Source organism: Serinus canaria, chromosome 8 (assembly GCF_022539315.1).
Source record: "Serinus canaria isolate serCan28SL12 chromosome 8, serCan2020, whole genome shotgun sequence".
NCBI classification, from domain to species: domain Eukaryota; kingdom Metazoa; phylum Chordata; class Aves; order Passeriformes; family Fringillidae; genus Serinus; species Serinus canaria.
This window is the reverse complement of record NC_066322.1, coordinates 26,196,529-26,409,042: the sequence shown is the minus strand read 5'-3', so window position 1 is coordinate 26,409,042 and position 212,514 is coordinate 26,196,529. Positions and strand designations below refer to the sequence as shown.

Here is a 212,514-nt window from a genome sequence, read left to right as displayed (position 1 = left end):
TGAAGGACATCACTAAATCTGAGTCTGGCTCTCCCACGTGTGCAGCAGGATCAAGGTGTAGCTGAACTAGCTGGAGAGGATGCTCAGGAGAAGAGCTGTGTGCATTTTCCTAAATAGGGTTACAAGCCATAATACCACTGGAGGGCTCAGGGCAAGGCCCTTGCAAGCTGCCCTGTGCTGTGACAGCCTCTTGGTAAAACTCTGTTCAGAAGTTTCCCATCTCACTGCCAAACACAGGAAAGCTGTCACCCCAGGCAGATTCATTTTGTGCGGTTTCATTTCGGAGAATGGGAACATTTTGTTTTCCCTGGACAGGCCTTGGCCCACAGACCCAGTGGCCATGTAATTAACAACCTCCCAGTGATGAGCAGTGCACTCCAGCTGCCCTACTCCATTTCCCGTTGTCCACCTCTCCTTTGGCCAACACTGCAGCACGGGGAACCTGCAGTGCTGCCAGGTGTCACCAGCAGATCTCCAAGGAGAGGAAATGTCACCCTCCTGACACAGCCCAACTCACATCTGTCTGTCTGCCCCAAGCAAGTTCATGTTCTTGCTCAGTCTGGCATGCAGACCAGCTCAGCCCCAGAAAATCCTGTTCCCCCCTCCAGAAACAGCCCAAGGACAGGACACTGTGTGCCTACACCCCTGCCAAGGTGACTGCCTGGACCAAGGTAGTTCAGTTCCCAAGGGCACATCATCCCAGGTCTCCTCAGTCAATAGCTAAGAGCTGTGCTGGCTCCTGGCTTTTATGAGGTAACCCCCAACCCTCTGGAAAGTGGGACAAACTCTTTCACGGTGACCTCTGTGCCATTATTGCAACACAACACAAAGGAAGAAAAGCTCTCCATGCTCTCAGCTGCCTCTAAATATAGTTGCTCTGCAATGACTTCATTTTTTCCTGAGCCACTAACTTCAGATGTAAGAGAGAAAACATCCCAGGGATGTTTAACCCTCCAAGCAATGTCCATCTGGAGAGCAGAAATATTGACCTCTCCCTCTGCTGGAGTCCATCACCTTGACTTGGGACATGTCCTGCAGCACCTTTCAGCCTGACAGAGCTGTGCTCTGCAGACAACACTGGACTGGGAGAACTAGGACTGCAGCAAGGGAAAGAGAAGGAAAGAAACCCCAGAGCAGAAACACAGGGGTCCAGAACTGGAGTTTCATTGAGTTGTGTTAGGAAAGCAGCAAAAAGGTTGGGGCTGGAAGAATAAAGTGTTCTGTGCTCTCTCCAACCACTTCAGGGTGGTGAAATCTTTTTTACCTAGGTCTTGGTCCCACGGGCCATCCTGAAGCTTACTCACCTGCGTGGAGCCCAGCCTCTTCCCACCACTGGAGTGGAGGACAAAGCCCTTTTCACAGGAGACAACACACGTCATGTGCCCTGGGCCATCCGAGCTGCAGTTGAGGGTGGCAGCGTGAGCAAGCAGTGGCTGTGTGCAGGTTCCTGATCCCTCACAGGCACCGTGGGCACAGCTGTGGAGGAGAACAGAGAAGGGATCAACCAGTGGGTCCCAGGACTACTTCAGCAAGGAAAGGCTCTCTCCAGGTGGCATTTGTGTGGAGTGAATGCTCAGCAGGTCACAGATGCCTAGAGAAGCTCACCTATCCCTCACAGCTTCTTCCAGGCTTGAAGTCCCCTGACAATGATGCCAGGAGAGTACTTTATTCCCAGCTCTGTCTTAGCTGGACTTCATCCCAACTCCAGCCCACACCTTCCCACCAACCACCACCATGTTCTTCCAAGCTGATGAAAGGAGGCACAGCTCAACAATATTCCAAAATTTGCACTGCCTGCACACAGGCATAGAGTGTGCACACAGCCTGGCACCAAAGGGGGGCTCATTGCAGGTACACCAAGAGAACAAAAGGAGGGAGGTGACAAGAAGAGGGGAGGCAGAAGGAATAACTTTGTATACCTTTAGAATCAGGCATGTCAAACTCTGTATAGGACACTGGAGAATCCACAGATGATTCTCCAACTGCAAGGAAAGCTAAGAGGAAACCTCTGCAAATATTAGGGAATCATGCATGAGATGTTCTTCAGATCCTGTGCAGCCCCCCTTCACATCCATACAGCTACACCACAGCCTGTGGTGGAAGGAAGAAGCCGGATATACAACTGGCTCCCCAACTCCACTCCTGTCACCTTCCCCCTCTACTCTGATAGTCTTCAGCACCTCTGCTCTTCCCACAGGCCAACACAGCACCCCAAGCCTGAGCATGCTGATACCAGGCTCTTGGGGAATCAACACCATCTCAACACACCTGTCCAGCTCTACAGCCTCAGCTGTGGCCACCAAGGTGAGATGTAGCTCAAGGGAGGAAAAGCCTTCCCCTCAGCACTGCTACAAGTTACAAGAGGTGCCAGGAAAGTTGGAAATGCATCATCCATTCCTTGGTTTGCAATGCATCACCCATGCTGCCTCCTCACTTCAGCAGCTTCCCACTGAGGAGCAGTCATTAGATACTGATCATTTAAGCATCACAGTTCCACTATGAGAACCAGAGTGGGTCAAAGGGCTATGGTCTCCATCAGTGAAATGCAGCCCATTGATTAATTACCTGGGATGGAATTAGGAAAAGACACAGGGCAGTACAACAGCTCCCACACCCTGGTTATCCATCAATCTGGCTTTATCTGTTACCAAGTGATATAGGTGCAGCACCTGATCTCAGCCAGGGACAGAGGTGCTGCAGCTCCAGGCAATAACTGGAGAGAGAAGAGAGGGAGCTGTACCTGAGTGCCTCGCTCTCCTCTGCTCCCTGCTTGGCACAGGGCTGCTGCTGTTTTCAGGCACTGCCTTTCTCCCAGCGAGGCAGAGGCCTCTGCCTCCAGCCTTTACTCAACATTTCCAGCCAAGGATGCACAGAGCTAGAAATACCACAAAAGACATGCACACAAAAAACAAAAAAACAACAAACCCCAGAAAAACCCAGATCGGTGCCGACGCAGACGTTAAGGGAACGCAATGTGCTGTTGACTCTGGACAAGTCCACCGAGCCAAAGGCATGGTGGAAACCTGCAGGCCACAGCCCTGAAAGAGCCGGTGGGCACAGGAGGGGACCACAAAGGAGAACAAGAAGAAAGGGGCTGTTTTTTCAATGCAGACCTGTTTATGAAGTGAGAAATGGTTTCAGGGCAGCTGCTGCAAATTCTTTCACTAGCTTATATTTCCATTTGCTTCCTTTTTAAAGAATTTGTTTTATGAGTGCAGCATTTGTCAGGTCATTAGCTTCTGAGGGCATCTGTTACCAATTGTAGCCCTCTCCCCTCCCCTCCCACAGTCACCTTCTCTGGGCAGTTGCTCTGCTCCCTGCCTGTGCCCCTGGCTCATACTTGCTCCCGTCCCCAGTGATGGAGCCACTGTCCTAAACTTCCCTGTGTGTTTGCCTTTGGACACACATGTCCTCTTTCCAGCCTTGCTTCTCCACTCCATCTCCTTCCTCACCAGTCATGGGTACAACATGGAGATGCACCTCTCCACTAGACCAGGTTGCCCCAAGCCCCCTCCAAATTGGCCTGGAACACTTCAAGGAATGGGGCAGCCACAGCTTCTGTGGGCAGGCAGTGCCAGGGCCTCCCCACCCTCCCAGCTGATGGTCAGGGCGTTGAGTTTTGGAGCATGTGCCCATCACAGCACTGGTCTGAGAGTGTGCCCTGGCACCTTCCAGATGCATCCAGGCCAAGTGCTTGGCTGCAGCAGCCCTGCTGGTGCAGATGGAAAGACAGCACATTGTCTGGGGCGGCCTTGGCAGTTGGGACAATGCTGTTATTAAATAAAAATTAAATGAAGCGCTAATCCTTTCGAGCGCTACCGGGGACGTTTTGGTTTTCCACCAGTTCAGAAATGCAACCAGCAGTGTGGTACAAAGTAGATCAAGATATCAGCAAGTTTCTTAAGGATTATAAATACAGAATGTTACATAGGGTAGTTATGTATAAGAGATTGATAACTACGGGTCATAAAACAAAATATTTTTATGTATATCACATATACATATATACATTTATATATACTCATATTTTTATGTATATCACATATACATATATACATTTATATACACTCATGCACATATTCCGTGTGTGCATATGTAGATATATTCTCGAAATAACAGAAAAGTTTGGGTTAGAATAATTACCTTTCTCTTTGCCCTCAAAGATGACTAACTTAGCATTGTTTTCTCTGTGTTTAACAACACACCTAAACCTACAAATACCTACTAGATTTTATTTTGGAAATGATCTGAGCCCGACCAGCTCAAGTTCTGAGAAGCTGTGCTCATCCTACACCTTGCTTTGAAGTCTGGTGCTGCTATCCCAGACCTGAAAAGGAGTTCACATCACTGAAAGCTGTCTGATTTTCTCAAATATGTCAATAACCTTAAAAAATATATACCAACCCTACCAACAAACCTTGCCTTGATTGCTTCCTTTATCAGCATCATCACTGCTATCCCTGCTGTGCTTGGGGCCAGGACACTTTTGAGCCTGATGGTGAACAAGTGCAGGTCAAAAGAGAAAACAGCCCTGTGACCTGGCCCCATCATGATCCACATGCTATGCCAGGGCTGGGGTAAAGTGATGGAATAAATCACAGCTCCCAGGCCCTGGAACACCCTGACAAAGGCTGGACAAGGAAATGGTGCAGTTAGCCCAGTTCTGATCTCAGCATGAAGGAGCTCTTTCTGCTTTTGATGATAAATGAAATTCCTGTATCACAGCTGCAAACTCCTGACTTCTGCCCATTTCTGATTCAGGCCATATAAGATGTGGGACAAGCCAATATTTTTTTACTTCTTTTCTGCCCGAGACATCAAAAAAAAATTTCCACTTCTATCCCAGCATCTTTTGAAGCTCAAACTAATGATTTGTCAACAACATTTTTACAAAATACCAAGGTTTTTCTCCTAACTTATTTCATGTCAGCAAAAGCCTGCACGATGCTCTGGGCTCACCAAGTCCCATAACTTATACATCAAAGGAAGTTTCAGGTCTGGAAATCTGTGAAATTCTGTCGAGTGATGGCCCTAAATGCTCCAGAACAGTAAGAGCTTTTTTCTGAAATGGGAACAATTCTATAAACTAGAGCAGAACTTTTCCTTTGGGATCTTTCTAGAACAAGAGCATGCAGCCACTACCACCAATAGAGCATGTTAAGCCAGTGGTGGCAAAGCTAGAATGGTAACACTACTTTGTTGGGACAAATCCCAAATTCCGAAAAGCTGCAATTTCATGTTTTACTTAATGCAACATAGAAAATACTGGTGGATTTACCCACATCAAACTAAGCCAAGTGAAAAGCAGTGCAGCTGTCTATAAATCATCTATACATTGCTGTAGTGTCTACTCAGGCTTTCAACTCCAAGACTGCTGCTGAAACATCCCTTATCATCAAGCTTCAGCTCTTAACAGCAAAGTTCTTCTCATGGTGCGAATTTTTGGGAGAGGGGGTTATAGGAGATGTTGACAGAAAAGTAAAGGCTTTGGCCAAATCTCCTGAAGTTAAAAGTCATCACTGCACATACTCTGGTGGAGTCTGGATTGTAGCACTCAACATCAGTGAGATAAAAAGGTGTTTACCCCAATGCGGTCTAGCAGAAGAGAATAGCTAGGAAATGAGAAAAGGTGTTTTGGAAATACTTGGGAATGTCTCCCTTCAGGCAAGGTGAAAGGTCTCACTTTTCCAGTAAATCTGATGGCAACCATCCTTGTGGCAGCAGGCTGCGTGTACAGACCCAACGGTGGTGATGCTTCTTGATTAAGATCTGCACTGAGGTTGCCATCTCAAGAAAAGGTGTTTGCTTCTGTACGTGACTCCAAAAGAAACTTGGCAAAAAGTAACATCCCTGTGAGTCATCTGCTGTCATCTGCCTCAGAGACAGAGAAAAGGCACCAGGAAGACATCAAATGACCTGCTGGCCCCTCCACAGCCATAGTGGAAAAGGGAAAAAAAAAGAAGCAAGAGCACATAATGTATTTCCAGACAGTTCCTCTCCACGTTTTTTTGTTGTTGTTCACTACACCAAAATAGTTGCACAGAAAATGAGGTTGAATGGGATGTCAGGTTTGGTGTAGTCACCTTCCCAACCTCAGCCAGGACAGACCGTACCCAAAGAACATCTTTATCCATATCCCATCTCCACAGGACCACACTCCACCTCATTTTCTCATCCTGTCCAGAGGAATTAATTTCTGAGCCACATCCATCACCGTGAAAGACATAAAAATAGCAGAGGGATTTCAAAAGGGAGCTGGAAGCAGAAGCCATAGCTGAGCTGCAAGACTTACGCTGTAAGATTTAAGGAGGAAAAAATATTTATCATGACAGAGAGGTGATAGTGAGGGGATCTGACATCTCTGTACAGACAGATAGACACAGAAAAGTTGTCTGCCTGCTGGCAGGAGGCATTCAGACCTTTCTGACAAGGATGGAGCAAAAGCAACAACTTTCATCTTGAAATCAGAGGCACCTTCTCAGCAGAGAGGGTTACTGGATATGAGAATAGCTCAGCAGGGGTGATGGTGTACTCATCACCACCTACAGCTTGTGAAAGGAGATAAGAGAACCTTCTGAAGGATGCATTTAATCCAGCCCTGTGAAAAATCCCTGTGCCTGTGTATGACATCAGGAAGGGCAGGGCAGAATGGGGAGACTGGCTGCAGCAGAAACCCAAGGGCTCTGCTGGCAAACCTGGGGTCTCCCAGGGGCTGCTCCCTTCCTCACTGGACATGGGAACTCACACAACTCATCTGTGCTGTGACTCACATTCCCTCCACGTGTCTGTGAGGTGACACCAAGCACCCTGCTTGAAAGCTGTTCAGTCACTGTGTTTGACTCAAGGTCAAATTGGTGAGACACCTGTGCTGGGAGATATTTTTTCCCTGGTTATTCTCAGGGAAAGGCAGAAGACATCTTGAGCATTCCCAAAAAAGCCCATATATAGAGCACTAATCTAATGAAGCTTATTAGAGTGCAGAGAGCAAATGGGACAGGGCAGTCCATGAAATGATGTCTGGCCCTCCAGACCTGAGACACCTTCCAGCTGGACATTAATTTAAATTCAAGTTTAAATTAACATTAATAACATATTCTACAGAACAGTCTTGGCCACCATTGCCCATCAGCCAGTCAGGGACCCACAAAAGATGTGCCAGAGGTCAACAGGCTTTGATGCTGGAGGAGAAGCACCTCTAGAGGTCTCAAAGGCAGAGGTGAGCCCATTCCTCAGGAAAAGAGGTCATCAGGACCCTGGAAACACAGAATTATTTAGGTTGGAGAAGCCCTAAATAAGTTCAGCCATTAATCCAGCCATGCCAAGGCCACCACTACCCCGTGTCCCCACGTGCCATGTTTATGTTGTGTTTTAAATCCCTCCAGAGACAGGGACTCCATCCATGGGGCACCCTAAGCCAGAGGCAAAAGAATCAGGATTTTACAGTCCTTTCCAACCCAAACTATTCTACATTTCAGTGAAATAAGACACCAGCATGTCTACCACGGTGCCCATAAATCTTCATGCCATCACACATGCAGCCCATAAACTGACCCTGCATAAATTTGGTGCCTGGAAGAAAGAAAACAAACCAAACAAAACCTGTTTGGGAAACAGTCTTCTTCACTGAATAAAGTTTTTCAATTGAAAATGTGTAAACAACTCCCTCCTCCATCTAATTTTCTCTCTCTCACCTCGATTTTTCATACTAAAGGAATCCAAACCTGATTCCCCTTGGTGCCTTACACCCACTTTTTCACTTTTGGGGAAGCAGAGGAGAGCTTGCACACAGGGAACACAAACACAAAGCAGATCGCCTTTTGTAGCACCTTTCCTGTGAACCCACCCAGGCATTTCCCAGCATATGTGAACGTAAAATAAAACACTGAAAATAAAAGCAAGCTAAAAATACACATAACAGAGGAAATGAAAAATGTTCCCCTGGTTCAGTGTATAGCCTGCACCAAAGTTAAACAGGAGGGACTGTGGCTCAGTTTAAAAATGCAAAGAAAAGGATGAAAGACAGAAGCTTTGGGTCTCCTGGGTGGAAATGTGTTAAAAGTCTGATTTCGGCTTGACCTCATAAGGCTGTGATTGGGAGCAGAATGCACAGACAAACCCTGATCTGCTGGCAGAGACAGCAGAGAGGGGTTCCTGGTGATGGCAGTGAGGACACTGCACTGCTTTGGTCTGCAAGTGCTCTGCCAACCTTCAAGCACCTCGAGTGGGTCCAAAAGGTGACACTTTCTTCAAAACAAGTAGGTACTTTTCTAGAGGCAAACACCTGTTGCACCCTGACCTGGAGAAAGCTGCATTCCATCAGCATAAACACGATCTCTGTGTTTCCCCCAGCCCGCAAAGCACTGCAAGATCCTTCAAGATGAAAGATGCTAGAGAAATACCAACCTGTCATATATTTATTATTTTGGCAATGAGGATTTCTAGGCTGAAGGCAGGAAATCTCATTTCTTTGTTGCTTTTGTCAGTGTCCTTTCTCAGGTTATTTTAGGAAAGCCCTCACACGCACGCACTGTGTACACGGGGCTGGCTGCGTGCAAACGGTCAGCTCAGCTCTCTGCTGGAGGAACATGGATGCTCTCCGTGTTCTCTGGTCTTTCACAGTCCAAGGTCTCTCAGCCTATGAAGATTTCCTATTCCTGGATTTTTATAAGGGATTTCCCCCCCTTGCCCACCACCAGAATCCACCTACCTTCTATGAAATCAATCGTTAACCTTTAAAAATACTGCAATGCATTACTTTTGAAGATAGAACAGATTTTAAAAATACAATAAAGGGGGCATACTTGAATGTTTCCTGACTTATCAGAGGAAGATCCTTTATTATTTGTGAGGCTACTCAAGGCTGTACATGCCTAACCCCCCACTCTGAATATTCAAGACTTTAATTCTGAAGATCAATACTCTTATTTTTCTACTCTGAAAACCCTGGGAATCTGATTTACTTTGAGTATTTGCTAAGGGCACACAGATAACCTGCAATTCAGCATGTTGCTGTGAAGTCAAGGCCATGGGGAGCCTAGGGGAGGGCAACAAGAGAAGAGGAGGCAGGAGGATCCTGCTGTGCCCCTGGAAAAGGGACACAGCTTGGTGTGCCTTGGCAATACTGGAACTGGCTTGTGCTTCAGCTATAATGTGACTTTGATGAGGAAAACATCTATTTTCCTCTCTATTTGCCCCTATATGGGGATCTCCTCATCCCCAGTCAATGCTCAGCTGTGTCCAGTGATTCTTTTCTTCCTTGCAGTCACTTCTCAGGGGAAGGGGGAAGCTCTCAAGCAACAAGAATGCAAGATTATTTTAAGGGATGAGAAAATGTAATTGAAAAACCACATCAGTTGGCCAAGGTCTTAGAAGCATGTGGGTACATTGCTGTAACAGCTACCAGGAGGAAACACGCTGCATTTCAGGTGAACACTGATCTTTTAATGTAAGGTTGAGAATAATATTTATACACTGACTCACTATGATTTATGTTTCTGTATAAGTCAAACACGCACTTAAAAAAAAAAAAAAGTAAAAAGCAACTTCAGGATATTCATGGCTTCCAGAATTCTACATAAATCAACTGTACCACAATCCCAACAGGCTTTAAGACAAACACACAGTCTCATTTGTTATCAGGGATGTTCACCCATCCAGGCCATCAACAGAAGGAACATGACTAGAACAGCAATGAGATGACCCTAGACAAAGCCCTTCTGTGCTGAAGAACCCCAAAGCTCCAGCAAAGCTCAACTCAAAAATCAGTATTCCCAGGGGTGTGGTTTGAGTAACTGGCTGAACTGGAGCCCTGGATCAGCACATGTGTGTAGCTTCAGGGAGCCTGGGATCTGAAAGCACAGCCAGACTTGGCAGATTTCAAGTGCTGAGGCCTCTGTTGGCATTATCACCACGTTCAGCAGGGCAGTGTGAGACTCTGTGAGGGGCCTGGATGGACTGGGAGTGAGAACAGAGAGGATGAGGAGAGCTCCATCCCCACCTTCAGCAGCACGGGGAAGACTGGAATGGATGGAGGTGGAGCTTGTAAACAAAGTGCTGAAGAAGCTTCAGCTTTAGCAAAAACTCTCAGTGATAACTTCTCAGCCATTCTTAAACTTCTCTTGATTTTCCCACCAGGAATCAGTCCTTTAGCACAGTTTTCTACAGATGCAGAGGCCATGCACAAAATCTGGTTTCTGCCTTCCCATTCCCTCCAGCAAGATAAGCAAATCAAGACTCAACACAGCAGATCTTCCAAAAGTACCTCAAAAGCTATCTGAGGACAGTCACAAAGCAATGAGAAGATAAAAACTCCAGAATTAAAATTCCCAGAGGAGAGCAGCAACCCTGGGACGTGCCCTGAGGAGACCATCCCTACCTGTAGCACTGGTGGGCACATCCCTGCTGGTGCTGCAGGAGGCAGGTGCTGAGGGGCTCAGAGGAGCCAAGGTGCTGAGCCAAGGTGCGCAAGGCCACGGCTGCAATGCCCACTCGTGGAGAGGAGAAGTTGAGAAGCACTGAAGCAACCTGGGGGAGTGGCTCCTCCAGGCTGTGGGTCACGTTGATGACGAGGGGGTTGTGCTGACACGACAGCTCGTGCATCCCTGTGAGACAAGGCAAAGAAAGAAGTGACTTGTCCAGCTCCAGGGATTGGCTTTTGGTTTACATCTGCTCCCCCCACATGCCAACAGACCAGCTTGGAAGGCTGATCCTGCAAGGAGGGGCAGGGGACAGCAGTGAGAGGTCACAGCTCTGGGTGTCCCCATGGTGTCACAGCCAGAGGTTCTCACCCAAAGAGCGGTTCTGTCCGTCTGTGTCAGTCAACTGCACAGCAACCACCGGCTTGGGCTGCTGCCCTGGGACTGTGCCAGAGGAGGCCAGGAACAGCAGGAGAGAGGTGGGCACTGCAGGTCTCTCAAAGCAAACCTAGGAAAGAGGGCAGGAGACACTCTGAGAGCAGGCACACCAAATACAGCTCCTCAGAGCCCATACAGGCAAGAGAGAGGAAGAGGGAGCAGTAGGACAGCAGGAGCAGGGATAAGGGGTCAGAGACCTTGCAGGGCTGCAAATGGCTGCAAAGGTGGGGAGGAGGAAGGGAGCCAAAACAGTCCTTTCCCTCTGAATTTCCCTTTTTCCTTTTACTAGCCTTCTCCTCACATATTCAGTCCTGCCTTGACCTAAATTTATAGCATCTTCAGCATCCACATTTGCTACTCTTTAAATTGAGCAAGACCTGGATAACCTTCCCTGCTCCCCCTTCACCAGGCTCAGTAGGAGCTCTGCCTACACAGAGCTGGCCAGGCAAATGAGACACCCAGGGAAAACAGCTACCAGCCTTGCCACCAAAATATTTCCAATTAAAAAGCCCTCAAAAAAGACAAAAACCAAAACAAGCCGAAAGAATGCCCCCAGTAGCCACTGCAACAGCAAACTATCCACCAGCCAACATGTGGAAAGATCTGTGGGAAGAAGCTCTGCCTGCTAGGAGAGCCAACAACTTGCTACTTGTCTACAACCCTGAAGGCAGCTGGAAGTAGCTGGGAAACACATGGCATCAATCATGGCAGAGCAGATGTTCTTTGGAAGAGGACAGAAATGTTTTTCTCCCCCACCCCAGTACCCCCCCTTTCCCCAGTGCTGAGATGTGTTTCGATCAAGATCCTCCCGATACAGTGTTTTTGTGGAATGCTGGTGTGGAGGAAGCTCAGAAATTCAAGGCAAAGGTGTATTTGGAAAGAAGACAAGTCCTGGCTGGCCAGGCACAGCCCAAGGAGCAGACTGTGGGAATGGAGGGGACAACCACACCATCTGTGATGGCAGCCTAGCCTCAGGGTGGTTCGTGCCACGTCAGGCATTGTTCACACACGGGAACAGGAGGAAACCTTGGGCTTCAGCCCGGGGCTCCCACCCTGCAGGGAGGTGTTCATCAGCAAAAGCCCCATGGGTGAGGCCCCACTGGTGTCTCCTTGTTCCCTTAGCCAGGGCTTGCTGGCTTACAGGGCTGCCTGGCTGCAAGGAGTGGACCAGAGGGCTCCAATGTTTTTATTTGGCATAACCCCACTGTCTCCCCTGGTGAGATAAGGAAGGGAAGAAGGAAAAGAAACAGGAAAGCAAGAAGGGAGGAAAAGAAAGAGAGAAGAGCCATCAGTGCTCACAGACAAGGAGCCCCCCAGGACAGAGCTGTGAAGTCCCAAGGACCTGGAGGATTTGAACCCAACCTCCAAGTGCGGTTCCTCAGGGGAGGAGAGGCAGTAGGAGAAGTCAGCTGAGGCTTTCCCTGGACTCCACATCGTGAGGTGAAGAGTTCAGTCTTTCCCTTCCTACGCTGCATCAGCATGAGGGTGAAAGGTGCTGGCCCCAAGTTAGGCCAATAGCAGCTGCCTTGATTAACATCCCAATCCTTTCCAATATGTATTATGTGCTTGGCTACAGCAGGCTATCTTAATTTTTCTCCCTCCCTCTCCCCCCTTCTTATTTAATTTCCTGCATTACACATCCTGACTTGCTTACAAGTGATTTTGATGTCTTTCCTCATCAGGTGTATTAAAAACTGAGAACAAAGCATGGCTGGAGATCTGCAAATTGTAACAATTCTCATGTGCAGACAGAGCCAAGGGGCATGGCAGATGCTGTGTGCAGTGGCACAGACACACATACCTCTTGCTTTAATTACAGCATGACAGTGAGCACAGTAAAACACTGGCACTGGCTTTCCAGAGCAGCTGTGGATCCCTGGAAACACTCAAGATCTGATGGGGATCTCAGCCACCTGGTCTAGTGGATGGTGTCTCTGCTCATGGCGGTGGGGTTTGAAGTAGAGGGCATTTAATCTCCTTTCCAACCCTAACCATTCCATGACCCTTTGACCCAGCCTTTTCTCTTGTTCCTTGGTGCCACCTCTTCAGAAACACTGCAGGAAGTGATTCCTACCCTCAGATGAGTTTTGTGGTGCAGCTCTAACCTGGGAGACACAGGTGCAACAGCTTTAAAATGGCCCTGGGAGATGGTGGACACCAAACACCCCGTGCACATGGGTACACATGAGCAGTAACAGCACCACTCCTGTCTGGGCAGGCAGCTGTGCTAGGCAAATTGTCAACAAAAAGCCATCTTTCCTAACCCAATATGTTACCAATCAGGCCAACTCTTTAAAAAGAAAAAAAAGGGCATATTTATTACTAGTCCATAAATAATTTTATGGGCGGAAAATAATAGCACTCCTAGAGAGAGCACAGAGAAACAGTAATGAAAGTCTTTAGTATAAACATCCATAGAGGAAGAGGACTGACCACAAGCTCCAATAAAAATGAACATGTTTTAACCCCTGCTGAGAAGTGGAAAGCAAGCTTTCATCTAGGTAAGGCCAAGGGGGAGGATTACTGCTTTCTCCTCAGCAAAGGAGGAAAGGAGGCACGTTTGTCATGGCCAGAGACTGAAGCCACAAACTGGGTTGTGAGCACAGAGACAAGGAAGAGAGGGAAAATTAGAAGGCTGAAGGAAGTTGTTTTGGAGAGACAGAGGACCTCAGAGCAGTACCCATGTTTGTTGACTGAGGTTTGATGATTCAGAGTTGTCTGAGCATCTGGGGGAAGAGGCCTTCTCTGGAGAACCTCGACCAAAACAGGGCGAGCTGCCCCTCAGAGAGAGCAGCCTGCCAGAGCCTGGCTTTCCAGCAACACCAGGCAGCAGCCACAAAACCTCTAAACTGTGCCTGTGGTCAGAAACCCAATGCTGTAAAAATCCCAGTGGTCTAACCCTCAGCCCTCCTCTGTCCCTCTCCTCTACCTGCTGGGACAGAGGGGTTGGACCCTCCCAGGGGCAGCCCCCGAGCCCCTTTTGGGCTGCAGGACCAACATCCTGGGGCACAGAAGTGCCACCTCTGGTCTGGAATCTTCAGAAGGACCTGTGTGCCACAGCTGGTTGCTGTGGGCTTGGGGTGCTCAGCAGCACTCTGGGTGTTCAGGACCCCTCAGGATGGCAGAGGATATCCAGCTGACCTCTGCTGCTGGAACTAAGGCAAGTAGGACTTTAAAGACAGCCTGTGCCTGCCCTTTGGGGGTCTTAAAGCACAGCTTGACTGCAGGGAATAGTCAGGAGCAAGTTGATTCTCAGCCTCGAGGCATTTCTGTGGTATTTTGGTTTCATGTACCGTCCTTCTGCTGGCAATCTGGATGGGTTTGCTGTTCACAGTGGGAATGGGGCAAATACGACACATCCAGACCCAGGTATTTTGGGATTTACAGAGGGTGCAGTAGCATATGGAGTACTGCATGAGTAGTTTTACAGGTTGTTGTAGTTCCTACAGGACAGAAAAGGATGGGTTTTGTCACCAGAGCTGGGTAAAGACAAACAAATCCTTTGTGCCTGACCACACACCCTCACTTACCTTGAGCCAAACTCCCTCGTCGCCCAAAAGCATCTTCTCATTTGGGTCCTGAGCATTCTCTTGGCTGGGAGCACAGGGAAACCAAGCAGCCTGCAGCAGGTCCCTTGGCACCTCATGAAGGTGGGATTTACATACCTGCAAGGAGAGATTTATTTCAACCCAGAAGGTTGCAAGGAAAGGAGAAAAACAACACCTACAAAACTGCAAGAAAGATTGAGCAAGTGTTGAGAAGGACCCCAAGGTGGCTCTTAGCATGAAGACAGTGAGAATGTGGCTTCCTAAGTGACATCTCACTGCCTACACATGTGCACAGGAGACCTTTGCCATTTTGGAGTGCTGTAGATGTGTTGTTTAAGCATCTCATGGTGTCTGTGGAGCTGAGTAACAAACAATGAGCCAAGCTGTGAGCTGGTAGGTGAGACCAGGGCATCCTGATTATGGCTGGGCTCACAAAGGTGTGATTCATTAGCCTCAGTGACACTCTTCTGTTCCATTCAATGCCCTGTGGCATCCCAGACATCCTCACGGGCCTGGCAGACAAAAGCTGGGAGATACAGGTGTCATTGTGAAGGAACAGACACCTGAGCACAAGACACCTTATTAGACATGTATCTGGGCACTTGAATCGTGCTGCAGGTCTCAAGAAGATCATTCCTCATATCAAATCAGTAGAAACACACATGTAAAAGGCTAAATGTGATCTCTTTACATATTTCTTGCCTTTCTTCAGCTTGCTAGGAAAGAACATACACTCCACGTTAACACCAATCAGGCAAAATCCCCTCCAGGCTCTGCTCCAAAGCCCATATGAAAGATGGGAATTCTCCCATTGATTTTTCCTTGGCTTCAGATCAGAGGGCTTGGGAGCAGTACAGATGCTGATGTGTGTGTGATTTCATCCTTTCAGGCCCTGACCTTATAAGGTATTAGACTGACAGGATTTTTTTGAAGCCAACAGTGGGACAAGTCACATGCTCCAGGTTGAGCACTTGGCTGGTGGGATGGGGTGGTCACTGTTCAGTGAAATGCACGGCTGGGGGAGGTGCTCCCTGCCAGGATGAAGCACCTCTCCATGAACTGCAGTTCCTGAACTCAGGGACTGATGCAAGAGGAGTATGAGAAATGCCCACGTTTTCCACTCAGTCCCTGGTTGGGAAGATAATAATCAATGAATGCTTCCACAGCTGATTTTGTTTGTGCCTTCCCCAGCACAGACTTTGTAATTTTTTTTTGTCCATGCCTTCACTCACCTTCACAACAGGCTCTCCAGTGACTATGGAAGCAGGGCAGGACTTTGCATCCTGTTGGGAGGAGTAGGCTTTCACTGCCCACAGATCCACATATCCCTCAGGAGTGTGGGGACCACAGTCCAGCATGCTGCTTGTCTTCTCAAAGGGCTCACATACACCATCCCCATCGTGAACGTAGCACAGGCTTGGCTCCCCTGCAGGGAGAACAGGGATCAGCTGCTTACAAACCAGGCTCCAGTCACACAGCTCTCTCATTATAAGAGATTTGCTGTCTCATTAGCCTGGAGGTTTTCCCACCACAAGACCCATGGATCACTCCAGCTGCAAATCCAGGTTCTGCTGTGATGAGGTGCATGGCCCTCTGCTCTAAGGAGCAGTGTGAATAATGTACAGTTTTGGCTCCTGCCTCAAAAGGAGTCAATCCATTTGGACCTGTCTCAATCCAGTTGGACTCACCAACACAGTTGAAGCCTTTTTCCTTTTTACACTTTCTGGAACAACCATCTCCATCCAGCAAGTCCCCATCATCACATTCCTCCTCCAGGCTCCTAAGAGAGCAAAAGCCAGATGTATTATTACCACCTTTGACTCCACACCCACCCCTGTGCTCCTGCCCAGTCATGAGGGAGGACCCCTTATCTTGGTTCTATTTGCACAGAAGCAGTTCAAAAAGAAGAACCACATACATAATTAGATAGAGAAAACACCTTGCCAAGGGATAAAAAGAGGTTGAAGTCACAGCATTTGGGAGCAGACATGGTTGTACTGTGACTTTGCTATAAAACCTGAGGAAAGAACTCTGGGAGAATGGAAAAAGTATAGAACTAAGCATCAGGAAGACCTGTTGCTGGAGAAAGCAAGTGTTGGAGAAGGCAGGAGAGTCTGAAATGGGGCTGGGGTTTCAATGGGAGAAGGAGGCAGAAGAAGGGGAGAGACAGAAGGTTCATCTCCCTTTTCCTTTCCTTACCCTGCTAAGAAAACTGATTTCAAATTAAAGTGATCCTGAGTATCCTGGAAGCTGAAATCTGAAAAAGCTCAAATAAGGAAATCTGAAATAATTCTCTCCCAGGCAGAGCAGGGGAAGCATTGGGCTCTCTCAGTGTAGAGGTGGTGCATCCCTCATTATTTGGGGTTTCTGAGCTGAGAGTGAACAGCTCTCTAAAGTCACTGCACTGTGTGGGACTGTTCTTGTTGCAGGCCCCGAGCAAAAAATTATACTGCCCACTTCCAAAGGCAGATCCTTTTGGCTGGACTCTGCAACAGTTTGCTGAGATGGGCCAGAATCCAAGCTCTGAAGTCAAGAACAGAGGATGTTCAGGTTGGACCCCTCAGGCAGACCATGCCTCTCAAAAAGACCATCTCCATCTCCTATGCACAGGGCATTTTACAAACCACAAGCTCTACGTCTCAGTCTGCTGGAGGGATTTTGTGCAGCAGCTTCAGCCATGTACCCATGCATGGGGGACCCACCTGCTGCTTCCCTTTGGGGCAGGATGACCTGACAGCTTAAAGAACCTTAGCTGAGAGCTTGAAGAGTTTTTCAACTTACGTGGCCACCTTCCCATCCCCACAGTAGGGTGTTCCATGCACATGGACGAGCGGTGGGGAGGCTTCTCCTGAGGTTGTCCCAGAGACCACCTGCACCTGGTAGTGGTACACCTGCCCAGGAGTGACTTCCCTGCAGGGACAGAGAGAACTTGAGGGAGCAGCAACATCTGCAGCACGGAGATTTGCTCACCAAAACTATAGATATCATGTGTCTACATCCATGCAGTACCACAATCTGACGTGTCTTCATACTCTGCCAGAGGCAGAGCCCATGGGAAGAGAGTCTCCTTCAGGTCATGCTGCTTATTTCCCAAGGGTCTGAGCTGGGGAGAAGTGGAATTAGCTTGAGTAATCGTTTTACTCCTTGTATTGATGGGAGAAATGCAATTTCATGGGTTGTATTGATGGGGAAAATGTTTCTGGGTTTGATAAGCTCCTTCTAGTTAACCTGGGCTCATGGACAAGGGTTGTGCTAGCACGGTGGGTCTGCCACACCCTTGCTCAATGGCACTGGATGCAGTAATTCCCAGAGCAGGGGGACAGCAGGAAAAACAAAACAGAAGCAAAACCATCCAGGGATTCAAAGGGAGAAGACACAAGGAAGTAACCAAACCCAACTCAGCCACCCCTTCAGCCCAAGACAGAGCAGCTCTGTGACTCACGTGTCGATGAACTGGCGATGTCCCTGCAGGGGGGTGGCAGGGGACCCATCTGCAAAGGGGGGGTCACGGAGCACCCGGTACTGGACCAGTCTGCAGGCAGAGCACAGGGAGCTGTGTGGCCTGGAGGTCAGCAGGGCTGTGTCTATCTCCATCCTCTCGTCAAAGGTGTAGATTTTAACTCCAGACATCTTTTTAGGGATATTGAGCTTCACAGTAAAGGGGATATCACAGAAGGTGTCCATGGGGCCCAGGTGGATGGACTCCCCTTGCTCTGTCAGGATTTCAATGTCAGACAGTGCCTTGGGAGAGCCTGTGGAGAGGTAGGTGGTCCAGAGGGTGAGGGAGTCGGGGTAGACGGGGTGCAGGAAGCGCAGCTCCAGGATGCAGCCGTGCGGCTGGGGGCACGGCACGGTCATGTTCATGTCATACAGGTGCAGCTCCGGGCTCCAGGCCTGCAGGCTGGGCTCACAGGGCTGATCCACGTCTGGAGGACCTGGGACAAGGAGGAAGCTGCTGAAAACCAGGGGACAGCTGGTTTCACAGGAGACCCACAGGGGCCATCTTCGCTGCAGATGCTTTAGCACCTCCAGGCTACAACTGCACACCCGTGTGGGTTTGCAACCGCGTGTCCTAGACCTGGTGGCACCTGCCATAACATCCTGGAAAACAATAATTCCCACTGGTCTCCCAGCTCCTGGGTACTTGCACATATGCACAAGGCTCAGCAGATCTCAGAGACTCACAGCCCTCTCCAATGGGAACAGTGGTATCCAGACTGCAGCTGTTCACAGTGCAAAGACCTAAGGACTAGACACAGCTGAGGAATGTGAAGCTTGCTCTGTAGCCTCACAGGTGCAGAAACTTTGCCAAGGGCATCTGAATGCTCCAAGCAGAGCAGAGACTGAAGCTTTGCACAAACACAGGCTTGGACAGGTCACAGTCAGGAAAGGGTCAGGTCCAAAGCAGGGAAGCAGGACCTGCTGCTTTTCCAGAAGATCCTCCAGGACAGTACCCAGGCTAACCTCAGAGCCCCAGCCTGCCTCCCCTGATGGTGGATACGCACTCAGCAAGAGAAATGGAATGCTGGCCTTTCACTGGAATTTATCATTGTGTAGTAGAAATACCCTTGTCTTCATTAGCCACTGGAAGCATTTCTTAGGGGCCCCAGCACCAATTCAAAGCCTTCACCCATATAAGACAAGTCCAAAAGTTTCTGAAACCCACAAACTCTCTCTTTTTATTGGAGCAAACAAGCACTTGTGATAACTACAGACACACAGAACCATGTCCTCTGGCTCTGCATGGTTCAGCAGCAACACATGCACCTCACAGAGCTCCCAGGATCAGCTCCCCTGGTCTCCTGCTGCTCTTGGAGGAGCTGAGGCAGCAAGAAAAGCTCAACAGCTCCTATGGCAACTGCGTGACCCTGAAAGTCACCACTGTGCCCACAAGGTGGGTCTCTAAACCAACATCTGGGCCTCAGCACAAGAGAAGTTGTAATGTCCAGCTGCTGTTGGCCTGGCTAGGGAGGAATGGACTGCCCAGAGATTGGCACAGACTCAGTGGGACTCAGCACAGAGCTCCTCTTGCTCTCTGTGGACAAGACTACATTAAAGTCTGTCAGTGTCCCTGAGGTTTTGATGGGGTCCCAAGATCTGTATTTTAAGACTGATTTCAGTTAAGTGCTTTTCCCTTTGGTCAGTATCTTTCAACAACATCTGAGCAATGATTTGGGGTAATATTGGGATGCCAGTCAGTTTGTCCAAAGCCATCTGGCCATTACCAGGTTTTTCCTGGGTGCCAAGAAGTCCTTCCTGCACTACAGAACTCTTGCAAAGGGAAGACAACTGATTCTCTAAAAGAAAAAAAACAAAAATCTTTTTCTTGCACCAGGAAGATTCAGTCTGGGGACTCAAAGACAGGAGAAGAGAGGAGACATTTACCTTCTGCTTCTTCTGGGGTCCAGTAGCCAGAGGAGTCACAGACGCGAGGGGAAGAGGCCTCGTGCACATACTGACGGAAGGTGCCATCCTCAGCACAGCTGTCACACAGCGTGTCCTGCTCCCTGCTGACAGAGCACACACCCTGGCATGCCTAAGGAGGACCAGCCAACTCCCCAGCCACATGTGTCCAGGTGGCACCAGACAGGGAGTTGGAAAAGCAGAGCTAAGGTCTCAATCTCCCTGGCTATATCATCCTGCTTGCAATCAGCTTCTTCAAAGACAGGGAAACACGAGCGCCCATGGGACAGCCTGGATTTAATCTCTCCTCTTCTCCATGCCCTCTGGCTAGTCTTGGATGAATGAATCCCATCCCTGCCAGTCAGAGCTACCAGACCCCCCACATCCCAGGGCAATGCCTCTGGACAAGACTGGGTGCAAATAAGGCTCTCTTTGCTAAACCCAGAGTTAGGTTTTGGCTTTTAGCATTATTGTAATACAAACCAGTCACAATAGTATCAATTGCCATGCTCTCCAGAAAAGATAAAGGCACTTTTCTACTATAAGGGTGAGCCTCAGCCACTTTCCTTGACCAGTTCTTCTCAGGGGATTCAGGACTGCCACAATGGATAAGCTCCTGAGACAGTTATGAGCGGCAACGTGGGATGGTTCCAAAGGGTCTCCCTTCTAGACCCATGTTTTCCTGCTCCAAATCACTTCTTTCCCCAACAAAGCAGTTTGTTTGGATGACTCGAGGCTGCCCAGCACTCAGAGCCTCTCCTGTCTGTGGGGTGACATGCATGTGCTCTTGTTACTCCTGGGCAAAAGGGCCATTGTAGAGAGCACCCGTTCTTTGAAAAGTCAGCAAACGCTGACCCAAGAGTGCCCCAGCTGCCATCAAACAGCTTTTTCCTTTTAATTATAAAAGACAGCTTTATGAAGCAGCTTCAAAACAAGTTCAAAAGCTCTTTATGTACGTGCTTAAAAAAACCCTAAAAATAAAGTCTCACCACCTTAAACCTGGTGGAAACTGAAATATATTAGCAAGAGGGGCTGCTGAATAGAGGCCCTAGTGGTGTTTCCAGGTCTTGGTGGCTCCTTTAGTGGGGAGAAGACAGATATCCACCCAACACTCATGGCCGTGCACTCCTCAAGAGCCAAACAACTCTGGCTCCTTGGCATCATTTCTCTGGCTTGAAAAGTTTCCTGACTTACCCCCAGTTAGCTGCTCTACGAGTCCATGACAGCGCTGGGAACGAAACCCAGCTCTTGTGGTTCGAGCTCCCTGCCTTAACCACAAGGCTGCATTTCCTCCTGGTAAATAGCTACTTTATACAATAAGTGCTAAATGAAGCTCATTTTTCATTCCCTGATTGCACTCTGGGGTTTTAGAGCTGGCTTTGCCTCCTGATGCTCTCTGGCTTTCCCTCCCGGCACCCCGAGAGCAGGAAGCTTGCAGGAGAGCCCATCTGCCAGGGGGCCACGGCAGCAGCCTGGCTCTGGTGCCCGAGGGCTCTGCTGGAGACGAGCAGGGTGGGAAGGGGACTGGAGGGTCCACGCCACAGAGATCCCTTGTCCCTTCCTGTGCAAGCCCAGGAGCAGGGCGAGCACACTGCCTCACCTCTCGTGGAGGACACCGCTGATGGGGGGCAGCCAGTAGATGCTGAGGGAGTCCTGAGTCTGCCCGGTGACCATGGGGGGGATCGGGATGGGCGCTGGCTTCCTGTTGTGGCCCCAGCGCTGGTACACCAGGTCCAGGTAGCAGTGCATGCGAGCCACCTGGTTGGGGGTGAAGCTGTTGGTGCAGTCATCGTCTGGGGACAAGAGAGGCCGGGCCGAGGGTTAGGGCACGGCAACACGCGCCCTCTGCGCCTGGTTAAACTTTTTCGGGGACTTCTAGGGAGGGCTGAGAGGCACCAGCGTGCAGAGGCTGTGCTGCCGGGGCTCTCCGGTGAAGTGTGTCCCCAAAGCCACAAGATGGCACTGCCTCAGCGGCTCCAGGTCCCCGCACCCGCCCGGCACCGGCACCTGGGCAGTGCCACCGCCCGCACGGCACCGCAGGAGGGTCAGCCAGGGCCGGGGAACTGCTCCTCCGGCTTCGCTCCTCCTGGCATGGCAGGAGAAACGCCAGCCCCCTGCGGCATGCCTTGGGAACCAAGCCAAAAGAGTTCAAGAGGTTATAATTAACAATAATAATAATAATAATAATAATAATAATAATAATAATAATAATAATAATAATAATAATAATAGCAGCAGCAGCTTCAGGACTGGAGAACAAAGGCATACACAGACAAGCGACCCACTGGCAGGAAGAGAGGGATGGATAGAAATAGCCTGAAGGAAGAAAGTGGTTAAGCAGCTACTGCAAGCACTGCCTGACACATCCCAATCCACCAGGAGGGTCCCTGTTGGTTTGGGAGTGAGGCAAGGCACTACTGATGGAGGTAGAAGGGAGGGAAACCCAAGTTTTAAGGAAGGTGACCCCTTGTGACTCCCAACAAGGATAACTCGTTACCTGTGTAACTCATGTAGTTGTTGAAGGGTGTTCCTGTGAAATGTGTCTGGCCACAGGTGTCATTGGTAGGGTCTGGATCCCGACAGAGTTTGTTCTTGGGGGTGGGGGCAGTGTCAGCACAGAGGTCTCCTGTCTCCATGGATGGAGTGGTCTCCCTGCAGGGGTCATCACAAGACTCCCGCTCGCTCACTCCCTTGAAGACGTGGTAGAGCCCCAGGACATGCCCCACTTCGTGGATCATGGTGTTGGTGTGGCCAGGCATGCCGTAGTAAGCAGGGTTGAGGACAACTCCACCTGGAATTGCAAGTACAGAGAGCATCATTCCAAGAAAGGGACAGTGGACATCTGTCATTACTCACCTGTGAGAGGTAAAACTCCTCTTATTGTGCTTCCAGGCCACAGATGAGGGGCCAGATGGACACCCAAAGATGGACACCCAAAGATGGACATATTCAGCCTCTTACAGGATAGGAAGAGGCTCCATTGCCCTCTTGGATTAGAACAGGGTGGGTGGTTTTTCTTCCCCTCCTACCACTCTATTCCCCCCTCAACATTTTCCATCATTTCAGCTACTGCTGCCCTCTGCATCTTTTTTGCACAGTTGTAATTCGGTGTCTGCTTCAGATCACACAGCTCCAAAGGAGGTTTGGAGCCAGAGCACAAAATCAAGCCATGCTGTGCCTTTACAGGGATCATCTTTTGAAACAGAGGACAGAAGTCCTTCCCTGGCCTAGGCAGGTGTCTAAGGCAGGCCAGCTCCCATGGCAGGTGAGGACAATGAGGTGCTGAGCAAAGTCCCAACACACTCAGCTGTGCCAACTAGAAGCCAGTTTCAGCAAAAATCCACGCAGAGATTGAGGTGCACTACCTCCAACCCCTGCTGAGAAATCACCCATGACTTACTGCTTCCACCTCCAAACCAGACTCTGTGGGGTAAACTAAAACTCTCATGAGGTACTGTTCAAATCCACTAAGCTTCTACCACAAACCTGACCCAAAGTCAGTATTTTAGAGTGGGATTTCCCAAGACATAGCTTCTGAAGATCTCTTCCTCCCCTTCAGAGGGGTCTGAGTGTGAGCAAGGGGCAAATGAACCCAACAAGATGCTCACAAACCAGCACAAACCTACTCCTCTTCACTGGGGTACCCCAACCCCAAGGGGACACGAGAGGCACCAAGCCATTTTGGTGCAGGTTCAGCTGTCAAAGATGTTGGAGCATGGGCACAGATAAGTCCCCCAGAAACTGCCCCAGAGCTGCCACCTGATACTGAGAGCAGCAGCACGGCGCTGGACAGGACCCATGATCATCCTGCCCTAAACTGAACTGTGGCTGCAGGGCAAGTGGTTTTTCTTTCCTGTGAGCCCATCTGTGATGGGAAGAACGAGGATCAAGGATACTGACAAAAGCCAGGTGGAACAGAGCCTTTGCTTTGCTCACTGCCAGCATCTCCAGCTCCTGACCTGAGATGCACACCCTGTGCTGGTGGCTCTGTACCACATCTGCTAGGAAACTGTCCACAGAAGGTGCTCAAGAACAAAAAAATTTGCTTCGCTGGCCTCCTTTTATTCGCCTCCTTTATTTTGTCCAGATTAAAATTTCTTTGGAATCTCTTCATTTTTCTCCTTGTTTTGAGGTTTTTCACTGGCCATTTCCCCCCTTTTTCTCTTCTCATTTTCACGCTCCATCCACTTTTCCATGCTGCCTTACAGAGGAGGAGCAAGGGCTGGGAAGTATCAACAAGACAGGGGTGCTAAAAGCAGACCCCAGCATGTGCCCAGGCTGACTCCAGGCAAGCCCTCCATGTCTCGGGAGGCTGTTTTTACACAACTACTTTTAACCCAGACAGCTTGGATGGCAATGTGGTGAATAGTTGGCTCCAGCACAGCTTGCTCCCTCCTTTGCAGGGCCCTGGAGGATTTACTGTGCCAGCTACCTCACGGCAGAGCCTCTGCTACTGCATCTCTGCTGATGATCACTGCCCTGCCAGCAAAGTTAGAGCTGGCAGGTGGCCACAGTGTGATCCTGTCTCCAGCCACACAGGCTGCTTGAAATCTGCTCCTGGATCAGCTCCGTGCACTACTGACTACCTCATGTCCTCGAGTACAGGGCATTCCTTCCAAGAGAGGGTTTTCTTCAGATCACAGTGTCCCTGGCAAGACACCAGCAGGTCTGGGACTCCCATGGGGGAGCCACGCTGGGTGAGCACTGAGCTGGGGGCTGGGAATGGACCTTCAGAGACTCCCTGAGCAATTCTCCCAAGCCCTTCCAAGGGGTGAAGAAATGAGGGTGGCATCTTCTGTGGAACACCCTGCGTGTGTGGCCCATGGAAGGGCTGAGAGGCACCACTGACCTGTCAAGTGGCACCGTTTCTTAGCTCAAAATTCATGTTTATTGCTCTTCCTTCCCACAGTGAGGATCTTCTGTCCAGGGCTTGAGGCAAAGGATGGGTCACAAAGTAGCTGCATTCCCTTTCTTCCTAGTTGTGAGACAAGAGAGCAAAGGACTTTGCATCCCATCAGTCAGCTCTTGACCCTTTAGTTGCCTGGAGACGGACAAGAAGGCACAGAGGCTGAAAAATCCTTTTGGGACCTTCATGTTCTGTCCTGTCAACTCTTAGGTTTCTGGAAGCCATCACCCTCTCAATTACCACCCTAGTAAATGCTATAGATAGCAAAGGGCATCCCATTGATGGGAAACCCAGTGGGCACATAAAAGAAAAGCTCCTTCTCATTTCAATCAAAACAGGGCATGAGAGAAGAGAGAAGAGAAAGAAAAGGCATCTCTACAGCCAAACCCAAGCCTGAGCAAGGCAGGGGTTCTGCCTGCCCAAAGGTCTGAAAGGAGGAATGTGCACACAGAAAGAAAATAGTGTTCATAAACAAGTAAATGAGACGTGAAAGCCCTGCATGCATCCTGCAGCAGTAACCACAGGGAAAAGGGCTGAGCACCAGGGGCACAGGGCATCCTGGGACCAAGCAGCCCAGCCCTCCTCCCTGCAGAAATCCAATGCTCTTCCCATGTGGTGGAATAAATGGGATTCCAGTGCAGGGGGGCAGAAAGCTGTCACAAGAGAGGGACGCCAAGGCCACAGTACCCTGTCCCCTCCCCTCCTCTCTGCTGGCTTCCCCTATTCCATTCCTCCCCCACACTCCACAAGGACGACCATATTTTTAGTACTCATTTTAACAACTAATTAAATGGCAGAATTAGAAACAGCCTGAGAACTCTGCCTTCCAGAACATCCCTATCCCTCCATTCCCTGTCCCCACTGCTCCCTGATGAGTTGGGAGTGCTCCCAGCTTTGGACCAGGAAGTTCTATTTCCCCTCTGCAGGATCCTGGCTGTGAAGGCAAGATGTGGAAGTGTTCATAACATCCCAACAGGACCACCCTCCCCTCTCTCTCCACTGCAGATCAGGCATTCCCTTCTCCCCTCTGCCTCCTCCTGCTCTGGGCAAAGGGCTGAACTGGGCTTTCAGTGCCTGAGAATCAGCCCAAGGAGGTTCACAAGGTCAGCTTTTACATAACAAACCTAAAAAATGCCATATCTCTTTTATATCAGGGGGTGTCCAGTACTGCAAGGCAGGTGAGCCAGAGACTTCTTTGGACTTGCTCACCCAACCAAGTCCAGGCAGCTGGAAAGATTCAGGTCTGGCCTCAACACCTTGTCTCTCCAGGCCAGACCTACCAGCTGCAGCCCTGGTAATGTCCCCAGGGCCAAGCCCCCACTCTGATCAAGCAACAAGAGATGCCCAGCCCATCAGATTTGTGCTGGTGTAGACTGTGCTTCTCCTTTACTCACACAGCCCTGGAAGGTCCTGCTCCCAGGACATTCTCTGCTGCTAGCCAGGATCTATGGCAATGCTGAAGGACTCCTGCCCATGCCAGTCCCTGAGAAGCCAACCTGCTCCTAGGTCAGGGCTATCCCAGAGGACATTCCCAAGTAACCACAGGACCTTTAAACAGCAAACCACAAAGCTGAACCTGCATTGCAGGGCCAGTCTTCCCCAAACACTGAGTCAGAGCAATTAATGGAACAAATGCATGACAGTTAGTCAGACAGGAAGATGCCATTGCCTAAGGTACCTCGGATGGGAGGGCTGGCCCTCCTTCAGGATCCACTGACCTCTGCCAGATATATGAGCTGGCCTCAGCTTATATAACTCCAGAAAGTATTTATAACATCAAATGTTCACCATTCCCTTGCCTTTCGACCATGTTTATGCAGTTCACATGCAGCGACACATGAAGTTCAAAGCATCTGCATTATTACATTACTGGGTTTTTTGAACAAGGCTTTCCACCACAGAAAGTTAAAGATTTTTTTTTTTTTAAAAGGAAGTTCTTCGACTCTTTCTGCTTTGTAGTTAAAAATATTTACTTCTAAGTTCTCAGAAAACTCATTCCAGACTCCAAGAAATCTGAATTTGCGAGGAACTCACGGTGATTATGGTGGAAAGACTGAGACAGACAGTATAGTCACAGGGAGTGGTGCAAACAGACCTGAGACCTACCTCTGCTGCTTGCTGGCAGCAAGCTATCTTTCTCTGGGAGCTCCACAGCAGCTGAAACATGGTCTACAGAAATTTCATAGACCACTTCAGCCTCTCCAAGCCAGTAATTGTCTTTTATGCTTCATTGCAAGGAGTCGCTGTTGGCTGCATTATTGGTAAACTATCCCCAAGCCTTCACAAAGGCTGCCTGAAAATTTTTAATTTCCTCAGGAAAAAAGTCTGGAGGAGAGCATTAGAACTGTAGGTAACCAGCATATGAATGGCCATGTAACTTCTGGTAGCCCCAAAGAAGCATTGTGAAGAGAGGAGGATGAAAAACAAAGTTAACTGAAGACTTCCAGAAGGTGATGACACCAACAGGAAGGTAAGGTCGACCCTCCTGAAAAACACACTCAAAGATGATGAAAAAAATGGTTTATAGGGAGATTAAAATCCAGGTGGCAGATTAAACAACTTCTAGAGATGGAGATGATGGAGAACAATAAATCTAGAGATCTTTGGACTGTGGCAAAGTATTAAAATAGCAGAAGGGAAGGTAGCTGGAGAAGAAAAAGTCTCATGATGCTTCTCCTGAAAACATCCAAGAAAGTGCAGTTCAGAGAAACAAATAGGGCAAAACCTGACCAAGACTCTCTGCAGACAAGAGGCAGTTTGGTTTCTCAGAGAAGCCAAGGAACCAATTTGATTCATGCAGAGAACTAAAGCATGGAGGGTCTGTATGTGTGTAGGGAAAAATCAGCATGGCATTTCTGCTCCATGGGAGCAGACAGTGATATGAGGGGTGCAGGTCTTGTGTGCTGACTCTAATATTTTAAGGTTAGGACAGACAGGAGATTAGCAAGATTTAGCACAAGGAAAGGAGCCTGTCTTTTTGGAGACAGACCCCTCTCTTGTGTATAGATCTGTCTCCACCCCTGGCCATAGCTAGGTCTTTAAGCTCAGGAATTTTTCTCAAAGTGCCTTCAACTCCTCCCAAGGCTTTTCCTTCTCTTTACTCACTGCTTTCCTTTCACATCTACTCAGCTCTCTTGTGAGAGCTTTTGTCAAAAGCCACACATTGATGGCCTCCTCAGTCCCGAGTTTCTTCTGTGTGGGACAATAATATACATTGTGCATGGTACAAAGCAAATGATGATGTTGTGAAGCTCACTGTTTAAGGAGAACAGAGTCCACCACCCGCCCTCCCCAGCTCATTAAATCTAAAACCAAGGACAGTCTTGAACCAAAGTCTTCAGTTCATGCCAGAGACTCAAAGAAGTTCAGATCCAGCTTCATACTTCACAGCCCTGGCACCAGAGTCAAGACAACACCCCTTTTCCCCTGAACCTCCATGCTAAAGCCTGATCCAGCATTTCCAGATGGTGCCATTTCTCATGTCCCTGGCTGGACACAAGCTCAGAGCCTGGAGCTAAATGCAGGCTTTTGATGAGAGCAGTCACCCCAATTCCCCCTCTGTACAAGGGCTTGCAGGCCATTGGGAGAGGTCTGAGGGGAACGCGTGTGGCTGAAGCACTTGCTGCAGTCAGATGATCGTCAAGCTGAGCCTTGGAAGTGATTTCTGGAAGCTGAAAGAATAAATTTCATGGAGATTTGCCTTCCTCAACAAGCAGCTGTAGCAATATGCTATTGAAAAAACAGCCCTGAAAGTCATTGAGGGAGGGAAACTGGCACAAAGGAACTTTGAAACAGGTCTTTAACAGCAGCATAAAACTTTTCAGGGTCGAACATCACGCACTTGTGAAAGCAGAAGGTCTAGGTCTGCTGTGCAGGTGTCAGGAGTAATTATTTCCAGTTACTTATTGAGAAACACTTTAGACATTTTGACTGCAAAGTGCAAAGGGCTTTGCCAGAAAACTCCAACAACTGAAGAGGTGGTAGGAGAGGCAGGAAAAAAAGAAATAGCAGAAAATGCACAAAACAACCACATTCTAGGGAACCAGTAGCTGTTTTGGCTGTTTTGCAGCCTATGAGGACTGATGACCTTAAGGGTCGCCCTGAATCCTCTGAGGCCAAGGAGAACCTTGCCTCCAGCAGGTTGTAGGCCAAGTAATAAAAACATGGTAAAATTTGATAGTTATCCTCACACTTGCAGCTGGATTCAGAAGTGGCCAGTTCTGGCTGCTGTCTGGGCAGCCCTGGAATTGCTGAAATCTGCCATCTCAGCTCTGAAAACATTGACACTTCTGTTTGTATCTGTTTGCTATTACATGCTGAAGAGTGAAGTTCACTGTCTCCAGAATCCTAAAAGATAAAGCTGGAAGGTCCAGGAGAAACCAAATGTGAGTCTAGACCTTTCTCCAGAGCTTGCACTTATGGTAAACATGTAGTCCCACTACCTTCACCATCAAGTTTCTCATAACAATGTTGAAGCCCCTTGTCAGTGGGGGGGGGCTCACAACCTTACCCACATGGATTCAGGGAACAGGCAGCTCTTTTCCTTACAGCAGCAGCTGCTGGAACACCCAAACCCTGGTATCATGACCTTCATATGAAACATCCACAATGCTGAGGCACATTGGCCTCTATTTGCCAAGTCGAGGAAGAGAGAGGAAAACCAGTAATTCTGAGACCCCAGGAATGGGATAAGTTACTTACCCAGGTGACTAAGGGCCTCTTTGTCCCACGGCCAAGTGGCAGCACCAGCCAACTCTTCCCTCACCGAACTGGCAAAGTAAATATTGAGGAAATGGGTGCTGTTCAGCTTCAGAGCCTCCTTCAGCTCCTTCACGCTCATGTAAGCCCTGGAAGGTCAAAAGACAGGAAATATCCATCACACATTCCAAACAGAGCGAGGAGGAAAAGTGGGAGCCACCCACAGACATCCTCCAAAGGAGAGTTGGTGTTCAGGGGCCTGAGGCCATGAGAGGGCAGCTGACATGAGAAATTCCGCATTGCGCAGGATGCCTCCCAGACCCAAGCTGCAACACCAAAAACTCAGGCTGCTTGCAGAGTCCCAAACACCTCCTGAACACTGACACCAGGAACCTGGGCTGGTGAGTTTTGTTTCCCAGGGAAAAGGCTGGCATTGTTGTCCTGGGACCCCTGGCCCGGAGTGACCGGCTGCCTGCTGAAATTCCACACTGCACAGGATGCCTCCCAGACCCACACTGACCACCTCCAACTCGGGCTGGTTCGACAGTGCCAAGTGCCTCCTGCAATCTGCCATCAGGAACCTGGCTTGGTGAGTTTGGTTTCAGAGGGAAAAGTGTCTGGATCAGACCTGGAGACACCCTCAACTCTGTAACCAAGAGCGTGTTAAAGCACTGAAATATTCAGCATTCCCGCAGGATGTCCCATGACACTGCAAATTCTGCTCTGTAAGGTCCAAGTTCACATAGAGAGGGTTTTGGCTGTGGGTGGAAGGCAGTCATGCAAGCCTGAAGAAGTTTTGCTCATTACAGTAGCTTTGTTGGTGAGTTCTACTCCCAAGACAAGGCTTTCCAACCACGGCGACAAAAGAAGCCCCACAAAATATGATAATAAATAATAAAATAAAATATGATAAAACAGGAGGAGAAAAGATGAGAGGAGGAAGGAAATGCAGAGTATGGTCCTGCTAGGGAAAAGAGAGGGGGTTTGGCATCAGAAAAGCAGAATTTGAGTTGGAAGGAGAGAAGAATTAATCCAGAATTCCTACTGCTTCTATCAAGGGTTTTCAGGGGTTGCCCTGATATGGGGCAAGAGAGGAATGGACATCACACCTTACTGCTGGGAGCAGACAGGGTTAATCAGCTGGGGCTGAGAAGGGTCTTCTCCAGATTCTCTAGTCTATCTGGACTTCCACTCCATTCTTTTTCCCAGGAAAACAAGTATGCCAGAGATGGCAGCACGTGGTAAAAAGAAGGGTGTCCCAGCAGTGCACAGGCACATCTCTCACCAAAACACATCCCATGGAATTGCACAAGGAAGAGTATGAGCAAAAAGTATCTTGGAACATGCTCAAAAAAAAAAAAAAAAAAAAAAAAAAAAAAAATTAAAAAAAATTTCATGCAGCTCTGCTCAAAATGGACCTGGGAGAAGACTGCCCCCTCTGCTCATGATCTGGATCTTTCAGACAAGGTTTGGAATACCTACAGGAGCCAGCAGAGGAAAAAACAAGATTTCCCAAAATAAGCTTAATGAGGAGAGGGTAATCTCTGGAGCCAGATTCATCAAAGGGCAAGTTTAGAGGGGAAAGTCTCCTGACAACACTGCGGGCTGCCTCTCCTCATGTCTTCAGAGGTGAGAATAAAGAGTTGAAAAAACACTGGAATGTGATATCCAAGACATCCATTTCTAAAGGCCACAGTAAAGTAATGGACTAGGAGAGGTGGGCAGCAGTCAGGAAATTTAGGTTTTACTCTTCCCTCTATGTGAGTGTTTCTGCACAGGTCAAAAGACTGTATCACATTCACCAGAACATCAACAGTCCCAGCATTGGTCTTTAGGGAGTTCATGTTCTAATCTATGCAAAACAATCAAAGCCTAACCTAACATCAGCAATAATGATTCAAATAATAATAGCAATGGAATTATAAAGTCTTGGACTGTGCTGCAAATGCCAGGTACCCTTTTAAATGGACTTCAATGATCATTGTGGGTCCTTTACACCTTAGGATATTCTATGATTCTATAAATTAAGTCCTACCGTTTCCACCATCTGTGCCATTAAGCTCGTGGGCTGAGGCAGGCTTAGGACAGGTAGCAGACATTGTCTCCACATTTCTATGACTTGTCTCTAAGTCTTCAAAACTTGAAGACCCCGACCCACAGTTTGTGAAGCCATTCATTTAGGAGATTCGGAGCAAGAAAAAAAAAAAAAACTCATGGAAAGGCTTGAAATACATCACTATGGAATGATGATGGAAACACACCATTGTGGAAATATGTCATAAGAATGACTAAACCTGCAGCATGAGGCCAACAGCAACATTAAGGTGGCGGAAAGCATTTCACTTATTCCCATGCTTCCAGGAGCAACTGGCATCTTTGAGCTGCCTGGACAGATCATGAAGGGAGCACAGCTGTTTCTTTACACTGGGCTCACCATGAAGGAACACCAGCTCTGTTCGAATGAGCTGCTTCCGGTGGTGTCCTTTACCAGTGATGCACATTAGTGCATTCCTCACTACGTGGGATGACAGACAGGAGGATGGAGCTGAGGATGGGCTAAGGGGAAAAAGGCACGTTCTCATCTGAGATGTGAAGTGAGAAAGGACACCGTTTTCCTTTCTTGTTTGAAATGGCAAGATCCCTAGTCAAGCTGTTACACCAGCAGGCTTGTTTAGAAAGAAAGAGGTTGCTACAGCAAATTGAAGAGAAGGAGAAAAAAATGAAAAAAAAAAAAAAAAAAAAAAAAAAAGGATTCCAGAAATAAACTAGAAATAAACTAGAGCAGGGTGGCATGTGGAACAAAGCTGGGAAAACCCAAGGGCTATTTCCCTGGACCTGAAACAGCAGAGGCTTTCAAAAGCCGCTGCTGACTTGGAGGTGTCAGATAATCAGGGTCTTCTGACTGCCTCTCTCCTACCAGTCAGCCCCCAAAGACCATCCCAGGCTGTAAGCATCTCACCCATCTTCCCAGGAGCTCTGAAGATTCAGTTACTTCAGACAAATCTTGGCTGGGCTATGTGGTGAGATGAGATGACCAGCTTGTCTTCACCAGGCCCCAAGATCTCCCACCACAAAGCAGCATTCCCAGAACACTTTCCCCAGCCACATCAGCTTGTGGAGAGAAAACTCTCCCAACCGGAAAGGACAAATTGGGAGAACATGATCCCTTCTCTGTGATGTCTCGCCTGAGCATCCCAGACACGCGCCATGCTGACGCCACCCCTTCAACCCAACCAAGACGGGAGCAGGCCGGGAGGAATAGATAGTGAGAAGAATAAACAAACCTGAAGGACATACTTGTGGCATGACTCGGAAGGAATAGAAGCAAAAATTTCATAGAAATAGAGCATAAGGGTAGGGGGAGGCGGGGAGAGAAAGTCTCCTTCACTCATCAAAGCTGCTCGGGGGACACAGACTTAAAAATAGCATCAATTCCTGACCTATGATATCTCGGAAAAATAGCCCCAAACCCTTCCAGGCTGCCCAAATTCCAAGAGCCGACGTCAGCCCTATTCAGAGGGATATTCCTGCAGTCCCTCTTCTGGAGACATGATGTTTTTCTGGCTGTCGCCTGCCATTCCCTTGACATTAGCAACATTTTTTGTCAAAGCTTAATTATAAATAACTGTAATTTCCTCCATTGAGAGATCTGGATGGTTCAGGGATGTGTAAGGGTTAGAGGGAGCAGCTCCAGCACTGAGAGCTGTTCAGATGGGCTGGACAGACGAGGACAAGAAAGGACCCTAATTTCACCTGCTATGGCACAGAAAGCACAAATATCCTGCTAACATCCCCAAAGATGTGAGCAGAACAATTCTAGAAAGGGCAACTCCAATTCCCCTCTAACTACATATCCTGTTGGCATCCTTAGGTTAGACAAGGAGCATCCAACTGGCATCTGACCCTTTTGCTTCCTGCCAAGGTTAGGCTCTCCCTCTCCCTCTCCTTCAGTGCTTCTGTGATTTTCACCAAGGTAAAGGCAGAGCAGCCTACGGTCTCCACAAACAGCCTAAATGACAACACTCTCCTCTGCTTCCCACATTTTCCAATGCTTACAAGACTAGAGTATTCCAAACTAGTGATATTTACAGCAGGATGGGCACTGCAACCCAGCATGGAAGCACAAAGGAAGGACAGAAGGATACATGAAGGTACAGATGTCAGCTGAGCAGCAAAACACAAACCAACCCCAAGGAATAGGGTAGAGGACAGAAAAGATAGAGATGGGACATCAGGTTTGCCAGATTCAAAGTCAATCTTTTTCCAAGAGCATCCAAGAGCAGCCAGCTGTGTGGTGATGCCACCTGGAGCTGGAGGAGCACTTGCAGCCCTGGAAGAGTGAAGCCTGCAAGAAGAGTATGTGCAACAGTAGAGAGAGATTTGGGATGGGAGGGCACAGAATGGCATTATTAGACATGAGTATGGGAATGAACACCATCCAAAATGACAGTATTTGAAGAGGTGAGCCCAGAAATGGTGGATTCCCTTACAATAGGTGATATTGGCTGAAAGTTCTGCTGAATGACACTGTTTGATGACCTGACACTAAGGCACCACACAGCATCCTGTTTTACTTGTGTGGGACATAAAGAGAGGCTGTCATCCTGTGGTGCATCTTGCTGCTGAAAAAAGGGAAAGAAGATGGAGCAGCTTTAGTGACTGTCACCACAGAACAGCAGAATCAGAGACTCCACTGCAGACTGAGAGGATCCCCACAGGCCATTCTGACCCCCTTGTTCAAAACCAGGTCTAACTAGATTGCATAGTTCAAGGTCATCTGGGGCCTGAACAGCCTCAAGGACAGAGGCTTCCCAAACTTTCTGGGCAACTTATTCTAGTGTTCAAGCATCCTCAAGTTAAAAATAATTTCTAATGTCTAATCCAAATTTCTCACATTCCCAATTGTGTCCATTGCTTCCTGACAATTGTCTTCTTGGAGTCCTGCTCCATCTTCCCTGTGTCACCCCTTCGTATCAAGGGGGAAAGTCCTCAAATGACAGTAGATATGCATGGTAAACTCTTACTGAACTAGACCTTACCTTATTAAAGTCTAAAGAACCAAAGCTCCCTTTCTGAACAGTTGAAAAATCACATTCCACCCATGATCCCAGACCTCCCTGGACAAGTCACATTGTTTTCTCATACTTTTCCTTGGAAACTTTTGTCCTTACCACATGGGAGACAACACCTTCCTAGCCACTTTCTCCTTTGACCAAGCCAGCTCAGAGCCTGACTTACAACCAAGTCAGGTTCTGAACTGGCTTGGTCAAAGGAGAAGACTTGAGATACCCAGGAGAGACAGAGCTGTTGGAGCTTTTCCAGCACAAATATCTGGGAGCAACAACAGGACCATTGCTGGTGGGCAAGTGGAAGAGATGAGAGGATCTGCTAATCTATGGGGCAGCAGGAAACACAGTCAAGCTGTAAAACAAGCCAGACATGGGAGAAGAGGGGCAAGAGTGGCACTTTTTAGTGACAACTACACCCTAACAAGAAGCCTTGGGGCCACAGTGGCCATGACCAGCAAGCCACAAAAGATGGCACCTCCAAATGAAAAGCAAGGCCAGCACATACCCCCTGCAGCACCATAAATCAAACTGAATTCTCTGGGTACTGCAAAGGGTGCAGCATGTAATGCCACAGGAATTCCACTGCAATTCAAAAATAGGAGTCTTTTCCCTGTAGACCTTTCCGAGGGGATGTGGGAGTGGAGTTGGGTGGAAGCTGTCCAAGTGCCCTCCATGGACAACTGGAAAATATTTGAGATCCAGCCAGCTCCAGCTAACCATACAGCCTAAAGAAGTCACAGGGGATTCCTGGCTCTGCTTTCATGTCTTTCAACCACTGCAAGGAAATTCCTCTTCCTACTTCCTGCAAGCAGAGAGGCTCCCTTTTCCCCCAAACCTCTGCTTGACAAACGAGGAATCCCTCAGACTTCCCAGAAATGAGCACCAGTCTGCCAATAACATTTTTAGCATGAGGGTAAAACATTTCTCCAAGGCTGCAAAGGGTTAATGACAAACACAGCCACCTTGTCTCTGAACCACAGCTCAGTCCATGAGGACAGGTGATGATCCAAATGGCATGGACATTTTGGGAGAGCAGACTCTCTAAATTCATCTGTGAAGGGAGATGCTCCCCTGGATGGTGAGCCAAAGTGAATATCTTCCATTTTAGCCCACCAAAGGACTCATCTTCATGGCGAATCTTCAGCGGGGGGTCTAAATACGTGGGCCTCCACACCTGGGCTCTCTGCTTGCATAAATTCATCTTGCTAGAATCTGGGAACCCTCATCCCTTTTCTCATCCAACCTCAGCCTTGCCTCCCTTCCTGCCTGCCACAGACAGACAAAGCCCACCGCCACAGCACAAACACGGTGTGACCCTGGCACAGGGGATGAGCCCAGATGAGTTACTTGCTCTGCTTCCACACAAGGCTGATGGCCATTCTTGTAACTGCAGCAGCCTCACACTCTGAGTTCACCTGCCCCAAAAGTTCTGGCTTTACTGCAGCTGGGGGGATGCTGTGTTTTTAAGTCCTTCTGTACTTACTGAGACTATTTGCATCCCCATGACCATGTCTGGGAGCTCTGACTCCAGTCCAGCACGCTGCTGGTATGCCACAAACATTCTCTGCCAGCATCATGACAACTTGACAAGGCAGTAACATCCAAATGACTCTCATCTGGACAGGCTTTGGTAACACAGCCAGATACAAAACACATGCAAGATGGGAAGGGAAGGCTGAGAAAGAGGCAGACATTCCCAAGGGATCACGGGAAGCACAACACTGCTGGAATAATACCCTCTGTAGTGCTCAGGAGCCTTTCATCAACTTCACTGGGTGCTGGACTCCAGCCAAAGAGCATTTGAGTCCACAAGGGATGAGGATATCGCACAGTTCTTGGACATGCCTGGAAAAATCCACCTCTGAGGCACTGACAGCACGAGTAGAAGAGCAGCCATCACTGGCAGAGGACAGTTTAAGTTTTGCATGGGTGGCTGAGCATCAAGATGCCAAAGAGGGTGAGAGGGCAAAACAGGATCCTTCAGGATCAGGAGGCTCCCTTATATATGAGCAATTCCTGTTGGATTCAGAGATAACTCTCAATCTCCATGTGTGAGCATGGGACTGAAGGAGCAGCAGAGGCTGAAGGGTCAGAGAGCTGCACTGGCAGAAGGTGCAGATGGGATCAAAAAGACACGTTGTAGTTCAAGGCTGTGACCCTTCCACAACAGATTTACAGGGGAAAGGGAGCTGGAGGGCTGCAGATTGCTAGCACACAGCTCTGTTACGTCAGAGGGTAATACACAACATCGTGAGGTCAGATCTGGGAAAGAAATACATTAACATTAGTGTTAGACCAGAAAGCCTGCAGGGCATTTTGCCCTGAGATAGGCTGAAAAATAAGTGCTGCTAACAATGGCATGGCCCAGATATTCCTGGAAGTGTTGGCTAAAAGGTTGTTCACTAAATCATCACTGAATCAGCCAAAGGCAATGCTATTTTAGACCTGGTTTTGGTAAGCGGTGCACAAATTATGAAAGAGCAGATGAGAGAGAGAAAACTTGGCCTTAACTTGTCATGAGTGGATTCAGATCAACTTAAATGATGAGCACAGGTCTTGAATGAAGACTTGAAAACCAGGACTGACCAGCAGACACTGCTGCATCATAGCTGTGCATTAATTCCCTGAAATTAAACTGACTCCAGTGAAAACAAAGAGTTAAAGATCCTTTTAGAAATAAGGGCAAAAGAAGAAAGAAGCAGATCTGCTGAGGAGCTGAAGCTCAGTGTAATTAAGATGCATCTGCACCCCTGGACAAAATTACAGCATGGTCCCCACCTTTATTCCAAGTTTAACCACATGGTAGTGGAGCAGAGCTTAAGATAAAGACAAAAAAATAAAAAAAGTGGCAGCAGTTGGATGGGGGCTGAAGTGTCAGTGGGACTGGGTGGATGACAGACCACTGGGGAGGTGGCAAGTCCCAACTCCAAAAGTGTGGGAGGTAGGAATATAGAGCAGGGGCAAAAGACAAAAGGGAAGAGTACAGAAATACAAATATTCATAGATAGAACTAAGTGGGTGTAATACATTTGCAGGGGAAATGTCACCTTGGATCCAGATGGACTGATGACAGGACACACAACTGGAAAACAGCTGATAGGGTACTTGCAGAGATGTCTGAGAGGGTGAACAAGGATCACAACGATCCTTGGGTTGTCCTCTCTCTAAAGTCCTGTTCCCACCTGGTTCTCTTACCTTTAAAGGGGATGAACTGTTTTTGTGATTCCAGGAGAGTGCTCTTGAAAACTCCCAGCACTCACTCCTGTAGCCTGCATGGAAGTGAATCCCTCCCAACTGAGCTTTGAGCCAGCTTCAATTTACCCTTCAAAAATCTAAAGCCTTTGTCTTAGCACTAACCACCAGCACTGCAGCAGAATCCAAAATCCACAATACTGTGATCACTGCAGGCAAGACTACCACTAGCCAAGCTCTTACAAGCCAGGTATGACTGGTTTGTGAGTAGCAAGTCCAGCAGTGCCTCATTCCTGGCTGGCACATCCAACACCTGCGTGAGGAGCAGTCCTCTACACATTCCAGGAAACTCATGGATGATCTGTGAGCTGCTGTATCATTCTACCAACAGATATCTGGGTAATTGAAATCACCCAGAAGAACAAAGTTCTGATGACTCAGTGCTTAAATTACTCAAATACTGCTTTGCTGGCCTTATCCTCTTGGTTTGGAGGTCAACAGCAGATCCCTACTGTAATATGTTCCTTGGAGACAGCCCCTCTAATTTTGACTCAGAGGCATTTGACAGGGCTTCCACAATCATCACAGCTGACTTCCATACATTCAAAGTTCTCCTGAACACAGAGCAAAGCCACAGTCAGGCATCAAGGAGCTGTCTTTGCCTCGGGCATCAGAGCAGGACACCTAGCTTTAGAGGAAAGCTGTGTTAATTCCTCCCTATCAGCCTGCCCAGAGACTGCTTGCTTTTCTGCTACATGCTGCTTTCTTCTCTGGATCTTGTTACAGCTCTGTTGACAGCTTACATGCAGGGTAAGAGGGCAGAGATAAATTTTAAGGCTGGATGCATGTTGGTACTCATGTTTTAGGGTGTGAACTGAGGATGGTCTCCCACTTGTGCTGAATACATGAGAATAAGCCTCAGGAGAGGTTAACCCCCAGCTGTGCCCTCACACCATAGTGGGCACCCTCAGGACACCAGTGCCAATGGGGTGCACATGTGCATCAAATGCTTGGATCACAGAAAAACACTGGGTTTGTGATATTTGCACCCTGAGGGCAAGGCTGGCTCGCTGCCTCACTCAGCTGCTTGCTGCCATGCACATAATGGGCACCACAGCCTGTCCAAGGGCCCCTGGGGATGGCTGTGCTGGGAATCCCAGCACATCTCCATGTGTCCATGCAGGCTTCCCAGACAGTACTGAGCTACCACCAGCCCTAGCATACCTTTGGAGGAAATAAGGTCGTTTTGAGACATACTCATTGGGATTCAGACACCAGCATTTTGTTCAAGCTGCTTAAGCTGCTTTTCAGTTTCCAAAAAAAGAAAAAATGCTGATGGTTGTGGCTATTTGATAGACCTGTAGTCATTCTCTCCTGAGCTCCTGGAGGAGTCAGTTCTGCACTGCAAAAAGCACCCAGGCCAACCACCAATAACCCCAAGTGGTCCTGCTGCCTGACACAGAATCCACTGTAAGAGAAAGTCCCACAACACTTGTTTAGGGATGACTGCAGTCCATCCAGGAACAGGAACCCACATGCTCCTCTCCACCTGCCTCAAATTGCACTCTTTGGGAGGAATGGATCAATTCACTCCATTGCCTCCTCCACTCCCATCACAAATACCATCCAACACCACCACATTGCTGGAGGGGAAGGGGTGTCTTTTCCATGAGTGGCCTCATGGAAGCACCAAGACATGGCCCCATAGCACAGACATCATCCCCAACAAAGGAGGTCTTGGGGAGACAGCAGCAGGAAGAAGAGGAATGCTGGATCAGGCCCACACAGCAGAGAAATCCAGGGCTGTGGGAGGGAGCAGAGGGCTGCAGTGAGGCTGATTGAAGGAGGCATGAAGTGAGACAAACAAGGGAAGCCTGGCCTCTGGCTCTGCAGGGACTGCCTGACCTCTCCTCCAAGGGGCACAGCAGCTTCGGGCTGACGCCGGCGGCGAGCCTGCGGCCCGAGAGCTGCTGCTGGCTGCCAGGGATGGCAAGCAGCAAAGCCCTAATCTGAAAGGACAGCTGGAGCACAAAGCTCCCCACGCTTCTCTGCCAAGCCAAGACATGGGACCCCTTCATTCTGCATTGCTCTTCCCCCAGCCTTGGTGCATGTCTTGGAAACCACTGCCCATTCCCCTCTATGCTGCTCTTGTGAGACCCCACCTGCAGTGGTCCAGAGCTAGGGGTCCCAAGCTGCAGCATTTGGGGCCACCAGGATAAGGAAAACATAGACCTGTCAGTTTGAGCCCAGAGGAGGCCACAGAGGTGATCAGAGGGCTGGAGTACCTCTGCTGTGCAGACCTAGGCAACATAGGAAACCCTGTGCCACCAAGAACTGGTCCACAAATTTAGCATTTCTTACAGCACTTCAGCCCTAAAGCATTATTTGTTTCTGCCAAACAACCAAACTCTACACACATTTGAAATTTAATTCAAAATAGGCTAAATGCTCCCAAAAAGCTCCTACAGGAGTCTGGCTTTGAGCTTGTGTTAGCACTAGTGATTCAACCCATGAACCTTCCTTTTCACCCCTCAGGGAAGACAAATCCATGCAAGTCCCATAAACTTCCTGACTTATATGACAATTCTCATGTTGCTTAAGCATAATGGACCATCAACTTTCCCCTGGGATAAATTTGGCCTGGCAAACTGTCTTTTAGTGCTCTACATCTTGGGGGAGTTGATAGCATTTAGGGTTTATTTTAATGGGAGTCAGTAGCCATGATCAATTGTAAAAGCTCTATTTCCACGGAAATGGGAATTTAATAGATTTTTGAAAATGCTGGTTATTGACCCAATGGGCCTTAATGGCTTAAAAACAATCTGATTGTAGTGTGTATGAGTAAATGCGTGAGATTTTCAAATGAATACTGGAATAGGTAGTAAAAACCCATTTAAATGGCAGGAACCTGGTCAATAGGGAGTCTCCATTTGCGTGCTTGGCTTTTCTATTTCTATCCGAGTGAATCACGGCCACCTCTTCCTCGGAGAGGCTCACCATTTCCTCATGGCTGAGATCATCCTAAAGCACATGGCCCATCTGAGCCCCAGGAGGGTCTGGGGATGTCTTTCATTAGACCAGGCAATGATGCAGAGCTCTCAGAACAGCCGGGCTCCCAGATGCTTCCACGGTGGGAGCAGAGCATGCACGGACCAGCTCTCACGGATGATGCACCCATTGCTCACAGGACAACTCCTTGGGAGCTGAAAAAACACGTCTGTAGGTTGAGTTTAAACACTCAGACTCTTGGGTTTAAACTCAACCTACAGGCTCCCAGCTGACAATCCTTCAGGGAAATTCCCAGGCAGAAATCTTGGTTTGTCTGGGGTTGACACATATCAAAGTCATCAACAGGAGCAAACTCCAAAGGAATGCACTAATTGCTAAGAAGCAATGGACAGACTACACCCTGATATTTATTCCACAGAGCCTGTGAGCACAGACTGAAGCCCCCCTGCCCCAACTAGGGCATGTATTAAGGGTTATCACCCCCAAAAGCTCTCCAAGGTCTACCAAGCACAAGGCTGCAGTTATTCCTCATTTTTCCCACCACTGAAGCAGCTCCTTCCTGGCTGCCTTTTTTGTGAGGCTGCAGGAACACAGAGGCCCAAGATTTTTACATCTTTGAAACCAAACTGTGGGTTCAGTGACCACAAAGAGGAGGTCCAAGGAGAGGTGTGCAGTACAGCAGGGCTGGGTGAGATCCCTTAGAATAAAGCATAAAAAATACCCCAAGGACCTGAAAACTCCCAAATTTCAAAGGGACATCTGTTCTCCTGATCCCTCTAACCTTCCCCTTCAAAAACACAGTGAGGCAGCAATTAGAGTGTTCAGAGCCACAGACTGTTGCTTCCTCTGTTGTCCTCATCAGTGGAATAAGAAAAGGAGACAAACACCACAGCTCCCCACCTGCTTCCATGCCAGCATCTCCCACTTCCATGTTCAAGTACCATGGGTTGGTTTAGGCTGGAAATGACCTGAAAGACGATCTCATTCCACCCCTCTGCCATGGGCAGGGACACTTTCCATTAGACCAGGTTGCTCCAAGCCCTGTCCAGCCAGGCCTTAAACACTTCCAGGGATGGGGCAGCCACAGCTGCTCTGAAACATCATCCTTGACAACATGGAAAGAGCTGTAGTCGCAGGGAGTTAGTCAAAGAAATTCAAAAGAAAGACTTGAAGATCCAGTTTGGAACCATGGAGGGGATGAAAAAGAGCTCTGCCTGGGAGAAAGGCAGTGAAGCAGCAGCTCAGGGAAGGAGGGGAGTCCAGCCTTGCCCTCCAAAGCCCAGCATAGGCAGCATCCCAGCTCCAGCACCTACCACCAGCTTGGGAGAGACTTGCTATCCACAGCACAGGGTAAGCACTCACCTTCCTTTGGCAAGGCCAATGCTGGCTGGAGTTACACTGTGTGTGGGAGAGAGGGCAAGCAAGAAACAGCAGGGGAAATGGAGAAATATGTTTGCAGCCCTGTGTGGTTTTGGGAGGCAGAACTCAACGGTGGCAAGTTATTCTAAAGCCTGTTCCAAGCTAAACAAAGTCAGGGATGGTTCCCTTTCTGTCTGGATTGTTTGTTACAAAGCAAAATGAGAAAAAACACCCCAGGCCAGGACAAAGTTTTACAGGTCCTTTTTGCCTAAGGTTGCACAGATCAGCCTTGTCCCGCCTAAGCTACAAGAACAGATCTGTAAATCACTTATCTTACTTTTTGCCTACAACAAAGTAATGTTCCTGGCTTAGGGAGGCCTTATGGTTTTTGAACACAGCTCAGGGTCACCAGGAACCCAAATTTCACTGTCAGTTTTTACAGTGCAATTCACAATCTGCTGAGGTAAGGGAGAGGGGATATCCCCAGTGGGTGCAGTTCTCCTGCCCCACCGCTGCATGGGCTGCACAGGGCTGAGCAGTGTCTCAGTGCCAGCAGGCTCATTAAATCCCTCCAGACAGAGGGGAACTCTGCAACTTCTCTCCTTGTGTTTAGCCAGGAAAGAGCAGCTTCATCTCCTTTCATTAAATGTCTCTCCTCCCTACCCAGGAAGGACCAGATGCCAGCACTAACAGCAGCATGACTGGGGGGAAGATGTCCAAGACTTCTGTGCCTCAGTTTCCCTGGCTGATGATTACCTTTGCCCACAGCACAGGCAGGTGTTTGCAAGCATCTTGAAAGATGTGACCTCTGCTGTGCAGGGTTTTCCCAGGAGCTCGGAGAAGTGAGGCACCCACATCTCACTGCTGTTCAAGGGAAAGGAAGTGTCCAGCTCTTCCCAAATGTCTCCTCCTCTCTCACAGCACCCTGCTCCGCAGGATAGAGCTCATCTACTGGGAAAGAGGGAGAGCAGTGGACTGGGTGAGATGGTGAAGGTGACCCTACAGCACATGTGGCAGTGAGGATCTGCCACAAGCTGCCTAAAGCCAAAGAGCTGGGACTGGTGCACATCACCTTCAGCAGAAGGAGTGTGTGGAGATCTGTGCTGGAATCAGTCAAGGCTGGAGAGAAACATGGACTGAGGTGTACCAGGAGGCAGCTTGGTCACCTGCTGACAGAAGGCATGGCTGGCAAAGAGGGGCCAGACCACAAACTGGTTTCTGCATGGATGCAAAAGGCAGAACCCTGAGCTTGAGGCCATCTCCAGAAACAGCCAAAGTGACAAGGAGGGGGAAAAAAAGGAAAAAAAAAAAATCAGTCTCTCTTCACGCTCTTCTTCATCCAGCTTCCCTGACAAAAAGGACAGCAGAAAAGGTACCACAAACAAGGTTGGGGAAGGATTTCTGCTGGTGCCAGACAAGCCTGCAGCCAGCTGCAAGGGGGATCCCCATCCACCAGCAGGGCAGCATAGGCAATTAAAGGGTGGCAGAAGATCAGCATGCCACCCTTCCAATCCCTGTCTGTCACTTCTGTTCAGATTCCTGGGCACTGGCAGGATAAGGATGCTTTAACAGGCAGGCAGTGGATCAATTTGCTGAGCAAGGATGATGCTCCCAGGGCATTAAGCTAACTGCTCAAGAGGAACCACACAGCCCTGTGGTCAATAAGCCCCTCCTTGTGCACTCTTCACCATGGTGGCAATGTCTAGTCTTCCCAAAACATCCAAAACTTTGTTACATTCTCCCTAAATTTTCCACTGAAGGGCAAAAACTTATAACCATGATAGTGGTAGGGAAAGGGATTGAGACAGAGGAAAAGAAATCTACTCAAGCTAAACATCTCCAGCTTGCTTTTTATATGCATATATATATTTTTTTAGGGCAAAACCAAGTCCCAAGCCTCCAACTTTTTTTAGATCCAGGCAACTGGGTGTCCCAGCCAGAGCACAAAGTGCACAAGCCAGTATTCTAAAAATGCCTTCCTCACAGATATAAAAAGGACATGAGATAATTTGTTGGGGAAATTCTGTAGCGTAACAATCATACATTAACAGAAAAAAAAAAAATAAAACCAAGGCTGCCTCTCATCCCCAGCACAGCCCTTGAGAGGCAACAGTCAAAAACATTCAGCATCCTCATCCATCTTAAAGCCTCCAAAGCAAGTCCTGTGCTTCATACCATCTGCGCTGGTTTGGGTGGTGCTGGACTCACTCCCTCTCACCCCGCTGCCCTCTGGAAAGGGGCAATTTGATTTCCTAAATAACAGTGGTGGCTGGGCCAAGGAAAACCAAGAGCACTATGTTCACTTACAGACTCCCCTGGCCGTGGCTCAGGCTGCCAACCCGAGGCAGATTAAATCATCCCAGAGACCCTGTCAGCGCCAGCCGCCGGGTGTCCCTGCCCATGGCAGCCAAGCTCCTGCCACCCGGCTCCCGGGGTCTCAGGGGCCTGGCCAGGGCCTCGCTGGTGTCCCCCAGCCACAGGCAAGGGTACAGCAGGATGAGGAGGAGCCCTGGGGAGGCCTAACAAAGAGTGACCCCTCCCAGCCATGGGACACATGCTGTTCCTTCACAATTGCCATCCCAACACAATCGGCCCCCCTCGAGTGAGCCCCCGAGTCGGCGGTGTTTTGGAGAACAATAGCTCACATCTGGGACAGCTGTTTTCCCCAAAAGCACCCGGGCTGCCTACAGCCACGGGGCAGGGGTCCTGTGCCCTCGCTCACACGCAGATCATGTTCTCCCTCTCCCACGGAGATGTGGTCACCTCCAGGGGAACCGAGCAGGTTCCTCCAGGAACTCGCTGCCTGGCAGCTCCATGCTCACAGGAAGGCTGGGGAGTGAGTGAGGCTCTTCCTCCCACAGAAGCTCGTTGGAAATTAACCCCTGAGCTTTCTACCTTAGCAAGAAAAGAAGTGCATAACTGTGATTTTATTTCCTAATTTAGCACCCGGAAAAAAAAACAGGGAAGATTTGTCCCAGATGGGACTGGGAACCTCCCCTTGTAGCTAAAGGCCTCCACACTCTCATGCTGCTCCTCCAGCCCCACAGGGTAACACAACAGAGCTCTGGCCCCACCAGAGCGTATCACATGGAGCCCTCTGCCTTTGGAAAGTGCTTCCGAGAGCCTGCACAGGCCCTTGGATGGCAGCACTTAGTTATTTCCCTCTGGAAAGAAGTAATTTCCACAGTCCCACTGCCCTCCAGCTGTTGGACTGGCTGAGTCAGACTCTGGTGTGCCTCCCTTAGAGGGGGTCTCCACGCTGGAGCCCCCACCACCCCCTCCTCTGCCACAGCAATGCAGCCTCTCACCAGCCCAAATCCTCTCTCTTGGCAGCAAAATCCCACTGCTGGGCTCCTGCAACTAAGCAGTGGTAACATGCCAAATACTCTCCAATCAGAGAATATCTATCTCCATACTAGCCAACACTGTGAGAAGGTCAAAAACCCCAAGAAAGTCTTCACCCCCAAGCTAGGGCTCTGGGTAGGCTGAGGCACCTTCACATGGGTGTAGCCTCCAAATCCCATCACAAGCAAGCAAGGTGGGAGACATCCTGCCCACCTGATATAATGGGCTCTACCAAAAACATTCCCTCCTATTTTTGCTAGGTTTTAAAACTGTTAATCCATAGGACAGCTCAGAGAGAAGGGACTTTCCTACAAGGAAAGGAGAAATTTTCCAATAAGCTCAAATCCAAGCTGTCACAAAACTCTAAAGCATCCACCAACAAACCATCAGGCTACAGCCAAAAGTCCTGTTCACTACTGCACCCCCACAGTCCAAGGAAGTATACTAGAGACTAGAAAGCAGCAAGCTCAAAAGCCAGTGAACCCATCACTGCCACTTCTGGGGCTTCCAAAGCACTCCCTCCTCACCACTGTAAAGCCCCAAGCCCAGCACTTGAGGCATTTTGGATACAGCAGGACAATAGTTGGGCACTTGCCAGTAGGACTCCAAGAGGTGCCAGAGGGAGCTCAAAAGCAGCCAGAGCTCAGGTTCTGAGCAGAGAACCTCCTAGCCATGCACTCCTCATGGGACCAACATAGTCTCTGCCACTCTACAGGCAGTGAAAATCACTGAAAACACCCTCTCCCATCCACCCTTCAAACAATCAACCACCACAAGCAGCAGACACCATCTCCAGTTGTGTGGGAACCCACGGCACTGGGAATATTTCTGTCTGCTCTGGAGTGCCCTGACCCCCAGGGGAGCACTGACTTTGGCCCTCATTCATGGAGAAAGTTTTCCAGACTTCAAGACAGACTGGAATCCACAAAAGTGTGAAATAGATTATAGAGAGCAGTGTAGGTGTGTCACTGGGTGAGAAATTTAGGTTTGGTGTTTTTAGTATGTTGTGGATGGAAGCAAGATGGAGGGCACAGGGTGTCATCCTGGGTTTCTTCTTCCTGCTTCTTCTTCCTTCTTCTCCATGGGTTTGGGTGGCATTTTGTAATTGGGCAGAAAAGTCCACATTTTGGGTTCCGTGGGATCAGTTATTGGGTTAAAAGGGAAAATAATCCAGGTGTCAGTTCTTAATTGGATAGCTTAGTCTTAAAAGACCTTGTACCAAGAGACTGTTGGCCACTTTGTGCCTTCTACTGAAAAGCTGCAGAACTCACAGTAGTGAGACTGTTTTACTGGTAAGAAACAATAAACACCTGAGTCCAAACACCAATTACTGTCTCAAGTGCCTTCCATCCAGACCCAGAAAAACCAAGGATTGGGACTGCCACACAGCTGAATCTGTTCTCTGCAACAGCTTCAGTGGCCTGAGGTTGTATGCAAAGCTCTTGGAATAACTTTGCATGTTCCTGCCCTCCTTCACAGTAGGAAAGGCCTACTAAGGTTTCCTGTAGCAGGGGAAGAAGGGGAAGAGAGCAGCTAACTGGAATGCTGTTTTACCATCCGGCTGGGATTAAGGCCTAGGCAGGTCAGCTCTGGCCCCAAGATACCTCACTGCCTCACCTGCTCTCAATTTGACACCCTTTATGCTCTCAGGTCCAACAAGATTCAGCTGAACATTTCCTGACAAGGCTCAGGTGCCTGGGGATACCTCGGAGTGATTCCTTCTTTCTCGTGGTTGTCCACCAGAGACTTTTAGGGAGGTTAATCTGGATCAGCTTTTGAAGGCAAGGCTTAAACTGCAGGAGGCTCCCAAGCAGTCTTAACCCAATTAAGCACCAGTCCCTTAGGAGGGAGGCCAGCTAAGCTTGCATTAAAGCCCATCAAGTGTCCAGTTAATCAGGTACATTTTAACATCACAGCTTTGGTCATCCCAGCAGAGGCCACCAAGCCTGGAGACACCTCATCATTTTTCACCTCCTTTTGTCACTCAGGTTATTTCTGCCATTACTTTGGGCAGCAAGATGAAAGGCCCAGCAGCTCTGCCCTTACCCACTTTGCTCTCCAGACTCCCCTCGGGTTTTTCTTTTCACATTAACTGTGTCACACACCAGATTCTCATTGACTAAGTGCCCGAGGGGGACCCTCGCTGAGTGTTAATTGCTGCTAATGAGCTGTTGCTGCTTTCCTTCCAAGAGCACCAATTACAGCAGCACTCAAGCTCTGCGAGAGGATGGGAGCCTGCTGAAAATTAAGGCAAATTTTACTCCAGACCCCGACACTGGGCTGCCAGCAACTCCTGGAAAACACTTGAAGTCAAGATAAAACTGGGTGAAGGATGACAGTCAGTAACTCTCCTGATGTTGCCTGTCCCCTTGTTCCTCATAAGGTGGACCAAGGGTGAATGGGAAGTGTGTGACTTGCTTCCCATGTCTCCTGTTGGGCTGCCTTGCAGGGATGTCTACACACAGCTCTCCACCTGAGTTCTTGCTTAAGTCTCCCTCCACAAAAGCACAGTCCCACTGGTGGGTCTCACCTGTGGGTGGTGGCCCAGCTGTCTCATAGCACGGCAGGACTGGTTCCATGTGCTACCAGAGCAGGTGCAGGAGGGACTCAGCAATGTGTTCCAGTGCCCACTGAGATCATTTCAGCATCAGCATCCCAGCTTCTGCCCCAGCCACAGCTGGCTCCACTCCTACCAGAGCTGTCACAGAACCCGGGAATGGTGTGGGTTGGAAAGGACCTCAAAGAACAACTCTTCAATCAAGATCAACTCATTCCTACCCTTCCAAAGGCAGGGACACTTTCCAGTATCCCAGGTCCACCCAACCTGGCCTTGGACATTGCCAGGGACAGGGCAGCCACAGCTTCTCTGGGCAACCTGTGCCAGGGCCTCATCACCCTCATAGGGAACAATTTCCTCCTGATATATAATGCAAACCTGACTCCTTCAGCTTAAACCCATTCCCTCTTGTCCTGTCACTACATACCCTTGTAAAAAAAAAAAAAAAAATAATAATCCTTCTTTCCAAATCTCATTTCCCTCCCCTGGGTGAGGGTATAAGCTGGCACCAGCTGCAGCCCTGGAATTATAATGAGATGCTTACCAGCTAAGAAGCACTGAAGCCACCACTGTTCCTCAGCTTTTTCCTCTAATTTACCTCTCTCTTAGCTGCAGCCCAAGAGGGAATTTTAAATCAGAAATGTGTTAAAATGAAAAAAGCTTCTGCTTGAGTGCTTACAATTGTGAAAGACAAGACATGGTGTTGAGACCCTTCACCAAAATATATTGAATCTGTCTACAGTGCTGGTAAGAAATTGCCCAGCATCTCACTCTGACTTTCTCTATTCAATTATTTTTGGCTGCAGTAAGAAACATTCACATCCAAACCACTCTTTGAGAAAGCCTTGACATGAAGTAGAGATGATTTAACCCACGAAAAAAGATCCTAAGATTTTTGGTCTTGCCATCTAGATCTGCAAGGAGATGCAGAGATCACCTGCAGGGGGGGTTCCCTCTTTCCTGATTGTCCCAAAGCCACAGCTCCCTCCTGGGATCTGGCACAGGTATGAGGAAGCTGAGAGGTCTGGGCGAGCAGCAGCCAGCTTGCTCTCCCTTCAGTTACACACCCAAAGCTGTTGTTTGCATCAAAGCACCTGGCTCCTATTGTGCTGCCTTTCTGCAGTTTCTTAAATTTAATTCACCTTATTTCTACTGTTTTGGCTTCCACCCTAAAAATCCTTCTGTAAGTTCTCCAGCTGCCCTGCTCATTTAAGTACAATACCTTACAGCAAACAGCACCACTCAGCTCTGCCTGAACAAAACCCCCCCAGGCTGAGGTCCCTTGCTTCTGTGTCTTGGGGCTCACCCACCGATTTTGGGGGAATGCCACAAACCCAGCCATGCTCTTTGGCAAGCACAAGTCCACCTAGGTTATTCCCAAACACACACTACCATTTTCCCAGTGGTTTTCCCAAAAACAGATATATTCTTCTCTAGAAACCATCCTCAGCAGGGATGAGCACAGGGAGGGTGGATGTCCACCAGCATCACCAGACTGGACAGGGCTCTGAGCAATCTGGTCTAGTGAAAGGTGTCCCTGACCATCACAGGAGGGGTGGAACTGGATGCACTTCAAAGTCCTTCCCGCCCAAACCATTCAATGACTCCTTTTTCCTGTGATCTCTGAAGAAGCCAGCCAAAAGCAGCTCAGAAGACCTCAGTGGCAGCAGGATTCAACCCATGCCCCCTCATTTCCCAAATGCCAGGCACACTGGATTTCATTTTTCTGAGTTTAGCCTACAATCAATCAATCATTCTTGTTCTCTGCGCAGACCAATGAGGTCTGCGGAAAGAAAATTGCAAAAGATTTGTTATTTCCCTAGTGTTCCCATTTTCCCATTCCTTTCCCACAGAAGCAAGGGGTTTTTTTGTTCTGTTTTGTTTTGTTTCCCAACTTTCAGGGGAAAATCCTGACAAATGGAAGCCCTGATTCATACCAGCAAAAATTTGGCCTTTTTCAATTTAAGGTGGAGCCCTTCTTGTCTGAGGATGAAAACATTTCTCTAACTGCACACAGAGGCAAGGACAGAGCCTTTGCCCTGCCAAAACCAAGGCCAAGTGCTGCTGGGTGCTGATGGCCACCACAAGTTGTGGTGGCTTTTCATCTGCTCCACGATCAGGAAAGCACTTCCATGCTGGCTCACAGGTGGGAAACAAGGGGACGGGTGGTCACAGGGTGGCAATGGTGGCTGTCACCAAAGAGACTTCCAGAGGTGGGAAAACATCTGGGGAGGGTTGCTTGGGCAGGGACACAGTGGGATGCTTCTCTGTGTCACTGGGATGCACTGGGAGAAAGGTTTCTCATCCTCCTCCTGGGTTTTCTCAGGCAACTAAAGGATGGGTGAGAAGGACTCGGGAAGGGAGGAGGGAAAGTGCTGCTCCTCTCTATCACCACTGCCCAAAGAGAGACGCCTGCTTCCCTCCTCCCTCTGTGCCCTGCCTGGGAAGGAGCAGAGAGAAGTAGATTTGGGAAAAAGAGATTCATGGCTCACAGCCTATCTGCTCCCACTGCCCAGGGAAAGAAAAGCAAAGGAGAAAGAAGATCAAAGGGCAGATGTGTCCCTAAAACCCTCCCTTGCAACTTTTCTTGACAGACGCTGCCATCTGTGCTGCCATCCTGTTCCAGTGGGCACCTCAGCCTGTCAGCAGGAGCCAACAGCAGGGAATGAGTTTTCTCTGAGACAGAAACAGCTTTAAATAAAACAAAAAAACAAAACCAAGAAAAAGCCATGACTTTTTTTTCCTCTTCCCCATCTCCATACAGAAAGTACATTCAGCAGACCCCTAAGGGCTGGAAGCCATCAACAGGGCTTTTGGCACTTGATGGCTCCAGCAAGGAGAGCAGGTGGGTGCAAGCCACCAACTGCACCCAGGACACTGTTCCCAACAACCCGGGGTCCCCCATCATGTGAATGGGTCTTCCTCTCCATCTCCTGCCTTGCTGCTGACTCCAAAGACCCCTGGGAGAGCAAGGGTCCCCTAACACAGCATGTTGATGCTCCATGGGTTACAGTCCATGTGGTTTTCAAGGTGTTTTGCACCTGCAGCACACAGTAGAGGCACACGTCCTCCTCCAGCCACGGGAATTTACTTGGGGGCATCATTCCCTGGGGCAAGATTCTTGTTTTCAAGGCTTATGCACACCTATCCACACCCTTCCATATCCTGCACCTCACCTCTAGCACTGCTGGGTTGCCTCCTTCTCCCTACTCCTGCAATCAAAAAAAGGCGTTTTGAACACATATTAAGAAATCAGACTTTAGACACATCTAAGGAAGGTGGGAAAGGGCAGCAATTCCTCAACTACACTCCTTGCAGGAGATCAGGGGAAGCAATATCCTTTGCACAGGCTGCTCTGCCCACATTCCCACTGGCACGAACCAGAGGCTGCTGCTCTGCACTGGGAACCCCCCTGGGCAGGGGGCAGAGGGCAGGAGTGTCCCTGGAGGAAAAAACACTCACTGGCAGGGTTTCACAAAAGGCTGCCATATCACACCGTAGGATTTACTTCTTTTGATGGCAAACACACCCATCCCACGGGAAAACGCCCCTCTGCCTTCCCACCCTGGAAAGCGCCGGTCGGAAGCAGCACCGAAGGCGCAGAGCGGGTGTTGGGGAGAGGGCGCATCCCCTCCCTTCACGTACCACCCCCCAAGCCCCGCTCCTACCGCTGGGGCGAGTCGGGGTCGAAGCAGGTCCTGGCCACGTCGGTGGCCCGCGGGTCGCAGCAGTCGCCGTCGTCGAAGTCGTCCAGCATGTTGTTGCACTCCATGTGGCAGACGCCGTCGCGGCGCTTCCAGGAGAAGCAGCGGCCGGGCCTTCGGCAGTCGCCGCCGTCGTAGCCCGTGAGGGGGTGCTCGCACTCGGGGTCGCAGCGCTCGTTGCCCACCTTGCTGGGCTCGCAGCCCAGCAGGACGGCACGGCGGCGCAGGGAGGAGTTGTGCACCTCCAGCAAGCTGAGCTGCCAGGAGATGTTGTAGGGCCGGAAAGCTTCGCTCAGAGCGCGGTGCTGCCGCCAGATCTGCTCCCAGCTGACCGTGGGCCGCCCGCCGTCGTCCTCCGCCAGGTTCACCACGCGGTACCGCGCCACCTTCCAGCTGCGCAGCGGCCAGTGCTGGTTGTAGTGGGACACCAGCTCCACGTTATCGCAGGCGGTCTGCCCGCAGGCTGGGGGGCCCAAAGGCCGCAGGACGGGGGCTGGTGGGGACAGCAGCACCCACTGCTGCGGGAAGGCACCCTCCCGAAAAGGCATCCAGCATTCCTCCGGGGCGGCGAAGCCAGCGGCCAGAGCCAGCCCTGCCGTCGTCTCCCCAGGCACCTCCTCCAGGAAGGAACGCTGGAGGCGGGATTGGGACAGGGCAGCACGCCACAGGGCCAACCCGGCCAGGTGTCCGCGGAAAGTGTGGGTGGTCCCCCAGGCGTCCCCGCCCAGCAGCAGCGTGTGACAGGAGGACATGAAGGCGCTGTGCAGCGGGCCCTGCTGCCCGCCGGAGCGGCCCACCCGCACCCCATCCACGTACAGGGCCATCCACCGCCCATCGTAGCTGGCGGCCAGGTGTGTCCATGCCTCAGGGCGGTAGCGGTGGTGGGAGGTCACCTCGGTGGCTCTGGCTGCCCGGTCCGTGCGCAGGGAGAAGAAGAAGCGGGCGTCCTTCTTGCCGCCGAGCTGCAGGGCGCGGATACCCAGCGCCCAGCCCTTGTCGCTGGCTGAGTGCGAGCAGTTGTTGAAGACACCTGCAGCAGGTGGGGGACAGGGATGGAGAGAGAGAGAGAGAGGAGAGCTGGTAAGGACCAGAGAGCATCACCACTCCTCCCTGGAGCACAGGCTGGCTCCTTGGCAGCAGGTAAATGAAGGTGGTTAGAGGCTTGGCAGTGGGTGCTCCGGCAGGGGCGATACCCCAGCCTTCATTCCAAATCATTTGGATGAGTAGGTGGAGCAGCCAGGAAGAATGGCAGGGCCAGAGAGGCAGGATGGAGAGGGGAGGAAGAGCGTGGATGGGAGGAGAGGCTGAAGAGCGAGGTGTTTCTGAGTTGTTCTCTGTAGGAGTGCTCCGGCGGGATGGGATTAAAGGCTAAGCTTTTTATCTGTGAGCCAAAGCTTTTAAGAATTAGAGCACAGCAACCCGAAGCAATACAGGCTCCTCCAGGGACTGCTTCCCCAACAGCTTCCAGACAGATTTACAGCTCTGGTTTATGCTCCAGTTTCCCTCCCAGTCATGCATCCAGTGCTGGCAGGAGAGGTCTGGAGAGGGCTGTGCTGCCTCCAGCCCAGCGAGTGCACTCCTCAGCCCCTAAGGTCACCTGAACACAAATCCACTCCCAGGAACAGCCTCTCCCTCTGTGCCCAAGCACACTGCAAACCTGTTTTAGGCTGGGCAAGACCTGGAGCTATGCTGACTTTCCCCCAGACTGCTGAGTGCCCACGGCAAAGAACCAGAGGCTTGCAGGCACGGAATGCCATTGGGAATCAGTGGCCATAAGGCACTTAAACACTGGCAAGGATAAAGGAACCTGCTGATTGAAATAAATGCCTCTGGGCTCCTAAACCACCACGGCCACGATATTCATGCAGGTCATTGGCTGAGGTGAATGAACTTGAAGTCACTCTTGGAGCAGTGGTGTCTTCTGGGGGCACCCTGCTCTCCCATTCATCACCCCAACAAACAGTGTCCCAGTGCTGTCAAAAAAAGAGTCTCTGGGCAAGGCAGCAGGTTATGTTCCTGCTGTGATATTTCATATCCTCCATCCTGCTTTTTCTGCCCCTCACTGTGCCATTCCCATCACATACACTCTGCCCACCCTCATGGCATCAGGACCTCATGGTCCAAAACAAAGCACTCCTGCCTGTGTCACTGTCTTGCCCGTGCCTGGGACTGCCCCACCTGCTGCCAGAATTGTGAAGAGGCCAGTAGAGAGAAGCAGAGGTGTAGCCCAGAAGGAGCTCCAGGAGGAGCAGGATCTCCTGGCTCTCACCCAGGGGATGTGTCTGGAGCCAGGTTACCATGACCCCACGTTTCCCCCTTATGAACACGGCTGGCAAAGGCCACGCCAAGCCCTGCTGCAGCCCAGGAAGCAGCATCCCTCCCTCCATCCATCACTTTCACCAAGGACAAGCTGGGTGGTGGCCTCTAAACCATCCCAGGGCCGTCACCACCCTGGGCATGGATCCCTGTCCCTGCTCACTACAAAGGCAGCCACGCACAAAGCCTCCGTGGGTGGATGGGCTTGGGCCAACTCCTTTTTTCTGGTGGATTGTGAAAGGGAAGCACAAAGACCAGGGGAAGCCCAGACCAGGAGAAGCCAGAAAGCAGGAGGCCAGCAAAGGAGCCTTGCAGAAGTGAGAAGGGAAAGCTGGAGAGTACTTTTGGGCTGGGTGCTGGGTGAAATGTGCTGAGACCTGCACACTCAAAAGCCATCTCTTGGTTCCACTGGGGTTGAGGAAACAGGGCTTGGTACCTTCTCTCGTGGAAAAACTCATGCAGCTCACCTTGAAATGATTCAGAGTGCCCCAAATTTGATTAAACCCCGAAACAAAATAGGAAAAACAGCACCAGGGTGGAACAGCCCCTGGGGTGAGTGTAAGCTATCATCCTCACAAAACCATGCTAGAGCCAAGCCATGCCTGGCAGCTCCTGATGAGTTCAACACTGGCCAAAAGAAACTTAAATGAGCCCAGTTTCATCAAAGTCCTCAAAGGGATGTAAGTAAGGCTAAGGCAAGCTCTGCAACAGGGGAGGAAAATCAGTAAATCAGCAGCTGGTGCATCCTAGGCATGGCCAGGGATGACATCTCCACATCAGCAGCAGTGAAGGTTCTGCAGGCAGAGCAGCGTGTCCCACAGCTGGCAACCACTGCAGAATAGTGTGACAAAAAAGGTGTAGCACCAGGTCTGACATCTCTCAAGGGCCTTCATGAGAAATCAGCAGGGGAGCAGCTTGAAGACCCCAGAGTTTGCCAAGGAGCTTGGCATTTTGTCCTGAGGCAACCCACCAGAAGGGAAAGCTGTTTGTAGAAGTGTGAGGTATCTCCTCAGCAGCTCTAAGTACAACTCTGCCTCTCTTACCTCAGGCAGGAAAGAGGAGCTCTAGCCTGGTTTAGGCTATTCACCTCTACCTTAGGGGAATTGCCTCTGGGGGGTGGGGTGAAACAAGAGATGTTGGTAACAGCATAAAAAAATTTGAAGAGGAAGGTACCTGCCAGGGAAGGTCGTGGAGAAAAAGCCCACAAAGAGATCAAGTAAGAGAGCCTTTGTAAGGACCACTCTGCAAATAGCCTCTCCCACTGGGGCCAGGAGTTTTGCAGCACAAGGAATAACTTTAATTATTCAGATACTGGGGGAAATCAGCTGCTAAAGCTCCAGAGGATCTGACAAAGGCCAGGAGCCTCTAATTACAGTCACCCCTCAGGGTATGCAGTGGGAACCAGCGCAAGGACCCTAAGAGGACATCTGGATTTAGGCACAGCAGATGTTTTGGATGGTCTCTGATGAAGGATCTGACCCAACAAAATCACCTACAATCTGAGTAAAAACAAACCTCAGCCTGGCACAAAGGGAAATTCCTTGGGGCTCACCAGAAGCAGAACAGGCATAGATGAAAGGGGGGGGGGGGGGGCAAAAAAGGTGGAAAAGGAAACAGCATCACATGAAAGGACTCTCATCTGCTGCCCAAAATGAGTAGGACAAGGAAGAAGGACCAGTTTCCTTCCCTAACAGTGGCTATGGCAGGTTATACCCCAGCAGAAATCCCCCCCATGAAGGAGTGACTAAGAAGGATGAGCAACCCCATCCAGTGTTATCTTATTGCAGGGGTTCCATACTGCTGTCTCCTTATCACAAAAGCCCCATACCCCCTTGGTGTTCCTCATGAGCAGCTCTCACAGCACTGACTCTTCCTTCACAAAGCAGCCAAATGACTCCAGTTCCCTTCTCAACTAGCCACCCCACTCTTTTATAGCACTCTTCTTCTCATGGGTTACAGCTGTGGCCTGGTAAAGTCAGGCCTATTCCTAATCTTTGGTAATTGACCCAGCTGAAACTCCTTAGGGGTAAGATTACTTTCTACACTATCTTTATTTTCTTATATTCTATCCCACTACAATTCAGGGTGGCCCTGAGACAAAATGTGGCATCTAGGGGGAAAAACCAGAAACCCCTGAGCCTTCAATCCAAGCAGCAGCCACACCAGCTGATAGGACAGCCTGCTTTCCATGATCAGAGCTGCTTAGCCTGCCCTTACTTCCCAGGCACTGATGCTGGGAGAGCTCAGCTGTGCCCTGCTTTCCTCCTGCCTTGCCTCACACATGAACACTTGGAGGCTCTCCAGCTCCTCCCCACCTCTGGACGACCTCATGCCCAGTGGCCTCTCATTCCACAGAGCAGGAGCAGCAGATCAGAAGGAGACTCAGCACCTGCCAAGGGCTGGCAGCTGCTTCTGTCACCTGCTCACACAAAATGCCAGCAGCACTGGGCTGGCCCCCTTTGGCCACCCACACCCAGGCCCCTTGGTCCCAAGTGCAGGGAGACAGTGGGAAGTGAGCAGTGACTCAGACAGCCGGAGGTGCCTGGGGCTGACTCAAGCCCTGGAGCAGGGAAGCTGGGGGATATTACTGGAGTGAATGCCAGCGCTCACGGGTGGTGCTTTCAGCACTGACAACTGTCCCACCCTCCAGAAGGAAATTAAAAAATAAAGAATAAAAAATAGTAATAAAAAACCTCTGCTGGTTAGCTGGGAAATTCAAACCCCAGCACCTGCAGGCCAGACCTCCAGATGCAAACAGCCATGCTGCTGCTGCTATGATGACTGGGAATTGTGCTCCATGCATCCCAAGGTGCTGCCTGCCAGCAGGGGGGCATCCAGGATGCCGAAGGGAGGGCAGACAGAGGGGTGGATGCTAGGGAGTTTGGTAGTTTCCTTGTACAGGGCTGTTTTTCCCCTCTGCCACAGACTCCAGCTTGTCCCTCCTACCTCTTGCACTGCACAGGTGTGGTTATTGCCCTACAATTGAGGAGATAAATCAATGAAAGGAACCAGGCAAAGCAGAGGGAGGTTCAGTGAGATGATCACAAGCCAAGGGAGAGTTAGGATAAGAGAGAGGGATTCCCCAATCACCTTGCCTGGGGCAGCACAGGAGCTCACACTGTGGGGACCCCAGACATTGTAGCACTGCCATCTATTCCCAGCCCTTCCTAGCATCCCTGCACTGCCCTGCGAGCTTGTACCCAGACACAAACACGCATCCTGGCACAGCTGAATGAAGCACCACTGCAGGAGGTGGCATCTGCCCTGCTCTGTGCCTGTGTGCCAATCTTCTCTGTCTCCTCAGCTTCTCCATCACAGGATCATTAAGGCTGGGAAAAAACCTTTAAGGTCAAGTCCAACAGTTAACCCAGCACGGCCAAGCCCAAATAAACCACATCCCTAGGCACCACATCTATACATTTGTTAACAATTCCAGGGATGGTGATTCCACCACTTCCCTGGGCAGCCTGCTCCAGTGCATGACAACTCTTTCAGAGAAGAAATTATTCTCAGTATTCAGTATAAAAGTCTCTTGGCAGCATTCAAGGTAATTTCCTCTTGTCCCATCACTTGTTACTCAGGAGAAGAGACAGACAACCACTACACCCTCCTTCCAGGTAGTTGTAGAAAGCAACAAGGTCCCCCCTGAGCCTCCTTTTCTCCAGGCTGAGCCCCCCCCCCCCAGCTCCCTCAGCTTTTCGTCATCCCTTGCCAGTTTCTCAGCCAGCTCTGGAGAGGGCAGTTATGGGTAGAACAAGCCCCTGCTGCCGCCCCCTGCCCCGCAGCCGTTCCGCAGAGCGCTCGGGGCCGCAGCTCGGGCGGGGATCGGGCCGGGGCCGGGCGGTGAGCGCGGCGCGGCTGCCACCGTGCGGCCACCGCCCCGGGGAGCCCCGGAACGCTCCGTGCCCCGGAGCCCAGAGCAGGGGGGACTGACTGGTGGGCTGCGGGGAAGGGAGGAGAATCAGGGGGAGCGTGTCACCCAGAAGGACATTCCAGCTCCCGGCGAGAGAAGACGGAAAAACCAGATGGAGTCGGGGCGGGATGGGGGGAGGGGGGCGGGCTGGTAGGACGGGGCGGGTGGGAACAGAGGGGAGGGGATGGTTTAGGGTTTGGTCTCAAGGGAAGGAGGAATATTCCACGCCCGCGGTGCTGACAACACGGGTGTGGGCGCGGGGTGTCACCTGCCAGAGCGGGGCAGTCGGGGAGTCCCCCGTGCGGATGTTTGCGGAGGGTCGGGGGGTGTCGGGTCCCCATCCCTCCCTGCCGGGCTTTACCTGCGATGATGGCCGGGTTGTTCTGTCCGCCCTCCGCCTTCACCCACAGCTCCAGGGTGAACTCCTCCCGCGGGACTGCGGGCAGCGCCTCCGCCCGCGCCGCCAGCTGCTCCCGGCCGCCCGAGAAGTACAGGGCGGGCAGCGGCCGCTCCCGGGGAGGGTCCGGCACCTGCGGCTCCCGGCCCCGCCGCCTCTCCCCCCGGCTCCGGCTCCGGCCCCGGCCGTCCGCCTCGCCCTCCGGCTCTTCTCCTCCTCCCCTGGCTCCCCGCGGTCTCCGGCCCCGCGGGGATGCGGCTCCGAGCGCGCCGTGCGCGGCGGGACCCTGCGGGTACAGCCCGTACGGGTGATGCGGGGGCGCGGCGCGGCGGCTCGGAGCCTCCATCCCGCACCCCGAGACCGCCGGGGGCTCCCCGCGGGCCAGGCTGAGCGCCGCCAGCAGCAGCGCGGCCAGGGGGGCTCCGCCGCGCAGCATCCTCCTTGGGAACGAAGTTTGGGGGCTGGAGGTGGGGGGCGAGTGGCCGCGGGGGAAATGGGGTGTTCAGGGGGGCGGCGGGCGGCAGCGCCGGGGCACAGTCCCCCGCCCCCCGCCGCAGCCGCTGCCCCCAACTTTTCCCCGGCACCGCTCTCCTCCCTTCTGCTCCTGCGAGAGGAGGAGGAGGAGGAGGAAGAGGAGGAGGAGAAGGAGAAGGAAGGCGAGAGCACCGCGGCTGGGACCCCCTCTCTGCCTGCAGCCGGGGCTCCCGGGGCACGGCGGACCCTGCACGGCTCTCGGCGCTGCCCGGCGCTGCCTGCGGGAGCGGGGGATGCGTTAGTCGCCCTTATCTAGAAAGCCCCGAGGCGCTCCGCTCCCCACCCCCACCTCGAGGAGGGGTGTGGAGGGGGGGGCTGCCCTTATTTAAAGATGATTATGTCCAATCTAATAAACCCCGAGCGGAGCATCGCCCTCCCTTCCCTCCGCCCTCCCGGACGCTGCCCAGGATGCTGGCGGGGAGGGGATGCGGAGGAGACACAACCCTCCGGGCGTTGGGTCCCCTTCCGCACCCCTTTCCCGCCCTCGTGGTTTTGGGACAGCACCTGCCCTGTCCCTGCCCGTGTTTTCTCCTGTTGTAGCTCCCACCTCGCCTCCATCCTCCGTCTCCGTCTCCTAGAGGGGAGGAAAAGAAGCTGAAAGGAGGGGACAGCCTCCCTCAGCCCTGCCCCAGGCGAGGGGAGAGGTTGTCTTGGACTCGGGGTCTCTCCTCGGCAAGAGGTTTTTCTGCTTTTTCTTGCTTTTATTATTTTCTTCCTTTCCCAAACAATGACACGTGCAGAAAGGTGGGGTGGAGGTGCCTTGTTTGAGCAAACCACATCCAAAAGCCAAAAAAAAACCCCTACAAATGCACCAAGGGAGTGGGCAGCAGTGTGAGAAGCATCTCACCCACCCTCTGCCAGAGGGTACAGCAGCAGCGCTGCTAGGGAGAGTTTCTCAAAGCATACAGGTGACAAAACAAACCCCCAAAGTTTCCTCTTGGTTCCCAAGAGTCCCTCACACCAGCACATGGCATAGGGGACTAGGAAAACTTCAGCAAGGAGATTCAGTGAGATGAGAAGCTTTTTTGTGCTTCCTTTTCGTTATTATTATTTTATATATTATTTTTTTTCATTCCCAAGCACTATCTGTGGCGGTCAGTGTGAAGCAGGGTTGCCAGTGAAAGCTGGGAGGCCCATTCCAGGGTACAGGCTTTCAAACCAGCAAGGCAGGAGGGAAGGGATTTAAGAAGAAACTGCAGGAGCTGGCTATGTGGGGCTGGGGTTGGGCAGGTTTTTTGTCTTCTCAAGGTGGGAGGGTGATGGGAATAAGGGTGGGGGACTGGTGCCTTTAGTCAGGGGGAGATGGAAAAATACAGTGCTGGAAAATCTGAGGGTTAGGAGGGGTGAGCACAGAGCATCTCCTGCTGCCCAGGAAGGAGGAAGGTGGGTGTGAGCACACAGAGAGGTGAGGGCTGGGCTGGTGGGGTGTGAGGAGGAAGGGAGGACACAAGGGAGCGAACAAGGCCAGGCAGAGCAAGGATGGCTCATGCAAAGCTGCTCAAGCAACTCCCGAGGACATTTGTGGCATGAACCACATCCAAGCACAACACCAACACCCATGGCTTGCAGGGAGCTGGTGAGAAGAGGTCTGCAGCTCTCCTACCTGCACCCACTGACCCAGTGCCATCCACTGGCAGTGAGGGCATGGAGACAGCCCTGCTCAGGGCCTGGCACTGGTGAGGTGGCCCAGCAAGTGTTGTCCTGGGGCCAATGCCAGCAAGCACTGCTCACAGTGAGTATTCATTCAGGAATGAAGCAGGCTCCTGATAGCTGTGTCTACCAGGGCCAGATAAGAGACGATCCCATGGGATGGCTAACTTTGAATGGTGGTGACTTTATTAAGAGGCTGTTTATCATCTTGCCATACAACATTCTCCCCCAGGTACTCCAGAGAAGCAAGACCCTCAACAACATATGCTGCCATCCAAGAGGTTCAGCAGCACTGCCTCCTCAGGGACAGCCTAGCTGGGATGAATCCAGCACCAGAGCAAAAAAACCCTCCAGAAGTGCACGCAGGCAGAGGCTCCATATATAGGCTCTGGCCTGGGCTAAGGACAGAATGATACCCACAAACAAATAGCTCTGCTGTCTGCAGGGTTGGGATGCACCAGCAGCTGCAAGGCCCACCAAGGAGCCCACCTCCTGGGGGAAAGATGTACAACAGCAGAGGAAGGCTCCCTGCCATGCCAAGCCCCTGTCTTCCCCTGCTCTGCCTGTCCAAGCCTGAGTCTGTTCGGATTTAGGAACCACTGGAGCAGGAAGCTGAGACTATGAATCATTATCCCATGTTGGCTCTTGAGCACTCTCCACCAAGCAGGTTCCCTTGGCAATCCCTGCCAATGTGGGGCTGGTGAGGGTGAGGATGGCAGGACAATGGGGGCACATCACTGGGCTGGCTCAGCATTTGGGGAAGAGGCATGCTGGGATGCTGTTCCCATCCCAGCACCACTGTGGGCCGCAGAGTAAATCCCTGTCATTTGGGTAATTTTTTAATAATTTGCTTTAAAAAACAAACACAAACAAAACAAAAGCCCAATAAAAACAAAACAAAGAACCCCACAATTAACTGACCAGTGAGATGATTTCACTGCCTGTGAACCTATGAAGAGAAGACTCGTCCTGTGGATAAGGTGGGGATTCCAGGGTGACCTAGTGGCACTGTGCCCTCAGCATGTTTTCTGTCTCTCAGAAAAGCAGAGTGGGCATCTGTGAGAGATCCCAGCTCAGAGCCAGGCCCTCTTGGCTAAGGAATGCAACAGCCCTGGCATCTTCCATGGAGATGATCCTTGTAGGCAGGGTGCCACTGCAGCTCAAATCTGCTAATGATGTTCAGGAGCAAGTACAAGGATGCTGGGTGGGTGGAAGGAGGAGGGCAGAGGGGTGTGAGAGGGTCACTTTGCCTGGTTATTCCTCAGCCCTTTCCCACCCGTTGTCCTTGCTGGCATGTCCCTGTTCTTTGGACCCTCTGGGCTGTCAGTCTCTGCAGTCAGGGTTATTTGGGGTGGGGACTGGATAAGACAGGCTGATGATGCTGGGAAGGAGCAGGGGGCCAGGAGCCTCTGGAAGGAGGCAGAGGAAGGGGGGAGCCCCATGAAAGTGAGATGCTGAGCGAGGGCTGTGAGATGGTCCCAGCACAGGAGTGAGGTACCCAGGGCTGGCTCAGCCCACACTGGGGAAAGGTGAGGAGCAGCTGTGGGGTGCACTATAAGGGGAATGGACAAGATGACCTTTAAAGGACCCTTCCAGCCCAAACTATTCTATGATTCTAGGATTTAGCTGGAGCAAAGGCTGAGCCTTGCTTTTCCCCACGCCTGTCAAAAACCATCAACAAAAGCCTTCCTCTCCCTCCACTCCTCCTCGGGAAACCACCAGTGATCTTGACATGGGAATAAAGGCTCGGGGAGAATCCAGCTTTTTTGTTCACGGCCAAGCAGCCAAATCCCGCAAGCCTGAGACAGCAAGCCTCAGCAATCAAAGCCACGGGCAAGAGCCGACCCCGCTCAGGGCACAGCCCCAGCCCTCCCTCCTCTCCCTCCCCAGCTCTCCTGCTTTTCCCAAGCAGATTAGGAGGCTGTTCAAACACTCAGGACCCCCGGAGGTCAGAGACGCTGGCCTCCCGCACCAGAGGTTTGTTTGGGAACTCGCTGAGTTTCCTGCTTCTGGTGGGTCTGGAGATAAGCCCTGGTGTGCAGCCACTGTCTGGTGCAAGCGCCGGTAGGAGCCCCCAGTCACACACCGAAAATCCAGCAGCAAAAGCTCCAGAGCCATACAATCAAAGGATCACAGAACGGTTTGGATTGGAAGAGACTGTAAAGATCATTTAGTTCCACCCTCTTGCCATGGGCAGGGACACCTTCCACTATTTCAGGTTGCTCCAATCCCTGTCTGACCTGGCTTTGGACACTTCCAGGGATCCAGGGACAGCTTCTCTGGGCAACCTGTGCCAGGGCCTCCCCACACTCACAGGGAAGAATTTCTTCCTAATATCTAAATCAAAACCTACTCTCTTTCACTTAAAAGTCATCTCCCTTGTCCTGTCACTAGATTATCTTGTCAAAATTCCTGTCCCCTGTGTGTTTGGGCTTTGCAGGTGGACACATCTTGTAAAGGATGAGAGACAATCACAGAGACCTCCCACAGGTACTCCCCTGGATTCTCCATGGCCTGGGGGCCTGGGTTCCCCTCACCCTGCAACACCAGTAAGGTTTCCCTGTGCTGCTCAGTCCCAAGAGTTTGGTGACAACAATTTTTCTGCTGAATTCAGCTGTACCTGCCTCAAGGCTTTAATGAGCCACATACATGACCTCAACTCCTTCAGCAATGGAGCCAAGGAATGAATTTAAATAACAGCAAAGGATATGTCTGCTGCCTCATCCTCACACCTCACACCTGCCTCCCACCCTGTGCTCCAAGCCACAGCCTGTAGATTGCCCAGGGTAGCAGGAATGCAGGGAGTCCATGGAAGAAGCCAACTAGCCAGGTGGTCGTTGGGGCATCAGCAGAGGTGCTTGGAAGTTGGTTCATTGCATCACCATCAGAGGCAGCAATTCCAGAGCAGCCATGGACATCCTGCTGGATCCCTGAGCTGCAGCAAAGCTGTGCTTTGGACAGCTCTTGCAAGCTTCCAGTAAAAACCATTTGCTTCCAGTTGGGAAGTGAGGGTGGTAAAGATGCTCAGCAGTTCACTCACATCTCTGCATAGGGAAGACATTCCCTACACAACAGCCTCCAAGGATCTTCCTGCATCCTGAAGTTTCACACTTCACCAATAACTTTCAGGTGCTAAATTAAGATCTGCTAGAGAACAGGGCATGACCTTTGCCAGACAGGGTGTCTCAGATATTGAAAATTATTCCAGCTGCTGACAAAAGGCAGGGACTTACCTGCCTTTATGTAATGTGGCTCTTCTAGCTGTCAAGGGGGGAAAGCATACATGAAAAAGCAAGGGGGAAATGGAATATAGCTTCTCACTTCCATTCTGCTGCTGTTATTGGGGACTTTCAGCCCCATTAAGTCAGGATAGTCCAAGCACAACTCTATCCCAGCTCAGTGGGAAGTGCTTTGCCAAGGAATGCCACGCAGCTCCTGTGCCTGCAGCAGAGGCAGGATCTCAGAGGAGCTGTGCAGGCTCCAAAGGGAGAAGCATGTCAGTACAAACACAGCAGGGACCTGCTCAGACTTTCAAAATCCCACCCCAACAGAGCCCAATCTGCTGGCAGGAGCTCCAGGAGAGCACTACTACACTCATGACAGCTCTGGTGGCCAGGTGGAATAATGACACCATCTTGCTGCATTTTCATCACCCGTGTGCCCACAGCAACATCTGTTCCTTAATCCCCGTTGGAAATGCTGCTCACACGATAGCATAACTTCCTTAATCGAGCACGACTTCCCCTGCAGGAGGGTCAGAGCAATTACCTGTACAAAGCTCCACCATCTCCTGATAGCCTTCACCCTGCTCCTGCATTTTCAGACACTTTCCATGTGTCGCCCAGAAAGAAAAGCCATTTGCCAGAGCCAGCTGATAAGACATGAAGTGAACACTTAATCTGGCACTGGTATCTCAAGGACGAGGGAAGGCAGAAATGACTTGTGCCACCTCAGAGCAGATGCAAAGCTCAGCAGTTCCTCAAAATTCACATTTTAAGATCTCTCATCTGACCCCAGCCAGGGAACAGCTGCAGAAAGAAGGAAAGGAGCAGAAGTAAACGAGCACAGTGGCTGGGGTGGAGGCATTTAACTTTTACCTCAAGGTAAAACAGGATTTTTGGTACTGTGAATTAGAGGTGCCACCTTATTGTTGATCCAAAACTCACTGTCATTGGGACATCCTCTATCCTGCAGAGAACCTGCTTTGTCATTTGGCAGTGAGCAATAAAAAGAAGCACGAAAGAGCCACACTCAGCTCTTAAAAGCTGGCCAGCAGGGTTTTAAGTATTTGGGGTTTGAACAAGTTCATCACAACAAGGAAACACCTCTGCCTTCCTCATTCATTTTTAGAACAGACAAATAAAAATAGACTTTCCAGAAGAGCCACAGACAGGGGAGAGAAGGGGATGGAGCCACATGCCAGCTGCCAAGGAAGCTCACAGCCTCCAGCTCACAACTGTGCTGTGGTCCTTCCACTCAGGCTATTCATGTCCCACCTTGGGCCAGGTTGGAACCCTGGTTAAAATGTGGAAGAAAGGATGAGCACATACACACACACATTCTTCTCAAGCAAGAGAAAAAGTGGTTATCCCAGGCTGGGGATATGACACCTACTGGTTTTCACTGGACAAGGAAAAGAGCAAGAGGTGAACTCTGGCACCACCCACTATCCAGCAAGTTTTCAGCTGCTTTTTAGTTTGTTTGTTGGATGTTGCCCACAGCGTGGTTTGGCACCTGCACTGTAGGAAGTGGCAGCAGCCCCAGATGTGCACTCCCAGGCCAGTGGCATCCTGCTGCTTGTGAGTCCACACAGGAAGCAGGAGCTAGAGGCACCAAGAGCATTGGCTCCCTCCAGCCTTTCCAGCCAGAGTGGGTACCTCCATTTCCCATAGGACTTGCATTGGGATGTCTCCTGCCACGTTGTGCCTCCTGTGCCAGTTAGCTGAAGCCCTTGAATCTTTGGTTTCGTGCTCCTGAGCCCTTCAGTGTCTCTATCAATGGTGTTGTGATGATGGTCCACCTCTGTGGACCACTTCAAGCACAGAGATACCTTCTAAGGATGTTTGGTGTTTTACTCCTGAGATGTTTGTGGCATTTTTTACCCAATCTTAAGCCCAGTGCCACCTTAAAACCTTCTCAATACAGAGTGCTCACCACAGCTGTTGAGCAGAAGAGGGCAAATCACAGGTGTGAAAGCCTTGGTCAGGACAAGATATTGCTGGCAAAGACCACCCTTTCCAATTCAGAACCTTCCTCAGTGCTAAAACCCATTGGATGGTTGTAGCCTGCTCTCCTAGTCATCTCAGCTCAGTCAGAGCTAATTAGCTGTTTTATTTTTATCCCTAGGTCAGGTTTTCTCCTCAACCATTTCTATGACTTCTTTTGGAGCTGTAAATGCATGAGTGATCCCTGGTTGACAGGGGTTACTCAAAGCCATCTCTGACCTCCCTTTCGTGCCACTGGCAGAGCTGGCCAGCAGCACTTCCAGCTTCTGCCACACTCACTGTGCTGGCAAGAATGGGAAAAATGCAGATATCCCATTCTGGGGAGAGCCAGTAAAACCAGTAATCTATCACTTAGGATGCAAACCTACTGGGCAAGGTCTTTCCAGTTAAAGATGAAGAAGAGAGGCTATTCATGCCATGTCCTCCCTGTGCAAGCCTCCAGCTCTTGAATCTGCTGCTGGAGAGTCCCCTGCAGCTCAGTGTGGCCATGCAATCAAGATCCCACATCATCTCTTTCTTGCAGCCCACAGCACTGTGCCCATTTGCTGCAGCTCTACCACCATCACCCACAGTGATCCTTCTTGCCTTCAGACCCTTCTTGCCTTCTCTGGGGCCCTGGAGAATCTGGAAGCATGACATGTCCCACTCTGCTTCCCAGCTGGGCCTGGGGGCACTAGGCCAAGCAGGAGGAGCTCCAGGGATGCAGGAGCCCCTTGAGCATTACCCACTGCCCAGCGAGTAATGTGCTGTTCCTGGCCAGAGCACAGCTCCCCAGCATTGCCACCGGGGGCTGTGGAGGAACGTGCTGCTGCACTGACTGAAGGCAGCTGAGAAGAAAGATAAAGCTAAAGCCTCATTTTGCTGGGATATTGGCATGCTGGCACTCATGCGACCCTCTTAGTTCAAGCTGGTTTTCTGTGAAAAAACCTCGCATCAAACTCATCCAGCAAAATCCCTGAATACAGAGAGAGTTGTCCCTGTAAGAGGCTATTTGGCAGCACTGCTGTCCCAGGCCAGTTTGAGGGATTAAAACAAAAAGACCCTTTTGCTGGTACAGAAGCTCTTCAGCATTGGCTGTATTTTTCCTGGGATTAAACCGTGCTGGGGAAAACATGCTTTTCCAACCTGCTGCTGCCCCTGGGCTGAGAGGGGGTCCTGCCTAGATGGGTTTCCCAGCTAACCCCCTGCCCTCACAGGACTGATTTCCCCTGCCACGGTGCCAAAGCACCACCAGTACTGGAGGCTGAGAGGTGTCCGTGAGCCCGGTCGGAGAGGCGTGCAGGGAACCCCCCGGGCGAGGCGGGCGGGTCCGGGGCATCGCTCGCACGGAGCGCGGCGGGGACCCGGCACCCACCGGCCCCGGCGAAGGTGCTGCGGTTCTTGGTCTCCCCCCAGTGACCAGACCACATATGACAAAGCAGCAGGTCTGGCTCTTGCTGGGGATTTCCATCCCCATGAGCAGAGCTCCTGGTGTATGATTACCAGGTAATTATACTAATCATTATTTCCCGGAATCCTCACCACGAGCAAAGCCCTTTCGCTGGTGTGCAGGCTTGTGTTGCCACTTTTGGAAACAAGACCCTTTTTCTCCCATACACCAGCATTAGAAATGTATATATGCATTCATTAAGGAGCACTGACACCACTGTGGCAAATGACCTGTCAACAGATTTACAGCAGGAAGTAAGTCACTGCCTCTGAGCCTGCGCTCTTAATGTAATTAAAGTCCTCTGTTTGGAATTCCTTGTTAATTAATATTCATGCTCTGTTCCCCATCTGCCATTCCATGTTACTGGATCCTTCTGAGATTGATCAGGGGGATATTAAGGCAGCAAGCAGATAGAGAAAGAGGGATTGCCTGGTGGGAAGGGATTGAATCAGCTTTTGGTACAGGAGAATTGCATCCAGGACCCCAACTGCTCTGGGAGGGAATGGCTGAAGCATCATCCTGGCTTGCTGTGTTGCAGAGGGCAAATAAAAGGGATGGTGAGAATGATGGATCAGAAGACAGACACCACTGGCTGGCTCCTGGAGTCTCTCAGGACTTGCTTCAGCCTTCAGAGGGAGGTCAGAATCATCTCTGGAGCTTGGTGCTGAGGATGAGCTGGCAGCTGGTGCTGTGAGTGAAGCATAATTGAGATGAGTCCAATTGCTGGCCCTTGTGGTTTGGCCTGGGGGAGCAGCCACGGCAGCCCAGCCCCATGAACCAGACCCACAGCTCAGTTATTTGGGGATGGAGGCTCAGAGGCAGTTCCCAATGAAGCCACACTCACTTGGGCATATGCAAGGAAGACACAGATGTGTGGGGTGTCAATGGGTACCAAAAGATTTTCCCAATCCAGTGCAGGGCATGTGAGGATATCTGCAGGGGAACAGGTCAGCTTCTCAGTGTGGGCACAGCCCTTGCAGTGGCAACACACCAGGTGCTCCTCTTACAGCAGGTCATGGGCTGGCCCTGGGCCTGGATGGGCCCTGAGAGCTTGGCCCATCTCTGCACAGGCTGGAGGTCTCCTTTTGTCTGACCTGCAGCCACTGTACCATTTCCACAAGGGCTCAGCATGGACCCCAACACAGTCAGAACACCCACGGGAACTGCCACAACTGTACCAAAAATACTGAAACCAGGCACAGGCACTTCATGCACTCCAAAGCCTCCTGAAGACCCCTCCTGTTCCTGGGATAGCTGGGGGTCTGTGGGTGGTGCAGATAGGTGGGCAGCTGGAAGGCAGGTCTTGCAGTCAGCCTCTCTGAGCAAGAGGGCACTGCCCCTCCTGGGGACCTCTTCCTCCCCAGGAAAGGTGTCACAGGGACAGGTTATCTCAGGATGGAGGTTCCCAAAGGACCAGAGGGGCTGGGGCTCTCAGCCAAGCCCTGAGTGACAATGGCTCTGTCACAGGAGCACTATACATGGGGTTTCCTCTATTAACAATGTCCATTTTTAATGGTTTTTAGATCCTTAAACACAATCATGGGGCTCAAATTGGACACACTGAAAGCTGAGTCCTCCGGTACCTCCTGTTTATATAGGAACAATCAAAGTGATTTATTCATCTGCCTGAAGCATGGCTGCTCTTTGGGCATCCATCCATTACTCTTATCTATGTGTCCTAGCTAGGAGCTGAGCAATCCATCTTACCCACCCTAAAGCATGCCAAAAGGCTCCGCGTGCTGCCACGCTCCAGAAGGGCTCTGCTGGGGCTGGCTTTCAGCAGCGTCAACGCAATTCCATTGACGTCAGCCAGAGCTACCTGGTGTCACCCTCCCAGAAAATTACAGCCCAGGATGGGCAGAACCAAGGTGGGCACTGAAGGGATTTGTGGTTGTAATCAGGACTGGATGTGACACCAGTCTTGCCGTGGAGCACATGGACCTTGTGGTCTCAGTGTGCAAAGAGCCCAGTTAACCCAGAGAACTTCTTGATTCTCCTGATTAAATGGCAAAAGGGGACCAGTGGTGTGGTCCTGGGGCATCATCTTCTCATCTGTGATGGCAAGATCACGCTGCTCCCATGCCACATGGGTAACCAACAGTGGCAGCTGCACCCTGCCTCCCCACTGTCCCTGCCTGGGATGTTGCAGAGGGGCCCGGGGGGTGTCTCAGGTAAGAGCAGGGTGCTGCCCTCCTGCCTCATGGGGAAGAGAGGTTCCAAACCTTGCAGAAAGTGTAGCACCGTGAGGATGTTAAAAACCTGGATGTGTTGAAGGCCAGGTTGGATGGGGCTTGGAGCAACTGGGTCTAGAGGAAAGTGTCCCTGCCTGCAGCAGGGGTGTGTAACATGATGGTCTTTAAAGGTCCCTTGTAACCAAACCAGTCTGTGGTTCTACAATCTATGGTCATCAGAAATTTGTTCATAAAATGTGTTGCCACCTCCCTTCTCATCTTTCCTCAGGGACAAACTGTTGTGATAAGCTGAAGCTCCTTGTATGCAGCAGGCAGGTGCCCAGCCAGGAGAAGTGGGGTTTGTGCTCTCTGTCCCCCTCTCTGTGCTGTTCTGGGTTCCGTGGGGACTGTTCCATCCCACAGCCATGGACTGGAGAGTGCTGAGACTCAGCCATGCAGGAGACATGGAGGGTCTCCCCCCTGCAGAAAACATGGCTCAGGGAGGATGGCACTGGGGCTGCACACCATGTGCAACCACTGCAGAAGCTGTAAACTAAGAAAAATCATACTAGAAGCTTAAATAAACTGCACAAGGCACAGTGTCCTTCTAAGGAAACCAGGAAGGGTTTGCAGCTCTCCATCCCAAAAGGGACTCTCTCATTACATTTCACCTCTTCAGGCAAAGCACAGGGTGAAAGAGTTTTCCTAAGGAAATTCAGGAAGAGTGTTTGGTCACAGGCAAACCAAATGGCTTCTCTCTCAAAAAAAACCTGACCCAGTTTGGCTGAAATCTTTCACAGAAATTCAGGTTGAGTCAAATCCCCAAGAGACAATTTCTGCCTAAATGTCTGTGTTTTGGCATTGTTCTAAGCAATGGGAAACACAGCCCCATAATGGGAAGTATTGGGCAACTCAGTAACCAGCAGTGTTATCTGCTCTGTCTACAATAAAACAATTAATTTTCATTAATTTTCCTCTTTGAAGAGGATTTGTAGACTGAGGGGCAGGGGAGAGAGAGAAGACAAAAAAAAAAAAAAAAAAAAAAAAAGAAGGAGAAGAAAGCAATGGAATTGGCCAATCACCTCCAGACTTGAATCACTCTAGATCTGTGACAGCACCTGGCAGAGCAAGGAGAGGTGCTAAAGGCTGTGGATGGGAGACCTCTGAGCTCATCTAATGAAGAAGGAAATGGCTCCTGCCACTGACATCTCTGAGCAGGCTGGTAAATACAAAAGGAAGTTCCTGGGTCATGGAGGACAAGCAGAGGGTGGTAGGAGAAGGGCAGCAGTACTTCCAGAAAACAGTCCTGGAGAGGGAAAATTAGGTGTTTTCACAGTATTTGAGACCATTTTCATCTGTGCAGAGTGGGCAACCGATGCTTATGTCAGGATTCTCCATTGCATTGGTGAATGAGGTTTGCAGCCTGCCTGAAAGCAGGACACCCACAAATTTTTGTGAAAGTGCTCATTTTGGAAACATTTCCAGCCTGAGGAATTTATGGTTTGGAATACCTAGAGAAGCTCTAGGTAAGCTCCAAAAATTTGGGGAACCAAGGCAGACCCAGACCCTTCATACCAGTGCCTACAAGTGGGTACAGGCAGCACAACTTATTTCCCCACTTTTGCAGCCAACTTGATAGGTTGAAATGGGGTGAAATGACTGCCCTGACCATGCACCTTCTTCAGTGTCACCATGGTTGTATGGGACACAGGTATTGAGCATCACAAGTGCTGCTGCACTTGTGCAGTCTGACCCAGTGAACCACTGAGATGTTTTGAGCCATGTCTGGCTGCCTTCTGGAAATTCCTGGGTAGATTGTGCCAAAAGATCACCCAGGTTTGACAAATTTAGCTTGCTGTGGTGTCAGATGACTTTGTCCACAAGCCAAGTTGATTTCATAACCACTGTAAGAGCAGGGACAATAACCACAAGCTTGGAGAGAAACCCACAAGCAAAAAAGGTGGTTTTGTGCAAAGAAACACCCTTCACCGAGCTTAAATCAAGCAATGAAATATTCATAGGACACGAAAGCAGTGGGCTCCCTGGCTGCCTCCTTATGGGAATCCAATAATACTGGAGACAGCCTTAATTCAATATTCAAAAAGCCTCTTTCTCTTTCCCTCTCTTTCCATCTTCTCAATGTCTCTTTGGGTTCAGAGATCTTTTGGAAACCTCAGCTTTATATGCTGGATGCATTAGTGGAGAGGAGGAATGGGGGGAGAAGGAGTGGGAGCATAAAGATAGGGATCACACACAGGACAGCTGGGGATTTCTGGTCCCCAGGAATCCTGAGGATGCTTGGCTGCAGGAGCTGAGCCAGCTCTTCCCAAAAGCACAGCTGCATGGCTCTATTGGGGCAAGGCCCACACTTGTGCTCAGACATGGCTGGTTAGGAGTCAGCTCTGGTCCAAGAGCTGTGTGACCATGGTTGTGTGGTCCTGTGTTCCCACAGACAGACTCACTGCAAAACAGGATGCCTGGCTCAGCTGCAGTGGATGTCAGCAGGGCTGAGACCATTTCTGGTTCAGCAAAAAGAAGTCACTGAAGAGAGAGCCTTTGTCCACCAGCATAGACTGGAAATTGGGATAGTTTGGCCCAGGTGCTCACAAGGATAAAGCCCTGAAGACCCAATGACCTGGCTGCTGTTCACATGGACAGTCAACACCAGCCAGGATGAGGACGTGGATGCTGGCAGGGCTTGACTGAGCCATTTGGGGGCTTTCCAGTTGCTGCTGATGCTACAGCCCTTGATCCCTGACCTGGAAGAGGAATCCTGACATCCTGCTCCTCATTTCAGAAGGAGGCAGAGGTCATGTTTTGGGTAGAATTGCACTGAGCTAACCTCCAGAAGTCAATACTAACATACAGATATGCCAGGCCAGGAGATGGGCACTGTTTCATGCTGCAACTGGGTCCTACCTACTGCTGGTAGGACCTTTCTTCTAGTGTGGGAAAGGACAATACCCAGGGTTGCAACCAAGGCACCTCCAGCCATTGAGGGTCCAGGAAATTGCTTGCTGACACCACCCATACGAAAATAGGGGCAACAAAGGATATCAGCAGTGGGACATGGCTTTCCACACCATCCATGAACACCATGGATGCTGGATGCTGTAGATGCTGAAGCTTCACACACCTCAGAAAAATTCAGGGAAGAAAGATCTCCATTTGTCATCTGTAGCTTTGAATGACAATTCTTTATAAATGTTGCAGCAAAGTGGATTTAGAAGAGCAACAGCTTTGCAAGCACTTAGCACAGTATTCCCCCCACTCTCCACCCTGCCTGGAATTCTTTCCCGGAGAGTTTTTAAAATCCAATTATTTACTCCACAATGAACTGGTTATTTGGTTTCTTCTGGCATCTCCCAGTCACGAATGCCCTCGAGCAGATCAGTTTCAACCTTTGGAAAACCTTTCTATTAGCATTTGATCTTGTCAAGCTCTTTTTATAGCCACTCTTAAAGCTAAGTGGGAGCCACTAGAAGGTTACCTGCCATGCTGGAGCATGCAGACAGAGGCCAGATAAGAGGGAGAGGGTACAGTCCCCATGCAGGAGGCTCCAGAGCACCAATGATGGTACAAACAATTCACAAAAATTGAGAGAAATTAACAAAAGTCAGGTCCATGCTCATGTGATGAGGTGAGGATGAAGAGTTCCATACTGCTCTGAGCTGCTTCCCGTCACCAAGGCAGAGCAGGAGCCCTTTGGGGGAAAGAAAGGTACTCATCCTGTTGGTACCATCCCCCTGGTCTGGGGGCATCCCACAAAAGGAGAGCGTGAGCAGGATGCCTGCAAGTCCTTTCACACCTTCTTCAAGAGCCTGGCACTAGTGAGGCCCCAGCCAACTCCATCAGGAGCCTGACGTGATGTCTCCCCTTACTGTGTTTTCCATGCCAGAAAAGAGATTTCTTTCTCTTTCTTGTTCTAGCATCTCCAGGACTGATGCTGATCATGCAAACACAGAACAGACACTCTTTCTCCTTACTGGTCTTTTATAGATTCGGGTTGCAGCCACACTTGCAATTATTTTAAGACTTTCTGGCAAAGAAAGTCCCATAGATTATTGCTTTGGAGCCCGTTTTCCCTGGACATTTGGAGCCAGTGCAGGTCTCCTGATGGGATCTCAGGAAGCTTTGTCCCTTGACTCTTTGCTGGTTCTCCAGCTGCATCCAAGCCCTGTCACCCCATAACACTTCCTGTCCCATCTGCCAATGCCTTGGGGCCACCCTCTCCCTTTTGTCACTTCAGGCCAGGTGAAACAGCTGGGCTACATCTCCTAAGTGGAACAGGAACTTTCTGCTTCTGGGATACTTGGCACTGCCTGGCATCACCTGGTCCATGAAGAGGAGCAAAGGTACAGTGCACCCAAAGGAAGCTCTCAAAAGGCACTGTTGATTCACTGTCAAACAGGAATTTGATAGTTTGATGGCTCAGCTCTTCCCTGTCTGATGTACAATCTCACATACATCATGGCAAAGCACAGCCCTCACACAGATACAGCTGCAATGCCATGGCATTGTTGTGTGTCTAGGCTGGAGAGGCAAAGCAGGTGTTTTATCCTATGGCAATGTGTCCCTGGAGTAGGTATTTACCTACTCAAAAACTAGCTGATTTGTGGTGAACAGAGATGACAATGCCTGGTTTTCTCCAGGTTTTGAGTCTTACACTTTAACTCCCACTTTCAGAGGTCCAAACCAAGCTTTTTCCAGTATACGTGGTGTTGTTCCATGATGACTCTTGGTGAACACCAAGATATAGTTGATGGATCTTGCAGACTACCCTGGGAACAGAAAGCAGAGACATGCACTGATGCTTCAGGTGGGAAAGTAAGGTATATGGAACATCCAAACAAGGTTACATTGGAGATGTGTAGCAGAACAGGGACAGGATATGGGGTCTACAGTTACAACCCCCTCATCTCAATCCATTTCTTCTAAAAGACAGCTTGAAAATCCTGAAGATTACTCTTTGCCCAAAGCTCTTGGGCTGCTGATGGGTGAAGGATGAGCTCTGCCCCATGCAGCAATGGGTGCTGGGGTAGCCCCACAATCCCACCTGCTCCCAGCTTCTCCCTTGATGAACCCCCTGAGGAGGTGGGGCCACCCACAGACCCATAAGCCTTCCAAGAAGTCCTTTGCGAGGAATAATGCATCTGATGGATGTTGCCTGTCTGCATGAATCATCTGCCAGTAGGTCACGAATTACTCAGATGTGTCTGTTATCCCGAATTATTCCCTGATTCACGTGGCAGCTTACGCAGGAGTTCCTTGATTAGGCTGATCAATATCGAACGCCCTGGCTTGCTGGCCTGACATTCTCATCCATGTAAGCCTCCAGGCCATAAACCATTCTTATCCAAAATCTTGACCTCATGTTTAATTTTATCACCGTTGACGTTAACGGAGGTTAGTTAGGCTTGAGCACGCACTGGAAGTTAAGCTTTCCTGTACCAGGGCCTCCATGCATTTTCCAGCCCTGACTGATGACCTGAATTCAAGGATGCCTTTTCCCTGGCTTCGACAGGCTTCAGCTTGGCTCACGCATAATTCCTGGAATCAGTTCTCCACCACTGATGATGAATCAATCATTTGCTTTCTGAACATGTTCCACAGAATTCCCTCAGCCTTCAACATGCTGGCAGGCTTTCCCACCACAAAATTAGTTGGCTCTACAGCTTTTGGGATAGTGAGCACCCCATGTATGGTTCCTGTCTGGAAGCAAATGGATTTAAACATTTGAACTTTTGTGGGATGATCTTTTTCAGCAAGCCCCAGACTTGGTGAGAGCCAGACTCAACAAAAATTGTTGGTGGGCAGAAGGTGGCTGAGGAGAAGAAATGGTGCACAGGGTTGGTATGTTGACATCAGTCAGCCTGATGTAGTCTAGAGAGGGCTTTTACAGGTTCAGCAGAGCCCTTGACCTCACCTGAATGGTTTGATGAAGATCCCTGTGATGCTTAAGTTGAAAACACAGCACACATCTGTAAGATTGGTTGGTTTGCTTTGTTGTGTAAAGCCAGAAAATCTTACAGGCTCCCTCTCTGAGGACTGAAAAGACAAGCTATGGTTCAATCCAGGAGTTGATTTATCCCAGGTATTTGGGACAACTGGCACAGATGGGATGGATAACTCTCACATAGCAGCTCATTCAGTCCTTTTGTCCCTGGATAATAGGTTTTGCTGCCATAACTAGCTTTTGGATGGCTGAAGCTAGATAAAATGAATCCTACATCTTGGTGCCCACCTGCACCTCTGCAGATCTCTCCCGCTGTCTGAACATCCCATTCTTCAAGGTCCACTTCCACACATTATCCCCCACAGTTGCTTCATGAGGAGGGCTGCACCTTCACAGCCAGCAGTGGGAGAGGAAAATACAGGGCACCCCAGTTCACAGGGCAAACCTTATTTGGCCTTTCCCATAAAGGATCCTTCTGCCAGGAACAGGGACCTCCCACAATATCTCCTTGTGCTTCACTAATTTTACTGGCAGAGAGCTGTTTCCTCCATTTTTCATAACTTTTTTGCTGCAGTTTAAACCAATAGCTTCTCATCTTTTTCTCAAGAGACAGGGTTTTTTTTTCCTTTTGGGGTGGTTTTCAATATATTTGGAGCCTGTTTCTACACCCTCTCCTCAGCCTGCTCTTGGTAAATTGCCCCAGCTCTCTGGTCTTCCCATGCTGGCTAGTTTTTCCACCCTCACACAGTAAGTTTCCAGTATTTGTGAGACCACTGAAAACCAAGATTCATCCATCTCCACAACCTGATTGCCAGCATCCAACAGAAGAGCCCAAAGTCAGATTGAGAGCAGCCTCACAGAGAAGGACTTGGGGATAGCAGTGGGTGATATGCACTCACAGCCTCCCCTTTGAGGAAAGACTGAGAGAATTGGGGTTGCTCAGCCTGGCAAACTCCAGGAAGACCTTATTGCAGCTTTTCAATATCTAAAGGAGACTTAAAAGAAAATGGGGACTTTTACCAGACCATGTCATAATTTGACAAGGGGGAATGGCTTCCAACTGACAGAGGGCAGGTTTGACTAGATATTAGGAACAAATTCTTAACTATGAGGGTGATGAGGCCCTGACACAGGTTGCCCAGAGAAGCCATGAATGTAATGCCCCATCCCTGGAAGTGTTCAAGGCCAGGCTGGATGGGGCTTGGAGCAATTCAGTCTAAGGTGTCCCTGCCTGTGGCAAGAGTTTGGAACTATATGATCTTTAAGGTCCCTTCCAACCTAAACCATTCTGGGATCCTCAGACCATGATTTGGACTTTAGAAATGTGTCTCTGCTTTCCTAAAGACACACAACTCCAAAGCCTGGTAGGGAACTTCAGTGGAGCAGGGGATCCCCAGCATCTCTGGAAATCACATCACACCAGCATGAGTGCCAAAAACAGGGCTGGGGGAAGCTGAAGTCTGAACATTGGCCCAATGTGTGGGTGCTTATGTATCGGCATAATAGAGAACACATTTCCAAAACGGAATAAATCACTTTTTTGCCAATAAGTTAATTGTTGAACACTGCCTCTCTTCAAATTATTCATGAACAGATGACAACTTTCTCTAATCATTAGTCCTAATTATTCACTCCATCTCTCCTATTAATAACATGCAGGCAGCAGATTGACAGTAAACAGCTCCATGCAATTATTTTGCTTAGTGAAGTTTGAAACAGAAGCAGTGCCAGGTATTTCTGATGGGGCACAGATTGCATGGCACATCCCTTCTTACCCACCACGTGGCTATGAAATCGTAGAACCACATTTCTGGTGTGAATGCCCCCATTTGCAAAAGGAACACGTGCCAAAAAGCTGCTGGTTCCCAGGCTCAAAGGCATTTGTTTGAATATCATTGAACAGTGAACACAAAGAAGGACCAAAGCAAATATATTTTACAGAGCTCAATAAATCACCAACCTCAACTTTTCAGGAAACAGCTTTCTCCAGGTCCACAGTGTATCTGTATATTGACAATGAGAGAATTTCCCACCTGAAACTAGGAGTGATTTATTGCAAGGGTACATGTAGAATATCCAATATTTAATTAGCATGATGTCAATTAGCCACATCATATTGGTTTCCTCCATTCGCACCATGATCTAAACATAATAAGGCACCTGAGCTGTATTTGCAACCCTCCACCTTTCTTTCCTTGTAACCTGGACAAGGATGCTGGACAACACCACACCATCAGTAAGTTGCTTAAACCTTAATAGTTTTAAGGGCTTTTGAGGTTGTAGCCCTAGATTTCACCTTTAGCAGGAAATAGAAATAGGAATCTCCTTTATGCACAGAGACCTAAATTTAAAGCTTTAAGGCAGGCAAAAATTGACTGCTCCCAAGCATGCACTCATCCCCTGGAAGCAGCAGCTGCAGCATTAACTCAGGACAAAAATCCCTGCAAGAGGAAACGTATTGACTTCTGATGGGGAGAGCTCCTGTCTTGGTTTTAAATTCACTCAAGATGCAGAGTTTATTCAATTATCAGCAGTCTTTAAACTGGAATGTGGCTTCCCTCCAAATATCAGCTGGGCAGGGGAGATGATGACAACCAGGTTAACTCTTTGTTTACCTTCCAGCTAGACTGAGGGTGGGCAGCAGGATGGCACTGAGCAATTTGGCATACATCCACCATGCATCTCCAAGGTTAAAGCTTTTGGCTCAGTCCCTCACACACAGAAAGGGATTTGACACTGGCTATGCCTAGGAGGACAGGTGGGAAAAAAACTCCATGTGGTGTGGTACCCAATGGGAGGATGCTCTGTTCACAAGCCCCTTTTTGTAAGGAGACCCCATGCAGTACAAAGGACTCTCTGTCCTCAGGGGAGACCCAGGGCTGTAAAAACAAAGAGAGACACCGGGAAAGCGTCTGGTTCATTATTCCCCTCTGAAAACCCCTCCAGCTTTTTAAAGGAAGTCTCTGGCTATGAGGGGGGTGTGGATTAAGACTGAGATTCGTTGGAAGAGGCAAGGGGAGAGCTGGCAAGATTTAAATCCTCCCCAAATGCCTTGGGAAGCATGGAGGGTTTTGGGCTGGCAGCCGAGCCCACATGCCAGCAGATGGGGCTCCTGGGAGAGGTCAGAGCTGCAGCAGCATAGAACACTTTGCTCCCCTAGGATGCATCTGAGAAGCACCACTTCCCTAAAGCAGAGGTTACATTAATGCCACTGGTTTTGTGGGGCTGTAGAGCCATAATCACCAGTGGCTCTGGAGAGCAGCAAGAAGCTGGAGAGAAAGCAAGCACCAAACAGTACAGTTTTTTGAGTGCTGCTCAAAGTCTATATTCAGCCATAAATACAAATTGTGCTAGAGCAGGAAGGTTAAACTCTATTTGGGATGTTAAAGCCCAGACCTGATGGTTTCTGGGAATCCCTTCTGTGTTACACTGTGTGGTGGTGGAACAGCAGGCCAGAGGCCTTACAAACTGAACCCTGACTTGAGCTGACAGAAGCCGTGAGAAAGCTGTCAGCTCTTAGTGAGAACAGAGTCTGCAGCAGTGAAAAACAACTTTTTTTCCTTCAGAAAAACTCTAGGACTGTGGAAAACAACCTGCTTTCCCTGAGAAAGAACTCTAGGGCTGAAAAACACGAGCCACCTGTATAAACTGTTTTTACACCGTTGGGTAGGAGAATGAAAACAATATGTCACAAACAACTCTCTGTGCACATACACACACGGGGATTGAGTGACTGATCAATACAAGGTAACAACATGTTACTGATCAACTGGGGATAGACAGGGGATGTCCTTTTAAAACTCTACATGAAGAGATTCATGAATAAACCAGGATTATCTTCTTTTTTGCTCCATAAAAAAGTGTGTCCTGCATCTTTCTTTAACGAGACCCACAGTGTCACACTGTTCTGACTTGAAGTTCACAGCACCATCCTTGCCTCTTGCTGCTGGCTGGGATGCTCCTGCAGAGCAGGATTTGCTCTCGAGGGAGCCGGGGAGCAGAGCCCTTCCCGGCAGCAGGCAGAGATGGGAAGCTGCATCTGTCCTCTGTGAGAAGGACGGTAAATGGCCTCTTGCCTTTGTCATTACCTCGCAGAGATGAGGCTGGGAAACAGCAGGCTGCTATAACCGGGTACGGAGCATCTTCACCTGGGCTGAGTTTGCCCTCTGATGGCAAGAGCTGGTACTGAGAAGCAGCAGCTTTCAAAACCTTGTCTTCACTACCCCAGCTTATCGCCCCGATGCTAAAGCAACATGTAAGAGTCCTGCTGCCGTGAAGGCATCCTCAGCTCCTGAGCTGAAGTTTTTCCCAGTGAGTGAAGCTTCTGCTTGGCCATGACAGCCTAAATTGTGCCCTGCCTTACACAGGGCTGGGAGGGACAGGGGTGGCAGAGGCCAACTGAGGCAAGGCAGGGATGCTACAATAGCTCAAAGGGGGTAACAAGGCCACAGAAAGTTTTTTATGGACAAATTTAAAAAAGAAGCAGAAAAACAAAGGAAAATAAATTCATATGAGGACAGGCTGGGAGAACTGGGAGTGTTCAGCCTGAAGAAGACTTCAGAATAACCCTAAAGTCTTAAGGGACTCCAGGAAGACTGGAGAGGGACTTTGGAAAAGAGCCTGGAGTGGCAGGAAAAGGGGGAATGGCTTCACACTGTCAATGAGCAGATTTAAATGGGATATTAGGAAGAAATTCTTCCCTATGAGGATGGTGACACGCTAGAATAGGTTGCCCAGAAAAGTTGTGGTTGCCCCATCCCTGAAAGTGTTCAAGGCCAGGTTGGACAAGGCTTGGAGGAACCTGGGCTAATGAAAGTTGTCCCTGCCTATGGCAGGGGGTTAGAACTAGATAATCTTTAAGGTCCCCTTCAGCCCAAACCATTCTAAAATTCTATGACTTTCTACCAGTCATCTACAGCTTACCCCAAACCAACAGCTGGCTCTTTTGAGGGGGTTCTTGTAGCACTAACCCCTGTCACCTGCCATCCACCCAGCCTAGCAAAGTGACAGCAGGCAGGGGAGGCAGCCAAGGAGCTGAGGGCTGCCCCATGCAGGGGACAAGCTAGGATCCCAGGGTAACCCCCAGCACAGCAGGGCACTCATCAAAAAGGGTCCAGCCTGAGTACAGAAGGGTGGGCTGGATTCTGGTAACAGTGTCCACCAGCACTCAGACACAGCAGAGGAATCAGGTCCTAGGCCCATCCAGAGGCAGCAGCAGGTGAGGCAGGACTGGAAACCAGCTACCAACAGCAGAGGCACCAGGTCCCATCCATTGAGAGGGCTAGGCATCATCACCCTGCATCCTGAGGAGGAGAGAAGTCCTGGGATTACCTCAAATATAGTGCCTGGGCCAACTGCCAGAGGATGTGTGCGTGGAGGTCCCAGATGAGGCTGCTCAAGGCATGCAACATTCTTGTGCCCACAGGGTCCTGACACCCGGCAGGATGCTGCCTCTCCTCCATTTCTCTGCTGAAAGAGAGAAGCTGTGGTTGCCCCAAGCCTGGGAGTGTTCAAGGCCAGACTAGATGGAGCTGAGAGCAACCTGGTCTAGTGCAAGGTGTCCCTATCCATAGAAAGGGGGACTGGATGATCATTAAAGTCCCTTCCAACACAAACCATTCTGTGGTTCTAGGACTTTTGCTTTCCACATTAATAAAGGCGGGAGCTTTCAGAGATAGCAGCACATGCTCATGTTCAAAGACCCAAATGCAGTCCACTAAATAGAATTGTTTCATACTGTAAGGGCACATCACTACATCAATGCCAACATATTTTGTGGGAGAGAAATCAGCCTAGACAGAGATAGATACTAAATCATCTGTATTAAAATGATTATTACAGTTAGACAAGAAGGTAATTAGGTCATGGTTGTATTTAGACATGGTGTGTTAGCTGAGTGGGAGTGACAAGAGTGGCTGAGTTTGGCCAGGTTTGGGGGGTATCAATGGGAGCAGGTAAGGAACAGCTGAGCCTTGCTGCTACACTGCATGAGAACCAGAGAGCTTGGCAGAGCTTCAGCATCCCAAGACGGACCTGGGGTTGCACAAGCTAAATCTGGGTCAAGCCTGTGTGTGTGAGAAACCATCTCTATCCATGCTTATACTGAGCAGAGGGTTTAGTTAATATTTGCCTAGAAAACCTACTCCTAATAGGAGGTCAAACACTCTTGGAGCAAAAGGATGTGCCATAAGGAACCTTCACTCTACCCCTGGACACATCCCTTACACTGTGGTGTCTAATAATAAGATGGTATCATAATTTTTTCCTGTGTAAAGGGAATTCCATAATTCTGAGCAGTGCATCAGGTATTTCTGCTGCTGTAGGTCAGGCTCCTCTGTAGCTTTGCTTCAGTGCACACACATTAAAACAGCAGTTCCATGGACATTTCAGGTCTCTGTAGAGCCCAGAAACTTTGAAGACAGTATTTCAGTATTACAGAAAAATCACCAAATTATTTTAACCTCATTTTAGTTCAATAAAGTGAAAATTTCTCCTCAGAAGAGCAGAATGATGTAATTGTTTGCAGTGCACAAGTGACACTTCCACCATATACCTCTTGCTTTTTTCGTTCTTTTTTTTTTTTTCTTTCAAAGAGCTGACCTTTTTAAACACAGAAATAAATTTAAATATTTTATTTTTACTGATTCTTGGTTTCTGAAAGGGGTTAAACCATTTTTTGCTTAAAATCCCTATATCAGCTTGGAGCTAGCCTAAGGCTGAGGCATCACATTTCATCTTGCAAGTAGCAAAGGTGTTGTTATAAAACATTGAAAAAAAATCTTATTTTAAGAACTCTGTATAATCTTAAATAGAGCAGATGTCTCTAAGCATCCTCCCTCCTAGCACTACTTGCTTTTGCACTATTAAACTAGAAAAGAAATTTAAAAAAGAACCAACCAGCTCAGTCCCCCACAGTTCCTGCTCTTCTCATATCCCAAGCAGCCTGAGTTAACCTAAATTGTATATTTTAACAACAAAATAATCTTTCAGAGTCAAGTTTCAGGTGGTGACCAGACACATACCTGAGTTTCTATATGACTAATTAGTTCCTATCCCTGTATCAAAGCGTGGTCACTAAGTGCATCATGCCCCTCCTCAAGGATCTTCTCTGTGGAAGAGATGTCTGCTGTGGGCAGGGAGCACTGAGCTGTGTCCCTCCATCCCCTCCAGATCCCCACATTTCTGTGCCTGGCTGCAGGAATTGAAATTCAGAGATGTGTCCTGGTTTCTCCCAGTAAACTGGGGAAAGAGGCACCTGCTGGGTAGGAACTAGGTCTCCTGAATGGCTTTGCTGCAGGTTCACTGCAGAAGTTGCTGACAGCCTAATTTTCAGATTTATGGAGCATTAAGAATTCCCATTGACTCTGTAACCAGGTGATGAATCTGTCTACGCTTCATTTTTCTCAGCTATAAAATGGAAGAAATGGCATTTCTATCACCGACTAGCTGAGAGGTTAATGCAGTGATTATTAATAAAGTTCCCTAATAACCTCTGGAGCAGCAATTCCCAAGCCAGGGTGGCAGCTCCTAGCAGGGTTTGCTGAGCTCCTGAATGGACTAACGGACCCAGTGGAAATTAGGTGGCAGCAGCAGGCTCAGAAACGGAAGTAGAAGCAATTTTCCTAATGAGTCATCAACAATCCAGAGCCTGGAGCCTGGGAGGTGACTGTCACTTCCCCCAGACACGCAGCCCATGGATCACTCTGTGTGGAAGAAGTCTCAGTCTCCCTGCAAGATGATCCATGCATCCTTAATGATTTCCATGGCTGTGCTGCCACTGGACACCATGGCTGCAGCTGCTTGTTGCATGTAAATGGAGCTGCAGCTGCAAATCTCACTAACTTGAGGGTTGTAGTAAGTAGGGTTTATGAACCCAAAAGAACAGAATCTTACACAGCTATTAAAGATCATTCATCTATAGAGAGTACTTGGCTTCTCCTTCCTTTAATGCCATGGGTAGTGTGTCTTCTGTCTTTGCACAGGATCAGAACAGATAATTCACTGGGACGTTGTCAGTGACTGGCTTCAGAGGCTAAAAAATACAGAAAAGTTAGAGCAGATTCCTCCAGTCAGTCTTACAAAATGTACATCTGTCAGAAATACCGGTTTCTATGTGTAAAGTAACCACTAAGGGCTATAGCTGGAGACAGCTTGTCCCAAAGAAACTGATTTGTTTGCAGCTAAAGTTTCAGGCCACTTGGGAATAGGTGATATTTGCTTTCCATGCTTGATCCACACACCTCTGAAGGCAGGCAGGCCTATCTCCATTCAGACTAAGTGAGGAAACACAGGCAATCCTCTGGAAGCAGGGACTATGAAGAGTGTGCTACATGAGGGTGCAGCTGTCCCCACACCAAGACTTTCCCCTCTGTGCTGAGCCCATCATGCGTTGTGCTCTAATGCAGGATTCTGGCCTGCAGGCAGTGCACAGGCACACTGCTGACTGGAGGAGACAGAGAAACCTCTCACAGCTGATCTACCCTGTTTCACTCTTGTATCCTGGCCACTGAGAGTAATCACAGTGTTGTTGATACTTGGACTAAATCAAACTATTTCTTAGAGCTCATCTTGTGCTAACAAGAACTAGAAGATAACTGACAAATTACTGTTCCAGCTGCAGTGAACTTTAGAACTGGAAGACTTTTTCCATGTCCTTTTTCCTGATACAACACACAGGTATCTCCACTAAGTGGCAAATTAACCTTCCCTTAGGCTGCACACATGGATTGTGGAAGTGGGAATGCAAGGTAGCCCCAGGAAAGAAGTGTCTCCAGGAGCCAGAGGCTGCTCCCAATGCACCTAGGCAGTGAAAAGAAAGTGTTCACTCAGAGGGTCTCCAAGAGCTCATAATGGTATCCTAAAGCTCAGGAACCAGGGAGATCTTCCCAAGTGCTGGGACTCACACTCATTGCCAGGGTGTAGGGAATGGATGTTGTGAAGGCCAGTTGTGTATAGGCATAAGTGCTCATATGTTTGATCTTTAACAGCTTTTGCCTGTGTCATTTTTTCCTCTCTGGAGTAGTTAGTAATGCCATCAGCAAGAATTTTCAAGGATCAGCTAGTATTTCAGTGTGAAGCATGGTGTTGTGCTATTGCCAATACTACTGCTTGCTACTTCTGAAGTCTATTGTAGGCACTCATCCATAAAGTTTTTCATCCCTCTGGAAACGAAGGAAATGAGACTTCCCTTTCTCTTAGCAATAGAAAATAAGATGCACACAGACACCAACAGCCAGGCTGAAAGAATGGACTAAATAACAGCAATTCTCTTTTGCTTCCACTGAAAACAAGGGGAATCACTACACTTCAATGACTTTATGGAGCTAGTCGTGAGACCTGCCAGTCAGAAAGCTATTTACAGAAAGCAGGGGAACCCAGTGGCTTCAAAAAAATCCAAACCCAAAAGAAAACACCAAAAAGAAAACACCCAAAAGAAAACTCCCAAATTTAAAAATGTTATTAATTATTTTAAAATGTTTTTAAAAACAGCAACAAAGAGTTAACTCATGGGAGTGACTCTAATGGCAGATGTCAGCTTGTAAAGGTGAGACTGCTGACCTGGATCTCATGGGGACTCTAACTTTGAAATTCCTGACTTGGCTGAATTCCTCAGAGACATTTTGGTGTCGCCCTGATTTTTTAAGACTTTCTAAGCCTTCAGATGTTGACATCATTGTAGCCAACTTTCTCACACACTTTCTGTAAATAACTCATTGTTTTTCATTCTTTTATGGAGGAGGAAAAATTTGATGGACTGTTGGTTTGTCCAGTGTCATTGGAGAGGTGGCACTGTCACCCTCCAATCCACTGTCATTTTTGGAAAACTATAAATGTTGGAGTCAGAAAATAAACTTCCCTTTTTTCTTCACCTTGAGAACAGCGGTGTGCACTTGTGTTCTTTCGTGTCCTATAGTGACAGTTTTGGGTTTTGCTGACTGCTTTGGCAATTTCCCCCAACATGAGGGATAAACCTACAGATCAAATACCCAATGGTACTCCAGCACCTCTGAGAGAGGAGGTCAGGAGGAGCACTGCACAGCTCTACCCCTTCAGCTGCATCTCCAGGGTAAATTCAGAGCTGTGTTTTGCCATGCTGCCTTTGGGTCATTTGTCATCCAGCATCCCTGCCAGCCTGCTGCATGCCTGGGAGGTCTCCTGACCAATACTGCCTACCTGAAGCACCTTTTTCTCTCTCTCAGACCAGTTTTACCAGCTCCCATACTGGTTTTACAGCTCACTCTGCTGTCCCTGCTGGGAGGAGTGCTGCAGTGCTGATCTTTCTGGGCGTTTTCCCATACCTGGGTTTAGGGTTACCCTCCTCAGGGAATGCCCCAGTGTTTCACCAGCTGCCTCCTCCACTCTAGACAAGTAAAGCTGACTGCAGATAATACAGTTACTCAATGCAAAGGAGGCAAGGTGTTTCCATAGGCTGTTGAAAGAGAAATTAAAGGGAACAGCAGCTATCTCTCCACAGGACTTCTGGCCCAGCCAAGGACTTGACAAGTGCTGTTCTTCATGAACTTTTCAGTTTGGCTTGCAAAAGGCTGGGTGTGAGGACAGCATTTCTCCTAATACCCAAAACATCTTTGGGGCATCCTTTATCAACACTTTACTAATTAACTTGTGCAGAAACTGGTCTGCCCTTGCTCTGTAAAACTCAGGCCTGCAGTTGGGAAACAGGAACCCAACAGGCTGGGGTCCTCACCATTGGGATTCCCACCCACCCAGGCAGCAGAGAGCTGGCACAAACCTGGGAAAAGCTGTTCACTCATCACCAGACATCTTTCACAGAATCATAGAATCATTTAGGTTGAAAAATATCTCCAAGATCATCTAGTCCAACCTGTGATTGATCACCACCTTGTCACCCAGACTACAGCACTGAGTTCCATGTCCAGTCATTTCTTGAACAGCTCCAGGGATGGTGAACTCCACCACCTCCCTGGGCAGCCTGTTCTAATGCCTAACAACCTTTTTCATGAAGAAATTCTTCCTGATGTCCAACCTTAAACTACTCTGACCAGGTTGTGGCCATTTCCTCTCCTCCTGTCAGTTGTTAACCGAGAGCAGAGCCTGATTCCCATCTGGCTACACCCTCCTATCAGGGAGTTTTAGAGTGATCAAGTCCCCCCTGAGCCTCCTCTTCTTCAGCACGAGCCCCCACAGCTCCCTCAGCTGCTCCTCAGAGGACTTGTCCTCCAGCCCTTTTCCCAGCCCTGTTGCCTTTCTCTGGGCCCACTTCAGCCCCTCAAAGTCTTTCTTGCAGTCAAGAGGCCCAGAACTGGACAGAGCACTTGAGGTGAGGCTGCTGCACCCTCAGGTCCTCCTCCACTAGGCCACTTCTCCTCTAGTCTGTTGCACTGCCTGGGATTCTTGTGACCCAAGTGCAGACTGAGCACTTGTTGAACCTCACACAATTGGCCTCAGTCCATGGATCTATTTCTTTGTGTGGGGTTGCATGGCACATGGGGATAAAGCTCAGCATGCTTGCAGCTGCCTTTTGGGGTAGGTATCTAAGGTGAAGAACACCCTGTGAGAGAAGATCAGCCCTGCCCTTCACAGGATCTCTGTGGTGACGGGTGCTCAGGGAAGGTCTCTGAGTGACAGTCTATCACATTTCCCTCTGAGGCCTGGCTGCCTTCCCCTCAGTGCTCTGAGGGAGATCACAGAATCACCAGAATCACAGACCCAGTTAGGTTGGAAAACACCCATGAGTACCAAAAAAAAAAAAAAAAAAAGACTTATGAGGTCATTGAGCCCAACTTATGACCCAAAACCGTGATTTAGACCATGGCACCAAGTACCACGTACAGTCTTTCCTTAAACACCTCCCAGGGCAGTGACTCCACCGCCTCCCTGGGCAGCCCATTCCAATGCATAATCACCCTTGGGCGTGAAAAAATTCCTCCCTATGTCCAGCCTGGACCTCCCTTGGCGGAGCTTGAGACTATGTCCAACCTCTCGCTGCTTGCCTAGTAGATTCCCACCCTCACCTGGCCACAACCTCTTGGCAGGTGGTCCCAGGGAGCAAGAAGGTCCCCCCAAGCCTCCTTTCCTACAAGCTGAGCCCCGTCAGCTCCCTCAGCCACTCATCAACAGACTTGGGCCTCAGGGTTGGGCGACACTAGATGTGGTGTAAGGGGGAGCAGCTTCAGGCGCGGCTAGAAGCTCCTGGCCCACGTTCCGAGGCGGGGAGAGGAGAACCGCAAGCCCCAGCAGCCCCCAGCAGCCCCGGCTGCTGCCGGTCCGTGAGGGGAGAGTGGCCCGGCCCCGCCCCGCCCCGCCCCTCAGGGGCGAGGCCCCGCCCCGCGCACGCGCGGCCGCGCTGTCCGCCTGTCAATAAAGCTTGAACAAGCGCCGCGCCGGGGCCGCCGTTTTCGTTTGGGTTTTTTTTTTTTTTTTTTAATTGTGGGATTTTCTCATTTTTCTTTTTTTTTTTCCCTTCCCCCCACCCCCCTTTTTTTTTTTTTTTTTTCTTTGAAGGAACTTTATTTTCCCCCGCGCGCACGGGGATGCGCTGAGGCCGCTCCGCCCGGCCCGGCCCGGCCTCGGCATGTCGGGCAGCCGCCCGCCGCACCCCGCCGTGCCGCCCGCCGCCACACCGGCCTCCTCTTCCTCCTCTTCCTCGTCATCCTCATCCTCCTCCTCCTCCTCCTCCTCGGCGGCCATGGCCCCCGGCTCGTCCTCCTCGGGCGGCGCAGCGGCGCGGCCCGTGCTGGTGGCGGCGGCTGTGTCGGGGTCGGGCGCGGGGCTGGCCCGGCTGGCGGCGGGGGCGGCGCGGCCCGGCGGCTCCTCCGCGGCGCCGGGGGGCGGCGGCAGGAAGAGGCCGCTGCTCACCCCGCTCTGTAACGGGCTCATTAACTCCTACGAGGACAAGAGCAACGACTTCGTGTGGTGAGCGCGATATGTCGCGATATGTCGCTGGGGGAAGCCGGGGCGCCGCCATGCCGTCGGGAAGCCTGGGGAGTGTGGAATAGCGGCGGGAGGAGGGAGCAGCCGGCAGCCCCTCCTGGCGCTGGAGCGGCTGCTGCCCTCCGGGGATTGTGGCTTTGGGGTTTTCCCTCTTTTGTGCCTCTCTCTGTCAGAAACAGTGTGGCCAGCAGGGCTAGGGAAGTGATTGTTCCTCTGTGCTGGGCTCTGGTGAGGCCACACCTCCAGTCCTGTGTCCAGTTCTGGGCCTCTCAATTCAGGAAGGACATGGAGCTGTAAGAGAGGGTCCAGAAAAGGGCAGCGGAGCTGGGGAAGGGGCTGGAGCACCAGGACCAGCTGGGAGGGGAGATGGGGAGCCTAGGGAGGAGAAACGGCTCAGGAGGGGACTTTATCACTTTTTAGAACTTTGTGACAGGACATTGCAGCCAGGGGGGGGATCAGACTCTCCTCTCTGATAGCTAGTAACAGGACAAGTGGACACAGCCTTAAGCTGCACCAGGGAAGGTTTAGGTTGGATGTTAGGAAGAATTTCTTCCTCGAAGGGTTGATTATATATTGAAATAGGCTGCCCAGGGAGGTGGTGGAGTCACCATCCCTGGAGCTATTCAGGGAACAACTGGACATAGCATTCAGGACTCTGCTCTGGTCTAGTTGGCATGGTGGTGTGGGGTCATAGGTTGGACTTGATCTCAGAGGTCTTTTCCAACCTAACTGATTCTCTGAATTTGTCTGGTTTAGGCCCTGTGTAGCAGAATTGCCTCCACCCTCTCTATTTTTAAGCAAAATCAGGTTATTCCTGGCAGGTTCCTCCATGAGTGCCCCCAAGTTGTTGGAAAGGCCCTGCAGCACGAGATGTTTCCTCACAGTGTTCTGACAACACAGCAACTGCCTTGTGTTCCTGGACAATGTGACCTCAAGTGGTCTGGAGCCCTCTCATCTTGGGAAGAGGAATCAGCAAAGGATTAAGTGCCCCTCTGGAAGGGACTTCAAGGAGCCTCATGATGGTTGATAGCTCCAGCAAAGCTGGCTTGGTTTGCCTGTGTTGCTGGAAAAGGTTGTCTAGTTTGAAACAGCAATAAGTTTTGTGCCAAGCAGGCACCCAAAACTAGATTAGTAGGGAATTTCTTCTGTGATGGTTTAAACGTTTTTCAGATGTTGTTTTCTTGAATCCAGCCATCCAGCTGTAGCTCATAGCTGGAAATCACCTTTCAACATAATTGGCAAACTAAGGCCCATGGTTTGAGAACTGCTGGTAATTTGCAGTTTTGAAAAGAACCTGTTGCTGATGGGATTCAAAGCTCCCAACATAAGAAGTAGGTTTGATTTTTGTAGCTGGCTGTATATGCTAAAATGTGAGAACAGGAAGTAAGGTTAGGTCCTTAGAGAGAAAGGCAAACAGGGAAGAGGTAGTGGGAAAAATATCAAGTTGTAGGAAAGTCATGTATGGAAAGGAAATAGTAAAAAATAGAAAATTATAAGGGCCACAGCTTCCAAGATGATTTTGACAGCTCTAATGTAAGCTCTGACTTACAGGTGAGGATTGGATGTGAGGCATCTCCCAGAGGACAGATATTGTCTGAAAACCCTGTAGCTTAACTTTACAGCTTGTAAAGTCTTTAGCAGAGATGATAGGAAATACCTTTGCTACTGAAGTGAAAACCTGAAGCTGCTAAGAAGTTAGTGGCAGAAAAAAAAAAAAGTAAGTAATTGTTAGGAATAAGTAATAGTCAAAAATTACTGCTTATTACTGTAGTTAGTAGTTTGCTCAGTAGCAGAATGGGGATGAGAGGACTGCTGTCATCACTGATGCCCTGCTCTGGTTCTAGGCCATGTTAGGTGGATTTAAGAGCTCTTGGTGTGAGCTCAGTTGCTCACAGGTTTTCTGGTGATGGGGCATGAACACAAGTGCTCATTCTCCTCTGTTCCATCTACTCTTACATTCTGGCAGTAGAGTTCTGCCAGTATGGCTCCCTGCCCTTTCCAGTCAGCTCTTTATTTTGTTGTCTGTTGTAGAAATGAGGGGTTTGGAAAGGAAATTACACCCATAACCAATTTGTAGACTTGACATATTTTTAGATGTTCAGAAAACTGAGGTTCTTGCTTTTTTTCTGCAGGTAAGTACTGTACATGCTTCAAGGAGAACCTGTGATTAGCTGTTTTCTCATCATTGAGAAGCACTACTGACTGAACAAGTGAGAGGAAAGAAATCAGCCCAGTAGTACTCAGGGCAAAATGTCTTTTCTTAGTATTTACAAGAGCCACATTGAGCATACTGGAGTGCAGGTCAGAAGCTTTAAGAGCAGACAATGATTATAGTTAATTTGGGTTTTTCACTACTCTATATTTCTGTGGGCTAAAGGGCTTGTTCTTACTTATTACTGTTCTAGCTTCAAATAACAGTATCCATATTTTTTTTTTTTAATTTGAGTTAGCAATACAGTTATGTAGAAATAAACCAAACTGGGCAGCTCTGGAGTTTTGAGCAATGTCCAAGAAGGCAGGTGTGTGTTTGTTTAAATAATTGATTTAAACAAGCTTTACACATCTCAGTGTGAGAAACAGAAGTTTGCCCCATGCCCTTTTTGCCTCTGTAAGGATAATTCAAGATGCTGCCAGCTGCAGAGAACATTTGATAATTTTTCTGAACATGAGCTGTGAATTTCTGTTAGCTACAGTTGTAAGCTCAGTGGTAGATTATTCCTGTACCAGATAGAAGGTGGGAAAGAGAAAAGAAGTTTGGGTTAGTTTTGAATGTGAAGGTGCAAGTGCAAATTCCCTCAGTAATGTTTATGTGTGAGACCTCCCTGCCTGTCTTCTGAATGCACTGTCTCAAGTGAGGCAGAGGCTCTGGGGTAAAAATTGTCTTGTGTTGCTGCTTTGGGTTGTGAAATGTTTAGCCAGTGTATGCTCAGGAGTTTGCAGGTGCCTCCTGTTTGTGATGTATGTCACCTTCTGCCTGGAAATGTGTAACTCCAGTCAGGACTGCAGGTAGGTCTGACTTAGTGGGCAGCTTTATTATAACAGGGAAAACTTTGATTCTCTTAGTGCAGGCTGCAGAATATAAAGGTATTTTTGTGCTGCTTCTGTAGCCAGGTGTCTTTCCACTTGCCTGGAGAGTGTCTGAAAGGGACTTCTCTAATCAGGTGATTTTCTGCTGCCCAGCGATGTAATTGCTTAGTTTTCCCAGGCCTTGTATTTGCCCTCCCAATTAGTGGTTGACTAAAGTTCTCTAAAACCAGTTACTATCTGCTTGGCTCCCTGGATGGAGTGGCTCTTCCCTGGCTCTTCAGTGTTTGCTTCATACCAGTCCTTGTTTCTGAGCTCTGGCACAAATGATGGAAGAGGGGGTGTTGCACACTGATCTGGAGATCAACACCCAGTACCACAGCTCAGCTGTGGGAAGGGCTGTGTGCCACCTGGACTTACAGGTTCATGGGTTTTTAAAACCAGTTCTTTCCTCAGCTGGTTACCTGTTAATCCAGGCATGGGCTGAGTGTAGTTGTTCCCATTTTTGTGGTCTGGAAAGCAATTTTAGTAAGGAATATTGCAAATTTGCCCTGAAGTCACAAACTAAAAACACAGCAAGCTGTTTGCATACCATCTACAAGGAGTTTTACTACCAGTTGTTATAATAGAGCCTCATAGTGAGTAGATAGTACCAGCAGTGATCTTTAACCTGGCCACTTTCCATGGGAAGGAGAGAGCCTGCAGCAAGTCCTGGTCTCTGAGTAGACCAGAGAGGGGCTGAACAGGAGGCAGGCACTATAATAAATCTTGTTTGCTACTGAAGTGTGTTTAAATATCAGTGACCACTTCAGCCAGGTGTTTGTGGAGCAGTAGGGTGACATTAGCGCTCTTGAGAGGTGCCTGGAAAACAACTGGTAAAACTTAGAGCCATGAACTTGATTAAAGTAGATGATTAAAATGTATGCGGTCTGCCCTGCAGAGAAAGAATGGTAAACTTTAGCAGTGCTGGATTAAAAAATAGTGTTTATTAGATGCTGATGGCTTATTTTGCAGTGATCAGTGACATTTTTGACTTGCTGAAGTTTGCATCCTTTTAACCTGACTTTGCTGCTAAAGACAAGTGGAGAATAATATTGCTGCCTCATGCACAGAAGCCTTGATTTCACCATACTTCTGTTTCCCTGTTACAGTGTACACTACAAACTGTAATATGTCGCAAGTCCCCATCCCTCCTGTTTCTTAACTTTCCCTTTGTGTTAGATTAGCTTCAAACAACTGTTGCATGGCAACTTTCACCTGTTGCAGTCAGCTTGGCTTCAGTTTGTATTGAAATGTATCAATCTTGTTTCCAGTTGTAAATCAGGGAGCATTTCAGGGGAAACAGTTCTTAATGGAAACTTCAGTACTTTTAATGATGTCCCTGGTACTGAATAGCTCTATTTGTTGGCTCTGATTGCTTTTTCTCAACTATTTTGGCACTGTCACTTCTCCAGTCAAACTGGTATGAAGGAGTAGTTTGGGAACAGTGATCTCGTGTGACTGGCATGTTAGGAGGTAATCTTCCTATTTTAGCTCTAATTTGTGATGTTCTCCTGCAGACAGGGGAACATTACAGCCTTGTTGATTGCTTCAGGGCATTAGGAGCATCCCCTCTGGCCCTGTGGGGAATAGCAGTTTCTAGCATGACACAGAGCATATACTTCAGTTATACAGTGTGAATAGAAGAAGGTCAAGAAGTTAAATTGTTCATCACCATTGCCAGTAGGGAGAAACTACCCTTAGATATTAATCTAACCCTAAGTCTTAGACTTCCTCTTTTAAAGTCCAGCTAATAGAATTCAGAGCCTTATTCTCCTGCTAATAATCAGCCTGTGCTGGCTGAGTGTGCTTGTGATTTATTCTGACTAAACAGTGCCTTGAAACTAAATAACTTGAAAAAAGTGACTTGGACTCCTGAAGTTGGTGCTACTCAAGGCAAGTGTAGAAAAAGGTCCGTCAAGGTGGAAGAGGGACAGGTGTGTATTAATTATTCTTGAGGCCTCTTTTGAGATGGCTCAATTGGTTCAGAGAATAGCATTCTGGTTTGATTTGTTTGCCTTTACTCTGTGTTTGTACAGGTGATTTGGTGAAATTTCTCGGACAACCTCGCTTGTGTATTAGACTGGACAAACCTTTCATGACAGCTGTGTTTTCCAGTATGAGGATTCAGAGCAGGGGCTTGCATTAGCAGGGGCCACAGCTTCACCTCTATGTATTAAAAAGTATTTAGGAGGTGTTTCTCCTCTCCTGGTTTTGTTAAGATTTGTTTTATAATGGGGTAACAACTCTACATATATAGAGTATATGTTAGTATACTCTAAAATGGATTACAGAATGGGGAATGCCTTCTGTGGAGATGCTCCCCTCCCCTGCTCAGACAAGCATTGCTTTTTTCAGTCTGATCTGGGTTTTGGATGCAGAAAAGATTCCTGGTTTGCAGAAGTTGTTAACAGTTTATTAACAGCTCCTTCGGTGAGAACTGTCTTGTTGGCAGAAGGTGGGAGGAGGCTGTTTCTGAGGAAAACAAGTGCTGGTGAAAGCCTCTCGGAACTGAGATTGGTGTGGACTTGAAGGGAGTGAGAGGAGAGCATTTGGATCTCTGTAAGGCATTGAAAACAAGCTGAAGCTTGTGACCCAGCTGATCCATGTGTTATGTGCAGAACTGTGATGTTGCTGCCCATGGCATCTTGCTGGATGGTTGGCCAAGACCTGGAGATGAGTATGTATGTGACAGCAAATCCCACCAGTTATCAGGGGGAGCAGCCACAGGAATCACTGGAAGTATGATGGATGCAGCTTTCCTCTTTCATTTGTTTCATTTTCCTTTCAAACATGTCACAGGCAGAGGAGCCAGATTTCTTCCACTGCCCATCTCACTGGATTCCTTTCTCTTCTTGTGCTCAGATTCCTGTGGAGCACTGCTTGCTTGCACATCCTTCTCTTCAGATCCCTGCTTGGTTATTGGTGATCCTTCACAGAGAGCTGGCTGTGCTCTGGTCACTAACTAGTTATTCCACCTTTCCCACCTTTGGCTTGGTATCACCTGCTCCCTGTTGATTTCATCCTGCTCTCCTGCAACCTCAACCCTGGCAGTGCTCTGCAGACACACCTCCTCGTTTGCACCTTCTCCACCTATTTGTTAGTTCTTGTTCTCATGACATCATTGCTGTTGCTGATCTGCTCTGCCTCTTTGTGCCACTTTTAAAAATGATAGATAGCTATTGTCTGAAAAAAAGGAAAGGAGAAAAAAAGCCCCCGGGTTTTTTACATTTTGTTTGAACCCTAGTACAGATAGTGTGAAGGTTCTTCTGCAGCCTGTTGAAGATTCTCTGGCTTTGTTTAGGTTGTCTGCAGGTGTTAAAAGCTTAAGGGTGAACACTTACTGGTTTCTAATTGTAGCAAACTTCAGTATCATTCAGAGTTCAAAGAACTGTGGATTGCCCTTTTGATCTTTATACTGCTGGTTGCTGTTGCACTAGTATGTCCTTTCATTTTACATATAGGAGATTATTACCTAAGTATTATTAGGTGGTTGCTTTGAGTTAATAATACTTTTCTCCATATTTTAACATAAAAAAGTAATCTCTCTGATTTTTACTTTGCTTTGTTTTCAGCCCCATCTGTTTTGATATGATTGAAGAAGCCTACATGACGAAATGTGGACACAGCTTCTGGTAATGCTTGGTTTCTTGTAGTGCATAAAATGTCCATCTCTTACAGCATGTTCAGACAGGTGTTGCTGTGATACCCTTTCATTCTGAGTTTGTTTCTTTTCTGTCTTCTGTCCCTACACTGAAGAAGGAGGTTGAAATAAATTTTTAAAAGATGGATACCTGTTAGATTAAAAAGAAAAAAAATCCAAGTGTCTCTAAGAATTAGTGCTGTGCCACCATATTTCTTTTGTAAAGAAAAAGAATGTTCATAAACTGCTGGTGACACCCACTACCCAGAGTCAGAAGAGTTTGTTAATTCACTTCTATTGGCATCACCTCTATAGAGGTGTTGAGAGCAATGTTGGCAGCTCCTCCTTGCCTTTTGTGCAAGACTGTGCACAGTTTGAAGTGCCTTGTACATTGTAGATTGCAATTATTTTAAACCTTGTGAGAGAGGACATGCTTCAGGCTTTCCTGTTGTATTGAATTGGCCTGGCCCCACTCACTTTTCAGTGTGTTATCTCTGGCTGTCATGAGGAGCAAATGTTTCATGGAGAAGTGCAAGAACCCTCGAGGGGCATTTCTGGAACCACTTGCTACTTCTCCTCTTCTCTAGGGATTGGTATAAATGTTGAACCATGATGTCCTATAGTGTCCTGTCTATGTTATACTCTTGTAGTGTCCGCTAGTTAGAAATAAACCGTGTAAGAAGTAGTATTATAGTAGCATAAAGCACTTTCTTAAGCAGCAGATTCAGGTACCTTTCAGAAAGTTTTGATGTGCTGCAGGTAAGATAATAGCTGGTTTTGTGCCCTCTGTGGTAACACTTTATCCCTGTGACCTGTAACTTTTTAGAGAGCTGAGATGAGAAACACTGAAATACCTTTATTTAGAAGGAGTGGACCAATGTTACCATCTGGTGTCTCTATCAGGAGCTGACATCAAGCAGGCTCTTAGTGAGATGCTTAATCCTGATGCTGAAGTGTATCTTCTCATTCCTCTGTCCCTCAATTCAGGAGTGAGCACCTTTGAAGCCACTGATAGAAAAGCAGCTGTGGGGGGAAATAGGAGAAACTGGTGAAGGTGTTTCCTCTGCTCAATTACCTAAAATGCTTTTAGTGTTGATTGCTAAGTATTCAGCTAAACTAGCAGAGTTGCTTTTGAGTAATTCAATCTGTTTGCTACCTCTGCCTGTGGAAGTGGTGGGGAGCATGAATTTGAGATGGTATTGTGGCTGGAGTATCCACATTGCAGTAATCCTCAGGGAAATAAGAGTGAAGTACTTGACTAAATTTTGTAATCCTTGCCAGAAACTTTTGCTTTGTACTGTAGCACACTCTGAGTTCAAACACTGGAACGTTTTGACTCCACTGTAGGTTCTTGGCAGCACAGCTGTTTGCTGGCAACACAAACAATGCACCTTGTCTAAGGCTGATGTTATTTACCTTGTGCTTGTTTTGTTCCTTCATTGGGCTCACTTGTTTTTTTCTTGTTTTTTGTTTTTGAACAGTTATAAATGTATTCACCAGAGCCTGGAGGACAATAACAGATGTCCCAAATGCAACTATGTTGTGGACAACATAGATCATCTTTATCCCAATTTCTTAGGTAAGCTTTAGGCTTGCTTGCATGAGAAACATCTTAGTTGTTAAGGAAGGCAGGCACTTGTAAATTTGTCCTGTAAATTACAGTCTTCTGGATGTTGGAAATAAAATCCAAATATCAGCCCCTTGGTTGTCATTTTTATATAAAAAAGGTTAGTGCTATAAATTGTTAATACTGCACTGCCTCCAGCGGTTCTGTGTGCTTAGTGACAGTAGTGAGATTAACTTGCTGCTGTTTCCATACTGTGAAAAGCAAAGCTGTTTTTCTTATGGCTAGAGATGTGAATCTCTTTACTTTTATTTTCTTGCACTCTTGTCTGCCTAATAATAAAGGACATGCCCTGTTTACAAAGCTTGGACACTGAAAGGGTGGAGGCTGTATTAGAATCTGTGCTATTTTGGCTGCAGTAGTGAGTGAAGCCCACGTGATGGATGTAGTTGTAAATTAGATACAGAGAAAATATTCATACATATACCTATATGCAATCCTAACTGCCCCTGAAAGAGGGAGTACATGTTGCTAGGTGGAAATACAGTTTAAAACTTAGTTTTGTAGAGAAAAGATTAAAGGAAACACATTGCAGTGTGAAATACCAAATTAGAGCAAATCTTGATTTCATGAGCTGAGATACCCATTTAATAATAAATGCCTGAAAAGCCACAGTAGCTAAGGAATGCTTCAGAAATGGGCATCCTGATTTAGACCTAATCATGTTGTGCTGGAGATGGTGCTGAGGCAGGTCTTGGAGTACATGTTGGGCTAAAGAGTGTTTCCACACTTCTCTGTCCAGGGATTTGAGGTATGTGTTGGAGGGGGAAGAGCTTGTATGTATATGTGTGCAAAGGATTGAAGTTATCTTTCTCTTTGCATTCTCTAGATTGGCATAAAATTAAATTATAGCAGAAGTGTATCTTTAGAAATGCACATGATAAGGAAAAAGTTGTTCTATTCAGCTGGGCTGACTTTTTGGCCTATAGTAGAACATTTCCTGATCTATCTCCCTCATACTCTTCTCTGATATTCTTTTGCCTTGGAGTTGAAAACTTTCTCAAGGAACGGTGGGTGTTCAGAAAAAGGAACTGAATCAATTTGGAGAATGTGTAGGCATTGTATTTGTTGATGATTTTTAAAAAGTGTTTATATACATTACAAAAAAACACCACAGAATAAAATTGGTAAGGAAGCTAGTGGAGACATCTTCTACTGTTTTAATTACTGAAAAGCATCTTACTGTGGAATTAATAACTAAAGTAAATATATTGGGGTAGAACTTACATACTGGTCTGGTGAAGTTCAAATCCATCTCTTTGATGTCTTATTTATATTTTTTAGTTAATGAATTAATTCTTAAACAGAAGCAAAGATCTGAGGAGAAAAGACTCAAACTGGACCATTCAGTGAGTAGCACCGTATGTTCCAACTTTTTTACTTTATATTTATTTAATGATTCTGTGCAGCGTTTGTAATTACATGACTTAACTGAGAAGAGATTGCACTGTTGAGCTGATGCTTTAACTTGCTTTAAGAGGGAATAATACCAATATCAGTGGCAGTAGATGCCTTCTACCTTGTTAACTGCTGTTTTTCCTCCAGCAATATGTGCAGAGAGAAGCTGTGTTAGCATAGGCAAGTGTCCTTTGATGTATTGCATATAACCTGGGAAACTGCCCATGGAAGTACACTTGTTTAAAGGTAATAATTTTGGTTGAGTGTTGGAAATTACAGCTACAATGAGAGCAGTGAATGATTAGAAGCCACGGGCTTGTCTGATCACATGTGAGAAGCTGTGTTCTATCAGGAAACTGGAGGAATGCTGATACCAGCCACAAGAGGGAGAAAGATACGTTTGGAGTCTGGTGTTCTGGTTCATATGCCACTTAAAACTGCCTAGATATCTTCTAGACTTGCTTCATGTCACAGAGTCAGGGCAGGATCTGTGTCCTCAGTTCATCAGGAGCTCTCTACAGCACCTGTGGATGCTCTTGTGCATTAAGATCAAAAAGAAGATATGAAATGAGCAAAAAAACCTTGCATGTTTGACCTGCTATGTCTGACATCCTTGTATTTTGTAATTCATAAATAAGATTGCAAAATAATATTAAAAACCATGGAGCACCTGTTTTTAAAAGCTTCTATTAAAATGGTATTAATTTAAGGGCTGTGTTGCAGAAGCTGGTGCTGTCTGTTTGAAAAGAGCATTCTTTAAAGATTCATTGGTTTACTCACAGTAAGTTTTTATATTCATTATAAAATATGCATATACCATGTTTAATATAAAATATGCATAAACCAGCTATGGTTTGAAGTGCACACAGCTGACCTGAAGGCATATAGAGTAGCTTCTTGGGAATTGGTTTTACCCTTTAAAAGCTGTGCTTGTAGATGCACCTATTTCTGATACCTATCAATAAATGGACAGTCTACCATGATTTCATGCCCAAAAGAGTGGTGTGTCTACCTTTTGACAGCAAATAAAAATACACACATCCAAAAAAGAGTAATGTTGCTCCTGTGCCCCTTCTTTAATGTGCCTTGTATTACTTTTGGTATTAAGGGAGGTCATCCAAGACACATTGCAGCAAATGCAATAGTCATGGTCTCATTAAGAAATCCTGTTAAGGCATGTTTGAACATTTGAGTAGTTTAGCAGTAGTACAATTAACTGTTGCATTAGTCTGTTAAAATGTGTCTCAAATCCTGTTCATTTGCTTAAAAATCATGAAGTTTTTCCCACTTAATCCAGATTGGAATTGGGTTTTTGGCCTGAGTAGTTTCCATAGGTTCTGTTGAGCACTATGTGAAAAGTTCTGCATTCTATATGGATGTTTATATATTTTATTTTTCTTAATGTACTAAATACAAAAAGGCTACAGCCCTTGAGAAAATATCTGATTTAGACTGGATGGTATTGCTAGTTCTTGCCAATTTAAATAAATTAATTATTTAGTGTCATAGCTTTTTTAGGACGGGATTTTTTAATCCAGCTTTGTTTCTTAGAACCTCTCAGCTGTTCCAGCTGGTTCCTGAAGCTTTTTGATGTAAAGCTGTGCTGGCATTAACCTATTATTCTGGTTTTCCTGTGCTTAAAGATACCTCTTTTTTTTTATTGATAAGAAGAAGAGAAAAGAGCCTTCAGGGAAGAATGGGCTGTATAGTAATATTTTGGTTCTCTGAGGAGTCCCCCACAGCTCCAAGCAGTTTAAATGAGATCAACCTGATGAGCTCAATCTTCTACTCAGCTTTCACATTTCCCTTACACTTAGGAAGAGTAATGTGAGAGGTGACAGTAGAAAAAATAAACTGATACTACCTTCTTTGATTTGAGTTTAGCATGAGGGTTTTACCTATTACTTGATCTTAAAAAAATTAAAAGGTATTGGTGCATTACAGTATTTCAGATGTAATCCAACTAAGCTTGGATAAATGTGAAGGGGTTTTTTTCTCTCCAAAGAAACATGTTCTCAGAAGCTGGGGCACAAATCAGATAAAATTGTTGCTGTGAAATAATCTTTTCCCAGCAGCAGCAGCAGCAAATATGCTTTCATGAAGCACAAATATATTCCAAATAAGATAAGAAGTTCCACAGTAGGTCAGAGGAGCCATATCCTGCACTCATGGCAGAATTGGGAATTTGGGTGCATGAAAATTGGGTTGCAGTTTTACAGAGATGAAATATTGCTGTGTTGCTTTTAATAGCTGTTGTTGGATGGCTTATGCAGCCCTGGTTGGCTTGGACTCACCATCTCTTCCACATCTCTTGTTCTCTTTTTAGAATGGCCACAGGTGGCAGATAATTCAAGATTTGTTGGGAACTGATCAAGACAATCTTGACTTAGCCAATGTCAACCTGATGCTGGAGCTGCTGGTGCAAAAGAAGAAGCAGTTGGAAGCAGTAAGAAGTTTCTCTTATTTAAATGAACACTGTGTATTTAGAATTTTTTTTTCTTTTGATACCTTTTCCTGGAAGCAAAATTCTGTTGGTGAATTAATTGCTCAGTATTTTCTCTTGTGTTTTGGTGTTTTAAAGATGAGAGTTTTGCTGACCTTTGTAGTGAAGTAAACACTTCAGGTGTGATGCCCTTAACATGCTTATAATGCTGTTGCTGGCAGGGTTTTATAAACAAGCAGGGAAAACAGAAAAGGCATAAGAGAAAATGACTCACAGGACACAGACAAGCACGTGAAGAAGTTTGCTAATTGTCTGTTGCACAAGTAAATGTCAGCTCTTTCTTAGTAATAAGGATGAAGAAGTCCAGAATATAGATTAAAGAATAAACACGGTGAGCATGTGAAAAGGATCACACCCTTTAGTTTCTGCTGGAACCCTTAGAATCTGAACGACCACCTTTCCTGAAGGCTTTTTCAGTATTTAATGCTTGAAAGATAAGATCAGATGTCTTGTTTATGAGGCTGGTTTGAAGATTTAGCCAATATGAAGCAAGCTGTTCCTATGATTTAAATGAAATGTGGGTTAGTTCTCTGTGTATTTGGCCATTCCATGCTGTTCATTTCAAGTGATCATTTTCAAGTTATGAGAACCAGACCTTAAAATTAGACTGGATTATTACAGAATTTGACCCAGTGAACTTTGAGTAGGAGGGTGGATTTTGACAGTGCTTTGAAACAGGTGAGGAAAAGTTGTAGTGGGAATATCTTGACTTATTCACTCTTAAGGAATCAATATTTACAACTTGTGGTTCTGATGGAAAGAAAGTAACCCCAAAATAGGCTTGACTATCAGCAGAACTGTTATGTTGCCTTACTGCTTGGGGACTTGTAAATATGTTTCTTGTGGTTCAGTGAAGTTTTGGTGGGGAAAAAGAGAATAAAACTTTTTTCCTCTGTAAACCTTTTTGTATGATTTGTGACAGATCTGAAGCAAAGAAGGCATATGACTGAGTGTATAAGTATTTCTGAGTATGAATATCTTCCAAAGAAGCTAAGCCTAAAAAGTGAAATCACACCTGACATTTAGAGAATAATTTAAAAGCATTTTTCTTGTCTAGCTTTACTTACTTCACACTTATTATTGTCAGATCATGGGGAGTAAAAAAATAACTGAAGAAAAGTAGTATTTTTGCACTCAATGTCTTTACTTTCCCTGTCCCCTCTTCCTTTCCTGGATTTTATGTGCTCCTATGTCTTGATCCTTTTTGACTGTATGTTCACAATCCTTTAATAATAAATGTTTTGATAAGTTGTGAAAATAACTTGGAATGCTGTGATATGATTAGGGCTATATTTATGCTGTTATATAGGTCTGAATTTTTTTTTCCCTCTTGTGGTTCTCTATATCTTGCCCTGTCAAGTTCTTGGGTGAAAATACTATGCTGATGGCTGGAGGTAAAAAACCTGTTATGAAAAATATTAGAAAGGGATGGTTTAGTTTAATCAGTGACTTTATTGTTGTCTTTTACTCTGCAGAAATCTTCAACAGTAACTTCTACATAAGCATAAATGTAAATTTTGGGGGAAGTGGGTTTTTTTTTATATAAATACTTCACCCTTTGGTATGTTGATCATGAAGTGGATGCTAAGGATCTTCCAGGATAGGAGAGTCCGTGAGGAACCTCTATTCCAAAATCTATTTCAGGTGCAGTAGCCAAAGAAAAAAGAAACGTTTCAAATTATTGGTAAGGACTGTTGCCTTCACATAAAAACTTGTTGTGAACCAAACAGAACTTTTAAGACCTGTGAGATAAAGTAAAACTACCATTTTATAAACCTCCTTAAGCTATTTTCCTCTTGGAAACCTCTAAATGAAAGTAGTTTCTGTGCTGTGTGAATTTCTGGGTGTAAAGTGAGTATTTGTTTCTCTTGATGTACATGGAAGAGTTACACATCTTTATTTGCTGTGTTACAGGAGTCCCATGCTGCCCAATTGCAGATCCTGATGGAATTCCTTAAAGTTGCCAGGAGAAACAAACGAGAGGTAACTTGCTTTGTGTTTCAGCTGGTGAGGTGCTGTCTGCTGCTTTCTCCCAGTGCATTTCTGTAGAAGTGATGCGTCAGCCTGGCATTATTTCTGCAAAGAATAACTCAAGGCGTGTTGGGGGAAATCTCAGACAGTGGACACATGGGTTTGAAGGAAAATTAATCTTTTTATGTATGACAGCTTCAATTTTTAATCATTTGCCTTCTCATCTCAAGCTGGTGAAGCATGTGGGAATACAGAGACTCCTTGGTGTAAATGAACATCAATTTCTTGAAAGAAGATTGTTTTCCCAACACAGAAAAAAATCAGAGATTGAGAAGGATTGAAATTATTTTCACTACCAAGTTTTTTCCTTTAGTTTATCAAATAGCATGACTAATGTGGTGACATAAAAGAACTATGCTTCTTCCTTATTTGTCCTAAAATGAGTGTCTCAAGGAATATGAGAGAGTTCTGTAATCAGATACACATGGTTTGGGACTCTTCCTTTGTAAGGTCATGCAGTGCATAAACCCAGATACCACAAATAGCCCAGAAACCTAGAAAAATGATCATGAAAACAGTGGAAGGATGAGCTGTTGTGGTCCATGAGAAAAGATGTGAAGTGCAGAAGACCCAGCAGTGTGACTGTAAGGTCAAACTTGAAATCATGTAAGAAGCCTTGTCCAGAATGGATTGAGGAACCAGTTATGGAGTGATTCCAAAGCAAGTCTGGAGTCTGCCCACCAAGAGATATCCATGGCCAAAACCAACAAGGGTTGTGGAAAGTCCAGAGAAGGGCAAGAGAGCTGGTGAAGGGTCTGGAAAACATCTTACAAGGAGCAGCTCAGGGAGCTGGGGTTGTTTAGACTGGAGAAAAGGAGGCTCAGTGGGGATCTCATTGCTCTCTCTACCTGACAGGAGGGGGGGAGTCAGGCTCTTCTGCCATGTCTCAGGTGAAAATATGAGGGGAAATGGCCTCAGGTTGCACCAGGAGTGGTTCAGATTAGATACTAGATAATATTTTTTTCACTGTAAGAGTGGTCAGGTTTTGGAGTAAATTGCCCAGGGAGCTGGTGGAGTCACAGTCTCTGGAAATGTCCAAGAGGCATCTGGATATGGATTGGGGAATATGGTTTAGGGGTTAGTATGGGGGTGCTGAGGTGGTGGTTGGATGAGATCATCTTGAAGGTCTCTTTCAACCTTGATTCAGTGAATTTCAGTACCTAGGAAGCCTTTCTCATCTGCATCTGTATCTATCTCTTTGGCTTCAGTAATAATTTTTAAAGGATAACATCTTCTTTTAAGGCTAAAGAAACTTAATTTTGGCTGCAGATCTCTGAAAAAAACCTTTAGAACATCCTGAAGGCAATTGGGACATAAAGTTTATTTCAGATCTTCTATGTCCCTGCTTATGTATTCCCTCTGCCAAAGCTTCCTCTACGTTATTTTGTACCCCCCTTTATATTCCAGTGTGAAATGTAGACTGTCACATCTCCAAAGACTTCTGTGCAGGCCTGTCAGTTCTGTCCTTGCCCTAGAGCTTAGTGTCTGGCCTTGCCACTTATTTTGAGGGAAATGAGGACTTGTCAGACTTGTAGCAGTCTTTGCTCTCACTTGATAAGAGTAAGAAAGATAAAAACCAGTGGGTAGATGCATGCAAAATACAGACCAGTCCTTAGGATAGTTTTATATCTCAAAATCTGTTTTGGGCAGTCAGTTTACGCATGGAGTAAATTGGTGCTTCCTTTTTGGTAAGTGATGAGATCCTCCCTGTAGCTGGTGGAGCTTGTGGCAAGCAGAGAGGAGTTACTCTTTGGAGTAAGACAGTGGTGATGTATCCAGACTGCAGAAAGCCTGAGAGGGTGGCTTGGAAGGTGAGAAGGGGGGGTTAAATGACCATTTAATAATGCACTAAAGGTTATCAGAGCTTCTGAAGTTCACTGTGGTTTCTTTTGATGCTGTGGGCGGTGACTGTTTAAGAATTGAGCTCAAGGAACATGTGTGGACCCTGGAACAATGATATATTGCACATAATAAGGCTCTCTGTATGACTCACAATTATGGGGAGGAGCATGACCTTTTTTCCTTTCTTAATTCAGGCTTGGATAGCTGCAGAGTAAATGCAATTTCACTCAGTAAGCCATAGTTGTAAAGATAAAGATAAGTTCTTAATAAATAAAGATTTTTTTTTTAAATGTATGATCCTGAGTTCTTATTTCTAATTATTGGCTGAAATGTTTAGTGGAACTTTGGTAACTTTGCTTCCTAATATGCCTCTTTGAATACTATTTATTGCATGATTTTATTGACAGGTTTAATTTGCAGGTTCTTACATAGGGACTAAGGTACTTTGGTAAGTGAATACAGGTATTGCCTCAGAGTTAGTGTATCTGTGTAGTGTTTCCCATGTTCAGAGTAGATGATTAACCACCTGTAGCTCTTCTTGCCCTACTTCACTTATAAGTTATGGATTTTTTTTTCCCTTGCATTAATGAAATTGTGAGTTCTGAGCATATTGGAGTGGGTTTACAGCTAAAAGAAAACTATCTTTTAGACTTGTACTTCAGAATATTGGTGCAGTCAAGTCTTTTGACAAATGCCTCTTTGCCACCTTATCATAATTTCTCTAGAAGATAAATGTGAGGTTCAGCACCTGCAGCAGTTTCTATTAGGAATCCTGTTTTGATCTCTTCATAACTTTTCAAAGTCTTGATCTTTCAGGCTAGAATTTACTGCATGTTTTTTGCACAAATGTGCTTGCAAGCCCTTTTTCTTTTGAAGTTTATGTATTTTGTTTTCTTTTTGACCTAGAGCAATATGGCAAAAAACCCAAATCCTTGGCAATAGTAATAGAAAAAAAAAGTCTTACTTCAAGAAAGACTGAAAACAAATAGCTAAAGCTTAAAATATTTTTTCACACAAACAACAGATAGTTTTGGAGGGGAAGAATGTATTGATCACTTACAGCAGCTGGATGTCTGTCCCTAAGGCAAACTTAGCATGACTGAGTGCTTTTCCATATGTGTACACAGTTAATTGAATGCACACTGCCTTTTTTTTTTTTAATCCAGAGTACTCTTCTGTTGATATTAAGGACCCAAAAAGCCCGGAAGGTCAAGATTAATAATGAAATATTATGTCTTGGTGTGGTGGGTGTTTATTACTATTTTTCAGGAGAACCAAATGCAGCTGGCTGTGACTTTTTAAAATTCTTGCTTTCATGCATTTGTTGCCTAAATGCTTTTGCAAATTTAACTTTGTTAATTTTAAATGTTCATGTATTCTTTCATCTTGAACACTTTGTGAGCAAACTGATTATATCAGTTAATTCTCCCCATTTTTATGTTCAGTACTTGAAGGAAGAGGCCTTGCTAATTGTCTGGTCAGGATTTGAATGTCTCCAGTTAGACAACACCATATATATCATATAGATAATTTATGCTAAATATTATTAGCCCAGCTACCTGATGGTGTTTCTGTCAAGCAGCACCATTGGTTACTGAAGGAGAATACTGAGCTTGATGACTGGTATCACAAATCAAGTTCTACACAGGTGCTATTCTCTGGGTGCATTCACATTTCCCTTGGCAGATGTCGCTTCATTTTTTATTTTTTCTTTCTAATAATGTGAAGTCAACTCTCTCATGTCTAACAAACCAGGCCTCTTTCATGTCTGCTAATGCATAAGGCTGATTTTTAGCTGATAAAACATCCTGGGACAGAAAAATAATCCTGAAGTGTCTCAGGCTTGTGGCATTGAGTGCCTGCTCAGCATTTCAGAATCATCGTTGTTCTTTGCACTCTCAAATGTTAGATACTAAAAATAAGAGGAGTTTTTAGTTATTGTGGGGTAATTGCTGGGAATTCTAAGCATGAATTCTCCAGGGATGTCATTACCCTGTGTTAATCACTGCACCTGTCAAGCCTTATGTTCTGTGTGTTCACACATGGATGAACTAATGAGTAAGCAAGAGGAGGTGACAGAACCAGGAATCAGTCGTGCTCTTTTGTTGTCATGTGGTCTGGATTACATTTCAGGACTGCTGAGAATTTATAGCTACAGTAATCTGGTCCCTATCCACTGCACTTACCTGGTATTTAAATCTATTTGCATTTCTGAGTTACTGAATGAGAGATGTGAGCTCCAGAAGCAGTGATAAGAAGCCCAAGGATACAGTGAGTGTGTGAGCAGCAAACTAAAAATTATCATACAGCTGGCTCTCCTTGCTGCACTGGAGAGGTCTTGTAAAGAAAGCACCTTTTACTGATACATTAAACTCTAATGCAATTAGTCTAATTGTCTAGGCAGCTTTGTTCCCTTCCCCAGGTGTCCTTATCTCAGGAGGCTTTTCTATCAGGCCCTATCACTGAGCTTTCAGAGCTTATTTCCTCCATACTGTAGGATGTAAATGAGGGGGAGGAATATTCAAGATATGTAACATGCTTTATCAGCCTGGCATCTCCCTTCCCCTGCCTTGGGAATTCTGTGTGTTAAACAGTCTGGATTTTCTTAAGCCTTTCTGTTAGCTCTTCCCCAGTTGTGAGGAAACATTTATCATTTGGAGGAAGTATTGGTCAGAGGAGAAATATTCTCAGCAGATAAATATGTTATAGATGGACTGTCCACATGGTTGAGAGGCTTGAATGCCATATTTCACTAATAAAACTTGTGGGGGCTCAGGTGTTCTTGTCTTCAGACTAACAAAAGCCTTGCACCTGCTTCTAGTTGTGCAAAGACATTGTAATAGAGAGGTATTTTGTCAATATAAGTGATATTTGCAATTAATTTATAAGACTAAAATTTCCCTAAGATCTGAAGATGACTTTCATGCCACAGTTGCCCTGTATGTTGTAAAAGGCTCTTCATCAAAAGCAATAAAGGAAAGAAAACCCAGAGACAGACAAGACTTCCAGAGAGAGAAACTGATCTTATTGTGCATTGTCACTGAGGTATTGTGTTCTACAGATAGAAATTAATTCCACTGGGTACCTTTAGAAAAGTTTCAGCTGTTGATAGTGAAGTTTGCGCTGTGGTTTGTTAAGTACTTGGTGGAAGAACAGGAAGTAGGAAGATTCTGATGTTGGAGGGATGAAGCCACAGGACAGAATTAAGGGTTTATTTACAGTGACTACCTGCTTTATCCTCCTTGGGTGGGCAGGTGATAATTTTTGTCTCATCCTGGTTGGTGCAGTGGCTTTGTGTGCCTGGGAAAATGATGTTCCCTCTGGTAATAGTCTCATCTGTTTGTCTGGATCTGTGTATCTATGATAGATCTATGGATCTATCTACTCCACAGGGAGTCTGGATCAGAGCCTGGAAGGTGTGTTACTGTACATAAAATGGCTTGTGAGCTTCCAAAAAGTGTGAATCCACATGCTCTGTTTAAGCTGCTTATTAGAATAGTGTTGCTGATTTTGCAGTATTTCTGTAGAAAATAAATCCTGCTGTTCTTTGCTTTTTCTAGAAAAACTTTTTTTTTTTCTTTTTTGTTCTTTTCTGTTCTGTGCTTTTTCTAGAATTGGAAAGACAGTTGGTCAAAGTTCTGTGGCTCCTTTCCTTGTGTGTTTTTTAGGCTGTGTCTGTGTCACTGGGAGGCTCTGCTGAGCTTTGAGTTTTTTGCAGACACTTAGAACTGGCACCAGGAGACCCAGTTAGGACTCCTTGATGTCTGTACTGTACAAACACAAGCCAGGAAGTTGCTGCCTCCCAAGGGGCCCTTGCTCCAGGAAAAACAGGAAGCTTCAGGGTGAAACCTTAGTGCTGTACCCTGATAGGTTTGTTAGTAGAGGGTTAGCCAAAACTAAAATGACCATGACCTGGTGTTTAGCGTTGTATAAGTTCTTGGTAGCTTCTTGATTTAAATGTCTCAAATCCCTTCTCCAGGATTATAAAAAAGTTTTGAAATCGTAGCTTTTCTTCTGTATATATGCCCATATGTGAAAAATGGGACCAGAATGTTACACACCTGCTTATTGTAGTTCATTCACTGGAGTTGAAATTGAGGTTTAACCACTGAATTAAGGATCTTCTCTTTGTCCGTATTGGTCTTTTAATTTCTGGGAAAGCATCTGTGTCTGAAAAGAGTTTATAGTATGTGCTTCTCTCCAAGCATACATTTCAGTGTTTGTTGGAAGTGCTTTTGCTGACTTAATCCAAAGTCTTACAGGTGTGATTCTGCCCATCACTGGGACAGGACTTGGCTTGCTTTCTGTGCCCAACAGTGAAAATTAAATTAAGGGCTCCTAAATCTGAATATACTGCAAGAACTATAATTCATTTAACTCTCCTTAAATGTCCCTCACAGGCTGGCAATTATAAATCTGTAATTTCATTTTTCAAAGTTTATTTGGAATTAATGTGGATTGATTTAAGGTCTTTGATAGATTAAACCACTTCAACTAACATAGCAAGAAACCAAAGGTTTCAGTGTAGACATTAATTCATTTTATGCTGATGGCATGAGAATACTCATCCTAAAACAAGCATGAAACACTCTTGCCTCCTTCTTGGAGTTGCTGCTGTTGGGTAAGTTTATGGTAGGTTGTAACTAGAAGGAAGAATTGGTAAATAAAAGTACCAGATCTCATGCTCTTGGCTCTGTGCAATAGTTCATGAAAGCTGGCCAATAAAAAGTCTCAGCTCTCGTTCCTATAAAAAATATCCTGTTTATATGATGGCAACAACTGTCAATTATTTTTCAGAGGTCCAGTTTGGCTGCAAGCCAGTACATTGTAGAATAGCTGATTTCCTCACTGTAATTTTGGAACTTGTGAGTGGCTTTGTAACTTATTTTTAAATGGGATTTATGAATGTGGGGGACTAATGGTATTTTCTAGAGCTGAGTTCAGGCAGGACCCATGCTGTGCAAGTGTCACTTAACTTTGCCACTAATCTTGGAGCTGTAGCACCACCTGCTATTCTTGCTGTAGATTTCAGAAGTGAAAATGGAATTATCTGTTATAGTGTAGTGATTTGTAAATTATCTGTGGCAGTCTAGTTCTAAACCATTAAACTTGTGCTGTCTGTGACTCAAATTAAACGTAAACTGAAACCTTCAGAGTACAGAGATTAGGATACACTTATAATGTCATCTCATTCAAGGAAGCAGCCATGTTAGAATTAGAAATAGGTGTGGACCCAGCAGTCATTTCTTCTGTTTTCAGAGACAGAAACTTTTGTTAGTGTTGAAAAGGAAAATTAAAATGGTGGATTATTTCATGCAGAGCACACAGATATTTGGAGTGGATATTTACTATGAGAGGTTTAAATTGTGCTTTTTGTTTAAGCAAAAACTTCTGCCTCTTAAAGGATCAAACTTGAGCACTGGAGAGTATAAGTCTTTGGGAGTAGCTTACCAGATATTCTTTGGAATATGTTGTACCAGGAGTAATATGTCTCACCCAACTAGTAACTTTGGATTTGGGCAATTTAATATTCTGCTGTAAAGCTGAAACTACAAAGATTTGTTTTGTCTTTGGAGAATGTGTTGTGCTTAAGCCTTCAGTGGACTTAACAGTAAATGCTGTAAATTCAGTAAATGCTTCTGGTCACAGGTCACATTGCTGGTTGTCTGTAAATTTTTACTGGAAGGTGAGGAGAGTCAGGTGGACTTCCAGTTCTCCTTGTATTTATTACATTTATGTGTCTCAGTGAACCAGACTTGCACTGTAGCTGAGTTTTGTCAGGAGCTCTCACCTAGAAGAGAGTGTGTGTGTGTGTCTGTGTGTTTGGGCCCTGCAAGGCTGGGTTTAGGCTCTGTGGGTGTTAGGGTGGGACATATCTGCTGAATAAACAGGTAAGGGAGATGATGTCCTTGCTTAGGTGAAAACAGTTGTCAAATTTGTGGGTTCAGTTGCTTGAGGTGAGTGAAGCCAGCTTGCTGAGTGACTAAAAACCTAGAAGATATTACATGTGCCTCAGAGAAGGGAAAGGAAATGTTGGCTGATGAGAGGGGAAGTCTCCTTCTGACCCTTTCAGGTGTAGCCCTCAAATTAACCGGAGTTTATGGTGTAATCCAAGGTAGGTATCACACCTTTGGAAGAAGTGATGCCTTGATACCATGTGGTGCTTGCTCTGTGCCAGGAGCAAATCTTACTCTGGTCAAAACAGGTTTTTTCCAATCCAGAAACTTAATGACAAAGTTTAAATTGGCAAGTGACAGGTTAACAGCTGGGATGAGAACTAGTCTTGATACCTTTTAGCAAAACATTTGTGTTTAGTTGAAGAGTGAAATGATCATTGTCTTTCATTGTGTATTTTTCTAATTGTGACAGGACAAATAGGAATGGTTTGAAAGTGAAAGAGTGTGGGTTTAGATATTAGGAAAGAGCGTAGGTTTAGATAATAGGAAAAAATTCTTCCCTGTGAGGGTGAGGAGGCCCTGGCACAGGGTGCCCAGAGAAGCTGTGGCTGTCCATGGATCCCTGCAAGTGTTCAGGGCCAGGATTGACAGGGCTTGGAGCAACTTGGAATAATGGAAGGTGTCCCTGCCTGTGGCAGAGGGTGGAATGAGATACTCTTTAGGCTCCCATCTAAACCAGACCGCTTTGTGATTCTGTACTCAGTGTTTGCAAACCAGTTACACCTTGCCTGAGACATGTTAAAGGAGCATTATAGTATTACTTTGAATGATGTGGGTCTCAGTGATTGACATCAAAATACCTCCTGCTCTTGTTTCACATTGTTTCAAAGTAACAGCTTTGTCTTGGATGTGGTTTGTGTGCACACTTATGTTAATATGTACATTTGAACTTCCTGCCTGGTGACTTTTGAATTGTGTGGCACACCAGTGAAGACAGTTCAGGTTCCTCTCTGGAAAGATTGTAATTTATCTTGGTGGTGGTGCAGTGCAGATTGATTTAGACTTCTCCCATTCTCTCATCCACAGCAATTGGAGCAGATCCAGAAGGAGCTAAGTGTTCTGGAAGAAGATATTAAACGTGTAGAGGTGAGGTGCCCAGACATTGTTCTGACTCTGGCAATTTTTCATTTTCATCAGGCTGTCTGCCTTGCTGTGAGGCTGCTGGGTTAAATTTATGGCATTTAAGTCAGTAATGGGAAAATGAACAGATGATGCTCTTTCTTTAATTTGTTCGTTTAGTTGATGTGTGCAGGCTGCAGTTAGGTAGCTCTTATATAATCATTTCTTTGTGTTGGTAGTGAGTATTTTATAGCAGTTGCTAGAAATCAGCAGCTGGTATATTGATCAGAATTTAAGATTTTTGTATGTTGCTGGCTGTTTGCACAAGCTGTTTAAGCCTTAGCAGCATCTAAGTCTTAAAATGGAGAGGTCTTGGAGATTCAGAAGAGGTTATTATGCAGAGACTGGAACAAAACCAGCTCCTGCTGCATGTCAAAACTGATTCCTGCTACCTCCTGGTATAGTTCTCTTAATTCTGTACTAATGGGAATCTCTTGACATTTCTGCTAAGAATTATTCTCCAAGAATTTGTAACCCCATCAGTGCAATCCTTCTGTCTTCACTGAGTCTTTAGGTTCCTCTTGGTCCTTTCCTCTAATCATTCTAGTGTTTCATCTCGCAGTAGAAAGCTGATGTTTGAGGAATACATCAGACTGCCACCACTCCAAATATCATTCCCTTAAAGCTTTTTGGGAATCAGTTTGCAGGTCTGCTTCTCACTGCTTGCTCATCTTGAGCAGTCAGCATGTGTTCCCAACTGCCTCCCAAAAAGCCTTTTAGATTTAATGTAATTAATGTGTGCTGATGAATTAGCAAAATATAAATATGACTGACAACTGCAAGAATTCCCATTTTTCTGATAGCTATTTGGAATTTTTTCAGACTTCTTTTCCTAAATGTTTCTCAGCTTTGGTAAAATAAATATACTTTAGTGTGTTTTCTTTAGACTGGTAAAATAAGTCTTGAGATCTAGGAGAAACTATTCCCAAAAGCTGTAGGCTCTCTCAAAGAGCATCCAGCTACCTGTTTCTGTGCTCTTTAATCAGGCATTTCAGTGGGCTGCAGTTGGAGTATATTCCTGGGGTGTGATGCTGACCTTGTCTCTGACCTCTAAAGCCTGGGATCTCTCTTGTCACAAATATCCTTCTTTCTACCTACCAACTAATAGGCACCTAGTGGGAATTTGAAAGGACAAGTAATAATTGTCCTGGGAACACTTTGCCCCTCAACTAATGAGCTGCTGCATCCTGCACAGCTTCCATTTCCCAAACAGATGAAAGACAGTCTCATACTGGGTACACAGCAGTGACTTAGTCTGTGAGGGACACAGGCAGGTTTATGTGCAAAGTTTATCTCTTGTGCAATGGTCCCACAGAGGACTGACAGATCCTCTTTTAAGTCTGTGGCACCACCTTTGCCCTGTTGTCTTGTGGCTATTCTTGCCATGACCCATATCCAGCTTTACTTTCCAGTTGTGAAGCCTATTAGATAAGTTTGCACATATCTCAAAAATGCAGTTACAGCTTGCTTATTCTGCCACGTTTAAGGGGTTAGAGGCAATTGGATGATAACCAAATCTGCTGGGTTTTTTGGAGTATAAGCTCCAAAACTGCCACTCCTGAAGCACAGAGCACCACAGCTGTAGGATTTTTGAAACACTGAAAACTGAAAAAAAATTGAAAATCAATGTTTTCTCAGGTATAGGTTAAGATTTATAGGTAAGAGTTGAGTAAATGTAGATACAGTTGGTTATCTGCATGGAAAAGCAGCAGTGCTCTGTGAACATGTATTAGACAGGCATGTTTTGTCAGCTCTGATGTAACATGGCTTTCTGTTTCAGGAGATGAGTGGCCTGTACTCCCCAGTCAGTGAGGACAGCACAGTGCCACAGTTTGAGGCTCCCTCACCTTCACACAGGTATGGAGCTTGCTACTCAAATTGGATTTCATGCTGTACATGTTGCACTCTGCATGCTAGTGCTTTCCAAGCAGTGCCCAAAACATGAGCAAAACTGGTTCTTGAGTGCTGTACAGTATTTTCCTGTTGTGTTTGTAATTGCTGTAAACTTTATGTGAAGAAAGAAGTGAAGAAAAAGCCATCTGAGCCTGAATTTGGATGAGAAATCTGCTCTGAATCAGATGCCATGGAAAACCGATGGCTTTAAATGTCATGTGAATTAGTAAACTTGAGTCATAAGCCTTTGCTATGGAATAAAATATTACTGTTATTTATGTGCTACCTTTTCTGAACATTGTGCTGTTCTGCGTGGCACATGAAAGGTCTTAATTTTGTATGATATTGCAGTGCTCTGGCTTCCCTAATCAGCATGGATAGCTAAAGGTATGGGCTCAGATCAGAATTTGAAATGTACAGCCTATTGATTCTGTTTATCTGCTGTCTGGTTTGATTTAATGAAATGCCTTTCTAATAACATAATTTCTTGTGTATTTTTGGCTGGAATATTGCATAGTCTGGTTTCTTGATGATAATAATGCAGATGCTTCTTGTATCCAAGTTGTAAGTGCCAGAGTTTGAAGTGCTCTACTTTACAGGCATCTCTTTTGCTCTAATTTCAGCAGGGCCAGGTTATGTTATTAAGTGATCATCTCTGCTATCTCTTAGAAGTAGAGTTCTCTACACTGTCATTTTCTGTTATGAAATTGTACTGGTAGATTTTTTTTGCAGTTAGCAGCTCTAAACCTAATAGCCCAGAAGTAAAAAATGATCAGATTTCTTCCCTTACAGAGATTTAGATACAGTGCTGTTGTGAGGAACCCAGCAATATTGGCTGGAATTTCCTACCAAGATGCTATTTCTGGACACAGAGACCAATATCTCTCATATTTCTATGTAGTTCTGGCTGCCCTGAGGGAAAGGACAGGAATATGGTCACAATGGATGGGAACAGCATTTCTAATTCAGTTCTTCAGTGCTTCTTCAATTCTTTTTGGGTACAGATTTGTTTCTTGATATGGGGTATTGCTGTTTTGCCAAGAAGCAGTTTTGTGAAACTGATGAGATTCTTGTCAGGTTCTGCTGCTTTTCTGGTTATTGGCTATTAAATAGATTGGTTTTACTCCATGGTACAGATGCTTGGGGTAAACTAGAGCACTGGTTAGGCAACATCCAACATCTAACATTTGTTAGATGTTGGATGCCTTCAGGCCTAGAAACCTTTCTCTTTTAACAGGAGATTCTACTTATGAGTAGAAATGTATCTCTATTACTTGAGCTAAGCTAACAAAGAAGCCCCCAGAGAACTTTTTTATCTGTTGAAGGCTGGAATAACATTCTAAGCCCAGGAGTTTTAGTAAAAGAGTTGAAGGGGGAACTGTCTGCAGTGAGAGCTACACTGGTTTCAGTCTCCTGAGAATTTCTTAGTATTTCTTTATGCCTATTTATTTCATGTCCTAGGGGGTCAATCAATCTCAGTTCTTGCATTTGAAGATGTAAGATAGTATCAAAAAGAATTGTAGTGATCTGTGGATTGATGTGCTTCACCTGGGGTCTGCTGGGGGGGGAGTGGGATGGAACCATGATGGGTGTGGAGCCCATGGGCTCTTCCCTGCCTGTCTGGGACCATCTTGGGTGTGTCTTGAATTTTGGGGTTTTTCTCCTGTTAGAGCATGCTAGGGGTGTGATATAATAGGATATTTAGGTGTTTTCTAGGAAATGTGGGATTGCCTTTTTCTCTCTGCTTTAGAAGACCCCTTACCTATTTCTTGGTGACATTTCTGTGTTAAGAAGTAGCCTTGAGTGGTAGAAGAGAAATCAGTGTGTGAAGGAATTATCTGACCAGGCATCAGTTGTTCCCAGAAGTTATTCCTGTAACCTCTACCCCTGCCTCATTTTGACAGTTTTATATAATTCAAGTAATTGCATTGGTGTGAATTACCATAAATTAGATTCCAGGAAGGTCTACCACTTGAAACTAATTTTATTTTCAACATTAATTGAAAGTTTTGAAGAATATCTCAACAACATTCCTCCTTGGCAAGAATGCTGTAGAACAGCTAATATGAAAAATGCCGGGTTTTTTTCTCTTAACTCTACTTAATCTCCAGAGTGCATTTTAGAGATGCCATGAACCACTAAGAGTGCAATACAAATAAAGTTTGGGATGGGTTCACTTCCATGTTAAAATGATATTGAACTTGCAGAGACTCTTTAGCTTATCAGTGAATTAAAATGGTGTATTTAAATTGAAATACAACTTAACATACTTAACACACTGCTAATGAAATATAATTGTATAACACTTTAGTAATGTTCCTTATAAATAGTACAAGGTTATCACAGACTAGTGCTGAGAGGAAGAAAACTTCTTTAGCCTTTGTATTTAAAGTTCAAGAAAATAGAGTTCTTTGGAATTCAGTTTTATCTGGTCTCTGGTGACTTGCCCTTATTCATCTGCTTCCTTTAAATCACATGCTTGCTTCATTAATTTTCTCTTTCTTTTCTTTGTTTGTAGCTTTTTTTCTCCCCATTTCTAACGTCTTCAAAATGTGAAATTACTTTGCCTTCCCCCAGCTTCTTTCAGAAGCTCTTCAGCAAAAAACCCTAGCACAACTATGATGTTCAGTACATCCTTGGCTGCAAGAAACACGTGTTTTCTCTTGTGCCTACACAGGGTGTGATGAAACATTAAATTGGGTAATAGCACAGTGCTTGTTTACGGTGTTGCCTATTGCTTGGTTTGTATACTAATAGAGAACAAGAGGGGAAGAATAAGGGAAGAGAACAAATAGTTCTGTGTATGGCTTTTCTGAACAGGCATGTGTGTTATTTCTGCTCCCAGTAAATGGTGCAAACAGAAGATAGGAATAAGCAGCTTCTCTGTGATGCTATCCAGGACTAATAGCAATAGCAAGCTATCACTAATAGGAGTCTGAAGGAAAATTCTCATCTAGAAATTAGTTGCTTGGTAACTCTGGTTCACTTATTGAAATCCTGATCCTCCTTCCCCTCCATTTATTCTAATTACCTCTTCCCATCCCTGTAATGGGATTTATAGTCTGTGGGTTGCCTTTGTTGTTGTTGTTGTTGTTGTTCTGGGTTTTTAAATGTCATATGAGTGTAGCTGAATTTCCAAATGGAACCTAATGTTACATCTTTTAAAAAAGAACTCAGAGGGTGCTGTAATTCTCTGATTTCTTGCTTCCCTTTTATTGAAAGGAAAAACATTCAAGCATATATGAGTTAACTCAGCTATGGGCACAGCACAGAAACATCTTTGAGGCTGTACTCTGGTTAGGGAGATGACATCTACACCCTTGAAGGTTTTACATCACCAGACAAGCTGCAGCAAAACAAGACCAGACACTCTAAGACTCAGTGTTTTGCTGTTAATTGCCACTGTACCTGTCTCAGCCTGGAGTACTTTTTCATTGCTTTCTAGCTGAATGTGTTATTCCTGCAGTTCTGACAGGATCTGCTGTCCCTGTTTCATTATGTCATGCAGCCACATTCTAATTTAAAGTTCATTGTCCTCAGCCATGCCTGAAATGGCTCTGCTGTTTTTCCCTTACAATGGCTTCTGCAAATAATGATTTTTATCCCTCAGATTTTCTTTGTTTGCAGCTTTTGTCATGCCTGGAACAGAAGTCCAATCAATCTCATTTTCCAAGTTAATTTTTTAAGTCTCATCAGTGGTTATGTCTCATCTTCTGTTTCCACTTCCAGGGGAGCTTGAAAACATTCAGAGAAATATTTAAGCACTGGTACCATTGCTTCATTCTTCCAAACTTACAGGTGCCCTGCCTGGCATTTCAACCAAACCAATTTGTTTATGACCAAGATTCTCAAGTTTACAAATAAGTTCTGTCAGCTGCTACATAAGCAAGAATTGGTAAAATTATCTTTGACAAAACTAAGACCTACAGCAGTGTTCTAGAAGCTTTTGAAAGAAACCTTCAGCTTTCCCAGGCAATGCCTAAAGTCTAAGGTTATCTCATAAGAAAGACTGAGAATAATGAGAACAATGATCCCAGCTGGTTTCTTCTCTGTCCAAGTCAAATGACAGAGCAGAAGCAAAGCAGTTAAAAAGATTTTTTAGAAATTAATCATGGAGATTTTCATAATGTATTCTGCATAATCAATAAAATTATGTTCCTGGATGTTAATCTTTACCTGTCCTGGAGGTATATGAAATTGTGTGCTTTTATGTGTGCTTTTATCTGGCTCTGGTGTCTTACTTTGGGAGCTGAATTTTTTGCCTGTATGTCCAAGAGCACTGAACCTCCTGTTTTCTGCTTGGATCAGGAGATCTTTTTGCAGTTTTGAAAATCAAATTCCATTGAGTTTGCATGTCTATGCTGTGCTTTGAAAACAGTGATTTGAAAGGTATGCTGTGTCATTACAGATACTATAATATGGTGTTGTATTTTCTACTAATAGTAATCCTGGCTGTCAGTATTTTTTTTAGGTTACTTCTGTATTTCCTTAATTGTCTGTTTAGACTAGTGTCTGTCTTACACGGATTTCTCCAGCTTTTCCCTTTCCAGTGTTGATTCAAATGCCAGGGCATTAGACTTCTCTTTTTTTTCTTTTTTTAAGGAACTGAAAACCAGTGGTAGCATGTTATTTTCAGAATGTCTTGTGCTGCATATTTCATATGAAAGTTATGCATTTGCATTCTAATTAGAAATTATTTGACTGCACGACACATAATTGTGTGTGACAGCATTCTGCTCTAGGAAATCTCTGTATTAAAAAAAAAAAAAATCACTGCTAAACCCCCAAACAAAATAAAACCTTGTGTTCCCTGTCTATAAAATGGATTTCAAAGGCAAGTATGTTGCAGAATGTCAAGGAGGGAATAGCAAACAGGTTAAAAATGATAAAGGATGGCTGTGCAGTGATTTAAGCAGACTATTTCTTTTATTTTTGCAGTAGTATTATTGACTCCACCGAGTATAGCCAGCCTCCAGGCTTCAGTGGCAGTTCTCAGGTAAGATAATATATAAATGTCTGCATGGGGGAAGGGGAGGGTGAATGTGGAGGCTGGGCAGTGTTGAGGTTCACCTTCATCCATCTCCAGAGTACTGGTCAGCTGGAGCCTTGAAAATGCTTTTAACTGGGCAGCTGCAGCTGTAGGAATGATTGTGCCCAGTTGTGTGAGAGACCTGGTGTAATGTGTTTAGACATCTGACTTTCTTAAAGCTGACTCTTCCATGGAAGGGGGGGATATGGCTTGTTCTTCATGTCCCATGTGGGTAGCACTGGGGAAGGGACATAAATCCCTGACCCTTTGCCTTGGTGTAGATAGATGCAGATCAAGTTTAACTTTGAAAACAAACAAAAAAAAAGAGTCTCTAGGGACAGTTACTTCATTTGTCCTCATCAGAGCCTTTTACAAACCATTATAAATTAACATAGAGGGTAAAAAGCTGCATATAGAATGGAGCTGTTTGGCAGGCAGCCTCCAATCTGTCTGATCCCAAATTTTGGGCCTCCCAAATTCCAAACAGCACTTGCACCTTGGAGGGATTCAGCTGGGCTGGGGAGGTGACACTCATACCCAGCTCACAGTTCCAAAAAGGTTTCACATCTTTCACTTGAGCAGATGGACTGCTGGGCACATTCCAGCTGTGCCCTGGGTGCTCTCTGGTGGTGGTGGGCCATCCCTGGCACACACCAGCATGAAACTGGTAAATTAACAGGTTGAATTGCTGTTGGATCTTATTTGATGTAAAGCAAAAAACACCTGGACACATACATGTTTAAATACAGCTGTGTAACTAATTGGTGATTAGAAAATTTCATCTATTAGTTGTGGGAAAATGCTTGTTGTTGCTGCTACTCTGGTCTTTGGAGGTTTTTGCTTGAACAGAGAGTTGTAGTTCTATCCCATATCAGAGGGCAGGTGTAATGTAGATGGGGGTTTTGTGTTCAGGACTCTGATGTGCTCCAGTGGATTTGTTCTCCAGTGACATTACTTCTCTGTGCTTCCTATTTCAAAGCCAAAATGAATAGCATGGCTATCCTGCTGGTGAGCTCACAAAACAAACAACCTAGACTTTCTAGTCATTCTGTATGACAGCCTTATTTGTGTGAGAATAATCTTTTTTTGTCCTCAAATGTGATTTTTTTGTCCTCAAGAGTGCAAGATCTGTACTCTCAAGTACAAATTTTCAAATTAAACTTTAATATATGTTTGGATGGGGAGTTCAAAGAGAACTCTTGAAGCTAAACACTTCTGTTCAAAGGTAGTCTAATTTCAGCAAGACTTTAGCATAAAAAGAGTTTTAAGAATATAAATTAAATTGTGGGGTTTTTCCCTAATTGTCAGTCACAGCAAAAATCACATATTGGGCATTGCTGGCAGTAAGAGTTATCTAGGATGGACTGCACAGCTTTCCTTTCTCAATATAATTACATTGCCCACAAACATGTTGTTAGGGAAGAATTTATATACCACAAAGCTCTAGGACAGTTCTCTTCCAGAGGATGAGCTTCAGAAGTAAATAGTGGACAAGTCACTTAGGCCCTGGGGAATTCTGTGGGTAGTATTTAATGGCAGTACCTTTTTTCTGCTAGAAATAAGGAGCTTGTGTGCAGCTAAGAAGCTTTTTCACAGTTGTTAGGGGAGCCTTTAGAGTATCTGATGGAGTTCAGACAGTAAAATCACTCCTGATAACAGAGGAGTCCAATCTGATATTCTCAGCTAGGACAACCATAGTAGTTTTAGCCATTGAATAAAAATTGCTTGGGTATCTTTTCTATATTTTCTAATTTTTTTCCTCCTGCTGCCCAATATTGCTTAGAAAATAGTCAGGGAGGAAGTTTCATAGAAGCTGAATATCTGTTTTTTGGGCAAAATACGAGCAGGTTGAAATGCTTAGATGGAGGTGGTGTGATGAGTGTGGGCTAGTGCCCCTTGCTTGGTTCTCAGCACAGCTGGGTGTCCAGGTGCCAGCCTGAGACCTCTCCACAGGGATCTTCCTTGGGAGCCAGTGGGCAAACTCTTACCTGGTGGATTCCATCTCAGTGTGGACTGGGATCTGGCAGATCAGGCTTGGCTTTGGGTTGTGTCACTCCTTGTGGTTCAGGCAGCTTGCCTCAACTGCAGACTGAGATCATTGTTCAGTGCCTGAAGTTGTCTTGAGCTCAAATCACTACTGATGTGCTGAGAGAGACTGGAGGCTGGTGCACAGAAATTATAGGAAGAGACTATGGAAGTGTTCTATTAGAGTTTTTTAAAGATGTAAAATTTTAGAAAATGGTACTTGAAGGTATTGATGTAGGAGCACTCCCCAGTGTTGTGTGTTGAGGTTGGAGCTGCTTTTGAGATGAAACCCATGGTGGGGACCATGGGTGCTGACACAGGCAAGTGTGAGCCATGATGTCAGTGTGTGGGAAGTGCTGGCTTGGAGGTTTCACTGCTTGGGGTTTGCTTTTTTCCTAAAACATTAGATTGCTTTCCATACAGGTACAAACAAAATTGGAGTGGGCTGTAAACTTATTTTGTCCATTGGCTTGGTGGGTGGTTGTAATGAGGACAGGCTGTTCCCCTGCATGGATTGAGGGGGAGATGGACATGAAGTGGGTTTTGTTAGTGCCATTGAGTAGCATTTCAGGCCCTGTACTTGCTCAAGGATGTTGTTCATTAGGGAGCTTGATGGTTCTTAAATCTTTTAAAATTTAGCTTTGAGGATGGTGGTGTATGAGACTTCTTAAATAGAACCTAAAGCAAGGAGCTCTTTGTGCTCCTTGTGTAGTAGAGGGTTTCATTCCTTTTCATCACTTGTGATTAAAATGGTGAGTACTGCGCTTTCTGTGTTTGCTCCTGCAGGAAAGATTACTCACGTAGTTTAAATCCTTTGCTCCTACATCTCACTATTACTGTTTGGGTAGGTTGGGAAATGGCTTTAATGATGAGCTTCAGGAACTTCTTTTCAATTAACCTTTGAACTTCATGCTGTCTTCTGCTTCTGCTTTATTTGCTTAGTTTTACAGAGAGTTACTGAGTTGCTTCAAAAGAAGTAATTCAGTAACTAACTCATTAAAATAAACATTTCCTTCTCTTTTAATGAGCTCTCTGCCAAGGATCTGGGGAGTATTTGTTGTACAGTCTGTTTGATTTGTGAAGCTGCAAGTTGGCTTATGCTGTCCATCTGTATAAATGCAAGACAGGACTCCCCAAGGTTTGGGATTGCCTGTCCTGTATGTGAAGCCAGAATCATTAAATTTACTAAGGTTCAGGAAACAAAAACTGTCTAAAAGCAGGGATTTGTTTTTGTTATGTTAAAGGGTGCACCATAGGACCCTAAGAAATAACTGTGACAGTGCCAAGATCCTTAATTTATTGTCATTTTACACTTCTGACCCATTGCACATATAGTATAATTGCTTATAATTGGGTAAAATCTATAGAAGTGAAACCCAGGCCTGGCTTTTAACCTCCTGAAGTGTTGTTCCCTCCCCACTCAGACCAAAAAGCAGCCGTGGTATAACAGCACGCTGGCCTCGCGACGCAAGCGCCTCACAGCCCATTTTGAGGACCTGGAGCAGTGCTATTTCTCCACTAGGATGACTCGTGTCTCGGGTGAGTTCTCACGTGGTGTTCCACTTCTGATGTCGGGTACCTCTTGCAGAAAAGCTTTGCTTTTGAGAGAGCAGTTTTCTTCCTTGCATGAGAATGTGTCTATACACATTTGTGTTCCTCAGATCATCCTGTTTTGCTGTTCTATACCAATCTTTGAAGTTGCTAAATTTGGAAAACTTAATCCTGTCACTTTGGAGGGGCACATGTATTGCTTTGTAATCCCTTACTGTGAAGGGCAACATCCACAATAAACAATTTCTCTGGTGCCTGTTCTGAAGATGAAAATGCCTGAAAGCAGTGGTTGAGTTGTCTTTCCACTAGATGTGGTCTAAACCCAGTAGTTAAAATCACTTCTATTGAAATGCTACAGAGGTGTAAACAGAAATAGATACCTTCTCCTGTATTTAGCATGCAAGAGGACATGTGGAGGTTATCCTTTATCTAGATTGTGCCTTGGTTAACAAATGGTTTAGACTGCTGAAGCTGAGTGTGCAGCAGTGCTGTTGTCCCATGGGGCTCACCTTAGATTTAAGGCTCGTTTTGTAGAATTAGAAGCTGTTTTCAAAATTGCCAGGATTGCCTCATTCATAAGTAACAGTGTGACAGCAGCTAGAGTAATTGTTGTGTAGTGGATGCATGGGTCTTAACTACACACCAGATTCTCCTAAGAAATGAGAGCATCAAATAAGTGTGTCTTGAGGATGAGGAGGGTTGTTCTGTAGCCCCTCTGGAGGAGAAACCATCTTGGCAAGAAAAGCTTCAGGCAGTGGACTGTGGCAGGCAAGATATTTGCAGCACCAAGCTTTGAGCTGCAGCCCATATTGAGTGTGACAGACTGCAAGGAAAGCAGCCAGCCCTCAGGGGGTGGGAGACACCACTTAGGGCTGAGAAGAAACCAGGCACAGGTTGCTGCAGCAAAGTATCTTTACTTGCAGCCTTGGAAGGCAAGGACCAACCTCCCAAGGCGGGATTGCTGGGGTAGAAACCTCAGAAATCTGCTTTTTTCTTCTCCGTGAATTTCGTTTTAGTCTCTTTAAAATAAATAAATAAAAAATCATTTTAAAAGTTAATTAATAAATGGCTCCAAATGTAAAGGCTGCAGCATGTCTTAGGGGAGCTCACTCTTAAAAGTAAATACATCTTCTACCTCCTTGAGAGCATGGACTGGCTCAGTTCTCATTGTGCACAGCAAAATGATTTTAACAAGGAATGCAGCATGTTGGGAGGTTACTTCAATAGGTGAAAGACTGGAGAAACACATTGCATGTGTCCAGCCAGATCCCTGTGAAGTGCTAGCAGGTGCTTTGCAGAATGCACTTCTTCACAGCTCACACTGAGATGTTTTCATGCAGAGCTGTCTTGGTGATGCATAACTGTGTTTATGTAAAAATAAAACTTATTAACCAAGGATAACAAATGGGGCTTTTCCCAGCATTCCCTTGTAGAAGGCATTCTTCTTCATAATTGGAACTATAAATATGAATGCAGTGAAATTGGGTTTTTGTATTTGTATGTGTCAGTTGCACCAAGAGCAGAGGATTTGCAAGTGCAGGTTTTCTCCTAAATAAGGGATAACCTATGATACTTGATTAAGTTTTCCTCTCTTAAGTCATTCCTGCATTTTGACACATTTTAAATGGGATTTAATGTGGATTTAAAGCTTTTTGCAAGAAGTGCCTCTGACTGTTTGAGTAGGGAGTGGAGACATAACATTACTGTAATTATCAAATGGCCTTGCACTTTGACGGGGAAAATGTCTTGAGAAATAATACTCAGTTTTCCAGGCACACATAAAGAATAAATTATAGGAGGACTGTGTGCTTGATCTCTAAAAGAGGGAAATGGAAGGGTAGCAGCTATTTGTCCCTATCACAGTGCTGAAGGAGAAGAGAGCCCTGCCTGATGTTTGTGTTGCTTCTCGAGCTGTTTCCTGTAGCGGTCAGGTGCTGATGATGTTAATTTAGAGCAGCACTTTGTTCATTTTGCACCTTTTCATCCCTTTAACATGGATAATGTATTTGCTTGTACCCCAAGCATGCTAATTACTAGCCTTCACTGTTCCTTTATATGCTCAAACATTAAACAGTGCATATGAGGGACACTTCAAAATGCCTTACAAGTATAGAGATAACAATCTCTGATGGCAAGGAATTACCAGAGTGCAGAAATGATTATTCTCTGTGTTTTCCCATAAGAAATCACAGCTGGATTTTGCTTTTATAGATCAACCTCTCTTTTTTCACCCTGGTATTTCCAAGCCTTTCTAATAAATGGATCTTGTTGTTTTCTTATGCTGCTGCTAAGGCTAGCTTAACTAGTGGGTGGAATTTAATCTCTGGTGTGTGTGTGTGTATGTGTGGTTTCTCTGCTGCTGCAGTGGATGCTGAGGTATGCAGTACCTGTAAACCAGCAGTGTTAGCTGGAGTTCCCCCAAAATAAACTGGTGCAAAAAGAAAGTGAGGGTGGAAGCATTCAAGAAAGGAATATGAGAATTGCTGCAAATTTGGGGGTCATTATGAAGCCTGAAGGCACTACCTGGTGTTTGGCTGTGGATACATGATTGTATTGGGAATCCAGATTTACTTGTGAGGCATTACTGTAAGTTAGGAATTTTTCCTTATTACAAAATACTAAAATTTAAAATGGTTTAAATACAATTACATTCCTACCAAGAAAAGTTAGGACTTCTGAGAATTCAGTGAATGACTTTCAACTATCTACAGTGCAATTTGCTTTTAACTTTTGTAGTAAACTGTTCCATTTCCCACAGAATATTTATCATCATTATTCAAGCTGGCTCAATTTCACCTTGTCTGTTGAAGGTCATAATTTTCACAAAACTTCTAGTACAGGGAGCCTTCTGGTTTCATGCTTGTCTTCCTTCTCCAGCCTGAAATGATTCTCCCTGAGCTCTGTTGCTTTTGGAATAACAAGAGAAGTATTTTTTACTAAAAGTATTTTGAATGTAATTGACACCAAATGTAGACATACTGTAACAGAACAGGGAGAGGGATATACTTGCACCTCTGTTGAAAACTAGACATGTCCTTTGCAGTGCATTTTGATATGCTTAAAAATTTTCTGTTGATAATCTATATGGCCCACGGGCTCTGAATGTAAGATAAATGAGCTTACAAAATTGTATTTGACTTCTAGGCAGATGCTCAGCACAGTAGGTTCACCCAGCATTGCAGTAGAGATTTTATTTGTGTTCTGAAAAGCTCAGAATGCCTTCAGAGAATGCCAGAGATGAGAGAGCCTGGTTCTGAGCAAGAATCCTCCTCAAATAACAAGCATCACCCAGGGACATAGATGTTGGGTTTTTTTTTGTTTACTGTTGTGTTTACCGTCTTACTCTGTTTCTGCCCCCTCCAATGTTGCTGCCTCTTCCTAGATGACAGCAGAACCACCAGCCAGCTGGATGAGTTTCAGGAATGTCTGTCCAAGTTCACACGCTACAATTCTGTCCGACCGCTGGCAACGCTGTCCTACGCCAGTGACCTCTACAATGGCTCCAGCATAGTGTCCAGGTAGGGCACACTGTGTGCTGACCAGCTGGGTGTGGGCTGCTGAGGCTGACTTACTAACCCATATTAAGCAAGTTCTTGTTGGTGTATATGCCAAAAATATGTATTTCCCAGAAATAGTTTTGCCAGTCCGTGACTGCATGTGATGATTTTGTGACTATCATTGATCTGTGAAGGCATTCAGATACCTCAGTAGTACTTCTTATTCCTGTTGGTATTGATTAAGACCAAATCCAGAACCTTTGAGGTGCCAGTAACAGCATCTGTTGTACAAAGCCTGTTGTCTTCATGTTAGCTTAGTTGTGTTGTAAGTGATGCAGTTCTAGCATTTGGTTTTACATTTTGTTGGTAGGTCCAGTCACAATGGCAAATATTAAAAAGCTGAGTTGTTTTTAGCTGTGACTGCTTGAAGTCTTGGGCTTTGGAAGCTGTTTGTAGTGCTGAACACTAGTGAGGGGGTGGTTGTAAAGCCAATGCAACAGTTCTGTTCTTGCCAGCAATTCCTCTGTGTCCCAGCTGTGCAGGGTGATCACTGCCTATGTACTGCTGCTGAAGCTCATCTGAGCCTCCTGTAGACCAAATTTGACACACAGCTGGTGAAATGCTTTTGACTGTCTTTCAACAGCATCATTTTCTTCTAGTTCAGGTACATGAACCAGCTCCCTTAGGGATCAGGCTATAATAGAGTACATGAAGAGGATGGGAATTGCTGCAGCACTAACCTTAAACTGGCTTCTCCCACCCTGGGGGTTTTGCTTACTTGTGGTAGTTTGTCTTTGGAGCTCCTTAGGGTGGAAAAAATGATGGAATATCTTAACTAGGAAATCTTCTCTGCATAGCATATGAGCAGGACCCGTTTGAGCTTCTTGCAAGCACATTTCACTGATTTAAATGTTTGTTCACAGCAGTCTCTTGAGAGAAGGAGTAGTATCATCCCTGTTTTATATATGGGGAGCAGAAAATCCAAAGAGACCATACCTGAGGTCTTGGAAAAAACATTATGTTAACAAGATCGAGAAGATTAAACTTGGGTTTTCTGACTTTTCATCGAGTGCCTTCCAAAGGGGCCACATGGAGAGTGACAGAAGAGCTTGAATGTTTGTTGAGGGACTCCAAGAAATTTGCACTATTGAAGAAATTGGAGGCATTGTGCAGCACAGATTTTGTTTAAAGCAGCATTGATTCCTTAACTACTGCAATATGTAGCAGGAATGTGTAATGTCCAACTTAGGCAGAGGTCAGAGCGCAGTAATCAGGAATCTGACGTATACTTAACCTGCACTGATTGGGTTCACACCAGCTGCAATGAAATGCAGATGGGAATCTCACTGCAATGTAGACAAACTTTCTCAACTATTAGTACAGCATGGATTGGATTTTGCTCCTTTGCCCTTTCTTCTCCTTGACATTCTGCAAGAGCAGCATTTTTGTGGTATTTGCTTAGAAAATGCTGGAAGGACAGTAAATCGCACTCATGTTTGAAGGCATTCGAATTCTTGGGTGAAATATATGTTTGGAAAGTATGTGTGTTACTTTTATAATGAAGATACAGTGAAGCCTTCTTCCCAGCTAGTCCTAGAATTGATAATTAAATGCATTTTACTGAAAAATAACTTGGTTTCCAAGTCAGTGTTCTCCCCTGCTCATGCTTTTTATTGATCAAAGCATTTGAGAAATTTTGAGGTTTTAGCATGTAGGCTAAGACTGTTCACATCTGAGCATGTCCTTAAGTGCTTGGGTAAAGCAGCTTTGCTGAATGTGCTGCTGCCATTGTTCTTGTTGGCTTCTGGTTATTTAACAGTTCCTGTAAATCAGAATTTGTTAATCAAGATTTTACACTTAGTATCTCTTGGCCAACACAGGTTGGTTCACCATTTTTTTTTCATTTAAACTGATAGCCTCAAGTTGAGAGAGTCTGTGAAACTAAATAAGAGCAGCTTTTAGGTATTCACACATGAGCCAAATTAAGATGCTTTAAAAGGGAAATAATGCTTTTAAGGTGCTGTGAAAAGTTTCATTGTTCATTTGGTCCACTACACTGATCTTTAACTATTTTCCTGGGCATGCAGTGTGAAACAGTGATGAGATGGAAGAAGGTTAAGTCTTGGTGTTTAGCTGTTGCTGTTGCAACAAATGAATTTAAATAGAGTTAGTACAAGACTAATATTAAAGAAGTCTTCATAAAAAATTTAGGCAGTATTTTAAAGGGCTATTTTAAATATACTTCGAAATACAAATAGAACAGACCAGAAGTTTAACTTTCCTTGATTTTTTTTAATAAGTTACTGTTACAGATGGACAGAATAGAAGAGGTTTGGTTTGATTGCTCTAACCCTACATAAAGTTCACAGATGACTCCAAAAGATCTGCTGACTTAAACAGCTTTTTTTTCTTTTTTTTTTTTTTTTGAATAAAATGTATTACCTTTAGGTTCACAAAAGAGAAGAATGTAAATAATCCTTATCTGCAAAACACTGTTTAGAAGTGAAATAAAATTGGGTTTATGCTGACAGGGTGAAAAGTGTAATTAAAGACTGTGTACAAATAGGCTGAAAAAACTGTGGAACTGGGCAGCAGCAATACCCTCCTGAGAGCCTTGTGGTAAGAATGTTTATGGATGTCTGCACTTAACTGTGAACTAATAAAGCACTGTAAACATATGTATGTTGTGTTACTAAAAAAAAATCTGATTAAATGTTTAGGAACACTCCAGTTGCCTTTTAAAAAGAGGAGTCAAAGGAAAATTTCATCCCTTTGTCCTTTTTCCCTTATTTTCTTCAGGAACGCCAGATTATCAAGAAGAATGTTGAGGGAAAGCACATTTGAGGCTTTGCTCTTGCAGGTTACTGAGTTTTGCTGTAGCATCAAGGGGACTTCAGCATGCTTGCAGTATGAATGTGCCAGTATCTCAGTATGCTAAATGGCTTTTTAATATACTCACTTCTCTTAAGTACAAAGTATTTACAGTTTTCACAAGTATATTAAATTTTGTTAAAATTGGGCCAAGGAATAAATTTTCCATTTATTATTCCCCCAGACAGAGCAGTTGTCAGAGCTTAACTTTCCTTCTCTCTGCTGGCAGTGGCAATAAATGTAAAGTCTTTCTTTTAAAGATGAGTCTGTAAACTGCTGCGTTAGCATTACAATGATTTATGGAGAAAATTGCTTTACCATTGTCAGGGGCCTTCAGAGAATAATGTGGCAGTCTTTCATATTTGAGAAAAAGAACAGGAAAATCCAAGAAATGTACCACAATGAGATGTCTCTCTGAAGCCTGGGTATCAGAAAGCTGGTTCTCCCTGCTCCATGATTCCCAGCTTTGGGAACATGAGTAAACTCTAAGGTTTGGGGGGCCTTGTGTGGGTTTCTGTCATTGGCTCAGAATTCAAATTCTTCTAGATTAGTTTACTATTTCTCTGAAAGATCTTAAAGTGACATTTAAAAGGTTTTGGGTAGCTGACACTAACTGTATCTAAAGGCTCAGTGATTTACAGAGAGGGAGATAAACCTTGTGATTTTGGCTGGAGAAGCCTTGGTCAACTCATCTGTTGAATCATGATCCAGTGTTCAAAAACTGCATCTTACCTTTGGTGTCCATTATATTTTTTTCCATTGCTTGCTCATTGTTCCATTGCTTCTAAGTAATGAATGAGATGTGAAGAGGTATCTCTTAGCATTCAAACAGTATGATTAAGTCTGTTTCAAGATGGCATTTTTGTTTGTGTTCACCTTTTCAGTAGCATGATCTGAAATCCTTTCTTCAAAAGTGAGTTTAAAAGAAAAAAAAACATTGAGTGAGTTTTCTTGTATTCATTGAACTGTTTAATTTTTCTGTTGCCCTTTTTACTTTGGACTACAATTATTTGTCTGAATAAATTCTCAGATCCAGACTTTAACAAGATACTTTTTAGTTCTGAATCCACCATAACAAGCCTTTTTCTTTTTTTTTCTTTTCTTTTTTTTTTTTTTTTTTTTTAATGCTTGGGCTGCCTAGGATTAGATGAGCCATTTTATTAAGTTTGTGACCAGCAATGCTTCTTTATCTTGCAGGTAAAGATAAATGAATGAAATTGAAGTGGGTTTATCCTTTATAGGATTATGTTTGAGTGTAGTAGATGCTGCTCCTTAAGAAATGAGGAAGGCTGGATTTTACTTATAGCCTGTTAAATAAACCATTTTTTAAATGGACTCTTATTTACAAGTAGCAGCTCAAAACTGGACAAATCTGTCTTATTTGAACTGTTCCCAAAAGTAGAAGGGAGTGAGAAATGTTTGGATAAGGAGACTTAAATTGCAGAATTACCAAGGAAACTTGAAGTATAATTCCCTGAACCTACTTGAAGTTTGTGCTTCTCCTGTGGTTCTCTTACTTTCCTTTGTCTGAACTTCTGGGTTTTGGATCAGACATTGTTTGGGGCTGAAATGGGATTTTTGTTTAATTAGAGCTGAGTGAAGTACAGAGCCTTTCCCTTACATATCCATCTTTCTGTGGAGTGCTGAACTGATATATTTCCTAGTTCATGATTGTGGTCTGGGTCCCTTGAGCAGAAGCTAAATGTGACTTGTACCCAGCAGAAGGGTTATGCAGGGGTCAATGCTGATCTCTGCAGAGTTCAGGGACACTCTGCCCTGGAACACAGCCCTCCAAGCCCCAGGATGGGCTGCTGGTACCAAGGACTGACAGCAGAAAAGAGCTTATTTGCTCTTATCTCCAGTCTTGATCTGAAAAGTAAACCTTCTGGTGACCACGGTGGTGCTGCACAGAGAAGTTTTTTCTTTCATCAACATAAGAGCTAAAACTTAACTTGAAATTGGGAGGTTAATGAATGGAAGTGGTGTGGCTGCCAGTGGGGCCTTATTTTTTTCCTACTAATTTCAGACAATTTGGCAGTAAGAAGATCTTTTTCTCATTAAGCTCTCTTAGTACTTGAAACCTGTCTTCATCTGCAGACAATTAGATGAGAATTTTTAGTTGAATTTCAACTTTATGAATTTTCATAAATGATCTGTTAAAAGTATTGAGCAATCCTTCGATTAATTTGGGAACTGGCTTTTAAACACAATGTTTTAAATAGTGATTGTTCTTCAGGTTTTTTCTTTTTTTCTTTCAATATCTTGAAGGATCTATATGCAGTTTATGCAAGGAGTTTCCATGCCTGGCTATGTAGCAGTCACTGCCTGCAGCATGGGGTAATCCAGTTTTGGAGTAGGATTCTCAAAGGGATGGTGCAAGCTCTATCCTCAGATTCATTCAAGAACAGGCTGAAGAAAGCCCTGAGCAACTTGGTGTGATCAGAGCTGCCCCTGCTCTGGCCGGGATATTGGACTGGAGACCTCAGAGTCTTGGGGACTGTACTTGGATAAAGGTACATGACCAGAGCATTAGAGATTCTACATTTTGCCCTCACTTTCTACTGAGCATCTTCCTCTGGCCTTAGATTTTAAGAAGGAATTTAGGGAGGAACTCTCTAGGTTTTAGCAATTGTAGTGCAAAGGATATTTCACTTCCTACAAACCTTATGATCACTGCTTACAATTGCAACAGGATTGTATTTATTAGATTTAAGATTGCTTTTCTGTTAAAGAGAAGTTTCCTGAAAGTGCAGAAACTCACAATGGATGCTGTAGTATCAGAAATGTACTTTGAGAAATCAATATTCAGGTAGGAGGATGGTACTGATGCCTTTTTCAATCTAGAAATGAAACAAGACATGCTTTCAATACAATATAGAAGGCAATATAAAAGTGGATCTTTATTTTGAGGCCTCCAAGGGCAGTCATGGAGAATATCCCCAATGGCTGTCCACACTGGGTGAATACAGTTTTTATAAGTTTAGTGATTTAGCATAATTGACAAAAAAGCAGTTAGGAGGACAAGTGGTGATGCTGTTCCCCTCCAGTTCAAGCCCCTTCTCTGGACCATCCTTTGGTACTAGCTGTACTTTATGAAAATGTATCTTGAGGAATTCTTCTCAACCTTGATAGCCAGGGATAACCAAGATAGTATAGGGGCCCTGGAATTTGTTTTATCTTTCTGCTTATGGAAAGAGCATGGAAAATTACTGGGAAAATTGGCCAATAATGCAATAATCTCCAGAGCTACAAATATATGTGCAAAGAATACAGAGAAAAAAGCAAAAACCAAAATGGCATCATTAACATGTGAAAATTGCCTTGCATCATTGCATCCACCCCTCTTGATTGCTCAGGATGAAAATCTTTTCAGTCAGGCTGGAGGTAGCTGCCCTTCTGTTCCTGGTGGTGTTAATGTGGTAATGGGTGTCATCAGGCAGCAGTGGTGTATCTTGGCCTCAAGAACTGGACAGGCCACAAAAGCTGTAATTCCAGCATCTTAGACACACAATGCACATTCTGACAGTGTTTGTAAAAGTTAAAGATGGATTTCATTTAATCACCCCCCAATTTTATAGCTTTCATTTGGCATTGAGTGTTGATACAGTGAATTCTTGTTTCTGCGTAGATACAAACCTCTTAATAATAGAACATGGATTTCTCTATCTTATTACAGTATTCTTTTAATTTTCTAGCCATATTTGTTGTAAAATTCCTGAATTTTTTTAAGAGCTAATGATCTGAACAGCATTTGCATGCCTTTGGATTTTTTTTTTTTGTTTGTTCCTGGCCAGCTAGAGATGTTAGCCTGTGAAATGGTGGGTAGTTGAGCAATATAATAAGAGTTTGTTAAAGCATCAAAGATGTATGGTGTGGGCTTAAACAAGTCTGAGAATAAACCTTACGAGCAGCTCAGCCTGGAGAAGAGGCTTCAGCTCATGATTATTAATAGATCATCGTTTGCATTAATAAATACAGTTTCTGAGGCATGTTTGGGATTTATGTGCTGCATAGTTGTTTCATAGAATAAGGTAATAAATAACACAGAATAAGCTATGAAGTGATGTTTGTTTTCATAAGATTATATACAAGTGTGTCCATACATTTGTGCAAGTGAAGTCAGAACAACTTCTCTGTGAGACTGTGGAATTAAGGGTATACATGAATCATTCTTTAGAAAATGTAAAAAAGGATAGCATTCAAAATACTGATGAAATAAGATTCCAAGTGCCATCAAAACAAATCTCATGAAACAGTTTTGTCAGCTGGATGAGAAATGCTTCAAATGATGCTTTAACCTTGTTCTGTCATTACCAGGCAGTAGGAACATTGCAGTTAAGCCCATCCTCTGGCTGCTTGGGAAAGCTTGTCTGGTGTATGGATTTGATATTTAGGAAGGCTGGTGCCTGTTGGATTGAGCTGAGTGGTCTAAAGAGGTTGCTGTCTCCAGCTGTCCCTCCAGATTCTCTGCAGGGTGTCTGGCAGAAGAACTGGTGGCAGTGTCAGGAAAATGCAGAGGCTTGAGTTACTGGAGTGCTAGGCTTGGGGTGGTGATTTGTCCTGTGAAATGGGACCTCTGGCAGTGTGGTCAGCTGGAGACAAACATGCTCAGCTGCTGCTGCCAAATCATGGAGGAAGCATGAATTGGAGCCTACAGACAGACTGCACTGTTTAAAGTCCCAGTATTGATGGAGATCTCTCTTTCATATCTATTTGTTCCCCTGCCTCATCAGCTCTGTCAGCTGTTGCTGTGCTCAATTTTAAAGAAACAAAATCCTTGTTTATGTGGTAACAAAAGGGTGGCTTGGAAACAAGCTTTTGGATGGCATTATATCTAGAAGACACTTCAGTACTTGCTACAACTGGGCTCCTTCCTAATTAATGATGTAATCCTGATAAGATGGTGCTGTTGTTCAGGCTGCCTTACAGGCTGTTGGGGAGCAGGGTTTGTTCTCTAAAACCTCAGTTTGGGTAGAGGCTGCTATGTTCTCTTCCAGCTGAACGTGAAGAACTTTTTTCCTGTGCAGTGCTGGTGTACTGGCAGATTGCCCAGAGAGGGCCTGGAGTCTCCCTCACTGAGATATTCCAGAACCATCTGGATGCAAGCCTGTGCCATGTGCTCTGGGATGATCCTACTGGAGAAGGGAGGTGGGACCACATTAACCCACTGTGGTGGATTCCAGCCTTATCCATTCAATGATTCTGTACTGGAAACACTGCCCAAACTTGAAGGCAGATGAGAATGTTTGGATAGTTGTAACCTCTTCCACCTTAATGTTTGAAAATGTTGACTCTGTGCTGTGGCTACTGCCTGCTGTTCATAACCCACTGTGTATCAGCCCAGCTGGGTGAAGTGGTACCTCCTGGGTTTCAAATATAAATACAGGTTACCCAAAATACTGCAGCAGGCAGACTGATCATTTGGCTTGAATTTTAAATAGTGTCATAAGGAACGCTCTGCATTTAACTGTTGGCATTTTTAGTTAAATTTCTCCTGCTCCAGGAAATTATTTTAAATGGTGTTTGTGGAAAAACTGAATCTAATCCTCATTAAGTTGCAGGGTAGTCGTTTGCAGCAGCTTTGGCTCATTGTACTTCTGTGGATCTGGCATAGAAACCCTGGCATTGTCGTCATCTTCTCTTCAACATGCAGAAGAGCATCGCCCAGCAGTAAAGTGGCTTTTTATCAATATACTTTTTATTTGGTGGCTTGCAGAATTCAGCAGTTCCCTATAGGTTTTCTCATCATTAGTGCTAATTAAGCCAAGTTGCCCTGAATGCATGTATGGAAAAAAACCTTATGCAGCACAAGAGGCTGTCTCTAGCAGTAGTCTTATAGCCAAGACTGGGACTCTTCTATGGCTTTCTGGGATATTTTGGGTTGTATTTAGAGGAGATTAGGTTCATAGTTACTCCTTTGCAAAGTAGAGAGGAGCATGGTTCTGAAAACTGAGCTAATGCAAGGAGCCCAATTAATCTCACAGCATAGTATATGCTCTCATTGGGTTTGAAAAAAGGACGACTCTGTTTTATCTAGAGATGACAAAGCATAAAAGTCGCTCTGTTGGGTTTGATTTCCGAGCTGTGAGATGGATCTAAGCCTGCCAAATCTCCTCGATTCAGGTTTAATATTCTCCTTTAAACAAGCTCTTTATGGAACAGGAGTATTATGAAGTGGTCTCTGTTAGAACTGATGGCATTTCATTACACATAAAAGGATTTTTATAAGCAAGAAGTGGGCCTGGAACTAGGTCTAATGGCATTACTTTGTTAATGTGGTACCTTTTTATGCCTTTCTTCAAACAGAGCAGAACAGCCCTCCAGGCTACTGTGCCTGTAAGAGAGATCCTGAAAGTATGACTGCAGCATGGCTGTGCAATGATGTCTTTCCAAGGGAGCCCAGAGCTGAGGACTGCCCTTCCCTGTGCAGTGCAGGCTTTGCTGGGCTAATGCAACAGCCTTCCCAGCCTGTTTCCCAGATAGTGGGGGGGAACTTAATTAACAATCAGAGCTGACTTTCCAGTCTCTGTTTTTTGTGCTTCAAATAGAGGTTTGATTAGGGGTAACATTCTCATTGAATGTTTGGAGCCTGGAGGAGGAGAGGAGATGGGAAGGGTACCGTGGGTGCATTCAAGGGAGCCACTGGAGCTGGGATATTCCAAGCAACTCCAAAGAATGGCATCAGCCTGAAATACCTTAGGGTCCTCTGTCCCACAGTGTTTATTAGACATCCATTAGACTTCAATCTGATCTACTGAGAGTAGCTAAGATGACTTCACCTTGATCAGAGGACAAATCTGGCAAATTTCTGGTGATCTGGGGGTCACATCTAACCTAAAATAATGTGATTCTTAGGGATAAAAGTGTTTGCTGTCTGATAGAATGACTTTGAGTGATAATCTCATTTATACATTTAACTTATCTATCCAAATAACAGTTTACAGAGAATTGAGGTTTAAGTGGTCCTTTCTGACTAGAGATAGCAGCAACCTGTCTGGGGTCATGACATGCTTGCTCAGTTTATATTTTAGAAAACATTTGGCAGCCTGGGATTTGAATCAAGAAATATGTTCTGCAGTGGTGGTCTGTCCTTGTCCCTATGGCACAGATTAAGGACTCAGAAATAAAAGCAGTGACCTTACTTAGGTGGTGGTGGTGCTCTGGAGTAAGGAGTAACTAATGGAACTGCTGCTTTATTATAGAGTAAAACCTCAGTGGTTTATTTCATCCACTCACAGCTTTAGCAAAACAAGCTTTTGATACTGAAACTTCATATCCTTTGTTTCAGTAGCTTTTGTTTTTATGTGTGACAAAATGCAGGCTTTGAGCTGATAGAACACAAAGTCTGAGTGCTTTACTGCAGCTTCCTATGCCTGAATATAGCTTTGTTTTTAAAAAAACATGTTAGTATGCTAGTAGTGCATACTTAGTGACACTAATTACCTTACTTAATTACTTAAAATATCAGTCTGTTGTAAGCAGTCTTTCAGGTGTGTGATATAAATACCAATTTCTGTATTGGCCCCAGGTGCTTAACACTCTACACTGGTGCCCACAGTGTTGGATTGTAAGCTAAATATCTAATCTTTGGCTTTGATGCCTCAAAATGAGCATTGGAAAGAGATAGCCAGGCTTGGGATTGTTAGGAGTGACAGGACACCCCTTGGAGGCCATGCAGTGGAAGCAGAGAGTAAGAAATACTTCAAGGAATATAAGTGAAGGATGAAAACTGCTGCTGGCATCTCTCATTCTTCTCACCAATTAAGTCCCAACAATATATTCATGTTGTCATTAAATATGGGACTCCAGAGCAAGATAGGAGTTGATGTTAAAGATACAGAAATAGAAACAGCGCTAGGCTGGGAAGAAACAGAATTGAAAGGCTTTGGTATATCCAGAAAGGACAGTGTGTGTGTGTGTGTCTCTCTATATATATCTATATAGATATATACAGTTCCATGAGAGGGACTGAATCATCTACTTTGTAGAAATGGCAACTCCTACAGGCACAGATCTTGGTAACAAGTCAGGGCTGAGCCATTTTTGATTACAGTAGCAATTGTAGACTGTGTATGGGAAAGGGAGAGGAGCAGTTGGCTGAAGAACTTTAGCTGTAGCTGGTGGTGCAGTTAAAGGCAAATGCACTTAGATGCCTTCTCCCTGCCTTCTCCTATTTTCAAACAGTGGGTACAGTGCATACCTGTTAATATCTGTTATGAACCAGCTGTACATGGATTACTGTTGTCAGGAGTTACTGCGTGAAATGTGTGTGTGCTTCTTAAAAAGTGGAACTGGGAGGGAGGAAACCCTCCTCTGTCCCAAATCAAATCTTCTGGTGCGTAGCTCCTACTGTAGTGTGACTTGTTGGACACCAGTCTTGCTGTTGCCTTGTTCATAACCCTTATGGGGAGGCAGCTGCTCCATTCCTTTAATCAATTTTCTTGCCCATCTGTATGCATTCCCTAACTCCAGCGCATCCTCCAGGGATGTGGAGAACAACTGCACACACCAGCAGGATGCAAATGTACTGAGGCTTTACACAATGGCAGAGCTGCTAAATACTCCTTCTTTACTCTTTCCCTGCTGCTCTATCCTCAACACCAAAGCAGGCTTCCAGGCATGTTTCAGAAGCAATTTATTTCATAATTCTATTTGTTAGCTGTGAATGTTCTCCAAGGTCACAGGCTTTACCATTAAAATAAAGCAACTGATTTATAATCTCACAGATTGGGAATTAAGATAAACAGTGGAGAAACCAGAACCCTTGAGGATGTGCTTACTTTCTAGCAGCTCTTAGTGATATTTCCATAAGATGTTGTTTGTCAACTTCTTAGGAAGGAGAAAGAAAGCAGTGATTTGGGAATGAGAGATGTCTCTCTTCTATTTTCTGTAGAACAAAACTGTCAGATCCTTTCAGTTTGATTTCTGTAAGTAATTCTGTGGCATGTTTATAAAGCTCTTTCAAATATCCAGCAGTTCATATGTCCCCAAAAGATTCCTTACAGAAATTTGGTTGGTCAGAAATGTGGAGTTTAAAAATAGGCTGAACAAAGAGAAGCAATTGAGAACTGCTTTTAACAAGTACATCTTTGAGGAGCAAGGACCACTGCTGGTCCAGAAGGTAATTTCACTGGAGTTTTTAATTATTTCCTATTATTCTATTGCATGTTGTTTTTGTGCTAATGAGGAATTCATTTGTACTATGGAAATGTATCACCTGCAAAGCAGAATGTTGTCTTTCTGAGCTGGCTCTGTTAAGTCTTTTGACAAGACAAAACAAAACTTAAATTCTATGGTGAATTTTCATATAGATAAGCTTGTGTATAAGCAAGGGCTTACATTGACACAGAGACTTCAAGCAGCAGGTGACAGGAGTACCCACGAGCCAGTTAAATGCAAATAAGACTTGCATAATACTTTAAGTGTATTTAAAAGACTTGCAAGAAAAAAGCATTAAAATAATGGTTGCTGTGCAGGTAGGCTGTTTGTCCTCATGCTGATTAGTCCAGGTGTAAGCAGAGCTTTGCAAATACTAGGAACAGTTAGATTGTTCTATTTTTATTTGTAAATCACTGATGAAAAGCTGACTGGCAGAAAGTGAGAACAGAGAACACTGGCTGTTCCAGGACTGAGCACAGGTAATGGGAGGCCAAGGTGCAGGTGTGTGTTGGTCTGTACTGTAGTGGTTTATTTCTCTCTCCTTTTTCTCCCTGCAGTGTCTTTGATACTGTTTGAAGGTCACAGGTCTGACAATTCCATTACCTAAGGCTTTTTATTTTTTTAATGATGTGTTAACTTTTATGGGCATCTTTAAATACTAATTTATTTGTCTACAGTATGTCTCTATTAAAAAAAAAAATTAATACTAGAGAAGCAAACCCAACCCAAATGAGAGAGGTTCTATTCTGCTCTAATAACTTGGCTTTTTACCAGACATTGTCATGCATTATTTTTCTTTCTTCAGCAGAAGGCTGAGGGTTTAAATTGAATCCAGGCAGATGAATCACTGCCATCACTTTACTTGTGCTTTACCTGAATCCACAGGGCAGGGAACAGGAGAGGAGACAGCAGTTCAATTAAGATTGTGGTACAAGTAAATCCTTTGTATTGTTATAGAGGCTTTGATTATAAAGTTCTTCCACGGAATAGGGTGAGCTGACAAAACAAGACAGACCTGAATGGTGTTTTCATCCTGTGTGTATAAAAAGTGATTTAGATTAGCGTAGATCTGGGAGGTGGGGAGAGCAGCCTGCATGCTTAGGTGACTTCTTTCCCTCTCCCATTTTATTTAAATAGATGCCTGCAAGACTGTGGTAATTCCTCAGCTATAAGCATGTTCCTCCCTGCATTTTGGAGGCTCATGATTTTGCAGGCTGCACCTGATCAGCTTCTCTAGCAACCAGTTGTGAGTGGGGCCATCTCCTGCCACTCCTGGGAGAAGTTTGGGTGCCTGAGTTAAATGGCCAAGTTTCAAGCTGCTTCATTGAATTATTTTATAGCAACAGACTGCATATCAACAGTTTTTTCTCTCCATGGTTTAAAAATAACTTGATGATATCTCCTTTACAAGGACTTGAAAATTCTGTTGGTGTTTAAATTTATCTTCCCTTGGAAACATTGCATTGCCTTCGACTTCTCAGCTCTGTTGAGGAGTGGAAAGCTCTTGCTGTTACAGCAATGGGGGCAGCCTGAAGAGCTCTTTCTCTTCTTGTAATTGGTTTAATGCTTTCTAATTGTAGAAAGGTACCTTAAATACCCCTGCTCTCAGGATTTTGAACGTGGAATTAGTGTAAACTCAGTTTTTCCTGCTTCCATTAAGAACTTCTTCCCTGGTTCATAAACACTCTGGATTCTTAAGGGGGGAAAAAACAAGTGATAGAGACAGCAGGGATTTAAATGAGTTATTGAGTGGAAGAACTCCAAAAGAGACCTCTCTAAACAGTAGACTGATTGCTTAGCAAGAAGACTTGGGGACAGCTGGTTACTGATCATAGAAACCTCCTGACTGAGGGCAAATGCTGTCCCCACCCTTTCTGGGGAGGAGTCTCATTGAGGCTGATGCCCTCAGAGGAGACAGGTGTATGTGCACCTGCCCTGCCAGCAGTGCCATGGGCTGCAGGAAAGCAGAAGCTCCTGGGAAGCAGGATTACTTCCCCAGCTTCTGGATGTGTAGCAGATTTCTCTCAAGCCCTTCCAAGCTGTGAAGGTAGGAATGACATTAGCTGTTTGTAACCTGCTGCCTGCCTTTCTCTTAGATGTATTTCACATACAACCTCAGGCTTTTCTCATTTGCAGCTTAACTTTGTTATAAGTTGACTGCTTTTACTTCCAGCTTCATTGATATTTATTACAAACTTGCCCTGTGGGTCAAGAAAGAAGGTTCCTCTGTTTGCACAAGCAACCCTAAATGGAAGTCATGGTTGTTTTTACAGTACTGATGATCTGATTTCAACCCCCTGTGGTTACCCAGGGAATTTAGAAGGGTTTTTTTTTTCACAAATACTGCTTTGCTCTGCATTAGCACTTTAAAAGTTCCTGAAGCTGTGGCACACAGGAGGAATCAATGGGCAGTCATGCCATGGAATGTTAAGCAGGTTTCCAGGACAAGCTGTTGGCTTTGACCTTTGGGTACCATGCAGTGTAGATGGTGTGGCTGAACTGAAAAACCTCCAGAGCACGTGAACAAATATCCTGGCTGTGGGAGGGTGATTGTGCTACCACAGAAATGGAGATGTGTGTTGTTGGAGGGTGGATTAGAGAACAATGCTTAGAGCAAGAGCTCCACACTGCTGGGGTGTGTGCCAGATCTGACCAGGGTGTTGTTCTGAACTGGGTATTTGAAAACTGCAGATTGTGATTTTCAACTCTGCCATACCAGGGTGTTTAGGAGGTAAAATATCCTCCTGATAAGTATGTGGGGTATTTTTATAGAATTCTCAACCTATGTTTTTATTTCTCAGTATTGAGTTTGACCGAGACTGTGACTACTTTGCCATCGCTGGAGTGACAAAGAAGATTAAAGTCTATGAGTATGGTACAGTCATTCAGGATGCAGTGGATATTCACTACCCTGAGAATGAAATGACCTGTAATTCCAAAATCAGGTAGGCATTGATTTGTATTTGAACTCAGAGTGCCTTTTCCACTTGATTGTTTATGTGTAGCAATTGTTCTGCTTTCTTTATGGGAATTGGAGAGGAAAGGAGGAATGCAGGCACTGATGGAGATTGGGTGGCACAGGCACTGTTACTTGTGTATACTGGGTTCATCCAAGGCTGGATGAACAAAGCCCACATACCTGGAGGAGAAAAAGCAATAGGGAAGTAAACTGCTATTGTGTTCCTTGCAAATGCTGTTGGATACCTGCTTAAAGTGATGGATACATGCTCCAATAAAGTCATAGCTTGTCCAAGGTAATCTCTGTACCCAATTCTTCATAACAGTTACTGAGTCTTTGTGCTCTCTTCTCTTCATTGACCAGATCCTTTCTGTTCTTCTGAGAGGTTGCTAGTTCTCAGAAAATGTTCCTCACTGGCATCTTCTACTTAGGAATTTTTGTCTGCCTGAAGTACTGTTCTGCTGGGCCTCATAATATAAAGCTCCTGAGAAAGGACCTTTCTTGATTTTTTTTTTTTTGCTTCTGTGCTGTCATTACTGCAAACTCATTTTTTTATCCTTTTAGATGTATTAAACCAATGAAATATAGACCACCATGTTAGAAACTCAACTGAAAGAATCCAGCTAAATACTTAAAAATTCTAATTTAAAAAATCTCTTAAAGCTCAGAAGTAAATAATAGAGGCAATCAAACCCATTCAGAATTATAATACAAGTCTCCAGCATCTCTGTTGCAATAATTTGTTTTTATTTGTTACTCTACATTTTAAAAGCAGTAAAGCACCCGTGAAAATGCAAGTAATAAATTTATGTAACAGTCCAGCTTCCATGAAAACCAAATGTTGTGCAACAAAATTAAGAATGTTTGTGAGCCTATTTTAGAGCGTAAAAGTCGCACTTTGTTTTGTAGCTGACACATTTCTAAAGATAGCTCAGTCATTCCTGTGTTGCTTGTGCTCATTATTCCCAGGAATTACATAACTCTATTTTATGAAGGGAAAGATGTAAATGCAGCTGACCCTGGGACTAGATTTCACCGTGGGTAAAAGCAGCATGCGTAGTTTGTATTGATATGCTGTACTGATTATGGAGCTTGTGTTTGGCTGGGCTGGTGAAATGTTCTGCATTTTTACCTGAGTCATAGCTGAGTTTGCACCATTCAACTTCATTTTTGTGGAGAGATGAGCAGAATAATAGGAGAACCATCTCGCAGTCTATTAATACCTTTTGCCTTAATTAGAAGGGGAAAAGCAATGTGTGTTTGGTATTTCTTGGACAACTTGAAACAAATTCCAAACTTGCAGTTTGTTTTGACAGGGGAGCTACCCTGACACTCCTGCCAGTCATTAGGAAAGTTGTTAATTCCCCCTTCTCCCCTAACTGCCAGTAAGGAGTCACATTAGTGCCTTCTGTGGTGTTACTCTTGTTGGCTTTGTGCTCCAGCCAGGATGCTGCTTGCTTTAAAGATTTTTCTCATTCTCAAATTTCATGCACATATATGTTTTATGTATATACACAATGCTAAATGTTCTGTCCTGTGACCCTCTTCCTCAGCAGAGGAGGATCAGGTCCTCTCTCATTTTCTTGCCCTACTTTCTCTCATTCCTTTGAAGAAATAAATGGTGGGGTTTTTTTCCCCCATCAGCCTCCTCCAATTATATCAGGCTTCCTTTGGCAGGTAGGTGCTTTTGGCTTTGACAAATAAAGTTGGTCTGTCAGTCAGAGGCATCCTTGCTATATCCATTAGCTGTGCTGCCAGTCACCGGTGCCGGGGCTCGCTGCTGCAGCGTCGAGCAGCATAATTGCTTGCTTTTCTCAAGTGGCATAGCTTGAGGGAGAAGTTAGAGATGAAGGCTGCAATTTCATTATGGAATATTGCAGTGTGCTAAAAATCTGCCCATATTGTAATAGAAAAATCTAAATAAGTGGAGCCTGCTCTTTGTAAAAAGCCTCAGTTTAAAGCCGTTGATCTTAATTTGGGTGAAAGTGCAGCTTCTCCAGGAGACTTTACTCTACCTGTGAGTGCCCCTTCTGCTATCAAAGACAAACATATTTCTGCTCTAGCAAATGGGTGGTATTTCTCTTCCTGGCAGAGATGCAGGGGTCTGTGTGCAGATGGGATTTGGTGACATGTCTCTCCTGGTTAAATTGATCCTGGTTAACCTTGTTCGGAGCAATGATGCCGGAACATAAATCATTAGTGATGATGTTGGTGACTCAGCTTTCAGAGGAGCAGAGGCTCTGATGGGCTTTTATAAAAGCAGACAGGTGACAGCATTTGTGAGGACTTGTGTCTGGCCAAGAGCAAGTCTGGCCCAGAGCAGCTGCGGGAAGGGAAGCCCGTGCCTGGGCCGGGGCTGGCGCCAGCCCAGCCCTGCTCTGCCGTGTGCCAGCTGGGTGCCTGCTGAAAGCTTGAGCTTCATGCCAGCAGTAATTGATTGTAGGCTTTCCTGGAGCAGAGCCCTGGTACCAGCTGTAGCTGAGTCTCTTCCTCTTTTCCAACCCCCTTTTTTACACCCACCTGCTTCTTAAATACGTTCTTTTTTTCATCATCTGCTAAGCCTTCTTATCCCTATTTTTAAGAGTGGGGAGGAAGTCGGTGTGTTGGGTTTCTGGTAAATGTGCATCGCATCCCCTGGGAACAACAGTGGCATAAGCTTCCAGGAAAAACACAAGATGACACATAAATCCTCATAAAAATCCCATTTACAGATTCATAGCTTCAGTACAAGAAACAAATCCTGGCATTGTGTAGTAGCTATAAACAGCACCCTGTGAGCTAATTATGACTTGCTGTGTCCCTAGCTATGGCAGGCACTAATCTGCAGCTCCCCCCGTGCAGGAGATGGGAAAGGACGGAGAGGAATGGCTAGCAGCAAGCCACAGCTCTGCTCTGATTTATTCAAGAGGCAGATTTGTTGTTTTGCCATAGGTCACAGGGGGAGAAAAATAAGGAGATCTAGCATTCAGGTAAAAAATTGGCTTTAGGCCTCGTTAATCTACAGCAGGTGATGTGTGAGTGTGGTTAGGTAAACATGTTTTTGAAATCCATGTTTAGTATTCTGCATGCTCACCACCGTGTGTTTGCAGCATCTGTACTTCTGTGATAGATGTTACCACAAACCTCCAAAATCAGCTGCATCTGTTAAGTCAATTGCAGTAAAAGCAAAGCATCAGTATTTTTTTGGTGTCAGTTAATCAAATATGTGATTGCTATATCCAAATAGTGCTTCATGGGTGTATTGCTGTCAGCTTTGAAAATGGCAGCCACTTCTTGCTATTAAGTTTAAATTAAGCAAAAACTTGTCATGGCCTTTTTCATTGTAGACTCTCTGTAATTTGGAATTTGGTTGATTTGGGTGCCTGTATTTCTAATGCAGAGGATGTTTGACACTAAACAGGTTATAAGGAAATATGCCTTCAGCTTGCATTAATTCAAGTTTTTAGAATCACTGATTCACTTTGCAAGAAGATGAAATTTTCCTCCAGAAGTATTTGTCTTTAACCATACCAGAGGTTTTCTTTGAATTGATTAGGAAAAAAGGGGTTTATTTTAAAACATTCATCACAGTAATGTAATTCCATATGTCTCTGAAGTATTTGTTTCGTGTTGTTATTCATGTGGATGTCCTTTGCAGTAGTAGATCACGCTCTTAAAAACATTTCAGTCCCAAAACTACCAGTCATCAGTTGGCTCATGGTGACAGACTGGGTCTGAAGCACTTGGTGCTCAGAAGCAGATCAGACCACAGGAGTTTGTGCCTTATTAAAAGCTTTAACTTTATTTAGCTCTCACTGCCAGAGGAGTGGTTGACACTGGGTAGCTTGAGCCTGCATTTGAGACATATCAGCCATAAAAATACAGTCTCATGAAAGAAAGATCAGCATAACTGACAACACTAACTGAGCTGGCCCACTTGTGTGTCTGAATAAAGTGAAGGATGCACATGAATCTTTACAGGGTCAGGATTTCTGTGTGGCTGGATCAGATGCTGAGGTTAGGAGGGTTTTTCTGAGGTTGGTGATTAGCTTTCAACTACAGTTTCTCCAGCTTAATCCCCTAGGAAGGAAAGCTATCACAACTTCTGATAAGATAAATCTCTGGGGTGTAACTATCACTCTCTCTCTGGATTAAAGAACAAAGCAAAAACTGGAAAAAAAATGCAGCTACTGTACTTAAAATAAAGGATGGCATCACACAATGCCTTTTAGTCCAGTGAATTATACATACTCTCAGCCCTAGATACTTATTTTTATATCATATCTCAGAGCCTTCGAACTGCAATTTCTCCTGGATGTGGCTGCAGACCATCTAAAGGTTGTCTACAAAAGGCTGTTTTCATCAGTTTCTAGGGGTTTGATAGTTAATCTGAGGACTATGTCAGCTGCATTTTTGGTTCATGTCACCTTTGACTTTCTTTTGCCCTTCTCCAGCTTGCTCCCCAATGCCTTTTTTGAGTTTGTAACTCAGTTTGTTACCCATGATAGCATCTCAAGGGAACCCAAAAAAAATAGATGTCTTTAAAGCTTCAGCAAAATTGCTTGTGTTGAGCATGGAAGAAAGATCTTAAGGGGATCTTCCCTTAAGGGGAATGTGGCAGAGAGTTCTCAGCCCTCTGCAAGTCCCAGGAAAGCCATAAGGAAGAGAAACTTATCCCAGATCCAGGACAGCCTTCTTCCTGGTGTGGATTGTCACAGATGCCAGAGGATACAACCAAAGGACTTTTTACAGGTGCAGAGAGTGCTAGGACAAGGGGGAATGGTTTTAAGCTAAAAGAGGAGAGGTTTAGATTAGGAAGCTGTCTGCTCAGAGGGTGGTACAACTCATGTTATCAGAGAAGCTGTGGCTGCCCCATCCCTGGAAGTATCCAAAGCCAGGTTGGACAGGGCTTAAAGTAACCTGGGATGGTGGAAGGAGTCCCTGCCCATGGCAGGGGAATGGAATGAGGGGATATTTAAGGTTTCTTCTACCCCAAACCATGCTGTGATTTCTATGAAATGACAGCCCTTGCTAAAAAACTACCTGCACAGGGAGCTCCCCTCCACCTGATCTAACTCTAAATTGCACTCTACAAAGGTTACTTTAGAGAATTTAAGTTAGAAGGAAGCTCAGGTATTGCAGTGTTAACGGAAAAGCTCTAGTTTCAGACTTTGTAAAGAGAGTTGCATAGGAATAAGGGCAGACAGAATTAAGGCCGAGAGCTGGAACAGAGTTGATTTTGTCTTACTATGATGTTTTAATCATATTACTCAAAAATGAAAGATTTATGGTGTGTGTGACTTAAAGGGTGTTAATTGAACCACTTAGTGGCTGCAAATCCCTAACCATTTTTCACCTGTCAGTTCCTGTTTTCCCCTCTAAGTCTGTCTAAAAATGCTTTCCAAATGAATGTTAACCCCTTGTTTAACACCATCATGCTGCAGTGGGATCTTTGCTGTGCCAGAACTAATGAACATGCTTTTGGGCACAGAAACCATGTTTTTCTCCATCTGTACCATCAGTGAAGTATTTTAAATCTATCACATCTCGAACAACTGTTAAACTCTTGTCCTTTACATCTTTCTACTCAGTGATTCTTAATTTTCATTGTCTGGGGTGCTTTCTTTTTTGACAAGATGTGGTTATATGATTATTCTCTTCATACTTCAGGCGGAACATTCATCCTGTAACCACCCAAAGTGTCACATCAGCCTTCCTCTAGGACCCTTTTCACTTGCTGATCTTGTCTGATGGCCTCTCAAAGCCATCCAGATAGGAGATTGCTTCTAAGATATGGCTCGGGGTTGGATTCTTTCTGCTTGGACATGATGGCTTCACCTACAGATTATTTCCTTTCTTCCTTAAGCTCCTTGAAGCCCTGAGTTGAGAGGAGATAATCTGGTTGGGAGGACAGGTTTGGACTGATTAAGGTCTCCTGTGGTGTGGTTTCTATCTCCCTGCCATTGGCTGGAGACTGCTCCCAGCCTACAGCTCAGTGTGGAGGAGCTCTAGGGCTCTGAGCTGCTTTTGTTTCCATCAGGGACTGCTCCACCTGGAAACATGACTGCAGATGTGGTTAACTCTGGGCTGCTGCAACCTTCACCTCATGGAACTGGTGGGCAGTGCCTGCCAACTCCATTGGGAACTCAGGCAGTCACTTAAGCCTCTTGGAATAAGGCTTCTAGTAAATCATAGGCTGTCAAGACCTGCTTTTATGTGTGGTACCTAATGGAAGTAGAACTGAAATAATGATGGCTCCTTGATGGTGCATCTGTGGGCAGCTCTCATGCCTACAAGGGTTAGAGATACTTAACATTTTCTCATTTATGACGTATCATGGACGAGGGGAAGCCAGGGCAATCATTGCATGAGCTGTATCACTGCAACCATCATCATATTAGCTGGTGGTTAAAAATGATGACTTATATTGGGTAAATAAAATTTTAAGTTTCTGAATGTAAAGTTTAAAAACCAAGGAATGCTGTTAAGTTTCAGTATAGTCAGGAGCAGAATGCCAATGCTCCTTACTGTTATTTAACTAATGGAAAAATAAATGTTTAACTACCATGAGAAAGGATGAGAATTTTTCCTCCTCTGTGTGTAAATTATTAAGGAAAACAGGATGCAAGTGTATAGTGGAACCAAGAATTTAGCATGGTATAATTCTCCTAAATCAGTATCCATGTATCCACATCATATTTCCATGTGTAGCTGTTCTGATCAAAGCAGCACTAAGAAGTTACAGAATTGTGGACTTCTGGTTGGTATTGTTGGTTAAAACTTGGCCCCAAGGCTACTGTGATCTAGTTATCCGTGTCAGAGCTGCTCGAGGACCTGCATGAATGGGATCTGTCAGTTCAGCTTCTGCTCTGTACATCGCAGTTGATACCTACTGGCATGCCTCCTTGCCAGATGGTCCAAAAATTGGTGAACAAGTATTACAAATTTTCTTACCTCTGTCACATTTTTTGGGAGTCAGAGTAGAGGCATAGTGCCAGAATGCTACGAGTGTGACTTGGCAGTGTTGCTGCTCTTGTTTTCTCTGCTGATCATTAGAGTTTGCCAGTGAAATCATCATTTAGTTTTGCACAGCCCCTCCATTCAGCTAGAAATCAAAACCTGTGTGATACATTTTCCAGTTCTTGATCAGAAATATTTCCTAAAATATTCATAGCAAACATCCTCCTGGATATGAAGGCGTTTTTAGCATTTACAGAAAGCTGGAAGTAGTTTCTCAGAAGTCAAACTTTCATGTGCACATAGGTACATATATAGAATATTAGATGTGTGCTGCAGGAGAGGTTGATTTCTTGTCCATGCATCTATGCATTTCACATATACAGCTATTCTTAGGTAAGTAGTATATGGTATGATAATAATTTGGTATACTAATATGGTATAATGGTTATTATTATTAATTTATGGAATAATAATAATTTGTTTATGGTAATAACAGTAGTGTCTATTGCTGAGAGGTAAAGGCATCAAACCTTGAGCTCTCTGAGAATTTGTGTGGTGTTCAAATAGTAAAAAAAAAAAATCAGTGCTTGAAATAATCGCATTTTTAAAAAACTCTAGACCCTAGCACTTTATATCAAGGGGGAAATGTCTCTTCAGTGAATCAAGTTTTGCTTTTAGTTTGTGGAATAAGGTTTATTCTATTTCTGATGGGTTTTGTTTGTTTTTTTTTTTCCTAATGCTGCATGTTTCAGGGGGGTGGTTTGATCAAGATGCTGTTTGCTTTGCAAAGTTACTCATTGCCTAATGTATTGCAAGAGTGATTTTTGTGTTGTACATTGATTTACTGTAAGAGTGACCAGGGCTTGCTCTTTTTAAGCTGTATCAGCTGGAGTAGTTACCACAAGAACCTGCTAGCCAGCAGTGACTATGAAGGCACCGTCATCCTTTGGGATGGATTCACAGGACAGAGATCCAAGGTCTACCAGGTAACACACAACCAGCAAGGAACATTTCCTGTTGCATGCACTGTCCTGGGAGAGCAGCACTGAGTCTGAGGTTCTGCTCCTAGTCCAGCTTTTCTGTTCCACAGGGTGAAATTGGATATTCCTCCTGTTTGGTAAATGCCTCTCACCTGCACAGCTTCATTGAGCTGTAGTCCTCCAAGGGAGGCAGTTTTGTCTTCCTGTCAGTTGTGAGGCAGTTGATGTTTTTTTTTGCTGCTGCTTTTGGGCTGGGAATCTGCCCAGGGAGAAATCAGTTCCTGGAAGCTGTCTTGCCTTTCTTTAGAAGCCTCTATCTCTCCATACCTGTTCCACTTCAGTCTTTATCAAAAGCCTTTTGTAAAACTCTGCAGTGATTGCCAGCACAGGTGCTCGAGATGCAGAAGTGCAAAATGCAGCCTTGAGTGGTGAGGCTGGGAGAAGGGAGCACAAGGCAGAGCAAGGCAGCTCCTTCCCCACACGAGACCTGGTCAGGAGAAGTTTCTGGCATTTTGTTTCTTTGTGGAACTCAAACACTGTGTTTCTATCTAATGGTTTCTGAGGAGCTCATGATCAGAACAAGGAGGTTGGAAGAGGGCTGTTGTGTTTGGGAAGAGGCTGGAAGTGCTGCAGGCTCTTGTGTAGGTAGCATGGTCCATTGAAACTGGTCAGTGATAATGAATTACAGACTCCTTGACAGGTCAACATAAGTTTTTGTTCCTATTTAGGCTACTGTTTACCTTCTTATTGTTTTTTACTCATTTTATAATGCTTGTTTTCACTAATCCTTTGCATATCTCAATGAAAGAGAAATTATACTGGACAGAATAAATCTAGTCTGTTTTCCCCTCAAATACATTTTGCAGTTCTTTATGAGGCTGAATAATGAACCTGGAGACGACCAGCTGTTGCTTATGTTAAAACAAGCTCAGTTTGCTTCCTATCAAATTACTTGAATTTTTTATTTGGATTTGCATAGAGGCATTGACATCTGCTTTGCATGTACTGAAACCCTTTAGTGACTTCATCCTTGTGAGCTTTTTGTCTTGTAAGCCTGTGTGAAGGCTTTACACAAAGGATTTGACTGAATTTCAGATTTTATTCAATGTAATGCTCTGCTTTCATGTGGGATGGATAGCATAGCAATTACAGCTCTTCTGTGTTTTGAGGAAAAGTGTGCAGTATTTTAATAATACTTATTTGAGTGGTAAAACAGAGGATTAGACACCAGGAGATTTACTTAATAGCTCAGCAGGAAGGTGAGGATTTCCTGGACTTCCAGAGAGGAAGTGGTTGAAATGGGCATCTTGTCAGTATTGGGAGATACTTAAAAATTGCTTATTAATATTGAAAGATACAACTACAATCTAGGATAAGCAGCAGCTTCTGGTGGAACCACAGACAGTCAAATAATGCTGCAAAACCAGGTTTTTAATGTGGATATCCTGATTTCTTTTTTTCTTTCCAAGTAAAAATGAAATCAGTTTTAATTTAAAAAAAAAAAACATTCTAGTGTTTTCTGCTTTCCTGGCATGTCTAGCATATTGATAGGATTGGTCTGATTGGGAGAAAAGATATTTTCTCAAAAAGTGCTTAACACAGTAAGCTTCTCTCTCCAAGTCCCTGCTGACAATTTCTACCAAACATGTGTGTTTTCCTTTACTGTTTTATCATACTACAACTCACTGCCTTGCAATATTGTTCTCATTTCTCTCAACAGGAGCATGAGAAAAGGTGCTGGAGTGTTGACTTTAACTTGATGGACCCTAAGCTATTGGCTTCAGGCTCTGATGATGCCAAAGGTACTATTTTATTTCAGACTCTGTGTAGGGAGACATAGGCTCTGTGTATTCCATATGAAGAACAAAAATGTGCTATTTCAAGTAGCTGATTCATCAGCTGCCTTCAGTATTGTAATTGCTGTGGTAATGTGGCAAGATATTACTGAACCATTTGGATCTTGGAGAAGGAGAGGCTTTGTTTGGATTAACATCTCTTGCTTCACATTTTTTCGTGTAATGTACTCTCAGCTAACGTTCTCCTGAACTCCAAAACAAACCAAAATGTGTTTTAACATTAGTTAAACTTGTTGAGTTAAAGCCTCAGGGCCTTTCAAAAGAACAGCATGTATTTATATTTCAAAAACAAGGCTGTCAGTAAAACAGCAGCAGTTAAAAAATGCCTGCTGCTCTTTACCTGTAGCTCTGCATGTTAAAGACAGTGTTTCTTGGAGCTTTAAGGAGCTGGATGGTGGATTGAGTAGGAGTGCTGGGACAGCTCTCAGCCTTCCACCCTCCTGGGTCCATTTGAGAAAGCACTTTTGGAGAGCCCTTGGCCAAGCCCTTTACTACATGGTGGTAAAAAAGAGTTCCTCTTCTATACAGGAAGCTCCTAAAGAAGAGGATGGCACTGAGGCACATGTAGTATTCTTCCTCCCTAATGAATGAGAGTTTTATCTGTAATATTTACAGTATCAAATCAGAGCTATTTAACAGCAAGAGCTTAAAAGTTCCTTTCCTAAACAGGGGGAATCACTTCTCCCAGATGGGCTGATAGAGCTCTGGACAGAGCTCTCTTCATGATTTGCTTTGAAATGATAAATTAATTTTTCATAAGTGCTAAAATTTGTAAGCTGCTTCCCCCTTCCAAAAAGCTTTTAAATGCTGTTCCAAAAGAAATTAATGTTCCTCAGTTTGGCAGTAATGGAATCATAGAATGGTTTGGGTTGGAAGGGACCTTAAAGCTCATTTTCTTGCAGCCCCTGCCATGGGCAGGGACACCTCCCACTGTCCCAGGTTGCTCCAAGCCCCATCCAACCTGGCCTTGGACACTTCCAGGGATCCAGGGGCAGCCACAGCTTCTCTGGGCACCCTGTGCCAGGGCCTCCCTACCTTCTCAGGGAAGAATTCCTTCCCAATAACCCATCTCCCTTCTGGCAGTATGAAGCCCCTCCCCTTGTCCTGTCACTACAGTTCCTGAAGCTGGTAATTCCATTTACAAAACTTTAATGATTATTTTATATTTGAGTTTAAAATGTTTTCACTACCCTTCCTTTTCTGGTGGAAGACAGATGTGTTTTCTGTCTGTTTAAATGCAGCAGGACTGAATATTCACCTTGTAAGTTAACAGCCTCTTCATCAGTGCTCCCCACTCTTGCCATGCATATAAAAAGCTAATCTGCCAGGTGGATCTGCATTTATTAGCATGTTAACAAGGTGTCCAGTTTTGCAAAGCCCAGCTGCAGGCACAGCTTCTGTCTTCACTTTGACTGTTCACTTCTTCAGTAATTGTCTCTAAAAGTGTACTGTTTACTTAGAAATTATTGTAATGAAGCCTGCAGATCCACATAACCTGCATTTCAATTCACAGAGGTCTTTTGAAGGTGTATTGGGGCTTTGGTGGATAAAAGTGGTCTGGAACATTTTATCCTTTATTTTTACCATGACTTGCCTGTGATTTGCATATATTAAGAGCCCTTTAGAGACAAATGGAATCTCAGCCCAGATTTTAGAAGTTTTTGAGGATACAGATCAATAGCAGCAAAATGTCCACATTCATGTTGTAGTGTCCATCTTCCATTTGGAAGGATTGAATGTGAAGGAATGGTAACACTCATGACAAATGTCTTCATTGTAACCTGCCTAACTTAAAATTTTGTCCTTCTGTTTATGTTCGTGATGGTCAAGTTCTGGTCAGTTTTAATACACAGTAATACATGTCTGGCCAGGTAAAGTGTCTGGCAGGAGAGATCCTTTATCTGCTTTTCCTGTCCTCTTTGATTTCTCTGCATCTTTGAGGCCACACTGGGCTGCAGGAGCTAATCTCATCCTTCTTCCTCACAAAGCACAAGTATCGCATTTCCCTGTCAAGTGGTCAGGACAAGGCAACAAAAAAAGGGACAGCTTTGCCAGTTCTTCCTGCTTGCCTGTGTATCTGCCTGTCTCTCCTCTTTCTTTTCAAGTTAGAAGCTAATTCTGAAAGTAGGTGTGTGTTGGAGAAGGTGCTTATGAATGAAAAATCCTGTGCTTTTCAGCTCTCTCTGCCAGGGCTCAGGCACTGCAAAGGGGATGCTAACAGAGCTGTTAGGCAGAAAATTATTCTCCTATAATTAGCAGCATCATCCTTGGGCCCCAGGTTCTTGCAATGTCCATCTTGTGAGATGAAAATAATCCAGAATATGCTTATCTGTGGAAGATCTTCCTACTTTCACAGCAGATAATGACAGCATAAAAGCATTATTGTACTTAGAATAACTAGTGTGTGTACAAACCCTTTACTTTCATCTACAGTTGTTATGCACTCTCTTTTTCAAGGGGCAAAGGTACTTGTGTTTGTCTGTAGGGACCCAAAGGTATACTCTAACTAGATAGCAGGGAACAAAATTGGTGTTTACTTGTTCTACAAGGAGCTTGGGGAGTAGGCACAGCCTTAATTTAAATTCTTTTATGCACATAATAATGGCAGGAGCTGTGGTATTCATGTAAGTAGGAAAGGTTGAATTTCTGCTCTTGGAGAAGAAAAGATGAATTTTTTGAAGGCAAAATGATACCATCAAAGTACCAGGACAGGGCTAGAGCTAATACACTTAGCTAATGACTTTCAGCTGTCTATTCTGTATTTGGGATTGAGTTTTATGGCCATGGCAAAGTTAGCAGATGAGGGATAGTGAAATATTTGGTGATGCTTTGTGGGAAGAATGTCTTCACTGGGATAGATGTCTGTTTTGGGGTGATCAAATGTTTCTCTGGTCTGACTTTGTTTTTGAAGCTCTGTGATAAATTCAAATTAAGAAAGCATCCTGGTTTTACATCTCTAGTTCCTTCATTATTCTTGGCTCAAAATGGAGAGGTAGGATAGAACAGGAGCACCTGAGAGCTCTGAGTTTGTAGCAATAGTTGCTTTTTGTTGTCTCATGGCAAGGAGGAATGCAGGCCTGTGTCTCATTACATCTGAGGAAAGTAATTTTCATCCTGCCTCAATAAATGAGACCCTGGTACTAGTCCTGCAGCTATTTTTTTTTTATAGTGCACTTAATTCAGCAAGGCAACACAGATATGCAGATATGGCTTCATTAAAAAAAAAAAGCCTTCTACAGAGGGGAAATGGCCTGAGAACTGCAGCTCAGTCTGCTCCACCAACTTCCACAGGATTGTCTGGGACTTTATTTTCATCGATAATTCATTCATTCAGCTTCTTTTGACTTGAGGTGTAGGTATTTATTGCTCTCAAAATATCTAGTTGAACCTTCAGTTTGGTCATTTTTCTGGCTAAAAATTCAGTAATTTTCTGGAGATTTGTGGGGCTGTTAGATTGATTTAGTGGAAGTGCCTTGAAGAAGTCAAGATGATGTTGATATTTATTTTTTATTGACAATCAAGTCTGTGCCTTATGCGAGGAGGGCCCTGCAGTCACTGCCTGCTGACAGTCAGCAGTTTACACCACCTTCCTGACCCCTGCATGAGGCAGTGGATCCAAAATTTTGCCTAGCAGGACAATTCAGCAGCTTTCCCTTTTCCTAGGGATTCTGCTAATCTCTGCAAATGAATTTTCTGGTAGCAAGATCCTATTCCTGGCTTAGAGCTTTTCCAGAGTAGCAGCAGATGAGCAGATAAGAACTCCCAAGTGACAGGCTGGATGAAACATCCATCCTCTGTGTACCAACTGTGAACATCAGCCTTCAGCTATTGTAGTACAGGCTTCTGCCTCTTTTAGTCAGTGTTTAGACACAGAACTGATGCATGGAAAATTAAGTGATGAATTTACACATTTGGTGTAAATCTTCAACCAAAAAAAAAATCTTGAAAAGGCTGAAATGCTTTAAACTGAAAAAACTGTTCTGGAGGCATCTTTTTAATACTCTAGTGAGGGGTAGGTATTTGGCTACATAAAGATGTCTCTCAGCAGCTGCAGAGTGAGAGAAAATATGCTTTGAGAACATGTGTTCCAGAAATAGTCAATCTCAGATGGTTGCTTGTCTCATCAATGCAATTCTGGATGTTACCAAGACATCTGTGTTGGATAATTACTGCCTCGACCTCAGCAAAACTGATGAAAGCTACAGCAAATAAACTCTACCCTTATGAATTATGCTTTATTAACCTGTCAGTTCTTTTTTAAAAATAATGGGCAGTTCTAGGTAAAACTTGACATGTTTCATTATGTGTTGTTATGTGTCCCATCTATCCTTTTTATGGTACTGACTAAAATATAATTGGAGCCCAGCATATCTCACAGCAGTTAGATCACAGAAATTGCAAGCTCTAATCTGTGCCTGTCAGTTGTAACAAATATTATGATGACTTTGAGCACATGGATTGTCTCTTCCCCAGATTAAATGGCTCAGTTTATGACCTGTATACTTGGATGAAAAAAAGGAGCCAAACTGAAACAGAGCCCTCAATTAGCTTTTGATACTGAGCTGGGACCAGATGGTCATTTGTTTGTTGGGGGGGTCAAGGAGAGACTTGGCTGCTTTGGCTGCAGCTTTAAGTACCTGGGTGGAAAGCTTCAAAGAAAGCCTGTGTTCTTTTAATACTAGATTTTGGCAGAGTGTTGCTCTGAACTTGAGATTGTGTACCCACCCCGCACTCCTCAAGTTGAAGTGGTGGTGTCTGCTGACACTGTTCTCTCATAAACATGTTTTATTTGCTTCTTATCTCATCCATAAACTTGATGGCCTTTACTGCCACCAGAACTTGGACTACTCATCTCTTGGTGTCTGTTCATTTAAGCAAAATGTAAATTTTTCATGTTCTGCAAAATTCTTCTCTGTTCCCCTCTGTCCCCAAGTGAAGAACATGGTGGAGAAGCTTTATCATCCCATCTTGGATGGGAGAAGAGAGCTTCTTAAGTCATGCTTGCAAAGCTTTTGTTTCATTTAAAAATGTAGCCAGGTGTTTAGGGTGAATATTATAGCTCTGATCAATGCATTTATTTCTGAAAACCAACCTGAGGCTGGGTGCTGTTTTCATTGAATTTTACATAATGCTTCTGGGCAAATAGAGCATATGCCCCTGGGGTTTGTGTTTCTGTTGGTGTCTGTGTGCTGCTTTCTGATGGTTGCAGGCAGCTGCCAGATATGCACACAGTACTGTATTTACAATGATTCCTTGGTGTGCTCTGAGCTGTGCTGTTTCCTCCATCCTTGGATGGTCAGAAACAGCCCAGCCTTGTTGCTGTCATTGTTTGCCATACTATCAAAAAGAGCACTGGAACCAACTTGCCAGTGTTTCTCCTTTTCCTTTGTCTTCTAAAACATCCTTGGATAATCCAGCTGGAAACCTTGCTTCTCCCTCAAAGCCCCTGGGAAATCCACAGGTGACACAGAGGACCCCTCAGAGGGTGGGGGACACACTGGAGGACTGCTGATCTCTCATGTGTTGATCACAGAGGGTTGCAAGGTTCCTGTTGTTTTGCCATTTTTGCTCACTTCTTCTCCAAAGTGAAGTTTCAGTAAGAAGACTGGAGGATCTGTTGGCCACAGATCTGAGAAGCCTGTGCAGCTCAAGGGGAGCTCATTGAGGGGGTTTTAACCCTTTATGTAGCAACTGCATGTTTAACATTGGTTCCAGCTTGTTCTGCTTCCAGCCTCAGATTGTGATACTCAAGTACAGCTTGATCCACTCACCAAGAAAAGAGGGAGGGGAGATGTTTTAGTCTTTTCTGCCTTGTAGGCATCAGTGGGGCCTGATGGCAATCTGCTGCTCCTTTATCTGGGCCAAAGGCAGTGCATTGTTTAGCTTTTAATAATAAGATTAAGTATGTGAGGAGCACCTGGCACTCTTCATCTTAAGGTTAAATGATGCTTGAAGTGTTTCTGGCAGGTGGGGAAGGCTGTGTTTTGAAAAGCCCTGGTGTTTTCTGTTGGTCATTCTGTGAAGCACTGGAGTGCTTAGTGGAAGGGCTCATTCTAGCACAGAGTTTAATCAGTGTTCATGTGGTACTCTCATAGAACAGTGCAGTTCTTGTACCAAGGGATTATTGCGTCATAGGAAGCCAACATGCTGATTTCTCTCCTGTCTGTGCCAGTTTCTCAAGAATAAAACAAGTTGTTCTCACTCACTGTGCATACAATTAGGTATATTTATTCTGTGCAAAGCAATTTTGCTGTGGATCATAGAGTTCTTGCATCCCAGCACAGGGACAAGGAACAAAAAAGAATGTAAGCCTTCCTGTCCTTGATTGTATGAATCTGCACTGCAGTAACCTTAAGCACTGAGATTATAGCATTGGTTAATCACCTGCTCTGACATTTACAATGTGGACTTCAGAATATTCTCAAACTTCTCAACCACCAGTGACAGCTGACCCTTTAGACTCACTAACATCCTAGCAACTGAGGCTTTCCAGAATATTATTCATGAAATAACTAGATTTTAGGCCTTTCAGATGAAGTTCATGTTTCTGTTGTTTTTTGTTTATTCATGTCTCTTTTTCCCTTTCTCTAGTGAAACTGTGGTCTACCAACTTGGACAACTCAGTTGCAAGCATTGAGGCCAAGGCTAACGTGTGTTGTGTCAAATTCAGCCCATCCTCTAGGTATCACCTAGCTTTTGGCTGTGCAGGTAGGTAAAAGGAATTTGGGGCAAAGGGATATTGTTTCTTCCTTCCTTTATTCCTTTTTGTCCCCAAATGTGAGGTTGGCTGCTGTGCCCAAGACTAAAATGTCTGTGAGTAAAACTTCTCAAGTGCCACAGTGCTGGGGCAATGTCATGGCCCAGCCTGGCTTTTTCATTTGGGTGCCTCTATCAGAGATAAGGCAGGTAAAGAAATCACCCAGTGCATTTATTGGGATCGCTAAGGCAACCAGGCAGAGCTCAGCTGTGGGAGTCTCAATGTGTTAACATGATGAGAGCTGCTCTTTCTGATTTATAATATTGTTGTATAAATGCTACAAAGCCATACTGGGAATTTTAACTGGTTTTACCTGAAGCGTGCTCTAAAGCTGTGGCTGTGCATGTTCCCTTAGCTCCAACTACAATCCCTGTGGGTGGGCTCATGTTTTCCTAGGCTGGGCAAAGATGGCTGTTAACATTTTTGTTTTTTTGAATGAGTCAGTGGGGAAGGCACAAGGAGCCTTTTATTCACTTAGATTAAGTGGTTCTTGGTGATAACACAAAGATCTGAGAGCAGAAGAGGTGTCGCTTTGGGAGGAAGCTGTACTGTGCTATGCATACAGTACCTGAAACTCACAGGTGCCCATAAATGTTTAACCAACTCTGCATTTTCTTTCCCCTTGGGGAGTTTTAATGGACTTGTAACTACTTGTTCTGACAACATTTGTTCTCTCTGGACTCTGGGAGATATGTTGATCATTCTTGCAATCACTGGTTTGCCATTTCATTCGGGTGTTCTCATTTCCAGGCCGGTTCTACTTTGGTTGTAATTCTTAGGAGGCAAAAAATAAAGTTACATTTTGAATCCAAAAATGAATTCAAGTTGGAGTGTAAAATATTGACTTGCTTGACAGGCATCTGTCTGAAGTTTAGTGAATTACATGGAAAATAGTTGAATAGCAATACCTACTACTAGCATTTGAATGAGAAGGGACTCTCTAGGGAGAGATGAGCACTAGCTCCAAATGGATCAGCCACTGATTAAAATATATCTGTAAAAGCACTAGGAAACAAAATTCTTCCTGATAAATAGATAACTGGGATTCTGAAAGTCAGAGGGGTGATAAGGCACACATTAATCAAGGAAGGCTTTTGGAGCTGGAGGGCACATGGGGTAGGAGCAGGTGGGAGTGTCTCTGTCCCCACACCCAGATCTAACAAACTGGGTTTGTCTTCAGTGTGTTGAGAAAGAAGTATGAGGAAGCCCTAAAAGTTTCATGGAGGTTTAAAGGACTGCATGTATGTTTCTATGATTTAGAGGATGCTGAGGGGTTAAAGGGTATTTGTACTGAAAGAAGTGTTTATATCTGCTTGATGTTTGGTAATAAAATCTCTAAATAAAAATGGATATTTGATTGATATTATGATTGCTGAAACAATTACATGGGGTAATTGAACCAATGGAAATTATATCTCACAATGGAATTCTAATTGATCTTTAAGCCATAAATACATGTGGGGGAAAATGACATATTAAAAGAAATACTGGAATCTTGAAAGACATTATTTGTGAACTTCTAAAAAATAATCAGAGCAAAGAAATGAGTTAGTGTCTACTTTCATACCCCATATAGTAAAACAGTCATGTTTAATGTGTTATGATGGAGACAAAGGTTTTTCTTCTCCATCAGCTTCAGCTAGTCTTGCCTAATAATTTCATTTAGTTTGTGGAAAAAGGAACATAACTGTTGAATAGCATGAGTTGTCACATAGGCTATAAAATTAATAAAGGAAGAGTCAAAGCTGACTTCCTTGATTAGTACTGGGAAAAAAAAACAGGGAACAGGGTACACTGACTTGATCACTCCTGTTTGCCCCCAGCAGAAATAAAAATGAACAATCCACAACCCTAAACACTAATTCAGTGATCAGTGTAGTGGCCAATTTCAGAAAGCTGTCTTAGCATGTGAGCAAGCCAAGGCAGGGCTAAGAGGATTTTCACATTTTGAAAACTGTTTCAATTACTTATTCAGTGACTTATTGAAGGATAGAAGAGCCAAGAGTTCTGAGCATTTCATGCCCCACACAGTCTTCTATTGTATTTAAACAGAAGTGCTGTTTCTGTATATACTCTCGATTTATTTGCTGATTTGATGGAGCTTAATGCTGTATATGAGTCTGTATTTTTGTGTTTATATCTGTATATATCTATAGTTTAATACATGATGAGGTAAGCAATTCATAAAATAGTTAGGGAGGAAGTATTGGTATGTAATATTTGATCCATAAAAGGAAGAAGTAAATTGATTTACTCTACTATTAATTACATACACATTTCAGTTCCTTTTTTCTGTATGCAGAATAGCTGAAAGCCATCATCACTTCTTTAAGCAGTGTAATTTTGACTGAAGTAGAAATTTTTTCAGGGTTGACATTTTTATTTTCTTTAAAAGTTCTCTCTTAACCATTCATAAAGCTGGAACATCTTTTCATAATGTCCTGTTCTTTCACACCTTGCTTAAGCAAAGCTCTTCTCTGCCCTTGACAGATGCATCTTGCCCAATTGCATCCATCTGTTCAGAATGGCTCCTTGAAGTGGGTTTTCCTGATCAGATGCTTCAGCTAGATCAGCATCTCTGTGCTGGTTCCTCCCTTGCCTTCACCACAGAAATAGGATGATCATCTTAAGGTCCTTGTCCTTTCCACCCTGTCCCCATCTTACATTTCTGCTCACTTGTAACAATGTTTGTAACATTTTGGCTGTTGGCCCACACAGCCCATGATGCTACACTGTGCACAGCTGAAAGCTTGAGAGGTACCTTTCTGCCTTCTTCAATTTTAAAACTCTCTTTTACAGAAAAATTTAAGGAAGGTCCCTTAGGGATCTACCAACACATGGCATGAATTAGGTGAGCTGAGGCAGCACACGGTTCACAGCCTGACTTTGCTTCATTCTCTGTAGGGAATCTTGAACCAGAGCTCTGGGTTTATAAAAACATTTCCACCTGCACCCAGTTTCCATGCTGCATTGCCAAATGAAAGGAGAAACTGAAGGACTGTAGGGGTGGATTTGGAAGCAAAGTCAGGCTGTGAACCCTGTGGCACAGTGAGTGAAATGGGGGGGTTCTGTCACAGGATTTGCTGAGATGCTTTGATTTAAATGTAACCATCTTTAAAAGTGTTGTTAGACTGAATATCTCCATGAGGAACACTTTTCTCTAATAGAAAGCACTGAGTTGGCTTCAGATGATGTAGGAAAACAAGCTTTAGATGCCACTATAAAAGCAAATCCCAGGATTAGCATCTAATGTGGATGATATATCAGTTTCTTTTCTGGACTCTTCACTCTGAAGCTTTTAGATGACCAAAAAAAAATTATCTTGGGTAGCTTAAAACAGAACAAATGGACCATAAACTAGAAATAGAGCCTATAGAAGAGAGAAATGGATATTGGTTTGAGAAGTAATTCACTTAAAATCAGGCACTTCAGGTGAGAGGAAAGCTGGCGTATCTGGCTACAGCCTGATAAAATCTGTTGCAGTAGAGAGGGCACATAAAGAAGAAAAGACCCCTTTTGTCTGTTACTTTAATAAAATATTCTATCTGCATGCTTACTGAGTTGAAACATTGTCCAGTATAAACTGTAATCACTGCCAAATACAAAATCAGGTCATATTGTGGTCTTTTCCTCTTTTTAAAAACAGATAGGGTTTTATTCTGAAATTAGCTATATAAATCATGGCTGAAGTTATTATTGTTCTGCCTCAGCAATAGCACTGATGTCCCTAACCCATATATTTTCTAGCAGTGCTGTTTCCCTGCTTTAAAAAGAAAACTAAAGGCTGAAAATGCATCATGCACTTCGCAGCTGGAATGTCCAAGTTGTGCAGTCTGGGTGAGATCAGACTGTCTGCTAACTCCAGTGAGCTCAGTGTAGCTATTGATAGCAGGAATGTTTTATTCCCAGCCTGCTGTAATAGTGTCAGCAGCTACCACTGACTTTTTATTTCCCATATATTATGCAGAGGTTTTGTCAGAATTCAGAGATCTGAAGTTTCTATGACATTAGGTGCATTATCTCCTCAAACACTGTATTTTTTCCCTGTAGGACCCACAAATCCAGCAGGTTGGATTGAGGGCTGAGAGAGGTTTCTCAGGGCTACAGAGATGCAAGACAGAGACTGTCTCCTCTCCAGGAGCTTCACAAAATAAGTGCAAGCAGCAGAGAAACACATATGGACAGGATGGCAACAGAACAGCTGCAGCATAGTCAGAATTTAAGGTTTTGCTGCATTAGTTTTAGCTTTGGTCAGTCTCTAAAACAGCTTTGCTATGTTGTCACAAACTCTTAATAGTGGGTTTAGATGAAGTGACCACAGCAGGGAAAAAGTGGGATGGTGCTGATTGATGCTGATCTTACTACTCAGAGCAACAGAGTTGGAGACTGCCTGCATTGGAGATGCATACTCCCTCCTAAACATCCCAGATTTTGCTTTTCTGTCTCTTCACTCTACCAATTGCATGCCCAAAACTGAACTGCCTTTTTTTCTGGATTAGGTTATTCCCTGATCCACTGAGCACCAGTGCCAGCCCCAGACAGGTTTTTGGCAGCCTGCATCAATGCCAGTGTTTCCTAACAAGGGGCAAACCCTCAGTGAGCATGAGATGCGCTCTGAATGCTGAGGTTCTCCTCTCTTACCAACTCTCTCTCTTCTTCATTCCCTTCCTGCTTTTCCTTTGAAGGTGATTTTGCCCTTCCCCACCATATTTTCCAGGCTGTTTAAAGATGCTTCCTGTGCACCATCTTTAGCACTGCACAATGGTGTTGTATTCTGGTTTTGAATGGTCCCAAAACTAATTTAAAGCTAGGGATCAATAGCAGCATTATGAAAGATTCCTGTTGTTGTGTCAACAGCTTTGTTTTCATTTGCAGCTATTTACCCACCCCTTAAGGTCTCTGCAGCACCCTGATGCACTTATGCTTCAGGGTCAAAAGTGGCTTTTTTATCATCATCATTCCATTTTTCTAATATACTTGGTGTCCAAGTGGGGCCACTTTGGAGACTGTCCTGGCCAGTGAAATATTGATTTTTCTGCTGCAGTAACTGGAGCAGTGATTTCTCTTTTCCAAACATCTCCCTGTGGAGTTAGCCTTGTACATTGTCTCAGATCTGGGTGACTTACCTGCCTTGTCACTCAGCTCAGAAGAATGATGGGATATTAATGATCAAGAAGGTAATGTGCCTTTTTGGAAGAGAATTAATGTTTTCCAGCTGAGAGCAAGGTCTTACCTTAATAGATTCTCATGGGTGAGCAGTGTGTTGTGTTGAAAGCCTGCAGTGACTCAGAAAGGATCTATTGGTGGGAATATATGACATGTTTAGGGTGGAGTTAGGCAGCTTCCTTGGGCTTGAGCTACGAGATTTCCTTCAGTGTTTGAATTGAGCTCAGTGTTTAAAGGCACAGACAAAGGTTAGGCATTCATTTCAAGCCTGTGGAAAAACTTCACAGCAGTGAGTGCTCAGAATTCAACCTTGATGAAAGCAGTGGCATGCAGCAGTTCAGGGCTTGCCCATTACTTGGATAGGACTTTACCCGCAGTGTGTCTTTTTATTTTGTGGGTAGGTAATAATAAACCTTCCTCTAGTCCATGATCTCTGAGGCTGTTGGCAGGGGAAGCAGAGGACAAGATTTGTGTTTTGGAAGTGCACATTTGTCACCTTTTATTCAAACTCATTCCAGAATTCTCTGCAAAGCCTTTGTTTGTTTTGCATTGGAAAGCATTTACAGCACTTCAGTCAGTTAAGGCTTGTTTGGAGGAATCTCTGGTTTTGGCCAGTAAGGCTGTGATCATATTTCTGTCCCAAAGTACTTATTGTACTGGAAACTCTGAGCTTAGGGGAATGCTTGAGGTGAGGACAAATCTTTGAAGGTTTGATTTACATGTCATCACTCTTCATGGACCCTGGGATGTAAATGAAGGTAAGATATCAAACCGAGCCTTCTGCTGTCCTGGTGAAGGCAATCTTTCACATTTTACTTCTGCTTGGGACTGACAGTGAGAAGAACTGCACCTATACCATATTATTTAAACTTAAGATCTTTGTAGTTAAGCTGATTTTTCTGTTCCTGCACATCAGAGATGCTGCCAGATCTGTCAGGTAGTGTCTTCCTGCCTTGCTGCCACTGCTTCCTAGGAAATCACAAAGGGCCATGAAACCTCTCATCAGTGTGCAGGATGTGTTGCATGTGCAATTTTCACATAAGCCTTAAGAGTTCAAGAGCTGATAGAACTTTTTTACTTGCACAGAAAAAGCAGTATCTGACTTGTCTTGGATAAAGCAATTGCAATGAATAGTGACTAACAATATAGAGACCTACTGGGGAGTTTCCTAACTTTGTCCCAGAGGTCATCACACTTCAGTAACAAGTGAATGAATAAAATGAACTTGAAAAGCTCCATTTGATTCTCTAGAGAAAAGGATAAATCTGTCATTGGCAGAAATGAGCGTGCTAATTGTTTGCTTAAATATTCTTTTCATGAACATTTTGTCTTACAACTGGCACAGAAGCCATTTAGTCAATGTGACGAAATTCAAATTTAAATTGAAATGAGCCTTGGAATTCAGGAACAGATAGCCAACTCCAACATTCATCTTTTTCTCAGAATGCCAAATTGCTTTTGCTGCTAGCTGTTGCTGTATCCCTCAAGAGTTTAATGCTTTCCAACCTCTGCAGTTTTACTGGTAGCTCATTCAAAGGAATTGCTCTTTGGAATTACATCCTCTGTAATGGCTTGCTGTGTTTTCTCCAGTTCATACTGTAGGGATTAACTGTTTCAGCCTTTTATTTGGGTACTGTGCTTCCATACTAACTGGTGAAGATTGTCACATAGCACAGGAAAATCTGTAACTGGTGTGTGCAGTGTGAGCTCTCATCTCAAAGGCTTCTTTTTGTAGTGTCTGAGCATCTAAACATTGCATGAGTCTTTAAGAGCAGAGTTTTGAATGTTTGGGCAAGGTTGGTATCAGCCATTTAAATCTCAAGAAAATGACAGAAAATGAGACTGTGGATGCATGTGCTAATCCTGTTGCTCTTCACATTACTTGTTTCATTGCCTGCTTAGGGTATGTTGCTTCTTTTCCACCTTGGATACCTGTGTATCATCACATGCCTTCCTGTGCTTGTTTCCCTGTGTACACAATCCCCCATACCTTCTTATCTGAAGCTTGGATTTTAGTAATTGGAACACTTTTTAATATCCTTCCTCTCTTCCAGGGAAGTCTGCTCTGAGGTCAGTTTAGATAATGAATCAGATCATCATCTTCAGAAGCTAGTTAAGACTAATATCTCCTCAGGCTAGTGAAGAAAAATGTAGTTCTGGACTAAAATCAGGTTTTACTGATAATTTGGCCAATTCAGGTTCTCAGGAGCCTGAACTTCCCTTTCCTTAGAGCTGCTTGGACTGCTCTGAAGCCTGTTTGGTTCTCTTTGTATGATGTCTGCTAATACAACAGAAACCTGAAAGCTGTTCCTTTGTAAATGCACTCTTAAAATCCTTGGGAGGATGTTCCTTTCACATCCATCTTTTGTAATGCCTCAAGCCCTTGTCTACATGATCTTGACCTCTTGGAGTGTGTGGTTCCAGGGAATCTGACTGCTGCCCTTTCCCTGCATCACAGCTCTGTGACTTGTGCAACTCTGATTCTTTCAAGAGCCAGAGCTGACATGGCTTTAGTGTTAAGAAGAGTGTTTGTTGTGTGCAGTGTGTATCTTGAATTGAGAGAGATGTGTTCAGCAAGTGGCATGGTATTTTTAGCCTTGATAGATGTACCCAGCACTCCATGTACAAGTAAGGCTCCTGTTGCCTGTGTAAGAAGTTTCATCTCTTCCAAGGTCTAGTCCACTTAAACAGCATGGATTGAAGCACCTTTTACCATAAAATGCCTGTTCTTCACATGTTATAGGTCTCATAAAATTTATTTTGGACATCAGCTTACAGGCACTAGTGCATTTAGACTTATGCATTTACATAGTCAGTGAAAAAAGCTGTGTTAGGAGCATAAGTGAATGTTGCATCTAAACAGTGCATCATTATTTTTTCTTCTTTCAGATGTAAAGAATGAATTCTTTCCAAAGCTGCAGGTTATTACTGCTGTTGTCTTCATTAGTTTAGTAGCATTAGTAAATCTTGCTGGTATGTACTGAATATTTTGTTCCTCCAACAGTCTGATAGACAACAACCCTTGAATTGCACAAAAACCAACTATCCCTTACTCCTGTGAGAAATTGCTATAGCTCTTTAAAACCATAAAGGTCAAAGTTTCAAAAGAGTTCTAGAGAAATCTGTTTTGCTTCCCTCTCTCATCAGAGCCCTTTTGTCAACTGATTAATATCTAATGTTATATGTCTCCTCCTTCTCTCCTTAATGTAAGACAAGTTATTTAGGGTGAAGGCTTTATGGGCTGCTGTATCAAAAGCTTTAGACAAGTCAGTAACAAAATGTCCCCAGTGTGTAAAGACCATTATCCATAACCTGGCAAATGTCATCTGTAACTTTGAGCTATGGGGAATCTGTGGAATACAAAGGTTAAAAACCCAGTTGGCAGTTCCCATCAAGGCTGCTGTTCTCTTTATCTGTTCAGCAGAGGGAGATATAGATCTTTAGAGGAACGCTTGTGTTGGTATATATTTTTTAAAAAATAGTGCAGTTGGTGTGAGTAAGAGATGCAGATCACTGGCTGAAGCAGGGTATAGTGTTTCCTGCAGAGCTCTGTCAAAATATTTCCAGTGCTGACCTGAAACCCTGTTCTGGGACACCCCTGAGCCTTTCTTTTGTAGAAGGGTCTTATTGTGCTGTTGGTTTTGCCAGAGATTAAACTGACAGACATTCAGTCTAACCTCAGCTCTTTATTTCAGTTTTCATGGAGTGGAGCTTTCTCACTGTGCCACTTTTATCATCCATTTTGCTAAACAGAACACTGTTGGTCATTTTCCTTCTTCTCAAAGCTGTGTTCTTTGTTTGTTTAAATGAAAACCTGGGCTGGATTTGTGTTGAATTCCCTAAATATGATTTTTTTGAGGGTGGATTTCCATTGGATTCCTTAAATCTAATCTTTGGAGGCTGTTGCCCATCATCTGTATTGCAGTGTAGGAAGATGAGATTAAGTTGTCATCTCCAAATACCCATGTGCCTTGCTCTGCTTTAGAAACTTCCTTTCATCTCCTCACTAACATCATGGGCTCTGTGGCTTCCTCACTTTAAAGGCTTTAGTTGTTTGGGCTTTTTTAAGATTTTGCTACCAGCAAAATGAATCATACAGACCTTGCTTAATCTTGTATAGTCTTTAGAGCACATGGGGGAGGTTTTCACCTGCAGGGAAAATATGTATTGAATGCTTTTGTGAAGTTCAGTCCCTTTCTGGGTGGCCACTGAATGTTTGACACCTGTGAAGATGGGGTGTGCAGGACCTCCCCAGGAGTCTGGTACCACTTGTCTAGACAGAACTCTGAGAGCAAATATAAATGAAGTACTGCATCCCAAATCATCTTGGACACACACCTGAAATACAAAATAAGGGCATTGTTACAGTTTGCTGCTGTGGACCAGAGCATTGCTTCTCAAAGTGATTGCTGAGATTTCCCCAGGGCTGCAGAAAAATGGTTATTCAGAGAAAAACTGTTCCTTCACTGCAAAGGAAACTCCAGGTAAAGAGAAGAGAAAAAAGCAAATGCATCAAATGAATAATTTTGTCTTAATTATAGAAACAAAGCACTTGCAGTTTCTGCTGGAAGAAAAAATTGTGAATGCAAAGCCATATCTAGCAAACATTTTAATGTGCCTGTGATAATGGCTGTTGGGATAAATTTTTCTTGCTTTATTGGGGCTTTTTTGGAAGGGAAGGTACAAACAGGAAAAATAAAAAATACCAGTTAGCTTTACCTGTGCTGCAGTGTTCTGGGGGGAGGTGTTGGAGTGACATGGGTCATGAGTGACATTCTGCTGTCTGCTCCTCATGTGATTTGTCATGCTGCAGGAGAGAAGCAGCACATTGCATTCTTCAGCAGGATGCTACAGACAGTTTTGTCTGCAAAGGTTCTTTGCTTCAGGCTGTATCAAACCCATTTTTAATCTCTTGCCTTTACTGTAAAGGAAATTGTTTGTACAGAGGGCACTGATGTCAACTTACTGTTGTTGATATTATCTAATTCCTTCTTCAGAAAATTCCTGTGCTAATTTTTAGTGCAGGCCTTTGTTCCTGTGACTTCAAGTCCATTTCTCCCTGTGCCTAATGCATTGTCATCTCTTTTCTTTTCCTGAAGCATCTATTTCTTTTATGTAGTGGAAACTATAACACTGTCTTCCCTCCCAGAAGTGGTTTGTGATAGGCCAAACCCTGTGCTCATCATATCCCATTCCAGTATTACTCTCTCAATTGAAATAGATCTCTTTATACTGTTTTGTTGGCTGGAAGGCTTCTTCACTATTCTTTGTCAAATGCCCAGATGCTACCCTGCATTTCTATTACTGAAATAAAGATCCTTTTTTTTTTTCCTCCTCGCTGTCTCTTCTGCCCTGGAAGAGATTTTTTTGTGGGGGAGTTTTCACTCCATGTAATTTCACTTGTTGAGTTGAATTATTCCCAAAGATGAAATCTTCAGCTGTCCTATGTCCCCAGTGTTCTCTCCAGAGCAAGACCCACATATGGATGTTCAAACTCCAGCCTGCCTTTCTGCTGTAGGGAAGATTAAATCTCTACCCCAAACTTTCTGAATAAAGCCACCTCAGTCACATGAAGATCTGCAAGTACTGTTGTTTGGTATTACAGGCTTGGCAAGAGTTAAATTGAACTGTTCATTTTCACTAGTAAGAAAAAAAAGTGAATTAAAGGAGAGCTAAGGTTGTATGACAGTGCTTCATGCCACCCCCATTGTGTGGGTGTAGATAGACAAAACCTGAAAGATCTGAGAAGCCAGAAACCTGTGCAGCAAAACACAGCCCAAACATTACTGCTGTAGTGCTGAGAGGTGGGCTCATGCCTTGCCTTTCTTATGTCAAGAGCAAATAGCTTAAGCAAGTTTGTATTAAAAAAAAAAATATCTCTCTAATCCTTTGACATAAGAGCACTTTCAAGACAGCTGAGGGAAGAATTTATAGAATTGTCTTTGGAAATGCTTGGAGCATGACTGAGTAGGACTCTTGAACACAATTATTTAACTTGGAAATTTTGAATCCAACTTTGCAGTTGTCCCATCCTTGACTGGGCAGTTGGACTGGCTGGATTTCAGAGGTCCCTTCCAACCTATAGTATTCCTTGACTTTCAGGGCCCTTGAGCAAAAATGGATTTCTGACAGATATGGCATTCTATATAGGATTAAATTTCGTTTGAGCTTCCTCAGAATGAAATTCTAAATTGTCTTTCAACCAGCCTTTGATATCATTGCCTGGGCAGGGAGGCTCCATTTCCTGGTGCACAGGTATCTGGAAGATCCACTGGAGAAGTTCCACTTTTTTTATTAATGGCTTTTCAGTAAGTCTGTCAGTAATTCTGGAGCTAGGTAGATGGCTTTTGTAGATTTCCTCTGGAATTTCAGGAAATGTGTTTTCAAGCATTTAATTTGCAGGGTTTGAGCTCTGATGGCAGCCTTTCCTCAGGTGTTGTTTACCTGGCCCTTATTCAGGTTTCTCTAACGACCAAGGTACCCTCATGTACCATGTCATTCTCAGTGTACTGTATGGAAATACAGTGATTTGAGTTTATTTTTAAACCAGGATGTGTTTCCTTTTTATCTCCTTCCTCTTTCTCCTCCCTCACAGAAGAAAGGTTTTTCCTGGTGAAAACTGAGGTGAGTCTCCTGATCCTGTTTCCATTTTTAGTCCAGCCAAGACTTTACTTTTGTGGATTTGAGCTTCCTTTTTTAAAGCAAGAAATCACACTGAGCTTGGCCAAAAAAGAGACTTCTTGTTAACCCATCTAAAGTTCTGTTATCCTACCTCTTGTTTATCTCTGTTCAGCAAATACTCATCAGGATGGCTCATCCCCTCTTTCATGACACATCAGGTGGGGAAATAACAGTGGGTGCTCTTTCCTTTTACCCAGAGACACTCGAAACAAGCTTTGATTTGAACCACTGAATTCTGGACACTTGAAGGCATAAGGATGTAGTTATATTTTCCTGCTAAACAAGTTGCCTAGATACAATTCTCAGAGCCCTGAAAACTGAGTGATCTTGCTTACACTTGGTATACAGAGGAGAAATGAGTGGAAAAAAAGATCAATTTGTGTAGGTAGATGTTTAAATATATATATATATATATAATTGGATTCCAGCTAACCCCTTCAGTGTTTGAATGATAGAGGCTTCCTCCAGGAACTCAATCTTTTTATTTTTTTAGCCAATGGAAATGAAACTGAAATGAAATGTTACGAGGTCGTGTCTCTCCTCTTTCATTCTGAGGAAAAGAATTTTGTGGGCTTGTTTTATACCCTTTTATTTTGCTGTTCTTTTGATTTCCCCAGCATAATCTAATTGATGGCAAGCAGAGGTATCTTGCACCAAATTTGCTCTGACTCAGTTTGTCTTGTTAAACAGGTCATTTAAATACACCCCCTCAGACTATAAATGTCTCCTATTGTTACTGCTGATGTACAGAGTTTCACTGGTGAAAACATGCCAGCCTCGATCCAAGCTTGAAGTTCACATGGAGGAAAACAGACAAATGAAGAACATGGGGCAATCATGAGCTGAGGCCTTGAGTTACTAGATGGAACAAATCAGACCATCGTGGTCAGAGAAGCACAAGAGCACATTAAAGATTACACTCCAGCCTGAGCTTCTGTTTCAGTGAAAGATCTGTAGCACGAGGGGTGCAGGACTGCAGGCTGTAGCCAGAGTGTTAATGTATGAAATTATTTTGACCTTTAGGTTTGTTATTGAAGATGTATTTTATTTTAAAAAAGTCCAAAATGTGCCTTGATCACAGAATACTTCTACCAGACCACTTAATTAACATCTGGCTGCCTACCTGACAGCTGTGCATTTCAATATGGGCATTTTCTTGTCCGTGGCATTTATCTGCTGCAGAACAAGAAGCATCATTATATTCTCAAGTCTGTGAGTGCTGAGAAATCCAAGTAATGTAAAAAACTTCTTTTTTTTAATGGATCAATAATCTAAATATTGAACAGTTGAGAAATGTGCATTTTTAAATGATTGAAATAAGAAAAATGGGCATTGATTCTCCAGCAATTTAGTTTTCCAGAGGAGAGCCACAGAACCTTTGTATGCAGCTCTTGGGTCTTTCTAGTGGTTACATCCTTTGAATATAAAACTGTTGCATTGCAGGTAAATTTTTGTTTTGCTGTCCTTGGCTTGATATTCCTTCAAGTAAGTGGTTCTTGGTTGAAAAAAGCCTGGGGGGGTCTTGTGAATTAGCTGATGCTGATTAATGTTCATGGTGAAAGTGGGTGCAACACATGACCTACAAGATAAATGTTACCTGGAGAGTGGGGTTGCTCTGCTCTCTGGTTTTTGGGTGTGCTGGTACTCAGTGAAAGATAGAATTGCTGCTGTGTGACACCCTATCATAACCCTTGCTGCTCTCTCTGGAGCTGCTGTGCCTCACTACACTGTAAAAGCTTTACAATAGGTGGTGCTGAACCTAAAGCCTGCTGGTAGCAGCAGTTTTGTAAATTTTTTTAATAAGTCTAAATGTAAGGAAAATCACTTTTGGGAAAAACAGACTCTGTCCTTTTTTTCCTTTTGTTTAAACAACTAAAAACCCAAGATCAATTCCATTTTTCTAAACAACTCAGAGATTACCTAGGATGCTGCTGGCTCCATTAGCAATTCCCAATTCTCTTATTTTAGAAGTTCTGAAACCTGATTTCTATGACTATGTAACCACATCATCAGCTCATTTACTGCATCCCCACCCCTACAACCAAGCTGAATCTGAGGATTGAGGCTGAGGAGGTGCTGATCCCTTCACCTTGTTCAGCACAAACCCATCCTTCTCTTTTGCCCTTTTCCCTGCCAGCTGGAGTCCTGTGAATTTATGAGCAGCTGAGCAGAGAGGGATGCCATCCTTTGCTGACATGGGTTGTATTTACTGAAGAGGTGGCAAGATCTCAGGAGTTTGGAGAAGTCAGAATTCTTGATTAGTTGTCACTTGATGGCTCAAAGGTGAAAGCAGCAGTGTCTTAGGGGAAGTAAGCTGAGAGTAATGGAAAAGCACTATTTAAAAACTCAGGCTAGTGGTCAGAGACCTCTCTGCAGCAGTGGCAGAACTTAGCTGTCCTTTTTGCCTTCTGAGATCACTTAAAAATATATGGATAAAAAATAAAACGACTTGCCAGCAAACATTTGAATTCAGAAGGTATAGCAGCAAATTTCTGTCGTGCTCAGCTTCTGCAGTGACATTGAACTAGATGAGAATTGTTCTGGAGTGTTTAATTTGTTATGAAATATATACATGTTCTTTCCCCTTATTTCATAAATATTTAAATTAAGCCTGAATGCAGAAGAAAAGGTGAAGCAGGGAGCTGTTGCTGCCCAAGGACTGGGCAGACAGGAAGCTTTAACTCTCTACATGGGAATTCTAAGATGAACTTGTTCTGAGTTTTCTAGTTGGGGTAGAAATTAGCTGAATTATGATATTAATGTTCATTCTGAGGAGCAAACAAGAAGCAAATACCCTGGTGTTGCTAGTTGGCAGTGGAGCATGCTCCATGGTCTGCCAGGGATGCTGAGGGCAGGAGCCAGCACTGGGATGCTGGATGAGCTGATAGGTTCTTGTGGAGTTCAGGAAATGTTTGATTCCCCTCATTGCCCACTCCATTTCCCTCACCTTCAGCTGCCTCTTGGGAAAATCTCAATTTCTCAGCCTCCCAGAGCACCCTGCCACTTCACCTCTGACCTACTGGTGTGCCAGAGATGCTGCCCATCCCAGACTATTTCAGCTCATCCAAGTCCACCAGGCAAGGCTTCTGCTGGGGTCCCTGGGAGTTGTATTTTTCTCATTTCTCTTCACTTTGGGGCTCTCTACTTCCTCAGCAGATGGCATTTTTATCATGTTTTTTGTGAAGTCCATATGGCCTACAAGAGAGAGTATCTCTTTAATTGTAAAACATGACCACCTGTTCAGATTTTAATGAGTGCAGTGAGCATTCATCTTCATGTATCTACTTAAAAATAGCTGCTTCAATTGAATTTAAAAAAACAAACAAAAAACTAAAACTCATTTGGGCGCCAACACTTTGTCTGCTGAAATAATCAATTAATAATTAAGTGGCTAATTTTGGAGCCCACTGGCCTTGCTGGTTCCCTCAGAGCTGTTGTGATGAGAGCAGACAGTGATTGATTGCCCTGCTGATGCTGAAAGGCACAGCCGTGCTGGGGCCAGATGCTGCCAGGCTTTGAGCTGTTTACTGGGATGTTTGGAAGGTGAATGCAACTTCATGGTTCTCTTCTGCAAATAGACTTGTCTGCCCTGCTACAGCTCTCTCCTCTCTACATTGCTCCAGCTGCTCACATGCAGGGATCCCTTTCCCTGCCACTTTCTTGAAGGATAAAATCTGGTGCTCAAAAAGGTGCCCTAATGATGGGCCAGTGTTGAAACTGTAAGCAAAAATACACTTGAAAGGCTTATCCACAAACTGATTCCTAATAAAAAGCCCTGCTAGAGTCATTCTGCTCATTAAAATAACAATTGCCAGTTAACTGTTTCACAGCTCCCACAGGTCTGCTGGATAGGGAAGTAGAAGAGACCAAGATGCCCAGATCTTGTTAGAGTGTCAATGCTTAATAAAATCCCTTAGAAAATTAACCCATTGTGCAATAAGCCTGTTGCAACATTATGTTGCTCTACAGCTAATTAAAATACCCAAATGGTAGGAGCACTCTGGGATTTTGGTTGTTTGGAGGTTTAGTATTTCAGAGGTGAAAGACACAGGAGCTGTTTGAAAGAGTGCTTGGGGCACAGCATCTTCAGTGCTGATAGTAAGGGGTGCAACAGCTGCTGGGTTTCAACATAAGAGTAATTGGTTCATGTAAATGGTGGAGAAAACTTGGTGTGACTGCTTGGAGCATCTGCTTTTACACCTTGAGGAGGAAGAGAGCCAGAAATCCTTACCCAGAGAGGCCTCTGAGCTGGTTATCTGCAGAGAGTGAAGTGCTGGAAGCAGTGAGAGGGGAACGTGATTTACTTGCCCACCTTATTGTATTGAAGGTGTTTCTGACACAGTCCCCACCCCATGGCCATGGATTAGCCCCTTAATCTGGGGGAGGAGCTCCCCTTGCTGGTTTGATGGTGGTTGCAGTAGATTGATTGATGTAAACCTGGTTATCTCTCACACCACATGGGCTTTTGAGACAGCAGATCTCTCAGTTGTGCACAGGACAACACCCAGCTTTGAAATGCTGTGCCAATACAAAAATAGCTGTAGCTATTGGCTTTTAAATTCATTTCTGTGTAGTCTTTGTGATAAGCTTCCACCAGTGTGAATTATTTCAGTGTGAGGAGGGACAGAGCAGATTTCAGCTGATGTCTGGGTATCACAAGTTGCTCAGTGAGAGAGATGTCCAGCTTGGTTTCCATGTGTGTGGCCTTCCCTCCTTGTGCTTCCAGAATAGCAAGGGGTAGTTTAATGAAATTCAACATTAAAGGCTGAAAGTTTGGAAGGAAGAAGTTTATTAACCTTGTTGAGCTGGAAGGAGCACTGTGGGGGTGTTTGGGGCTTGGGTCTCATGAGGTTTTCTCTTCTTGTTTTTCTGGTTTCTTGGGAATTGACATTTGGCTGTGTAGAAAAGCAAACGTATCACTAATTCTGCTGTGATCCCTTTCATATGGTTGTGGCACTGGGGCACATCTGTGAATTAAATCTTGAAATGAACTGGAATTTAGTCTGTTCCCTCATTAGCAGAAATGCTAATTCTTTCTTGATTGGTAATAAAGTCAGAGGAGAGAAGCAAAAAGCAAAGGTAGGAAGGTTATCCATCCAGAAGCAAGCATGACAAATTTAATCCTGTTTTTCCACAGTCCAGTTAAAGTAGCAGACTTGAGTTTTTACCCTTGAGTTCTTCAACAGTTTTCAAAGAGGGGACAGCTTGAGGAAGGAAAAGGAGGAGGCTGGGAATTGGGAATGGCAATTGGAGTGGCTGGGCAGGGAGCTGAGAAGGCAGGCAGAAGAGGTGAGAGTCCTTTTAGCTGCTGCCTTGAACAGGGTCATGGGGTTTGCAGGAGGACACATGCACAGGCACACACATGTGAATGCACCTTTTTACCTTCCTGACCCTTTGAAAGGGAGCATGGACCCTTGTAGAACAAATTTTGGGGCTGTTTTAGGAAGCCTCTTTTGCTGTAGCACAGACTGTTTATCCTAGATGGTGTTTGAAGTGAGATGAGGAAACTGCAGGCAGGATTTTTGTTGTGATCATTACAGGTCCAGTGCATCCTTCCCAACTGATTAAATGTGGTGTTTGTGGGTCCCCAGGACAAGGGAAGAGATGAGAATCTTGACTCTGTTTCAGAAGGCTGATTTAGTATTTTATTAGATTATATTGTATATTATATATTGTATGATATTATATGAAAATTATATTATATGAAAATTATGATATTATATGAGGGTTATATTATATGATATGAAACTTATATGAAAATTATAAGATATGTGACAATTATATGATAATTTATGAAAATTATATACTAAAACTATACTAAAGAGAAGAAAGGATTTCATCAGAAGGCTAGAAAGGAATGAATAATAAAATCTTGTGACAGACTCAGAGTTCAACACAGCTGGCTGTCATTGGCCATTAATTAAAAACAGTTCACATGCAAGCAATGAAAGATGCACCTGCTGGCAAACCATCTCCAGACCACCTTCCACAGCCATCAGATCATTATTGTTTACATTGCTTTCTGAGGCTTCTCTGCTTCTCAGGAGAAAAATCCTCGTAGAGAAAGGATTTTTGTGAAATATGTCAGTGACAAAATTTAAATTCCTTTTCTTCCCTGTGTGCAGATCACTGTGTTCACTACTACGACCTGCGCAACACTAAGCAGCCCATCATGGTGTTCAAGGGGCACCGCAAGGCCGTCTCCTACGCTAAGTTCGTCAGCGGCGAAGAAATCGTCTCCGCGTAAGTGCTGCCTCTTGAGTCCTGCTGGAATAATTACCACATGGCTGCATGGGACCTGCCTGAGCTTGTCTGGCCCTTGCTGCTGAGCCAAATAGTGGCACTGTGGTGTTTTCACCCCAGAGATACTTTTGGCTAACTGTGGGATGGAGCTTTCCCTGTAACAGGGGCTGCTCCTCGGGTTTACCTCTGCTGGAGAAGCTTTAAGGGGATGGTGAAGGAAAGGAGTCAGTTTTGATCCAGAGCTTTATTCTGGCCCACAGGCCTCTGAATCCAGCAACTGCTCCAACCCCAAACTGGGTGGTTTGCTCGCCCTTTTACCCAGGGGAGAGAAGGAGGGAAGGGGTAGGGAACCACTGACCAGGTACAGGAGGGGAGGTCTCAAGGGACAAAGGACACCCAGATGGCCCAATGTCCACCCAGGGGTAGGGGGCATCTTCTGAATTCTGCCAATCACTCAAGGCCCTTCTGGAATGCCAGGATTGACAGACAGTGCCAGCAGGGGGTAAGGGAGGGGGAGGGAGAGGTGACTGACACATCTGGCAGGGAATTATCGAGGGTGGAACTGGGCTTCTGAGGTAAATCCTGAAATCACAATGCAACAATGTAGGCTAAAAACTGTGTAGTCCTTGCTTCTCTGTGCTCTTCAGGGCTGCTGAGCAAGTTCACCTGTGTGGGTGGCTGCTCTCACAGGCTGCTGTGCTTTTGGGAGGCAGATCGTTGCTTTTTTCCAAGTCAAAAATAGAAATTCATTCGTGGTGTCTCTTGGCTGTGCTCTGTCTTGTGGAGCTAAAAAGCTTAAGAGGAATTTGAAGACAACTAGATGTGGCTCCTGTGCCCAAGTGCTTACTTTGGGAAGCTGCAGGTGGACTTTGCAGGCAGACTGAGTTTTTACCCTTGAGTTCTTCAGCAGTTTTCAAAGAGGGGACAGCTTGAGGAAGGAAAAGAAGGAGGCTGGGAATTGGAAATGGCAATTGGAGTGGCTGGGCAGGGAGCTGAGAAGGCAGGCAGTGTGTGTGCACTGAGGATGCTCCTGACCAGAGCTCTGTGATGGAGAAAGCTGCTGGCAGAGCCCTGGGGATAAAAATCTGCAGTAGAACACAACTGATGAGTGACAGAAGAGATCAAATAGTACTGCTGTGTATATGGTCTGAAGAGGAGGTTTAGCCACAGCCTGAAAGCAGCTCAAGTAGGACTGACTGTTTGATCTGTTCTCTGGTAATTTATTATCTGCTCTGTGAAAGCCCTTTTTGGGCTTATATTTGGGTAAGAGAGTGGACAAAGAGAAGCTGTGTTTCGTGACTCTAATAGCATGCAGCTCTTCAGCCAGGGCAGACCATAAGATCTGCTATGGAGGCCCTGAGGAGCAATACTGTCCAGCTTCTGCTCAGTTACATGGCCAGATGTGTCTGCCCCAAAGCCAGATGTGGCTGCCTCTCTTCTGGATAGGTTGTCAATCACATGGGAATGAATGTGTCAGGTCACCTAGTGAAAACTGGCAGTGGCTGGCTACAAACCTCTGCAATGAACCAGAGGTGAACCCCTCTTACCTGATGGGGAGGGTGAGGGGATGCAGGGGAATCCTGGATCTCAACACATCCATGTCTAACACCTGAGGGCAGCAGGGATGGATCACAGGAGCAGATCTAGCTGCTTTGTGCTGAGCCAGTGTTTGTCCAGCTTGGTTCTGTCCCATGTTTTTACCCAGTGAAACACAGCATTTTAAGGTGTTTTCAGGCTGCAAGGGAGCTACTGTGAGCTGAGCTGCATGATGGAGGATTCCCTGGTGGCTTCTGGTACTGTTTATATTTAATCAGCTTCTCTCTTCTTACTTCTGTTAACATTATAACTCTATATAAGGCTGCAAATTCATATCTGGAACACAGAGAAAAATTAAATTTAATGCTTTGAACCAAATCTTTGTTAGACAAAGTGTTTAATAGAAACAGGAGGAGGCTGGGAATGTTTTATAGTCATAATCAAGTGGAGCATCATTTATGGGGTATTTTAGGACAGAATGGCCCTGTTCTGCTTGGGCCAGCATTCTGAGAAAGCATCTCCCAAAGTTCTGAGAGGAGTTATTGATTGAGCTGTTAGAGCTGTCAGACTTGGACAGGCAGCAGCAGGGTGAAGGGACTGACTGAAGGGTCCACCTACCTTCTGGTGTGTGAACAGGGAGAAATGTCAGAGCAGATTATTTTTCCTGCCTTTCCTTTTGCAAACTGACTAGAGGCAACAGCAGTGTAGTGATTCTCAAAAATCAAGCACTGATTTAAGAAAGAAAATTATATGTATATTCAGATTCTCTAAATTTCTAGCTAAAGCTGTTTTATGGATTGCATTGATTTTCTTTGCCTTGTAGAGATAGGTTTTGACCTCAGGGGTGTTCAAAGCCGCCTGGTATTTAGCACAACACATTGATTACAGTGCTGATTTACAGAGAGACAGATTTAACAGAGCAGCACATCCAAGATTTTTTTTGGTGAGGATATGAAACCAGAAGAGCAGTGTAACACCACCAGGATCAATGGCCTTTGTCTCTCCTTGCAGTTCAAGGGTGGATAGCTTTCTTCTTCATGACTTGCTTATCCTAAGCAATGTAAACATGGCTAGAGCTTGATGGGAACTCATAAGCAGTAAAAACTTCCCCATTAGTAATAGACTTCAGTGTTTTTATCTTAATGAAGACACCTAGTAGGTATGCCAGTAGAATATAGAGGTTAAATGCCTCTGTATCTGAGTCTTCCTGATGGGAAGCTAAGAGCAGCAGCTGTCACAGGAATCTGACAGCTTGTGGATCTGGGATTAGTCTTTTGCTGTTCTTTTCCTGCCTGCAGAAAAGTTTAGTGTCTAGGCAACTCTGAAGCTTTTAAAAGCAGCATTTGAAAAATACACCTGTCCTAATAGCACAGAAAGCACCTGCCTGTAGTTGTGGGCCAAAAAAAACAAAGCAGGAGCATACCCCTTTTTACCTTCTGTGAGCTGTTCCTCTGGGAGTAAGGACAAGGGAAGGGATAATGAGCAGCAGTATAGGGCAGGCACAGATGTGGACCAAGCACCCAGGGAGAGGAGCTGAATCCTCTGTTTTGGGCCTCCCTTCTCAGCCTGGGGCTAGGAATGCACTCCTGCTTAAGTCACAGTGTTACAGATAAAATTCATACCTCCTTTCTGATCTGGCCTCATACTAACTAATAATATGACTAACAAATCTTGCTGCAGCTCCCTTATCGCTCCTTTGTCATTCCAGCTGTCATTGAGGAGTGAGATAAGCTGTTTTGCAGGATAGCACAAGGTGCATCTCTCCTCCTTTGTGCTATATTTTTAGGTAAATGGGACACTGGTGCAGGGCTCATGTCTTACGTCATTGGTAGTATTTGACGGATGTTGTGTGATTTGATTTTTTTCCTTTCAGCTCTAAATATTCAGGGAGCAGCAAGGTTGGTGACATGACCTGTGTGGGGGAGCATGGCCTGCTTCTCCTCCCTCCCACCCAGGAGGCTGACAGGTCCTGCTCCCAATCTCTTTCAAATTTGGGGATCAGAACAGCACTATCCCTTTCTTGAAAATGGCTTCATGGGGCTTCAGTTCCTCCATGTCACCATTTGTTCCCCAGCTGTGTATCCCAGTGAGTGCCAGAACACCAGAGCCATGTAAGCTGTGATTGCTAGGAAATAATGCCTGTGAAGTGAGAGATTATCTTCATGTCTCTTCAGCTTTGGGGGAAGAAACTAATCCTGTATCTCCTGGAAGTGTGGGATCTTCCTATTTGAGATCTGCCAGGCAGCAGATTAGTAACCCCAAAGGCAAAATGTTTTCTCACAGTAAACAGAAAAACATTTTGAAGGCAGGTATATTTGCATTTTGGGGAACCATGGGAAACAATGATTGTGATTTAATCCAAACATGTTTTCTATATTTTGAATAGTAATATTTAACTTTCCCTGACAAGGTGAAAAAGGGTAGAAGCTTGAGTTCTGTATCCATGCAATCTTGATTACACATGAGAAAAACAGGTTTAATTTTAACAGCAACTCTGACCCCCCATGGGTTTTTCTGTGCTGCTGCTTGGTATTGGGCAGGAGGAGGAGAATGTGCTTCAGGGCACCTGGGGAGTGAGGAGACTGCTTCCTACCCAAGCCCTGGAAAGACATGAATGAGAGTTGCAGCTGCCATGGAGAAGGGAACAGATTTTATCCATGCTGTAAAGGTTTAAAATATAAACAACTTTGGTGTGTCTTGGATCTGTGAGGATCTGGAGGAGGCAGTGATAGCCCAGAGGCCGTGCAGTTCAGTGGAGGGCTCTGCAATTGATAGGAGAAAGGAAGAGTAATACTTCAGGGAAGTTTCTATTCAAACGTGTAATGTGTTTTGACAGGCTTTTAAAGTAAGGTGATATCTTTCTGAGCTCAAGCTGAGCTGCATGTGATTGAAAGTGGGATAAATCTCCTGTTGTGCACTAAGGCTTCCTACATTTACATTGTCATTGCAGCACTGAGAAGCAGGATGGCCAGGGAGGAAGGAAGGAGTTCCTGCCATATGGCAGCAGGGTAAATTGAAGTGTTGTTTTCAGGTCAACAGACAGTCAGCTGAAGCTGTGGAACGTAGGGAAGCCTCACTGCCTGCGCTCCTTCAAGGGTCACATCAACGAGAAGAACTTTGTGGGGCTGGCGTCCAACGGAGACTACATTGCCTGTGGTGAGTAGAACTGCCACACCCTGGGGTGCTAACAGGGTTCCTCAGAGCTGGGGCCTCACCAGTAGCAAAGCACATCACCACTTGTGCTGTTTAGCTGGATTGGCTTTTTAATAGAAAATTTTTCTGAATTTGCACGCTCCTTCCCCTCCCAGAGAATGGCATTGGCAGCCCTGATCTAAGGGGGTCTGTAGATGGTTTTCTTCTGTTGCAGATGAGTTGTTTGTGCATGATGATTCAGGCTTGCTGTCATCAAAATGAACTACTAATGTCAGTGCTGGTGATATAATTTATGTATTTCAGGATCAACAATTGGCACATCTTTATGCACCACCAGTAGCCTGGGCCACGTGAGGATCCAGCAGTTGTCACTTAGTTTGGCATTCTGCAGGGTGAAGTGAATAGTGCCCACATTGCAAACAGCTCCTTAGAAGACTGAATCATTACTTACCCCCTTGGCTGTTCTGTCCTTTCACTGCTTAAAATCTGTAAAGCTCTGTAAATCCACAGCTCTTGCTGGGAAGGCAGTGACAGGCTGATAGCTGTGGGATGAGCAGGACAGCTGTGCCAGCACTGAAGGGAGGACCTTAGCTTGTGTGTTCTCTGATTGCTGTGCAGCTTGCAAGGCAGAAATTGGGATGGATTTCTAAATAAAGCCTGTACAGTCTGGTCTCCCTTGCTTAAGCCTCCACAGACCAAGTTGTCATACTTGATTATGGCAGGCAAAACTTTGATAGAGCTACCTGCCTTTGAGCTGTGGCTCTGAGCAGGCTGGATGGAGCAGTGATTCCTGTGGTAGTGCAGATGCTCTGCCCAAAATGCTTTGCCTTGAGGAGTTTGTGGAGGGTTCTTGGAATCCTGTATGTTTTGCAGGTGTGCTGCACGCTGCAATTGTCTCTTGTAATAAAAACATGTCCTAAAGTGTGATGGAAGTTTGCTGTGGAGCACTTCCAGCTGCCAGGGCACCATGGCCATGATGATACTACAAGGAAATGTCTGGGCTTGTTTTAAGCAATGAAAGAGCTAAAAACCCTTATTTCTGTTTATCTTTACAAAACCTGATCTTGTATATTTTTTATTTCTAGGAAGTGAAAATAATTCCCTTTACTTATACTATAAGGGCCTCTCAAAGACACTGCTGACATTCAAGTTTGATACAGTCAAAAGTGTCCTGGACAAGGACCGGAAAGAAGATGACACAAATGAGTTTGTGAGCGCCGTGTGCTGGAGGGCACTTCCAGATGGGGTAAGCTTTCTGCTTGGGTGCAGAAGGAATGCCTCCTGCTTTCTCACAAAATAGCCTTGCTGAGGGTTTGACTGTGCTTGGTATTTTCCTGTTCATGGGAAAAGTAATGGTACTTGCAGGTTGTGAGAACCCTGATGATTTGCAGGGTAACTGAAATGCTGGGGGAGAAGAGACTGCTGTGATCTTAACTCTTCCACCTGGGTGCTTGAATTCCTCTGTATGGTATCTGAAATCCCAAAAGCAGCATTGTATTTCTGGCACTTGATGGTTTTTGTGGGTGCATTAGTGGGGTTTTTGTTGCAGATACTCATTGTGAAGCCTTGTCTCAATGTTCCTGTGTCTGTCTGGGTTTGCTTACTGGAACACAGCCTTTGTGTTTAGATGAGTAGATATGTAAAGTGCCTGTTCCAGTGGCACTGAATTCACATCCCTAGCCTGTGTATTAATGTGGCAGGCAGACCTGATGCAGCTTTTGTGCGTGTGGCCTTTCAGAATGGGGCTGCTCTAGAGAACAAAATACTGCTTTTGAATTCAGGATGCTCTTGAAAAGCTTGCATTAAAAATATGGAGCAAGTAACTCTTGTCTGTACAAGGTTTGCAGATCAGATACTTGAAGGGGCCTCTTGGGAGGGGACAAAAAAGAGTTGATCTTAAATGCAGTTTTCCAAGTAGATGAAGTGAAACGTTGCATAATTGCTGTCCTGAGATGTCCTATTCACAAAGACAATGTCTACCAGTGTGTTTTCTGCATGTCTAGACACTAGCCCAACAACTGTGATTCAGTTGTCACTGACCTAAACTCACTTCAGATGGACACTTCTGAGTCAAAATCAAAATAAATCCACATCTACAACTGCCCTTTGTGTTTAAAAGTAAGAATTGGGCTGCTGTGGTTTGAACGGGGGGCATTAGAATCAGTGATGTAGGATCACCAGCTTCTTTCTGGCTGGGGATTTAGTAGGGCTTGGTATACACATGTCTCAGGTGAAGAGTGGCTGTTGTAAGTTTGGTAAATGTCTTTCTGCTGGATAAAAACATTCTGTGGGAACCTGTGTGTCCAGAAATGCCCTTCCTTGAGCTGCCTTCACTTCAGAGTTTGAATTGTCTTGCCCACTGCTCTTCTGGGCATCTCTTCTACAGGCAAAAGCAGAGATGTCTCACCCCTGGGGTTATGTCTGCTTCTGTCCACTCCTCAGCAGTCTTTTCTCGGATAAATGTGCTCTGATAGACCTTCTGCTTAAGTGGCTGAGAAACTTCTAAGCTGTCACCAAGGGCTGTGAAACAATTCTTCATAATCAGGATGAAAAATACCATACAAAAATGTAATAGTTAAATCAGGCCCGTCAAGATCACACCAAATAATGTTCAGGCTTCACTCCATTAAGCAGCATTCAGAATCCATTGCTGTTCTGGTCTTTTCTTTCTTTTTTTTTTCTCTCTAGCATTCGTCTGCTTTTCCCTGGGCTGCTTCTAAATGAGCCTGTTTCTCCTGTGGCAGCCACACTACCTGGCTCTAGCTTTTAAAGGGAGCAGGAAAAAGCTGCCTGCAGGTGGTTTTGCCTCTGCCTGTGGTACATACCAAGCAAGCAGCCTCACTTGCTTCTGCCAAGAGGTCTCAGTGTTTCCTTGCACCATATCTTTTCACTGATCCAGCTGCACATTCCTCTTCTCTTCTCCTGCTGCAGCAATTCTCTCTGACCTAATTGAGACTTTGCTTATGTTCTTAGGAAATTAAATTACTGCACAGCCAAAGTTCACTTATGTCCACAAAGTCTTACTCAAATGATGAAACTCTCCTATTCTTCATTTTGATAATGTTTCTTCAATTTGCCATGACTTTTTTTTTCTTTCAAATGAGCTTTGCATATACAGGCTTCCCTGAAAGCTAACATTTTTTCTGAATCTGGGCTGAACCAGAGAAGGCCTGTGCCTCAAAGTGCTGTCAGCATCTGCAGGATTTGGGGAACCCATAGCCGATTTCCAGCTGAATTACAATTTTGATCCTGGGTGAGCCACTCTGCCTTATTATAAGAGTTAGCACACATACCTCTCACTGCTGGCTGTGATCCCACCTCTCTGCTGCAGGACTGTGTGTGTGGAAGCAGCTCCAGGCCAGCAGCCATGCAGAGCCCCAGCACAGGCTGGCAAAGCTGCCCCAGATCCACAGGCAGCACAGTAAGCAAGTTTTACAGTGCTGTGGGCACTCTTCTCCATTTCTTGCTGGGCTGCTTGAAAGCATCTTGCTCATCTCCATGCTGTGGTCACAGGGCAGCATCTTCAGTTTGTTCCTGAGGGGCGGGAGATGCCAGCACAGCCTTTCCCCAGGGCTCCCCAGTGGAGCAGACTCTTGGTTTCCATACAGTGTTGCTGTCAAGGATTGTTCTTTAATTAACCTTTTGAGATGAGATGAGTAAGTTTCAGATCTGTCAGTTATCTTGGGAAGCATGAGTACATGTACTCCTTCACTTCATGCACTTAAGTGCAAAATCTCAGATCCTAATTAAAACTTAACTAAAACTTTCAGATTAAATGTCATTGATTCTTTCTTAAATCTATTTTTATGTAATTCAGGCTTTTACTTCCTCCTGAGCCTAAGTCAAGCTGTGCTAGCAGCCCTTGCCAGAACCCATCTTTTATTCTTTTCCCTTCTGCATTGCTTTTTCTTTACTTACAAAGATGCAGAGGCCTTTTTTTATTGGAGCTGTCACCTTTCTGAGTCAAAGGTCCAGCAGCACCTTCTTTTTACCTGTGTCAAAGCCATAACAAGGAAGAGAAATCATTCTCCCTAAGTGTTTATTAGCATCTTGCACCAGGTTTACTCACTTTTCAATTTATAAAAGTGTTTAAAAATAAGCACTAGCTTGTAAGCTACTTGTTCTGCTAGACTCTTTGGAAAAAAACAAGCGAATGAAAAGCTTCCCAGCAGGCTGACCATGAAGCAAACCTGATTCTTGCAGCTCTGTGTTTTGGACAAAGGCATGTAGGCTGTTGGATATTTTTTTAAATAGCACCTACTTATTGTTTGTGGGGAAAAACATTTCTCCCTTCTTGTTTTATGCTAAATGTTGATCGATATTTAAAAGAAGAGAAAGCTTCAGGATTCTTTTGGCTAAGTGACTTGATAAACATGATTTAGACATGGAGATGATATTGATATGTTTTCTCTTTGGTATATTACCTCTCTTGGAGTAAAAATTTCCTTCCATATATTAATCAGCTTACAGAACATACTGTATGGTCCAGCCTTTCCAATTTTCCTTAATTTCCCATAGATTGAGAGCTCTGCTTATGTCATCCCCACATCTGCTTGAAAACACACAGAAAGAACATTCCCTGGACTAAATCCTTTAATTCCCCAAGTCTCGGATTTTAGAATATACCCATGCTGTCCATTTTAACCAGCTTGATTTGAATCAAGAATCCGGTCTTGAGACTGAAAACAACAGTCTATTTTAGCAGCATGTAAACAGGGGATGCTCTTGAATACAGGGAGACTCTTACAGGGAAAGGCAATTAGAGTTGTGGTAGTAGCTCAGTGCATTTAAGTGGGTAGAGATGTCATCTCTCTTTGAAGGGTCACTGCAATTACATCTGGGTATGTGGATCATAGCTGGAGGAGATTGGTTTGTGCTTTGCTTTCCCTAATGTGTCCTACAGGATGTTTTCTCCTTCCCTAAAGGGGACACCTGTTGTTTACACCCTCTTGTAGAGTTTATGTACCTCAAACATGCTGTGTTAAATGATTGAACCTAAAGTAGCCCTTTTCCCAGGCATGGTTAGTGTTTCTCAAAAGCAGCTGTTGAAAGAGAAACCAAGGCTGAACCTGCTCCCAGGACAGCAAAAAGGTATTACAGCTGAACACAGAAGCAATTTGATTATGTAGATTAAGCATGGCTCAATCTATCATAATCACTGTAAAGAAGCCATTTAATTTTGTACCTGTTTGCACAAGTATTCATTACTGCTGATAAGCAGGTTACCAAGGAAGGATTTCACAGGCAGAAATGTCAAGGCTTTGATACCAGTGAGGAGATGCAGATAAGAACAGGAGAAAGCCATGCAAATTAGCTTAGGTAAAGCATTATGTACATTTTTTTCTTTTGGAGGAGTAAAGAAGGGGAATCCATTAAGAAGAGTGCTGCAGACTTTAACCAAAGATGGGTGGGTGGTGGGATGTACTGGATGGGTGCAAGAGTTCTCCTGGGAGGAAGGCTGCCAGTGGTAAAAAAGCATCTCTTCCATCTGAGTAGAAACCCATGGATGTGTTTTCTCACTTCATCACTCCTCAAAAGTAATTTATATTTTTATAAATAATTTATATTATGGGGGGTATAATTTATATTATGGGGGTATATAATTTATATTTATGGGGGTCTCAAAACAGTCATCTAACCATGGGTAAGAGAAGGCAGCTCTGGAACTCCAGGTTTCAGGTTGGCTTTGGGCATTGCCCCGTGGTTGAATTGTATTCATAATTAGCCCTGCGTATCTGAACTTCTCTTTGTTAATCCAAGAGGATGAAATATTCCCTTCAAATAGGTTTTTGGTGCACCTTTTCAGAAAACAAGCTTTTCTTCTGTTTAGTTTTCCTTTCTTCTGAACATCCAGCTTCCTTTCTTAATGATGTCTGGCTTGAATTCTTTAAATAGAGACCTGTAATTGTAACACTGTAAGTTAGTCACTTAATAGGGCTGCAGTCTTGTTCACTGATGAAAAGTAGCCATCCTTTGTTTCCCAGTAGTCTTATAAATGGTACACAGTGTACACAGGAGCTAGTCAGGGGCTCTTATAATTTACAATCAGCAAATTGGCTCCCTTCACAGGAATTAATTTAGCCAATACAAATTATTTCAGGAAATGATTCATTGCCACTTTAAAGCACTAATTAATTTGGGTGAGTTATGAGCATTAAAAATGAAACCTCCTTTGTCATTCCCAAGTAACTGAATGGTAATTGAGTGTCATTCTTAAGTAACTTGTATCAGCTGTAACTCTACCTCTTGTAGCTTGAAATACAAATTCCAACGGGATTTTGGGGGGAAAACAAGAAGCACTTGAAACTTCATTGTCTCTCTTTGCTGCTGAAATTTTAAAATCTTAAAAATGGTGAGAATTTTGACTTCCAGCTTCAACTCAGTGGTGTTTTATTTTCACAGCATCCTCAAATTACCTGTTCGGATGTCAGGAAACACCTAGGTAGAACCCAAAGGCTTAGGAGACAAAAGCCTGCCTGGAGTGATCAGACCTCAGCTGTCTCTTGCCTGCCTCTGATGCCAGCTGTGCCACAGGTCACAGCATGAGTAGCTCCAGCTGTGGTATTTTCTGGAAGGGCATCTGCTGGTTTCTGACTCCTCCGTTCCTAGACCAGGACTGGCCTGTAGCATTTGTGTGCAGCATCTCCCAAGCTAGTGTCCTTGCAGGCTCTCCTCCAGTGCTGTCCCACACCACTTCTTCATGCTGGAAACACAGAGGTCTTCATCTTCATTCTTGTGCTTGAAATGCACAGCAGTTTATGGAAGGCTGAGAAGCATCAGCTTCTTAAAAAAGCAAGTTGTGGCTTTGATCAGGTTTATTCTACTGGTTTTTTTCCTCCCTCACCTGAAAATCTTCAAAGGTCTCTCTATCTCCTTGGCAAGCTGTGTAATCCCCATAGCCTGCATGCTGCAGTGCTCACAGCTGTCTGTGTGATGGCTTCCCACTCCTCTTGACATGCCCTCTGCTCTCTGGTCATTGGCAATGCTTTAAACACAGTTTTCTTTGACTTTTATTTTGCTCTTTCCTTAGGTAGTAAATGTATTTGATTTCTCTTCCATCCTACCTTTTTCATGTCTACTGCTCCCTTACTCATTTGAAAATCTAAAATTTTCTTTAAAAACAAATGGAACCCAGAACATCAGAAGATGTGTCATACATGCTTGATTTCCCCCCCCCCTAGATTTTAGCATATTAGTTATGTGTACTAACACACCCTGTATATATTGGTTTATGTGCTGCTTGAAAACTATTTTCTTATGCAGAATAATTTCTACTTGCAGATAAAAGATGTCACAAGCTATGTATGATCCTTTGCTCTGAACAGGCTCATATCCTTTCATATCCATAGCTCTTCAAATGCTCTGGTTTGGGCTCTATCTTTTCTGTGGCTAAGGAGAATTCATTAGAAAATACTCAGGTGACTGACAATATTTTATTCCCTGTCAAGAACCTGTGTGTGTCAAAAACTTGTGTCCAAGTGTGGAGAAATTTGTGGGGAAAAGAAAAATCATATTCTATTATTAACAGTTGGTGCACTGTATTGACATCTCAGTCTGTTGACAAAAGACCATCTTGATAATGTGATTATCAAGCAAATGTGATTATTAGCAAATGACCAGCTTCACGAGGAAGTGTTTAATTTTGAGTGTTCTGTAGAAGGAAAATACTGGTAAATGTTCTTTCCTTAGTGCCTTGTCCCTGGTTGTAGGATACCCTCTGAGCTTCCTCCCAGTGAGGACATGAGGAGGAAGCATGAAGGCAGCCAGGAGATTCCCTGAAAACCCAGCCTCTGTCCACTGTGCTCCTCCTGCCTAGTGTGCTTGGGGGCAGACAAGTGTATTACACCACTTTTGTTGCTGTTTCAGCTCAAGGTGGCACACCAGCAGGTGGCTGGTGTGTCAGGAGCTGTGCTAACTCTTCCCTTCCTAGATGCAGAGCAGCTGCCTGTGCCACCGCTGAGGACACAGGGGCTGAGTCTGGCACTTGTGCTCATCTCTCAAGTTCAGGTCCCCTGTGGTAGTGCAGCACTCTGATATCATTGTAGCTTCTATTTTAAGAATAGCTTCTTCAAGAAATGTAGGTAGCTCAGGTTTTTCTTCTTTGTTGGTTTTAGCTTTACATTTGCAAACTCAGTTTCTCTCCTTCTGCAAGGTGAGGGTTTTTTTTTTCTTCCCTTGCATAATCAGAAAATTGCCACAGGGTCAGTGTTGTCTTGAATTGAAGGCAGATGAAAGTCCGTATTTCCTGAATGAAGACAGTGTTTACTCTTTCAGACTTTTACAGATGATATTTGCTCACCAGTGCATCTCTTCTAATGCCAAGAGGAGTAGAATGTGTGCTGTAGGTAGATCTGAGGTCCTTATTGGAGTCATCTTTCCTAGACTGAGTGAATGACACAGTGGCCAACATCACTGAGTGCTGCTGGCATTACCATTCCAGCAGCTGATCCCAGTGGTACAGCTGTAGAGATAATGGATTGCAGATCATTGCTGGTGCAAGCAGAGGTGTGAGCAGGCTCTTGCTGTTTCCTAAGCTTTAAAAAATCAGAGCATCCCAATGCAATTGCAAATCATATTGCTGTGTTACACACAGTGAGCTGGGGATCCAAAGAAGTCTCTCTGTATCTGTTGTTAAATGTGTAAGTGGATGTTTTTCTCCTATGGGCACTTAACTGCTTTTGCAACTCTCAATTCTTTATTCAAGTATCAGTTTTATAACAGATTAACCAAAGTCAGGAATTCACATGGAACCTAGACTTCATTCTCAGCTCCATCCTCAGCTTGCTACTGAACCATAATGTTGCAAGGTACAGCAGTATGTATCATGTGGCACTTACATAAGCTATGTCCCAAACAGCACAACTTCAAAGAGAATTATTTGTCTTACTTATACTGGGGTGGAGAGAAAAAAAAAGTGCAGGTTCATATTCAGGGGGCACTTGCTTTTAGAGGTAAATGATTGAACAGCTGTATTCCCTTTCCAACCAGTCTCAACAGTTGGGCCCCTGATATACACTCCATTGGACTCTAAAGCCACTGATGAAATAATTGATTAGGCTGTTGTAAGGTTTGGAGGGGTTTCAGATGATGCCTGGAAAGCTATTTATCATGAAGTGTACACTTCCCTGTAAGCATTCTTATCTTAGCATGGTGCCTTTGTCTCAGGGCATTTCAGCTGCTCTGGGAATTAGAGGTGGCAGGTGTTCTGCCTCTGCCCTCCTACGCCTCTTAGCCTTTGGGGAGGAAGGCTCAGTCCAAGTATTTTTGGGGGGACTTATAATCACAGAATCATGGAGTTGTTTGGGTTGGAAGGCACATTTAGAGACCATCTAGTCCAACCCCCTGCAGTAAACATGCACCCCTTTGCTCAAAGTCCCATCCAGCCAGGCCTTGAACACTCCCAGGGATGGGGCTTCCACCACATCTCTGGGCAGTCTGTGCCAGTGCCTCACCACCCTCATTATAAAGAAACTTCTTCATTACATCTGTTCTAAATTGACCCTCTTTCCATTTAAAACCCTTTGCCCTTGTCCTGTTGCAACAGACACTACTAAAAGGTGTGTCCCCATCTTTCTTATAGGTTCCTTTTGAATATGGGAAGGCTGCAATAAAGTCTTCCTGGAGCCTTCTCTTCTCCATGCTGAAAACCCCCACCTGTCCTCACAGGAGAAGTGTTCCACCCCTCTAATCAGCTTAGTGGCCTCCTCTGGACCCACTGTATATAATGTATATTCTGTGTAGTCTCCTGGAGCAGAGCCCCCTGAAAGCAGTAGGTCACAACAGGATCCTGGCAAATTCTGTAGGTACTGAGCCAATATTGCCTGATGTCAAGCTCTCACTAAAGCTGGTTTCCTCTGAGTCAGAGCATCTCCTGCATGAGCAGCCTTTGCTTTACTTTCCACTGCTAGGCTCATGCTGGCTATTTTCTGTGTGAAGTGCCATCTGCTGAAGTCCCTGGCTGGCACAAAGTGCCAGTGAGATGAGGTCTGAATGCTGGGAGCTGCTATCAGTCGGGCAGTACTCGGTGTGCTGCAGAGCAGATGAAGGGGGTCATTAAAGACAGGAGCTGCAGGGGTAGAGCTGTGTGTCCCAGCACTTACTGCTAAAGCAGGACTTTGGTTTCAGAGCAGCAAGAGCAAAGCAAGAATGAGGTAAGTTTTGAAATGCCATTGGTAATGGGCTAACCACTGCCTTTGAAGCCAGCTTCTGTGCACATGCAGAATTGCCCCACAAGGGTGGTGGTCTGCTGTCAGTGATGTTTGAATTTGGTTTATAACCTCATTCCCTCTAACAAGGGACACTGCTTCAATTAAAGTCAGACCAACTTTGCAATGTTGTGTTTTTCTTTTTTCTTTTCCCCATTCTTCAGTGCTAATATCGATGGCAAGTGCTGTCAGGCCATCACCATTCAGCAGTTACAATTCATGAGCTGCATCAACCTTTTGCTCTAGCACTCCTAATTAAGCAATTTTAATGACAGAATTTAATGTTTTACACAGTTTAAATGAAGTGGAAAAAATATGAACGGATTTTTTTCCTTTCCAGCACAAGATTTTGATCAGATAATTTAACCTCTGGGTGAATTGGAAGTAGGAGCATTTATGCATAGGTGGTTTACTCTGCAAAAGCTTTACTTTATGTACATCTGTGCATTACTGCTTCACACTGGGTATCCATTCTGAAGTTTTTTGTGTGCCCTCTGCCCTTCTGTTGACAGCAGCAAAACCCCAAAGCCTTTTGACATCCACTAATTTGTGACCAGCTTAGTGCCAATTGTGTTGCATGTTAATAAAGCGAGAATAAAGGCTTGCAAAAAACAACTGCTCAAACAGTTTTTCTAACATCAACACAGGTTTGTATCCTTTAAACATGTTTAAATTTCTTTTGGTGGTGTTCTGCTCTAATTCTAGCTAATACTAGATGAGTGCATGAAGTGAAAGTGGTCTCTCCTCTGAAGGCAGTCTTGTGTCTGAATTGAAACTACCTGATATGTGATTGGGAGACATAATTATTTTATAGTGGTTACACACAGAATTATGATAATCAGTCTTTTCTAAAGAAGAGAAAGCCAGTATGACAGGAAAGTTATGTTTAGTAATGTAATGAGTGCCTTTTTTGACAGAAATGGCACTGTTAAATTTGGGGTTGTGCAGCTGATGGGCGTTCACCCTCGCACGAAGTGGTTTGAATTCAGCGAGGGAAGTGCTGCTTTAAATAATTATGTCTCTTATGGTATTGTATGTCATAATCCCTTCCAAAATGCTTATCTGGTTGCTAAAGCTGGAGACAAGTGAGCTGTTTGGTGCAGTACTGGATTTTTTTAGTTTTACTTTAGTATGTCTGAAGTGAATATTAAGTTAAGCAGAGAGGTGTAGCTGGGGCAGCCTGAGGAGCTGCAGATGAGGCAGAGCATTGTTCCCCAAGTATTTAAAATAATGAGAGATACTGGAGGGAAGATAAGTAATATTACATATACTGGGAAGAAAGTTTGATTCAGATCCGTTAAGTAATTAAATAAAAGTTCCTTTTACCTGTAATCTGCAGACAGCACATAAATTAACTGTAGTGGGAGCAGGAGAAGCTGTGTCTCTCCTCATGACCCACGCTGGCAGAGGCTCAGCATCACCAGCCAAGAATCCTCATTTATCAGGCATACATGATTATTCCTCCTAGTTTCTAGGCTGATCAATTGAAACCTTGCTGCCTTTTTTTTCCTTCCAAGAAAGACCTTCTACAAAGCAGATTGCTCTGGCCAAGTTTCTCCAAAGGCTAAGGAACAGCAAGCTGCTCAGGAACAGCAAGCTGCTCTGGTCTGGAGAGTGTGTGCTTGGGAGAGATCTTGATTTGTTTAGAGTGACATATCCTTGATTAAAATAGGTTAATAGTTCTTCTCTGCATGTCTTGCTTCACAACTTGCTCATTAGCTCCAGCATTTGAAATGATAAATTTGGGCCAGCAGGAGTAACAAAAAAAGAGAGAAAATTACGTGAAAGTGAAATACAAATGTCCTTATTTAATACAAAAGGATTCAGCTTGCTGTTGGCTTTCTGTTTTTCCCAGGTTCATGCTTTGCTTGACAATGAAACAGAAGAAATTTAAATTGTTGGGAAATGCGAAATGCATAGAAAAAAGAAGTGGTTGTGGGGAAATTGGAAGTAGAACAGGGTTTAGCAACTTTTCTTCTGCTGTTATAGCAGGCAGCAGCCAGCATTGGGAGCTTGGGCGTTTTCTTTGTTTCAAAACTTAAGAATATGTATACATACTTAGCTTTCCAAAAGTAAACAAAGGCTCAGAAGCTTAAGAAAAATACTGCTTTGGAGATTCCTTTCAGATAAATGTTTGCTGGATTTACTGTGACAGGTGAAGGAATGCAGTTTATCCACAGCTCTCCCAGCATATCCTGAATGTGAACTCAGACCCTTTCTGTGCCTACTGCCCACCTCTGCAGCCACCCCTCCTCTTCCTCTCATAATTCCCTTTGGTTTTCCCTCAACAGCAGAGATGTCTGAGCATGGCAGCAGGGACAAGGACAGTCTCCTCTTCAGCCCACCAGTAGATTTTTGGGTTTTGCTATTCATTGTGAACCTATGGATTATCCATTCTGGAGTGAGATGGGGAGTTAAGAAAACACTTTTATCATATAGGTTTTTGAAGTTTCTGTTGTTTTCCTTTGCAAACAAATTTGAAGTAAGTTTATAATATATTTTCAGTCTGGCTGGCGCTTCTGTATTGATTTCAGGTAACACATGAATGTGAAATTTGAGTCCAGCTCTTCATATATCAAAGTTAATGAATGTGACACCAAATGCCAGTGTCTCTGTCTCTCCTTATCCCCACAAACACGTGCTCTGTGTGTGGCTTTGTTGATTTTAGTGGCCATTTCATGATACAGTCCAGTATCTCTTCTTGGATGGTTTAGGTAGGGCAGGACATGATCATGAGCTCTTTGTGGGAGCTTTTCTACTGATGTTCATAGCACAACATGCAAGTTTGCTGTGATAAGAAACAGGTTGTGAAGTCCTGACAGAGGACAGTAATTTTTATTTTCTTACGTCCCCTGTATTTTGTTCTGTATTTCTCACCATCTCTGCTCTGGAACATTTTAAGCATCATCAGGCTCAGAGAAAAGCAGAGTACCTACCACGTGCTTCAGCTCTGTGGTGTCTGTTGAGGAATGAGTCAACAGCAGCAACTCTTCAGAAAGAATATCTAAAATCAAGGGAGGATGAAGCAGATTAGCTAAAAAAAAAAAGAAAAAGAAATCAAATGCCAGAAGTGTTTGTCTTCCCTCACCCTTTGTCAGCAAAGGTGGGGTTTGTATGCTAATGTTTATGTAGCTGAAGGGTATTAGAAAATCAGAAGTACTGTAGTGCAACACAAGGGGTTTTGTTCACTCCTGTAATCCCAGTAGGTAATTCTTTTCTTTATATACTTGAGTCTTTTTCAACTTCTTTTTTTTTCTTATTAGTCATTGGTAGCTTAATGGATTTCGTGATTCTTCTTTTTGATGCTGTTTTGTTAGTCTTAGCATGCATTCAGAGTGACAGGGAGCATTAAAAATAGTCATTTCCATTTGTGATAATTTTTTTATAGCCACTGTCTGAAAATAACTTGAACACTAGCAGAATTATCTATTGTGAGAGAGATGATTTTACTTGTGAATTGGGTTTCAAGATAAAATCTGCCTACTTCCCAAGTCGTGGATTTCCTATTCATTGCTCTGTTAAATTTAATCGGGAGCAAGACTTAATCCAGAACAAAGATGATTGAATTGCCCTTAAACAGTGATGTAGAACATTACCCAGATCTCACTTCAGTCTCTCAGTGCTGAGAAATCACAAGCATGAGAGTTGCTTGTGAGTACATTATACAAAGAGAGATATTTTTTACTCATTTGCTGGCTCATTAGAAAGTGAAATGCTTTCTGGCTTTTGGAATAAAGTTGTTAGGAGGTGTGGTACAGAATGGGTTAAGTCTGTTTTGTGTATTAGCTAGAAATTACTTTGGTATGCAGAAAAAAGGCTCACTCGACTTGCAGAAGCCTCTGTTGGCTTTAAGGTCTGCCATAAACTGAGCTGCTCCTGGACTTGTGCAGGATGGATGGATGAAGTTCCTTCATGCAGCTTGGATTCCTCTTGGAGAACCCAGGGGAGGACAAGCTCCAGCACTGGGCAGTGTGTCCAGCAGAGCCACAGCGTGATCCCCTGCCCCCCTTTGCTGCTAGCCCTAACAAAAACATGCTTCCAAACAATACTCTCTCTTTTTAACCTCTTGTATTCTGCCAGGAAGTGTGTATGCCTATAAGGTCATCCTAAATCTCCAGTTACAGCCTGGAATGGAGTTATGATATCAACTGGATTTTGCTCTCTGAGGGCAAGGAGAGAGCATGGGGGGGAAGCAGCTAATTAAAGGATTTCCAGCCTGTGACATGGAAACTCAGCAGCCCCTGTGTTCATTTCAGAGCTCTCACCTGAGCACAGACTTTTACCAGCAAAGTTTGGGAGCTGGCATTGCTTATTTCAGATCCATATACCTAATTTAAAATAATTTTTAAGAAAAGGGGATGGGGTCAGAGAGTGGTGAAGCAGCATCTTGCCTGACTTGCAGGCAACACATTGGCAAGCTGTTCCCTGGAGTTTAGGAGTGTATTCAAGGCCAAGAAATTTAGGGACTTATTAATGGCACTGCAGCTCCAGGCTGTGCTGCTGGCTGGCAGTCACTGGGTGAGTAGGAAAGGCACTGTCAGTGCCACATTTGAGGCTTTGGGGCATGTGAGTGTGCCCCATGCAGCATCTCTTTCTTGTGGTGAATGATTTTGACCTTCTGAGTTAAACTTTTCCACTTAATGATATTTTCCTATTATGTGAATCCTCTCTTCTTTGCTTATTTGCATGCCTTACATCATGTTTCATTTAGGATTTGATATGGTCAGGAGCCCAGGATAAAAGACAGTGTATAAAAGGCTGGTGTAATCATGAAATTTCCTAGGACTGGAAGCTGCTGGGACCAGTTGGGACCAGTCATGGGCAAAATAAATATTTTTTTGTCCACTGTTGCAGTCTTCCTAGAGCAAAGTGGAGGTCTCTGTCTGCTTTAGGACAGCCAGCTAAATCAGATCGTTCCCCTCCTCACAGTGTGTTACCCTGCAATGGGAGAGCTCCTGCAGCATCCTCAGCTGCAATGTCCCACCACGTGGGGACAGCCCTTGGGCAGGATTTTGTTTGCAGCATCCACAGCTAAGTATAATTGCCAAGTGTTAATCCAGCTCAGTAGCTTAGAGCAAGACTGTAATCATAGTTATTGGGTTTTGTATTAAAATGCTCTTTTTAAAAAGTTCTTGTTAGGTTTAGCCAACTGGCTGTAGAGGTGATTGCATTCTGGTTGGAGGGATGTGCATGAGTGGAGCAGACTGCCTAAGGTTTTGTCCTAAGGTTTTCCCTCCCCTCTCCATTCTTGCTGCTTCAAGAAACAGTCATTTGCTTTAAAGTCAGGTTTGCAGCTTTGATTGAAAATGACTCTGCAAAACCCCATCAGAACTGTGCATGCCACTGAGATGCTTAAAAAGAAAAAATTCTAAAGGGCACCTTGAAATGAATGAACTCCCTGGGATGCCAGGGGCCATCACCTGTGCTTTGCTGGTGTCCCCAGGTAGGACCTAGTAAATCTTTGTCTGCCCAAAGAGCCCAGAAAAAAAGGAAAGAAAGGATGGGATTGTGCTGTCTGAGGTTTGGGAATGATTATTAAGTGCTGGCCCACTGCCTGACAGCTGTCATGGGTTTGCAGAAGTGACACAGATCTGGGAGAGGCAGCTGCAATTGTATAGCTGGGAAGTTGGGCTTTTAATTGCTAATTAAAGTTGCCATTTGCATTTGGGCTTTTCCTTTTTAAAGGATGACATCATATTCCACAAGAAACTGCAAGCATTGTGTATTTATAGCACAATCAAACTGGCAACTGGCTCTTGCTGCTTTGCTGGTACATCTGTATTTCACCTACTGCCTACTTTTGCTTTCCCATCTGTATTTTTTATGACTTCTGTCCTGACAGCCCTTGTTCTCCTAGTCCTTGACTCCCCTCCCGTGCAGACATATGATCCTGTAACGTTTTCCTTTTGTCTTTATAAACAATAGGCAAACAGTCTGATAGCACAAGTCCAAAGTCAAGGGAGCTTTGCAGATTCAACTTGACAGCTCCTCTCTGAATTATTTAAAAGCTGTAAACAAAAGAAAGCATCTTACAGCTTCAGGTGCCTTCTCTAGTACTGTGGAGAATGCCTGATAGGTGAATTCAGCTAATTTTGCCCATTTAGATCTATGGGATTTAGTGGAATAGCAAATGCAATTAGAATTCAGGGGCTGCCTCCTGGTATTCCTTAGGGGAGGGTAAGTTGCAGGGAGGTGAATGAGCAAGTTGAGGAGAGGGAAAGTTGGAAGGTGAGTGAAAGAATAGACAATTTCTGTCTAGTATTGTCTAGAATTGTGTGTTGAGTTTGGATATTTTTTTCCCTTTCACAATCAATGAACTTGTCTTAAGACATCCTGTGTTTGCTTCTGACTTTTATCTCAGTCCTTGGTGGGTTTCCTTGTTTGTTCTTCTTGCATCCTTTGTTTTCAAATCTAAAATGCTTTTCTACACCTGAATGACCCAGTGATTTCTGACTTCTTGGATACATTTTAGTTGCTGGTTTCCCTCGTGCTTCTGGACTCAGCAGTGTTTTAGATGGCTGAGATTAGGGAAGCAGGCAGAAGGCACAGTTGAGTCCTCTAGATGGTTCAAAGTTCATTATTATCTTTTGAATAGTTCATTCTGCAGAATGAAGCAGGGAAGATGCCATGCTTTACATTTATTGTACTAAAGATATAAAGCTGTACTCTCATCATGCTTAATGCCTAAGGCACAGCTGTCTTCTCACTCCCTTCTCCCCTCAGATAAATACAGTGGGGAAAGCATCAGGATTGGGATATTGAAAGCAACTTCATGTGTATCATCTACACTATGCATGATTTTGTTTAATGAAGTTCTTAAATTTTTTTTGTACATTATTAAAATGCAATTTACTGTATTGTCTTTATCAACACCATACAATTTTGTCATGAAAGCTGATAGTTTGCATTGTGGCTTTACTTTGAAAACTGACCTGCAAAAATGGCTTTGAAATATCTTCTTTCAGAGATTCCAGCATCTTTCACTGTACAAAGCAAAGATCCCTGTCTTCCAAACAGCTTTGCAGGCATGACCTGGTCACAGTTAAGGTCAGCTCCCTCTTCCATACAGTTATAATGGATTTACAGAGCCCTCACTGGCTGTGAGCCAAGCCAGCCCTAAACCCCTTCTTGGCCACAGGTGTGTAGGAGATGGTTCTGCTGGCTGGGGAAGATGCTCTGCTCTGCTGCCCCAGCCTTACCTGTGCTTACCTGTACTGTGGGAACAGAAGACAGGAAATGTATTTAATACAAACTCTGTGACTTGAATTCACACAGGGAGAAGATTAAAGTATAACTGGAATTTTACCTGCTCAAGAGAAAACTTGTGCTTGTGACATGAGATGAGTGCTATCAGAACCTGCCTGCAGGTCTTAGGCTCTGGCCATTTTTCTTTGCCATTCTCAAGTTTATCACCATCCCTTCTTCATTTTCCTGTGTGTCCTGGCTAGTGAAAACATGTGCCTACTGCACCCAGGGCATTTTTGGAGCAATGTCTTGAGGGGACAAAGTGTCCTATTTCCCAAGCCTAGGGAGGGCCACGTGCCCTGTTCCAGCTTGCCCAGCCTTGTCTGCATTGCAGGAGGTTTCAGGTACGTAGGATCCTGTTATAGCATTAGCTGAAGTGGATGGTGAAGGAGAGCAGCAGACTGTGAATTCTGTCAAGATTAATGGAATTTTTTGTTTTACCGTAATTAAACTTTCATTCTTAAAATCAAAGTCCTTTTTCCCAAATCAGCATATATTATAAATAATATTAGGTATAATTACATGAAGCTTCTCTGCATGCTAATGTTAATGGTTGTTCCTTGAGTTTTCTCCACAATAAACCATTTATCATTTCTTTTATCTCACAGGGTCCTGGTGAGGTCACTTCTATGGCACATGTGTGTTGCATAGAAAATAAAAGGAAAACATTTATAAATATATCTTTTTATCTAAAGAGTGGTTTATGCAGCTACAAGCTGGGCCACCTTGCAGGTATCCTTCTCTTCTCTGTTCTTGCCACCAAGCAGCCTGCAGGGATGAGATATTTTTGCTTTCCTGGTGTGTTTCTTCCTATTGCTGTAGCCCTGCTTGCCCCACAGATGTGTGATTCCCCACACTGCCTGCCTGCAGCCTCAGCTTGAACATATGCTGTTGTTCCCTGCCTCAGACAGCACCCTCAGTGCTGACACTTGGAACTGTGACTCCATTCCTGTTGCTTTTAAATATACTGTTCTTGGCCTAAAGAGAAATGAAGACTTTCATTTCCATGGCTGCCAGACTTCTGGCCCATCCACTAACACAATTAGAAAGCTTGCAGATGCAGTGAAACCATCATCCTTCTTTTCCAGCTGGCATAAGCAAAACATTTAGAAGAGTTAATGTGTTTATTGAGCACTCAAGTCCCCCTGCAACATTATTTTGAGACCCACTAATGCAATGGTCAGGATTTAAATGCATGTCCAGAACTTTCAAACTTGGTTGGTTTAGGATACTGATGTATCAGGATTTGGCTTTGGTTTGGTGGTGGGGTCCCACTTAAAAATGGTTGGATAAGGGATGTTATTACAGATAAAGCATGGAAACTAAAAATGTCAGAATTCAGGCCAGCCCTTTTTTGATTATCTGTGTCAGATCAGTCTTGGGGGTGGAGGTGGCTTTCATTAGAATGGGGCAAGAAAGCTACAACCTGCAGGAGAGGAGATGTACTAGGTGGGTTTGTGTGGCAAGGTTTCAGTTGTGGGGGGTGAAAGGGTGGCTTCTGTGAGAACTTTCCCAAAGTTTCTCCCCTAGTTGAGCCTGTTTTGCCTGTGATGGTAATTGGAGAGTGATCTCTGCCTGTCCTCATCAACTCTAAGTTTATTTGTCTTCTATGTCCAGCTGAGGGAGGGGAGTGACGGACTGGCTTTGGTGGGCACCTGGCTTCCATCCTGGTCACCCCACCATGCTAGGTGTTGCCCAGACAGCTTGGCTGCCCCAGATTGTTGACAGCCAACCATATAAAATGAACAGTAGCAGAGTATGTATCCATTATCAGTTTTGAATAAATTGAATTCATGAATTTCTGCCAAAGTGTTTCCCTTTTTCTGACCCAGCCAGCCTGGCTCAGCTTGCCTCCCTTCATCATTCCTGACATCACCTGTGATGAACCCATCTTCCTGTATTGATTGCCACCATCTCTGGTTGTGATGCATGAATTGTTCTTCCACTTTTGCCTTGAGGGGATGGTGTCATGTGAGGGGTTTAGGAAGGTTTTTTTCCCCAGCCTATCCCACTAGCAGTGGCCAGTATGTAACCCATCAGTTACACAGCTGCAAGGCCTCTGTCTCCAAAGGTTTGCTTGGGTCATTCAGAAATTCCTGATATGAAATTCCCCATGGGCTGGTTGAGCTGTTGAAGCAGCTGGAGCTACCAGACACTCATGTACATCTAGGACCTCAGAGCAGCAGGTGAGTGTCCAGCATGCCATGAACTCAGGTGTGTGTGTAGGTGTGAACTGTGGTGTGGGAAGGTCATAAAGTGTCCTTCAGAACCCCCAGCTGGGGATGATGTTGAACCATGACTGGCTGTTACAATTTAAGGGTGGTTTTCAGCATGATTCGTTTCAGAGGTTTGTGCCTCGAGTTTTTTTGGGAGAGGAATGCAACAGGAATGGATTTCCCATCAGCAAATAAGTAAATACTGCAGTTCCAGCAGGAATTCTTATGAAGAGAGCTAAACCTCAGTTAAACCTTCATCCCTGCCCTTTTTGTTTAACTTTGGGAACATCTGGATTAACCTTGGGCAAACCCACCAAGTGTGTTGCCTCTGCTTCCCCACATGTAGGATAATACTTCACTACCTCACCAGGGCATTTATTACACCTAATTAATGTTGTAATGTGTCTTTGGTTCCTCTGATAAAACGTGTGGTGCAAATGCAAAGTTTTTACTGATTGGATTGTTAATTAAATGTGCACATATAAATGATTTATTGGCATTAGAGAACTAAGACTTAATAATTTAAAATATTAACATCGAGGTGGTTGGATCAATTTTAAGCCTGTTATCATTCAGCTATTTAGAGACTGAAACAAATGACACTGGGAAAGGGAAGGAAACTGCTGTAAGCAGGATTTTCAAAGAAGAATTCACTAGAGGATGAAGAGGAGATGGAGAGATGTACCCAGTGCTGTGGAAGAGGCAGTTGAAACCAACAACAGAGCGCTGAAAGTAAGGTTTTGATGAGAAATGCTATGCCAGGGACAGTGATCTCAGAAATATAAAAGCCCTGAAGAATATGGGACAGATGGTCTTGGAAAGTTCCAAGTGTTCTTGCACAAGTAAGGGAATTGCTGATTCAAGTGTGAAGATGATTTGAAAGAGGGAGCCTGAGGAGTGTTGGTACAGTTGAGCTGGAAGAGAAATCACTGACTTGGAAGAAGAATAGAGAAGATAAGAGAGGTGGGAGAAGCACACCATGAGTGTGAAAGAGACACAACAAAACCATCTGACCATGAAGCAGGGCTTTAGCAGATTGAAGTTTGCCTTTCACAGTAAGGGCAAGGGGAGTGTGCTGTAAATTAAAGAGGACCAAGCAGCTGGGATAGAATCATAGAATATCATGAGTTGGGAGGGACCCACAAGAATCATGAAGTCCAACTCCTGGCCCTGTACAGGACACCCTGACAATCCCACCACATGCCTCAAGAGTGCTGTCCAAACACATCCTGAGCTCTGTCAGGCTTGGTGCAGTGACCACTTCCCTGGGGAGCCTGTTCCAGTGCCCAGCCATCTTCTGGGGGGAGAACTATAAGTCTCCCTGCATCCTTTCTCTCCTAGTGCAGCAGCTGGGAGCTGTGGTCCTTGCTGTGCTTTGGGACTGGGCTGCATAGCTCTGGTGTTTTTGGGGTGGATTGCTTGTCTCATCTAATTCAGGGTAGCTTGAACAGAAAAGTCTTTTCACATTCTACTGATTTCTGTTTACAGCTCTGATCCCTGATGGTTTGCCACTGTCTGCACAAAACCAAAATCTAAAAGTACCAGATTTAGATGATATGTCTGAATACTCTCATGCAGATTGGTGGCTGTTTCTCCAGATTGTGGATTTTGTTTCTGATGTGAGTTTGGAAGGGAGACATAGCAATAGCAGTATTAATGATAACTCCCTGAGGCTTGGTTTTGCCCCACTCTGCACTGCTGGGCAGGGCAGCCTGACCTTGGCTAGGGAGAGATTAAATACATCACCTCCAGCATGATGTAATGACTGACTGCAACAAACAATAGAAGGGAAAGGGGGGAGACACTGGCAGTAGGAATGCAGGTCTTAAACCATGCAGTTGTCAAGCAATGTGTGGCATTGCATTGCCAAATGAATATTTGGGAGTTTTAAGTCTTAAAAGAATTGATGCTAAAAGCTGTCTTCACTAAACTAATGCCTTGCCATTTCCTGTGGTTTTGCAATATTGATATTAATGTTGTTGCATGTTTATGTATATGGTTTTTGAATGCTTATTGTAAGTATATAAATATACTGCTTGCACTTCCTTCAAGGTCTTGACCATATTGTTTATGGAGGAGCATCTGATATCCCAGGATTTATGACTGTAGGAACAAGTAACTTTAGACACCCTGTCACTGATAAATGGGCAGTGGAACTCAATATTCCCTCCTCCCAAAGAGGAGGGGAAGACTTGTGCTTTGGGGATGCTGGGTTAACACCAGAATAATTTGGTTTTAACTTATGTTTCCCTACCTTGCCTGATGGGGGAGTGTGCAGCAGCTGTTAGAGCTGAGTATCTTGCTTTGCAGTAGATGCAGAATAATAAGTATCTAATGAGATTTTCTCATTTGGATTCTAAATAAATTAGATGCTTATCAATACCAGTTTTGCTCTAGAATGACTAAACTGCAGAGGCAGTTGCCTGTAATATATCAGCAGTACCTGGGTGGGCTTTGCTGGCTGGCTCTCCTGCCTTTGCAGAGCTTTCTTTGCCTTCTCCCCATCAACCTCATTGGCCTCCATTTCCATCTTGAATTCAGAAGATGGCATAGAAACAAGGAAATTGATGGCTGTGCACAGCACTGGATTTGTGTGTACTTCTATTTTCTTCTAGCCCTGACTTAGTTGCCTCATAGATGTTGTTTTTTTGAGAGCTACATGCAGAAATGAAAAGGGCACGTTAAGAAGAAGGGGTTTCTCACTTGGCTGAGAGATAGCTTACTGCTTATTTGAGTGTGTCATTGGAGCAAGCCTTGCTGCTCTCCTCAGGGCACCCATGAGCTGTGAGTACAGACCTGGGGATGTGTGATAACAAATAAGCTTCCAGTTACACAGCGTCGTCTTCTGCTGGGTTTGATCTGAAAAGAAGGAGAAAAATGCATTGTAAAATCCAAAATGAGAATACTACTTCAAGGAGGAGGAGGAAAAAGAGCTGTAGTCATGTGTATTGAGTTGTAGCTAGAACTACCAGATGTGGAAGTGTCAGGAAACTTGATAAAGGCATCCCAGGTACAGAGGTTAAAGTCTGGAATTGCTGAAAAACAAGGGAAGGGATTCAAGGAGATGCTGATTTCTACCTGGGCAGATTTCCTAGTGAGATGCACTGCATTTCTTGTGGAAGCAGCAAACTCTGCATGATGCAGGATGATGAAAACACTAATTAGTTTGAAAACTTTTTTCTAAAAAGCTTTAGAGTGTACCCATGAATTCTGACATAGGAAGAAACTATATATATGTGTATATGATTGTAGGCAAGTCTTTCTACAGAGAGCGAGTCAAAGGAGTGCCATAATCTTTAAATCTGTGGCTTAATATTTTAGGAAATATCCTTGTTTTGCTGTGTGGGTGTAACTGTGTAGCATTTGTGAACTTGAAAACCCAAAAGATTGTGTATTTACAGCTGGATCTAGAAAGAAGCACAGACAACAGCTTTTTCAGATGAATTGAGTTTTCTCTTCTTTGCTGGGGCCCAGATAAGCCTAAAGCCTGAAGAGGCTTTATCTCTCTGTGTACAAGGAATTACCTTCAGAATTAGATAAAAATACAGTTTCTAAGGATTAAAAGACACAGTTTAGGCGTGCTTGTTCTGTTCCAGGTTTAATACCTAAAGAGTTGGGTGTTGCTGCTCCTAAAGTATTTTGGTACAGGTACAGCATCTTTTATATGTTAGACCTTGTCCTGTAAAGAAGCACCTGGTGTAAAGTAATTAATTTCTGCTTGAGCCTGGTGTTCACAGTATAGATAATAAATATTCCTTTAAATTTGCTCAAAAGGGATTAATGTTAGGTGAGTGTGATGGCATAGAAAGTAAATTCTGGTTTACAGGGATAGAGGGTTGTGCACCACTTCAACCAACCCACTATGCACCTTTCATTGATAACAATTATATCACAAGAATAGGAAAAAAACCCCAAAATTTGCACATTGTCCCACTGGGAAGGGAACTAATCAGTTCAGCTTTTCAAAACCTCTTGATTTTTGTACACTGGACATTCATTGTGTTTCCTGGGTTAGAATTTATAATTTTCTTTCAAAAACAAAAAGCTGACTTGTGTCATACAGCAAGAAAATAACCAGGGCTCAGGAGAATGAGAGTGAAAAGCCATTAGAATCTGCTAATTACAAGATGAAGAGCAGTCAAGCAGTGGTGGTCTGTTGGGGAACCACTTTTGCACATTTAGATGTGTAGAAAGACTTTGTGTGTGACATTGATGGGAAAAGTTTTGGTGAAATATGTCTTGCAGATAGTCTACAGCTCGGTCCTAAAAGCCAGCACCAGAGTAATAGTTGCCACCTTCAGGAAGGAAGGAGTAAATTTACTTAAATAATGGAGTTTCTGTACAAACAGCACTAGATTTAGTTCAACTATATACTTTTATTCTACCTGTAAATAACAGAGGACAATTGAGTGCAAGCTTTCTCACCCAGGTGATTTTCCCACTAATTCAACAGCTTTGCTTAATTAGGCTGCAGCTCCTTGGAATAAGTGTTGAAAACACAGCCATTTGTTAGCCAAAACATCTGCTGGGGAGGGAAGGTGAGAAGTTGTTAATTTAAAATAAGATCTTTAAGAACCCTAATTTGAATCCATAGAACAAACCTAGCTGAAAATCCAGGAAACTGATGCTTACCTGAGTGATGGCTGTGCTGGAAGTTTGAGGTGAATCTCCTTTATTTGTGTAGAATGAGGAGCATAACAAAGAAGTGCAAACATTATGGCCTGTAATTGTTTATGATATGGTGAAAGAACCAAAAATTATTTCCAGTCCTTCATGTGAAAATGTGCACATATAGCTTGGAAACACACCCATCCTAAGGAATGATCTCTTCAGCTTTTCCTTCTGATTTCCATTTCAAGGATTGGTATGTGTGGGATAGCAAGGGAGAAATAGTCTCAGAAAGGGTTGTATTCAAGGGGAAAAAAATTCTTAGTGATTTCTGCTCATCTTTTTTGAGCCCTTTTGGGACAGGTTTGATGTCAACAGAGGAAGACTAAAATGCTCAGCTATGATTTTGCACAAGCCCTCTGGTGAGAGGGATGTGTAACTCCTGCAGCTGCAGCAAGGCATCTTTATTGGTGAGGAGGGATGGCAGAGAGGAGCCCTGCAGGTACTGGAGGGTGGAGGGTCTGTCCAGAGCTTTCCCTCACTCCCTGGAGCTGAGCCCACTTGGTTATCAGTGGGTGTCCCTTCAAGGAGATGTGTGTGTGGTTTCCAAGCTGTCCATCTGGGATCACGTTCATTTAGGAGTCCTCTCCTCCCAGCAGTGTTTTCTTACACAGAGATGTAAAGGAGTGGAAGAGCTCCAGCCTCAGCTGTCATTGACTCCCTGTTGCACTGGAGCAGCTCTGACAAATTTGGAGTTGTTCAGCTGAGTTTCTTCAAAGCTTGCAAAACATCCAGAGCATTTCTGATTGTCTTAATGTTGACTACTCTTGCATGAATACCAGCAGTCAGCCAGACTTTAATTCTCCTCTGTTCCTTTCCTGTACAAATTGCTTCCCCAGGGCCATCCAAAATAGGGCTCATCTTGGAGGGAAGGAAATCAGTGTGCTTCAAAAGCCAGCTGTCACCAGGTGAATAATTCCTTTGAATGATGAATCTAGCAGGTATCTCATATACTCTGGAAGGTCCTAAACTTGATTTTGTTTTTCATTGCCATCAACAATGTGCTGCAAAAATTTCTCTTTTTTGGGTGCAATCAGTGAAAGTCCCTTCAAATCCCATGGGTGAATGCTCTAAAGTTACTGTGGGTCCAGCAGTCATATTCAGACTGGAGAAACAGGGATGTGTCAGGTTCAGGACAGAGGTGCTCCTGTCAGGTCTGTCTTTGCACTCAAGATCAATTTACATAATGGATACCTCCTTGTGAATATGTATCCAGCCTGTGTAATAACAGAGATTCTTCATGGTGGAATCAAGTCCTTCCCATGTCAAGGAACTGCCCTTCAGATTTCCCACAAACTGTCTCTGCAGTCCAAAAAAAAAAAAAAAAGCAGGCAGATGCAGGAAGTTTTTCATAGGTCTTAGCAAAGAACTTCAGCCCTGGAGCATGTTAGAGCAGTTCTGGAATTGCACCCTATATTAACATGAATCCTGACATGCACCTACATTTGCCAATTAAATTTTTTAGTTCGTATGTAACACTAAAAGACAAGAAGCTGCATAATTTTGACATCCCCAGAGCTTTTTTCTATTGCTTTAAGAGGACCAAGATTCTAAAGGTTGAGAGTAGCAGCCACACAGAACAAAATGCTGCTGTTTGCCAGGCAGTAAACCATAATCTCTCAATCTTTGCTATGTTTGTTCATTTTTCTTCTTCAGTCTTGTTTTAGCAAAAGCAGCTTGTTCTTTCTGCCTCTCCTGCTAAGAGGGGCTGCAGGTGCAAAAAAATCTTCTCATAGGAGAAGATTTATGTGTAGAAAAGTCATTTTAATAACTGCTTTCTTCAGAGCAGGATTACTCAGTTGGGCTGGGTCTCCCACATTCCCAGTGCCTCTGCTTTGGGGGTTGCTGGCTCCTGCAGGCAGCAGAAATGGAAGGGATGAGTAAGGCCAGTCTTAAACCTTCTTGCCCTGCACAGAAGCACCAATTTGGTATGGTAAAGTAGAATATGCAGCCACAATGGATGGTGAGGCCCTGCTTTTCATGCCTCAGTGCTACAGGTAGTCATAGTAGTGCTTTGGGGGGAAATTGGTGTTCTGCCAGTTCAGAGGTGATGGTGGTTTTCTTTCCATTCATACATGTCCTGGCAAAAAGATTGGTTTATTGTGCACACAGCTACAAACCTGCAGATCTCAACAACTTCATGTCTTCTTTAGGTGTTTAACACAATTGAGTATATTGACTGTTTTACAGGCTACACAAAAGGAAGTGAATTGTCTCTTAGGAGGATTAAAAACAAGTTACTTAGCTGTGTTCCTGGAGAAGCAGTGCTGGAGTGCCTTAACAAGCAAGTCACTGTTCAGTGACAGATTTGGTGCTAATTTTGCTGCTGTCTGCTCCTGTTTGCATCTCATGGTTGTGGATGAAAGCAGCAGAGTAGTGATTAGCTCAGACCTGCTGAAAAAAACCCAACACCCAGGGGCTTCTGAAGAACAAGGGAGTGAGTGTAAATTACCCTCTGGCATTTTTATTTTATTTAGGAGGTAAAACTGTTCATTGGAACAGAGTTCATTTACAGTGGCACCCTAGCAGACTGCAGCAGCAGAGTGAATTGCCAGTCACTCACAGGGCAATGGGGAATCATTCAAGCCCTGCATCATCTGCACTCAGGAGTTCAGGTTTCCTGCACTGCACAGTAGATTGCTGCTGGTCCCTCTCCCTTGCTTCCAGAATCCTACCAGGCATCCTGGTCCCTGTTTCAGTGCCCAGATAATATTTATATCTGTTCCCCCCCCCCCCCAGCAGTGGGTTTTGATTTTAATGTTGTTAACCAGAAGCTGAGAGTTCACTGCATTAGATTCTTAGCTACCAAATTAAAAGAAATTGTAGTATATTCTTCCTTTGAGGATATGCTTTCTTTTCAGGAGCTTAGACTTGGAGGATCATTAGTGAGATAATATCAGGAGTTTTAACTAATCCTCTAATGATTGTACCAGGGTGAACAAATCTGTCTGTGTCAGTTAGCCCAGTGGTCCACCACAAGGCTATTCTTACCTGATAAATGGATTTTCACACTGAAGGGGATTTTTCTTCCTTTGCCCCAAATCTGGAGGCTGTGCAAAGTCCTGAACTTCATGGTGAGGCAGCATGCAGCCAGCTTGGGGCTGTGCTGAGCTGCCTTCCCACTCCCTTTGGAGCAGGGCGTGTTCTAGTCACTGAGCTCATTAAAAATGCATGTGGTAAGCGATGGGATAATTACAGCAAGTTTGTCTGGGGATGGGTAGCAGCAGTGAGAGAAATTTCAAGATGTGTCTCAGAAAAGATATCAACTGTCTTGAGAGAAAGCAGTGCAGCAGCACAACGTCTGCTGGCACCAGGATGGCTGCAGGACATCCCTCTGGGAGCACTGCTCCTCCCCACATCTCTGGGGCTCTTGCCAGCACCCCAGTGCTGGGGTGGGGATTTCCCTGTAGATTTTGGACAGGATTTTGGCTGGGGAGGTTGCATCTGTGCTTGCTGGTCACGTGAGGAGCGCGGTCTGGAGAGAAGATGCTCTCTCTTCTCCAGCTTTTGCCTGGGGCTTGCCTGACTGATGCAGCAGAGCATTAATTTGCAGTCAACCAGGATATCTCCAAATGCAACTCCATCAATTGGCAGGAGGTAAATAGATGCTGCCTCTCTGCTTAAGGCAGAGCTGGAGCCCTCTCTGTTTATCTTCCCTTTCAAACTGGCTGCATCTGCTATTGCTCTCTAATCTCTTCTCCTCTTTGTTTTACTCATCTGAAGCCTCTTGGCCTCGGAGCTAGAGGGGTTTTGTAACAGTGATTAGTTGGTTTAGTTAGGGCACTGGAGATCTTTGTCCATGTGCTGCCAAAAGATGAAATAACTATTATTTTTATTAGTCCACCTCACAGGGAGGCTGTGAGAATTAATTCATGTTTGTAAATTGCTTTGGAGATTTAAAGCTCTGTACAAGCACTAAGGATTATTACTTTCTAATTCTTCAAGGTAGTATAACTTATAAAGACTTCTAGCCTTGAAAGCATCTTGGATATAGGAAGAGTTAAACCCCTTTGAAATTAGATATATTTCTAATGTTTAAGATAAAAATAACTTCTTCTCTGCTGTTTCATCCAAAAAAAAAAGGGGGGGGAAGCAATGGCAGGTTCTGATAGTGCCTCTTTTTTTTTTTTTCCAGGAGTCCAACGTGCTTATTGCTGCTAACAGTCAGGGTACAATTAAGGTAAGTTATTTTACACATCTTGCCTTTAAACACTTGAATCTGTTGATAGTAAAGAGCAAGGTCAGAGACACTGAACAGCCAGGAGAAACCATTACAGGAGGTCATCTTGGCTGTGGAGGTTTGCAATTTAAATGATGTATTTGACTCTGGCACACAGTGGAGTGAGCAGGCAGTTCCCCAGCAGTTGCAGTGAGGTGTGGAAGAGTTGCTGGTGGCCATCCAGCACCTGCTGCTGCTCCCTGGGGTCCTGGCAGCACTGAGAGCCTTGCACAAACACCTCCCCAGGCTGGTGCTGGCTCCCATGGCAGCAGAGGATGTTAACTCACAGCATTAACCCAAGGCTGTGCTCTGGCTGCTGCAGAGGCAGCAGGGCTGAAAGCTGAGCTCCTGGTGTGCAGCTGGCTGGAGCAGCAGTGAAATGAGCAGGGATGCTCCCTGTCTCTGAGTCTGGTGCTCAGACGGGTGGTAACAGACAGCAGCTGCCAGCACGGGTTGTGTGAAAGCATCAGCCTTCCCTGTGCACAGTACCAGGTTTTCAGCTCTTAATTAAGTCTTCCAGAGTGTCTGTTCAATGTATTTCTGTCTGTGGAATGTCAAGTGATGTGGAGAAGACTGTCCTTTATATGTCTGTCAGCCAAGCAAAACCAGTACCCAAGGCAGTACCAAACTCAGCCCAAAGCCAGGACTTTATCCCACATTCTGCACAGCAGCACTGACCTCCACCATGCTGTTAGGTTTGGTGTTTAATGCCCTAAGCTTGTAGCCCAGACCCCTGGCAGCATTCTGGAGCTGCTGGTAAAGGCATTTACTTGCTGTCTGCAGAGTTTTACACTGCATTGTCACTGTCACGAGGCTGAGGTGCTGATTGTCCCTCACATCTCTGTGGCAATAGCAGTTCTCTGGAGCCATACCAGAGCTGCTGGTCTGAACCTGGGAGAATCACCAAAAATGCAAGACTGGTGAGAGACCTGATTGGTCTGTGTTTAATTGCATGTCAAGATTTTTTATCTCTTTTTTTAGGACACAAATGGCTGGGTTACTCCTGCTGTTGCAGCATGTGATGCTGTAGCCTCTCTTTCCTAGGGGATTTATTTATATATCATGTTTTGGAATTGGTTGGTGGTTTCTTTGGTCAGCTACTCCTCAGGAAAATGGACAAAATGCACAGAAGCTTTTGATATTTTGAAGTGAATCCAGCAGTAAGAGCAGTGATTAGAGAGGAGAGGTTTTGCTCATGCACTTTGCTTGTTAATGAGAGAAGGCAGACAGAGAGGAATGTGCAGCCAGCCAGGGCTGTCAGAACTCTGGTATCTCCATTTGCCCTTGACAGCATGCAGCAGAAAGGTGGGATGGTCTGGGAAAGGCCTGGGTGTGCCCAAACCCACCCCATTTTGAGGACAGATGCCATACTGGGCATCACCCATGAGCTACAGCTCTAGAGCTTTTCCCAGGGAAGCCAAACCAGGCTCATGCAGACTCTGGCAGCCCCACAGGCACTCCTCTGCTGTCTCTAGCCCATGCCTTCAATGCTGCTGTTTCATCCCAGCCTGGACAAGGGAAACAAGAGCACAGAGGGCTGGGATGACAAAAGCTCTGATCTCTGCTACAGGATTCCCAAGAGCTGTGTGATTGAGATGAGGGGAAATGAGGCAGCTGTGGACAGTTTTGCTTCGTGGCTAATTTATCATCACACAAGCAGACATCAAAATTGGGGTGTTTGCCAAGTGCTTTTCCCATCTGTGGGATATTATTGCATGCTGCTGAATAAAGAGTAAGGGGTGGAGATGGAAGGGTCATTTCTGTCTTAGAGATCTATGTGCTGATATAGGAAATAATGAATGTCATAAATTCCTATTCTAAATATCCCGTCTTCCTTACTAACCAGGTACTGGAGCTGGTATGAAGGGTTTTCTCTCAAGGCATGAGGTACTTGGTCCTGCTGATATGCTACAGTATTCATCTGGGAACCACAGTGGGACAAGAAACCAAAACCACCTTGATGTTCCTCCCCAGAATGATCATGTTTGGGTTTTTTTTCCATTTATGGACCTCCTAGGACATTTTGAGACACTGGTAACACCAGTAAACTGTCTGCCATCAACATTAACTCCACAGACTTTGCTGCTGGTGGTGGTGGTATGGTTGTCTGATTTTTATGATAGGAAAACAAATTCTTTTAAATAAAAACAAAAAGGAATAATAAAATTTATTGAGCCACAAGCTGAAGCTGGAAGATTGTCTTGTTGCATAAGAGAACAGATTTACTTGTGAAGGGAGCTTACAGGAGCACACAGGGCTGTCCTCAGTTGCACATCTCCAGTTACTTTCATCTGGACTCTTCTTCATCCCCACTGGAAAAAGCAAGTCTCTAAGCCTTACCTGGACATGCAAGCAATCCACTTTGAAATCCCATCATGATACGATTCTGTTGTTCCTTTGATTTATTAATTATTTTTTAGATGCATTATATGTTGAGAAACGTCACCGAGGTTGACACCACTGGAGACTGAAGTCCTCTAGTCATCAAGAAGAGAAGGACACCTTCCCTTCCCTCCTCTCCTTAGACCCCTTCCTTGCCCCAAAGGGGCAGTTCCAAAGGAGAGGATTCAGCTGTCCTCCTGTCCATGTGGACCACCTGCCACCAGCAAGATGCTGAGATGAGGGAGCCTGCAGTTCCTGGCAGCTGGACTGACCTTGCCAAGACAGCGTGGGATAAAGATCTGCCTCCCACTGAGCTGGCTGTGTTTGACTGTCTCAGCCAGAGGAGGAAGCTTCTAGATGCAGTTACCAAAGCCCTGCACCACTCAATCACCTGTGTGGTCTGGTTGTGTTTGCCCCTCTCTGCACACCATGGAAGCCAAGCATCTTGAATGTTGGAAGGAGAGGGGATGGAGTTGGTTTGTAATGTGTTTCAGAGCCATGATATAAGTAGCCTTATTTTTAATGGTCATGCATACACTTAACTGTACATATGGAGGGGAATAAACCATGAAGCTGCGAGTTGTTGTTGCTTTCTTGGCAGGATAGCAGAGCAGATAAGAAGGTGCAGATGGTCCTCATGAGCCAGGTTAAACTGTCAGGATTGCTGCCAGAACTTGTTAAGCTCCAAAGTGCATTTGGTGGGCGTGGCATCTTTTCCTTGCTGTGGGTGTCAAAGGTGCAGTGCAGACACTGATACCTGTGGGAAGTGTTTTGTTCTGCAAACAGGATCCATTTCCATTCACTCATTGCAGAATGTGTGTCCTTCACGCCTCAGGGGCTGGGATTGATGCAGGGACTTTGCTCAGGTCTCTTGTCCTCCACATGTTAAAGGCCAGACTGTGACTTCCCAGGAGGATTGTGTAATCTTCTCACACCCTTTGGGCACAGAACAGGGAAGAAGAGCAAGGATGCTCTTGAGGATATGAATAAAGCAGGGATGGAGGCTTGTGGCAGAACTGGGGACAGGTCCTGGTGCATGTCTCTAGGGGCTCATCTGTGCTCCTTCAAAGGTGAGAGGATGTGGGACACACCACCAGTAGCTGCTGGAGAGTCTAGTCCAGTGGGGAGAAAAGTGATGCTGAGCTCCAAGGGAGAGGTGGATGCATGGCTCTCAAATGCTGCATTCTGGTTTTCTTCCATGATTTCTGGTGTGTCAGTGGGAGGGGAGTGAGAGTGAAGGAAAGGAAAGAGAAGAGAGCACAGCAGCTTGTGTCCTGCTCGGGAGTGCTACCTGCAGGTCTCCCTTGTATGAGTAACCTGAGTCACTGTGGCAGAAGAAAACAAAATTGGTTCCTTCTGCCTGATGGCAGCTGTCTGACACATCCCACTGAGCACTAGTTTGATTTCCATTTTGCTGCATTTTAAGAGAATTTGGTGTGGAGTGACTGTGCTGAGCATCCTTCCCAGCCAGCCCTCTCCAAAGGCAGGCTGATGTGATGACCCATTACCATTGCTCTTCCTGCTTCCCCTGGTTTCAGGTCTGGGTTTCCCCCAGCATCTGCCTACTAAGTTATTTTGCAAACTGCCCTGGCTGCTGTTGTACCCCAGCCTGTTGGCAGGTGACCTCATTCCTTCTCTCCCCCCGACTTGAAGATCCTCTGTTTTTTAAATTGAAATTGCTCTGACAAAGCCAAGATCTTTAAAACAGAAGAAAAAAACCAACTGTTTTGAATGCTGTAAGGTTACTCCTTGAATTAAACAGGGAAGGATGTTTAACATCATCTGCCTTTATTTTTTCAGTTTTCATTCTCTTTCAATCAAGATAAAATGCAAATTTGGTGTCTGGCCCTAATTAGAAGCACAGCAGCTCATAAACACAAGTTGATGGCAATTTTTTGCCTCTGTCTCTTTGTCACAAGAGGTAATGCTCCTTATTTTAATCCCCTTAATTTTCTTTC

General features: G+C 44.9%; 2 protein-coding genes and 1 non-coding gene across 4 annotated transcripts in view; 2 read left to right on the top strand and 1 right to left on the bottom strand.

Moving 5' to 3' along the window:
- The window catches only part of PAPPA2 (pappalysin 2), an 85,398-nt gene extending 26,693 nt beyond the window's left edge, over positions 1-58,705 (bottom strand). Inside the window, exons 1-14 of the mRNA XM_050977775.1 lie at positions 58,234-58,705; positions 51,608-52,673; positions 29,412-29,557; positions 22,302-22,595; positions 21,405-21,597; positions 19,787-19,908; positions 17,844-18,336; positions 17,183-17,311; positions 16,090-16,181; positions 15,634-15,827; positions 14,384-14,518; positions 10,788-10,923; positions 10,376-10,601; positions 1,305-1,476 (exon numbers count right to left, since the gene is read on the bottom strand). Of these exons, the coding sequence (XP_050833732.1) occupies positions 1,305-1,476; positions 10,376-10,601; positions 10,788-10,923; positions 14,384-14,518; positions 15,634-15,827; positions 16,090-16,181; positions 17,183-17,311; positions 17,844-18,336; positions 19,787-19,908; positions 21,405-21,597; positions 22,302-22,595; positions 29,412-29,557; positions 51,608-52,673; positions 58,234-58,705 (3,870 nt within the window). The remainder of the gene's footprint in view (positions 1-1,304; positions 1,477-10,375; positions 10,602-10,787; positions 10,924-14,383; positions 14,519-15,633; positions 15,828-16,089; positions 16,182-17,182; positions 17,312-17,843; positions 18,337-19,786; positions 19,909-21,404; positions 21,598-22,301; positions 22,596-29,411; positions 29,558-51,607; positions 52,674-58,233) is intronic.
- A 28,853-nt stretch (positions 58,706-87,558) lies between these two features.
- On the top strand, positions 87,559-211,135 carry COP1 (COP1 E3 ubiquitin ligase). 2 transcript variants are annotated; one of them, XM_030226651.2, is made up of 20 exons: positions 87,559-88,128; positions 94,785-94,844; positions 96,334-96,431; positions 97,761-97,825; positions 100,201-100,320; positions 102,292-102,360; positions 111,234-111,293; positions 113,107-113,183; positions 118,158-118,215; positions 121,698-121,812; positions 125,207-125,342; positions 140,153-140,296; positions 148,127-148,235; positions 149,950-150,031; positions 156,677-156,793; positions 174,815-174,932; positions 179,500-179,624; positions 180,707-180,867; positions 208,091-208,135; positions 210,021-211,135. In XM_030226651.2, exons 1-20 carry the CDS (start codon positions 87,788-87,790, stop codon positions 210,036-210,038), a joined length of 2,118 nt encoding a protein of 705 aa, XP_030082511.1. In that variant the 5' UTR covers positions 87,559-87,787; the 3' UTR covers positions 210,039-211,135. The 2 variants fall into 2 exon arrangements, with proteins under 2 accessions (XP_030082511.1, XP_018767540.2); XM_018911995.3 differs by having other exon boundaries at positions 97,761-97,837.
- LOC115483940 (small Cajal body-specific RNA 3) lies at positions 194,621-194,756 on the top strand. The gene has a single exon (XR_003944691.1). It is a non-coding gene; the product is annotated as a small Cajal body-specific RNA 3 (non-coding RNA).
- Positions 211,136-212,514: the final 1,379 nt, after the last annotated feature.

What these genes read in the sequence shown, in the direction of transcription:
- COP1 (XM_018911995.3), top strand. Translation starts at nt 87,788, where the DNA reads ATGTCGGGCAGCCGCCCGCCGCACCCCGCCGTGCCGCCCGCCGCCACA. An exon ending in AGAGATCCAAGGTCTACCAG is followed by an intron (nt 148,236 to 149,949) that starts GTAACACACAAC and finishes TTCTCTCAACAG; the next exon opens with GAGCATGAGAAAAGGTGCTG. An exon ending in AGGCTCTGATGATGCCAAAG is followed by an intron (nt 150,032 to 156,676) that starts GTACTATTTTAT and finishes CCCTTTCTCTAG; the next exon opens with TGAAACTGTGGTCTACCAAC.